Below are 278,527 nucleotides of genomic sequence, written 5' to 3' on the forward strand. Positions count from 1 at the left end.
ACAACCTAAGTTAACATTACTCCACATTCACCGGTTAATTAGTAACCTAATTCAAACAGTGTGTTAAAACAAGGGAGACCAAGCTTTGCGTTTCATATGTCACTTCAATTCATACAATGGAACTTCAAGGGCAATATTTAAAATTTTGTCCTTTTTGAGAATCCAAGGCACACCACAGTTCCAATTTATCCACCTGGCTTGTTCCTTCCTTCAATAACTATATTAAAAGTGATTTTGTTTTCACAAAGTCACAGGGCAGTTTCAGAATCTAAGGAATTTTGGACCATTTTAACCAGTGCCTCTACTATCTCTGCGGCCACTTCGCTTAAGAGTGTAGGACACAGGCCATTCGATCCTGCAGATTTGCCAGCCTTTAAATCTAGTATTTTTTTCCAGCATCCTTTCCTCGGTGATGCAATTGTTTTAATTTCCGCTCTCCCTTTTCAAAGTAAAATCAAGTTTCCTCCTTCCTTCAGAGTTATGGGACACCATGTAAGAACAAGTAATTTCCTTTCTCGGAAAAAAATGAAGGGTTTTATTTTCCTTCAGAAGGTTGTTACTGTTTGGAATTGCCTATTCCTAAATCCTGTGTTCACCGTCCTCATTAATTTGCACATCTCAGATTGCGGATGCAAAAACATATTTGGTAAATAAATCCTAAATCAAACTCATGAGCGATGTGTAAAATAGCCCTTTCCAAATCACCAGGATGACAAGTTTGAAACATCAAGTAAGCACTATTTAGTCAAATTAATGACAAATGGTTTAAATCTGAATGCATTTAGAATTGGATCCTTGGATTCAATTTTGCAAATTGGAATTATTACTGCCATTGATCTACCATCCTGCGCTAAAAGCTTTCCTCAGGCACAGTGCTGTCAATGGCAACACCTGTGACCCCAATAAACAGACTAAAATATTTAAATAGCCCCTTTCCTGACTTGAAAACATGACTAAGCACTTTTCAGCTAATGAAGCATTTTTGAAATGTTGTTAGAAGTGGAAACACAGTAGGCTGTATGTTTACAAGGTGTCATAACAATGAAATAAATGATTAGTTATATTTATTCTTTAACATCAGTAAAAAGGTTACCAACGACAACTCTCATCTCCTTAAATATGGCCTCAGGGTCTTTTACATTTCCCCAAGGAGGCAGATATCAAGTTTTTGTTCAACGCGTTATCCAAAAGTTGTGACTTTTACTTGTGTAGAATTCAATCTTCAACCCTCCTGAAGTGAAAATTTTTAAATTTATAAAATACTTTTCTTGACCTCAGGATACCCTAATAAGACAATAAGATACTATGGGTGGGATTTTCCAGTCCCACTTGAGGTCGATGGACCTTGCGCTGTTTCCCCCCCCGGCCCGGTCCCCAACCCAAGCCCCCAACACCCCCCCACCGGCCCCCTCCCCCAACCTCCCCCCCGGCCCCCAACCCCAACCGTCCCCCCGGCCCCCAACCCCAACCGTTCCCCCACCCCCATAATTTCTATCCTCACTTCCCTCAGTATCCTTGGATGCATCACATCTTATCCTCATACCTTATCAACTACAGATATTAAGTACAGACAGCCTATCCAATACCCCTTGACCAATTTTAATCCTTCTACTGTGTTAGTTACCTCATCCTTCACTGCAGTCTGGGTGACATCTTCCTTGGCAAAGACAGCTGCAATGCCACTGCCTACATACATGTTTCTATCAGAATCTATTGTGATGAAAGGTCACGCCCTGAAACGTCAACTGTTTCACAGATGCTGCCAAACGTTTTGTGTTTTATTTCAGGTTTCCAGCATCCACAGTATTTTACTATTCGATTAGGATTTGGACTGCACAGCCTGATATCATGGTGGATACAGATTCAATGCTAGCCTTCAGAAGGGAACTAGATGAATACTTGGAGAAAGAAATTGCATGGATAGGAAGAAAGACTGGCGGGATGTGACTAGCTGGATCGTTTTTCAAATGGGGTGGCATGGTAGCATAGTTGTTACCACTGCTGCTTTACAGCACCAGGGACCCAGGTTCGATTCTCGGCTTGGGTCACTCTCTGTGCGGAGTTTGCACGTTCTCTCCATGTCTGAGTGAGTTTCCTCCGGGTGCTCCGGTTTCCTCCACATTCTGAAAGATGTGCTGGTTAACTTATTGCAGTGTTAAAATAAGCCTTATTCATGACCAATAAATAAACTTTAAAGATCTGGTGCAGATTCAATTGGTAAAATGGCATTTTGTACTACTCTTTGAAGGTGCAGATGTTTTTATATTTTACATTGAAGCACATCCCCCTACATTTATCGATGTTGAAGTTCATTTGCCACTTTCTCCCCAGTCGGTATGTTTATAACTGTCTTGTATTAGGTTGCATCCTTTCTCAACGTTAGTTATTAACTTACTCCATGCTGCATCACATATTTCTTCAAATTTTGCTATTGAGTCACGTGTTTTAAAGTCCAGTTATTAATCTAAATTAGGGATATTAGTCCCAGCACTGAATTTTATGGAACACCACTTTCCATCTTCCTCCAATTTGCTATCTGTGCAGGTATTTGTCTCTCAACGCTGCATGTCACAATCATTATCATGAGGCAATCATGTGGTATCCTGGTAAGGTTCTTGTCAAAATCCAAGAAAATCTCATCTACTGTATCACCCTTGTCTACTTTTTCCTTTACTTCTTCAAGGAATTGTGTCAGGTTGGTTAAGAATTAATCATTCCTATGCTGATTTTTATTTTTTTTTATCTTTAGAGGCTCTTCAATCATTTGTTTTACCATAGTACTAACATTTTTTCCATTAAGCTTATCGTTCAAGTTTTATCTATTTCCTTTTTTTTATAAGGAACATTAGCTGGCTATATTTTGGAGCACAAATTAAAATGCGTACGTTGTACATTTATATGTCCTCCCTATTGTATAGACATGGAGTTTTTGTCTCATTTAGTTTTGCTTCTTTGCCAATTATTTTCTCCCTTTCTATCCCTGGTGGCATCCATACATCTCGAAAGATGGACTATGCCGGGGGTGTACACCACTTCTGGATTGGACATCATTATAGAAAATATGCTGCTCCGCTGGACTCTTGGACATCATTTCTTCCTCCAAAAGCAGAACTTGCCTTTGCTATTCTGCAGTTAACTTCTATAACAGGTTAAAGAGCCCATCTATGATGACGGGGCTGAAGGCATTGGCAAGATTTACAAAGGCAATGGTTTGTGTTGTTCCTAGCACTACCCCACAGTGGCCGAAGTGAGAAACGCATGTCAACTGTTGATCTGCCAGCTCTGAAGCTGCACTGGGACTCAAGATAGAAGCAGGACGCCAGGGTTTGCAATCTAATCAGAGCAATGCAGCAAAGACCTTTCCCACATAGCATAACTGAGAAGTGCTTCAGTAATTATGCAGTCCTATGATCTTTTTTCAGCAAAGACACAATGCAGATGCAGTGCCATTTTCCAAATTTGATGATTTCAGGTGAAAAGCCATCTTTCCCTGAGACTTTACCACCGACAACATGGTGAATGGCTTTACTGAGCTCTACACCCCAAGTCCTCCATCCAAGGTCCCGAATGGTACTGAGAGTTTCTTCAGTGATAATGTTCTCTGCTGCTTAGTGTTTAAGGTGGCATTCCACCCACCTTTCCATTTTCTTGCTAGGTTTAATGATGGTTATCCCTTTCTTCGTCTTCAATGGGGTTAATTGGTTGCTGCTGAGCCTGTTGCTTTCTTGATTCCTATATATCCCGCTAGCATCCCCTGATTCAGTAGCAGTTGTATACTGTTGCAGTTTCACCAGATTGGTGCTGTGCCATGCGGTCAATTGATTCTCAATTCTGGCAGCTCTGACAGCATCTAGATTTTGTTCGCTGGGGACTTTCTTTTGGCTTATTGGGGAATTCTTGTTTGTAGTAACTGGCTCCATTTCAGTCCAACAAACCTCGAGCCAGTTATCATTGCATTCCATACACAGTAAGTGCAGATGGAGTTGCGCAGATGATCCCACTTTGCCAAAATACTCTGCCCTGATTTGAGGATACTGGGGAACCCTAGGGTCCTTTCTGGGTCAGTGGTATGGCAAGTGTGGATCCAAGAATGATCTTTATTTCTTGGAGTGGTAGAGTTTCCTTGGCTGAAGCCTGAACATGCTGCACACTAGTGAGTGGTCAGTGCCACTGTCAGTGCTGTGATGGTTACAAGAGCTGCGAACACTGTTGAGGGTGATGATGAAATCTAGCTGATGGCAATGGTGCACTTTCAGATATCTCCAGGACACCTTGTAGCTTAGTCTGGAAGTAGTTATTCATCCCACAGATTCTATGGTAACAGCATAGCACCACTAATCATTACTGTTTATCTTGCCAATTCCCTGATGCCCTGTGCATATTGGCCAAGCTGTGTACTCAGTACCCATCTTTGTACGGAAGTCCTCTAAAAGGTAGTCCCTCAGTGCTGTTAAGTCTGCTGATGGCAATGTCAAGTGTCTAATAGAATTGATCCTTTACAACTAGGGTGGATGAGAACTCAGGCCTAGATGCTCATGAAGTTAACTGGGTTGATGCCTATTGACTGGCGAAGATTGACCTTTTTGTGGAGGGTTCAATCATTGCAAGTGTTTTTTTACTGCAAAACTATGTTCATGTGATACCCCTACCACCAAAATAATGTACATTTCTCTCTAAGGGAGCCACTCTGAGCAAGCCTCGTTCCTCACCACATAAACAATGTCCATTGAGATTGAGCCTTGTATGGTCTTTATTGATTACAGCTGTCTTGTATTCATCATCAACCTAGAGAATGCTGTCAGTGATGCCAGGATGCATCATCTTGACATTCCAACTTGTGGTGCAAAAGACCGATGTAGCCTTTCGCATTGATTAGTAAATCTGTGAGAGATGACTCTCTAGCCTCCAAGTATCCAAACAGGCAAGTTGACCGTGATACAACTGCACCTGACTGGTAGTTGCCTAGCTTGAAGTAATCCAGAGATCTGGGCTAGTGCTCTGGGGCATGTGTTCAAACCCCACCACAGCTGGTGGAAATCAATCCATAAATCTGGAATGTATCATTGAGCATTGCAATACCCTTCAAGGAAGGAATTCTGCTATCCTTTACAGGACTGGCTTACATTTGACTCCAGATCTATAGCAAAGTGAGCTTGACTTATTGGAAATGGCAAGCCACTCACGTCGAGGGCAACTGTTGACCATTGTCTTTTAAGCTTATCCTTTAGTGAAATTCCTAATTCATTATCTTTAGTTAAAAAACTAAGGGAAAGTTGTTATCATATGATGACTGGGTTCATCCTTGAATTATACTTTCCAATACAACACTATTTTGCTTTACACCTTGACTTTGAAAATGCTTTGTCTTTTTTTTTTAAAATAGAACGTCTTTCTTAAATTGTGTATTTTTTTTTGTCCTCCTCTAGCTTAGTACTTTTTCTTTATTCTTTCATGAGAAGTAGGTGTTACCAGCAAGGCCTTTGACATGAATGGTTTGTCATTTTAATTAACAATCAATCTCACAATCTTCCATACAAATGTAAGCCAGACCAGGTAAGAACAGCAGAATCCTTTCCTTGAAGGGTATTGTGATGATCAATGATATATTTCAGATTTATGGATTGATTCAACCAGTTATGGTGGGGTTTGAACCCACGCCTCAAAGCACAAGCCCAGCTCTCTGGATTACTAGTCCAGTGACATTATTCAAGTGCTGCTTATAACTCTTCTAATTCAATGTTTCTTTCAGCTCCACATTTATTAATGGTAACCTATTATCAGCCTGCTTGTTTGTATATTATAGTGGAGTACATTTTTCTTAACTCTATTGATTACCCTTTCAAAGATTTCACATTCTAGTTCTGCCTCTGTGAACAATGCTGCTAGAGGGAGTGAATATTTATAGTGTGTCATACCATTTAAATCAATTGTTTGGCCCCAGATGATGTCAAGCTTCTGAATGCTGTTAGAACCTCATTTATTACAGGTAAAGGGGACACATTAAGTCACAAGGCTGGCATGTGATGGAGAGGTAGTGGGCAGGCTTTGGAAATGAAGAGATGATTACTCATTTCAAAATACCTAGACTCAGGTTTTCCAACCTCAGTGTGTGTGTGTGTGACTGGTCAAGTTAAGTTTTTAGTCAATGGTAATTCCCAAATGTTGATAGTAAGGGACACCTCGAGTGCTATTGAATGCTTAAACATTGTACTTCAGATGATCATTGCCTGGCACTTGAATGGCAGGAATGGTGCTAGGAAAAGTTCAATGACCTTACATGGTGGTCAAGATCAGCAAACACATCTTCAGCCCTTGTATTACCAACCTCATGTTGTTCACGCACTTGTTCCTTAGCAGTCTGAAATAATACCCAAAATGCAGACATTCCCCTTCATCTCAGTCCGCTTTTTGCAGCCTTGATATTCCAAGTCTGAGATTCCCAGTCCCACCTCAGATAATATGCTGGCTGTTCATTTAAGTGGCAGCAAGCATTATTCGCATCGGCATTGAGTCAGCAGGACTAGGAGGACAATGACCCTCCGTTGATGATGGAGACAGGGAAGGCCCAGGGCTTCATCAGTCAGAAGACTGCTGGAGACAAAAACCACACAGAGCCTGAGGAAGGTGATGAGGCATCAGGCAGAAAATGCTGGATGTCAAGCATAGGGAGATCAGGCAGAGACTGCTAAAGGGCAGTATACTAAGTCATCTCACAACACCAGGTTAAAATCCAACAGGTTTATTTGGTAGCACAAGCCACAGTGGCTTATGCTAACAAATAAACCTGCTAGACTTCGTAAACCTGTGAGACTTCATACTGTGTTTACCCCAGTCGAACACTGGCAGCTCCACATAAATGTCAATATGCCGTGGCCTCGGTCATGGAGGACTCTTTGCACAGCAAGAGTGCTGCATTGATCCTTTACTCCAAACACATCCATTGAGTGGTGACTTCCATGGAGAGGCAGCTCCAGGGATGCAATGAGGGAGTTCATGGGACTGCACTCAGATCTGCAAGCCCTCACACAAGCACTGACCTCAGGAAGTCCAAGTGGGAGAAGGATGCAGCAACTAGTCTCTTAGATGGGTGCCTATTCATAGAACATAACAGCGCAGAACAGGCCCTTCGGCCCACGATATTGCGCCAACCAGTTAAAAAGCAATGACCCTCTAACCTAAACCAAACCCATTCCATCCATAAACCTATCCACGGATCTCAAATGCCCCCAAACTAGGCGCATCTACAACTGCAGCAGGCAGGGCATTCCAATCCCTCACCACCCTCTGGGTAAAGAACCTACCCCTGACATCTGTCCTATAACTACCACCCCTTAATTTAAAGCTATGCCCCCTCGTGCTAGCTTTCTCCATCTGAGGAAAAAGGCTATCACTGTCCACCCTATCTAAACCTGTAATCATCTTATATGTTTCAATAAGGTCCCCTCTTAGCCACCTTCTTTCTAATGAAAACAACCTCAAATACCTCAGTCTCTCCTCATAGGACCTCCCCTCCATACCAGGTAACATCCTGGTAAACCTCTTCTGCACCCTCTCCAAAGCCTCCACATCCTTCCTATAATGTGGGGACCAGAACTGCACACAATACTCCAAGTGCGGCCGCACCAGAGTTTTGTACAGTTGCAACATGATGCTGCGGCTCCTAAATTCAATCCCCCTACCAATAAATGCCAAGATGCCGTATGCCTTCCTAACAACCCTATCTACTTGATTCCCAACTTTCAGGGATCTATGTACACATATACCTAGATCCCTCTGTTCATCCACACTATTCAGAGTCCTACCGTTAGCCCTATACTCTACACATCTGTTATTCCTGCCAAAGTGAATTACCTCACACTTTTCCACATTAAACTCCATCCGCCACCTCTCGGCCCAGCTCTGCAACTTGTCCAAGTCACCCTGTAAACTAAGACACCCTTCCTCACTATTTACCACACCTCCGACTTCGGTGTCATCAGCAAATTTACTAATCCACCCAACTATACCCTCATCCAGATCATTTATAAAAATTACAAACAGCAGTGGCCCCAAAACAGATCCCTGAGGCACACCACTCGTAACTGAACTCCATGACGAATACTTACCATCAACCACCACCCTCTGTCTCCTATCCGCCAGCCAATTCCTGATCCAATTACCTAAATCACCCTCAATCCCATACATCTGCATTTTCTGCAGAAGCCTTCCATGGTGAACCTTATCAAACGCCTTAAAGTCCATATGTACCACGTCAACTGCCTTACCCCCATTCACCTCTTTGGTCACTTTTTCAAAAAACTCAATAAGGTTAGTAAGGCACGACCTACCCTCCACAAAACCATGCTATCTCCAATCAATTCATTACTCTCCAAATAACTATAAATCCTATCCCTAATAATTTTTTCTAAAACCTTGCCCACAACAGAAGTAAGACTCACCGGTCTATAATTCCCAGGGAAGTCTCTGTTCCCCTTCTTAAACAATGGGACAACATTCGCTATCCTCTGGCACTATACCTGTGACCAACGACGACCTGAAGATCAGAGCCAGAGGCTCTGCAATCACCTCTCTTGCCTCCCAGAGAATCCTAGGGTAAATCCCGTCCGGCCCAGGGGACTTATCTATTTTCAAACCCTCAAGAATATCTAGCACATCCTCCTTATCAACTGCAATACTATCCAGTTTACAACCCTGTAACCCAGTGTTCTCCACAGCTACATTTATGTCCCCCTGCGTGAACACCAAAGAGAAATATTGGTTCAATGCCTCTCCAATCCCTTCCGGTTCCACACATAAATTCCCACTGCTGTCTCTAACTGGCCCTAACCAACCTTCTGTTCTTAACATATCTATAGAACGCCTTAGGATTCTCCTTAATCCTATCAGCCAAAGTCTTCTCATGTCCTCTTTTCGCCCTTCTTAACTCACTCTTTAACTCCCTCCTAGCCAATCTAAAGCTTTCCAGCGCACTACCTGAGCCCTCAAGTCTCATCCGGACATAAGCCTCCTTTTTCTTTTTAACCAGCAAATCAACTTTTTTTTAGTGCACCACGGTTCCCTAGCTCGACCATTTCCTCCTTGCCTGACAGGGACATACATATCAAGGACTCGCAGTAGCTGCTCCTCGAAAAAACTCCACATTTCGGAAGTTCCCAGACCCTGTCGTCTCCTAGTCCAACCTATGCTTCCTAATTCTCTCCTAATAGCCTCATAATTACCCTTCCCCCAGCTAAAACTACTGACCCGAGGTTCATGCCTATCCCTTTCCATCACTAAGGTGAACGTAACCAAATGGTGGTCATTCTTCATTGATGAGCAGGAGGCACAAACTGCCTGCACTGGGGCTCTTCAATGCATAAGGTGCTGCATACCCACTATTTAGGTCTCCATTTTCCATAGAATTTACAGTACAGTATGTTAATTGTCAGCCCATAACTGCAACTTTTTCCAAACCTTGTCACAGATTGAGTTTTGTCTTGGTCAAAATGCACACTTTTTTTTGCTGTTGCATTGAAATCTTTAGCCCAACCACATCTCTCAATGGATTATATACTTTCTGCCAACCAACCTGTTCCCATGCCCCCAAGATTATCAGGAATGATATCAGTGGAGTGTTGTAGCTGGTAAAATACAATTCCTTTGATTTTTTCTTAGTCCTCAGTCACAGCTGAGTGAATATGGTCTAAACATGTCCCAAAGCTTCAATATTAACCAATGCACATCATAAAAGATTAATTATCCTTGTGTTTCTATTACAGTTTAAACAGCCAACTATGTAGTTGAAACACTTATTAAAAACATTTAATCCTTTATATTTTATGCACGTTAGTCTTCAACTGTATGGTTTGGCTTACCCAAAAGCAACATGTGGAGCCATAACACTTAAGTTGCTCATAAAACTAGGCTCATTTTTTTATTGGACTTCAAGTTTCAAGAAAAATGAACAATATGTCTAATGAACTGCATGACTGAAGATAGTAATTTTAAGATTAAAATCATGCATCTCTTCCCCAAGGGTAACTGAATCAGAAAATGGCTGTTCATTCTAGGTCAGTTTGGATCAATGCCCTTTGAGAAAGAACTTTGACGGGTTAGAGATATTAATAGATTAATAAAGTGTAGAGATCACGGCGTGAGACTAAACTCCACAAATGATGTTTAAAATCTGTTAAACAGGTCACTCAGGTTAGAAATCCCATGGCGGTATTCAAAGTGCAAAGAACTCTGCAGCCTAGCTTACATTCCTTCTTCAAACACCGGCAAAGCAAAAGACATTGCTGTTTAGAGGAAGTTGCTGATTTACAATTACCACAGCCATTTGCTGCATAACCAAAATAAATTGTGAAATATCAAGACATATTTTAACCTTTAATGTCACAGGATGTCCCAAATCTCACTACCATCAATGAAGCACAGCTGCCTTGAAGGAAGTGTAACAGCCAATTGAAAGATGAGGAAACAAACAGCAATATGACATTGACCAGCTGATCTATTTTAGTGACATTGGTTGATGGATAGAACCACGGAATCCTTACAGTGCAGGAGGGCATTCACTCATTGAATCTGCACCAATGCTTCAAAAGAGCATCTTACCAAGGCCCTCCACCAGCCCTATCCCCATAACCCTGTGCATTTACCATGGCCAATCCGCCTAATCTGCAGATCTTTGGATTTTGGGAGGAAATCTCACAGACACAGGGAGAATGTGCAAACTCCACAAAGACAGGCACCCAAGGCTAAAATTAAACCCAGGTCCCTGGCGCTGCAAGGTAGCAGTGCTAACCACTCTGCCCCTGTGCCGAGATGCTGGCCCAGATAATGGGGTGATTTCCTTTGCACTTTGAGAAGCATCATGAGAATTTTCTTTCTTAGACATGCACCTAAGAGGGCAAACAGCAGAGGGTAGACTTAACATCTCATCAGAAAGTCAGCACCTGCAAAGTCTCCCTCAATAATGCAATGAAGTGTCAGTCTAGGTTGTGTGCAAGGCACTGGAGTGGGACTTGAACTCACTTTCATCTGGCTTGGGAGGTAGGAATGTTATCATCCAGATGAGGGCCAACAACTAAGATGATAAGAAAGTGTGAGCTTTTCTTCTGATTCAAATCAGAAGACTCAATTGGCTAAGTTTTTATCTTGTTATAAGCTTAACTTTGATTCTCCATGAGATTTGCTAAATGGCAGGCTGTTGAAATCTCATCTTCAAATACACAACAGGAGATAGTTTGCTGTTTATTGATTAAAAGGAATTAGCAAAACCATGCAATAAAATCCAAAACATAATCATGTTGAAAAAGAATAAGTGATCACGATATTTTACACCTTTGTGTTACAATCAGTATGACACCAAGTTGTGAGATATCCTTAGTGACAGCAGTCCTCAGTCCCAGTTAATAGATATATATTAATAAAGTAACTAATGCTAGTCTATACAGACTTAGAAAAAAGAGAAAGTTGTTAAAAATCATGCAGGTGGGTCATGTAAAAGATCCTATAATTCCCATGTGCTGGAAGACAAATTGAAACAGGTTCCCCGCTAAAGCCAAAATTTGTTTTCTCAAATCAGTCAAAAGACAGTAAATGGATACCAAGGCCAACAGTGAAAGACTCAGTAATTTTAAAATTATTAAAAAACAATTTTGCAGTATTTACACAGTAGTACAATTTATCACTTTAAGTGCAGTTATTTTGAAGAGTACATGCCTCTTCCAGGCATCTCTTTCAAATATCAAGTTGATTGTTTCTCAAAAGTATTTCAAAAGCACCACAAGTCTAATCAATCTAACTATGTGATTATGTGGCTCCAGTTACTCCTCCATAAATCTTTCCTTTCATATGTACGCTTTCAAAGTGGGGTCTGCAAGGTCATCCGATTTGAAGGTGGGTGTATAACAGCCCATGAACTCAGCTCCTGGACAATTCTGGGTTTTATTCTGCACTCGATTTTCGGTCAAGGGGGAAAGATTGCTTTATAGCAGCATCTAAAATGGCTGAAGGATTAAGAGAGATTAATGGGGAATATTATTTAAAATTAAATTGTAACAATGGATGCAGGTCAAACTAGTAAAAGGTAAATTTAGAACCAATATCAGAAAATAGTTCTTCATATATTGTGACTAACACTTGGGATGGAATTCCACAGTGGTGAATATCTTGGGATCAGTTAAGGAACAAGTCATGTAGCAATTGGTACAGGAAACTGTAGGATCTTTCTAGATGGATAATTGACAAGTTAAAGGCCCATCTCAGCTTTAAATATCTTAAGTCTAAGCATATTATTCTGTCTAATGGCAGCATTGCTCTTCTAGTAGCCGACAGTGCGGCAGAAGGTAGGACACAAGTTCCCTTGGGTGTGTGAATAATTGCAGGATGGCAGTCAGGGGACTGGAGTTATTTATATAGAAAAGTTTGAAAAATTTTTAAAGTTAGCAAGGTATGACAACTTTTGGATTTTTGTTTACATAGTGAATTGTGACATGCATTGAAAGCTCAGGCCTCACCTCCCTCCTCAAACTGATGGCCTGCCCAAAATGTGCAATACAAGGCAGCAAGTGTTCTACAAGGCAATATTACCAACTCCATCTGCTCTTTCTATAAGTGCTGACTGATGCTATATAGGGTCTTTATTATATTTCCTATTCAAATGGTATCACAAGGCTAAATTTGTTGAATTCGGGATAATGTCACTGAAAGTTTGGTAAAGTATGAACGGTGGGCATGCGTAACTCTCAAACTATGTCAAATTTAAATGTTTAGAAAAAAAAATCTAACGATTCAGTTGTACATTCTACCTAAATTCGGGAGCATTGAGGCAGTCTAGCACCAGGATGACATACAGCAGATCTGTCAGTGGTGATAGAGGTTGGAGTAATGAATTAAGAGGATCACACTAGAATATTAGTGCAACTTTAAAGTGTATTGTCTTGAGAGAGATTCTCGGTAAAGCATGACAGTACCAATATGTCTCACAACATTGTCACTGGAGCTTATTCAATGTTGCATATCTCATTGTCTTTTTGCAACCCAGAAACATGTTATCTTGCTCAAAATTACAGACCGCTGCATAAGTCTAAACAGGACAACTCATAACCTACGAAGAGAATTACAAGATACAATTGGCCATTCAGCAGCTGCAATTTTTTAAATTTATTTTTGTACTAAAAGATCTGACAGTTCAAAAAAAATTTCCTAATACCAACTTCACACACTGGTACCAGGGAAAGACTAAACCAATTGGGTGTCTTTTTTTTTTTTTACACACACGCACACTCCATCTGCAGATTATAAGGTGGGCTACAGATTGTGCCATAATACTTTATATTATATAAATGAAAAAAAATGAAAAGGCTTCACCCTCAGTGATTTCTCGCAATAATATTTATATTCCGGTTTATCGTTACCACATATAAACAAAATAAAACTACTTTAGATCATGTCAAAAGGCGGTTAATGATGTGCCCGGGGTAGCTCTAGTGCGCAGTAAGCGCAAACAAAAAAAGACTTGCAGCCCATTTTTTTTGGGTTACAGCCCTTTGAAAAGTACAGTTCGTATGAATTGCACTTTAAAAAGATATCAGTATTGCTCTTGAGTTGTGTTGCTTCTAATCTGTGTCAAGTGTGTGCTCAATGAAAACTACTCAAGTTAAGGATGAGTTACTGAAACCACAATTTTCCAATCTGCTGCACTAGGTCTCGTTGAGTACCATAGGGAAGATTTTTTTTAATACAACTGATCAGTAAAGATCTGTCAAAAAAAGGCAATTTTAAAAAAGGAGGAATGATTTGGGAAAATAGATGAGAGCTGACAATTCTGCAGTTCGCCTACACTGGGCACCCCGAATCTTGTGGAAAAACTACAAGCTGGAACGCTCTGGAAAGTTCTTGATGGTGATTATTCCATTGTTAGGGTACTGCAAGCAAATGCTCAATTCACTTTCTATTTGTCGATTCTTTGTTACAGGGCAAGTGGGGCTGGGGGGGTTAAACGCTGCAACTTCTACGGGCAATGTCATCACTCTTTGGCAGTACAAGTTTCTTCAGGCCAACACCAGTGAGATACCTATTCACAGATGGGGTCAGCAGGATTTTATTTGTTGTAGTGTGACTTAACTAATGGTAAGTTGTGCAAATCCTATGAGTTTAACATCATCAGGAATATCTGATTCTTCAACACCAGAAGCCTGTGGATCAAAAGAAAAATGCTTTAATATCAACATTAAAAATGGCACATGCATAAAGAGTCATTCTTCTAATATAAATTTTTACATTTGTAATGGAAACTGCCTACAGAAACTTTTGTAATGTAGACACACTCTCCCTCTGGTGGGAGTACCTTAGTTTTGTATCCTCCAACTCAACCTGTACAGCAAGGTAAATAGCACACTCCTATTAACCCCAAAGCATGGCCCTACATTTCATCATTTAACTAGCAGTAATGCTTTTTATACAATATTTTGATACAAGAGCAAAAAGGTGGGTCTTCAAAACGGGGATTCCATTATTTCTGCACATCTTGTTCCAATTATCCTGCCCCAAACTCCACTTTGCTTGAAGGCAATATTTGTTCTAGATCTAGGTACCCTTGTGTACACTGTCACAGAAGATTGTCTAACATCACACTAAATTGCACCTTTGAGCCACAGATAACAGTAAAATCCCTAGTTAATCTTTGTTGAGTCAGTCAATTTCAGTCAAACACTAGTCAGACTGTTCCAAGTAGTCAGAGCATCCCTGTTCTTGAGATGGGCAAGATATCATCTATCCAAGCTCCCAATTTTAAATCTGAGGCCAAATGGTGAAACTTGCTGGAAAGTCAGTGTGCATGAAGATCAAGCTAGTCACAGTGTAATTAGAATAGGATTAGAAACACTGGCACAGATTTGATACAAATGACTATTTTTACATGTTTGACACTGATCCTTTTAGGGCCTTTATCAGGGAAAAGCACATGGTTTAGGAAGGTGCCAAAAAGCATTTCTGAAAATTCAGAAAGTTCACATGACTGCAAATTAGGAACAAAATTATTTTACTTCTAAATAGATAAAAGCGTTTGAACATTAATGAACAACTGGTTAGAACACAGAGGGGGTATCTGTTCTGCAGTGGTATCAAAATATTATTTTGACTGACAACATCTTAAAGCCCATAATTCAATAATCTACATTGTGAATTTGCAGCGTGAAAACACCCCATGCACTCAGAGCAATGAAACTTCATCTCAACCTGTCAAACATCATACGGAAAAAAGATCATTCAGCACCTGGCTGAAGTTACCATCAGCAAATATTTACTGATCAACAAGTACCAATGGGCTTTATTGCTCCACGCTTCTAAGTGACCTGCAGTCAGGATTTTGCTGCAAGAACATACATGTACAGAACAGAACAGAACAAAGCAGCAACTTAATTAGAAAAAAGCTTCAGCAAAAAAATATAATTAACCAATGACAAAAAGTACACAATGGGGAGTCCCATGTTACTGGTGTCCCAATGCCAGATCCACAGTACAACCAATCAGATACGTTTGCTTTTCCTACATTCACACCTCAAATGTATGTGATAATTCAACAGAAATATCATAACAATCACCAACTTGTAAAATGTATATTCAAAATTTTTTAGAAAAATTGCTGCAAGCAAATTTGATTTCCTGTCTTAGAACATAGAACATTACAGCGCAGAACAGGCCCTTCAGCCCACGATGTTGCGCCGACCAGTTACAAAACAATGACCCACTAACCTAAACCAATCCCTTTTCGTCCATAAACCTATCCACGGATCTCTTAAACGCCCCCAAACTAGGCGCATTTACAACTGCAGCAGGCAGGGCATTCCAATCCCTCACCACCCTCTGGGTAAAGAACCTACCCCTGACATCCGTCCTATAACTACCACCCCTTAATTTAAAGCCATGCCCCCTCGTGCTAGATTTCTCCATCAGAGGAAAAAGGCTATTACTATCCACCCTATCTAAACCTCTAATCATCTTATATGTTTCAATATTGCCAAAACTAAAGATGAGCCAGACAGACCAGGAAGGATCCTGATAGGACTGAGTTAGCTGGTGAGAAATCAAGCAGGATTCTCGTGCAGGAGAGTGTTTGAAAGGATGGACTCTGGGCAAGGACTTAGTGTTATAAAGAGTCTCTCTCCCCACTCAAATAATGTAAACATTCCCCTAATTTCTGAAGTTTTACACAAACACTGGCTGCCATCTGGATTATGTATGAGAGAAAGCAACAATGGAATATAGTATGGTCAATTGTTTAGCTGTACTATATTCAACAGTAAATCAGCTTTTGTACTTAACACCTGCACTGACAGGAAGTTACATACTACAGGCTCTTTGTACTTCTTTTACATGCTCATACACCAAACTCCCCACACTGCAAAACAAAAATCGCAGATCTAGCTAGTCCTTATGAACACTTACTCAGCAAAGTGTAGGTTTATGTTTCTCTTGTGATAGATTTTTTGGGTGAGGTCATTCTCAAATTGAGCCATGATAATACAACAATGTGGTTTGACAATTTAATTATGGGACAAGAAATACACTCCTGAGCAGCAAATTCCACAACCCTTCTACAGAACTGGACTCTCTTGCAAATCATATCCCTTCACTAAACTCATTGGTTCCCTTTTCTAAAAATTTTCCTTCAGTGTCTCTCTCTCTCTCTTCCTCAACCATCCCATGTGAATCCCAGTTCAGGTGAACAGCAGATAGCTCAGGGGGAGTGTCTACATGGATTTATAAAAGGAAAATCATGTTTGACAAACGTGTTGAAGTTTTCTTTTGAGGATATCACTTGTAGCATTGATAAAAGGAGAATGAGTGATGCATTTGGATTTTCAGAAAGTTTTTGATAAGATCCCACAAAGGAATTTAGCAAGTAGAATGGAACTGCCTGGGATTGGGAGAAATATATTAATATTGATTGAAAATTGGTTAACAAACAGGAAGCAGAGAATAGGAATATATGAATCTCTCAGGATGTAACTAATGGGTTAGTGCTTGGGCCACAGCTTATCACAATCTATTTAAATGGATTTGTATGTGGGGATCAATTGTAATATTTCCAGATTAGCCTAACTGGTTGGGAATGTAAGTTGTGAGGAGGATGCAAGGAAGGCATTAGTGAAGTACAGAGCGTGCAGGGTGGCGCTTAAAAGCAAATTCAGAATGCAAAGAGTGGATAGGAGAAAGCTCTGGCTGGTAGAAGTAGAGAAGATCCCAAAATATTCTACATCAATGGGAAGAGGACAACCAGGGAAAACATAGGGCCCAATAGGGACCAAGGGGGAAATCTGTGGGTGAAGCTACAGATTGGTATATTGGAAAAATGTTGAAAGAATACTACATGTGGGTGCCGGCGACATAAGCAAAATGCGGACTGAGGATCTGGGGAGGGAGTATGAAAAGCTGGGAATGGAATTAAAAAGTAGAACCGACAAGGTGGTTATCTCTGGGCTACTGCCTGAACCGAGTGCAGACGGGTGTAGGGTTGACATGATTAAGGAAGTGAATGGGTGGCTCAGGGATTGGTGTGGGAGGAATGGGTTTGAATTTATGGGGCATTGGCACCAGTATTGGGGTAGGTGGGACCTGTTCGGGCGGGATGGGGTTGGTCTGAACCGTGCTGGGACCAGAGTGCTGGCGAATCGAGTAAAGAGGACTGTAGACAGGGCTTTAAACTAATTGGCGGGGGGGGGGGGGGGTAGGTGATGTTACGAGGTCTGAAGTTAAGGAGAGGGTACAGGTAAGGGAAGAGGCCGAGGATGTCCCAATAATAGAGGGAGTAGGGGGCGTGAGTATGGTTGGTGGCGTTACGGCACATAGGGTCCATGTGAAGGCTGGGATGAAAGCGCTTTATCTGAATGCACGAAGCATTCGGAATAAAGTGGATGAGTTGGTGGCGCAGATCGACACAAATGGATACGATCTGGTGGCCATTACAGAGACGTGGCTGCAGGGTGACAGGGACTGGGAGCTGAATGTACAGGGCTATCAAGTGTTTAGGAAGGATAGGCAGGAGGGAAAAGGGGGGGGGGGGCGTAGCTCTGCTGATTAAGGATAGCATCACGGTGGTAGCAAGGGATGATATTGGAGCCAAGGAGCAGAGGGTGGAATCGTTGTGGGTGGAGATTAGGAACAGCAAAGGGAGGAAGACGCTGGTGGGTGTCGTCTATAGGCCCCCGAATAATGATCTGGAGGTGGGGAGGGCTGTTAATGCGCAAATAAGTGCGGCGTGCAGGAATGGGACGGCCGTAGTTATGGGGGATTTCAATCTGCATATTGATTGGCCGACCCATGTTGGATGCGGGGGGCTCGAGGAAGAGTTCTTGGAATGCTGCCGGGATAGTTTCCTCGAACAGTGTGTGTTGGAGCCGACGAGGGAGCGAGCTATCTTGGATCTGGTGCTATGTAATGAGGCGGGTAGAATTAGGGACCTTGTGGTGAAGGATCCCCTTGGGGAGAGTGATCATTGTATGGTGGAGTTTATGGTGCAGATGGAGGAGGAGAAAGTGGGTTCCCGGACACGCGTCCTCTGTTTGAATAGAGGGGAGTACGGTAGGATGAGAGAAGAATTGGCGAATGTGGACTGGGGGAGCGCGTTGGAGGGAGGGTCTGTTGAGGAGCAGTGGAGGATCTTTAAGGAGATCTTTCTTGGTGCTCAGCGGAAATTTATTCCGATGGTCAAAAAGGATAGTAGGAAGAGAGGTAATAAGCCGTGGATAACGAAGGAGGTGAAGGAAAGTGTTAAATTAAAAGCGGAGGAATTTAGAGTAGCTAAGAGTAGTGGGCGAGAAGAGGATTGGGAGAGGTTTAAATGTCAACAAAGATTGACAAAGAAGTTGATAAAGGAGGGTAGGAGAAACTATGAAGCTGGGCTAGCGCTTAATGTAAAAAAGGATAGCAAGAGTTTTTATAAATATATAAAAAGGAAGAGGCTGGCTAGGGTGAATGTTGGTCCTTTAGAGGATGAGAAAGGGGACCTAGTGGTAGGGGATGAGGATATGGCTAAGGTATTGAATAACTTTTTTGTTTCTGTCTTCACGGAGGAGGACGTGAATAATTTGCCGGGTGTTAGCGATGGAAAGGTGGTAGGACTGGAGGGTCTTAATGACATTACTGTTACTAGAGAGGCGGTGCTCGACAGACTGGAGGGGCTGATTGTGGACAAGTCCCCAGGACCGGATGGAATGCATCCAAGGGTTCTGAAAGAAATGGCGGAGGTGATAGTGGATGCCTTGGTGGTTATTTTCCAGACGTCGCTGGATTCCGGGGAAGTGCCGGATGATTGGAAAACGGCTAATGTTACGCCGTTGTTTAAGAAGGGTGCCAGGCAAAAGGCGGGGAATTATAGGCCGGTTAGTTTAACGTCTGTGGTAGGTAAAATGTTAGAATCTGTCATTAAGGAGGAAATTGCGAGGCATCTTGAAGGGAATTGCTTGATAGAGCAGACGCAGCACGGTTTCATTAAAGGAAAGTCGTGTCTGACAAATTTACTGGAGTTCTATGAGGATGTGTCTAGGGCGGTGGATAGAGGAGAGCCAGTGGATGTGGTCTTTCTAGATTTTCAGAAGGCGTTTGACAAAGTACCTCACAAGAGGTTATTGCAGAAGGTCGAGGGACATGGAGTTGGGGGTAGGGTGTTAGCGTGGATAGAGGACTGGTTGTCAAATAGGAGGCAGAGAGTGGGGGTCAATGGGTGCTATTCGGATTGGCGGATGGTGACTAATGGAGTGCCCCAGGGGTCGGTGCTGGGGCCTCAGCTATTTACCATTTATATAGATGATCTGGAGGAGGGAACCGAGTGTAGGGTGTCGAAATTTGCTGATGACACCAAAATTGGTGGAAAGGCAAATTGTGCGGAGGGTGGTGAGAGTCTACAGAAGGATCTAGATAGGCTGGGCGAATGGGCCAGGAAATGGCAAATGGAATTTAATGTTGGCAAGTGTGAGGTGGTCCACTTTGGTAGGAAGAATGGTAGGAAGGACTATTACTTACGGGGCGAAAAACTGCAGCAGGCGACGGTGCAGAGGGACCTCGGGGTCATTGTGCATGAGTCGCAAAAACCCAGCTTGCAGGTGCAGCAGGTGGTCAGGAAGGCGAATGGGATGCTGGCCTTCATAGCGAGGGGGATTGAATATAAAAGTAGGGAGGTCTTGCTGCAGCTGTATAGGGCATTGGTGAGGCTGCAGCTGGAGTACTGTGTGCAGTTTTGGGTGCCGCACCTGCACAAAGATATTTTGGCCTTGAAGAGAGTGCAGAGGAGGTTTACTAGGCTGATACCGGAGTTGAGGGGGTTGAGCTATGAGGAGAGGCTGAATAAACTGGGCTTGTACTCGTTAGAGTTTAGAAGAATGAGGGGAGATCTCATTGAGACGTATAAGATGATGAATGGGATGGACAGGATAGAGGTGGAGAGACTCTTCCCGCTCAAAAAAGACAGTAGGACTAGGGGGCACAGCCTCAGGATAAAAAGGGGGCGGTTTAGAACGGAGTTGAGGAGGAACTTCTTCACTCAAAGGGTGGTGAATCTCTGGAATTCTCTGCCCGTTGAAGTGGTGGAGGCTGCCTCGCTAAATATTTTTAAGACGCGGGTTGATGGGTTTTTGATAAGAGAGGGGATTAAGGGTTATGGGGAGAAAGCGGGAAAGTGGAACTGAGCAGCGACAGATCAGCCATGATCTTATTGAATGGCGGGGCAGGCTTGAAGGGCTAGATGGCCTACTCCTGCTCCTATTTCTTATGTTCTTATGTTCACCCAAAAGAATGAGGATGAAGGTATGGAATGCAGGGAGAGAGACTGCAAAGGTCTTGAGCAAACTGATATAGGAAAGGACAGGTTTTGGATGTGCTGGCAGACTTAAAAAGTGGACAAATCTGCAGGTCTAGATGAATTGTGCCCAAGGCTGCTGCAAGGCAAGGAAGAGATTGCCTGACTCAAATTTTTAATTCCTCTCTGGCCACGGGTAGGTGTAGAGGACTGGAGAATAGCTAATGTGGTTCTGCTATTGTAGAGATAAGCCAGGGAACTACACCAGTGAGTCTCACATCAGTAGTAGGGAAACTATTAACGAAAATTCTGAAGCATCCATCTCTAGTTGGAGAGGCAAGGCTTGATCAGGATTAGCCAACATGCAGAGAGAGGTCAAGCCGAACAAATATGATAGAATTTTTTTTTGAGGTGGTGACCAGGTGTGTAGATGAGGGTAGTGCAGTTGATGCAATTTAAAAGGATTTCAGCAAAGCCTTTGACAAGGTCCCACATGAGAAACTTAAAAAGACAAATGCACATGGGATACAGGGTAATTTGATTAAATGGATTTAAAATTGGGTCAGTTGTAGGAGACGGAAGGCTGTTTCAGTGACTGGAAGATAGCGTCCAGTAGTGTAACACAGTGATCTGTGCTGAGTCCCCTATTATTTGTCATTTATATACGTGGGGGATTGGGTTAGTAAGTTAGCAGATGACACAAAGATGACCTATTGTTCCTTCCTTCTAGGAAAATAGAACAGTAGTGGGCCATTCAGCTCATCAAGCATGCTCCATTCAATTTGATCACAGATGATCGCCTACCACTTACCTGCCCATTTGCTCTCACTGTCTATAACTTGTTGTAGCCCAAGACACTCAGCCACACTGTTAATCTTTCAGAGAGTTGGTGCAGACTCAAATGGGCCAAATGGCCTCTGTCTGCACTGTAGGGATTCTGTGTTCTCCGCCCTGCTCAAGCCCATTCACTCCGGCTGTCCAAATCTTCTTGAACATTATAGAATCATATAGTGCAAAAACACCCTTTGGGCCATTGAGTCTGCACTGATGAGAAACATCTGACTTCCTATCCAATCCCATTTACCAGCACTTGGCGCAGAGTCTTGAATGTTATGACCACATGGAAACTTACAAAATTTTTAACAGGCTGGATGTAGAGAAGAGATTTCTCCTCGTTGGTGAGTCTAAAATTTCAGGATAATCAGTAGGTCTTTTGAGATTGAGATGCTGAGAAATCTCTTCACTTGGAGGGTGGTGAATCTTTGGAACTCAGAGCTGTGGAATCTCAAACCATGGAGCATGTTCCAGACAGAAGATTTGCGGTGACTAACTACATTAGGGGATAGAAAGATAGCAAGCTAAGAGGTAGATGTTCAGCCATGATCTAATTGAATGGCGGAACATATTTGATGGGCTGAATGATCTATTCCAGTTCCTATTTTCCTAGATGGAATGAACAGTAGGCCTACTGAGACTTGCAGCTGACCCCCCCAACACATGCATGCCTCTAATTTAAATCCTGCATTAGACATATCCATGTCCTTCCTGAATCTGAAATGCCAGTTAATAACAGTGATTCCCAAATTAGTTTGGGGAAGTTATACTCACCAATTTGAAAGTGACAGATCTATTTGCAGCTGGTTCATCCACTATCTTCTGTAGATTTGCTGCAACTAATTAAAAAAGTTAAATATTTATTTTAATGAACATAAATGATTAACTTATAGTCAAGGAAGTTAAGCCCCTAACATTAACCCTAACAATAATGAATCTAGTCTGATTTATTAATCAATGAGATAAAGGCAAAATACTGCGTTTGCTGGAATCAAAAAAAAAGAGAAAATGCTAGAGAAACTAGGTCTGATAACATCTGTGGAGAAAGAATAGAGCCAATGTTTCAAGTCACAATGAAGGGTCATCTAGACTTGAAACATCTATGCTCTCTCCATTGATGCTGTGAGACCTACTGATTTTCTTTAGCATTTTCTGTTTTTATTTATTAATTACTGAACGTGTTTTGACATAGCACTTTGCATCAAAAGAGACTACAACCAACTGAAAATTCTGGTGAATTGAGAAGGCAATGATGGATCTTATAACAACCCAATAGCTTAATTACATTTATTAATGCTAGCTTTTCACTTTTTATTTAAGAACTAAATTCAAATTCATAAGTGCCATGCTGGGATTTGATCCTATATTCTCAGCATTAGTGCAGATCTCTGGATTATTAGTCCAATGCTGTATCCACTATACTTATATCTACTATACATGAGCGTGATTGCTAGAGGATACTTTCTATTAAAATCTTCAAATTCAGAAGGTATACATTGTGGTCTTGTCAATAGTTACCTATTACTACGTCTTTTCCATCAACCAGACCTGCAGAGACAAGTTCTTGGGAAACACCATCTGCTGTATCTGTCAGAACATGTGTATGAACTTGTTAATTACAGCTGGTCAACATGTTATATTTAAACATTTCAATGATTGTCTATAATGTGAACTCCATATTGTGTACTTTTGTTTGACACGATTAGTCCTGCTCAGTATGAAACTTAAGCAGCCAGATTGGACCTGGGACCATCACAATCTAGGGTCAAGGATGGCAGAGTGGCTGGAGATACTCTGAAGGAGGGGGACATATACCCCTAGCAGTCATGGTCCATACTGTGCATAGGTAGAAAGAGGGGTGAGATCCTGCATTACATTTGAGAGAGCTAGGGAAGAGGCTACAAGTAAGACCTTTAAGCTTGCAATCTATAGATTATACCTGGTGCTAATGAGTATAAAAATGGAAGTAAAAAAGGTAAAGTTGCCATAGTCTCCGATGACCATACGCTGCTCTCTGGCTGATGGCGATTTAACCTGAGGGACACCCCACCTCAGCTGAGCGGCAAGGTTGAGAAGGAGTGCCTTCATGAATAAGCTCAGTTGGTATGGGAATTGAGCTCACGCTGTTGGTGTCACACTGCATCACAAACCATCCAGTCAATTGAGCTAATTGAAATAGAAGAATAGTGCAAACGAATACATGACAGGACTGACTAAGAGTGAGGGCTTTAGATTCCTTGGAGATTTGGACGAATCCTGGGAGAGATGGGATTCCTACATGCCAGACAGGTGTATCTGAGTAGAGCAGGGTCCAAGGTCTTTGTGGGATGGTTAACTAGTACTATTGGGGAGCTTTTAAATCAGTTTGACAGGGGTGTGGAAACAAGGAAGTAACAGAGGAAAGAAACAAGGTTTACAGAAATAAAAGCAAAATACTGCAGATGCTGGAAACCTGAAATAAAAACAGAACATGCTGGAAAAACTCAGCAGGTCTGGCAACACCTGTGGAGAGAGAAACAGACTTAACGGTTTGAGTCCATATAACTTCAGAAGATTACAGAGAATTGGGAGACAGACAGTACTGAGATATGAAATAGGAAGGTATTAGGTAGGGTCAGAGTAAGGAGGTGGGTTCCCGGACACGCATCCTTTGTTTGAACAGAGGGGAGTACGGTAGGATGTCAGAAGAATTGGCAAATGTGGACTGGGGGAGCGCATTGGAAGGTAGGTCTACTGAGGAGCAGTGGAGGATCTTTAAGGAGATCTTTCTTGGTGCTCAGCAGAAATTTATTCCGGTGGTCAAAAAGGACCGTAGGAGGAGAGGTAATAAACCGTGGATAATGAAGGAGGTGAAGGAAAACGTTAAACTAAAAGCAGAGGCGTTTAGAGTAGCTAAGAGTAGTGGGCAAGAAGAGGATTGGGAGAGGTTTAAATGTCAACAAAGACTGACAAAGAATTTGATAAAGAAGGGTAGGAGAAACTATGAACCTGGGCTAGCGCTTAATATAAAAAAGGATAGCAAGAGTTTTTATAAATATATAAAAAGGAAGAGGCTGGCTAGGGTGAACGTTGAACCCTTAGAGGATGAGAAGGGGGACTCAGTGGTAGGGGATGGGGAAATGGCTGAGGTCTTGAATAACTTTTTTGTTTCGGTCTTCACGGAGGAGGACGTGAATAATTTGCTGGGTGTTAGAGATGGTAAGAACAAAGAACAACCCAGCACGGGAAACAGGCCCTTCGGCCCAACGAGCCCGCGCCGCCGCATCGCCCTACACCTATTCTACCCTGCATGTCTACGAATGGGACCCTACTCAGTCAGATTCAGGGAAGAAATAGTGTCAATTTGGTGGAAACCAATTAGCCTAAGAGCACATCTTTGGGGTGTGGGAGGAAACCGGAGCGCCCGGAGGAAACCCACGCAACCACAGGGAGAATGCGCAAACTCCCACAGACACAGGCCCAAATCCATGTATCTGCACAGCTAGCAGTGCTAGTCACTGAGCTGTTGCGGTGCCCGTCTATCGGTCCAGGATCAAGCACACACACCGACATGAAGTACTAGGCCACTCCTGGACTTCCAAGAGCAGCCCACGCACAACCTGCCGTGTGCATGCCCCTCGCTTGACACGAGGTGGACCTCCACCTGTGGAATAAAGACAAAACATATTAGTTATACAGCCTGCCCTTCCGGTGTCTCCCGAGGTTTACCCTATTTAATAGCCCCTACCATATCCCTCCATTCCCGTTTCACTCATATGCCTATCTAACTGCATCTTAAACGAGTCCAACGTGCCTGCCTCCACCACCCTACTCGGTAGCGCATTCCAGACCCCCACAACTCTCTGTGTAAAGAACCTTCCTCTTACCTCCAAATTATACCTCCCCCCCCTCACCCTTAATTGATGACCTCTTGTGTTCGTACCCAGTCTAGGGAGCAGTCTCTCACTATTAACTCTATCTATTCCCTTCAGTATCTTATATACCTCTATCATGTCCCCTCTCAATCTCCTTCTTTCCAAGGAGAATAGCCCCAGTCTCTTCAGTCTCTCCTCGTAACCCAGTCCCCCCATGCCAGGCAACATCCTGGTAAACCTCCTCTGCACCCTTTCCAGAGACTCCACGTCCTTCCGGTAATAAGGTGACCAGAACTGGACGCAGTACTCCAAATGCGGTCTAACCAACGTTCTGTATAACTGAAGCATTAGACGGCAGCTTTTATACTCTAAGCCCCTTCCTATAAAGGCTAACATCCCATAAGCCTTCCTAACAACGTTCTCCACTTGTGACACAACCTTCATGGATTTGTGGACCTGCACTCCCAGGTCTCTCTGTACATCTATACTCCTAATCGGCCTACCTTTTATCACATAACTCCTCTCTGCATTATTCCTTCCAAAATGCATCACCTCGCATTTGTCAGGATTAAATGCCATCTGCCACCTATCTGCCCACTGCACCAACCTATCTATATCCTGTTGTATCACCTGACAATCCAGCTCTGTACCCGCCAACCCTGCCATCTTGGTGTCATCAGCAAACTTGCTGATCACACCACCTACTCCCTCTTCTAAGTCATTTATGTAGACTACAAAGAGGAGAGGTCCCAGTACCGAGCCCTGCGGCACACCACTGGTCACTGGCCTCCAGCCCGACAAGGTACCCTCCACAACTACCCTCTGTCTCCTATTTCCCAACCAGTTCTCAATCCACCTAACTACCTGGCCTCGTATCCCATGCGCCTTAACCTTTTCTACCAGCCTACCGTGAGGGACTTTGTCAAATGCCTTACTGAAATCCATGTAGATGACATCAACGGCTCTCCCATCGTCAACCGTTTTTGTCACCTCCTCAAAGAATTCCACCAGATTCGTAAGGCAAGACCTCCCTCTAACAAAGCCATGTTGCGTATCCCTAATCAGATCGCAACGCTCCAAATGCTCATACATCCTACCCCTAAGTATTTTTTCCATTAACTTCCCTACCACCGACGTCAAACTCACTGGCCTATAATTCCCAGGGTTATCCCTACTACCTTTTTTGAACAACGGGACCACATTTGCTACCCTCCAGTCTTCTGGGACCTCACCTGTGTCCAAAGAAGAGACAAAGATGTGCGCCAGAGGCCCAGCAATTTCATCTTTCGCCTCCCTAAGCAGCCTGGGATAAATACCATCAGGCCCCGGAGCTTTATCCGTCCTTACGCTACCTAAAAGCCCTAGCACTTCCTCTCTCGTAATAACTATATCCTGCAACTGAACCTCCGCTCCCTCCAAGAGACCGCACGATTCCGAACCCCTCTCCTTCGTGAATACCGACGCAAAGTATTCATTCAGGAGCTCCCCCATTCCCTCCGACTCAATACACAACTCTCCACTCTTGTCCCTAAGAGGACCAATTTTCCCTCTAACTACTCTCTTGCCTCTAATATAGGAATAAAATGCCTTAGGATTATCCTTAATCCTACCGGCCAAAGCCATCTCATGCCCTCTCTTCGCCCTTCTAATTCCCCTTTTTAGCTCCCTCCTACTCTCTCTATATTCCTCCAGCGCACACTCCGTACCCATTTGTTTTGACCTATCATACGCCTCCCTCTTCTTCCTAACCAAGTCTTCAATATCCCCCGTAATCCACGGCTCTCTAATCCTACCTTTCCCATCCTTTCGCTTAACCGGAACAAACCTCCCCTGCAACCATTTCATTTTGTCCCTAAAAGCCTCCCACTTGCCAAGGTGGCAGGACTGGAGGGTCTCAATGACATTACTGTTACTAGAGAGGCGGTGCTCGACAGACTGGAGGGGCTGATTGTGGATAAGTCCCCAGGACCGGATGGAATACACCCGAGGGTTCTGAAAGAAATGGCAGAGGTGATAGTGGATGCCTTGGTGGTTATTTTCCAGACGTCGCTGGATTCCGGGGACGTGCCGGAAGATTGGAAAACAGCTAATGTTACGCCGTTGTTTAAGAAGGGTGCCAGGCAAAAGGCAGGGAATTATAGGCTGGTTAGTTTAATGTCTGTTGTAGGTAAAATGTTGGAATCCGTCATCAAGGAGGAAATAGCGAGGCATCTTGAGGGGAATTGCTTGATAGAGCAGACGCAGCACGGTTTCGTTAAAGGGAAGTCGTGTCTGACAAATTTACTGGAGTTCTATGAGGATGTGTCTGGGGCAGTGGATAAAGGAGAGCCGGTGGATGTGGTCTTTCTTGATTTTCAGAAGGCGTTTGACAAGGTACCTCACAAGAGGTTACTGCAGAAGGTCAGGGGACATGGAGTTGGGGGTAGGGTGTTAGCGTGGATAGAGGACTGGTTGTCAAATAGGAGGCAGAGAGTGGGGGTCAATGGGTGCTATTCGGATTGGCGGTTGGTGACTAGTGGAGTGCCTCAGGGGTCGGTGCTGGGGCCTCAGCTATTTACCATTTATATAGATGATCTGGAGGAGGGAACCGAGTGTAGGGTGTCGAAATTTGCTGATGACACCAAGATTGGTGGAAAGGCAAATTGTGCGGAGGGTGTGGAGAGTCTGCAGAAGGATCTAGATAGGCTGGGTGAATGGGCCAGGTACTGGCAAATGGAATTTAATGTTGGCAAGTGTGAGGTGGTCCACTTTGGTAGGAATAATGGTAGGAAGGATTATTACTTACGTGGAGAAAAACTGCAGCAGGCGGCGGTGCAGAGGGACCTCGGGGTCCTTGTGCATGAGTCGCAAAAACCCAGCTTGCAGGTGCAGCAGGTGGTCAGGAAGGCGAATGGGATGCTGGCCTTCATAGCAAGGGGGATTGAATATAAAAGCAGGGAGGTCTTGCTGCGGCTGTATAGGGCATTGGTGAGGCCGCAGCTGGAGTACTGTGTGCAGTTTTGGGCGCCGTACTTACACAAGGATATTTTGGCCTTGGAGGGAGGGCAGAGGAGGTTTACTAGGCTGATACCGGAGTTGAGGGGGTTGAGCTATGAGGAGAGGCTGAATAAACTAGGCTTGTACTCGTTAGAGTTTAGAAGAATGAGGGGAGACCTCATTGAGACGTATATGATGAATGGGATGGATAGGATAGAGGTGGAGAGACTCTTCCCGCTCAGAAAGGACAGTAGGGCTAGGGGGCACAGCCTCAAGATAAGGGGGGGGGGGGCCGGTTTAGAACGGAGTTGAGGAAGAACTTCTTCACTCAAAGGGTGGTGAATCTCTGGAATTCTCTGCCTGTTGAAGTGGTGGAGGCTACCTCGCTAAATATTTTTAAGACGACGGTTGATGGGTTTTTGATGAGAGGGGATTAAGGGTTATGGGGAGAGGGCGGGAACGTGGAACTGAGCCACGACAGATCAGCCATGATCTTATTGAATGGCGGGGCAGGCTCGAAGGGCCAGATGGCCTACTCCTGCTCCTATTTCTAATGTTCTTAGTATATCTACTTATTAACTCCAGTCATTTCAACTATGGTCAGGGTGAACTTTTGACGACTAAAAAAACATTTACCAGGATGTGGAAGACAGCAGAGCAGCTGGTTCAGTACAGTTTAGACAGCTGTCACAATGTAGGGGTGTTCAGGCAATAATCATAGAACAGAGAATAATCACAAGTCACCCAAACTCCAGAATTGGTAACCTTTTTATTGGTGCTTGGAATTTCACAGTTGCGTGTGTAGGGTTATATCACAAATGTGTGCACTGCTCAGCAGACTAAGTTGCAGTCGAAGGGCTGACTGGGTATGGGAAATTGAAACATATTGTTGCACTAGTATCTCTCCTGGGATTAAGTCATCTGACTAGGGCAAGGTAAATGAATATAGCTTATCCATAAATCCTGCACTGATCCATGAAATAAAAAAGGAGTGGAAAAATGAAGGGACATCTTACCTCTACCTGGAGTAAATTCAAATCTTATGTCATTCAGCTCCTTCTTCAAATTACTGCAAGGGAAAAGAGACAATTTCCAATTACTACACAGACATCTTGAGCAATAGCTTCGGAGTTTGGTTGATGGGCAATAGATGGAAGATAGTATACCTACGGCAATGGCCTAGTGGGATTATCACTAATCTATTAATCCAGAAACTCAGTTAATGTTCTGGGGACTTGGGTTTGAATCCTGCCATGGCAGATGGTAGAATTTGAATTCAAGTAAAAACATCTGAAATTAAGAATCTACTGATGACTACAAAACCATTGTCGATTGTTGGAAAAAACCCATCTGCTTCGCTAATATCCTTTAGGGAAGGAAATCTGCTGTACTTACCTGGTCTGGCTTGCACACGACTCCAGAGCCACAGCAATGTGGTTGACTCTCAACTGCCCTCTGAAACAGCCTGGCAAACTACTCAGTTCAAGAGCAACTAGGGATGGACAATAAATGCTGACCCAGCCAGTGACATCCATGTCCCATGGGTAAATTAAAAAAAAAATCAGTGAAAGTAATTCAGTTAACTTGCTATATAATCAGTCTCGCTCTGAATTTTACTGAAATGATCAATTATAAACATTCTATTATCAAGGGACGCTTTTTTCACGCATGTTAACAGATAAATGTTTTCTTCCCCTTTTTGTGGGGGTCTTGCAAGCTAAGGGCAGGTCATCCATTGTCAGCATATTATGTATAATACATTTAAAATTTATTTTGCTTTGCATTGGTGTTCTGTTTCTCTTCCTAGAATTCCTACATTGAAAAGGTTCTGTTCCCTCTAATGGGATTTCCACTCGTCATATCTACCCTGTTCACCTCTATTGATTTCCATTTCAATCTGTGTTTGATCACCTAACTACCAAACCTCGTTTTAACAGTGACATTGCCTTCCTCAGCAACTACCATTGGCTTCAACTGATCCCACCTGGATTCCAACCGAAATTCCATGATTTGGATCCACCTACAATTACAGATATCTCCTAGACATTCAACATTGAACTGAGATTTATACTCAAAACCATCTATGCCACGTGCATACTCTTGCCTTCTCTCTTTAGCAGATTACTCATTCTTTCAAAGCTTTCATGGCCTGCAGTTCCATTTCATCCTTTGCCTTATCTGGCATTTAACAAAAACTTTTAATTTTCCTTTAAGATTTGAAGGATCGCAAATTCTAATAGTTCACGGGTACCAAAACCCACCTGGGTCCTTCTTGCTCTTCATTTCCTTCTGACCCATTCCTTCTTTGAATATTACCTCTTGCTGTGTATTCATGATGACCTCCAACTTCCCGTTCTCTGACCGTGAATGATATAACGTTCGCAAATGCCTCAACGTCATGGTATTTCGAGCTTGACATGACAGTATTTTTCCATCAACACCTTTGCTTCCTTGCACATTTCCTTGAGCCAGGAAATTTTCCCTTTGCTAAACAGATCTTTTTAACCCTCACCAGATTTCTTGCTCCACCTGGACCCTTCCCTCTAGGGATACACTATGGAAGGAGTAATTTGACAAGAAAGTATACTGTGAAAGGTCTGACACTGGGAAGTTCCAAAGAATAAAGGGACCTTGGCGTGTTTGTCCATAGATCTCTGAAGGCAGAAAGGCAGGTTAATTGGGTGATAAAAAGGGCATATGGGGCACTCACCTTTATCAATCAGGGTATAGATTACAAAAGTGGAGAGGTCATGATGGAGTTGTATAGAACTTTGGTGAGGCTACAGCTGGAGTACTGTGTGCAGTTCTGGTCCCCCACATTACAGGAAGGATGTAATTGCACTGCAAGGGCTGCAAAGATTCACCAGGATTCTGCCTGGGATGGAACATTTAATTTACGAAGAGAGCTTGGGTTGTTTTCTCTGGAGCAGAGAAGACTGATTGGCGACCTGATTAAGGTGTTCAAAATTATGAGGGGTACGGACAGGGTGGATAGGAAGCAGCTGTTCCCCTCAGTTGAAGGGTCAGTTATGAGGAGACACAAGTTAAAAGATAGGGGTGGGAGGTTCGGAGGGAATTTGAGGAAAAAACTGTTTTAAACTCAGAGGGTGGTGACAGTCTGGAATGCACTGGCTGGGACGTGGAATGCCTCACGCCTTTTTAAAAGTACCTGGATGAGCACGTGACATAATATAAAATTCGAGGCAATGGGCCAAGTGCTGGCAAGTGGGATTAGGTGGGCAGGTCAGTGCCTTGCATGCATCTGTGTGGGCTTGATGGGTCGAAGGGCCTCTTCTACACTGTAGTATTGTGTGATTACCACCCTACTTGATAATCTTGTTCAGCCTTGTCCTCAAATTCAATGGCTTCAAGTTAACAGTAGAGGCACCAATGAAAATACAGTAGAATTTTCCTCCTCTAGAAACTTGTCACCTTCTTCCACTTCTTTCGTGCATTGGAAAACCTTGTTCTCTGTCATCCGTCTAAGTGCCATGCCAATTTTCTCAATAACATCATAAGACATAGGAGCAGAATTAGGCCACTCGGCCCATCGTGTCTGTTCTGCCTTTCAATCATGGCTGATATTTTTTCATCCCTTTCTTCTGTGATTCCCCCATAACCCTTGAACCCTTATTAATCAAGAACCTACTGATCTCTGTCTTAAAGACACTCAATGACCTGGCCTCCACAGCCTTCTGCGGCAAACAGTTCTATAGATTCACCATTCTCTGGATGAAAAAAATCCTCCTCATCTGTTTTAAAGGATCGTCCCTTTAGCTTGAGGCTGTGCCTTCTTGTTTTTCCCACTAGTGGAAACATCCTCTCCACATCCACTCTATCCAGGCATCACAGTATCCTGCAAGTTTCAATAAGATCCACCCTCCTCCTTCTAAACGCCAACAAGTACAGACCCAGAGTCCCAACTGTTCTTTATACGACAAGCTCTTCTTTCCAGATATCATTCTTGTGAACCTCCTCTGGACCCTTTCCAAGGCCAGCACATCCTTCCTTAGCTACGGGACCCAAAACAGCTCACAATACTCCAAATGGGATCTGACCAGAGACTTGTACAGCCTCAGAAGTACATCCCTGCTCCATACGCTAGCCCTCTCGACATGAAATGCTAACACTGCATTTGCTTTCTTAACTGCAGACTGAGCCTGCACATTAACCTTAAGAGAATCTTGAAGAAGGATTCCCAAATCCCTTTGTGTTTGATTTCCAAAGCGTTTCCCCATTTAGAAAATAGTCTATGCCTCCATTCCTCCTTCCAAAGTGCACTTTTCCACATTGTATTCCATCTGTCACTTCTTTGCCCACTCTCCTAACCTGTCCAAGTCCTTATGTAGCCCCTCTGCTTCCTCGATACTACCTGTCCCTCTATATATCTTTGTATCATCTGCAAATTTAGCAACAGTGCCTTCAGTTCCTTCTTCCAAATTGTTAATGTATTGTGAAAACTTGTGGTCCAAGCACTAAAGTCTGAGGCACACCACTAGTCACCATGAGATACTTTTACTGCTTTCTTTCCTTGCCTCGGAGCTAAATTCAATCATGACATGACATCTCAAAGCATATTTATGTCAAAATAATAATGATCCCTTTTCCATTTTAGTTTTCATCACAGCACTCTGATCCTGAAAGAGAATAAATAAATTGCACCAGCTCAGTACTTATGCACTTAGATATTCACATGCAGTACAACAGTCTGTAGTTAAAAGTAAAACTTCCCTTCAGCATTTCATTACCTAGGTGTTAAAAATTTTCCAGTGCTTATTTATTAAATGACAAAGAAAGTCATGAACACAGACATTCCAACTAAGCTGTTTATGAAGTTGCCAGCCTCTAAAAGGTAGAATCAAAACTGCAGCGCACAAATAAAGTTCAAATGAAGTTTATTAGAGTCACAAGTAGGCTTATATTAACACTGCAATGAAGTTAGTGAAAATTCCAGGCGGTTTCTATAGCAGCAGGTGTTTTGGGCTATTTAAAAAAAACACATTTGCCAAAATGAACTTTGATGGAAGAATGATCTCAGTTGTTTTCTTTCCCAAGGTCTCAAAACTGTGCAACTCCTTAATTTCCCTCTCTCTCCAGCAAGCTTTTGGCTTTTCAAAGCAAGTTACCTAACTATCATTTCCTGATTCAGGTCACCATTTGCTGTTCTAAATTTTGTGCCTTGCCCTTTCAACCTTGCATCCTCAAAATCGTGCAACTCCTGACCTGTATTAATTTATCATTTGCTTTCAGAGCTACACTAATTTAGGATGACACCATTGTGATAAGTTGAGGGTTGAGTAATTAAGCCAATCGTTCAGTCAGGTTCCACACCGGCTACTAATTGATATAACGATATTTTGTTAATCATAGAATCATACAGCCCAGAAGAGGTCCTGTGGCCTATTGAGTCCACACCAACACATTAGAAACACATGAACTCCCAACTAATCTCATCTGCCAGCACTTAGCCCTGAATTTATGATGTGCTAAGTGCTCATCCAGGTACTTTAAAAGATGTAAGGCACCCTCCCAGGCAGTGAATTCCAGACCTTCTCAGTAAAAACGTTTTTTCTCACATTCCCCCTAAACTCCCCTGCCCTCGCCTTGAGCCTATGTTCCCTCATGACTGCCCTTTCAACCAAGGGAATCAGCTGCTCCTTATCCGCTCTGTCCATGTCCCTCAATCTTGTACACCTTGATCAGGTCACCCCTCAGTCTTCTCTGCTCCAACGAAAATTATCCAAGCCTACCCAACCTCTCTTCATAACTTAACTGTTCCATCCCAGACGGCATCCGGGTCAATCTTCTCTGCACCCGTTCCAGTGTAATCACAGAATAAAGGTGGTGCTCGTTCAAGATGAATTTGAGGAAGAATTCCATCTCTCAAAGGGTGGTGAATCTTTGGAAGCTGTGGAGGCTGAGTCCTTGAACATTTGAGGCCGAGAGTGATAGGTTTTTAATCACTGGTGAATTAAGGTTATGGAGAGAAAGCAGGAAAGTGGACTTAGTGAGTGTTAGGTCAGCCATGATTTTATTAAATGGTGCAGCAGAGTTGAAGAACCGAATATCCCATTCCGCTTCCAATTTTTTACGGCCTTACCTACAGCATTGCACAGATGAGTAATGTGTTTTGTCAATTATATTTATTGTTCAAGCTGTATGCAAAAGTGCAAATAACTTCAACTGTGATAAAAGTCGACAATCCAGCACCAATAATCCATCTCCTTAAAGTAAATTCTTATGACTAACTTGAAGATCAAGACATGACATTAATGGGCTCAGCATGTATTAATGGTTTCTGCCACAGAAATTTGGAATGGTTGCACCATGACACTAAACAATTTGAAAGTGTTCATCTCGACTCAGTAGTAACAAGCTTGCCTCGGAGTCAAAAGATTGTGGGCTTATATCCTCAAGTTCTAGAGACATTAGCATATATTTTAAGCCGATGCTCCAGTAAAGTGCTTAGTGAGGGTCATGCTGTCAGATACAGGTCGTTTAAAAACAGATTACCTGATCTTGTAGCTGTTTGTATGATCTTGCTATTTGCAAATTGATCAAATGTGCTTTCACACTATTGTCAACTATGTACCTCACAGGTACAAAGTATTTTGGGACACCTTGAGCTCACTAAAGATGCCATGTGAATGCAAATTTTCTAATATCTTTAAACTTTCAATTGACATGTAGACTGGCCAACATAGAATTAAAAAATGTTGTCAAGGATTTGGTAACGAAGAAATTGGACAGAGAACCCAAGAACAATCAATGAACACAGCATGCAGAGATCTGGCGACCAAGGAACAGCAATAAAGTTTTGCACAGAAATGCAGTAAACTGCAGTTTAGTGTGCAAGCGTCAGAAGTGGAGATGATTTCATAATGTTCAGCATCACTTGCAAATCCTCAGATGCTGAAGTAGTCCATGTTGGTATGCAGCAGGACCTGGACAGCATCAAATATCATTTGCGCCAGACAATGACTGTCTCAAACAAGAGAGAATCCTATCTCTCCTTGATGTTCAATGACATTACCATTGCTAACTATCCCATACTCAACATTCTGGGGGCTTACTAGTGAACAGAAACTGGCCTGGCCAACATATAAATGCTGTGGCTACAAGATCAAGTCAGAGACGAGGAATTTTGAGGCAAATAACATCTTCAGAATTCCCAAAAACCTGTTTGTCATCTACAAGGCATAAGTCAGGAAAACAATGGAATAATTTTAAACTTGGCTGGACAAGTGCAGCTCCAATACCATCCAGAGCAAAGCAGTCTGTTTGATCAGCACCTGAGCCGCCAACTTAAATATTCACTCCCTCCAATACTGACACAGTGGCATCAATGTTTATTTTATACAAAATGAATTGCTGCAACTCACCAAGACTCCTTTGTGAGCACCTTGCAAACCTATGACTAATATCAAATAGAAGACAAGGGTAGCAGATGTATAGGAACACGACCACTTGCAAGCTCCATTCAAAGCTACACACCATTCTGACTTTTAACTATGCTGTTCCTTCTCTGTCGATCAAAATCTGGGAGCTCCCTTCCGAATAGCACAATGATGTACCACTACCAGGTAGACTGCAGAGACTCACCACCATTTTCTCAAAAGCAGTTAGGGGTAGACAACAAATGAAGTGTTGCCAGTGACACCCATATCACATGAATGAATAAAAAAGGCCCATTGAGCTCCTTAAGTAGTAACTTGAGGGCCTCATTGCACCATTGTTGATTTTCACCCAGTAATAAATCCTGGCCTGTTTTCTTTGTCTTCAGCTACAAAGGGTCATCCAGACTTGAAACATTGGCTCTATTTTCTCTCCACAGATGCAGTCAGACCTACTGAGATTTTCCAGCATTTTCTGTTTTTATTTCCGATTCCAGAATCCACAGTATTTTGCTTTTATCCCAATGCTTGGGCTTCAAACAGCTGAAGGCAACAATGTTTCAGCAAAGGAAACTGGAGATCCACAAGAAGCTAGAATTAGAGGAATGCAGGGTTACTGGAGTGTTGTAGGGCTACAGGGGGTTGCAGATATAGGAAGGGGTTTAAGGAAAACATTTTAACTTTGAGACATTGCTGGGCTTGGCACCAGGGTAAATCAGCAAGCAGAGGATCAATGGGCGAATGGATAATACAAGTTACAATCTGGGCAAACCTCAAATATACAGAAAGTGGAAGATGGAGGCTGACCAGGAGAGTATTGGAATAATTGGATTGAGAGGTCATAAAACCATGAGCATTTCAGAAGCAGAAATGCTGAGGCACAGGTCAAAAGGGGCAACATTACGGAAAAAGACCAGGCAGTCTTGGTAATAGGTTTCAGAAGCTTAGTCCATCCCACAATGTCAATTCTTAATCCCATTTGAAATGGGTTCTGTAAAAAAAACCTTTGTAAAAGCATTGTTCGAAGTTATTTCATATATCTGAGCATACACCATGAAACTGCAAGATATCATGACGAGATAACCTGACATTGTGATCAGATTTCACTTACCGTAATCTTAACACAAGGCTGATGGGTGTTTGGTGCGAATCCAGAGCAGCAGAACCAGGAATACACTGAAAGCAACAAAAATCTATTCAGGAGAATGATATAGGAGGAAGGTAGAGAATGAAGCACACTATCAATTTTATGAAAGCTGCGCAAACCTATAAAAAGGTCAAAGCAATACTTGCTCAAAAATCAGATTTAAAGTAAAATATTTCAAGGTTCGCAGAAACAATATATGCCAGTATTTCATTTTAAAGGACTAAGTAGCATCTTACATTGGGAGACAAGTTATTCAGTCCCTCTGCTCTGTCCACCACTCAATTAGATGACGACCAATTATAAAATCATAGAACCTCTATATTGCCAAAGGCCATTTGACCCATGGGGTCTGCACTGAGTCTCTGACAGTATTTTACCTAAGCTCTAACTCCCAACTTGCCCTGTAACTCCTCATTTTCCCTGGCTAATCAATCTAACTTACACATCTTGGGCTACTAAGGGGCAATTTAGCTTGGCGAATTCACCAAACCAGCACATCTTTGAAGGAAACTCACACAGAGAGGGGGAGAACATGCAAATTCCACACAGTCACCCAAGGCTGGAATTGGACCCAGGTCGCTGGAACTGAGCAGCAGCAATGTTAACCACTGTGCCACTATAATGCCTCACTTTACCTGAAACATCAATTTACCTTCCATTACTCTGTATCCCTCAATACTCTTGCACCCAACAAAAACATTTAGATACCAGTTTAGAAAAAGGGGATTGATCCATTTTTCCATTGAGAGAAAATGTTAGAATTATAAAAATGCTTTGGTTTTACTTCTAAATTGCTGAGGTCTCATTTTATGATTATGCCCTTTCGTCTTTTCCCAATGTGGACTTTAATGATTCACCTACTGTACATTAAGCACCAGGCACTTCCATCAGCAAGGGAGACAAAAATCATCAGGAGATAGATCGATTAAAACTTCAAGTGAAATAACTCTAGTAGGGCCAATTTTCCATTTTGTTAAATCACAGAATTTCTACAGTACAGAAAACATTTGGCCCATCAAGCCTGTACAGACGACAATTCCAACCAGGCCCTACCCTTGTAACCCCAAAGATGTGCAAGTTAGGTGGATTGGCCATACTAAATTGCTCCTTAGTGTTGGGGGACTAGCTAAGGTAAATGCCAGGGTAGGATTGAATGGCCTCTTTCTTCACTGTAGGATTCTATGATTCCATAATCCCCCTGATACCAATGGGCAATTTAGCATGGCCAATCAACCTAGCCCACACATCTTTTTAATAGCTTTGCTTCTTAATAGAATTTACGTGGCAATCTGGAAAAGGGTAGAAATCAAATCGAACTCCACCACTGATGATGTCACAGACTCATAAGCAATGAATAGTTGACTAACTATACATCAAATGGCAGATTTGCCTTGGACAATGTTATAGGTATCACTGTCACACAATCTTTTGCACATGGTTACAAAATTCAACAAAAGATGATATAATTTAAAAGAGAAACTAAAGAAATTTCTAAACTTGCACATTCTCCAAATTGGAAATAGAACTTTAAACTATAACATGATTAGAAAACAAACTCTTCCAACTAAAGAGCATGATACAAAATTCCTCACTGCCAACCTAATGTTATAAGGACAGTCTCAGCAGGTTTGACAGCATCTGTGGGGAGAGAACAGAGCTAACATTTCAACCCTTCATCAGAGTTGATTTACTACAAACAAATTTACTACTTCCTCTGGCTATTGTTCTCTGAGAAAACCAACTGCAATTCTAATCTGTGTGGCTAATTCGAAGACTCCAAGTTACTGCCTTAGCTCCTATAAATGAGCTGCTTAATATAGGAAAAAGGTGGGGGTAAGGAAAAAAGGCTATGATTTTCAGTGACTATGGCAGAAAGTTCACATATCTATAAGGGGTCTGGATCACTTTTACTTAACGAGGAAAGAAGCATAGCATTTCAATTTTGAAAGTGCAAAGCCTACTTCTATTACCAAAACCATACCAAATTTGAACTGTCCATCTAACAGTTTTGCTGTCCTGACACTATTCTTAGCTCAAACATGAAACATTTCAAAGGCTAATAACACTGCAACGTACAGCAGTTACTTTTCTCAAGTACTGAAAGAAAATTCTGATCTTGGAGGGTCAGTAGTAGTGGGGAAAAAAATCTCTTCGGGTTCACATTGCAAGCTTTGACCAACATGGTTCATCCTTCTGGAGTGCCAACTCTGACCATTTTCCTATTATAACGACTAATCAATTTTAAAATGCCTTGGTTTCAACTTTATGGGGAGATAGTGCTTACTTTTAAAATTCATTTATAGAACGTGGGCATTGTTGTTAAGCCAACATTTATTGTGCATCCCTAATTGCCCTTCAGGTGGTGCTGGTGACCTGTCTTCTTGAACTGCTACAGTCCAAGGTGTAGGTACAACCAAGGTGCTGTTGAGGTGTGAGCACCAGTTTCATTTATTTTATTTACTTTTTTTTAAGCAGTTTGATACAACTGAGTGGGTTTTTAGGTCAATTCAGAAGGCAGGTTAACCACGTTTGCTACCAAATAAACCTGTTGGACTTTAACTTAGTGTTGTGAGACTTCTTACTGTGTTTACCCAGTCCAATGCCAGTATCTCCACATCATAACCATACGTAAGCCAGATCAGGTGAGAATGGCAAATCCTCTTTCCCAAAAAGGACATTAGTGAACAATATAGGTTTTTACGATAACCATCAGTAGTGTCATAGGAGAGGGGATTAAGGGTTATGGGGAGAGGGCGGGAAAGTGGAACTGAGCAGCGACAGATCAGCCATGATCTTATTGAATGGCGAGGCAGGCTCGAAGGGCTGGATGGCCTACTCCTGCTCCTATTTCTTATGTTCTTATTATGTTCTTATGTCATGGTCGTCATTAGACATTTCATTCCAGACTTAATAAAAAAAAATTCCACCACCTGCAATGGTGGGATTTGAACACTGGTTTTCAAAGTATTAACATGGGTCTCTGGATTACTGGTCTAGTGACAATACCACAATGTCACCGCCTTCCTGCAGAAATGGCAATACAGAGTAATGTCATTTGACTAGAAGCAATATATTAGAAAAGATCGGACAAGCTAGGTTCATATCTGCTGGAGTTTACAGGAATAGGAAGTGACTTGATTGAACATGGGTTTAAATCCCACCATGGCAGTTGGTGGAATTTAAATTCACTTAAATTGAATCTGGAATTGTAAACTAGTCTCAGTAATGGCAACCACGACAATTATCATTGACGTAAAAATCATCTGATTCAGTTGTGGACTAGGGAATCAGCAGTCCTTACCTGACTTGGTTTACATGGGACTCCAAATCCTTAGGAACTTGATTGACTGTTAACTGCCCTCTGAAATAGCCTCACAACCCACTACTTCAAGGGCAATCAGATTGGGAAGCAAACACTGGCCTTGCCACTACTGCCCATATCCCATATCATAAGAGAGTTGAAAATCTTCCTGCCAACCCATTCCAACTGGTTACCCCCAGTATAAAGAGCATAAGTTCCAAAACTCTCATCAAGTGTTTTAAATTAAATGACAAAATTGGAAGATTTGGGAGTCAGATGTTTGCTTGTCTGCACATCAAAAAAGGTACACTCAATGCAGCACATTTTTGCATATGGAAATGCAAATTTCAGTTGAAGCTCACATTAAAACAGGCACTTTGCTTTCTCAACAGGAACAACTTAGATCATAACAAAAGGATGAAAAAAGCAAATAAGAAACTACATTTTACATTAGATATTCTGGTCTTTGCATCAATTCACTGGTATCAATATCTGGTATAATATGCCCAGGACATAATCTCCCTTTCATTTAGGAATAAGTATCAAAACCTGCACTTTCTTATCTTAGCTTGTCTACTCTTTTGAGCGTTCAAATTTAAAGCACTTTCAACAAAGAAGTGTTGTATTGCCCCCACATACAATTTTTGAAGTATCAGTGGAACATTTGTCAAATACTATTCCTGGAGCTTACAAAGCAAATTGACATCCATGCTCTCATTTATTTCTAAAAGTGTAGCATACCTGGGATGCAGGTAGTTGATGCTGAGCTGTAGCTTGCTGACTGGGATCTGGTACTGCCGCTGGTGTTGTGACTGGTATTACTGACGGCTGAATAGCAGGTATCTGATTAGCTTGAGTAGTTGCAGGTACGTTTGGTGTTGGCTGAGGTAGCAGTTGCTGGATTTGTCCAGAAGCCTGAACATTTGAACCTTGTGTTTCTGCTGATGCAAAAAGCTATGAATTGAAAGAAAAATGGCATAAAAATGATATTCAAACTTACTTTCTCACCTTCTAATTTTCTAAGACAATGCATTCCACTGGGCCACTTTTTTTTTTAAGCATGGAAATGTCCTCTAGGTGATACCATTGGCACATATAGACAAGAAATTAATTTCAGGTGAGGGAGCCTTTCAAATCATCATTCCTTTTCTGGCTCTTTGAGAAAAGATTCAATTGATCCCATTCCTCTTCACTTTCTGTAAAGCCACTATTTCTTTTTGCCTTCAAGCATTTATCCAATTTTGTTTTGAACATTACGATCAAATTGAAAATTTGGCATGTCCTCTACGACACTCAATTTTTACAGGTGCACCATAGAAAGCATCCATTTTGGATACATCACAACTTGGTATGGCTCCTGCTCTGACCAAGACTGCAAGAAACAACTAAGGGTTGTGAACGTAGCCCAGACCATCATGCAAACCCATCTCCCATCCACTGACTGTCTATACTTTCTGCTGCCTTGGAAAAGCAGCTAGCATAATTAAGAACCCCACACTTCATGGAAGTGCTCTCTTCCACCTTCTTCCATTGGGAAAAAGATACACAAAGTCTGAGGTCACATACCAACCAAGTAAAGATGGCTTCTTCCCTGCTGCCATCAGACTTTTGAACAGACCTAAGTTGATATCCCTCTACAGCCTAGCTATGACTATAACATTATATCCTGCACCCTCTTCTTTCCTTCTCCCCTATGTACTCTATGGCGGTGATCTTCTGTTGCACCCAACTGGCTGGGGCGAGCCAGTAAGATCACGAGAGTTGAGAAATTAGGTTCGCACCCAATTTCTCACCTCTTGTGATCTTACCAGCGTGAAGCTGAATAATTTAATTTTAATTCAATTCTAAATAGATACAAATTTTATGGGCCCAGGATGCTATCAAATGGGCTCACTTGCCTCTGTGGCCTCACTGGGGGAAGTTCTTTCCAGCAAGAGTCATAGCTGGTCCCTGGCAACTGGGACCAGTTGTGATAGCCTTGCTGGTAGAACCAGAGACCATTGAGGCACCCCAGGTGGTCGGGGCAAATTTGGAGGGGGTGGCACTGCCAGTCAGACACTGTGCATTAGTTTTCTCACATTATGTAGGATATTAATTTTAAAGGGCAACACCACCCAACACTAAAATCAAGGCTTGGCACTCCAGTACAATACTGAGAGAGTGCTATCTCCTGGATGAGATTTTAAAACACTCCATTTGCCTGTTCATGTTTATGTACAAAATCTTATAGCACTAATTTGAAGAGCAGAAGTTATCCTCAGCGTTGTGGCCGATAATTATTCCGTAATCAACATCACCAAAATCAGATTATCTGGTCATTATTTCAGTTGCTGTGTGCAAATCGGCTGCCATGTTTCCTGTATTACAACAGCAGTGAATCTCCAAAAAGTACTTGATTGTAAAGCTCACAGATATCTGGTGTTGCAAAAAGCCCTTTATATAAATGCAAGTTATTTTTTTCTTTTAGTGCTGATTATCAGTTTTTCTTCTAGCAGCAGCACCAGGTGAATGCCCTGACGCTGATGAATTGCAGACGAGTCTATGGAAGAATTAATTGGGTCACCATCACTATACTGAAAAGAGAGTTTCCTCATGTACAGCTTACTCCTCAGTCTGCCCTCCCACAATGCTAACGAATGTTAGAGTATACTATTCCATGATTGCCAACAGTTCTTTGGCTCTTTGTTCCAATATTTCTAGTTACAAAGCTTCACTACCTTAAAGAATCACATGTGAAATGTCCAAATTGGAACATTTATCTTAAAAAATATAGGATGTCTCATCCATACTTCATTGCACTATTTCTCAAAACAACCTATCGTTTTTGCTCCTTTCTACATTTTGATCACTGTGTAAAGGACAGCTTTCTGAACATTGGCCAAAAATTATTTCAAACCTATGCCTTTTGCTCTTCTACTCAAGGTTAAATTTGTTCCATTCCAATTTTGCTCTTCTAAAGCTCCATCAGGTCTCCTCATAATCTTCTCCTGTTAAGGAAGTATCCAAAGTCCTGTATAAAGGAATTTTATTCCTATAAAGCAATAATCTAAGTGTATCAGCCTTGACATTTCTGTCTAACTTTCTTGGCTTGAATTGGTCACCTGTGTGCGAGAGTAAAGAGGTCACAGTTTGACTGAAGAACTACGTCATTTTGGCACAAATCTTGCATACTAAGTAGGAGCAGGAGTAGGCCATCTAGCCCCTCCAGCCTGCCCCGCTATTCAATAAGATCATGGCTGATCTGAAGTGGATCAGTTCCACTTCCCCGCTTTCTCCCCATAACCCTCAATTCCCTTGTCTATCAGAAACCTATCTACCCCTGACTTAAATATATTCAGCGAGGTAGCCTCCGCCACTTCAATGGGCAGAGAATTCCAGAGACTCACCACCCTTCGAGAGAAGTTCCTCCTCAACTCTGATCTAAACTGCAGCACTCCCTCCCCCCCCCACCCCGCCCGCCTTATTTTGAGGCTGTGCCCTCTAGTTCTGCAATCCTTTCTAAGCAGGAAGAATCTCTCTACCTCTACCCTATCTATCCCCTTCATTATCTTATATGTCTCTATAAGATCCCCCTCTTGGCCTTCTAAACTCTAACGAGCACAGACCCAGTCAATTCAATCTCTCTTCATAGGCTAACCCCCTCATCTCTGGTATCAGCTGAGTGAACCTTCTCTGTACTCCCTCCAAGGCCAATATATCCTTTCGCAAATGCAGTGACCAAAACTGCACACAGTACTCCAGTTGCAGCCTCACCAGTGCCCTGTACATTTGCAGCAAAACCTCCCTGCTTTTATATTGTATCCCCCTCGCTATAAAGGCCAACATTCCATTCGCCGCCTTGATCACCTGCTGCACCTGCAGATTGGATTTTTGTGATTCATGCACAAGGACGCCCAGGTCCGTCTGCAGGCTGCAGCTTTTTGCCCTTCAAATAATAATCCTTCCTATTATTTCTACCAAAGTGGATAACCTCACATCTGCTAACGTTATACTCCATCTGCCAGGTCCTCGCCCACTCACTATCCAGATCTCTCTGCAGACTTTCCATGCCTTCCACGCAATTTGCTTTTCCACTCATCTTTGTGTCATCAGCAAATTTTGTTGCCCTACACTGAGCCCCCTCCTCCAGATCATCTATGTACATAGAACATAAGAACATAAGAAATAGGAGCAGGAGTAGGCCATCTAGCCCTTCGAGCCTGCCCCGCCATTCAATAAGATCATGGCTGATCTGTCGTGGCTCAGTTCCACTTTCTCGCCCTCTCCCCATAACCCTTAATCCCCTCTCTTATCAAAAACCCATCAACCCGCTTCTTAAAAATATTTAGCGAGGCAGCCTCCACCACTTCAACGGGCAGAGAATTCCAGAGATTCACCACCCTTTGAGTGAAGAAGTTCCTCCTCAACTCCGTTCTAAACCGCCCCCCCTTTTTCTTGAGGCTGTGCCCCCTAGTCCTACTGTCTTTTTTGAGCGGGAAGAGTCTCTCCACCTCTATCCTATCCATCCCATTCATCATCTTATACATCTCAATGAGATCTCCCCTCATTCTTCTAAACTCCAACGAGTACAAGCCTAGTTTATTCAGCCTCTCCTCATAGCTCAACCCCCTCAACTCCGGTATCAGCCTAGTAAACCTCCTCTGCACTCCCTCCAAGGCCAAAATATCCTTGCGCAGGTGTGGCGCCCAAAACTGCACACAGTACTCCAGCTGCAGCCTCACCAATGCCCTATACAGCTGCAGCAAGACCTCCCTACTTTTATATTCAATCCCCCTCGCTATGAAGGCCAGCATCCCATTTGCCTTCCTGACCACCTGCTGCACCTGCAAGCTGGGTTTTTGCGACTCATGCACAAGGACCCCGAGGTCCCTCTGCACCGTCGCCTGCTGCAGTTTTTCGCCACGTAAGTAATAGTCCTTCCTACCATTCTTCCTACCAAAGTGGACCACCTCACACTTGCCAACATTAAATTCCATTTGCCCTTTCCTGGCCCATTTGCCCAGCCTATCTAGATCCTTCTGCACTCTCCACACCCTCCGCACAATTTGCCGTTCCCCCAATCTTGGTGTCATCAGCAAATTTCGACACCCTACACTCGGTTCCCTCCTCCAGATCATCTATATAAATGGTAAAAAGCTGAGGCCCCAGCACCGACCCCTGGGGCACTCCACTAGTCACCATCCACCAATCCGAATAGCACCCGTTGACCCCCCCTCTCTGCCTCCTATTTGACAACCAATCCTCTATCCACGCTAACACCCTACCCCCAACTCCATGTCCCTCGACCTTCTGCAATAACCTCTTGAGGTACTTTGTCAAACGCCTTCTGAAAATCCAGAAAGACCACATCCACCGGCTCTCCTCTATCCACCGCCCTAGACACATCCTCATAGAACTCCAGTAAATTTGTCAGATACGACTTCCCTTTAATGAAACCGTGCTGCGTCTGCTCTATCAAGCAGTTCCCTTCAAGATGCCTCGCAATTTCCTCCTCAATGATAGATTCCAACATTTTACCTACCACAGACGTTAAACTAACCGGCCTATAATTCCCCGCCTTTTGCCTGGCACCCTTCTTAAACAACGGCGTAACATTAGCCGTTTTCTAATCCTCCGGCACTTCCCCGGAATCCAGCGACGTCTGGAAAATAACCACCAAGGCATCCACTATCACCTCCGCCATTTCTTTCAGAACCCTCGGATGCATTCCATCCGGTCCTGGGGACTTGTCCACAATCAGCCCCTCTAGTCTGTCGAGCACCACCTCTCTAGTAACAGTAATGTCATTAAGACCCTCCAGTCCTACCACCTTTCCATCGCTAACACCCGGCAAATTATTCACATCCTCCTCCGTGAAGACACAAACAAAAAAGTTATTCAATACCTTAGCCATATCCCCATCCCCTACCACTAGGTCCCCTTTCTCATCCTCTAAAGGACCAACGTTCACCCTAGCCAGCCTCTTCCTTTTTATATATTTATAAAAACTCTTGCTATCCTTTTTTATATTAAGCGCTAGCCCAGCTTCATAGTTTCTCCCACCCTTCTTTATCAAATTCTTTGTCAATCTTTGTTGACATTTAAACCTCTCCCAATCCTCTTCTCGCCCACTACTCTTAGCTACTCTAAATTCCTCCGCTTTTAATTTAACACTTTCCTTCACCTCCTTCGTTATCCACGGCTTATTACCTCTCCTCCTACTGTCCTTTTTGACCATCGGAATAAATTTCCGCTGAGCACCAAGAAAGATCTCGTTAAAGATCCTCCACTGTTCCTCAGCAGACCCTCCCTCCAACGCGCTCCCCCAGTCCACATTCGCCAATTCTTCTCTCATCCTACCGTACTCCCCTCTATTCAAACAAAGGACGCATGTCTGGGAACCCACTTTCTCCTCCTCCATCTGCACCAGAAACTCCACCATATAATGATCACTCTCCCCAAGAGGATCCTTCACTGCAAGGTCCCTAATTCTACCCGCCTCATTACATAGCACGAGATCTAAGATAGCTCTCTCCCTTGTCGACTCCAACACGCACTGTTCCAGGAAACTATCCCGGCAGCATTCCAAGAACTCTTCCTCGAGCCCCCCGCATCCAACATCGGTCGACCAATCAATATGCAGATTGAAATCCCCCATAACTACGGCCGTCCCATTCCTGCACGCCGCACTTATTTGTGCGTTAACAGCCCGCCCCACCTCCAGATCATTATTCGGGGGCCTATAGACGACACCCACCAGCGTCTTCCTCCCTTTGCTGTTCCTAATCTCCACCCACAACGATTCCACGTTCTGCTCCTTGGATCCAATATCATCCCTTGCTACCACCTTGATGCTATCCTTAATCAGCAGAGCTACGCTCCCCCCCTTTTCCCTCCTGCCTATCCTTCCTAAACACTTGATAGCCCTGTACATTCAGCTCCCAGTCCCTGTCACCTTGCAGCCACATCTCTGTAATGGCCACCAGATCGTATCCATTTGTGTCGATCTGCGCCACCAGCTCATCCACTTTATTCCGAATGCTTCGTGCATTCAGATGAAGCGCTTTCATCCCAGCCTTCACCTGGACCCTATTTGCCGTAACACCACCAACTATACTCACGCCCCCTACTCCCTCTATTATTGGGACATCCTCGGCCTCTTCCCTTACCTGTACCCTCTCCTTAACTTTAGGCCTGGTAACGTCACCTACCCTCGCACCCTCCCCCCCCCCCATTAGTTTAAAGCCCTGTCTACAGTCCTCTTTACTCGATTCGCCAGCACTCTGGTCCCAGCACGGTTCAGACCAACCCCATCCTGCCCGAACAGGTCCCACCTACCCCAATACTGGTGCCAATGCCCCATAAATTCAAACCCATTCCTCCCACACCAATTCCTGAGCCACCCATTCACTTCCTTAATCCTGTCAACCTTACGCCCGTCTGCACTCGGTTCAGGCAGTAGCCCAGAGATGACCACCTTGTCGGTTCTACTTTTTAATTCCATTCCCAGCTTTTCATACTCCCCCTCCCCAGATCCTCAGTCTGCATTTTGCTTACGTCGCCGGCACCCACATGTACCACAACGACCGGATTCTCACCCTCCCACTCCAGGTTCCTCTGCAGCCCAGCTGCGACATCCCGGACCCAAGCACCAGGCAGACAACACACCCTTCTGTGCACTTTGTCATTGTGACAAAGGACAGTGTCAATACCCTTCACCCCACTATCCCCAATCACTACTACGTTCCTTTTCCCCTTCTCTTTGCCTATGCCCTGCTGCATCACTGTACCATGTGCAGTTTGCTCACCAACCTCATCTGCCTCGTCCTCTTCCAGGCTGGAAGCAAGAACCTCAAACCTGTTATGCAGATTTAGAGGCTGAGGCCTCTGCTCCCCACCCTCCTTCCTCCTCTCCCCACTCTCCTTCCTCCGCTCCTCACCCCCCTTCCTCCTCCCAGCAGCCCCCTCTTGTCCCTGACCCCTAGAGTTAGCCAGTCTATGGGGGGGGTGGATGTCACTTGCACCCCATTGACAATGGCACCCTCTCTCCCCCTGATGAGCCTCTGTCTGTAGCTCAGAGGCCAGCTCATCTACCTTGAGCTGGAGCTCCTCCAGCAACCTGCACTTACTGCAGACATGGTCACTGGGATGGACCCTGGAGTCCACCAGTTCCCACATCATACAGAAACCACACATCACATGCCCCTCCATTATTCACTGTAGTAGTTTTGAAAAAAAATTTTTTTTTTGTTTTTTTTCCCCTTGTTTTTCCAACGAACTCACCTGGCCTTTTTTCCTTCAAGCCCTTTTTGATATTAAGCCCTAATAGCTCACTTTGCTTCCCACTCACTCCGCTGCCCGCTCAGACGCTGCCCACTGTCTACACCAGGCCTCCTTTTAAACCTGGCGCTAATTTAAAGCTGTTGGCCCACAACTGCCTTCTAACCACTCCCTCAGAATTCTTAAAGCAGTAAATACAATAAATAAATGCTTTAAACAGTTCTACAAAGAACAAAGTGCTTTAAACAGTTGAGGCCCCAGCACTGATCCCTGCGGCACTCTGCATTTCTTGTTTAATATCCTAAGAGCTGGCTCGGATGAATAATTTAACAGCATAGCATAAATGCAGATCTAACATTTATGAAGCTCAACGCCGTCTAGGATAAAGCAGCCCACTTGATTAGCACCCCATCCACCACATTTAACCACTCTGCACAGTGTGTACCATCTACGAGATGCACAACAGCAATTCATCAAGGTTCCTTTGACAGCACATTCTAAACCTGCAGTCTCTACCATCTTGAAGGACAAGAGCAGCTAATGCATGGTAACACCATCAGCAAGTTCCATTTCAAGCCACACATCATTCTGAGCTTGAACTATGTTGTTGTTCCTTCACTGTAGCTGTTTTTGAAAATCCCTCAACAGCACTGTGGGTGTATCTACATTAGATGGACCACAGCTGTTCAAGAATGTGGCTCATCAGCATTATCTTGAGAGCAATTAGGGATGAGCAACAAATGCTAGCCTAGCTAACCCTGCCCACATCCTGCGAAAGAATTAAACGAAAAAGCTGCTCATTTGCAAATGACTAAATCAGTTACCCACCTGCTGAGCAGAGAAATCAAACCTAAGAGCACTATTCAATGTTGGAGGAAGTTAGTGATATTCTCACTCTAGAAAAATAGGGGCAAGTTATTTTCCCTCTAGCCATTTTTCTGAACAAGATCTGTAACTAGATTTTAATATCTTTAAATATCACACTTAAGTTAATTAGCTTTTAAATAATTCATTCCAAATATTAAACATAGTAGGTGTTGATAGGGCAGTTGCTTGATCACAGTTCCTAGCCAGAATTATGAACGCCTTCCACCATTGGTGTGCTGTGGCTGCGGTTATGTTCAACTGGACAGAATGCACTGCAGCAATTTACCAAGTTTATTCCCCATTCCTGCAATTTCTACCACAGAGAAGGGCAAAATCATGAGGATATCATCTCCAGGTTCCCCTTCAAGCTACATACTTGAGCATTTCTCCATCATCATTTGTTCAAAATTCTGGCATGTCCTCACCAACACCATTGTGAAAGCACCATCACCACTGGAAAGCAGCAGATCAAGAGGGTCCATCACTGTGTTTTCATTAAGTGATGGGAAATAAACTCTTGAATAAATTTAATAAATAAATACATTCAAAATTATCCACATCCCAAGAACAACAAGGAAAAAAATTTCGACTCACATCTGGACCCTGCGAAGACTCTTTTACACGGGGAGACTGTTGAGAAAGCAGGAGGTAAAAAGCAAGTGAATTAAATGCACAAATTCAGTTATCAATATCACCAAGATAACTATACAATGTTGTGAAGATACAAACATAGAAGAAAACAACCACAGGTATTAGGTTAAGTGGTGTCAACCTTAAATCTTAGAAGTGATCAAAATGACAGGGTCCCTAAAGAGAAGAAGGATGTTGAAGGCTGGTAGCAAAAACCTTTCTAGCTTCACAAGCCCCAGATTGCACTCACTGATCCTTCATTTTAGCATCACTTCTTGTCCTTCCACTGCAGATATCTTTGAAGCATTTTATTCCTGTTCTTTCCTCCCAGACCTTGCTAACCTGCTCCTCCCTTCCAAAAGCGCTTAAATCTTCTTTCTCCAAGATGAATTTAATTGATTTCTCTTTTCCTGCTCACTTTCTCCTCAAAGTTTTGATTCTATATAAAAAGGGTGCTATATAATTTCATGCTGTTGGTAGTTTTGAAAGTTTACACAAAGGAAAAGATTCCAAAAGGTGTGTAGAAAAATAAATTACCGGAACAAAAATTGGCTCCGTGCAAAATACAGCAGTTCAAAGAAGGTAGCCCACCATCAGCTTCTTGAAAGCAATTAAGGATGGGCAATAAATGCTGCCTTATCAGCTGTACCCATATCTCAAAAGGATTCAAATACTTGGAGTTTTCACTGTAGTAGTGTTTCAGAAGTGAAGCAAGCTCCCATTCTTAAATGCTGACATTAGGATGGTCCCAGAAGCCTGCTCTACCCTTCAACTGGATCATAAAGTGATGCGTACTTAACTCTCTCATTCATATTTACAATCATGTTACACCAAGCCAGTTACACAGGTCTCCAATCACTCCTCTTAATCCAACACATTGATAAGCATTACCTCTATTCGTCTCTCACACACCAGTGCGAAAACAAATATTTTCCAGACTTCCCCATCGATGGAAATTTTATTCACGTCTACTTTATCCAACACTGCCGGAATTTGAAAGACCTCGATCAGGTTACCTCAATGTTCGCTTCTGGAGAAGAACACTTTGCTTTTCTGCCGTATATATCATCTCATTTCTGGTATTGCTCGAGTTTTGGCCTTTTCTAATGTCTCATAATTTACTTCTTGTGCCTAAGTTTAAACCTTTACTAATTCACCTGAACTGGCCTGTAAGGTGTGTAGTGGCGAAGAGAAGCAGTGAAGATTGGGCAACTCTAACTCAAGGGCCTAAAAGGTTGGTCAATGCCATTCATAATCTAGGCTTCAGTGCTGGCCACACTGCCATGACACACAAAAGCAAGATGGGAGGGGAGAAGAGAGGAACAACAGAGTCTTACACTTGGAGGAGCATGAGGACAGTGTTATAAAAGTGGTGAATTCATCACAATGGGAATGCAAAATAAAGCTGGCAACAGGAAAGACAAAGCAAGTGGGGGAGGGGTGAAGGTCAAATGGGAGAACATGTATGAAACTGAAACCGTGATACAGGAGTAAGGGAAGGGGCCAGGGTTAGCAATGAAAGAAAAGTAGGATGAAAGCAAAGTCAGAACAAAGCAGGAAGTTGAATATGCATAAGGCCTTTAACTCTCAAGAAACTGAAGTAACTGTACCAGGTGGAGAAATCCAAAAGATTTACAATCAGGACAAATATTGAACAACTACTTTAGAGAGAAGATGGAATAGGTCTATTCTTTTTGATTTATCTCACCTCCTTCTTCCTGCTGTTGCATTGTATCATTGGGTCTTCTCTTTCAATGCACCCCAGATTGTTGTCAGGGAGAGGCATAGCAAGGGAGTGGAGCCTGGAGCTAGGGCTGCAAACAATGGCTTCAGTCTTCCCAGAATTTAATTGGGGGAACTCGGAATAATTTGAGAGGTGACAACACACTCAGCTTTTGGAAATGAAAGGGGGGCTGGAGTTGGGACAGTAGTTTGTAAGGATGGTGGTAAGTGTTGGGATTTGAGGAGAGGAATGATGCTGGCAGATTTAAAGGAGAGAAGGACAACATGACAAGAGAAAAAACCATTTACAATATCAGCTACCATCAGGAGGGGAAGTTGGGTATCAGCAGTTGAGCTGGAATGGAATGAATTCAGAGAGCTTGAGGAGAGAAAGTTCAGGGTTAGGGCAGTGGAGTAATAAAGGAAGTTTGCTAAGGAGGGCTAGTGGGTGGGATGCGGCAGAGGCAGTTCATCAGATTATCTTAGACAAGAAGTCCCTGAGCTCTTCACACGTTGGCACCAAGGATGGAGTGAGGAGAGTGGTTTAAGATTGTCTGCAGTACAGAAAAGAAGCTGTGTTATCTTTGCATTTCAGGATGACCCTGGAATAGTGAGCAGTTTAGCAGGCAAGATCAAGATCCGATAATGATTTAAATGAGCCAGCCAAATCTGACATGAGGGATAGCCAGGGTGAGAATGTGATAGTTTTACTGGATGCAGGACATCAAATGGAGGTGAGGGTGCAGTTAAGTAAATCAATAGCTGCAGAAATATTGTAGCAAAGGGCCAAATGCTAGATAGTTGTGATTTTCAATTTAAAACTTTAAGTGAATTGGGGATAGTTCTTTCTCCCCAGGGTCAGATACAGGAGGAGGCAGGGTTAGGCAACAGAAGGTACATAGATAGTGAGTAACGCAAGGAAGAGTTCAGAAATGGCCTCATTTCTAACTAATTTGATGGGATAATCAAGGCCACATGAAATAGCAAGGTCAAGATGGGGTGACCATGAATAAGAGTTGGGGAATTCACACCAACGAGCTTTATAAATTGAAATTACTCAATTAGTGTGGTGTTAATGTCAATATTGTGACCAATGCTCTTGCGCAATCAGAGCTACACTGAGGCTGCCCAAAATCATGCCATATATGTCCACTGGAGACAGCAGGCAGACATTGGCCCACTTAAGGGGCAGCAGGATAGCACAGTGGTTAGCACTGCTGCTTCACAGCTCCAGAGGCCTGGGTTCAATTCCTGGCTTGGGTCACTGTCTGTGTGGAGTTTGCACATTCTCCTCGTGTCTGCATGGGTTTCCTCCCACAGTCCAAAAGACATGCGGGTTAAGTTGATTGGCTATGCTAAAAATTGTCCTGAGATGCTTAGGTTAAAGGGATTAGTGGGTAAATATGTAGGGATATGGGAGTAGGGCCTGAGCAGGATTGTGGTCAGTGCAGACTCGCTGGGCCGAATAGCCCCTTTCTGTACTGCAGGATTTCTATGATTCATTACCTTAAAGCACTTTGCAATTGGACACCACATATTCAATGACATCATGTGATAATCAGCAGGTAAGAATGCGAGTTATAGTGCTAAAAATAGTGGAGAAATAACAGAACTATTACAGATGGAATTAAAATAATGACAGTCTCCTAATCCTCTGGTAACACAACAGCCTGTAACAGGACGGCTTCATTTGTTTGTATTCAATTCAAACCAACAGGGCTTTTCTGATAAATACCCTTCTGCTTATTTAATTGCATCAATGCAGATTACAAATCATACCGTTTTCATATTGTCAAAAGCAGACTTTTAACCATATGCAACTCTGTACTGACTGGCTATTTGGCGTGAACCCCATTCATCATGGTTTCTAAATAGTCAATTATTAAGATGCATTTGGCTCCCTTTAAAAAATTAAATAGCTTAATGCAGTCAAATAGATTTCCTCTCACTCAATTTGAGAAATAAATCTGCCCTAACCTTTCCTCCCAGATAGTTCTGACTATGCAAAATGATTGTCCTATTTTTGTCAGACAGTGATGTGTACAAGTTTGTAAACACCGTTTACAATAATGTAGAAAATTCATTTGACAGGAATGTCATCAGCCAATCACAAAAACATTGTACAGCTGTGTTATGGTATCCACAATGCAGAAAATATGACAAGCAGCTGACAAACTAGGTTTTAACGTTAAATCTGCATGCAAGTTTGTCCTCAATTTGTCAATGCTCATGCAGTACAAACAGGTTTAAAAGAAGCTTTTACATGTGGAGATCAGATTGCAGGTTACCCAATCTGTGTAAAATCCACTCTGCACAGCATGAGATAAAGGATAGATATGGCTAAAATGTACATGTGGAGGAAGAGAGGAGCAGTGGTGGACAAAAGAAACAAGATCCACTTGTCTTTTGCCACCTTTTTGCAAATATTAAGAATGCAACCAATGTTTTTGCACTGGTCTGTTCTATCACTTTGACATGGGACTGGTTTACAGTGAGTGGATAAGTTAACTCCTAGAATTTTTACATTTCACAATTCTGTCCATTTTTGCTGGGAATGTAGACACCACTTTTTTAAATAGTGCAAGGGTATGGTTACATAATTTTACTCTCAAGTCAAGTTCAATTGATGCCCAAATACTGGTTACATTTTAATGTTAGCAAAAAGTGTGATTGAATAGTTTCTACTTTTAGCATCCTTTATTATTCTTGTAGATGAAAGGTAGGTAGTCACCTTTGACAACAGTCCTGATATTAGTTCCCAGGAGCAGGGGAGTGCACCAGTGATGACTCAAACGATTTTCTCCCTTTCAGTGGCAAATGTTAGACTGCTACTTGCTACCTTTCAATGATGTGACTGGTGAGCTTGGTATTTGTCTATATGCAAAAAGAGATTTTTTCATTTTGGGTTATGCATTTGGGTTCCAATATGCAACACCACCTTTATTGACTTTACTAAATTACTCTGTATGATGGTGATACAAACACTCATTGCCCAAGGGACCTCCACTTGCTCAGTACTATCTACCATTCTGACTTTAAAGCACCAACCCTTGATGTGAAATTCTTCCATAGTCCTTTCCAGCTCAGACGTTTTCTTCATCATGACTGCTCCTGTATGTTTTCTCCATTGTTCACCATTGAATCTTCAGTCATAACCCTACAAGAGGGAATTGCCTTTCTAAAGCTGCCTCGTGAAAACCCTTCCCTTCATCAAATGCCTCCTGAAAACACAACTTTGTCAACGTTTAAGGTAATTGTCTATAACTTCTCTGCAATTTCCTGCTTAGAAATTGCTACCACCTGTCTTACAGAAAGATGTCTTACACTGTGAATTTACTATAGGATATAATCTGTTCTTGTAATTGCTCAGCATTTGGAGGTATTTAGCCAGAGGCCAAAAAAAGTCCTAGCTTTGATCTATGATTTGTCAAGTTAGGTCATCCTAACAGTGGAGATAGCACATAAAACCTGGAAAAAGATGCTCTGAGCTGTGAATCTTTGGAATTCTCTAACCCAGACAGCTGTGGAGGCTAGGTCATTGAATATCTTCGATTAGAGGTCTCACAACACCAGGTTACAGTCCAATAGGTTTATTTGTGTCTTTGCCTATATTTGCCGTATTTGTGAACTAACCTCCACTCACCTGCAGCGCTTCAAAAGTTCGATTCCAAATAAACCTGGACTGTAAATCTGGTGTTGAGACTTCTTACTGAGCCCACCCCAGTCCAATGCTGGCATCTCCATATCATGATTATATTCAAAGCTGAGATGGGCAAATTTTGGAATTATAGGAGAGTCAAGGGTTATACGGAACAAGCAGGAAAGTGGAATTGAGGCTAAGATCAGATCAGATCAGCTTTAAATTTACTGGCTCATTTCTGCCATTTCTTATGCATATCTGTAGAAGTTAGAATGTATGAAAGAATGACCACGAGCTCATGCACAGGTCATCTGTAAAATGCTTCACTCATTAGCTGCCAGCATGACATGCCAGGAGAGAACAGTTATCCATTTACATTTTTCTAAATGTAAAAGCGTTTTTGAAAGATAGACTTCAGGTGTTTATTGAGATTTGTCCTGTTAAGATAATTAATACGATATGCAAAATTTATTGCAGCCAATCCAGTTATTCATATTGCAGAGGAGTGCACAGTAAATGGAGTAGAGTGATTACCTTGCACAAAGATGGTGTGCATAAAAAAAATTAGTAAATGACCCCTTTCTTCCAAAAATGCACATACATGAAGTTGTCAAAACAAGCGTTGCATCATCCAAGGAATAAAAAGTTAAAATCTGATTTGACATTTTCAATGGCAACAAATAGGTTATATAGAAAAAACTCTCCTATCCAGGGAGTCCAGGACTGGATTGTATAGTCAAAAATTAGAGCCAGACCTCTCAGGACTGAAATTAGGAATCACCCTTCACACAAAGGTAGATCTTGGAATGCACTAATGCGAACACTAATTGATGCCAAATCAATGAAATTTAAAACAGAAACTTGACAGATTTTCATCAACAAAAGATATTGTTTATATTAGTGTAAATATCAAATCACTGATTTTTCTGAGACAAAATGTTAAGGGTTGGCTTTTATACCAGCAATATTTCCTTAATGGGACCCCACACAGTATCCTGTACAAAAATTAGTTATCTTGACAAGTCCATTGAGTGGCTAGATGCTCCTGACTTGTTGTTAAGACAAGTATAGACATACTCTCATAAGAATAATCCGTTGCAGTCAGACAGGCTGTGCTGTTTAATTTTGAATCTACTTGCCGCAGGGTGATAGCAGCAAACTCTGGTTGTGCTTGTGTCTCTGTGGAAAGTGCTATAATTTGACCTGTCAGCAATGGCAATATTAGTCGACCATTAATTTAAGTAGCTTCCAGCAGGCAAACATATCAAAACAAGGGCTTTCCTCAGCAGCAGCCCTTATTGCCTTTTTCCACTGACTGTGTGAATGGGTTTGAGGCGAACAGAGAATGAGGTGGGGCAGTCAATAGGCTTTGATCCCAAGGTTGTCTTTTAGATGAGGTATATTAGAAATACGACATTTTAAAATCATGGATCAAGTTTCACATGGCAAGTGTGATCTGGGGCAAAGGTGGATATATGGAGTTAAGTCACAGATCAATCATTATCTCAGTAAACTATGTAGCAGACACATGTGGGGTCAAATGATGTACTCCTATTTCTATGTTCCTAATATCAAAATTTAAATTCCTTTGTTAAATTTTTGATGACCTCAAATTCCTGCCCTTTCTCCTCTCTCTCCCTTAAACAACCGCTTACAATTATATAAAACTTTTTTTTAAGTTAAGGCTTTTTCACAGAAACATACAGCCAAAAATTGGCACCAAGCTAAAAGAATATATTAGGGTCAGGTGACTAAGAATTTGGTTAAAAATAGGCTTCAAGGGCAGTCTGAAGAGAAGAAAGTGACACAGGGAAACAGAGGTTCAGGGAGAGTTTTGGATCTGTATCACTGAATGCATGGCCTATCATGACAGGATAAGGGTGCTGCACAATACCACAAAGTTGGACAGAGCTCATGGAAGATTGTAGGTCTGGACAAGGTCACATACCAAAGCCATGGAGTGCTTTGAACATTAGAATCAGAATTTTACAATTAGGAGTGAATGTAGTTCAGCAACAGAGGCAAGGGATAGTAGGACTTAGTGCTGGTTAGGATTTGAGTACTTGATTTTAAATAACTTTAGGAGGTTGGAAAGCCAGCCAGAGGAGAGTTGGAATAGCTATATCTGGAATTAGCAAAATAATCAGTGTTTCAGCAGCAGGAAGATAGGTGATGTTGTGAAACAGGTAATAAGTGATTTTTGTGATGAGTTGAATGGGCCAGAAATTCAGTCCAGGGCAAAACAGGATGCACAGCTTGCAAACAGTTTGGTTTAACTGGATGACATGCACAGAAGAGCCATTAGTAATGCTGCCCCTCCTGCATTATAAAGACCTACCCGCAACTGAGAGACTGCCGCCTTCCCTTCTTCACTCTCCTCATCCAATTCATCATCACTCCATTCCCAGCCGCCATCTTCTGTCTTGTGCAGTCGACCACTGGAGCCTGGAACCCTTCTTACCTGATCAGCACAAACAAAGGTAGTTAGTTCAGAGCAACAGTCATGGCCTTAATGTTTCAAATTAGGGAACAAACTTGCTTATGACATATTTGATTATTTTGCTTTTAACAGCAAAGAGAAACAATATTTTTTTCTTACAAAAAGTTTTAACCATGTTCTGACAAAGTGTTGGCTCCATTCTCTCTCCAGATGCTGTTAGACCTGCTGAGATTTTCCAGCATTTTGTGTTTTTAAAATTTTAATTTTTGGTTTCACCTCATGTAAAAAGATTTCATCAAGATCTCACTGGTTGTCAGCCAGACATGTTATAAATGATGGTGGCTGATCCCTGGTGTTACTTGTGGAGTTAAGTAAACTCAAGAAGCGAGGACTCAGCATTTATAAGAGCATATAAAGAAAGGCTTGCAATTATAAAACACTTTTGATCAACCGAACCACTTTAAGGCCAACGAGTTCTTTTGAAGTGTAGTGATTACTTAACATTGGCTGCCACATTGCCTATTTGTACATGACAAGTTCCCACAAATAGCAATAAGGATTTCCAGAGAGGGCCAAGGTCGGTGACTGTCCGAGAACCAACAGTTTGATTTTCAGTGGTTGGGTCATGATCCAGGAGGTTGGAAGTTTCAGAGGTGGCATTCAGGTGTTTACAAGCCTGTTTGCCGTTGACTGTAGGTTTAAAGCGATAGAACTTGCTCTAAGTTCAGAAGTAAGTAGGCTAGAGCAATAGAGGGAAGTAGAGAAATTGAAATGGCCATCACTTCAGTTGACCAGGGCTCTTGAAGACAAAACACTGAAGCTTGGAGATGGAACAGATGCTTGCAAGATATGGGGATTAATCTGGAAATGGAGAAGGAGGCACGCACTAGAGGAATCTTGAGATGAGAGCTGAGATCTTGAAGACAATATACTGAAGCTTGGAAATGCAACCAATGCTTGAAAAGGTGGATGTGATAACTGTGCAGAGTTTTATACAGATGAGGATTTGGGCAGTACATTTCTGAGTAAGTTATAACTTGAGTCTTGAGGTACAGAGACCAGCCAGAAGAAGGTTGAAAAGCTGCACCTCAAATAAATACATAAATTGGTCACAAGCTACTGATTCTTAAGGGGCTCTAAAATTCAATCGTTTGATCAAAATGTCAACATTGACGACTGATTATTGAGACTTGCATCCTGCCCGAATATGAAAAACAACACTTTAGTATGACACAATTGACTACAGATGGTACAAAACAAAATACTATGTATTTTGAAAGGTAATTTTACCTGAAAAGTTAATTCTGCTGCCCGACCTGCTGAGTACTTCTGAACATTTTCAGTTTTAACTATTAATTATAAATGATACTGTTTGGGGGCAAAGTCGGATCCTTCAGAAATTGTGGGGTATTTTATACCAATCAAATTCCCTGGTCTAGTCTTATACGAGATCAAGCTGCTTATGGAGTGTAGTGTATAGATCTGCAAATGCCACAACACAAATGTAATTGAGCGAGTAAAGAGCCACTGGAATGTTTAGCAGATTGATCAATGACATGTATAAATAGACACAAAGTATAAAATGCCAATATATTGTGCTGAACCTGTATAGAAACACTCGTTCACCCCAACTCGGGTACTGTGTTCAATTCTGGCCTCAAACTTTTGGAAAGGATACAGAAGAGATTTATTAAGCTTTTCCTTGGTTGAGGGATATAGATAATATGGAAAATCTGGTGTTGTCCTCCTTGGACCATTGAAAGCTAAGAGGAGATTCGATAAACATGCTTAAACCATAAAGTGTTTAGATAGAAATATAGTTTAAAAAAGCAATGATTTCCAATGGCTTCAGGGTCAACAACCAGATGGCATAAGTTTGAGGTGATTTCCATAAGAACCAGAGGCAATGAGGAAACATTTCTTTATGGAATCTGTGGTTAGGATTTGGAAAGTTCTATTTGATAAGATTTTTTAAAATATTCTTCTATGGAATGTGGATGTTGCTGGTAGCTAATTGCCCACGAGAAGTCAGCTTGAACCACGGCAGTCCAAGTGGTGTAGACCATCCACAGTACTGTTTGGGAGGGAGTTCCAGGATTTTGAACCAGAAACAGTGGGAATGGCAATATTGTTTCAATACAGAATGGTACGTGACTTGGAGAACATGCAGATAGTGGTGTTCCCATGCATTTGTCGTTGCCTTTCAAGGTGGTAGAGGCCACAGGTTTGGAAGGTGCTCTCAAAGGAGATGCAGTCAGTTGTTGCAATGCATCTTTTAGATAGTAAACACCGTCACTGTGAGCCAGTGATGGGGATAGTGGATGTAGGAGTTGGGTGGGGTGCCAAGAAGACATGCTCCTTTGTCCTGGATGGTATCAAGCTTCTGAGTTTCTGCAGCTGCACTGAACTAGGCAAGTGGAAAGTATTCCGAACCTGACTTCTGATTTGTAGATGGTAGACAGGCTTTGTGGAGTCACTTGCCACGCAATGTCCAGTTTCTGTAGTCACAACACGGTTGGTCCAGTCAGTTTCTGGCCAATCGTAACCACCAGGACGTCGACAGCTGATTCAGTGATGATAATGCCATTCAGTGTCAAGGGGAGATGGTTGGATTTGATCATTGCATGGCCCTGTATGGCACAAACGTCACTTCCTATTTATCAACCCAAGTCTGACTGTTGTTCAGGTCTTGCTGCATGTGGACATGGACTGCTTTGGTAAGTGAAGAGTCACAAATGGTGAAGCTTGTGCAATCAGCAGCAAGAATTCCCCACTTCTGATTTTATGATGGAGGAAGGATCATTGATAAAGGAGTTGAAGATGGTATGGCCAAGGACACTACATTGAGGAACACCTGTAGCAGTGACCCAGGTTAGAGATGACTGATCTCCAACAATCACATCATCTTCCTGCTAGGTATGACTCCAAACAACAGACAGCAGCCCCCCACCCCCAATGACTCCATTTTTGCGAGAGCCGAAATTTTGAAAATTCCAAAAGTTGGGAAATCTAATATTAAAGATGACATTGGAAAACTAGAAGCCACAGGTTTAAGGTGAGGGGGAGAGATACAAAGGAATCCAGAGGGGCAATTATTTCACATAGAGGGTAGTGAGTGTCATGAACATGCTGCAAGAGATGTTAGAGGTGGATACAATTGTGTTCTTGATGCCAAAGGCAGTCACTCAACTCAAGAGTTCAGCTGCTCTGTCCATGTCTGAACTAAGGCTATATTGAGATCAGGAGCAGAGTGGCCCTGGTGGGACCCAAACTGAGCATCAGTGAGCAGGTTATTTACCAGTTAGGTGCTGCTTGATAGCACTGTTGACAACCTCTTACATACAGTCATAGAGGTTTACAGCATGGAAACAGGCCCTTTGGCCCAACTGGTCCATGCTGCCCTTTTTTTTTAAAACCCCTAAGCTAATCCCAACTTCCTGCTTTTGGCCCATATCCCTCTATACCCACTGTACCCATGTAATTATCTAAATGCTTTTTGAAAGACAAAATTATACCTGCCTCTGACTACCTCTGGCAGCTTAAGAACATAAACAGGAGCAGGAGAAGGCCATCGAGCCGCTTGAGTCTGCCCCATCATTCAATAAGATCATGACTGATCTAATAGTGGTTTAGTTTCACCCTGGATCTCATGAGATTTAACCTTATGCAACAACCTACCATGCAGTACCTTGTCAAAGGCCTTGCTAAAGTCCATGTCGACAACATCAACTGCACTGCCCTCATCTACCTTCTTGGTTACCCCTTCAAAAAACTCAACCAAACTTGAGAAACATGATTTTCCACTCAAAGCCATGCTGACAGTCCCTAATCAGTCCTTGCACCTCTAAATGCCTGTAGATCCCATCACACTGCTGATAATCAAGAGTAGCCTCATGGGACACTGATCAGTTGGGTTAGATTTCATAGAATCCTACAGTGCAGGAGGCGGCCATTTGGCCCATCAAGTCTGCACTGACCACAATCCCATCAAGGCCCTACCCCCATAACCCCATACATTTACCCTTGCTAGTCTCCCTGACATTAAGGGGCAATTTAGCACAGCTAATCCATCTAACCGGCACATCTTTGGACTGGAAGGAAATCGGAGCACCCACAGGAAATGCACGCAGACATAGGAGAATGTGAAAACTCCACACAGGCAGTGACCTAAGCCAGGAATTGAACCTGGGTCTCTGGCATTGTAAGGCAGCAGTGCTAACCACTGTGCCACATTTTGTACACACGACATACCTGGCACCAGGTAGTGCAAATAGACTCAATAATAACTTTCAATAATGAAACTGGACACAAATTGAAGCAGAAAAAAAGTATGGCTCAATAATAAGTAAAAGGCATTATTGAAGCTGGCTTGTGAAACTGCTTCTGCAAATATTTTGCAGCAGGACAAGATCTTTGGCATATCCTGAACTACACCTTCACAACCTACACACTCAGTCATTTCATTTTCACCAGTCTCCTTGTAATTAACCCATCTACAATTCAATCTCTCTCACACTAAGAAAAAGTAATCACCATAGTCCTAGATAACGATATGTTGCTCTCCCCTGAGAATCACCACACCTCAGGCAAGGGGGGGGGGGGGGCAAGATTGAGAAGGCACGGCCTTCATAAATATCCATCATTACAAAGTGCTTCGAAAGGCTAGCCATGACATGAATCAATTCCAGTCTCCTGGACTAACAGGAAACACTACAGTTTATCACTGCAACAGGTCCACAACAGATGCCATTTTCCTGGCCCTGCACTCAACCCTGGAACACCTAGATAACGAGGACACCTATGTCAGCCTCCTATTTATTGACTACAGCTCAACCTTCAACATGATTATTCCCACAAAACCCATCTTCAAACTCTGTAGCCTGGGCCTCAGCACCTCCCCCTGCAACTGGATCCTGAATTTCCTAACTCTCAGACCACAATCAGTAAGGATAGGCAGGAACATCATCTCCACAATCATCCTCAAAACCGATGCTCACAACGCTGTTCTCAGCCTCCTTCAATACTCCTTATACACCTACGACTGTGGGGTCAAATGCCCCTCCACCTCGATTTTCAAGTTTGCTGACGACACCATTAAAGTAGGTCAGATCACAAACAACGACGAGACAGAGTACAGGAATAAGAGGAGGATCTGGTGAACTGGTACGACAACAATAATCTCTCCTGCAATGTCAACAAAACAAAAAGGAGATTGTCATTGAGTTCAGGAAGCATGGAGGAGAACATGCCCGTCTACATCAACAGGGATGAAATAGAAAGGGTTGAGAACTTCAAGTTTTTAGGTGCCCAGAACACCAACCACCTGTTCTGGTCCCCCCATGTTGACACTATAGTTAAAAAGCCCACCAACACCTCCACTTTCTCAGGAGACTAAGGAAATTTGGCATGTCAGCTACTCACCAACTTTTACAGATGATCATAGAAACCATTCTTTCTGGTTGTATCACAGCTTGGTATGGCTCCAGCTCTGTCCAAGACAGTAAAGGAGCTACAAAAGGCTGTGAACGTAGCCCAATCCATCATGCGAACCAACCTCCCACTCACTGACTCTGTCTACACTTCCCGCTGCCTCGACAAAGCAGCTAGCATAATTAAGGACCCCATGCAACTCGGACATTCTCTCTTTCACCTTTTTTCGGAAAAAAGATACAAAAGTCTGAGGTCACATACCAACAAATTCAAGAACAGCTTCTTCCCTGCTGCTGTCAAGACTTTTGACTGGACTTACCTTGTATTAAGTTGATCTTTCTCTACACCGTAACTATCACTGTAACACTACATTCTGCACTTTTGTTTCCTTCTTTATGAATGGTATGCTTTGACTGTATAGCACGCAAGAAACAATACTTTTCACTGTATGATGATACATCTGACAGTAATAAATCGAAGCAAATAATATCAGCCGATACGGGAATTGAACCTGCACTATCAGCAATGCTGTACATCACAAACAAGCTATCCAGCCAACTGAGCGGACTAACTCATTCTCAGTACTGGGTGCTAAATAAGCATTCAGCCAAACAGTGAAAAATGTGTAAATCATGTTCTAAAATCTTCCCATATCCTTTGGATTCCTTCTGCCATTATTCAATACCTGTGGAATCTCAACCAAACGTAGAGCCTGCTGGAAGGAGAAACAGAAATTCTAAGAAAAAGAATAGAAATAAATTACCTTTTTTGACCTTTCAGCTATTGTAGGCGCTCGAGCTAACAATTTTTCTTCAAGGTATTCCTTGTTCTGCAAAAATATTTAAAATCCAGTCAATATACAGATTTTATATTCAATTCAACCATTTTTATAAACAAAAAGACTTGCATTCTCTCAAGCAACTTAACTACAATACAACTTGGCTCTAAAACAAATGGGTTAAACTGTCTGCATTGGTAATGTCATCTCTGTAGCTTCTCAATGCACAGGTTTGATTAAACAGTTGACTAGCTGTAGCTAAGAAGCAATAAATTTATTTTGTAGTTAACAATTTGTTGTGAAGAGACATCTTTCTCCAGGCTTGCAGTATCCACATCAAAACCCAATGCTTGTCTGGAGTTTTACAAACATGAAATTAACAGAAACAGCATGGTTCAAGCATGGAGTTCACCTGAGCGGATGACAAAAGATTGCAGGACCCAAATAGTAGTTGGTATGAAGCAAAAACAAAGTCAAATTAATAACACATTATTACTTGGTAGTACAAAAATTGACTATCGCGGAAAAAAGACATGCTTTGTCAAAGCTTTTCATCTTGCACTTATCAGGGCATTTGAATGCAATGGAAATCAACAAACTTGCACTTTTTGAGTGTGCTGATTGTTTAACAGTAAGTCAGTAACATACACAAATTGCATCTGAAATCATAGAAACCCTACAGTACAGAAAGAGGCCGTTTAGCCCATCGAGTCTGTACCGACCACAAGCCCACCCAGGCCATACTGCCAAATTCCTACATATTTTACCCACAAATCCCTCTAACCTACAGATCTCAGGACACTAAGGGGAAATTTTAGCATGGCCTATCAACCTAACCCGCACATCTTGGGACTGTGGGAGGAAACCCATGCAGACGAGGAGAATGTGCAAACTCCAGACAGTGACCCACGCTGGGAATCAAACCCAGGTTACTGCTGTTTCAGCTAAAGGAAATGTGACAGCCACTTGCTGGTTCATTTCTCGGTAATGCCTTGATCACAGTTAATCTGCCTGCTGACAGCTTCATGCCTACTTTTCATAGAATCCCTACAGTGCAGAAGGATGCCATTCAGCCCATCAAGTCCACACCAACTCTGACAGAGAATAATAAGCCAGACCCATCACCGCATACATTTACCCCTCTAATCTTCGTAACCTACACATCCTGGGACACTAAGGTGGAACTTAGCATGGTCAATCCACCTAACCTGCACATCTTTGGTCTTTGGGAGGAAACTGGAGCACCCAGAGGGAACCCATGCAGACATGGGGAGAAAACACACTCAAGGCTGGAACTTAACAGGTCCCTAATGCTGAGAGGCAGCAGTACTGGCTACTGTGCCACCATGCCACCCAGCTGGCAGACTACAGGGTGGTATAAAGATCTCCTTTTAAAAGTATTTGCTTCCAAAAATTCACTATGTAAATTCACCATCTGGTGTTTGACAGCACTGAGGCAATACAAAGATTACAAGAAGTGGGAGAGATAGACTGTTTGTCAACAACTTACTGACCTCATGGATGATTCTCAGGAAAAAAAGAAGGGAGCCAAGAATAGATCCTTGCAACTCTAAAGGTGATGGTACACAACTGGAAGAAAAACCATTGGTAGAGATGCACGGACTATAATTGGGTAGGCAAGACTGGAAATAAGATTGAATAATTATAGGTCTACTTCCATTGGGGCAGGATATTGAATTTAATAATCAGCCAAGACCATCATGAATGGCAGAGTAGGCTCCAAGAGCCAAAGAGCCTACTCCTCCCATTTTCTATGTTTTTACAGTAAATACAAAGCTTGAATTTATCCCCATAATTTAAATTCCTTTCCCCCAAAGTTGGCATCACCTGGGAATTCTACCTTATTTGCTCAGTGAGCAAATTTTAGTCAGGTGGTTCCCACAATTGCTTAAAAATATGGTGTAATGATTGCATTGTTTAACTTACGATTGATCATAATTTATACTACGCTTCCATTTAAAAGACATATTACATTTGAGCACAGGAGTCATGACTAGGTTATTTGCATATAGAAACATTAAACACAAATCTGACTGTAAAATTCACAGTCCACCACTGTGGTTTTTCTTTTACTGCTTAATGAATCTATTTGGCAGTTAGAACTATAGTCTAATGAGGTAGTTAAAGTGCCACCTTCCAAGGTCAAAGTAGATTATGGGAGCCCATGCTGAAAAATGTTATGTAGAAAGAGGTTTTTCTGATTCCTGTGCATGTTACCAATTTACCAAAGGTAGCTCGGGGAATTAAAGAACAACTTTCTGGGCCACATACAAGAGGGGCCTCTTGCCTCCACAAAATACAATTAGTAAGGAAGTCTGGCAATGGGTTTAACAAGAGGATCGATTTTCCAAATTTATGATGCATTCAAGTGGGGACTGAAAGCTGTTGGCTGTGTCTTTTAGAAACGCTTCATGTCCTACTGAAAGGCTCCTATGTTCCAGTTCACGGTAATTGTACAGCTTGGCCCCAAGATTCCACTGCACAGTAATGTTAAATAAACTTGCAAAGAACTCTGCTAATAGTGCTCCAAAACAAATTGCTGGGAAATCAGTTCTGTTGCACAGAAGTTTAACCATGTAAACCCCATAGCTTAACTTTAGAGCATTTGATAGATCTCTGTTGCTTGTTCATGCGAATTTCAGGACATTAGCCTGTAGGATTATCTGAAGCAAAGAGGGACAATTCCACAGTCTGTATTCTCAGCAACAGTTGTTTTCTCCATCACTTGCTAAATCTATTCTTAAAATCAGACAGTACATGTTATCTGACACCAATACTTCCACTCTCCAGATTCTTGTGGACTGCCTGTATCTGAGGGATTCAGAAATAATTTAGGAAAACCTGTAACTTGATCCTACAATGGCTTCCTACGGACTCTTCCCCTCTAAAAATTCATTTCCATATCAGTGAGTCTCACGGGCTTTGTAGAGATGCTAATAAACTGTCCTCCGGACCTCCCAATTACATTCGAGACTGGAATTAAATAAAACCATTTAAAGCATACTGTTCATAAATCCTGACATTCCCAGCTGCTCCCTATGAGACTTGGATATAAAGTCTATCCACCATCAGCATAGTTGCTCTGATCATTACTTAACAGTGCAAATATCTTGCACCTTATTCTGGGTCTTACTGCCCCTATAGCATAGATTTGAAAGTCACATGACCCATTTCATGACACCTTGAGCGATAACTCTTACTTTGAATGAAACAAGGCCATTCCTAAACATGAACTTATAAATTTTGTCTTTGCAACGCTTCGCTTTTAAATCTATGCCCTTGGATATTTGACCTTTCTGCGAACAGAAATAGGTTCTTCCCATCCAATCGATCCAGGTTCATTAGAATTTTATGCAAAGAAATTTCTCCTCAGCCTCCTCTGTTTCAGAGGAAACAACCAATTCTAAGTGATCTTTCCTCATAGTAAAAATCCTGCATTCCCAGCAACATTATGGCAAATCTGCAAGCATGGGAACACCATACAGGACACCATTTGTACTGGCTTTTTCCAATGGTTCACCTCCAGGAATTGAAATCACAACAAAAGTCAACATTAATGTCTGACTGAAGGACAGTCTCCTCTTCATTTGGCTTGAGGACTTCACAAGGTCAGGAGAGAACTTTTCCTTAACAACTTCATGAGAGCTAAAGGTTGGAGTATAGGCACTGATGATGATGGCATGTTGGCTATTGCTTTTTTCCCCCCAGTTCTTTCACCAGATATGGGCACCACTGGCTAGGTAGCACTTATTGCCTATTTCTAGTTGCCTTCAAGAAGTTTGTAGATAAACCATCTTTTGAGCCACTGCCGTCTATGTGGCATAGGTCCACACTTGGTGCTGTTGGAAAGGAAATTCCAGGATTTTGGCCCAAAGATAGTGAAGGAGCAGGATAGATTTCCAAGTTAGGGCGGTGAGTAGTTTGGTGGGAACTTGTAGGTGGTGGTGTTCAAATGCATCTGCTACCCTTGTCATTCTGGGTGGTAGAGATAGTCCATTTGGAGGATACTGTTGGAAGAACATGTCGAGTTACTGAAGTACATCCTGTAGATGGTAACACAGCTGCCATGGTGCATCAATGGAACAGAAAGTGAATGTTTGTGGATAGGGTGCCAAATAAACAAGCTGCTTTGTACTGGATGATGTTCAGCCTGTGTTGTTGGAGCTGTACTCCAGGAAATTGCAGAGTATCCCATCATTCCCCTGACTGCAGCTTTAGAGGTACTAGACAAGCTTTTGGGAGTCAGGAGCTGAGTTACTTGTTGCAGAATTCTCAACTTCTGACCTGCTCTTGTAGCCATGGTTTTTACATGGTTAGTCCAGTTCAATTCCTGGTCAATGGCAATCCCCCACAAAGTTGATGCCATTGAGTGTCATAGGGAAAGGGTTAGATTCTATCTTGTTAGAGATGGTCATTGCCTGGCAGTTGCATAGCACAAGTGCTACTTGCCACTTATCAGCTCAAGACTGAGTGTTGTCCAGTCTTGCTACTTATGGATGCAGACTGCTTTGTTACCGGAGTCATCGCAAATGGTGATAAACACAATGCAAGTGCAATCATCAGCAAATATCCTTTTGAGTTTATGATGGAGGCATGGTTGTTGATGAAGCAGCTAAAGGTGGTTGGACCTAGGACACTTGGCTAAGCTGTAGGTGGTGAAGTGTCATTCATTTTCATTTATACGATAGGGAGTTCTGGCAAAAGCAGCTCTATGGACTTGAAGCCATCAACCTTTCCTGATGTACCCCAGTGCTTGTTCCATTCAGGAAGGTGCATCCCCCTTGTGTCACGTATGAATTGTGGACCATTAAACAGCTAACTGGAAGAGGTGGCTCCATTAATCTATCCATTTTTCTCAATGATGTAAGAGTTCACCTCTTACAAGGCTGAAGTCAGAAGTGCGAAGTGACTGATCTTGGACTTGACCCAAGGTCCTCCCCATCACAGAAACCAAATTTCAGCCAATTTAAGTTACTCCTCATGATCAAGAAATAGCTGAAGATTTTGGATACAGCAAAGGCCGAACATGAGCACAGTTGTACTTTTGAAGATTTGTTCTCCTGAGCTTTTACTAGACAATCTGTTTTGCTGTGGGAGGAAGTGGTGCCAATAAGAACATTAAAAAAAGAAACTCTCCACTGGTTGGAGTCATACCCAACACAAAGGAAGATAGTTGTAATCGCAGCAGGGTAATCATCTCAGCCCTGGGACACCACAGGAGATTTGCAGGGCAGTGTCCTAGATCCAAACATCTACAGGTGCTGCAATGGCATTCCCCTCATCATAATCAGAATTGGGATACAACAGAAAATGCTGGAATTACTAAGCAGGTCTTATAGCATCTCTGGAGTATTTCAAACAAAACGAAAGACATAGACAGTGACTTCAGGAAACATAGTGAAGGACATTCAGTGGTAACAAAGCGGAAATGGTTGAGAGTTCAAGTTTCTAGGTGTCCATATCACCAACGTGTCCTGGTCCTTTCACACCGATGCTATAGTTAAAGAAGCCTACTAACGCTTCCACTTTCTCAGGCAGTTAAGAAAACTTTCCATGTCCGCTACAACTCTCACCAACCTCTACAGATGCACCATAGAAAGCATTCTCTCTGGCTATATCACACCTTGGTACAGCTCCTGCTCTGCCCAAGACTGCAAGAAACTACAAAACGGTTGCAAACGTAGCCCAGTCCATCACACAAGGCAGCCTCCCATCCATCTACTCTGTCCATACACTACCCTGCAAATCTCCTGTGTCGTCCCAGGGCGGAGATGATTACCCTGCTGCGATTACAACTATCTTCCTTTGTGTTGGGTATGACTCTTCCACCTTTTTCTGTTGGGGAAAAAAAGATATAAAAGTCTGCAGTCATGTAACAACCAACACAAAAAGCAGCTTCTTCCCTGCTGCCATCAGGCTTTTGAATGGACCTACCTTGTAGTAAGCTGATCTTTCTCTACACCCTAGCTACAACTAAAATACATTCTGCAACTTCTCCTTTCCTTCTCAATGTATAGAATGCGTTGTCTGCATACTGCACAAGCAACAATGTTTTTCACTGTATACTAATACATGTGACAATAATAAATCTAAAAAACTGAAATGATCACCAATGATTTCACAATGCTCAGTTTAATTTGCATGTCTTCAGATAATGAAGCAAACTGCCTTTGAGCAACAAGATAACACTTAGGTTTGGACTGATAATGATTAGTAACATTTGCATCACACAGGTTTCAAGTAGTAATCATCTCTAACTTAATTATCTCCCTTTGCCATTAAAGGTTTTATCGTGGTCAGATTTCCTTAAGGGCCACACTAACCAGAAACTGAACCACACTCGCAAATTTAATTGCTACGTGAAATTAGAGGAGCCGGCGAAGATGCTCTTTCGGAGAGTCAGTGCAGACTTGATGGGCCAAATAGCCTACTTTGTCACTTTTGAGATTCTATGGTTCTATGGAGTGACTCTTTTCTTAACTGCTCTCTCTACATCTATAAGGCACAAGTTAGGAGTGACAGTATAATCCATTCACTTGGACAGTAGTCAAGAAACCCAACACCTTCCAGGAAAAAGCAGCTCACTTAACTGGCATCCCATCCACCTCCACCAGAAGTACCATGTACTGTCTATAAGATGCACCACGGCATCTTGCTCAGGCTTTTACAACACCACCTTCCAAACCCATAACCTCCACCGCCTGCAAGTAGAAGGGTAGTAGTGTATGGGAACAACACCTGCAAATTTTTCTCCAAGGTCACAAACCATCCTGACTTGGAAATATAATATTCCTTCTTGCTTACTGTGTCAAAATCCTAAGAATCCCTAACACCACAGTGGAAACACCTTCCCTATAAATACTGCAGTAACTGAAAAGGCCAACTTACCATCATCTTCACAAAGATAATTAGTGATGGGGAATAAATACTGACCTTGGCAGTGATGCCTACATCCCATGGATGTATTTAAAAAAAAACAGCTGATACAATTTTCTACGTTTGTTCAGGAAACCCATTAACTACAACAACCCAACTGCAACGTTTATTAACAGACATAACAACAGCATGATATGATAGCTTACCTTAGCTTTTTGGAAAAACTTGTGTTTTAAAAATTCTGCTGCTGTGGGCCTGAAATTAAGAAGAAAAAAATCCAATTAGGAAAGAGCAACACAACCAAATTGGTTGGTCCTTGATTTGCTGAACCTGGTTGATTGGTAAATTTCAGACAGGCCAAATTTATTAAACGTGAAAAGCCTTTGCAACTCTCGTGTGTTACAGAAGGGAAGAAATTTTGATCATTTATGCTGGATAATCAGAGAAAGCTGGTGATGTCAAAAAGATGATATTTGTAATGTTCTATTAATCATCCAAACCAACACTGTATGAACTTCAGCAGGCTATCATGATGCAGATTATCCTGTCAACACTAGCATGTTACTTGAATTCAGGAGTCAGATAGCTCAGTTGGCTGAATGGATGGTTCAAGATGTCGAGTGATTCCAATCGCATGGTTTCAATTCCTGTACCTCTTTAGCTAATTCATGAAGCTTTGCCTTCTTAACCTTGCCCCTTGCCTGAGGTGGGGTGATCCTCGGGTTATATCACCACCAGTAAGCTCTCCTCTTTAAAGAAAGAGCAGCCTATGGTCACCTGGGACTATGGCGACTATACCTTGCTACTTGAATTGTACATCTCTAGTTGCTCTGAGAAGACAATGGTGATGAATCTTCTCAATGATGTAATTGTTGATGTGGTGCTAGATCACCTCAGAAGGCATTACACGGTCAATAGTATGTAAAAGTAGTAAGTCATTCAACATCTCAAATTCATTCCAGCATTCAATTAGATCCTTATCTAAGCACTGTTTGCTGGCCTGCTGAGGCTCTTGCATGGAAATTGTCCACTTGCGTAATTAAATACACCTTTGGCCACCTGAGGTACAAAGCAGCTTGACTTGCAGTTAATTGTCCCTTAATTCAAGAATAATGTCTACTCAGGATTGTGCATTTCTGCCATATACTTTTGTGTGACTGTCACACAGGGTAGTGGGGAGTGCAAGATTTGGTTCTTTTTCTTTCCTCATCGTTAATATGTAACATGATAGCTTGATGAGCAAGTTTCACCATTCTGAACAATTGGTAGCAAGCTCCTCCTGTTATTAAGGTCAATGCTGCTGCATTCAAGTAGTACTCCAAAGTGTCCTTCAAGTGTTTGCTTTCCCCCCTTGCATGCTTACCAGTTGAAAGTTAAGGGAATAAGAGCTGATGGGAAGTGAGTTTTCAGCCATGCAAACAGTGGCCAGTACACAGAAAATGGTCCGGAATGTTTGTAGATTTGGCCGCAAGGAGACCACCAGTGTCTGTTTGACACTCCTCTCATGGAATCTGTTGGACTGTTCTCGATACCATTAATGGAATTTCTTTAGTACACTTGTGTCACTGATACATTGACCGGGTTTCACTGCAGTACAGGAACATGGTGGCACTTGGACCTTTACTGGCTTGAGATGATCATTTTGTCAAATACTCACTGCCAAAATGTGTAGAAAGCTTAACTGGCACAGCTGATCTGGTGTCAGGTTTCATCCACTGCAACCTTGAGAAAGGAGGATGCCAACGTATGGGAATGCTCAATGAATACGGATTTTAACCTTCAACATGTATTATAGAAGGCACATTTGGCTGACCAGTTGTGGATTGATATACGAGTTTTGCTATTTTCAATGACAGACCAAATTCATTTTATGCAGAATTTAAGGTGTGATCAAGAGTAGATTGCAAATCTGGTGAAGCGTGACACCATTTCAGTTTAGTTTGGTACCGAGGCAACTGAGATTGAAGTGATTTCCATTGAAACTGTATTTAATACTGACACCAGAGGGCAGATGGTCTTCGACAAAGTGAATAGTCACCATTACGTATGTAATAAGTAGTACAGGGCCCATCACACAGTCTTGCCTGACCCTGGATGAAATTCTAAAGTCATCCGTTTCAGATTTTCCACTGAGAACAGTTGGAGTCATATCATCACGAAGCAATTGCAGAATTGTAAAGAAGTTTCTTGGACATCCAAGTTGGTAGAGCACGGAGTTTTGTGCTTTACTGAGTCAAATGCTTTGATCTGCAATGAAAAAAATTCCTGGCGTTATTCTTGACGTGTTCCTTAAATTTGTCTGGCACAAAGACCACGTTTGGAGGATCTTCCGGAAAGTCTGAAGCCACACTGAAATGATTTTCCCTGCTACAGGAAACAAGTGATTCAGCAGAATGTCAGGGACTTCCCTTCTACAAGCGACAGGTAAACACCTTAATAGTTTTCACAGCTTGATTCAGCACATTCAAAGGAGAAGGGAACAACAGGATCCACAGTTTGGGAGGAGGGTGCAAGGAGGAGAGAGAAAGAGATAAAACATCAAGCTCCACCAACTGTTTTTTTTCAACAATTTTCTTTCCAGTCCAGAGGAAGGAAATATGTCATTAGCTTTGGAGCCCATCAGTGAGTAACTCCAGAGGGGATTTTAAGATTGGCATCCTTTCTAGTTTGCTGTGTCAACAGAAAGGCACTAATCAGCAGAATGCAATACTAGGTGAATACATAGCCATCGTCAACAGGACAGCTGCCTGCAATGGAGGATTGCAGATGTCCACATATTAAATAGACCTGCAAAACACTAACATCTCCTGCCATGAGAGATCATTTTCATCTCGACTGAAGTGACAGGAATATCTTAGATCCAGGCAAACTGTTCAGACAGATAGGGTTCAAAAGTCACAAAGCAAATTAAAAATTTAGCAAGTAGGGAGTGACTGTAATTTGGAAAGAACCAAAATCAGCAACAGGGTTACCAAGGAGGGCTGTTGAAGTAAGGATATAAAAGGGATTCACGAGATAATCGTAGAAAAATTTTCACATAGGATTATGCCATTCAACCTGTCCCATCTCTGCTAGTCAATGCATTGTGGCATATGTGAAGGTGACAGGAAAGTGGAGGAGAAGCTCGAGGTTGGGTTTTTGATAAGAGAGGGGATTAAGGGTTATGGGGAGAGGGCGGGAAAGTGGAACTGAGCCACGACAGATCAGCCATGATCTTATTGAATGGCGGGGCAGGCTCGAAGGGCCAGATGGCCTACTCCTGCTCCTATTTCTTATGTTTCTTATGTTCTTAACCAGAAACAGCTACTAAAATATGGCAGTGTATGGCAAGAAAGAAAAGCAAGTACAGGTCTGTGGCTTTTGTCAGATCTTAGCAGATTTGCCAGATGTGTTGAATATGTTTAGCTTTTTCCCCTTTTTTCAAATTTCTAGCAAAAGCAGTATTTTGTTTTTATGAAAACAAATACTATTGCGCTTAACGCTAAAATACCTAGATTTTCATACCTTTTGTCAATATTCTGAATGTGACACATCTGTTTAAGTTGTGCAATGGGGGTACTGATTAATTAAACACTAGTTTAGTAAAGGAGATTTGAAAGGTTTGACCACCACATCATATTCACTAATAAATAAATGACAATAAATAGACAGAAGTGGAACCCCTGCTTTGATCCATTATAGACCTGACAATTACACCGCCTATGCTAAGGTCACATTTGACAAATGCAGAACATTGCGTGGACACGAGTACATTGTTCGACAATGTTCAATAAGACTAACTCTGAAAGCAGACAGCATTTACAACCGCAGATTATAGTTTACAATCCAATCTATAAAAATGCTTTTATATTTATATAAAAAGTGTGCAAACATTTTTAATGGTTTCACAAGAACTGAAATACTAAACAAAATAATCCAAGCAATGCTGAATTTGGGGCATTAAAACATGAAGTAATCATTTATAGCCATTTCTACAGCTCTCACCATAGAGACCAGAAGCATTTCAGTTTTTATGGAATCTCAGCACAGAAGGTCATTCAGCCCATTGTGACTAGCCAGTTCTTTGAGTTATCCTACTTCAAGTCCTACGTTCCCACTGTTTTCTGATATCCAAACATTTTATTTTCATGCTTACATTCAATTCCATTTTGAAAGATACTATTGAATCTGCTTCCATCATTCTTTCTGACAGAATTCCTTGCTGTAATAAAACAATTCTTGTCTTCTCTCTGGCTCTTCTACCAATTAACTTAAATTTGTCTCTTCTGATTACTGACCCTTTTGAGAGTGGAAATACATGCAAACATATGAATTAGGAAGTCACTTAGCCCCTTGAGCCTGCATCACCATTTGATAAGATCATAGCTAATCTTATTGAGGCTACTGAGGATAGCAACCTCAACTCCACATTACCTTTCGCTTCCCTGCTTATTAAGAATTGATCTACCTCTGCTCCCATTGCCTTCTGGAAAAAAAAAAATTACTTCGATGGTCTGGTTCTAGATTTTCCCACAAGAGGAAACATTTTCACTTCCACTTTGTCAAGACGCCTCAGGATTTTATACAAAAATATGTTTTACTCTTCCAAACTCCATGGGAAACAAGTCTAGCTGTCTAATCTTTTCCCATAAAATAACCCACCCATTCCAGGTATTAATCTAGTAAACTTTCTCTGAACTGCTCCCAATGTATTTGCATTCTTCCTTAAAGAGGAGACCAATACTGTACACAATACTCCAGATCTGGTCTCACTAACACCCTCCATAATGGAAGCATAACCTCCCCAATTTTGTATTCAAATCCACTTACAATAAACAATAATACTCTATTAGCTTTTCTAATTACTTGCTGTACCTTCATACTACCCTTTTGTAATTCATGCAGCAGGACATCTAGATCATTCTGCATCTCTCTGCATGTTCTGACTGTTTAAATAATATGTTTTATTTTTCCTGCCGAGAAGGACAATTTCGTACTTGGCCACATTATACACCCATTTTGCCAGATCTTTGCCCATGCACTTAACCTATATGAATCCCTTTGTAGCTTCATGTCCTCTTCACATCTTACTTTTCTGCCTATCTTTGTCTCATCAGCAAATTTAGCAACAGTTTCTTTGATTTTTGGTCTCTGCTGAGTTGGATCCCAGTTGATGCCATAGTCAGGGTGCTACTGTTGACCACAGGAATCTAGAGTCACAAAGGGGAAACCTGGTCAAGGACTCCACTAATGATCTTTATGAGATGACAGCCAATAGGATTCAAACTCACTGTTACATAGTGCCTTTTAAAACCTCAATATCTTAAAGCACATTGCAGCCATTTTACACTTCTGAAAAATAATTGCTGTAATGCAAGAAACACAACAGCTAATATGAGAACAGTGAAGTCCACAAACAGCAACAAAGTACTAACCATATACTTTGTTTGAATGGCATTGGAATGATGCTGTGGGACCCTACACTCCCTCAGTACTACACTGAGGTATCAGCTGGGATTTTGTGCCCAAGTCTTTGGAGCAAGACTTGAATCCACAATCCAACTCAGAAGTGAGGGTGCTACTACTGATCTAAAACATAGGATAGAACAGAACCAGACCACTGTAACATCTGTTCGAGATGAGAAAAATCACTGCCAAGTATTCAACATGAATGATAGCCACAAATCTTCACTGAAAGGTATTTGGCAATCACACCTTAGTGAGGGATTTTTTTTAGGGCACAAAGTAATTTTATGCTAAAGGATTAATAAGGTCATTCATCCCCCAAAATTCAGCTTTGGATTAAAGTACAGAAATACCAAGCAGAAGCCAGGTACTCCTTCCATACCAGAGGGAGAGATGGAAACATGCTGCAGCTCACTCGGTGTTCAAGGGCACTTAATGGCTCTTTTACCAGCTAAAATTAAAATAGAAACACTTTCTTTTTCAAAAAACCTGTTACTATAAGCCACTAAATATCCAGGATTAGAACAGCTACATATCTTTTTGTCTGATTATGTTCTTGCATAGCATCTTAGGATAATTATATTAAATAAATGCAAATTATTGTTCATTACTGTTTCCATAACAATTTTAGAGCATTTGTAGGATGTTTATTGATGATTGTTACATTCATGCCAACTTAATTCACCAAACCAAAGTATATTTCCAGATTGTTGATCTCATTATAGAAACTGGAGCTACAGCAAGGCAATTCTCTGATTTTTACCTTTTCTCTGGATCTTTCTGTAGACATTGTGAAATCATCTTCCTAAAGGACTTGCCATACTTTTTGACCATTTCCTTATCCTGCACACCTGTCTCCAATGAGGGCGGATCATTCTGGAGAGTCAACATTAAAACCTAAACAAGGAGAAAGTATTACAGATAATAGAGATTGCTTATTCAAGTTTATAAAACAACTATCATTGTGGAGCAACAGGTGTCATGACCACACAACTGGATCAAAGTATTTTTTAAAATTACTTTTCTGAAAAATATATTCATACTGAATTCTACACTTCCACCAAGATGCAGAGCCAAGAAGTCTAACATATTTTTTGTTCATTCAAGGGATTTATACATCACTGGAAAGGTAGCATTTATTGCCCATCCCGAACTGACTTCTTGAACCACTCCAATCCATATGTCTAGCTAAACTCATTGCCCTTAGGGATGGAGTTACAAGAGGCTGAGATAGTGACAGACGATATATATTTCAAAGTCAGGGAGGATGTTATAGGACTCGGAGGGAAATTTTCATATGATGGTGTTTCGATGCACTTGGTGCTCTTCTAGGTAGTAGATGTCATGGGTTTGGAAGGTGCTGTTGAAGCAATCTTGGCAAAATGCTGCAGTGCATCTTGTAATGTTACGGCGATGGGCATGAAAGTTAGTGTAGATGGTGTGCTAATTAATCCTGGATGGTGTCAGGCTTCGAGTGTAATTTGAAAAGGCAAGTTTGTGGGGGTGCATTACTGTGTCTGCAGATAGTAAATTAAATTTGGGAAGTCATTAGGTGAGCTTCTTTGAACATGTTATAGTACAGGCAATTAGTATTGTTCAAGTAACCAGAAGCAGCCAGGTAACGGAGAAAGAAGCATGAACATAGGAATTGCACGACAACAGCCAAGATTATTCTTTTTTTCAAAAAACGGGCAATTTAGCATGTCCAATCCACCTAACCTGCACATCTTTGTACTGTGGGAGGAAACCAGAGCGCACAGACATGGAGAACATGCAACCTCCACACAGGCAGTCACCCAAGGCCTGAACTGAATCTGGGTCCCTGGTGCTGTCAGGCAGCAGTGCTATCCGCTCTCAACTGTCAGAAGTCCTTTGTGAGAGATCTGAAACCAGAACTGACCCCTCAGATGGACCTAAAAAATTACATTGCACTATTTCAAATAAGAATCAGTGTCCTGGCCAAAATATACCCTGCAAGTATTGCTGAAAAAATAAAAACACCTGATAATTATCACAATTGTCAGACCCTGCTGTGTGCAAATTAGCTGCAGCATTTCCTAAGTGTCAATAACCATTACAATTCAAAAGGAATACTTCATTGGTTTTGGGGCGTCCTGAGATTGTTAAATAAATGTTTTCATCTTGCACAGGCTTAGTGCAAAATGCAAATGAAATTAAATGACCTGAAGTATTAACAAAAAACAGAAGATTAGGACTGAAGTTAAGGGGCTCAAATATAGAAGAGGTTAAAGAAATGAACAAAGGAGGAGGCTGGACTAACCACAAGTAGTCACGCGTTAGAGTAAAAAAGGGTTAAATACGACACCCGAGTGTCCTGGTAGGATTGAATACTATAATCACATGTACACGTGCTTACAATATAATAAAGTAACTTAGCTGTGCATGTAAACATACACAATTGGGTAGAGATAAGAGAAAAGGATGTGTAATTTAGTGTTTGGTAAATGTAATTGATTATTGCACATCCATACGAGAATGATGTTTTATATTGGTATAGCTTCCCTGCATATGCTTGAATAAAACAGGTGAACAAAGAAACTTCAATCTCATTTTGCCTCGGCGGAATTGGAGGGCATCTCCTTGCTTTCAAATATTTTTCCTGACAACGTGGGTGCAGGTGCACAAACTCTTCAAGAAGTCCAGGAAAGGGCGACAATAGTCAGGAGATACGTGGGACCATTTCCATTGGAACAGAAAAGATCAAAAGAATTAATGAAGGTTTTTAAAATTAACAGTTTCAATAGGGAAGTTCTATTCTTTATGTTTGGAGAATCAGTGATGAGGGTTCATCAATATTAAAATGGTCACTCAAACTGAGTAAAGGAAGAGATTAGGAGAAATTTATTTAGACAACGAATTCCCTATAATAAAACAGTGGCTTTACTTCAAAAGTACTTCACGAAGCATTTTAGATGTCCTGATGTCATGACAGTCCCTTTGCCAGAGGGCACTGCTGAGGCATGGGCCCATTCAACTTACAAGGGAGAAGTGGATAAACATCTAAAGCAGATGTTACAATGGAAGAGATCAGCAGTCTGATTGTTGCAGAGAAATCAAAAACCATGCACAAAGTGATTTCTTTCAGTGCTGTAAGCGTCTATGACTTACATTCAACAAATTTTCTTTGCCTGATACCAATTAGTCTACTTATATACTCCCAGAATTTTCAGTTGATGGAATTCTTATTTGAAGTGATGTCCAACAATCGAAATGTAAATAAAAAACCTACAACTATTGGATAAGGCAGTGATTTTACCTTCATTGGTGGGTATTTATGATAAGGAGCTGCTCCTGTAGCCAGTTCAATGGCTGTAATTCCAAAACTCCAAATGTCTGCTTTGAAGTCATAACCTCTAACCTGTTGAGGCAAAGGATAAAGAGAATTACCTTGTAAGTTTCTTATTACGTGCATTTTACTCAAAATTAATCCCAGAATCATATCACATGTGCCTTTTAATTTGTGCAAGTTTTAATTTGCCTGTGGCATGCAGGAGGAAAGAAAACTAAAGTAGGTGAGCAATTCCACAGTTCTGAGGTCCTGTGAAAAAGAGGTGTCGAATAGGAAACAATACAAGTCTTGATTTCAACAAAGTGAGGGGAAAGAGATTGGCAGGAGGAGATTGGAAAAGTAATGGCAGTAAATGAAAATAAAGGCATTATTCATGCTCAATTTTTAAAGCTTGGTGTCAGAAATATTTTCTGTCTAGCTTTCTTGTTGAGTGTTTGAAGGTAATGCTTTATGGTGATGCTAGTGATTGCATCCCTCCAGCAACTGGCCACACTTCTGAGTGCTTTGGTAAGCTATTTGAGATAACTGATGGCTTCACACCCAGTCCTGCTGCCTTTAGCGGCCACCCATGCCATTTCCAGCAAGACCCCCACAGAATGACAACCACACAAAATAAAGGATCTGGCCAAACTTTCCCCTCCTCTGGCAAATAGTGGCATGTCCCAACCACCACAGGTCAAAGACTGAATCTGGGATTGTTAGATTACGTAACTTTAAACTCATGTTATTCAGTTCCAAACGCTTAATGCGAGAATTTAAAGAAGATTTTTTATGTTCCGATGTGAATAAAGTGTGCCTTACTTGTTCCATGACTTCAGGTGCCATCCAGCAAGGTGTGCCCACAAAGGTCTTCCTCACTTTATTTCTGGTCATGTCACCTCCTGTTGCCAAGAATGCACTCACACCAAAATCTGGAGCAAGGAAATGAAATATTAAATTCATAACCAGGATGACATTCTGCATATTTCTACAAAGATCAATACAATAATCTACAGAGAACACCAAAAGTTGTTTGGTGAGTTTTGTCACATTTAACACACCTTACCTCAAATTTATGGGAGGAGTCATGCATTCAACTACTAAATACTACAAAAAGCTTGAATCTGTTATAAAAGATGTGACAAATAGACACTTGGATAGAAATGATCTGATTGAGCATACTCAACATGGCTTTATGAATGGGAAATTATGCTTAATGAATCCATTAGGGGATTTTTTGAGGATGTTACTAACATAATTGATAAAGGAGAATTGATGGATGTCATATACTTGGATTTTCAGAAGGTTTTTGATAAAGTTCTCCACAGAAGATGTTAGCAAAATTAAAACACATGGGATATAATATACTGGCATGGATTAATTATGTTTCAACAGGGATTATTCTCACATTGGCAAATTGCAACCAGTGAGATACTACAAGGATCACTACTTGGGTTCCAGTTCTTCTCAATTCTTCAGTAATTTAGATGCAGGGATCAATTGTAATATTTCCGAGTTTGTGGATTATGCAAAGCTGGATGGGAATGCGTGCTGTGAAGATGATGCAATGCAGCTTCAAAGGGGATTTGGACAGACTTAATAATGGGCAACATGGCATACGCAATATAATGTGGGAAAATGTAAAGCTGTCGGAACAGATATGTGGAGTTTTTCATAAATGGCAAGAGAGTAGAAAGTATCAACATATCAAGGGACCTGGGTCTCAAAAATTCACAAAGTCAGCATGCAGGTGCAGCAAACAATTAGGAAGTTAGCGGTGTTAGCCTCGATGAAGAGGTTTTGAGTAGCAAAGTCTTGCTTCAATTGTATAGAACTAGAGTGCAGTTTTGGTCTCCTTCCCTGAGGAAGGATATTATTTCCATAGAGGGCTTGTAACAGGGTTTCAGCAAGCTTGTTGCCTTGTTCTGTGATGAGAGATTGGCGAAACTGGACCTATATTCCCTAGAGTTGTAAGGGATGAGGGAGGGTCACATTGAAACCTATAAAATCCTTAGAGGGAATAAACAGTGTATGCAGGATATTGAGATGGTAGATCCATGGGACACAATTTCAAAATATGAGGGAAGCCACATAGGATCGACGAGGAGAATATTTTATTCAGAAGGTAGTGAATCTTTGGAATTCCTAATGCTGGAGGGCCTGTGGAAGCACAGTCATCGAATAGGTTTAAGGCAAATATTGACATTTCTAATTAGCAATAACAAAGGTGAGAGAGATTATGTGGGGAGAAAGGCATTGGAGTGGTTCCAGACATGATCGTATTGAATGGCAGAGCAAGTTCAATGGGCTCAATGACCTAGTCCTGCATAAGTGTTCCTACTACATCTAGTCCACAAAGAGTTTTCAAATATTACACGTCAATGATGCATTTTGGAAGGAATAATGCAGAGAGGAGCTACGTGATAAAAGGTAGACCGATTAGGAGTATAGAAATACAGAGGGACCTGGGAGTGCAGGTTCACAAGTCTATGAAGGTTGCGACACAAGTAGAGAAGGTTGTGAGGAAAGCTTATGGAATGCTAGCCTTTATAGGAAGGGGTATAGAGTATAGCAGCTGCCGTCTAATGCTTCAGTTGTACAGAATGTTGGTTAGACCGCATTTGGAGTACTGCGTCCAGTTCTGGTCACCTTACTACCAGAAGGACGTGGAGACTCTGGAGAGGGTGCAGAGGAGGTTTACCAGGATGTTGCCTGGCATGGAAGGACTGAATTATGAGGAAAGGTTGGAGAAACTGGGACTTTTCTCTTTGGAAAGACAGAGATTAAGGGGAGACATGATAGAGGTATATAAGATACTGAAGGGAATAGATAGAGTCAATAGTGATAGGCTGCTCCCTAGATTGGGTACAATTATGAGAGGTCATGATCTAAGGATGAGGGGGGAGAAGTATAATTTAGATATGAGAGGAAGGTTCTTCACGCAGAGGGTCGTGGGGGTATGGAATGCGCTACCGAGTAGGGTGGTGGAGGCAGGCATGTTGGACTTGTTTAAAGGTTTACTTAGATAGACACATGAGCGAAACAAGGATGGAGGGTTATAGTAAGGGGTATTAAATAGGGTCAGAGCCTCAGGAGACACCAGAAATGCAGACTTACATGTTAACGTTGTTGTCTTTTATTCCGCAGGTGGCGGTCCACCTTGTTGTCAAACAAGGGGCATGCACACGGTGGGTCGTGCGTGGGCTGCTCTTGGAGGTTCCGGGAGTGGCCTAGTACTTCGTGTTGGTGTGTGTGCTTGATCCTGGACCAGAAGACGGGCGCTGCAACAGCTCAGTGACTAGCACTGTTAGCTGTGCAGATACACAGATTTGGGCCTGTGTCTGTGGGAGTTTGCGCATTCTCCCTGTGGTTGCGTGGGTTTCCTCCGGGCGCTCCTGTTTCCTCCCACACCCCAAAGATGTGCTCTTAGGCCGATTGGTATACCAAATTGACACTATTCTCCCCTGAATCTGGCTAAGTTAGGGGTTCCACTCGCATACACGCAGGGCAGGATAGGTGTAGGAGGATGCGGTGGCGCGGGCTCGTTGGGCCGAAGGGCCTGTTTCCCGTGCTGGGTTGTTCTTTGTTTAATAATCAAGCAGATACAACACTACTGGAAAGGAATGAAATTCTGTACACCAAAGTGTGAAAATTAAGACCTGGTTGCTCAATCTCTTTTGCTCATGTCTTATATCATGTAACAATTAGGGGCAGACACTCTGTATAATAGCTTTTCATTCAAATTGTGCTGTTCATTTAGCAGCAATTCTCTATGTAGTATGTCTATTGTCAGTTAAAAATAAGCTGCCAACATAAGGGTCCCACTGTAACATGAAGAATTAGGGAATCCCAAAGGCACCATTCCCTTTAAACTGAGAAGGAACCAGGACAGGAGAACACCAATCAAGGCTACCCTAGAGAAAAGAACCATTAAAAAGGCAAAAAACTGAACTGCACACTATTAAAATCCACTTTCTTTATTTACACGCAGATTCTCTCGAGATGTATTTTACATTTATACACCTCCACGAAGATAGAGCCTCTATTCAACAAACAATAGTGCTATGTGCTCATGTCATGAAGTTACTCTAATGGTAGAGATGTACTTAGGTTATTTTCTCTTCACCTCTGACTCAATTCTTAGCAGCTGTCTAACGAAAGTCAATTCTATGGACCCAAGTTTACTATATGCACAAGGAGTTTTGAAGTCATCCAACCATATCCCTCTAACAATGCATACTGCTGTTAACTAAATTTATACAGTTCTACTTCATAACAGCAGACAGTGGAGGTTTGCTAAAATAGGGTATTGAGTTGGAGTTCAGATTGCACATACTTCTTGACCCAACTTGCTTCAGCAATGCTGCAAAACCTTTTATTGTACAGTATCAGTCTATTATGCCATTTTAAATTAGTCATAACATGCACAGTTTATGTTTTTTTTGGTTGGTGCAACATGAAGTATTCAAAACTATTTCTTTTTGGGCAAATATTTTTCCAGATTTGAAATGACAGCCTGAAGTTGCTTCCTGAGATCTTATTGTATCAAATTTAATGCATTCACATCAAATTTCTCTGTCCACAATTTAAAAGGAGTAATTACACTCTTATTCGGAATAGGTCAATGGATGTGCTAAAATAGGCACAAACACGTTAAAATTTCAAGCACAGAAACTTCCTGCCTTATTTCTTCTGTTAATCTGAGGTTAATGGATATGTAGCAATCAAGAGGAACTACAAACTTTAAGTGGAAAGATCTTTGCTTAAAACTAATTTGGCAGAGGGTGGGTACTAGGATAAAACATTAGAGAGGAGAAGCAACGTGTGAAAGACAGCAAGGCAAATAGCACCAATTACAAAGAACAAATATGGGAGACCAGACAGAGGGGGGGAAAAAATCAAGGCAGTAAATGGATTTGGTTGCATTGGCATAAGTGCAGATAATGTAATAAATTAGGCTGTTCAGTTGAAGCACTGGTCACCAAATGAGACTATGATATAGCTGCAACAGAAACCTGGCTAAAAATAGGGAAAGTCTGGGAACTTGATGTTCCTAGCTACAAAGAAAATGTAGGCAAGAGGAAAAAAAGGAAGGGGATATATTGGTCAAAGACATTATTATAGCACTGATGAGGAATGATGTGGGTGAGAAGTCAAAAGCACAATATATTCAGTCAAAAATTGATCAGAGAAGCTATCTCAGTACTGGAGGTATATTATAGGTCAAATAATGCTAAGACAATAGAGAAGCAAATTTCAATGCAACTTATTGAAAGATGCAACGTCACATTCTCATGATTAAAGGGGTGCAGGAATGAAGAAAAAGAAAATAGGAGCGGCGGTTGGTGACTAGTGGGGTGCCCCAGGGGTCGGTGCTGGGGCCTCAGCTATTTACCATTTATATAGATGATCTGGAGGAGGGAACCGAGTGCAGGGTGTCGAAATTTGCTGATGACACCAAGATTGGGGGAAAGGCAAATTGTGCGGAGGGTGTGGAGAGTCTGCAGAAGGATCTAGATAGGCTGGGCGAATGGGCCAGGAAATGGCAAATGGAATTTAATGTTGGCAAGTGTGAGGTGGTCCACTTTGGTAGGAAGAATGGTAGGAAGGACTATTACTTACGTGGCGAAAAACTGCAGCAGGCGACGGTGCAGAGGGACCTTGGGGTCCTTGTGCATGAGTCGCAAAAACCCAGCTTGCAGGTGCAGCAGGTGGTCAGGAAGGCGAATGGGATGCTGGCCTTCATAGCGAGGGGGATTGAATATAAAAGTAGGGAGGTCTTGCTGCAGCTGTATAGGGCATTGGTGAGGCCGCAGCTGGAGTACTATGTGCAGTTTTGGGTGCCGCACCTGCGCAAGGATATTTTGGCCCTGGAGGGAGTGCAGAGGAGGTTTACTAGGCTGATACCGGAGTTGAGGGGATTGAGCTATGAGGAGGCGCTGAATAAACTAGGCTTGTACTCGTTAGAGTTTAGAAGAATGAGGGGAGATCTCATTGAGATGTATAAGATGATGAATGGGATGGATAGGATAGAGGTGGAGAGACTCTTCCCGCTCAAAAAAGACAGTAGGACTAGGGGGCACAGCCTCAAGATAAAGGGGAGGCGGCTTAGAACGGAGTTGAGGAGGAACTTCTTCACTCAAAGGGTGGTGAATCTCTGGAATTCTCTGCCCGTTGAAGTGGTGGAGGCTGCCTCGCTAAATATTTTTAAGAAGCGGGTTGATGGGTTCTTGATAAGAGAGGGGATTAAGGGTTACGGGGAGAGGGCGGGAAAGTGGAACTGAGCCACAACAGATCAGCCATGATCTTATTGAATGGCGGGGCAGGCTCGAAGGGCTAGATGGCCTACTCCTGCTCCTATTTCTTATGTTCTTATGTTCTTATTTGGCTCTGAGACTGCTCCGCCATTATGATGATGGCTGATCTTCCAACTCAACAGTCTGATTCCACCTCCTTCTATCAACCTGCCGCCCCCTTTCTCACTCCTTGAAAACATACAATGTTTTGGCCTCAACTGCTGTGATTACCATTCTCTGGGTTAAGAAATATCTCCTCAGCTCAGTTCTAAAAGGTTTACCTCTTATCCTTACCCTGGTTCAGGGCATTCCCACCATTGGGAACTTCTTACCTGCATCTATCCGGTCTAGTCCTGTTATAATTTTATGTGTTATGAGATTCCCCCTTGTTCTAAACTCTAGAGAATACAACCCTAACAATCTTTCTTCATACATCAGTACTGCCATTCTAATTTATTAGTATCACAAGTAGTATCACAACGCAATGAAGTTAGTGAAAATCCCCTAGTTGCCATGCTCCGGAGCCTGTTCAGGTATAGAAAGAGAATTTAGAATGGCCAATGCACCTAACCAGCACGTCTTTCGGATTTGTGGGAGGAGATCAAAACACCAGGAGACCAAGCATACATAGGGAGAATTTGCAGACTCCGCACAGATGGTGACCCAAGTCGGGAATCGAACCTAAGTCCCTGGTGCTGTGAAGTCACTGTGCCACCCAGTAATCAGACCTGTAAACTTTTGTTGCACTTCCTTTACAGCAAGAACATCCATCCTCAGATAAGGAGACCAAAACTGCACACAATATCCCAGGTGTGGCCTCACCAAGGCTCTGTATAATCAGAGCAAGGCATCCCTGCTTCTATATTCAAATCGTTTCAAATGTACCATTTGCCTTCATTAGCACCTGCTGCACCTGTACAGTTACCATCAGCAACTGGTGTGAGAGGGCACCCACATCTCATTGCATATTCACCTCTCAATCTATGACCATCCAGCTAATAATCTGCCTTCTCGTTCTTATTACCAAAGTGGATAAGACTTTGGTAGTAAGAATGTGGATAAGACATAGGAGCAGAAGTAGGCCATTCAGCCCATCAAGTCCACTCCACTATTCAACCATGGCTGATATTTTTCTCATCCTCATTCTCCCACTTTTTCCCCAGAATCCCTGACCCCCTTATTAATTGAGAACCTAGTTATCTCTGTAGTAAAGACACTGAATGACTTGGCCTCCACAGTGTTCTGCGGCAAAAAGAGTTCCACAGATTCACCACTCTCTGGCTGAAGAAATTTCTCTGTATCTCTGTTTTAAAAGATCATCCCTTTCACCTGAGGTTGTGCTCTCTGGTTCTAGTTTTTCCTACTAGTGGAACCATCCTCTCCATGTCCACTCTATCCAGGCCTCACAGTGTCCTCTAACTTTCAATAAGCTCTACCCTCATTCTTGTGAGCACTAACAAATACAGATCCAGAGTCCTCAACTGTTCCTCATACAACAAGCTTTTCATTCCAGGGATCATTCTTGTGAAACTCCCCCTTAATAATGGACTCAAAACTTGCCAATGACCGAAGACAGGCTAACTGGACTATAATTTCCTGTCTGCTGCCTCCCTCCCTTCTTGAGCAACGGTGTTACATTAGGTACTTTCCAGTCCTCTGGTGCCTTCCCTGCCTCCAGTGATTCCTGAAAGGTCACCACCAATGCCTCCACAATTTCCTCAGCTATCTCTTTCAGAATGCTGAGGTGTAATCCATCCGGTCCAGGTGATTTATCCACTTTCAGATCTTTCCGTTTCCCCAGAACCTTTTCCTCAATGATGGCCACTACACTCACTTGTGTCCCCCCAATTGGTGTCTTCCACCATGAAGACTGATGCAAAGTAACTATTCAATACTTCTGCCATTGCTTTGTTTCCTATTATTACTTTTCCAGCCTCATCTTCCAGGATGGGCTCACATTTATCCACATTATACTACAAATGCCATACATTTGCCCACTCAACTTGTCCAAATCACACATAATCATCTCTGCATTCTACTCTCAGCTTACCTTCCCACCCAGCTGCGCCAAGAGACCCAAATTTATTAAATGGCATATCACATTATGAAAGCTTTAAAAAAATTCAGGATCTTGGATTTTTACTAAAGGATGCTATGCAAGTTATACTACACGTTCATAAAACTGTACTAAGCCTCATTTCGTGTCACGTACTCAATTTCAGCACAAATATTGAAGATCATATTGAGGCTCAGAAAAAAGAGTGGAGAGGAGACTTACTAGAATGCTAACAGGAATGAAGGACTTCTGTTGCATGGAGGTAACAGAGAAGCTGGGATTGCTCCAGAGCAGACAGTTCTGACAGTGAATAAAGAGAAATTATTTCTCGTGTCAGAAGGATCAGTAACTGGAGGATGTCAATTTACGGTGACTTGTAAAGAGCCAGAAGAGACAATTTTTTTTCCTAAATGTTGAGTCGTGATCAGGAATGTGCCCCCTGAAAAGGTAGTGGAAGCAGACTCAATGGGCTGAGTGCCCCCACTCAATGCTGTATCAGTTTGTCAGTCCATTTTACTATTTGACAATGAGGTTATCTGCAAAACCTTGCAAGTTGTTCAAGATACCTACCAATAAAATATATGCTGGAGGTCATTTGATGCACGCTTATGTTATAAAGGTTACAATAAAGTATTGTAGTTGCAGAACTCTTGGATGTGTAAACTGATTTTTCATTTCTGTAATGGACACTAATTTTTCTCAGCGTTGGCCCAAATTCTTATTAATTGTAAGTAAACATTAGTTTTTAGCCCATAAAAGGTGCATCTGTGTAGTCACATCATTTACTGAGGAGACTAAAAATGTAAATGAGCAATCTATGCCAATCTCCTGAGGGCACAACCTTCTGGATAAATTCCGTGATATTCTGCTTCAATTCATTCTTTGCACTCAATGGCAAAAGCATAACAATTAGTATAGAAATCAACATTCCCAATTGGCACAGGTTTAAACTTCTCAGTCATTAACTTTATGACAGTAAAATCTAGGAAATAGCACTTAAGCTTGCTGCCTCAGTTATTCAACCTGCACTCCTGTTCACAAGACTATTAGGTTCCTTTTTAAAATTTATCTGTTTTCAATTTAAGTATTGTCACAGGATCAGAACAATCCCCAGCACAGAATGTTAAATTTATTATTCTCGTATGATTGAGAAGTGATCTCTATAAAACAGTGCCAGCCTTGTACCGATGAACTCAGGATATTAATACCCAGACAGCTACAATTAGTTTCTTTCAGTCACTCTATGGCATGCTATTCTCAGATCAATGAATGAGCCATAAATAACACTTAGCCAACCCTTTTTGTCAGGGAACCCTTCTATTAAGTTGAATTTGTTTGTCCTCTTTACAGCAGTCATAATACAACCTAACTAGTGCCCTTGCTTTGGTTTTATTCCATCTACACAAAATGCATAATAACCTTCACCAAACTGTTAACTCTTGCTTTTATTCCATACTGGAAAATTTTTTTACAATTCAAAAATTATACTTCAGCTATATTTACTCTTATTTGTATTTCTATTTTTAATTTTCTCTTTCATAGGCTTTATAAAAAGGAATTTTAGGATAGCGTAGCATTTATTGCCCATCCCTTGACATTCAAGAGTCAACCACATTGCTATGGATCTGGAGTCACATGTAAGCTGTTTGGGAACTAGATGGGTGTTTTTTTTTAAAACAATTGACAATGGTTTCAAGCTCATTAAACTTTTAATTCCAGATTTTTATTCAAGTTCAAATTTCACCATCTGCCATGGTGGGATTTGAACCCAGATCCCCCCTGAGCATTACCCTGGGTCTCTGGATTACTAGTCCAGTGACAATACACTACACCACAGCCTTGCTTAATACATCCATATATTTTGCTTTGAATTGCTATAGTATCATTGAAATAATCAGAACAAACGTATTGAAGAATTTTTCATTGGTTGGGAAAGAGCCATTCAGTAAAGCTATTGCCTTCTAAATTAATTCTTGCCTCTGGTTTTGCAACAACTTGTATTTATAATGTAATTAAAGACCTCAAAATGCTTTACAGGAACATCAAAGCAAAATTTGACACCGCACCACAGAAATAGTGTGCAGGTGGCAAATGCTTGGTTGAAAACCGAGATTTTAAGAATTATACTGAAAGAGAAGTAGAGGTGGAGAATAGAGGGGGAACTTGAGAGCTTATGGCCTTGGTAGCCAAAAGCACGAACACAATCAAAACTGCAGACACTTAACAGATTCACATTAGAGCAGAGTAGACAGGTTGGAGGGTTGCAGAGCAGACAGGTTGGAGGGTTGCAGAGCTGCAGGGAGGTTAGAGATACAGATAATGAAAGACCACGGAGAGGTTTGAAAACCAGGATGAGAATTTAAAATGGAGGTACTGCTTAACCTGGACACCAATATAGGTCAGTGAGCTCAGGGATGACAGGACTTGGGTGAGAAATAGAACTTGGCAGCAGAGTTTTGGATGACCTTAAGTTTACAGAAATTATAAAGCAGGGGATCAGCCAGGAATGCACTGGAATCGTCAAGTGCATGAATGGAGGCATCAGCAGCAGATGAACCAAGTCAGGAATGTGATGTTTTAGAGAATGGAAATAGGCAGTTTAAGTGATGAGACATATGTAATCCTCTGAAGTTCATCAGGAGGTCAAATACAACAACATCGTGGACTGTCTGACTAAGCACCAGGCAGGAAAAGGATGAAATTGGTGACTGGGGCACAGGTTATTGCGGGAACCGAAGACAATGGCATTTCATTTATTTAATGAAGCAAGTTTCTGTTTATTCAGTTATGGCGATCAGATTAGTAGTTTGACAATTTAGAGTGGGGAGGTCCAGAGTGGTAGTGATAAAGTAATATCAGGACATTTTACAAGCAACTGTTAGTTTGTAAAATTTGTTATAACGAGCCATATTAATACAAAACTGCTATGCACTTCAACAATTATTTGTTGCACAGAAAGCCAAGGAAGAATGAGATTGGATATGTTGTGCTACTACTCATTTGCTGATTAAATAAACAAAATCAAGAAATACTTGAATTTTTTTTAGAAAGCAGGTTGTGCCAAGATCTGAATTTGGATGTATGTTTCTTCAGTCAACTAATTAAACTAGTACAATAAGCACCCCTGAAAATAAGCCCAACAATAATGAGACATCCCTCGAAGAATCTCAACACAATCAGTTTTTGTGTTCTCTCTCCCTCGCACTCTCTCTCTTCCCCATCCCCCGCGACACTCCCCAAAAGTGGTAGGAAAACATTGAGTAGAAAGACAGCAAAATAAAGAACTTTCATTCTTACAGCACCATTCATTTCAGCTCATTTGACACAGTTAAAGTGTGATATTGTAGGGAAAAGCAGCAGTCAATCTATGCACAGCAAAGTCACAGAAACAGTGAAATGAACTTGGAAATTCTTTAAAAGTCTTGTTGTTGAAGGATAAACATTAGCCTGAATGGGAGAAATCTCAGTCATTTTAAGCAATGGCATAGGATCTGTTTTGTTCACCCAAAAAGGTACAGGAGGCAACTTACAATCTCATCCAAAACTTGACACTCCATCGAATGCACTGACTGGTGTGTCAACCAACCCATTATCTTTTCATTCAGAGGCAACAATGCTGCCGAGTTAGAAACTTTTCAACCCAGAATGTAGAAATATGAAAATGCCATTCAGCTCATCCATGGCCAACTAAATACAAATCCTTTTTAATATCACATCAGCAATCAACAATTTAATTTTTACAACAGGGTTAATTTTTATTGCACTGCAATCTGCATTACAGTTGACTCAGCATGCATTATGCTGATTAGCAATTCTAGTTCATAAGTTAAATTTTAAAAAATGCTGCAAGTACTCAGATGTCAGGAAATATCTGTGGAGACAGAAATCGAGTGAGCCTTTCAGGTTGGTAACTTTACAGAATTGGAAAAACACAGGTGTCACAGGTAAGGGGCAGATTGGGATAGAGAAAAAAGGCAGTGTCTAGAATAGGGTTGAAGGCAAGAGAGATAAAATGATAAATGGGTTCACGGTGCTACTAAGGGAGCAATGATAGAGTAAAAAATATATCTAGAGGAGGTACCAATGCTAGATCCCAGAACAGCTTCCATCTGAAGGCAAAACAAGAGAGAAAAACCCTCAAAAGGAAACAAAATGAAGGCAGAAGTTGCAATCTAAAATTGCCCAACTCAGAGTCTTGAAGGTTGTAAGGTTAAATCAATGGTTGAAGTGCTGTTTCTCAAGCTTGCTTTGAACTTCACTGGAACATTACACAAGGCCAATGAGATAATTGGCTAACTGATTTGTCATACGATCGAAGGAATAATAGGAAGCAGAAAACTAACTGGGGATTAAAAAGATAAAGAAAAGTCAAATGAAGGTAGCTCTGTCACACAAAATATTCCTGGATACAAGATGTTCAGGAAAAATAGGGAAGGAAAGAAGGGGAGGAGGAGTGATGGTATTAATTGAGATGATATTCTAGACTGAAGCAACAATAAACTACAATTATACTATTGGATGTATTCTATAGTCCATCAGCTAGTGGAAAAGATGCAGAGCGATGGCGGCAACCTGCATTCCGGGGCCACATGCTGAGTGTGGCCCATGGGACATTTTGTTGATCGTTGCCCAACTACAGTGAACTGGACTGTGTCCAAATGGTTGTAAAGCGTCTCCCTCATTAGGTTCTCTGTTTTCAACTTTCAAATGACCAGCATTCCACGTACATCATGAAGTTCTTGAAGCAGGGCAACATTGACATTAATGACTGGCAGGAGTTTGTTACCAATCATTCAAGGTGGTGATAATTTGCTTGTCAAGCTGCATCATGCTTAGAGTCCAAATGCCTTAAAAAGGCCAAGCAGCAGCAAAGAAGCAAAAGAAAAAGGTGAATTCTGTATTCCTAGTGCCCAAAGATCTGCAGGTGCAGAATGGTCTGTTCAGATGTATGAAGACCCATGACAGAAACTTGTAACCAGCTGATGACAACGAAGCAGACGGGATCCCCACCTAACACTGATGATGGGGTAGGCTTAAAATTTTAAGCTCCTCCTTTGCTACAAAACTAACATACTTAGTACTGTCATTTCCAGCTTAGAATATTTCTAGCGTTTGCAATTTATCATGTTAGTTCTCCTGTTGTACAATAAAAATACTCCAAATCATTGTGCTACTCTGGGGAAAATAAAGGGAAGGAAATGCGATAGAAAATAATTGTCTTTCTTTAAAGTCCGCTTTTACTATACTTGTTACTACAACACAGGCTGGCTAAATTACCATTCTATCAAAGCTTGTAGTCGCACATGTACAGGATCGGTCACGACAGCATGTGATAAGTACAGCTGCAGTGGGAGGCCAGATTTCATTAAATTTATGAAATCGCAGCTCAGTGTCAGTACGGCTCTTTAGATAGAACTAGGATAATTTTTTTAATAAAGTGAATGACAGTATAGTACTATGTTCATAAATAATACAAGTGACAGACTAGAGATGGGTAAATTTGATTTGGCCGCCTCTATAGTGACGTGCGATTGTTCTGTCAACAATACACTTCCACCATTATTAAAAGTTTAAATCATGATCAATGAATATGATCATATTTTTGATCCAATTTGATCATAGCAATATATCAAATTGCCACCTCAGTTAACATTGGCTTCTCAAATCAAATGCGTGCACACAATCATATATCCTTCACATCAAGTGCCTCACCTGAATATTGAGAAAACAGAACAAACAAAAAATACTACACCCAGTAGGTCAGTTGACATAAGAAATAGGAAACAATTTGGGGCATTTTTAACACCTTTAAAATACATATAATATAAAAGGGGAACATTCCAAAATGCTTTCCAGCAGAATTGTAATAGACACCAAGCATAAATAAGAGAAATTATATGTTGGACTGTTGAGTCAGTTGTCTTAATTAGGGCAATAATGTGTAATTACATGAACACCTTACACTGGAACAGCTGCTCACAAGTTTGCATCTAAAAACCTGTACACAACATATACTTGAAATTGAACCAAGAAAAAACAAAACACTCAGATAGGAATTGAAAAGCAACAGTTAATCATGGATGTCAGCTTAAATGCTACATGTAGAGATCTGGTGTACAAATATATCGACCACCCCTCAATCACAATGACACGTTACGAAAGTTTGCTGCCTACAAAGTGCGCATTTCAATCTTTACAACTTCAAGGCTTTTCATTTAAGTACATATGTTCAGTGTAGCCAAAATTCACGTGTACTAATTTAATACCAATGTCCACAGGTCACACAGATTTAAAATTTGGAGCATGAGTTTAGTGCAACTTAATGAGTGAATGCAAGTGAATCTCAACTGCTCCCAACACCAAGTGCAACTGCACAGTGGAATTTAAATATTGGCTTCTTGGGATTCTCTTGGAAAAAATCCTTTTAAGCCTTCAACCACAGTTATTAGTCAGTCTTGACATGACGAGGAAACTTTGGGTGGGATTTTTCTCCCCCTCTGCGGTGTTTTGTGGCCGCACGGTGCTTGCTGCCAACAAGGTCTTATAGTCCCACCATTGTCGATTGGATTTCCTGCTCAGCACACCCCTCACCATTGTGATACCTGCAGCAAGGGTGCGTCATTGGTGGCACCACAAATTCCCACTGGTGTGGACAACAAGATTTCTATATTTACTTGGACAAATAATCACAGACATTCTGCAATACCAAAAAGTTCTGGATCAGACAAATAATTACAATCAATAAGTTCTGCACAAATGAGCCTCAGGGGTCCATCAAAAATAAGACTGCAAATCCAAGCCCTGAACCTACAGCAGCCATTGTGTTCACACAATGCAATGTCATTTGTTACAATCTGCATTCCCAGTCTTAATAATGTATTCATTCAGGTGGTTCCTGAAGGATTCACAAAATGGGTTCAGATGAAGACAAATTCAGCCCGTGTGAACTTCTAGAACACTCACCCGATCTTATTAATGAAAACTTTTAAGATTATAGATTAATGATAAGTTACTAGCGATCCAACTTACACATTATTCTAGTCTGTGGTTTAAAAGGATTACTTCTAATTCTCCAGTCGCACATCACCTCAAGCCACAGCAAGCTTTGCTGGCCAGTACTGCTTTGAAACCATCAGCTAAGAGAGAGGGTTTTGAACAGCTCAGGGTGTTCCTCATCAGTCTTTCATGCAAATCTTTGGTTCAGACTATGGTACCACTCATCCTCCAACACACCTCCCTCTGCATCTGTTACTCAGCGTGTTTGCAAAAAGAGACATCAGGTGCTGATTAAGTTGGTTCAGAGTTTGAAATACTATCAGACATCAAGATGTTATTTTGATAATTGCATCCAAATATTACAAATAATGCTTGTTTCAGACTCCAACCAGTAGATTATTTCACCTAAAGTACCAGTTCATGGCTTATTCAGTTGGCAGCAAACCATTCTGTCATCACCATAAAGATTATACCACTACAATCAGAAAATTTCAACTGATCCAGCATCCTGATGCCTGTTAACTGGACGGGAGGGGATGGGCAGAAGGCGACATGGATTTGATAGTTGTGATAAGTAAAAGACTCTCAAGTTGTAGAAAAATGTTATGTTGCACCAGAGAACAAACAGAAACCCCTAAACGTTGGGAATTCCAAAACAAAAATGGAAAATACAGGGGAAACAAACAAAGTTAGTCAGTACCTGAAAAGAGGAAACAGTTTAATATGTTGATGTTTAATTCCTCAGAACTATGCTTAAGGTGGTGCTATGGATCGCCATCAGTTTTACGTTGATATAAAAAATGAAGCATTCTAACCAGTTTTCTTATTTCAAGTTCACTGTAGAATTAGAATCGCTGCAGTGCAGGAGGCCACTGGCTCAACAAACCTGCACCAACAACAATCTTACCCTGGTTTTATGCCCGTAACGCCATATATTTATCTTGCTAATCCTCCTGACTACACATTTTGGGACATTAAGGGACAATTTAGCATGGCCAAGCAACCTAACCCACATTGATTTGGTTCTCTCGTCTGGATTTCGTTTTTATTCCTCCACCCCAAGGCATTACTACTGTGTTAGATACAAATATTACTAAAATGGACAAAAATAGTTATTCACAGTTCTTCACACAACCCACATCATGTCAGTTTATCAGTGGAGTTTTGATAAAGAAAAAATTGCAAACATTCATTTAACAACATTCAGTGCACTGACTTTTAAAATTATATCTACCAATTTTCAGCTATTCAATACACTCCCACAGCTGCTGCTGGAATAATTAGATTTTTAATTTCACACTGAATTGAATTGCATTACATTGAGCATTTCACAGAGGCAACACACTGTTGGAAATGGAAAATGAAAGGTTGGAAGCCGCCCTCTAATTGTAGTGGATTGGATCTCAAACAATGATGAGACAGAGTACAGGAAAGACAGAATCTGGTGAACTGGTGCGATGACAATAATCTCTCCCTTCATGTCAGTAAAATGAAGATAGTCATCGACTTCAGAAGTCCCTCCATACCAACATTATAGATAGGAAAGCCCACCAACACCTCTATTTTCTCAGGAGGAAATTTGGCTACGACTCTTTCAACTTTTACAGATGCTCCATAGAAATCACCTTTTCTGAATGCATCACAGCCTGGTATGGCTCCTACTCTGACTTAAGACACAATAAGTCATCTCAACACCAGGTTAAAGTCCAACAGGTTTATTTGGTAGCATGAGCTTTCGGAGTGTTGTCCCTTCACCTGATGAATCCTGACTTAAGACAGCAAGAAACTACAAAGGGTTGTGAACATAGCCCAGTCCACCATGCAAATCAACCTGGTGACATCAAATCACTCATCCATGGACTCTGCCCACACTTCCTGCTGCCTCAAAAGCAGCCAGCATAATCAATGACCCTACGCACTTCAGGCATACTCTCTTCCACCTTCTTTTGCTGGGAAAAAGACACAAAAGTCTGAGGTCACATATCAAATGACTCGAGCAGGTTCTTTCTTGCTTCTGTCAGACTTTTGAATGGAGCTACCTTATATTAAGTTGATCTTTCTCTACACCATGGCTATAAATGTAACGCTATATTCTGTGCCCTCTCCTTTCCTTCTCCTCTACGTACTCTATGAACGATATGCTTTGTATAGCACACAAGAAAGAATACTTTTCCCTGTATACCAATGCGTGACAATAAATCAAATATAGGTGGAGCACATTATTAGGGCAGAGTTGAGGGAGCATGCTATAATTGGCTCAAGAGCGTTTCACACTGACACTAGATGCCTTGACTTGAACGAACTATAATCAGTGGATTTTTTAACGTCTATCTGGGATAAGTGGCGCACACATGCTTGAAGTAAACTTCCATCTACAAGAGAATTGAGTGGATATGTATCTTTGTTGTGAGAGCATGCCCTTGACTGCAGAAATGTACATGTACACATTTGTTTTGAGTGTGATCTGTTCAATGTTTGCCTGAGAGAGTCAGTGCGTACACGTGCTTGAATTTATATCAAATGAAACCCAAATCAGTTAAAATCCAAAGTCATATATCCCTTTACTTTTGTAGTTTTACAGAATTTACAGCAATCATGCCAACACTTTAGCTACTTAATGCATTGAAAATGATTCATTGCACCGACTAGTAATTACCTGCAATTTGTACCGAGCCTTCCTCGCCGAGAAGAATGTTTCCTGCCTTCAAGTCTCTGCAAGATAAATAAAGGAATTCAGCTGTGCAGGAATCAAAAGGGGAAAAATTCCTCCACAGTACCAGCTGTTATTAGAAAATTCCAGTGTGAAGGAGGAATCTTAAAAATAGAGTTTCCAACTCTGACTGAATGGTCTTCTTCCCTGCCATAGTAACTGATTCCAGCAACTTACAATTGACAGATACTTTTAAAACAGATATCACTTTAGCTCATGCATATTGTTCTCTCTATAGAAGGGTTAACTGAAAAGGAAAGCATAACAATAGACTGGCTTGTTACTGTTGCTTTTAAAGTTTCTCTTTTGTACAGTGAAGGAGCTAGAAGCTTCAATATTGTGCTAAACTAGCAGATATACTGAAATAGTCTCTAACTACTTCCGCATGACATTCACTGGTGTAGGAATGTACCGATTCCTTATGAGGTTGAAGATGAGGCATCGTGATAGATCAGAAGCTCTAGTGGACTACCCATATAATTGTTGCGGCTACTAGGACAAAGCAAGAGGCTGAAACTTTTGTTAGTGACTCATTTACTGAGTCCCAAAAGTCTCACCATCACCTAAATGAATTGGTGATAACAAATCATAACCTTTGAATTAACCACTTCCTTTCTCCTCTCTTTTTGTACTTGGTGCTAGCCATCTGGGGCCTGGATCCTTCACTAGAGCTTTCACAGCAAAAGAGAAATTATGGATTGAACTCCTATACATTACTTGTAATAAAAAGTATAATTTAAGCTCTTGGGATGAGAATTATTTTAGTTAATTCTGTCATGTCTCAAGAATAGATCAGTGTAACAGTAAATCTGTATAATACTTAAGGCCACAGTTGTGTAAAGTAGTTTTGGCTCAATATCATAAGCAGTCCAAGGCAACAGAAGATACAGCATTAGATTCAATAGAATATAACAATAAGGAAAGAAAAAATTGGGCCCCTTTGTTAGAATAGAGGAGAATATGGGGTGAAAGACCAAAAGAGAAAATGCTGGAAAATCTCTGCAAGTCTGGGAGCATCAGTAAGGAGAGAAAAGAGCTGATGTTTCAAGTCCAGATGACCCTTTGTCAAAGATAAAAGACATAGAAAGTGGGAAATATTTATACTGCAGACTGAGGGAATAAAAGATGAGTCATAGCCATAAAAACAAGGGGAAAGGCTGCTATTGGCAGTCCAAAGAGAATAAAAAGGTGTGAATGGTCAAACAGCACAGAAGCTGAAATTAGAGGGTAAGCTGTGACAGAAGATGACGTTGGGTAGTGGAGGGGCAGACCTTCCACTATTTACTTAGTGATGGATTCATTAGTTACTAATTGAAGCATTAACCAATTTCTAAACCAGTTAGTTAGCTGTTTGAACGAAAGTGTTAAAGAGACAACATGGGATTAGCACTGGTTTTAGTCTTATGATCAAAAGGTTATGTACAATTCTTAAATTAAAAGAACAGTTAGGTGGTAAATGTGCCATGGCACAATTTAGCAGCAGACATATGTAATTTACTTTGACGATTACTGCACACAGTTTGGTCATTCTCGGTCATGGAAATCCATAACATCCAATTAAATCAGATAATTTGATTAGGTGTGTACATTAGCATTCTTCTGAATATAATGGACTAGACATATAGAATAGGACACACTAATCATGGACAGACAGAGCCATACTTCAAGAAGCAAGGCAAGCCAAAGAGTTGTAAATTCTTGACTAAGTCAAGGTTTCAAGCCCCATGTACATGGCTATGTTGCATCTTCTTGCCTTTAAACTAGTAATTCCCAAAATGGGGTTTTGAGAGAACTTCCAGGGAGTCCACACACAATGTGAAATGCCAACCAGGAGACAAGAGCACAGTGCAGCCATAAGCACAGCACAGAGTGGGCTTGCTGGTTCATCTAGGAGGGGAGATTAAACAGACTCCACAATAAGCAGCAGGCACACCCAACTGACTGAAAGCTCTAAGTGGATATCGGTTTTCTTAAAATTATCAGCACACTCACATGCAGTGCTCACTCGTTTTACATGTCCCCCTCCCCCCCCCCCCCACCACCCCGTGATTACTAGCCTATTTGAAAAGGGGGCTCTCAACAAAAAAGGTTCAAGATATATTGCTTTAAATCAGTCCAGTGACATCACTAAAAGGAAGGAACTCCATGTCTGAAGCAACGAGTCTAGAACTGTAATGTCAGTACCACCGGCTACAGTGGCACTTGACCTTGCTCCTCGCTGGAGGTTTGCGTGCAAGCTTCCCTTAAAAACACAACGTTGGAAACCTAGTATTGCAAATTCCGTTACACAAAATTTCTTAGTAGCACACTTAACTCTCATTCCTGACTACAAGCATTTGGTGACAATCACTTGTTTCAAATGCTACAATTAATCAATATTTTATATTTTAATTCTCGGAGTTTAGTTCTGATAAGTCAGACTTAACATTAACTATGATTTGGGAAATGGATATTAAATAACACCAGTGGTGTCCATGATGCTGCACCACCATTTTGATCACACTCAGTTACAATGAAGCTTTATTTGTGCCTGACAATTGTGACATTGTATGACACAATTATTTCCATTTGTTCCTTTCAACATCTGTATAACTCTCATAAGGCTAGCTCTGTTAAGAGTGTTGCTGTTTATACTCAGATAAAGTCAACTTGGGAACTTACCTCATTCCTCCTTATAGGTATTGGGTTTGGGAACTCCTCCTTATTTAGGCACTGACATTTGCAACTTAGTCATTGCAATGAAATTTAGTTGAACTTCATTTCATAAATTGCCACATATAATCTCATGCAAATATTGCAACCATGCTCTATTGTAACTTTTCCTTACACCACTATTCAAATCCTTATCTCCCAAATTCTGTATTAGAATAGAATCATAGACCATAGAATCCCTACAGTGCAGAAATTGGGTCTGCACCAACAACCACCCTACCAGGCCCTATCTCCATAACTCCACATATTTACCCCACTAATCCCTCTAACCTACACATCCTGGGACACACTAAGGGGCAATTTAGCATGGCTAATCAACCTAACCCGCATTATCTTTAGAGGAAAAATGTGCAGCCTCCACACAAACAGTGACCCAACCCAGGAATCGATCCCAGGTCCCTGAAACTGAAAGGCAGCAGTGCTAACCACTATGCCGTCATGTCCTTGCTCCTACTAACCCTCACGACTCCCATGAAGTCGTATCAATCCTTTTGAACCCTGCATCTAATTTCCCCAATCATGATCCCATGCTTGCTGATGGGTAATTAAAGGGATAATTAAAAATAATGGGATATGCAACCAGGAGCAACCAAAACTGTACAAATGTCTGTAATAAAGAGGGGATCTGGAAGCAACAGTGTTCATGAACCAGATTTACTAAGAATTAACCAATGAGCTATAGCATAGGAAAAAAGGACTAGGAACTGAACAGGGCAAAGTTTAACATATTTAGGGAAGTTGAGGGGAAAATGGAAGGTGGTACAAGTATAAATTTAGGGATAAATTAACAGCAATAGAAAACAATGTAATCAGGTAAGACAGAGAAAAGAAAAAGGACCCATTACACAGATGGAAGAGGCTTACAGAGCAAGTAGTTAAAAATGAAAAATGCAAAATTAGGAAAATGAGTTAAAACAGAATAATCATGAGGAATTTCAACTACCCTTAAATTGCTGGTCAGAAGGGGATAAAGAGAAGAGAAAAGGGAATGAAATTCCTACCTGTTCAAGAAGAAAATAGAAAGCATTGAGAGGTAACAATAAGTCAGCATGGATTTCAAAAGGGAAAGCCTTTGTTGACCAAACTAAAAAATCAAGAAAGCAAGCAAGGATAATATTGTAGATAGAACCACTGACAGTGCAGAAGGTGGTTATTTGGACTGTTGGGTGTGCACCAACTCCAACAGAACATTTTACCCAGGCCAACCATTGCCCCAGCCTATAATCTGACCCCATTAATCCCCCTAAACTTTGGGCACTAAAGAGCAATTTTAATATGACTAATCCACCTGGCCTGCATAACTTTGGACTGTGGGACAAAACTGGAGCAACTGGAAAAAAACCAGAGACACAGGGAGAACGTGCAAACTCTACACAGCTATAAGTTATCTGGATTTCTGGAAGATGCCACATAATCGTCCAACAAAAACAGTGAAGTCTGGTGGTTATCTTCCTATGAACTCTCAAAAAGCAAAATCACAAACAGCGAAAATAATTTATAACGGGGAGTGAATTAAATAGATTCCAGCCATTGCCAAAATTCCATACTTGCTGTACATCTAAGTTTTACTCTTGCAGATGCAGAAACCTTGCCAACTCTGTAACTATGTCGCCTGAGCAATGACATCCCTCAAACTCATATCCCAAACATCAAAAAAAAAAGCATGCCCTTGAATGCAATTATAAACAAAAACTTCAAGGCCACAATATGCAATTAGAGTCTTACCTTTACCCAGCATATAATTGTTTGGCACTGCAAGCATGTTATTTAGCAGCTTGGCTTATTCACACTTCATTAAAAAAAGATACACTTAACCCTTACACCCAAAGCTATTGTTGTTTCCACAAACTATACCCTGAAAACATTTAACCTATGAAGCAGCTCACAAGATGATTACCCAATCCCCGATCTATATGGTTCAAATTCGACCACTAGCTAGGAAGTCAAACCCTTATATTTAGGTGCTTTCCCTCACCTGTAATCCTTTGAAAATGGTAAACAAGTATTTTAAAGTGAACCGCCATACAATTTTTTTTTCCAATTGTTGAAGATATTTCAGGACCAATACTGCAGCTCAGTAAAGATTTGGATGCCATGGACAATTGGGTATACAAACTCTTTCCTGTGGACAAACGGATTTGTGAAGAGAGATCATAGATGGCAGGCGTTTAACTTAAGGTGAGAACATCCAATGCCGGGGACTCAGTAGCAGAAAGGACAGAAAGCAGGGAATAAGGGTTATGGATAGCTATTCAGAATGACACAAGGTGGAAGATGGAATCCTAGAATGACCAAAGATGGGACCACTGTTTCAGACTTTAGAACTAAAACTCAATTTCTAAATTGCAGATGAGCCCAAATTTGATGATGGCTTGTAAGGTGGGGGAAATCATATTCAATGCTGAGGAGCAATGTAATGCATTACAAAGCATTAATAAACTTTCAGAATGAGATAAAAAGAGGGCAAATCAATTTCATCACATGCAATGTACTGTTTTTGTTAAATTCCATGCTTCAGTTAGAAAATAAAAATTTAAGTGAAGAAGCAAATGGATCAGGAGTTTTAGTTCACAAAACAAAAATAGCAATTCCGATTAATAAGATTATATGAACTTACGAAGGAGACTGCTCCACCAATTGAAAGATCATGGCTAATCTAATAATAACCTCATATCTACAACCAGCCTCCCATCATCCCCTTGCTTACCAGGAATCTGTCCTCCTCTGCCTTAAAAATATTCCAAGACCCTGGTCATTAAAAAATAATTTCTAGAGGGATAAAACTGAGTAGAGAAGTTGTACTATCAAACATTGGTTAGACCAACAAACTACAGTGTACAGTTTTGGGCTCCATAATATAAAATCACCATAAAAGAAATGAAAAGGTTCATAAAGAATTTATAAATATGATATTAGAAATGAGGGGTTATACCCATAAGGAAAGACTAAAAAGGCTGAGTCTCAAAGAGGAAAAGGTGAGGGGTTTTAAAATTATGAAATGTTTTATTAGAGCAGCCACAGAGTATGCACTTCCACTTAAGGGAAAGAGCAAATGATTCCATAAATGCACGAAAGCTATCAAAAGTGATTAGATGAAACTCATTACCACAGGGAGTGATTGAAGTCACTAGTACAAAAGTTTTTAAAGGGAGGCCACATATATAAGCATTTGAGGGAGGAGGGAACAGAGTTCTACTGATCTGGATAAAAGGCAGGAGAAAACTTCACTGAAGTGTAATTGCCAGCAAGGACTGCTTGGATTGAAGGTCCAATTTGTGTACTGTATATTCTATTTAGTCCTATGTAAAAGTGATGCTATACTCTTTTGCCCAACCAGCCACTTGTGAATTCCATGCTTCACAACCAGTTGATGGAAGAATTTCTTCCAATTTACTCTTTCCAGCTGTTAGTGATAATCCTATGCTATGCAGCTCCTTGCTACTAATGTTACAAGCCTGTTAGGGACTATTCTAAACATCCAGCAATTAACTGACAGAACTAAGCCACAAGGATTTAATAAAATCAAACGTTGTTGTCTATCAAAAAGATTAGACAAAGTAAACAATATCAACAGTAACAAAATATTTTACAATACACTTAGTTTTACTTTTTATTTCATCCAAGAGTTTCGTCCTCACCTTATAAAATCTTGAAGGTTAAACCACTTTTCTTGGGATCATCCAAAAGATATGCCATAGCCCTTCAGAATTTATTTTAATTCTCCTTAGTATTCCATCTATTCTGGAGTAAGATTCTATGGGAGTACTTTCATTAGCATTTTGGCTACATGATTCTCTATATTTTACTTTATAGAGCTCATGACTCTAGGTGCCTCAGCTCCTTGTTTGGGCTGCCAGCAGATATCCAACTTCCCATAGGTCTCCAAGCTGACTCTGCCAACTGCTTTCTGCCACAAGGCTCTGTGAGGACCACTGAAGATTCTTTCCACTAGCTGTAAACTACAGCAAATCTTCCAGCTGACTTCCCCCCCTCATGAAATCCAAATGGAACTGTTTGCATGTGTCAGCAAACACATGCAGATGAATTTAAACAAAATAACCTTCTAATCAAGGCTCTGCCCTGAATCACTGTCATCATGGTAACAGTACATGCTTCACAATGATTCAACTAGAAATGGAAATGAATTATTTTACCTTCAACATAACTCTTCAATTCTGCAATTTATACCTGTTTTCTAGCATTGCTAGCTTAAAGTTTTATTTTGAGATAATAGTCAACCTAGCTCTACCCAAGAGGTCCACAAATGGATCACCCATTGTTTAATGTTTTCCCCCCACTATCCTGTATTTCTCTTATGGTCAGTTAATTGAAGCCAAGCTTGTATGAATTGTATTCATTTGAGATGGCAACCAATTCCTTAACCAGATGTCCCAATTTAGAACTTTAATTCCTAAACCAAAGTTATGTTCTAAAACATATGAATCATGAGCTAAATATTGGCAACATCAATCTGCCAACCAGTGAAAACAGTATTGAACTTCAAAACTTCTTAGAAGTCTCAATTAGATTTCCTCAGCTGCACTTGTAAAGAAGCACTGAATTTTTAAAACACTTATTCATAACTATAACTTCTCATTCACTGCATTGTCTCATCAATCTTCAGCGCACCATTACCATAGATTTAACATCATTCCTACAATTGGATGCTCAGGATGTGTACACTACACTTCATAATTAGTCACTGTTCTACTTGGTGTAATTATTTATTTGCTGGCTACACTTTTCCCAGTTTTAAATTAATATTGCCAGCAAATTACGCACTCTTTCCACAGAGGAAAAAAATGGAAAACTGAAGGTTTATTTTAAACGCACGTCCTAATTTTACACCAAGATTCTAAATATCCATAATCACAAAGTGATACATGAGTCAAACTTCAGCAATTTTGAGAAGACAGGACTGAGATTCCAACACACCAGGCTCAGCAAACCACAGCTATCTGCTACAATTAGAAAAGCCAAGTTCGCATTTGGATGGCATTTACAACTTCAAAATGAGATGAAGTTACACAAGCAATGGATAGTTGCAAGTTCTGATCCAATGATGCAGACGATTTATATGGGAAATAAGGATGAGATAGGATGCAGTCTTGTGGGATTAAGATGTTAATCAAATATAGAATAAGAAATACTCAAAACTGATGGATTCAGAATTTATACAGTTAATAGAAGATAATCAAGGGAAGATTAAAAGCTGGAACTAAAGTAAGTGGTTTAATGGTGTGAATACAGATGCAATTATCCATTACTCCAACAACCAAAACAAGCTGCAATGCTGGAAAAAGTACTTGCATCCTCCTAATAAATCTAGATGATTCCAAATATTTAATCTTCTCTCAAACCCTTAACAATGTAGGCAAATCTCGACGACAAAAAATGTTATTTGCAAACAGATAGAATTATATATTTAGTCAAGAAAACCTTCATTATGCTCCCTTTAATCCCAACTGCTCAAGTGAAACAAACTCCTATTTTTCTGACTTTCATCATAATTCTAACCCTTCGTTCCTCTGGCTTTGTTCTAATGAATCAGAAGTTGGCAGGCAAAACTGTAAGTGAACAAAGGGCTGGCTGCCTTTAAAGAAGGGATAGCTTGGTCATACTCGAGATATACTCTCGCCAAAGAAGACAGGGCTAACAAATACAGGGCTGCCTGGATGACAAAAGAAACAGAGGCGAAGATGTGAAAGTATTTTAATGACAAATGTCGGATGGATAATACTGTCATAAACCAGGGTGAGCACAGAAGGTTTGAGGAGAACTGAAGAAGTATGAGAAGCAAACTGCATATAAGAGATGGGACTACTAGCTAACCTAAAAGGGAACACAAAATTATTCAACTGTCATATAAATCTAAGAATCATAGAATTGCTATGGCGCAGGTGGTGGCCATTTCACAGGCTCACCAAACAAGCATGACTTAGTGTATTCCCTCTTGAATATCTCAATTAATCCTGTCTCTACCACACTTTCAGGCAGTGCATTCCAGACCTGAACTAGTCATAGGGCAGAATTTGATGTTGACTTTGAGACGAGTGTGGCAGAAAAGAATCCCTCCTATAGAGTCATACAGCACAGAAAAGGCTCTTCAGCCCATCAAGTTTGCACTGACAATAACTACCACTAAAGTTGCACTAATCCCATTTTCCAGCACCTGTCTCATATGCTTGGATGTAATGATGTTTCAAGAGTACATTCAAATACTACTTAAAGGTTGTAAGGTTTCCAGCCTCCATCACCCTCCCAGACAGTGCATTTCATATTCCCACCACCTGCTAAGTGACTTTTGTTTCAAATTGCCTTCTCCTCACCCCAGAAGTATTCAGCGTGATTGACCCCTCAAACAAGGGGAGCAGCTGCTTCTTACTCACCTTGTCAATATCCCTCATAACCTTACGCACCTCAAATCACGTTCCCCCTCAGCCTTCACTGCTCTAAAGAAAACAATCTAAGCACTTTCCTTTTAGCTCAAATGCTCCATCCTAGGCAACATCCGGGTGAACCTCTTATGTACCACCTCTAGCACAATCATATCCTTCCTATAGCAAGGTGACCAGAACTGCACACAGTACTCCAGCTGTGGCCTAACCAACATTCTGCACAGCTCCAACGTTATCTCGTTGCTCTTAAGTGTCCCATTTGCCTCAGCTATCCTACTCACTGACTCTGCCATTTTCTAGATGATGTGAATAAGTACCCCAAGATCTATTAGTTTCTGAGCTTCCTAGTGTCCTGCCATTCACCAAATACTCCCTTATCTTGTTTCTTCTTTCACAGTGCATCATCTCACACTTATCAGGGTTAAATGTCATCTGCAGCTGCTCTGTCCATCTGACCAACCCATCTATAGCTTCCTGTAATCCACAACCTACTTCTTCACTATTAAGCATCCTTCCAATCTTGGTGTCATCTGCAAACTTGCTCATCATTCCCCCATAACATCATGTACATAATTTACACATATAACAACAATGACGGTGCTAGCACTGAATCTTGTGGTATGCTGCTGGACACTGACTTCCAGTCACTCAAACAGACCTCTACCATCACCTCTTGTATACCATTACTAATGATACAGAGATGCCGGTGTTGGACTGGAGTAATCTCAGTAAGAAGTCTCACGTCACCAGGTTAAACATAAGAACATAAGAAATAGGAGCAGGAGTAGGCCAACTAGCCCTTCGAGCCTGCTCCGCCATTGTCCAACAGGTTTATTTGGCAGCATTAACTTTTGGAGTCTCAAGCTGCTCCTCCAGAGCCTTCAACGTGATTGATGAAGACGAACATACGGCCAAAGCCATACCCACACTCCCACTTTTTGCCTTCAAACAACCACACAGCCTCAAAAGATCATTGTCCACAGCAAACTACCCAGCCTTCAGGAGAACAGTGACCACACAACCTTGCCACAGAAACCTCTGCAAAACGTGCCACAGCATCGACACAGATGCCATCATCTCACGTGGGAACACCATCTACCAGGTACATGGGCATTGGTGAGGCCGCAGCTGGAGTACTGTGTGCAGTTTTGGGCGCCGTACTTACGCAAGGATATTTTGGCCTTGGAGGGAGTGCAGAGGAGGTTTACTAGGCTGATGCTGGAGTTGAGGGGGTTGAGCTATGAGGAGAGGCTGAATAAATTAGGCTTGTACTCGTTAGAGTTTAGAAGAATGAGGGGAGATCTCATTGAGACGTATAAGATGATGAATGGGATGGATAGGATAGAGGTGGAGAGACTCTTCCCGCTCAGAAAGGATAGTAGGACTAGGGGGCACAGCCTCAAGATAAAGGGGGGGGTTTAGAACGGAGTTGAGGAGGAACTTCTTCACTCAAAGGGTGGTGAATCTCTGGAATTCTCTGCCCGTTGAAGTGGTGGAGGCTACCTCGCTAAATATTTTTAAGACGCGGGTTGATGGGTTTTTGATAAGAGAGGGGATTAAGGGTTATGGGGAGAGGGCGGGAAAGTGGAACTGAGCCACGACAGATCAGCCATGATCTTATTGAATGGCGGGGCAGGCTCGAAGGGCTAGTTGGCCTACTCCTGCTCCTATTTCTTATGTTCTTACTCTTACAACTCGGCCAACATTGTCGGCCTGATATGCTGCAGGAAAGGATGTCCCAAGACATGGTACACTGGGGAGACCATGCAGACACTATGACAACAGGTGAATGAACACCCTTGACAATCACCAGGCAGAAGTGTTCCTGTCCAGTTGGGGAATACTTAAGCGGTCACGGGCATTCAGCCTCTGATTTTCAGGTAAGCGTTCTCCAAGGCAGCCTTCACCACACACAACGCAGAATCGCTGAGCAGGAACTGATAGCTAAGTTCCGCACGTGAGGACGGCCTCAACCGGGATCTTGGGTTCATGTCACACTATCTGTAACCCCCAAGACTTGCCTGGAAGTGCAAAATCTCACTAACTGTCCTGGCTGGAGACAGTACACACCCCTTTAACCTATGCTTGGCCCTTTCTCCACTCACACTGTAGCTTTAAGACTTGATTACTTGTAAAGACTCGCATTCCAGCCATTATTTTACAAATTGAATTTGTGGTCTTTATATGCCCTGTTTGTGAATACAAGTCTTTACTCACCTGATGGAGCTTGAGACTGAAAGCTAGTGCTGCCAAATACTAGCTTGGGCTTAACCTGGTGTTGAGAGACTTCTTGCTGTCTTTTTACTATGCCAGTTTTGGATCAATCACGCCAATTTTCCTTGAATTCCATGTGCTTCAACCTTCTCAGTCTTCCATGTGGGACTTTCTCAAAGGCTTTTCTAAAATCCATTTAAATTACATCAACTACACTTTCACTTCTTTCAACCACACGTTTGATCGTTTGTTGTATGAAAAGATTTTTTAAAAAATCACATTTACTTTTTTGAAAGTCACTTTAAATCTGTGCCCTCTTGTTTTTGATCCTTTTGTGAGCTAGAACAATCTACTCTATCCAGTCCCATCATGATTTTGAACATCTGTATCAACTCTCCTGTTAGCCTTCTCTCCAAGGAGAACAGTCCCAAACTCTTCAATCTATCGTCATAACAGTAGTTTTTCAGCCCTGGGACCTTTCTCGTAAACCTCTTCTGCATTCTTTCCAATGTGTTCAAATTCTCCTTTTATTGTCACACTTAGAACTGTCAACAATACTCCAACTAAGATCCAACTAGTGTCTTGTACAAGTTCAGCATAACCTCCCCACTTGTGCTGTACGCACCTATTAATAAAGCCAAGAATATCTATATAGTTTATTAACTGCTCTCCATCTTCAATGATCTATGCACATGCATACCCAGGTCTCTCTGCTCCTCCACTCCTTTTAAGAATTTTACCCTTCATTTTATATTGCCTACCCATGTTTTTCTTACTCAGATGCAGCACCTCATTTCTCCACACTGAATTTCATCTGACGCCTATCTGCCCACTTCAACTTTTCTACGTCTTTTTGAAATTCCACACTTTCCTAATTACAGTATATAATGCTTCCAAGTTTTGTGTCATCCAGAAACTTTGAAATTGTCCCCTCCCCACCAAGATCTACATGAATACATATCAGGAAATTCCAATACCGAGTCCTGGGAAACACCACAAAAAACCTTCCTCTAGTCAGGAAAGTATCAATTGACCATTACTCGCTGCTTCCTATTATTTAATCAATTTTGCATCCATGTTGCTACTGTCCTTTAGTCCATGAGCTATAATCTTTCTCAAATCTGTTGTGTGGCATTATAATTAATGTCTTCTGAAGGTTCATGTACACCATATCAACTCATTACCCTCATCAGCCCTTTGTTACCTCTTCAAAATCTTTAGCAAGTTAGTTAGCATGGATTCCTAAAGGGGAAATCGTGCTGTCGCCTCCTAATCGACCCACAGTTGCCATGATTACAAATTCTAACCCAAATAATTGTTTCCAGAAGCTTGCCCAGCACTGTAATTGCTCAGGCTATCCTGATGACCTCTTTTCAACAAGAGCATAATATTTGCAATTCTCCAGTTCTCTGACACTCCTGAGTCTAGAGAAGACTGGGACATCATGGTCAGCACCTATACAATTTCCATTCTTTCTTCCTTAAATGCCCTTAGATGCATCTCATCTGATCCTCATACATTGTCAACATGCAGCACCTCCTCCTTATCAATTTTGAACCTTTCCAGGGGAAGCATTTCTGTATCTGTCACGACATCCTGGGTAGCATCTACCTCCTTGGTAAAGAGGGATGCAAAATATTGATTTAATACCACAGCCATGCCACCAGCCTCCATGTGTAAAACTCCTTTGGTCCTCAATCAGCACTAATCCTTCTTTTACCACCCTTTTCCTATTTACATGCCTAAAGGCAACTTTGGGATTGGCTGTCAGTCTTTTCTCATAACCCGTCCTGGCTTCTCCAATGTGTCCCAGGAATCTAAAGTCCTCCATCATGTGCCATATTTGCAACCACAAATTCAGCTGGTCTATCTTCCTATTTTTGTTCTAATTTTGACATGGCAGTGGGAGTAATTCAGAAATTACTACAATTGAGGGCCTGCTTGCTAATTTTCTCTACAGTCCTTAAATTATGACTGCAGGACCCCATTCCCCTACCTAACCAAGTCACGATCTCTGGCTGTTCACCCTCCCCAGAGAATGTCCCGTAGCCATGCTGCGTCATCCTTACGCAAGGATATTTTGGCCTTGGAGGGAGTGCAGAGGAGGTTCACTAGGCTGATACCGGAGATGAGGGGGTTAGACTATGAAGAGAGACTAAATAGACTGGGTCTGTACTCGTTGGAGTTTAGAAGGATGAGGGGGGATCTTACAGAGACGTATAAGATAATGAAGGAGATGGATAGGGTAGAGGTAGAGAGATTCTTCCCGCTCAGAAAGGACAACAGGACAGAGGGCACAGCCTCAAGATAAAAGGGGGGGGGGGGGCAGTTTAGAATGGAGTTGAGGAGGAACTTCTTCACTCAAAGGGTGGTGAATCTCTGGAATTCTCTGCCAGTTGAAGTGGTGGAGGCTACCTCGCTAAATATATTTAAGTCACGGGTAGATAGGTTTTTGGTAGGTAAGGGAATTAAGGGTTATGGGGAGAAAGCGGGAAAGTGGAACTGAGCCACTTCAGATCAGCCATGATCTTACTGAATGGCGGGGCAGGCTCGAAGGGTTAGATGGCCTACTCCTGCTCCTACTTCTTATGTTCTTAATCCTTGACCACTGCACCAGGGAGGCAATGTACCATCTTGGAATCATGTCTACAGCCATTGAAACACCTATTTCCATAACAAATGAATCTTTCTATCACCATTGCTCTTTTCTTCTTCCTTCCCTCCTGAACAGCCAAACCGCTTATGATGCCACAAACCTGACTCTGAATGTACTCCTGAGGAACTACTTCAAAAACGGAAAACCACTGAGTGGGGCCCCAGGGGTCTCCTGCACTACCTGCTTAATTCTCTTGGAGTGCCTAGTTATCCATTCCCTCTCTGCCACTGAGTCCTTAAGCTGCAGTGTGACCACCTTTCTGGACGTGCTATCCACATGGCTCTCAGCCAATAAATGGTAAAAGGAGGAACACGGCTAATTAGGGACCAAAGGGATTTACACATGGAAGAAAGGGACATGGCTGAGGTATTAAATTAATACTTTGCATCTGACTTTACCAAGTGACAAGATGCTGTGCATGTTATAGTAAAAGAACAGGTAGTTTAGACACTTGAAGGTTTAAAATTGAATAGGAAGAGTATTGGATAGGCTGTCTACACTTGAATCAATTAGGCACCAGCCTGGATGTAATGCATCCAAGGATACAGGGGGAATGAGTGGAAATTGTGGGTGGGTGAGAACTGGCCATAATCTTCTAGTTTTCCCTAGCCTCAAGAGGTGACAGAGGACTAGAGAATTGCAAAGCTTACATTCATGTTCAAAACAAAATGATGCAAAGATAAGCCCAGCAACAATCGGCCAGTTTAACCTAAATGGGGAAGCGTCTAAAACGGATAATTCTGGACCATATTAATAACCATTAATGCAAATTAAGTTACATCAAGGAACATCAGCATGGATGTGTTCAGGATAAATCATATTTAACTAACTTTCTTGAGCATTCTGATAAAGTTATTGGCGAGGGATGAGGATAACACTGATGATGCACAGTACATGGACTTCCAAAAGGCTTTTTATATAGTGCCGCAAACAAAAGAGCAAAGTTCATGGAATAAAAGGGACAGTAGCAATATGGATGCAAATTAGCTGAGTGACAAGAAACAGAATAGTCATTAATGAATGTTTTTCAAATGGCAGGAAGGTTTAGTGTAGAACTCTCCAGGGGTCAGTGCTAGAATTTCTCAATTATAAATGACATTGATTTTGATATGCAGGGCACAATTTTGACAATATAAAACATGGAAGTATTGTGAACTGTGAGGAAGATATGCAGAACTACAAACAGCCTGGTGGAACGGATGGACAAATGGCAAATAAAAACGTAATTCAGAAAGTGCAAAATGATTCACTTTGGTAGAAAGAATGCAAAGAGACAATATAAAACAAAGCATACAACTTTAAAGGGAATGCAGGAGCAAAGGGATTTGGACACATGTTCATAAATCATTGAAGGTTGCAGGACAGGGTGAGAACATAGTTAATACACCATGTAGCATCCTTGGCTTTACTAATAGTGGCAGCATACAAAAGAACACAGTTATGTTAAACTTCTTTGAAACACCAGTTTGGCCTCAGGTACTGCATCCAGTTCTGGGCGCTACATTTTTGGCAACAAATTCCAGCTATTCTGAAGATGGACTTTGCACTTCACAGGAACACTGCACACCAAGCTGAGGAAACCATTATTTATTTCTGCAATTAGAAAGCAAGTTCAAAATTATGCATCATTCACAACGTTGGGAAAAGATACTATCTCAGTATTGAATAAGCAGAAGTAATTACTTGCTTTTTAATTTGATTCAACAATACTTGTAGCATATAGAAAATATTGGACACCTGGGAGTTAGTTACGGCTTGGAACTTAGTTTTAACATAACCTTTTTATCCTCCAATTTCTTGATTGATAGTGATTTACATTATCACTGCTCTTTGGTGGTCTATAAGCATTTCCACCCCCACATTTTCCACATTCTGATCATTCGAACTAAGGTCATCACTCACTACAGTACCAATGCCTTCTAATTAACAGAGCTACGCTACCACCTTTTCCAGCTTCTTGTCCTTCTCGAAGGTCACGTACTCTTGGATAGTCAGGTCCCAGCTTGGGTTTCCTTGTAGTCATGTCTCTGTAATGGCTATCCAATCATATATATGAATTTCTGTTTGAGCTGACAACTGCTTCATTGTGAATGCTGCAGGCAATCAGATACAGGATCCATAACTGCATTTTATTTTTTAAAAACTGCTTTGTAAACACTGGTCCTATCTATTGGCATATTCAAATCTGGAATCCCTGTCCTTTCACCCCATTCTATGATTATCTAATTAGCGCCTATAATTTACTCAATCTTCTTCCACATGATTACTCCACCCCCCGCCCCTACTTGCCTAGCTAGTTATGTGTGTTATGAAATGCCAGACCCACCATGGTTCTAGTGTAAAATCCTGCTCAATGGGTTTGGTGAATAGCAAAACTGCCAGTTGCGATAATACAAGTGCCCAAACGCCTCATATTTATGCTATACAGATAATGTAGGTGCCAAGATTAGTCATCAGATTGGAATGAGCTAGTTGATCTAAACTAGAGTGGCTGTAGCAGGAAATGTAAACTTTAGCATTGCTGAGTTCAGGAGGAGAAAATGTGCAAATATTGGCAATCCTGATCAGTATTTAAATGACTACTGCTGGAAACATGCATCAAATGAAGTTACGGTTGACTGTAGTATTCTCTTCTTGCCATCAAGATTGATCATTGAACAGTCAAGAGCGGATAATGGAAAGTAATGATTGTAAAACCACACAATGGGCAAAGGTCAAACCAGAGGAAATAGAATCTATCAATTACCATTCATATTTCTAATCACGTGGCTGTTACATTGCATCAGCTTTGAAACTGAACGACCGTCCTTTATCACAGATTTAAATTAAGCTGCTCAACATAGCCTTCTGGGCTGCTTTTTTTTCATTCACAGGATGTGGGCTTCGCTGGCTAGGCCAGCATTCAATGCCCATCCCAAGTTGCCTTTTAAGATCTGATCTTTATATTTTAATCTTTTTCAATCTTAAACCCCAAGAAATTACTTTGTAAAGCCTAAGCACCTCAATTTGAAAAAAATCTAAACGCTGTATTACAAATTGGTAAAACTCCAAGAACGAACAAGGTCCACAGAATGTGTCAAAGTTGAAAATGGGTTACATAAGAACATAAGAAATAGGAGCAGGAGTAGGCTATCTAGCCCTTCGAGCCTGCCCCGCCATTCAATAAGATCATGGCTGATCTGTTGTGGATCAGTTCCACTTTCCCGCCCTCTCCCCATAACCCTTAATCCCCTCTCTTATCAAAAACCCATCAACCCGCTTCTTAAAAATATTTAGCGAGGCAGCCTCCACCACTTCAACGGGCAGAGAATTCCAGAGATTCACCACCCTTTGAGTGAAGAAGTTCCTCCTCAACTCCGTTCTAAACCGCCTCCCCTTTATCTTGAGGCTGTGCCCCCTAGTCCTACTGTCTTTTTTTCCCGCTCAAAAAAGACAGTAGGACTAGGGGGCACAGCCTCAAGATAAAGGGGAGGCGGTTTAGAACGGAGTTGAGGAGGAACTTCTTCACTCAAAGGGTGGTGAATCTCTGGAATTCTCTGCCCGTTGAAGTGGTGGAGGCTGCCTCGCTAAATATTTTTAAGAAGCGGGTTGATGGGTTTTTGATAAGAGAGGGGATTAAGGGTTATGGGGAGAGGGCGGGAAAGTGGAACTGAGCCACAACAGATCAGCCATGATCTTATTGAATGGCGGGGCAGGCTCGAAGGGCTAGATGGCCTACTCCTGCTCCTATTTCTTATGTTCTTATGTTCTTATGTAACCCATTTTCAACTTTGACACATTCTGTGGACCTTGTTCGTTCTTGGAGTACACAGAAGATAAAGGGAAATCAAGACTGTGATTTGGAGATACAAGCCTGGCATTTAAAATGCAAATGCTGAACAAACAGAAACAAAGGCAACAGACAGGAAGAGATGGCAAGAGCGAAAAAAGGTTTTGCAACTTTTTCAAGCTATTGAAAATGGAGTATTGATTTAGAACAGAATCTCCTCTTATCAGGTTTTTCAGAATCAAAACTATTTATGGCTCTCAACCTTGACAATGCCAATTAACAGGCTGCATCTTGAAGACCTGCCTATTTAGGGAAGGCAGGCAGGCTGACAGGAAGGAATGCCACCAGAAGAGGATGCTGCCAAAGTAGATGAGAGGCTAAGGAAATTCAGCATGCCCGCTACAATGCTCACCAATTTTTACAGATGCACCATAGAAAGCATCCTTTCTGGATGTATCTTGGCTTGGTATGCTCCTTAACTCTGCCCAAGACTGTAAGAAACTACAAAGGATTTTGAATGTAGTCCAGTCCATCACTCAAACCAGCCTCCCATCCACTGATGGTCTATATTTCCTACTGCCTGGGAAAAGCAGCCAGCATGATTAAGGGCCCCACGCACCCCAGACATACTCTCTTCCACCTTTTTCCATTGGGAAAAAGATATAAAAGTTTGAGGTCATGTACCAACTGACTCAAGAACAGTTTCTTTCCTGCTGCATTCAGACTGCCGAATGGACCTACCTTGTATTAAGATGACCTTTCTCTACACCCTGGCTATGTCAAGTCTTCAGTGTGGAAAGCCAAGGGTAACAGGCCATCTAGCATCCCTAGCCCCAGAGAGTTGGAATGAGGGAAACTGAATGAGGCATCACTGGTAACTTTGGCCTGCCACTGTGAGATCACCTCCAGGTACTTGCCTGGCTTCAGTTTCAGCACAAGATGTGTCCACTGCTGGGAAGATCCCACCAGTACAAACTTATCTTTAACTGGCATTTATGAAGCCTATCTTGCAAAATCGCTGAGTCACGAACACATCAGCAAACTGAACCAACATGAGATTTTGCTACCGGACCCTCCCTCCGCAGGACCAGGAAGATTTCATCCACGTAATTTTCAAAGTGAGATAGCAATATTACCTTTGGTGACTTTAGAGGATCCATTACATACGCTGCTGGAAACATTCTATTACAGCAAATATGAAGTTTACACATCTCTGAAGAGCTGCTGAATCATAGATCTTCAATAGCTATGCTGTGCTATGATATTAGACCACATCAAATTGGGCTTACCTGTGAATCTGCCCATTTTTATGCAGGTAATCAAGTCCCTCCAGTACTTCTTTCAGAATAGTGGCTATAACTGCTTCCTCCAAAACACCATTCTTGTGATCCCCTCTTGCCACTACGTGCTTAATGATATCGAGTACAGATCCTGGAATGAAAGAAAAGGCATCAAGACACTTGTTTAAATTCTTCAATCACTAAACTGGGCTAATCCTTATCAAAGTGTTTATGAAGCAATAATTATTTCCTTCGTTTTTTTTGCCCTCAGTGATAGCAACTGGGTTACATAAACTAGAAACAATTCACCCAGCTTCAAAAAGACAGACTAAAAGCAACCTTGGCTTTAATTGGCTAAATAGCCAATGTTGGATACAAATATTCCAGGATACTTAACTTGTAGAAGAGACACAGCAAGGGACAGCACTGAAAATAAAAGAATGGGTTAAAGGCAGTGGAAAGGACCTTAATTCAGAAAATGGAGGAAGAAATGTTTAAGATTCAAGAGTGAGAAGAAGAAATTGAAGGAAATTACAAGAAAAATCATGCTGGAGAATGGGACTGAAAGCCAATAAATTCCTAAGGAGTGATAATCTATCCCTCAGGGTACAAAAGGAGGTGGCCATGGAAGTAGTGGACACCACGGATGTCATCTTCCAAAATTCTGTAGATTCTGATATAGTCCCAGAAGATTAGAGGGTGACAAATATAACAATATTTGGAAAAAGGGTGAGAGAAAACACTTACAGACCGATTAGCCTAACATTAGTAGGGAAAACACTCGAGTTCATTGTAACAAGACACTTAGAAACCATCAGCAGGATTAGACAAGTCAAAATGGATTTATAAAAGGGAAGGAAGTAGTGTTTGACAAACTCACTGGAGTTTTTTGAAATCGTATTGAGTAGAATTGATAAGGGTGAGCCTGTGGATTTGGCGGTATTTGGGTTTTCATTTTTGATAAAGTTGCACAAAAGATTTTAGTGCGCAAAATTAAAGCATATAGGATTATGGCCAATATATTGCCATGGATTGAGAATTGGTTATTAGACAGGAAACAAAGTAGAAATAAATGAGCCTTTTTCAAGTGACAGGCAGCAACTAGTGGCGTCCAACAGGGATCATTGCTTTACAATATGTATCAAGGGTTTAGATGACAAGGCAGCTATGGCAAGTGAGGACTTAAACGATCGTTATCACTAAAGTAGTAGTGCTGGGCAAGTAATGGAGCCAAAGGTAGACAGGGCTCCTGGTCCTGATGGAATGCATCCCAGTGTACTAAAAGAGATGGCGGGAGAAATAGCAAATGCACTAGTGGTAATTTACCAAATTTCACTGGATTTTTGCGTGATTCCGGCAGATTGGAAAACAGCAAATGTGACACTACTGTTTAAAAAAAAGGGGTAGACAAAAGGATAGTAACAATAGGCCTGTTAGCCTAATTTCTATATTGGGAAAAATGCTTGAATGCATCATCAAGGAAGAAATAGCAGACATCGGGATAGAAATTGTCCCATTGAGCAGATGCAGCAGAGGTTCATGAAAGGCAGGTCATACTTAACTAATTTACTGGAATTCTTGACTACATTACCAACATGGTGGACAATGGGGAACTGGTGGATGCAGTGTATCTGGATTTCCAGAAGATGCTGCACCAAGATAAAAGGTGCATGCTGTTACGGATAATGTATTAGCATGGATAGAGGATTGGTTAGCTAACAGGAAGCAAAGCGTGGGGAAAAAAATGGGTGTTTTTTTTGGTTGGCAAACAGTGTCGAGTAGTATGCCTCAGGGATCAGTGTTGAGACTGCAATTGTTTACAATTTACATAGGTAAGTTGGAATTGGGGATCAGTGTAGTGTGTCAAAATGCACAGATGACACTAAGATTAGTGGTAGAGTAAAGTGTGCAGAGGACACTGAAAATTTGCAGAGGGATATAGATAGCTTGAGTGGGCAGGTGTCTGGCAGGCGGAGTACAATATTGGTAAATGTGAGGTCATCCATTTTGGTAATAACAGCAAAATAGATTATTTAAATGATAAAAAATTGCAGCATGCTGCTGTGCAGAGGGACGTGGTGTCCTTGTGCATGAATCACAAGAAGTTGGTTTGCAGGTGCAGCAGGTAATTAAGGCAAACAGAATTTTGTCCATCATTGCTAGAGTGATGGAGTCTAAAAACAGGGAGGTCATTTTGCAGCTGTATAGGGTGCTGGTGAGGCCATGCCTGGAGTACTGTTTGATCTTTTTAGTAGAGAAAGGACGTACTGGCACTGGAGTGGGTGCGGAGGAGATTCACTAGGTTGCTTCTGGAGTTTAGTGTTGGTTTATGAGGAGAGACTGAGTAGAGTGAAACTACACTCATTGGAATTTAGAAGAATGAGTGAAGATCTTGCAGAAAGACAAAATTATGAAGGGAGTAGAAAAGATAGAAGCAGGGAGGTTGTTTCCATTGCCGGGTGAAACCAGAATTCGAGGGCATAGTCACAAAATAAGGGGGAGCAGATTTAGGAGAGTTGAAGAGGAGCTTCTTCACCCAAAAGGTTGTGAATATGTGGCATGCCCTACCAATAAAGCAGTTGAGGCTACCTCATTGAATGTTTTTAAGGCAAAGATGGATCGATTTTTGAACAGTAAAGGAAGGGTTATGGTGAGCAAGCGGATAAATGGAGCTGGTTCCACAAAAACATCAGCCATGAACTTATTGAACGGCAGAGCAGGCTCAACGGGCCAGATAGCCTACTCCTGCTCCTAATTCATATGTGCTTATGGATTAGGGAACCAAAAGTAATATTTCCACGTTTGCTGACAGCACAAAACCTGATGTGGAGATGCCGGCGTTGGACTGGGGTGGGCACAATAAATAGTCTCATAACACCAGGTTAAAGTCCAACAGGTTTATTTGGAATCACCAGCTTGGAGCACTACTCCTCCATCAGGTGAGTGGAGAGGTAGGTTCATAAACACAGCATATATAGGCAAAGACACATTTGCAAGATAATTAGATTGGAATGTAAAAAATGGCTGGAATGCAAGTCTTTGCAGGTATAGACAGTGCGAGTAGAGAGGGGGATAATCACAGGTTAAAGTGATGTGAATTTGTCTATGTATGTCGTGTTTTTGAACCTACCTCTCCACTCACCCGAAAGAGCAGCACATCAAAAGATTATGATTCCAAATAAATCTGTTGGACTTTAACTTGGTGTTGAGACTTCTTACTGCACACAAAATCTGGTGGGAATGAGTGGTGAGCAGGACATTGAAGCTTCGAGGTGATTTAGGCAAGTTGGGCAAGTGGGCAGATACATGGCAGATGCAGTTTAACATGGATAAATGTGAAGTTATCCATTTTGGACACAAACAGAATGTCAGAGTGTTATTTAAATGATAGATTGAGAAATTTTAACGTACAAAAGAGACTGGGTCTCCTAGAACACCAGTCATTGAAAGCAAGCATGCAAGTACAACAAGCAGTTAGGAAGGCAAATAGCATGTTGGCCTTCATTGCAAAAAAAGACTTGCATACAACAGCAAGGATGTCGGATTGCAGATGTACAAGGCCTTGGCAAGACCACACCTGGGGTAGTTTTGGTCTCCTCATCTAAGAAAGGATATACTTGCTACAGAGGCAGTGCAGCAAAGGTTCACCGGACTGATTCCTGGGACGACAGGATTGTCATGTCAAGAGGAGTTGGGTTGACTGGACTTGAATTTAGGAGAATGAGTTGGGATCTAGTTGAAGTATATAAAATTCTGATAGGGCTGGACACACTGGAATGCTAAATGCAGGACTGTGGTTTCTTCATGAGGGTGGGTTGGGAGAAGGCCTGGAACAAAGGGGTGGCAGTTTCAAGATATGGGGTAGGCCATTTAGGACTGAGAAAGGAGAAATTTCTTCAGAGGGTGGTGAACCTGTAGAAATCTCTACCATAGTTTTGGAGACTAAGTCACTGAACACATTGAATAAGGAAATAGATAGATTTCTAGACTCTAAAGGTATCGAGGAGAATGGGGAGAGTGCAAGAGTATGGTGTTGAAATAGAGGATCAGCCATGATCATTATGAATGCTGGAGCAGGTTCAAAGGGTCAAATAGCCTATCCCTGCTCCTATTTTCTATGTTTAGGTGTTTACAAAACCAACAAGTACACTCAGTTTAGGTGGAGCTAAGAAACATCAAAAACGAGAGACAAAAAATAGTGAAAACTTTTCTAGGCCCCCAAAAGAATTTGTAATGCAGAGTAGAGTGCAAATCTGGAGATTAGGCACATAAAACATTTCGGAAACACGAAGAAAGACCTACTGAAAATGAGAAACTTAAATAAATCAGTACAAGCTAACAAATAGCACTAGAAAAAATAATGGGACTAAATGGCAACAAATCCCCTGCATGACTTGTATTTTAATGTTTATTTCTAAACTTCGGATATATGGCACCAAAACAGGATATTCAGCCCAACCACACAAACATTAATGCTCCACTGAAGCCTTTTCCCATCTTTCACAGAATTCTTAAAGCACAGGTGGTGGCTCTCCAAACAAGCAATTCAGCGACTGCCATTTCCTTGCCTTCTCCCCATATAGCCCTGCCAATTCTTCATTTTTCGATAATTCAGTTACCTCTCGAATGCCTTGATTGAAATTGTTTCCACCACAAACTCAGGCAGCACATTCCAGATCCCAGCCATTCATTGTGAAAAAGTTCATCATGTCTTATTTGTTTCTTTTGCCAATTCCCTTAAATTGTGCCCTCTCATTCTTGATCCTTCCACCAAAGGGAAGGTTGCTTCCCAATTTACTGATCCAAATTCCTCAATTTTGAATATCTGTAAAATTTTGCAACCATCTCCAAGAAGGCAGCCCCAACTTCTCAAATCTATCCACATAACTGAAGCTTATCCCATGAACTGCCTTTCCTTTCAATTTGATAAGTACTTCCTCCTCGAGCCATGGAGGGTGCATTCATCTTGTGGAATCTCTCTCAATGGATCTATTAAGAGCAGTCTCTAAAAATAGGGGTCATAAATACAAGACAGTTACTAATAAATTCAATAAGGAATCAGGAGAAACTTATTTATCCAGCAAGTATTTAGCATGTGTAACTTACTACCACATGGAGTAGCTGAGGCAAATAGTATAGAACCACTTAAAGGGAAAGTAGAAAAGTACAACTCATCTAAATCTATTGTTGTGACCCTCTGTTTCCTCTCAAATGCACATCTAGTTTCCCCTTAAACACATCTACATTATTCACTTCAACAATCTCTGTAGTAGCAACTTCCACATTCTCGCCACTCATCGGGTCAAGAAGTTTCTTCCAAATTCCCTATTGAACTTATTGGTAATTAGCTTGTATTGATGACATCTTCCCCTTAGAAGAAACTTCTGTCTACGTGCTACTAAACCTTTAAAATTTTAAGGATCCGTTAGGCCACCCTGGGTAGCACGATCATTTGCGACCTCATGAGGTCAATCCTCTCCTTTTGTTACTTGCCCCAGACCCAGGTGGAAGAAGGTTACTTGCCCCAGATGGTGGAAGAAGAGCTAGAACAATGAGGGACAACAACTGCTTACGTGCAGAGGGTGTTTTGGGAAGAGGATCCTTAATTTCTTTTAGAATGAGGAAGTCAATGGAAAACCACCTTGCGTCTTCTTTTCCTGAATCAGATTGCTCAATATTCACGCAAGATGAAAATTCAAGTGACAAGAGGAAAGTGCACAACATGAATAGGGTGGATTCTCGGAGGCTATTTCCCAGGGCTGAAATGGTCGCTACGAGGCGACACAGGTTTAAAGGTGCTGGGGAGTAGGTACAGAGATGTCAGGGGTAAATTTTAAACTCAGAGGGTGGTGAGTGAGTGAAATCAGCTGCCATCGGTGGTGGTAAAAGCGAACTCGCTGGGGTCTTTTAAGAGACTTCTGGATGAGTACATGGGATCTAATGGGACTGACAGTTATAGATAGGCCTGGTAGGTATGGATATGATCGGCGCAACTTGTTTGTGTAGTGTTCTATGAAGAAATGAGCAGAGATAATCTGCCCTTGATGGTCACAACTACACTTGGGTCGCCCTCAGCCTCCTTCCCCCAAGCAATTGGTTAATTCTTTCCTGATAATGGATACCCCGTATTTCTGGCATTATCCATGCAAATCTTCTCTTCACCCTCTCCAGCACCACCAATGCTCTTTTTCTGGTATGGTAACTAAGACTGCAGACAGTACTCCAGGTGTGGTCTAATCACAGTTTGATACAAGTTTAGCATAACTTTTCAATCCTCTCTCAGTGGAAACAAAGTTGAACTTTAAAAAAAAATAATCTTGATAACCTGTGGCACAACTTTTCACGTTTGGTGGATTTGTACTGAGATCCCTTTGTACATCTACCACTCCAAGACTTGCATCTCCCTAGTAATAAGTAACTTCTCTATTCTTCCAACTAAAATGCACCAGCTCACATTGTGTTAAGCATTTTTGACAATTCTGCAAATATATTAATGTTCTCCTGTAATTTATTGGAGTCCTCCACATATTAACTACTCCCTCAATTCAGGGTCACTCAAATTTACAGATTACCTTTTTGATTCCAAAGTCCAATCTTTGGTCCCAGCACTGACCCTTGTGGAAATTGTTGAGTGTGAGATTTGAGCATAAAAGGAATCTTACAATTGCACAGGACACTGGAGTGGTATGTGAAACTTCAGTCTCTTTACCAAAGGAAGGGCATACTTGCCCTGGAGGAAATGCAGTGAAAATGGAGCGAGGGGAATTGTCTTACATGGAAAAATTGAATAGACTAGGTCTAAATTCCCTGGGAGTTAGGAAGGGAGAGATGATCTAATTGAAACACAAAATTAAGAGGCATGCATGGTAGATTCTGAGAAAATATGTTCCCCACAGCATTACAGTCTCAGGATGGAAGAGGAGGGGGCGTCACTCATTTAGGATTGAGGCAAAGATAAACTTCTTCACTCAGGGCTCAAAGAGCTGCAGATACTCAGTTGAAGTGTAAATTCAAAATAGAGGAAGTTGGATTTTTACATACCAAGGGAATTAAAGGATGAGGATAGCGCAGGAAGGTGATGTTCTGGTAGATCAGCCATCATCTTACTGAACAGCGGAGAAAGCCAAATGGCCTACTCCAGGTCCAATTTCATATTTTAAGGCTAACAGGTCGATTTAGTCACCAACAACAACATGAACAAATAGGTCACTATATTGACTTTATTGCATGACCAAATATCTCTCATGACACAAGATAGGAAAGCACATCTTAAGGGCTAAAGAAAAAACTTACTTGATCAATAATTTCTTTGAAGTTTTGACTAGGCCAAATAAGTGCCGAATTGTAATCTGAATTCGCCGATGTGTTGCGCACGATTTAACTTTGGACTTTTGAATATCAATTCTAAGATCTCAATTAATCAACATTTCTGAAAGTTGACTTTTACAGCAACAATAGAGGAATATTCTTCTGTTGCTTCAAAGATAGGGGGGGATAATTTCTGTACTCTAGCAATCAAGGGATGGTTTTGTGTGCGCTAATCCAACAATGCAGGCCATTTGAAGCAGCCCATCATAAAATTTGAATAAATGTAACTCAATAGACACAGGAGATTGAAGGCAGAACCTTCCAGTCTGTAGAAGTATTAGAGTAAACACTCACCACCACTGAGCAACTTCATCACCAACCACAGTTCATCCTTTACTACAAACGAGGTGTAATACGACACTATGTTCCGGTGATGACACTGGCTCATGGCTTGAATTTCTTTCTGTTGAAAGAGAATGGGGTTTCAATGAGACATTGATAATATTTTTCTAAATAAATAACTGCCTACAGATAATATGAAATGCAATAATGATGTATTACAAAGTTTGTGTGGGATAATCTGTTAACATAACTACTCCAATAACACCTTTCAATTTACAAATTTGAAAATCAGATGTATGAGTCTCAAAATAAAAGGTTATTTTACCATGCCTAACATGATTATTATTAAATTTATACCTTATGAAAAGTTTAGTCTAGGGCACATTGTCTGCAATCTTTACTTCTGGTTGTCACTGTTTAATGTCACACTGTCAACATTTTGAAAGGTTAATATTTTTGTTGTCAACTGTCACATTGTAGTTGCAGGCTCTGACCACTAGATGGTGCACTGTAATGAGTATTCAAGTTTCTTGGATTTCTGAAGAAAAATGCCAATTCATCTGAAATGCTAACTGTTTCTCTCTCTCCACTGATGCTACCTGAGCTTTTTATGAGCAGATAAGATCAAGATAATGGAGCTGAAGATAGGAATGATGATTTGGAAACAGATTTAAAAACAGCTATAAAAGTTGAAGGATGGAAAGTGTGACTAAAGGCAAGAGAATTCCAGAGCACGAGGCCTACATCACTGAAGGCATGGTGGGGTGAATGGCGGAATAATACACTATGTATGGAGCTGAAGGAATAAGAACCTCAGGAGGGATGGATTACAAAATAGAGATTACAGAGAAAGGGAGAAATGAGTCCATGAAGGGGTGCAAATAGGATGAGAATTTTTAACTGCAATTGTTGGAAGGTGAGAAGCCAATGTAGGTCAGCAAAGGCAGGGTTTGACAGACGAGAGACTTGGGACAAGAAGATTTCTAATCAGTTCTAAATCCGCTGAAGATTGCCATGACGAGAAGAACAGCCAGAAAAGTCACAAAATCACTGGATTTGGTCTTTTAAACGTTTAGTTGGGTGAAATTGCAGTTCATTTGAAATAAACATCAAGGCACAGGAATGGTAGAAGGCAAAGAGGTAAAACTCGATACCAGCGTACAAATACAAGCTGATTTCATTTGTAGTTGAAGACAAGGGACAGCAGGTAGATGACAAGTGGTCCAGGACAGATCTTTAGTGGATCCAATATTTCAATGTGCTGGCGCTATTAATAGAGATGAAGGCAACCTTTCAGCTTATCTTTCACAAAGTTACACAGTATCAAGATGATCTTTTGAATTATAGGGTTTTTTCTGATTCAGGTGAACAAATGTCTCCCACATCATGCAATGCTGTGAAATTATCCTTTTACTGAGGAATATTCCCATGTTACTCAGTTGAGGCAAAAAAGGCAAAATAGTAAAATGACCAGAAATTATGAGCTCTTTACTAAAAAGAAACCATGATCCCCTTGTAAAGGTCATGATGTGGGTATGCCGGCGTTGGACTGGCGTAAACACAGTAAAAAGTCTGACAACACCAGGTTTTAGTCCAACCTATTTATTTGATAATATACTCACAAGCTTTCGAGGGACACCCTCGAAGAAGAGGGTGTCCCTCGAAAGCTTGTGAGTATATTATCAAATAAATAGGTTGGACTAAAACCTGGTGTTGTCAGACTTTTCCCCTTGTAAAGGCACAGTGATCAGCATCTGAAACAGAAAGATCTGTTAATACTCGAGAGGGCTTCTTCAAAAGAATGGATATAGAGAAAGACAAAGACTTGAATAATTTGCACTCAAAATGTTAAGGTGGAGTTTGCATTCTGTATTAAATGGACCTTGCTGCAATTAATAAAGCACATGAATACATCTTCTTTGCTATCTTCCACAAAACCACATTGAAGGGCTGAAATTTTGGCTTTATCTTGTCCTGGCCCTAATCACCAGTACTCAAAGGAGGATCTCAGAAATGTGATTTGATTTCTTATTGTCACATGTACTAGCATATCGTGAAAAGCACTGTTTCTTGAATGCTATACAAAGCATGAGAGAGAACCTTATTTGATACATATAGGATTCTTAGGGGCTTGACAAGGTTGATGCTGAGAGGTTGTTTCCCCTTGTGGAAGAGTCTAGGACCAGAAGACATATTCTCGGAGTAAAGAGTTGCTCATTTAAGAGAGATGAGGAGGAATTCATTCCGAGGGTAGTGAACACACTTACACCTTACCCACTTAAGTTTTGATTTGCGTACTGATTAAAATGATGTCTATCTCAGTCCTGAACATACTTAATGACCCAGTCTCTACAGTCCTCTGCAAAAGAGTTCCACAGATTCATTACATCATCGGGAAGACCAAGGAAGAGGTCTTATTTGGACAGCATCCACAATCAGAAGCTAAAAAACATGATTATCTCCTCTGTTTTATTGGTCAAGAATGGGATGGATAGGATAGAGGTGGAGAGACTCTTCCCGCTCAGAAAGGACAGTAGGACTAGGGGGCACAGCCTCAAGATAAAGGGGGGGCGGTTTAGAACAGAGTTGAGGAGGAACTTCTTCACTCAAAGGGTGGTGAATCTCTGGAATTCTCTGCCCATTGAAGTGGTGGAGGCTGCTTCGCTAAATATTTTAAAGACGCGGGTTGATGGTTTTTTGATAAGAGAGGGGATTAAGGGTTATGGGGAGAGGGCGGGAATGTGGAACTGAGCCACGACAGATCAGCCATGATCTTATTGAATGGCGGGGCAGGCTCGAAGGGCTAGATGGCCTACTCCTGCTCCTATTTCTTATGTTCTTATGTAAGACACAAAAGTCTGTGGTCACGTATCAACCAACCCAAGAGTTTCCTCTCTGCTGCTGTCAAACTTTGGAATGGACTTACCTTGCGTTAAGTTGATCTTTCTCTACACCCTAGCCCGACTGTAACACTGCATTCTGCACACTCTTGCTTCCTTCTCTATGAATGGTATGTTTTGCCTATGTAGCACGCAAGAAACATTATTTTTCCCTCTATGTTAATATATGTAAGAAGTCTCACAGCAACAGGTTAAAGTCCAACAGGTGTATTTGATAGCACAAGCCACAAGCTTTTAGAGCACTGCTCCTTCATCAAGTGAATGGGAGCTCTGTTCACAAACAGAGCATATAAAGACACATACTCAATTTACAGAATAGATTACAAAATAATCTGTTTTGTAAAATGAACCAATTTCTCAAAAAGGTTTTTCTTCAAGCACAGATTGTTGGGAATTGACATAACTTCATATTATGGGCTGAGTCTCAGAAACAGCTAGTTGCATAGGGTGAACTTGCCCATGATATTCTAGTTTCCCTTTTGAATTTCCCCATCTGAACAAACCCTCTCAGAAGTCACCATTTTGTGAATTCATCTTTTAGGACACAAGTGAATTTTACACCTCATTATTTCTGTTGAACTTCTAACATCTTTACTTGCAACTTTGACATTCTATCCTCCATTGTTACCAATTTGCCTTAGGTAAACATCTGCTTAGTTTAGCTAGGCTTATTAATATATCATAACATGTTTCATCAAATCAGCCAACCTGTCTCTACTCCAGTTTCCATTTTTAAATTGCATCTCTTTTGAAAAAACAAACTACCACCAGAATACATTCTCAAATACTGCATTTCTGTGCTTCTCATATTATCAAAAGTTCTTACCAAATGGTACTAAAGACTTTAAAGATACCACTTTTCAGAAGAGATTGTCACTGAGGCCACGTTCGCTCTCAAATGCAGTGAAAAGTCTGACAACACCATGTTTTAGTCCAACCTATTTATTTGATAATATACTCACAAGCTTTCGGGTTAGTCCCTTCGTCAGGTGAATGGAGAGTTCTAGCCTCAGACAGAGCATATAAAGCACAGACAGTTTAGAGATTACTGATTAGAATGCGAATCTTACACCTAACCTGCTGTTCAAGACCTGAAGTGGCTGATAATGTGAGTGGAAGGAGCACTGATCACAGTTTAAAAAGATGTGTATTGTCTCCAGACAGTACAGTAAGTGAGGTTTTGCAAACCCAGGCAAGTCACGGGGGTTACAGATAGTGCGACATGAACCCAAGATCCCTGTTGAGACCGTCCTCATGTGTGCGGAACTTGGCTATCAGTCTCTGTTCAGCGACTCTGCGCTGTCGTGTGTCGTGAAGGCCGCCTTGGAGAATGCTTACCCGAAGGTCAGAGGCTGAATGCCCGTGACCACTGAAGTGGTCGCCAACAGGAAGGGAACAGTTTTGCCTGGTGACTGTCGAGCGATGTTCATTCATCCGTTGTCGTAGCGTCTGCATGGTCTCCCCAATGTACCATGCTTCGGGACATCCTTTCTTGCAACGTATCAGGTAGACAATGTTGGCCGAGTTGCAAGAGTATTTACCGTGTACCTGGTGGATGGTATTCTCACGTGTGATGATGGCATCCATGTCGATGATCCGGCATGTCTTGCAGAGGTTGCTGTGGCAGGGTTGTGTGGTATTGTGGTCACTGTTCTCCTGAAGGCTGGGTAGTTTGCTGCGAACAATGGTCTGTTTGAGGTTGTGTGGTTGTCTGAAAGCAAGAAGTGGGGGTGTGGGGATAGCCCTGGCGAGATGTTCGTCTTCATCAATGATATGTTGAAGACTCCGGAGAAGATGTCGTAGCTTCTCCGCTCCGGGGAAGTACTGGACAACGAAGGGTACTCTGTCCACTGTGTCCCGTGTTTGCCTTCTGAGGAGATCGGTGCGCTTTTTCGCTGTGGCGCATCGGAACTGCCGATCTATGAGTTGAGCACCATATCCTGTTCTTATGAGGGCATCTTTCAGGGTCTGGAGGTGTCTGTCACGATCCTCCTCATCTGAGCAAATCCTGTGTATACGGAGGGCTTGTCCATAGGGAATGGCTTCTTTAACATGTTTAGGGTGGAAACTGGAGAAGTGGAGCATTGTGAGATTGTCTGTGGGCTTGCGGTACAGTGAGGTGCTGAGGTGACCGTCCTTAATGGAGATGCGTGTGTCCAAGAATGCAACTGATTCTGGGGAATAGTCCATGGTGAGTCTGATGGTGGGGTGGAATTTGTTGATATCATCATATAGTTTTCAGTGATTGTTCACCATGAGGCCAAAGGAAGAAAATGTCATCGATGTATCTAGTGTATAGCATCGGTTGAAGATTCTGTGCAGTGAAGAAGTCTTGTTCGAACCTGTGCATGAAGATGTTGGCATATTGAGGTGCAAATTTGGTCCCCATGGCTGTTCCATGTGTCTGGATGAAAAACTGGTTGTTGAAGGTGAAGACATTGTGGTCCAGGATAAAGCGGATGAGTTGTAAAATTGCATCTGGAAACTGGCAGTTGTCAGCATTGAGTACTGAGGCAGTCGCAGCAATGCCATCGTTGTGGGGGATGTTGGTGTAGAGCGCTGAGACATCCATTGTGACGAGGAGTGTCCCTGGTTCAACTGCTCCGTGTGCGCTGAGTTTCAGTAGGAAGTCCGTAGTGTCGCGACAAAAGCTGGGGGTTCTTTGTACAATGGGTTTCAGGATGCCCTCGACGTAGCCGGAGAGGTTCTCACACAGAGTTCCATTGCCCGATACGATGGGACAGCCAGGTGTGTTTGCCTTGTGTATCTTTGGGAGGCAGTAGAGATCTCCAATGTGGGGAGTACGTGGAATGAGAGCACGGAGGGTGCTCTGAAGGTCCAGATCAAAGGTCTTGATCAGATTGTTGAGTTGACGAGTGTGTTCTTTGGTCGGATCTGTGGGTAATTGTCTGTAGTGTTCCTCATTGTTTAGTTGTCGGTACACTTCTTTACAGTAATCCGTTCTGTTCAATATGATGATGGCCCCTCCTTTGTCTGCTGGTTAGATGACAATGTTGCGGTTTGTCTTGAGAGCGTGGATGGCATTGCGTTGTGCTTGGGTGATGTTTGGGGCTGTCTTGTGAGTGCGGCTGATGAATCTGGTGTTAACGCACCTCCTGATGGTTTGGGCATACAAGTCCAGTCGAGGGCAGCGGCCTTCCGGAGGACTCCAATTGGATTCCTTCCTCTTAGGCTGTTGCACTGCGGATCTCTCTGTCGGCTGTTCTGGTTCATCGACTGTCTCATTGTGTTCGTTGCTGGCTTCTTGGGGTTTGTGGAAAAACTCCCGCAGCCTCATTCACCTGATGAATTCCTCTGTGTCTGCTGCAAGACTGATAGGGTCCATTTTGGTGGTGGGGCAGAAATTGAGCCCTCGGCTGAGAACTTCGATTTCATCGGGTTGAAGTGTGTAGTCCGACAAGTTGACAATAGACCTCCCTGCGGTAGTGCTGTTTTCTACTGTGGTGCCGGGGGAGGCTTGGTTGTTGCTGGCGGCGATGCCGAGTTTCTCTAGTTTCCTATTCTTGGTGTGCATGTAGGTGGTGTAGTTTCTTTGTCTCATCTGCTTGGCAGAGTTTCGCAGTTGGTCTGCATCCTGAGCACAAGTTGAGAAAATGTATTCCATTTTAGTTTCCAGGGTGCGGCGTTTGCTGTAAAGCTGGTGTATGAGGTGGTTGAGAAGGAGCAGTTGAACCAGGGACACTCCTCATTGTTCATAGCAAACTACCCAGCCTTCAGGAGAACAGTGACCACAATACCACACAACCCTGCCACAGCAACCTCTGCAAGACATGCCGGATCATCGACATGGATGCCATCATCACACGTGAGAATACCATCCACCAGGTACACGGTAAATACTCTTGCAACTCGGCCAACATTGTCTACCTGATACGTTGCAAGAAAGGATGTCCCGAAGCATGGTACATTGGGGAGACCATGCAGACGCTACGACAACGGATGAATGAACATCGCTCGACAGTCACCAGGCAAAACTGTTCCCTTCCTGTTGGCGACCACTTCAGTGGTCACGGGCATTCAGCCTCTGACCTTCGGGTAAGCATTCTCCAAGGCGGCCTTCACGACACACGACAGCGCAGAGTCGCTGAACAGAGACTGATAGCCAAGTTCCGCACACATGAGGACGGTCTCAACAGGGATCTTGGGTTCATGTCGCACTATCTGTAACCCCCGTGACTTGCCTGGGTTTGCAAAACCTCACTTACTGTACTGTCTGGAGACAATACACATCTTTTTAAACTGTGATCAGTGCTCCTTCCACTCACATTATCAGCCACTTCAGGTCTTGAACAGCAGGTTAGGTGTAAGATTCGCATTCTAATCAGTAATCTCTAAACTGTCTGTGCTTTATATGCTCTGTCTGAGGCCAGAACTCTCCATTCACCTGACGAAGGGACTAACCCGAAAGCTTGTGAGTATATTATCAAATAAATAGGTTGGACTAAAACCTGGTGTTGTCAGACTTTTCACTGTGTTTACGCCAGTCCAACGCTGGCATACCCACATCATGACTATGCTCTCAAAAGGACAGAAAAGTTCTGATGGTAGCAAATGGAGAGCTGTGTTTCCCCTTAACGTTTAACCCTCAAAGTAACATTTGTCTCACTGTTTTTGAAACTCTTTAGGGTATGAAAACTGTTTTTCGTTTTTCCTGGAATTATAACAGAGGTATAAAATATTTCAAAGCGATGGTACAACTGAAATGCTGGAGAAACAACACACCATGTGCCACCACTTAACAAAATGGCACTACTGAATGTTAAGTGAGGATCAACTGCATCTTGCAGGACACCCAACAGCTTAGTGGTAGCACTACACATTTGTGGTTGAGTGAGGTTTTTTAACCAATATGAAACTACACATATTCCTTAAGGCAGAAGATGCTTTATGAACAGATGACAGAACATATTCCTGGAACTTCCCTCATTTCAGGTTATATTGTGCTCGCTCAAAAATTTAGAGGAAAATAACAATATTGCCATTCTGCATCAATATGTAGCAAGCCCAGTTCTTCTGTCCTTCATTTGCTTTCCTTTCACTTCTCAAAAGTTACAGCACAATACTATTAATACAGGCACTTGGTAGTCCCTTACCCAAGTGAAAATTCATGTAGGAACCCAGGAATTGTCAGCAGGAATTATGCGCCTGTCAGAGCCATCACAGCCATGTAGAACTACCTTCATGCACTCTCTTTAGGTTGTCATTGGGTAGTGGCATGTTGGCAGTGGTTAGCACTACTGTCTCACAGCACCAGGGACCCGGGTTCAATTTCCAACTTGGGTCACTGTCTGTGCAGAGTCTATACATTCTGCCTATGTGGGGGTTTCCTTTGGGTGCACCGGTTTCCTCCCACGGTCCAAAAGTAGTACTGGTTAGGTGCATTGGCAATGCTAAATTCTCCCTCAGTGTACTCGAACAGGCGCTGGAATGTGGCAACTAGGGGATCTCAATAGTAACTTCATTGCAGTGTTAATGTAAGCCTACTTGAGACTAATAAATAAACTCAAACTCATTCTCAAATATGCTTTGTACCACTTTCAATATTAAAGGTGGACTTATTTTTAACAGTTTACCTCATAACAAACAAGGCAAATGTATGTTTCAATTTGAGCTGCAGGAACAAAGGTGAAGCCAAATATGTAAATAATACGTACAAATTGGAGCAAGAGACAAACTTTTTCATTTAAATAAAACCCAAATAATTCACACACTATCAATCCCTTGGGTAACATTCAAGGAATAGTCAGTGTGGAGACATCAATATTTTGAGGTTAATCTTCCTTTTCTTCAAGTACATCATCTAATAATTCCTTCCAAGCAAGCAGTCCTGTTTTAATAATTAATGTGCTTTCTTCAATTAGTTCTAGTCTGCTTGGACTTTAATTATAGGAGATGAACAGGAAAAGCATGATGCATGCTCTCTACAGGCTCCACTGGTTAAATGTACCCAAATTCAGACAGGAGATGATGCTGGCTGTTCTGTCATAACTATTGGATAGCTGGTCTTAAACAGAATATTGATTTTTGTGCCGAGCAATTTGTCCATAAAATTGTGAAAGATTTGTTCTCACTTAAAATGTTGCAATGGCAATAAAAACGAGCATCAACAGCTGAAATGTAAAGAAAACTTGCAAATAACACTAAGCCCCAAAATCCCACCCAAATCTCACTGCAAGACAACGATGAACATTTTAAAGCTTTTACTTATCAAAATCTCACCTGCATGTCAGCGAGCATCCACAACTACAACTTCTGCTCACTCCAAATCAATGCTGATGTTGTCTGCCCCAGCACAATGACTCCTGCTATCACCTTTTGATTTGAAATGTCCTACCATTGGCTGTGTGAAAGCAGGGGGCAGGTCTCATGAATTGACCCAACAGGCAACTCATTTACTCACATGCAGAGCTTTTTGAGGGGTGTGGAGAGAGGAGGGCATTGAAAGCCTAGCATTTTTTCTCGAATGGGCTCATATCTACATATATTTATGTAGATTGGTTTCCACTCACTGGTTTTGGCATACATGTTCCAACTCCATCACCTAGCTTAACAGTTGACACATTTCTGATCTAAATTCAATCAATCGTTACTTAAACGCCAGCACTTCCATCAATCTTCAGAAATGGACTTTTTTTGGTACAAAAGAAGAGCTACTAGAAGGTAGACAGTGCCCATGGAACTTTTTCATAATATGGGTTAGCAGCTGAGTAAAAAAACACTGGCAATTGCTTCATAATTCAGCTTTGACATGACAGGACAATTGCTCACATGATAAATAATGAGGAATGGTGACTTGCAAGTTAAATGTAGAAGGAAAAACACTAGAAAAAAGTAGATTTTTAGTGCATCATTTCCTTAAAGAATTTTTAAGGAAGGTAAATGACAGCTGCAATGGGATCTTTGCTTAAAGTTGATTTACTTTTGAATCAAGCAAGTTAAACATTTGACTGGTGTCAAGTAATTTAGAGTCAAAATACCTAGTAAGTAAAAGTCTTTCATCTTGTTCAATACTGACAGATTATTCAGTTAGGATTTGGAAACTTTCAATGAGTTGAACTGCGTAGATTTCATTTCAAATTACAATCTCATACTTCATTGAAAGATAAGCAGGCAATTAATTGACAACAAAAGGAAAATAATTTCTCTGTTTGGGGACTAGAAGTAAAGCAAACAACCAATTCACAAAAGAAAGAAATCTATTGTTTTGGTGGGAAGCGTCAGCACCCAACAGGAAATTCCCTCAAAGAGATGCTGATAACGCCAATTACAGAAGGAGCGCTGGCAAAAAAAGAGATCACGAACCAGATATGAATAAGCAAAGCAAGTTTATTTGTTCAGAATGACCCTATGGGATCCCATTCAAATTAATCTCAAATTTTTACCTCGATTATTGTGCCTAGAAATCTAAATTCCATCATGTACCAGGGTCAAAGAACTGGCAACAGTTCTCAATTTGGCTTTTGCTAGTATATGTACCCCTTTGAAAACTGCCACAGCTTTAATGAATATTTTAAATTAACGTTTTCTACACCATTTTACATATAGTGTGTTCTCTCAATCCCATTTTTCAAGATTTCCAAACTTTCCTACTGGACAATTAGTCTCAGCTTCCTGTACCACCCCTAGATATTTCCTATGTCTCATGTATCAGACTTTCCTATCCTTAGTTATAGAGCTCAACATTCCATCAAACTTCTTAGAATCCCTGCAATGCAAAAGGAAGTCAATCGGCCCATCAAGTCTACACCAATCCCTGAAAAAGCATCCTGTCCAGGCCCAACCTCTCTGCCCTACCCCTGTAATCTCACATTTATACACCTTTGGACACTAAGGAGCAATTTAACATGACCAGTCTACCAAACGTGCACATTTTGGACTGAGAGGGGAAGCCAGAGCACCCGGACGAAACCCAGAGACACAGCAGAACGTGCAGACTCCAGTCACCCAAGGCTTGAATCGAACTCAGATACCTAGCATTGTGTGATAGCAGTGCTAACCACTGTGTTGCCCTATTCCACACAACTTCCTATTTCCTAAACACTAATGTTACTGCCCCTCTTTCCTTCTATGTGTCTTCCTATAGTACAGCACTTTGGTGACCTAGGCCATGTGATCTGATGCATTGTGATAAAGGAGATTTAGTGAGATGAAGTAGTGGACAAGTTTACTTCTACTAGCAACGGTGCATATAACAATTACTTCCATTGCAAGTACTCTTCACATTGCAAAAGATCCTTAGGCACAATGTCAAATGTCAAAACAAAATTTGACACTGAACCACACAAGGAAATAGTTAACCAAGTTTTTGGTCATGTGACCTAAGGGGTAGGTCTCCTGAAGCACTCAAATGCAAGTAGTGTTAGACATGTGAAGTAGTTTCGGGAGAGAATTCAAGAGCTTGGAATTAATGGACCTTGGCAACCAAAAGCCAGGTGCCTAATGGTCCAATAATTAAATGCAAGTATCTATGGGATTGTAGAACTGGAGGAGTTTTCACAAAAAGGTGACCATAGAGGGATTTGGAAACGTGGATGAGACTTTAATTAAAAAAGGTTTTGAAGGCATTGCTTCACTGGGAATCAGTGGCCACACAGGTGATATGAACAAAACCAGATTCCACAATGTATTTGGGATTATGTAAAAGTTTCGATGGAAGAACGATAATAAGGCAGCCAATGTCTTGAAAAAGTCAAATCAAAAAGATGATGTGCTGAGGCAATGGGGGTATCTTCTATAGAATATTGGAGGGGGAGGCCCACGATGGGACAAACGGTATAAACAAGACTGGGGCAGCACAGTAGTATTTAAGGACTATATCAGGGTGGTAGTGAGATGATAGGTTCTATGGAGAAAAAAGTTGAACCCATTTGGGTAGAAATTAGAAATAGACAAGAGAAAAGGTCACTGATATGCATAGTCTATAGGCCACCAAATAATATCAAAAGGTAGGGCAGGCAATAAACAAAGAAATAACTGACGCTTGTAAAAGTGGTATGGCAATTATCATGGGGATTTTAATCTACATGTTGATTAGTCAAACAGATCGGTCAAGACAGCCTTGGAGTTCACAGAACGTAGTCTCAACAGTTTCCTCGAACACTATGTAATGGAATCTATGAGGCAGCAAACTACCCTAGATCTGGTCCTGTGTAGTGAGACAGGAATAATTAATGATCTCATAGTTAGGGATCCTCTTAGAAGGTGCAATCACAGTATGGTTGAATTTAAAATACAAATGGAGGGTGAGAAGGTAAAATCCCACATAAAAGTGTGTGGTGCTTAAACAAAGGAGACTACAATGGGATGAGGGAGGAGTTGGCTAAGAATCATAGAAACCCTACAGTGCAGAAAGAGGCCATTTGGCCCATTAAGTCTGCACTGACCACAATCCCATCCAGGCTGTACCCCATGTCCCTACGTATTTACTCACTAATCCCTCTAACCTACGCATTTCAGGACACTAAGGGGCAATTTTAGCACAGCCAACCTAACCCATACACCTTTGGAATGTGGGAAGAAACCGGAGCACCCAGAGGAAATCCACACAGACAGGAGAAGAATGTGCAAACTCCACATAGTAAAAAGTCTGATAACACCAGGGTTCAGTCCAACCGATTTATTTGATAGTAAATTCACTAGCTTTCGGGTTAGCCCCTTCGTCAGGTGAATGGAGAGTTCTGGCCTCAGACAGAGCATATAAAGCACAGACAGTTTAGAGATTACTGATTAGAATGCGAACCTTTACACCTAACCTGCTGTTCAAGTCTTAAAGTGGCTAACAATGTGTGTGGAAGGAGCACTGATCACAGGTTAAAGAGATGTGTATTGTCTCCAGACAGTACAGTGAGTGAGGTTTTACAAACCCAGGCAAGTCACAGGGGTTACAGATAGTGCAAAATGAACCCAAGATCCCTGTTGAGACCGTCCTCATGTGTGCGGAACTTGGCTATCAGTCTCTGTTCAGCGACTCTGCGCTGTCGTGTGTCGTGAAGGCCGCCTTGGAGAATGCTTACCCGAAGGTCAGAGGCTGAATGCCCATGACCACTGAAGTGTTCGCCAACAGGAAGGGAACAGTCTTGACTGGTGATTGTCAAGCGATGTTCATTCATCCGTTGTAGTAGCATCTGCATGGCCTCCCCAATGTACCATGCTTCGGGACATCCTTTCCTGCAACGTATCAGGTAGACAATGTTGGCCGAGTTGCAAGAGTATTTACCATGTACCTGGTGGATGGTATTCTCACGTGTGATGATGGCATCCATGTCGATGATCCGGCATGTCTTGCAGAGGTTGCTGTGGCAGGGTTGTGTGGTATTGTGGTCACTGTTCTCCTGAAGGCTGGGTAGTTTGCTGCGAACAATGGTCTGTTTGAAGTTGCATGGTTGTCTGAAGGCGAGAAGTGGGGGTGTGGGGATGGCCCTGGCAAGATGTTCGTCTTCATCGATGATATGTTGAAGACTCCGGAGAAGATGTCGTAGCTTCTCCGCTCCGGAGAAATACTGGACGACGAAGGGTACTCTGTCCACTGTGCCTGTGTTTGTCTTCTGAGGAGATCGGTGCAGTTTTTCGCTGTGGCGCATCGGAATTGTCGATCTATGAGTCGAGTGCCATATCCTGTTCTTATGAGGGCCTCTCAACGTCTGGAGGTGTCTGTCACGATCCTCCTCATCTGAGCAAATCCTGTGTATACAGAGGGCTTGTCCATAGGGGATGGCTTCTTTAACATGTTTAGGGTGGAAACTGGAGAAGTGGAGCATTGAGAGATTGTCTGTGGGCTTGCAGTACAGTGAGGTGCTGAGGTGACCGTCCTTGATGGAGATGCGTGTGTCCAAGAATGCAACTGATTCTGGGGAATAGTCCCTGGTGAGTCTGAGGCTCTGTCTGAGGCCAGAACTCTCCATTCACCTGACGAAGGGGCTAACCCGAAAGCCAGTGAATTTACTATCAAATAAATCGGTTGGACTGAAACCTGGTGTTGTCAGACTTTTTACTGTGTTTATCCCCGTCCAACGCCGACAAACTCCACATAGACAGTGACCCATGCCAGGAATTGAACCCAAGACCCTGGAGTTGTGAAGCAGCAGAGACATATAAGATGATGAATGGGATGGATAGGATAGAGGTGGAGAGACTCAGAAAGGACAGCAGGACTAGGGGGCACAGCCTCAAGATAAAGGGGGGGTGGTTTAGAACGGAGTTGAGGAGGAACTTCTTCACTCAAAGGGTGGTGAATCTCTGGAATTCTCTGCCCGTTGAAGTGGTGGAGGCTGCCTCGCTAAATATTTTTAAGATGCAGGTTGACGGGTTTTTGATAAGCGAGGGGAATAAGGGTTATGGGGAGAGGGCGGGAATGTGGAACTGAGCCACGACAGATCGGCCATGATCTTATTGAATGGCAGGGCAGGCTCGAAGGGCTAGATGGCCTACTCCTGCTCCTATTTCTTATGTTCTTATGTTCTACTGCTCTGCCCTAAAGGCAGGCTGGGAGCAAAGACTTTATGGTGGGACAGTTGAGGAACAGTGGAGGATTTTTCAAAGCAATTTTTCACAGTACTCAGCAAAAGTATACACCAGTGAAAAGAAAGAACTGTACGAAAAGGGATAATCAGCCATGGATATCCAAGGAAATAAGGAGGGTATCAAATTAGAAAACGGATAAAAACAGTAAAGATTAGTGGGAACCTAGAGGATTGGGAAATCTTTAAAGGTCAACAGAAAGCCATACAAAAAGCTTGACAGAAAAGATAGATGAGAGTAAACTAGCTCAGAATATAAAAACAAATAGCAAAAGTTTCTACAATATATAAAATGAAAAAGAATAGCTGAGGTAAACATTGGTGTTTTAGAGGATGAGAATGAAGATTTAATAACATGAAATAACCAAAGCATTGAACAAATATTGTGTCAGTCTTCATAGTGTAAGATACAAATTACACGCCAAAAATTGATGAAAAAGGAGGCTATGACAGGTGAGGACTGAGAAACAATTAAAGAGGTAGTGTTGGGCAAGCTAATGGGGCTAAAGGTAGACAAGTCTCCTGGCCCTGATGGAATGCATCCCAGGGTACTAAAAGAGATGGCAGGGGAAATAACTACTGCGCTTGTAGTACTTTACTAAAATTCACTGGACTCGGGTGGTTCTGGCAGATTGGAAAATAGCAAATGTGATGCCACTGTTTAAAAAGGAGGTAGACAAAAGACAGGTAACTATGAGCTGGTTAGCTTAACTTCTGTAGTGGGCAAAATGCTTAAATCTATCAAGGAAGAAATAGCAAGACATCTGAATGGAAATTGTCTCATTGGGCAGATGTAGCATGGGTTCATGAAAGGTAGGTCATATTTAACTAACTTACTGGAATTCTTTGAGGACAACTGGAGTGCGGTGAACAATGGGGAGCCAGTGGATCTGATGTATCTGGATTTCCAGATGGCATTCAACAAGGGGCTGCACAAAAGGCTGCTGCGTAAAAGGGACACAGCATTACAAGTAATGCATTAGTGCTGATAGAGGATTGGTTAGTAACAAGAAGAGAGCGGGGATAAATGGGTATTTTTCTGGTTGGATAGAATCTAGTAGTATGTCTCAGGAATCAGTGTTCAGACCACAATTGCTTACAATCTGTAGTTGGGGCCAAGTGTAATGTGCCAACATTCACACTAAGATGAGTGGCAGAGAGAAGTGTGCAGAGGACACACAAAGTCTGCGGAGAGACATAGTTCAAGTGAGTGGGTAAGGGTCTGGCAGATGGAGTACAATGTAAGGTCATCCATTTTGGTAGGAACAACATAAAATGGATGATTTAAATAGTAAAAATTGCAGCATGCTGCTGTGCAGAGGGACCGGGGTGTCCTTGCCATTTGGGGTGGCATGGTAGCACAGTGGCTAGCACTGCTGCTTCACAGCTCCAGGGAGCTGGGTTTGATTCCTGGCTTGGGTCACTATGTGGGTGGAGTTTATACATTCTCCGCATGGGTTTCCTCTGGGTGCTCAGGTTTCTTCCCACAGTCCAAAGATGTGCAGGTTAGATTGATTAGCCATGCTAAAATTGCCGCTTAGTGTTCTGAGATGTGCAAGTTAGAGGGATTAGTGGTTAAATGTGTAGGGATAAGGGAGCAGGGCCTCGGTGGGGCTGTGGTCAGCGCAGACTCGATTTTCCAAATGGCCTCTTTCTGCACTGTGTTGTTCATCCATCGTCATCAATGAGGACCTCGACACCATTAGTCATTTTGAGGCTGATTGCGGTGTGTCCAAAGATGGCTGATCAGGCCAATTTGGGCATGGAATGTCCTGGCACATATTGGACAGACTTGTGTAGACACTGTCGTTGTTGCGCTTTGGCTCTGGACTTGCGCAGCTCGTGCTTAAATTGTGCTTCAGCAATATACCTTACTTGGTGAACTTGACAGCCTTGTGGATGAGGCAGCGCCAAGTAGGGCGGGTTTATGCCAGCATTTCCCAGGTGGTCGTGTATGTCAAGCGACTTCGGGGAGGCTTTTTGAGTGAGTGTGTGTCTTTGAAACGTTTCTTCTGCCCTCCATGCAAGCGTCTTCCAGCAGAGAGATCCCCAAAAAGGAGCTGCTTGGGTATGTGCTTGTCTGACATCACCTGCCCACCGGGTCTGCACTCTCATCAGAAGCATGTGGACTGATGGTAGACTTGCTCTAGAGAGCGCTTCCGTGTCTGGTACTTTGTCTCGCCATCGGATGCATAATATTCTGCAAAGACAAGTCACGTGGAAATGATTGAGCTGTCTTGCATGCCTTCGCTACACAGTCCACGTTTCACAGGCATACAGGAGGGCAGTGAGTACCACGACGCTGTAGACCTTCAGTTTTGTTGCTGGACTGATCCCTCAACATTCCCATACAGTGCAGCACAGTCTACCAAAAGCAGAACTTGCTTTTGCTATTCTGCAGTTAACTTCTGCATCAATAGTCACTGCTTGGGAGAAGGTGCTGCCGAATAAGTGAACTGGTCCACTGCCTGTAGTTTCTAACCTTTGATTGCAATTATGGGTTCTGTGCACGGTGCATGAGGAGCAGGCTGGTGCATGACTTCGGTCTTTTTAAACGTTGATGGTGAGTCTAAAGTTGTCACAAGCCGTGGAAAATTTGTCCACCCTGACTTGCATCTCTGGCTCTGAGCCAGCATACAGGGTGCAGTCAGTCACCAGCAAAGAGGAAATCTCTCAGAACAGTCTCTTTCACTTTGGTAATAGCTCGAAGTCTCCTCAGGTTGAAAAGCTTCCCATCCACTCTGTACTTGAGGCTGATTCCAGCAACACTGTCCTGGAAGGCATCATTCAGCATGGCAGTAAACATCATGCTGAACAGTGTGGGTGCGAGCACACAGCGCAGTTTGATGCCATTGCTGAGTGGGAATGCCTCAGAGGATTCTCCCCCATCCAGTACTCTGGCTTACAGTATTGAAGGCTTTCGCAAGGTCAACAAAGGTTGTGTTTCTGCTCCTGACACTTCTCCTGAAGTTGGTGCGCAAAAATCACGTCAGTAGTCCCACCACCTTTGCGGAAGCCACACTGATTCTGGAAGCAAGCCCAGCTCCAGATGAGTGACCAGACGATCTAGCAAGACTCTTGCTAGGGTTTTTCCTGTGATGGAGAGCAGCAAGATTCCTTGGTTGTTGTCGCATACTTGCCGATTGCCCTTCCTCTTGTACGGGTGTACAATGGAAGCGTCTTTAAGTTCTTGAGGAATGCATCCTTGCTTCCAAAAGGACTGGAACAACTCAGCTTCTCGACAAGCGCAGGACCAGCAGCTTTATAGATCTCTGCGGGTATGGTATCTGCCCCTGGGGCTTTGCCACTGGATAGCTGGCTGACAGCTTTCATGACTCCGGCTACTACTGGTGGGTCATCCACGACGCTGTTGATATCAACCTGGGGAATCCTGTCTCTTGCCTCATTGTTCATAGATGACGGTCGGTTGGGGACGGCTTCAAAATGTTCAGCCCATCTCTGCAGGATCTGAGCCTTCTCTGTAATGAGAGTTGTGCCATCTGTACTCAGGACGGGTGAACTCCCGACAGATTGAGGTCCATAGAGTGTTGAGGGCTTCTTAGAACCGTTTCAAGTCGTTTCTGTCAGCATATCCCTGTATTTCATCTGCCTTGGCACTCAGCCAGGCATCCTGCATTTTACACAGTTTATTCTGGACTGTCCTGCAAGCACTGGTAAAGGCATTTTTCTTGGCAGCTGAAGATAGGTCATTCTGACAGACCCAATGAAGACGGTGCTTTTCAACAAGTAGAGCCTGTATCCCCTCATCATTCTCATCCAACCAATCATGCTGCTTGCAGGTGGAGGGCCCGAGCGTCTTCAGCACAGATGTATGGATAGCATCCCTGAAGCGTTCCCAGTCGTCCTGAGCGCTGCCTGCAAGGTGCAAGTCAGCAAGCTTGATTTCAGCAGCCAGTGCTGAAACTATGCTGGGGTTCTTTAGCTTAGCTGCATTGATTCTTTTCATAATCTTGCTTCCTTGTGGTCGCCTCCTGGGTCTGATGCGGAGCCTCATTTTGGAGACAATGAGCCTGTGATCTGTCCAGCAGTCAGCACCACACATGGCCTTGGTTACTCTGACATCCTGCCTGTCTTTTCTCCTGACAATGACATAGTCGATAAGATGCCAATGCTTAGAGCGGGGGTACATGCAGGAGGTCTTGTTACAGGTAGGCAGATGGAAGGTTGTGTTGGTGATGAGGAGGTTGTGTGCTACACAAGTCTTCAGTAAGAGTAGGCCATTACTGTTACACTTACCCACTCCATGCCTCCCAATGACTCCTTGCCAGATTGCAGAGTCACTGCAACTGTAGGGTTTCCATGATTCCTATAATTCTTGTGCATGGATCTCAAAAGATTGGTTTGCAGAACCAGAAATAATTAAGGCAGCAAATGGAATTTTGTCCTTCATTGCTAGGGGGATGGAGTCTTAAAAAAAAAAGGAAGGTTATGTTGCAGCTATATAAAATGCTGGTGAGGCTACACCTGGATTACCGAGCACTGCTTTGGATGTGTTGGCACTGGAGGGGATGCAAAGGAGATTCACTAGATTGATCCTGGAGTTGAGAGCATTGAGTATGAGGAGACAGAATATACTGGGACTATACTCATTGGAATTAAGAATGAGGAGGGATCTTATAGAAAGTTATGAAGGTAATAGATAAGATGGAAGCAGGGAGGTTATTTTCACTGGTGGATGAAACCAGATCTAGGGGGCATAGCCTCAAAATAAGGGGAAGCAGAATTAGGACCAAGTTGAGGTGGTATTTCTTCACCCAAAGGGTTATGAATCTGTGGAATCCCCTGCCTGTGAAACAGTTGAGGCTACCTCATTGAATGGTTTTAAGGCAAAGATGGATAGATTTTTGAACAGCAAAGAAATTAAGGGTATGGTGAGCAGGCAGGTAAGTGGAGCTGAGTCCACAAAAAGATCAACCATGACCTTACTGAATGGCAGAGCAGGCTCGGTGAGGCCTACTCTGAGTTTTGAGAGTCAGGTAATATTTTGGAAATGGAAAATACGCAGACTGAGTAACGGCATAGACATGCGGTTGGAAATGCATCTCAGAGTTAAATGTATTGCAAGGGAACTGGAGCAGAAGAATAAAGTAATTTTATCACATTTGAGGAGGGTTTTAGGGAAAACTGCATCTTGAACACGTGCACAGATTTGATTTCCACATTTAAGGAAGGGTATTCTTGCATTGGAGGCAATACATTGAATGTTCACTAAAAGTGGTCTCTGGGATGAAGGGGCTGTCTTACGATGAGCAACTGAATAAATCAGACTTGTATTCCCTCGAGTTTAGAAGGACGAGACACAGACTCATTGAAATCTACAAAACCGTGAAGGGAGAATACTGAGGGATCGTTTTCATTGGTTAGGGTGTCTAAATCAGGGGACACAGTTTCATGATAAGGGCCAATCGTTTAGAATGGAGATGAGGAGAAATTTCTTCACTCGAAGGGTTGTGAATCCTTGATCATCGCTCAACATATTCAAAGCCGGATGGACAGACTTTCGGTCTCTCGGCAAATCAAAGGAAGCAGATGGGAAAACGGAATTGAAGCCCAAGATCAGTCATGATTGTACTTAATGGCAGAGCAGGCTCCATGGTCGGCTCCTGCTCCTGTTTATGTTCTTGCGTGACACCAAGGTTCAGAACATTGTTAGTCTCAGACAGTTGCCATAGAACAGTACAGCACAATACAGGCCCTTCGGCTGTCAATGTTGTGCTGAGCTTTGTCCGAAATCAAGATCAAGCTATCCCACTCCCTATTATTCTGGTGTGCTCCATGTGCCTATTCAATAACTGCTTGCAAGTTCCTAAATTGTCCGACTCCACTATCACAGCAGGCAGTCCATTCCACACCCCAACTGCTCTGAGTGAAGAGCCTACCTCAGACATCCCTCCTATATCTCCCACTGTGAACCTTGTAGTTATGCCCCCTAGTAACAGCTACATTCACCCGAGGAAATAGAGTGGACGTTCAGAGACTATCTATCCCCCTCATCATCTTATAAACCTCTTAAGTCGCCTCTCATCCTTCTCCGCTCTGAAGAGAAAAGCCCTAGCTCCCTCAACCTTTCCTCAAGACCTACCCTCCAAACCAGGCAGCATCCTGGTAAATCTCCTCTGCACTCTCTCCAATGCTTCCACATCCTTCCCATTAGTGAGGTGGCCAGAACTGCAACAATATTCCAAATGTGGTCTCACCAAGGTCCTGTACAGTTGCAGCATAACCCCACAGCTCAAAATCAAACCCCCGTTAATAAACGCTAACACACGAGAAGCCTTCTTCATGGCTCTGTCCACTTGAGTGGCAACCTTCAGATTTCTGTGGATACGGACCCCAAGATCTCTGTTCCTCCACATTGCTCAGAACCCTGCCGTTGACCCTGTAATCCGCTTTCAAGTTTGTCCTACCAAAATGAATCACCTCACACTTATCAGGGTTAAACTCCATATGCCATTTTTCGACCCAGCTCTGCATCCTATCAATATTTCTTTGCAGCCTACAACAACCCTCCATCTCATCCACTACTCCACCAATCTTGGTGTCATCAGCAAATTTACTGACCCACCCTTCAGCCCCTCCTCCAAGTCATTGATAAATGTCACATAACAGAAGACCCAGCACTGATCCTGTGGCACACCACTGGTAACTGGTCTTCAGTCTGAAAATTTTCCATCCACCATCCCACCACCCCGCCCCGGCCCCACGGCCAAATTTCCCTCTATATAGAGCATAGAACAGTACAAGAGAGATGGAGAACGGTGAGGGTGTGAAGAGGTGTATTCTTAGGGAACAGAGTTTTTGGTAAAAATTGTAAACAATGGTTTCCTACTACTTAGTTGGAAGAAACTTCTGCAAATCTAGTACTGGATGTAAGATAAGCAGTCAGTCAATTTGGAGACAAGAGATGACAGGATAGAGTTGTGTTGTCAGCCCTAATGTATAGAAATAGTTAGGGGTCAAAGATATATTCTTGATGGACACCAGGAGAAATGGTGCAAAAGGGGGAAAAGCTGCCACTGCTGGTGTTTCACTGACAGTGGCCGGATAAGATAGAAACAAGGTGAGTGCAGTCTCAGTCAACTGGGCAAAAATCAAATGTTATGTGGGTAGATAGTTGGGATTGGGTGTGGAGAGGGCAAGGATATGAGTCACAACAATGCAGAAGGAAGACAACTACTGAAGGTGATTTTTTTTTTATTCATTTATGGGACATGGGTGTTGCTGGCTGACCAACATTTATTGCCCTTCTAGTCCCTGGTAAGCTGCCGACTTCGTAATTCCAGATATTTTTTATTGAATTCAAATTCCGTCATCTGGGCTTCTGGATTAATAGTCTAGCGATAATACCATTACGCCACCATCCCCCCCAGATGATTAAAACCAGTTGGGTATTATCAGTTCAGTTGGATGACGATTGTTGGTATAGTGAACAATGTCACAGATTAAAGACATGTTCAGAAGAACAGGGACACACAGGATCTGCCTTTCATGGTTCTAAAGTGGCTATTCTTTTCGTTTTTTAATTTTTCATTAGACATGGACATTGCTGGCAAAGCTGTTGCCCATCCACAATTACCATCAAGGTGGTGGTGAGCCACTTTCTTGAACTGATGCTGTCCATCTGGTAAAAGTACATCTACCGGGTTGTTAAGGATTTCCAGGATTTTGATTTAATGGCAAGTGAAGGAACAGCAATATAATTACAAGTCAGGATGTTGTGTGGCTTGGAGAGAAACTTGCATGTGACAATGTCTTAAGGCATCTACTGCCCTGGTCCTTCTAGGTAGCAGAGGTCATGAATTTGCAAGACACTGTCAAATGAGGTTTGGTGAGTTGTATCCCGTATATGGCACACACTGCTGCTATATGCGTCAGTAGTGGAAGAAACAAATGTTTAAAGGTAGCGGATGGGGACATGATCTAGGAGGCTCATTTATTCTGTATGCTGAACTATTTAAGTGTTGTTTTGTTTAAGTGAGCCTACATCTGAGATAGTTGAGATGTTGGAACTGGCAGAATGGTCTGTAATGATAAATATTTCAAAATGTGTCATTACGTCAAGATACAAATATGAAAGACTTCTACATGTAATAACTGAGAAGTCCATACAAAAAGCTGAGACCCCGTACAAGCCCACATAGTAAAACAATAGTTCTTGCTACTATTAGATAGATACAGAAATCCAGCATTTTCCCAGCAATACCAAGAATAGTGACTAGTGCCCATCTTGATCTCAGCTAGTCTGCTTGTCATTCTTACATTGCCAATATATTAGCTGGTCTCAAAATTAGCAATCTTTACTGGCAACACTGAGGAAGGACATCATGACATAGTGAGTAGTATCCTTGCTTCTGAACCAGAATCCCCAGGTTTGTGTTCCACACCAGAACTTCATGGCCAAGGAAGGTACATTTATTATCAGGCCAAACAGATCAACCTACAAATCCTTTGAACACAAGCAAATGGCAGGGGGTATGAGAGGGTCATACCCTCTGCCATGAGAGGATTTCTGGTCAACCACATGATGAAAAAGTAAGAGCCTTTGCCGATATACATGGTTCCAGGCTATAACATGCACATTGCCATAACAACTCATCTCCCCAAATGACCTGTAACAGACCACCACTGCTGGCAATTCTAAAATAGAGGGTTGATGGGAATTGAAGCTATTCCTCTCCACTTATTCTAAGCCAAGAGCAATGTCTATATTGCATAAGACTGTGTTGATGGAATGGGTAAATATACTGAATCACGCATAGCATAATGGTGACTATTCTTCTTGTGTTGCTGTTATAGGAAACGAGGGGTTGTTTAAGGTTGAGGCATTTCTAAGGTGACAAACCACGTAGCAATATATCAGGATCAAGTTTAAAAACTCTCTGACATTATCAGTTCAGAAGTTAAACCACATGGATTCATAATATAGAAAAATCTTATCTGACATACTACGGGAATGGGAGGTGTCAGTTAACCAAGATTGAAGGAGCGCTCCACATTTTCATCCAATCATAAAGTTCCAGGGTGATCATGGACCATGGACCAGGGTGATGAAGTCAAGAGTGTGGGAACACTCAAGTTAGGTAAGCTACACCAAATGGGAGATAGCATTGCAGACCAGAGAGAACAGGCTGCCAGTAGCAAATAAGCAGCGAGTTTGACATCTCCCTTCCTGACCCCAGAATTCCAGTAGAGAGTACAGAACAGTAACAGGTGTATGGATAACAAATTTTTTTTTACTGACTCCAGCATACTGTTGGTGCATTCAGCATAGGTTACTCATGGAAGAGGGAGAAGTAACCTTCCACTCAACTCCAGATAACACTGCATGCCAATTCCTCAACAGGTAGCACAGCCTCATCAAGCACAAGGAAACTTACCAGTCCTACACAATAGGAACGTACAGTGTTGCTGCATTGGTACATGCAAACTGCGGACATTAATTCACCAAATAACATGTGGTTTCAGAATCTCCAAAGTAGATAGCAGCCCTGCAAACAGTGTTAGCAGATCATCCCACACAACTGACAACAGATAAAAGACGCGAAACATGAGACCCTTTCCAGGATTAGTTTCTTTAGCCAGCAAAAACACAGAAGACCTCAGCCCTTACCAAAGCTCTGAGGTTGCATTCCCATCACCCCTTTTAGATGGAATCATAGCATACACTGGGGAGTCCGTAAGCTTTAGTTCTCTTAAACCACATCAATAGATAATATGAAATCTAGCTGTTTTTCTGTCATTAATCCCCTCCACCCGAGAGGAGGGTAATATTGGTTTGTTAATATCTAACTAGTTGATTATTGCTTAACAGAGCAAAGATCAAATCTCATACACAGTGAGACATCCAGGAAACACGATGACCGTTTTTTATGGTTGCACTATTTTGCAACGTAGCATCTGATTTCTTCAACTATCAGATTTTAGACTGTAAAATGCAGCACTGTGCAACAGCTGATAGCACACTCACTTCCGGGTCAAAAGTGTGCAGATTCAAACCCCATTCCAGGACTTCAACACAAAAATCAATAAAGGCAAGACATTACTGCTTTGCAGAGACACACTACATTATTGGAGGTGCCATCTTTTTAATGAGATGTGAAAACACTTGTTCTCATGGATGGATGCAAAATATTCCACAGTATTATTTTAAAAGTAGGAAAGACATCCCTGCTGTGTTGACCAATACTTATCCCTCAATCAACATCACAAACAACAGATCATATTATCACACTGCTCTCTGTCGAATCTTGACATGAACAAACTGGTTGCTGTGTTTTCTACATTATGACAGAATTACACTTCAAAACTTACTTTGTTAACCGTAAAGCACTTTGGCAAATCCTGTGGTAATGAAAGGTGGAATGTGGATACAAGTCTTTCTTTTACTCCCGATGTAAATGCAATAGACGAAGGTAACCATTTGAACAACTATTTAATGCTCGAGTTTTTTTTTGGCTTAACTGACCTATTCTGAAAGACATGATCTTTCTTAGTTCAAACTTGTGTTCCCTTATTCTGTCAAACAACATGCCTTTATATATTTCTAATGTAGTAAGAACATCCCAAGATGCTTCTGAGCAGTGCTATCCAACAAAATTAGACATCAAGCCACATAAGGAAATGTTAGGAGAGGTGACCAAACGTTTGGTCAAAATGGAAGAGCGCAAGAAGCTTATTTGTTCATTTCCGAGAAAAAGCACTCAGCGTGGAGAACATTTCCTAGGAATTATGTCATTGCCCAAATATCAGGTGAGCACCCATCTTGTGTTTCCATTTGCAACAGTGGATGCTAAGCGACACTAATGAACTCAGAGAATTCTACAGTGTGGATATATTTCCAATAGGAACTGGAAAGATCAGACTACCAAGGCCCATGCTGAAATCTAACATTAGTGTGAATTAAAGTGCAATCATGAATCTAAACACATAACATGCTTAACACATGTAAAGACTTTGTCCTTCTGATGATGTATCACTCTTAGATACAATGTTAATTTCACCTACAAGGTTTAAAAGTTATAGTTTAAAGACATTGAACTAGGGAAGTATTAGCTACCTTACCGTGGACAATTTTGCATGTACTGCATGATTTTCAGTGCATTTTTCCTAGCAAGGGATTGCTCAGTTTACTGTCAAACAAGCATTTAATTACATGGCCAATGACAACAAGAAACAGGTAATGAGAGAAAAGAACGAAATTGAGATAAAAATACTGTTATGACAAAAGGGTGAGAGAGAGAGAAAGAAAGAAAAACAGAACAAGGAAGAGAGAAAGAGTGAAGTAGAAGCGGGCAATGTGCACAAAGACAAAAATCATGGAATCCTAGTGCAGGAGGCAGCCACACGGCCCATAGAGTCTGCACTGATCACAATCCCACCCAGGCCCCATCCCTACTCATTTAGCCAAGCTAGACCCTTTGACACTGAGCAATTTAGTTTGGCCAATCCACCTAACGCACACATCTTTGGATTGTGGGAAGAAACCAGAGCACCCAGAGAAAACCCATGCAGACATGGGGAGAATGTCTGTGGAGTTTGCACATTCACCCAGGCTGGGAGTTGAACCCAGGTCCCTGGCACAGAGGCAGCAGTGCTAACCACTGTGCCGCAAAAATGAGTTTGCAAATGGCCCAGAGAGGACAAAGTGGAGATAACAAAAAGTGCACGAGACAGGATAACAGTACAATGAAGGAGATGAGACACTTTTTTTTAGTAAACGCATATGCAGTGTTACAATCATAGTACAAAATCTCTAACGCCAGGCACAAACCTTGGTCTAGAACCCTACTTTTCCTTGCAGAAAACACTTCAAATACACTCGACGAAGGAAAGGTGATTGTGCAGCTGTCAAACTAGTGCATCTTTGAACTACAACTACAACTGTCACTTGCAATTCATTTGATCTTTTATGACCCATCTTTGAGCCAGGTAAGAAAATAGTATGCAAAAGTAAAGAAAAAGGATTCTAACACAAAAGCAAAATATTTGGATGCTGGAAATCTGAAATAGAAATAGAAAGTGCCAAAACTACTCAGGTCTGGCAGCAACTTTGAGACAGAAACAGAGTTAACATTTCAGATAGTAACTTTTCATCAGAACTTCTCATGAGCACCGATAAAAGGTCATTGATCCAAAACATTAAACTTTTTCTCCACAGATGCTTCCTGACCCAAGCATTTCCAGCACTTTCGATTTTATTTTGAATTATATAAAAAATAATGGTTACTTGAATGCGGTGCTGGAGTGCAACTGCCACCTGCAGAACCAGATTCCAGTCAGCACCTTTGGAAGAAAGAGAATAAATACAAGTATTTATTTAGCAGCTCTAGTGTCCCAAAATGTCTCATCTATTAAATAATTTTGAATTATAGTCGCTATTATGTAGACAAGTATGGTGACCAATTGATACACAAAACAGCGCCACAAACAGGACTGAAGAGTGGCCAGTTAATCCGCTAGTGTCAGGCAAATATAGATTTTGTTCATGGCATTTGGTTAGATCCCTATCAGACAAGATCAGAGTTTAATGCTTCATTAAAAGGATGGCATATCTAACAGTGAACATGCCCTCATTACTGCATTACAAGTTCAACCTAGATTGTGTATTCAAATCCAGGAGTAGAACTTGAGACCACAATCACGATGGTTGAATGCTTTTTAAAAGACAAAATTGTACCTGCCTCTTTGGCAGTTCGATCCAGGCACTCACCACCCTGAGTGAAAAAATTGTCCCTCTGGGCCCTTTTGTATCTCTCCCTTCTCACCTTAAACTTATGCCCTCCAGTTTTAGACTCCCTACCTTTGGGTACATCCAGTCTTGGAACCACACTTTAGATAAGATATGAAGAGGATTTAAGGAGGATGTCATGTGAATGGTTCCAGAGATGAGGAACCTCAGTTATTTAGAAAGACTGGAAAAGCTGGGGCTGTTCTCGGTGGAAAAGAGAAAATTAAAAGGCAATCTGATTGAGCTGTTCAAAATCACGTGTCTTGACAGAATAGGTAGAAAAAATTGTTTCCGTTACCAGGATAATTGTGAACCAGAGGGCACTGAATTAAGGAGGCTGGCAAAAGAAGCAACATAATATGGATAAATGATATTTACACTGAGTGATTAGGATCTGGAGTGCACTGCCTGCAAGTATGGTGGAGAAGGTTCAATCTTGGCTTTCAAAAAAAGAAGTGGGTCAGATTTGCAAGGCTAAGGGAAAAAGGTGGAGTGCCAGACTCGGCAAGTTGCTCGTGCAGGGAACTGGCATAGATATAACAGGCCGCGTGGCCACCCTTACAAAATGTTGGAAGTCTATAGCAGGACCATCAGCATTGGAAATTAAAGAGATGCCAACGCCTTACAATAGGACAATCTTTAGCTGGAGTTGTGACCACAGAAATCATTTTACGTCTGTCACTGAGCATGGAGATAATTTCAGGTCATTACGCTATATTAAAGGATAAATGACAGGGTACTGGAATTTGAGATAATGTTTGTGGTTAAATGCTTATTAAATTATCAATTGGAAACCATAACTATTCATCTCTGCACAATTGTTCCTTGATCTGCTGAATATTTCCAGCATTTTCTGGTTTCATTACAAATTTCCAGCATCCACAGTATTTTGCTTTTGTGTCAATCTTTAAATGGCAGGTCTGCCGCGTGCTATCACTAAGATCAACTTCTTAGCAACATATCAAATTGTGAACATCCTTCAAAAATATGTTCACATCTATAATAGATTAGTCATAGACAAAGTGAACAGACACACCCAAAATCTGCTGAGCAACAACATATTCACTCTTACACATACTCTGTCACGTAACAAGGAATAAGCAAGGATGACATTAGTGCTCCCTCCAAATGTCATCCTTGATACCTCTTATCTGTTAAGAACACGCATTCAAAAAAAACAGTTCTGCCCAAATTTAAGTCACAGAATTTTCCGTGCAATATTTTGCAATCTTTACAAATTTAAAAATAGAAAGTTTTCCTGTGCTACACATGCAGGCACGAATAGCAAAATCACTTCAATACAAACTGCCTGGGCTTGTTCAAGTCTGCAATGACCTCTCTCTGGAATTCCTATTTTCACAACCTGCTTGTGTTTCAAAACAGTATAGCAACACTTTAATAAACCTAATCTCTTCACTACTTGCAATACTCCACATCTAACTTCCAGTTATTTAAGTTGCAATTTCTGGAAACCTGAAATAAAAGCAGAAAATTTTGGAAATACACATTAGGAAATTACATACTGATCTAGTAATTCTAAAAAAAGAATCTTGCTGCTTTTTTTCTAGATATTGAGTGCAGTACTGTATCCCAGAATTTTGTGTCTTTATTTTACACATTGAGGTATTTTTGCTTTACATTAATGAAACTTTTATTGGCACATTTTTAACTGTTCCAAACAACCCAACCGTATTCAGGCTTCCCCTGTACTGCTGGTCTAAATGTGCTCTGCAGTGCATTACCAGGAGTTCATCCATGCTGGTCTGACATTTTTCCAGATTGATACGTTTGATTGCAACTCGCTCCTTCTTCGGGATGCAGTAAGCAGCCTGAACCACTGCTGTAGCTCCACTACCTGAAACAAAACAAAAAGAGCACTCTTAACAAAAAGCTCTGCAAGTTTATATTGTAACCCGTAGTTTTACAAAATTTCTGGATAGCGATGTCCTGTTAGAAATATTAATACTCCCTGAAAACATTGGGAGGGGGTCAGCAAACACCTGTTACCACCTCAAACCCCATATACATGTTCACTACTCCTAAAACACATGAGAAATTGGCAATGAACACTGCCAGTCCAAGTATCACACTCATCTCACAGATGCCCATCTGATGGACTGTATGAAACTGGCCATCTCAAACTATGACCCAGACTTCATGAGTGTGTGACTCATTAGTAGGTGAATTTTAATGTATATAAAAATACATTGGAGGCTTTTGGTGGAGTCAAATTTTTAAGAGTAGATCTTGAACTGCATTTTGAAGCCAAAAGTGATCTTGTGCTTACAAAGTTGGAGACTATTACACAAAGGGGTTAGTTAGCTTTATGACACTGTTGCACTCCATGAGCATTCTAACACATCCCTCGTTTCTTGGCAACAAGAACTGGACACAGCTGCCAAAGTATGTGACCAGAACACTTCCCCTGAATTTTTTTAATAATATTTTTGTTGTTTATTATTTTGTTTCTTTGAAATGCTGCTCCAAACTGGTTGAAAATCTTGAATAGACATCTCTGAAAACTCCCATGTCCCTCCCAATTTCATCCTTGGAGGATTTCCAACAACCACAGGATACATTAGTCAGACATTTTGCCATCCTATAAAACATATTCTACATCTGTCTGCATTAAATTTCATCTACCATTGCTTAGACCACTTGTACCTTAGTTCAATCTGATTTCTAGCCTTCTGATTCTTCTGTTCCTGTTAGTGACACTGATAACATTTGCAAACAATTTGTCCGGAGTTTCGAAATTCAAATCAATTATGTAATTTTTCAGCAGCTATGGATCTGGCGAACTCCACAGGGTACTTTCCCCACCTTGACATTAAGGGCAGAATGCGTTGAATGGCCTCCTGTGTTGTAGGCTATGATTCAATTATTACTCTTTTAGTAAGAGCCTATTGGTTTCTATACATAAGCCAATTTTGTATGCATTCCAAGTTTTAACCTAAAAGTCGAGTGAAGGGAGAGCTGCAGTTTAATATAGTAGTGCCTCCTCCTTCTTTAGGCAGGTCCTTAGGATCAAGGATGACTTGCTTCAACTCCAGTTCAATGGATTTGGTGATGGTCGATGGTGTGCAGACTCTGACACGTGCAGGGCAGACGGTGCTTGGAGGTTTGCATATCGAATTCCCTCTACATGTTCCCAATGAATTCTCTTGATGTATTTGGTTCTGTTCCAAATGAATCATCTTCATTTTGTTCAGTCTCAAGCCAGGAACTTGGATGAACCAACAGGAATGCACGACCTCTTTAGGCATGCTTTGAGGACATCCTTAATGTATTTCTGCTGTCTGGGAATCTCCTGCCACAATCACGTACCAAGTAGAGTAGGTGTTGAGTCTGGTGTCAGGCACACAACATGCCCTGCCCAGCAGAATTGTTTTTGTGTGATTAGCACTTCAATATTGAGTTTGTTGGCACTGTAGAGGAATCCATCGTTGGATTGCCTTTCACACCACTGGATTTGGAAGGATCTAGTTACAGAATTGCTAATGGTACTCCCCCAGTTCTTTTTTTGGAGGTGCCTACAAGTTGTCCAAGTTTCCAAGAGTTTAGGTTATTGCACTAGCAATTCAGAGAACAAATTCCAAATTTAGAAAGAAAAAAAGCATCGGTATAAAAAGTTGCAAAATCTCAATACACTAATGCGGGTTGTTCCATACTCTTGGTATTCTTCACCCATGTCTGATTTGGGTGTTGACTTAACTGTCCTATGTAGTGGCCTGTAAGTCACTGAATGCTCTCAAACTGTTACCAAAGCCTTAAGGCACCCCACACCTTCTCAGGGCAACTGAGGATGGGAGAAGTGAAGTGGGTGGAAAAGCTCAGAGTGTAAACACAGTCATCAGGGATTCATTAGTGATTAAAGAAACAACAAGCATTTATATAGTGCTCAGTTATATCTCTCAAAAATAATTTAAACTACTTAATATAGAATGAATTACATGTATTTATATGGGAAACAGCTACTATTCCGTGCTGCAATATTTCACACAAACAAGCAATTTTTGGAGGATTCTTCTTCAAACTGTGTCTATATGTGAACCATCAGAATGGGCAGACTTGCCTATAGTTTAACAAATCTGAAAGCGAATACAGCACTTTGCTAGAGCATCAACTTACATTACTGGCTCAAGTCATGATATGGAACTTAAACTCAATTTGGTGACTCAGATGCATGAGTATTACCAACTGAACCAAACAGGCACCTAAAGAGTAATCGTTGCTAGAGAAACTTTCATTCCATATTCAAGGTCATGATTCAAAGGTAGACTCAAAAACACCCACATTATAGATTTTGCCCTTGTAAACTGTGGGGAGAGCACTCGTGGTTACACAGTTCTAAATGACATGCGGAAACAATTTGAAATATTTTGCTTTAAGTGTTTTTTTTAATGATGCATTAGTATAAATACATGTAATTTATCCATCCCACAAATATGTAGTTCAGCACATTACTCATTACATCTGCTTTCAATCTCTTTCCCCCATTTGCTTGAGGCCACCTATTTCAACATCATTGCATGGATTACCTTTTTGCTTTAATGTGTCAACAGATGTTTTTTCCTAAAACAGTCTACTTAAGGAATAACTCAAGTTAAAAGTGAAACAGAGAAGACTACTTTTGTTCCTTGAGGATTCTGAAGTACATCACATTCTTCATGTTAGTATGTACTCAGGACTCCAGTTAAGCTTTATCTTCTCCATGAACTCCCAAATAAAGCTGGAAAATTACCACGGACCACATGGACAGGCAACTCCTATTTGTCGACTCAACCATAAGTTCACCATGATGTAAACTTTTAACAAAACGATCACTTCCATATATCACATCAGCTGGTTTTAAAGGAAGACATTTCAGCTTTTTGTTGGTATGCAGTCTCAAGAATTGAAGATACCACAGTACCAGTATCAAACGCCTATCCTAATAAGTTGTCCATTTAACTTGGGAATCACCCATAATCTCTGATCTACCTGTTAAGATAAAACGTTCAATTGGAGCTCTTCATCTTTCTGGACATTCTCTTCTTCACATTCTTAATTCTTTTCTTCTATGTTGTAAATTATTTTTGCAGAATGCAACAACTTCTCCTTGAAGATACTCAGATTTTGCTTCTCAATATTTTTCCCAGGAAAAGCTAGTCTAGACCAACAAGGTGACCCATTTTGCCACAATTTTTGCATCAGGATCTTATTCTAGCATGGCACATCTGACACACACATGGTGCTGTTTTGACTTCTTACAGACAGTTCCCAACTTGTGGATCTTTATTCCTGCACCAAGTTGTGAAGCCTCTTGAACAGCCAGTTTCAACAACACTGCAATTTCTACTGCTGTCTTTAAAGCCAAAGTGTGCTCAGTAAACAATCTTCTATGTCGTGGTCTCCAAAATGAGACTCTTTGCAATTATCTAATGACTTGCCAAACTCAATGCTATGCCAGCCTTTTTAAGGTAGCCACAAACTGACCAATACCTTTGCCTTGCACTTGATTCCTTCAATGGATCCTGAATCTTTCCATGATGCTCAATGGCTTTGGAGACTAATGTTCTTCAAAGACCTTTGTCAAGTCATCATAAACTTTGGTTCCTGGCTTTGTTGGACGAACACAGTAAGATGTCTCACAACACCAGGTTAAAGTCCAACAGGTTTATTTGGTAGTAAACGCCACTAGCTTTTGGGGTTTGTCCTTTGTCAAGCAAGTGGGAGTTTTGATCACAAACAGAGCATATAGTTTACAGAATACTGAGTAGAACATGAGACTTTACAGCTAATAAGTCCAAATTTTAGGGCAAATTAAAGGTTTTACATCCTATTGCATTGAGAAAAACTGGTATGTCAACTTGTCTGTCATTTTATTCACTGTAAAAAGCACTGAAAATGTTGTAAATAGGAACTCCACGATTCATTTCCTTCATTGAAAGGGTCCAAGGAAGCTAACTGACCCACTATTTTTCCTGCAGGTGCATGTGACTCAAGGCTGCTCAATGTATTTTTTTTTTTACTGCCTTCCCAGTATTTCCCTTTTTAATCTGGAGACTGTTGACTTGATGTATTTTTTTCTTTCATGAGATAATAGCTGTACGGCAAAGCATCTACTCTCTTCAAATATGCCAGATACTGCCTGGAATCTCATTCTTCCCTGAACAGAAAAAGAACCTTCTTTTCAAAACTCAGCTTTTTTTTTCTTACTTGTTCTTCATGCCAATGCCACCTAAATCTTTAATCCTGTTGATGCATTTCCCCAGGCTTCTAATATTCAAAGTGTGAGGACCCAGAAATTCTCTCTCAAGATCTTTCCTTGATGCTTTGATGAAACAAAATCCTGACATTGTCAATTTCTTCTATAATGTTCTATGGGTCATGGGTTTTAACAGAAAGAAAAGACTTGGTTTGCACACATCAATACAAACAAACTCATAACAGGTTTTACTGAAGAGCTGTTGTCTGCTCTGTATCAGAATACAAAGCTGAAAGTAAAACAGCAGCCTGAGCACACATCCTAATGACATCACTATCAAATCACGTAATCAGCTCTTAAACCAACCTGTTATACATTTTAAACATATAACAGTGTTCATCTGCAAGGTATGGTTTGATAAAAACCACTACTGACCAAGGTACAGAGGTCTTGGGAACATGTATGCCCCACTAGGCCTGAAGCAAATGTGGAGATAACCAAGCAGGGAAGTTATCTGTCCTCATCCTCACCATTCTATCTCTTGCCGATCTATCTGTTCACAACAGCATCAGTAGGAGCGACCACAGCACTTATCCTTATGTGGAGCTGAAGTCCAGCCTTCATGCTGAGGACAGCCTCCATCATGTAGCATGATACTATTACCCTGCTAAAAAGGGATGGATTCAAAATAAACTTAGCAGTTCAAAACTAGGAATCCATGGTGGCATTGTAGGCCAACAGCAGAACTGCATTTGACCACAATCCATAACCTCATATGTCATATCCCCCACTGTAATCTGTTCAGGAGGATCAACCTTGGTTTGAGCAAGTGTTGGACAATATGACAATAGCAGAACCAGTCATACCTAAAAACAAGGGATCAACCTGGTGAAGCTACAAGACAGGACTACTTGAATGCCATACGGCAAAACCAGTATGCTATAGACAGAGCTAAGTGATCCAACAACCAATGGATCAGGTTAATCAATGTAGTGCTGGCATACACTTATGAATGGTGGAGGACAATTCAACAACTGAAAGGGGAGGCTACACAAATTCTCAATGATAGGATGGCACAGCACATCAGTGCAAGAGACTACATTAAGGCATTTGCAACCATAAATGCAGAGTGGATGATCCATCCCAACAGCGTTCCTGACATTTGTACCATCATAAATTCCAGCTTTCGACCAAATGGATTCACTGAATGGGACATCAAGAAATGGAAGACAATGCCAGATACAGGAAAGGACATGGACCCTGTTGCATTTTGGTAGTACTACTGAAGACTTACGCTCCTGAATTAGATGCACCCTTAGCCAAGTTGTTCCAGTATAGCTGCAATACTGGCATCTGCCTGACAATGTAGAAAATTGCCTAGGTATGTTGCATCCACAAAAAGCAGGACAAAGAACAATTACCACCCTATCAGTGTACTCTCAAAGTGATGGAAGGTGTAACTGATAGTGTTATCGGAACACAATTGCCATGGATTCCCAGTTTTGATATGTTAATTGTATTCTAACTCTAAACCGTTCCACAAAACGATCATGTCACACAACACAAATGGAAGGGTGTCCTCATCACGATAGCTGAACTTTGCTCCAGAAATACAATGTGATTGTCACCCCTTAGATTATGACCTTAATTGTGGGCAGATGCAGCTGAGATAGGTAGACTGGGAAAGACAAGTACAAATGGGTTTTTCCCTCTTGGATCTCTCTACACGTCTCAGACTCAGTCTTGCAACTATATCCTTCAGGTCTTGGTTGTTCAGTTAGTAGTGGTGAAATCTAAAGTTTCGTGTCACAACTAGGCTTACATTAACACTGCAATGAAGTTACTGTGGAAAAATCCCTTAATCGTCATGCTCCGGTGCACTGGCCATGTTAGATTCTCCACAGGAGAGAGAATTTAACATGGGCAATGCACCTAACTAGCATGTCTTTCAGGCTTTGAGAAGAAACCAGAGCACCCAGAGGAAACTTACCAGACACAGAAAGAATGTGCAAACTCCGCACAGATGATGACCCAAGCTGGGGATCGAATTCGAGTCTCTGGTGCTGTACGCCAGCAATGCTAACCACTACGCCATCATCTACTCAGTGATGCTCATTTAGATCACCCAGTCCATCCTGCTCCAGGCCTCATTACAGTCTTGGTCCAAACGTGGACAAAACAGCTGAATTCCAGAGTTAAGAGTGACTGCACTTGACTCCAAGTCAACATTTTGAGTGTTGTATAAAGGAGCCCTAGGAATATGGAGGTTAATGAGAATCAAGGGGGGGAACCCTTCACTTGTTAGTCATAATTAGCACAAAGACACTTGAGGTTGGAGGTCAATCATCCCAGTCCCAAGGTATCACTGCAGGAGGTCCTCAGGGTAGTGTCCTAACTTCAGTTGCTTCAGCAACACTGTCCCTTCAACACATCAGAAATGGGAACATTCATTGATGATTGCAATGTTGCAACTCCTCAGATATTGAAGTGGTTCAATCCCAAATACAAGACCAGGACAACTTTCAGGTTTAGGCCAAGTGCCAAACAATACTTGCACCATGTGTGTGTCAGTCAAAGACTATTTCCAAGAAGAGAATCTCTCCCCATGACGTTCAGAACCGTAACCAAATTCCCTACCATCAACATCCTGGGAATTACAACAGACCAGAAAGTTAACCGGACTTAACCACCTAAGTACTGTGGCAAGAAATGCAGATTAAGGTTGGGAATTCTGCAGCCAGTTACTCATTTCCTGACTCTGAGCCCATCCACAATGTACAAGGCACAAGTCAGGAGTGTGACAAAATGCTCTCCACTTGCCAGGATGCGTGTAGCTGCAACAACTGATGCTGAAGGTAATCCAAGACAATTCTTGTCATCTGTCTTGAATGAGCAACCCCCTACTTTTAAATGGCATGACGACCATACCAAAAATGGACTAGCATATAGCACCAATACAATATGAAAGGAAAGCATCACATCTGTACAAGACTTCAACATTACAAAATGTCTGCCCGCACCGACATCCATTGGCATTAACAGATGCAGATCATTTTATCAAGCAACTAGTGATTTTAATTTGAAGTTCTAACATTTAATGGGACATGGTCAGACTCCATACTAACACTAAATGGTTAAATGCCGAGCTGGAAACTTGTGCAGCTTCTTGCATTACTGGTCCTTTCAGGTGATACAAGAGTATAGTCATGAGTAAATACATACATTCCCTCCATTAAAAGGTGTTCAAAATGGAGTTGAGGAGAAATTTCTTCACCCAAAGGGTTGTGAATCTGTGGAATTCCCTGCCCGCTGAAGCAGTTGAGGCCACCTCATTGAATGTTTTTAAGGCAAAGATAGATTTATGAACAGTAAAGGATTTAAGAGTTATGGTGAGTGGGCAGGTAAGTGGAGCCAAGTCCACAAAAAGATCAGCCATGATCTTATTGAATGGCAAAGCAAGCTCAAAATGCCAGATGGCCTACTTCTGCTCATAGTTATGACATTACCATCTACAAAATGCAAGGCATCAACACGCTAAGGCTCCTTCAATAGCACCTGCCAAGTCTAATGGCATCTCCTACCTAGGAAGGACAAAGGTAGCAGACATATGGGAAAACCAGCATCTGCAAGTTCCTCTCCAAGAGGCACAGCATTCTCACTTGGACCAGTATTATCAATCCTTCATCATCACTGGGTCAAAATCCTGGAGAAGTCTCACATCAGGTTAAAGTCCTACAGGTTTATTTGGGAGCAAAAGCCATCTGCTTTATTTAATGTATTACTGGTTTGATGCAGTAATCATGATGTGGCTATGCCGGCGTTGGACTGGGGTAAACACAGTAAAAAGTCTGACAACAGCAGGTTTAAGTCCAACTGATTTATTTGATAGTAAACTCACAAGCTTGAGGTTAAGCTCTTCTTCAGGTGAATGGAAGAACAGCTTAACCTCAAAAGCTTGTGAGTTTACTATCAAATAAATCGGTTGGACTTAAACCTGCTGTTGTCAGACTTTTTACTGTGTTGATGCAGTAATGCTTTAAAGCTAGTGGCTTTTGCTACCAAATAAGCCTGTTGGACTTTAACCTGGTGTTGAGCGATTTCTTACTGTATCTACCCCAGTCCAACACTGGCATCTCCAAATCAATATCCTGGAAACATCACTGTGTATACCTACACAGCAACTGGAGCAGTTCAAGAGGATGGCTAGCCATCACCTTCTTGAGGTGAATTAGTAATGGACAACGATGGCTTTGACATCAATATTCATATCCCAAGAACAAATAAATGTTATCAATCCAAAACCAGATTCAATTTATTTAAAATTAATTTCTGCATCAGATTTTCATTTTTAGAAATGACAAAGACCCAAGGTCAATGGAAGCCCTCTGATATATTACCTAAAAGGACCAGTAATGCATTAAGCTGCACAAGTTTCCAGCTCGGCATTTAACCATGTACTGTTAGTATAAAATCTGACCTTGTCCTCATTAATACGTTAGAACTTCAAAATTAAAATCACTAGTTGCTTAATAAAATGGCCTGTATACATTAATGCCAATGGGGATGGGGCCAGGCAGAAGTTTTGTAATGTTAACAGTCTTGTACAGATGTGGTGCTTTCCTTTTATACATTTTGGTGCTATAAACAGTCAACTCACCGTTTACAAGAAAGGGGTTGCTCATTCAAGACAGATGAGAAGAACTTTTCTGAGGGTACAGTAGCTTTGGATCTCCCTTCCTCAAAAAGTAGCGGAAACAGAGTATGAAGGTTTTTAAGGAAGACAGAAAGATTCTTGATAAAGAGGTGATAATTTATCATGATAGATGGGAGGTAATAGATCAGCCATGACCGAATTTAATGGCTTGAAGGGCTGAGTGGTTTATTTGTGCTCCCGAGAAAAACTGAATACTAGGGGCGAAATTAAAATGAAAATTGAATAGTGGCTGAGGGCTTCACCCAAAACAACAATTGGGCGGCATGGTAGCACAGTGGCTAGCACTGCTGCTTCACACCTCCAGGAACCTGTGTTTGATTCCTGACTTGGCTCACTGTCTGGGGTTTGCACATTCTCTTCGTGTTTCCTCCGGTTTCCTCCCAAAGATGTGCGGGTTAGGTTGATTGACCATGCTAAAAATTGCCCTTAGTGACTTGAGATGTGTAGGTTAGAGGGATCAGTGGATAAATATGTAGGGACATGGAAGTAGAATCTGGGTGGAATTGTGGTCAGTGCAAACTCAATGGGCCAAATGGCCTCTTTCTGTACTGTAGGGTTTCTGTGGTTTTCTATGAACACTCTTTCAGATGCTAACTGACCACAATGCCTTAACTCACATTTGTGAGTATTTACACTGCTCCAAGCCCTCACGTTAAGGCATTCTCTTCATTGTTAACATGGCTGCAAACATGCATCATCGTTTGTTCAAAGCAATGGGAAAATTCCACTTTGTTGGTTCCATTTAAGGTTATCCCTTGGAAATTGTATCAGTATACTGGCTGGAATACATTCAAAGCTAAAAATGGTTGTGAAGAATAACTTGAAGAATAGCTTTGGTATTGGAGGAATGTTCCTATTGTCATTCTAGCAGCATTTGTTTTTATTAAAGGCAATGAAAAGCAATAGGTAATAAATTTATTTAAGCCCACATTCTAACTGGAGTTTAACCACAAAACAATACCAGGGGACGTTTTATAACTAGACAATTGTAATATTTTTCTTAACGTCACACATAATGCTAAGTAACTGCATCTATTTATAAGATCATAATTACAAGAGTGCCCAAATGGATTATTGAAAGAAAACCTCATCAGCACCTCAGGATATCCCACGTGTTTCAATTACTTTGGAAATAAAGCCAATGTTATATGATGAACAATCTGTGCACAAGGTGCCACAAACAGCATGAATGAATTCAATGGCCAGGTATCTTGTTGGTGTCAAAGAGGGAAGAATGTTGCTAGAGTAACTGTAAAGTCCTGTTTTTCTCAATTACAGAGCCACAGATCTTTTATATTCACTAAAACTACCCAAACACGCAGGTGGAACTAGGTTTCGCAATGTATCTGAGACATAGCAATTGCGACAAGGCAGCAATTCAAGGCTTATTTGACAGAACCTTACAAAATCTTGACCTCTTTCACCGAAAACAGGGCAGCAGATGCACAAGGATATCATCTGCAAACTTCGCTTCAAGCCACACCATCCTGACTTAGAATAATATCGCTGTTCTTTCTGGGCCAAAATCTTGGAACTCCGCCAACAGCATTGTGAGGGTACCTGACTCTCATGGACTGCAGCAGTTTGAGTCACCAGCTTCACAAAGGGCAATTAAGGGTGGACAGTAATTATTGGCCTTAACAATGATGCCCATATCTCAAGAACAAATTTAAAAAATACAGAAGCAAAATAGGGAAAATCTGGAAAAACAAAAATGCTGGGAAAAAAAAAATCAGGTCAAGCAGCATCTGTGCAGAGAAGCACAGCTAAAGTTTTGGGTCAATGAGTTTTCATCAGAACTCATCAGTACATCTGACATACACCAACCTGCAACATTAAGTGTTTCCCTCCACAGATGTTGCCTGATATGCTGAGTTTTCCAGCATTTTTTTGTTCTTTTAAAATATATACTGCACTGAATCAGTCATCAGCCTGAATTCCTAAGTGGGTGTGTTGAGATAAACTGATAATAAAAATACCTGAATTGTTTCTTACTGTCCTTGAGGACTCCACCTGACCTAGTCCATGTCATGTAGCTGACTCTTAGTATTCTGAAAATGGCCAAGCATGTAAATTGCACAAATAAGTCATTGTTCATCACTTTATCAAGGCAATTAGAGATGGGTAATAGGTGCTAAGAGCAATTACAAAAATTAGGAAATTAAACGCATCAAGAAAATAATTAGGAATTTGCGAAGTCCCCAAGTAATTTAAAATCTCTCAACCGGTAAAGGTGCCAGCACGTCTACAGTTACTGATTTATCAGACCAATCAAACTGAGGAGAAATGCTACTGTTCAGAGAAACAACGAGACTCTGATCTTACTGAAGGTTTACTTTGTAGCCTTAAGAGAATAAACAGTCATTCTAGCACAAATTGTACATTGCATAGTACAAAGCTTCCATGCTTAGTAAATGGGATGTTAAACTTTATCTTAAATGTGAGCAACACTGCAGAGGTAATTACGCTAGTTACGACCTTTAGTTTAAATGTGTGATAAGTTGAATGATTTTGATGGTATTGGTCAAGGGAGGAATGTTAGTCAGAATTCCTTATTCTATTCCCAGAGACATTTCCATGAGGTCAATACTTTCATCTCGACAACAAGGGGCATCCCCAACAATGCAGAGTTTCTCAGGACAACATGGAGCTAAAAATGATGTGGGATTTGAGTCTGCATCCTTCTGACCCAGAAAGAAAGAACTTCCAGTTTAGCAAAAAGTATATCAAAAAACTACCAAATAAGTCTTGTCAGGAAAACAAAGGTTGTTTTAAATGTTATTTGTATCATTACATATTAGAAGGCTTAGTTTTAAGTGGATGTAATTTAGTGTTGCTGTGTAAGGAAGGGTAAATGCATCGTTAGATTTTTGCTGGACAAAGGGGTTTGTAGGTGTGGAGGTTTTGGTTTCAATTCAAACTATGCTATTGTGTTTAGGCAGGTTAAGGCTTAAGAAAAGAAAAACTTGGCAGAAGCTTGATGTCATTGTTCAGCAACCAGGAGCCCTTTTAAAGGTACAAAGGCTATTTGTTCTTCATTTAACTGGAAGAGGGCGCAATTGGAGATAGGACACCAGGGAGTGAACGTCTCTGAACTCATTAGGGGTTTCCACCTATCTGCTGCTGAAACCACTCTTCTGGTGCATCCAGATTTGACAATTTTGATGCTCTCGCAGCTAGTCTCATCTTCCATTAATTGGAACTTATTCCAAACTCTGTATACTACCTTGCACCAAATTACATTCACCAATAAATTCTGTATTGCTGACCGTTCTTACACCAACAACTTAAAGATTATATTTGTGAATTTTTCCTTTCCCTAAACTTTTCTAGTCTGACAACCTCTAAGAATTCTGCAACCCTCTAATGCTTGCCTCTTGTGAATTCAACAACTTTGGACTTGCTACTGACAGCCTTGTCTCCAGTTGTCCAGGCCCCAGGCTCTATCTGTCCATTTTGCTCTTAAGATTCTTCCTACCATCTCCCTTAAACCACCACCCGGGGCAGAGAGGGAGGGGAAGGGGGCAGAGGCAGGGAACCTCCTCATGAACCTGCACTGTAGGATTCTAATTGACTGTACTCTGCTACATTCTCTTTGGCAAGTAGAAACATCGTCAGTCAGCACTCCCCTCTCATGCAGTACAAATTGCTGTTCCTTTTACGATTAGTTTACGTTGCACAGATGTCCTGATGAGTGCAAGACAAAAAGCTGTGATCGTATGTCTCTTTTCTGAGCAATTCTAAAATGAAGTTATTCCTCAAAAGAATTTTCTCATACTAAACTTCACTGAAGTCCAAATCCTACAATACACAAGTCCCATACCAGTACAAATTATAGAAGCCTTTGTCAAAATTGAGACATTTCACTAGTTTCAGTACTACTGCCACCACTCTCCTGTAAAGTTAATCAGGCTCCTTCACGCATGTATAGATTCTGTAGAAATAAAAAAAAGCTATAACCACATGAATGTAGGCTAAACTTGATGGCTGCCAGCTCCTAAGGAGATCATGACAGGGTCACCTGGCATATGGCAGACTCAATTTAACAAAATTCCACAGTCTATGTATCGACCCCCCCATGCTCCTCCCCCTATAGTTCAATGTCTAGTCATGCAATCATTTGTTGCAAGCACACAACCATTATGTAGATATCAGGTTGTTTCATTGGACAAAATCTTCAGCAAAGTACAGCAATCAACTCCAACAATCGTATACACCCTCCTCCCATCTACCCAAAAGAGTTCCTTTAGACATGCCAAACTGTAGTTTATTCAAATAACTCAATTTTGCATGGAACTATAATCGCTATTTCTCCACTGTCACTAGGAAAATGTCCTGGAAAACCCTACTAACTAGAACTGAGGGTTTCCTCCACCTGGTGCACTGTGTTGGTTGAGGAAGGCAACTCAGGGAAATTAGGGACAAGCAACAAATGTTGACAATGGCACATCCCATGAAAGACAAAAAGCAGCCAACCATAGCATATTTCACAACTGATTATCTAATATTTTGATTTGATTTGTCACATTTATTAGTATACAATAAAAATATTATTTCTTACATGCTATACAAGCAAAGCATACTGCACAGAGAAGGAAAGGAGAAAGTGCAGAATGTAATATTAGAGTCATAGCTAGGATGTAGTGACAGATCAACATAACATAAGGTCAGTCCATTCAAAAATCTGATGGCAGCAGGGAAGAAGTTGTTCTTGCATCGGTTATTATGTGACCTCAGGCTCTTGTATCTTTTTCCCCAACAGAGGAAAGTGAAAGAGAGTAGGTCTGGAATGCATGGGGTCCTTGATTATGATGGCTGCTTTTGAGGCAGCAGGATGTGTAGACAGAGGCAAAACAGTTCAAAACTGGCATCATTACTGGAAGTGCACACATGACTGGGTAGGAGACGGCAATGATGCGTTTTGATGTGATAAAAAAATACCAGCAACCAAAGCACTCATTTATAATAACTGCTGCACTAGGATTGGATTGGGTGGGATTTGTGGAACCAGAGTCACTTAGCTAGATGGCCAGGCACGTGGTTCAGAATATCATAGGCTCAATTCCCTTTTTAGCTGAGGTAAACTTGAGTTGCCTTGCCCCGGAGAATTCAAGGTAATGACAAATGGCTGTCAAAAACTGGCAAGAAAATGGCTCAGGATGAAGCAGCAACAATAATGCCCGTTTTCAGGCAGAGCATACACTGATCAGAGAGACAAGATCAGTCCATTCAGTAGTGAAGGGGGAAATAAAAACCAACAATAAACCTTTTAGGTCCTACTGTCTAATGTTGGCAGGCCAGAAAGCTCTAGTTCTCCAATCTCACTCAATTCTAGCTATTCATCTATGAACCCTTCCACAGGCAAAGAAAGTTATGCACTTTCATTCACTGGAAGAATTACTTAAGTTAATGTCAATCTGAACTAATTTCCTTGATGTCTGAACTTTTCTAAAGCGATCTTCCCTCATAATACCTGCCCTCCCACTCACCTTCCATCAACACTGCCCTCCTGTCCAAGAATAATTACTCAAGAAATGAAGGAAAGTGCTGTAAAATTACATTTCATATATGAAGTAAAAAGCTGACTTAAAATTTTATTCATTATCTAGGTCTTCAGCAGCATTATGGTCATGTTATTGGACTAATGTTTTGCAGAAGCAGAATTCAAATTCCACCACTGCAGATAGAGAATTTAAATTAGAAATAAAATAAGTTAATAAGCTACTGGATTGCTATAAAAGCCCCACCTAGTTCACTAATATCCTTTGGGAAGGAAATCTGCTTTCCTTATCCAATGTGGCCTACATGAGGCTGCAGCAATGTGGTTGACTTAACTGTTGAGCACATCCATAAATAATATCCATGCACATTCATAGAATCCCTACTGTGCAGGAGGCCAATCACTTCAAGTCTCTGACAGAGCATCTTACCCAGGCCAACAACACCCCCCTCCCCCCACCAACCCCCAGCCTTGTCTTATCCCCATAACTTCATCATTTACCCCACTAATCCCCGTAACCTACAAATCCTGAGACTAAAGGGCAATTTAGAATGGCCAATCCACCTAACTTTTACATCTTTGGACTGTGGGAGGAAACTGGAGCACCCAGAGGAAACCCACACAGACATGGGGAGAATGAACAAATTTACAATCAGCCAAAAGTTGGAGTTTAACCTGGGTCCCTGGCACTCTGAGGCAGCAGTGCTAATCACTGTGCCACTCCTGCATTTAGACCACTTACTTCCTGAAAAATTCAGATTCATCAGGCGTGACCTACCCATTACAAAACTATAATTACAATTTCGTGAAATGCTTACATTGGTTTGTGGATAAAGCAGGAAAAATAAGTTTGAAGTGTTGCAGTTAGCTGTAATTTGATGGTAGACATGAACTGGGGATTCACTTGTGAGCTTACAACCAACAACTTCAGTTAGTGACCCAAGCCGGGAATTGAACATAAGAAATATAAGAACATAAGAAATAGGAGCAGGAGTAGGCCATCTAGCCCTTCGAGCCTGCCCCGCCATTCAATAAGATCATGGCTGATCTGTCGCTGCTCAGTTCCACTTTCCCGCCCTCTCCCCATAACCCTTAATCCCCTCTCTTATCAAAAACCCATCAACCCGCGTCTTAAAAATATTTAGCGAGGCAGCCTCCACCACTTCAACGGGCAGAGAATTCCAGAGATTCACCACCCTTTGAGTGAAGAAGTTCCTCCTCAACTCCGTTCTAAACCGCCCCCCCTTTTATCTTGAGGCTGTGCCCCCTAGTCCTACTGTCTTTTTTGAGCGGGAAGAGTCTCTCCACCTCTATCCTATCCATCCCATTCATCATCTTATACATCTCAATGAGATCTCCCCTCATTCTTCTAAACTCTAACGAGTACAAGCCCAGTTTATTCAGCCTCTCCTCATAGCTCAACCCCCTCAACTCCGGTATCAGCCTAGTAAACCTCCTCTGCACTCCCTCCAAGGCCAAAATATCTTTGCGCAGGTGCGGCGCCCAAAACTGCACACAGTACTCCAGCTGCGGCCTCACCAATGCCCTATACAGCTGCAGCAAGACCTCCCTACTTTTATATTCAATCCCCCTCGCTATGAAGGCCAGCATCCCATTCGCCTTCCTGACCACCTGCTGCACCTGCAAGCTGGGTTTTTGCGACTCATGCACAAGGACCCCGAGGTCCCTCTGCACTGCCGCCTGCTGCGGTTTTTCGCCAAGTAATAGTCCTTCCTACCATTCTTCCTACCAAAGTGGACCACCTCACACTTGCCAACATTAAATTCCATTTGCCATTTCCTGGCCCATTCGCCCAGCCTATCTAGATCCTTCTGCAGACTCTCCACACCCTCCGCACAATTTGTCGTTCCCCCAATCTTGGTGTCATCAGCAAATTTCGACACCCTACACTCGGTTCCCTCCTCCAGATCATCTATATAAATGGTAAAAAGCTGAGGCCCCAGCACCGACCCCTGGGGCACTCCACTAGTCACCATCCGCCAATCCGAATAGCACCCGTTGACCCCCACTCTCTGCCTCCTATTTGACAACCAATCCTCTATCCACGCTAACACCCTACTCCCAACTCCATGTCCTCTGACCTTCTGCAATAACCTCTTGTGAGGTACTTTGTCAAACGCCTTCTGAAAGTCTAGAAAGACCACATCCACCGGCTCTCCTCTATCCACCGCCCTAGACACATCCTCATAGAACTCCAGTAAATTTGTCAGACACGACTTCCTTTTAATGAAGCCGTGCTGCGTCTGCTCTATCAAGCAATTCCCTTCAAGATGCCTCGCAATTTCCTCCTTAATGACAGATTCTAACATTTTACCTACCAGACGTTAAACTGACCGGCCTATAATTCCCCGCCTTTTGCCTGGCACCCTTCTTAAACAACGGCGTAACATTAGCCATTTTCCAATCATCCGGCACTTCTCCGGAATCCAGCGACGTCTGGAAAATAACCACCAAGGCATCCACTATCACCTCCGCCATTTCTTTCAGAACCCTCGGATGCATTCCATCCGGTCCTGGGGACTTGTCCACAATCAGCCCCTCCAGTCTGTCGCGCACCACCTCTCTAATGACATTACTGTTACTAAGACCCTCCAGTCCTACCACCTTTCCATCGCTAACACCCGGCAAATTATTCATGTCCTCCTCCGTGAAGACAGAAACAAAAAAGTTATTCAATACCTTAGCCATATCCCCATCCCCTACCACTAGGTCCCCTTTCTCATCCTCTAAAGGACCAACATTCACCCTAGCCAGCCTCTTCCTTTTTATATATTTATAAAAACTCTTGCTATCCTTTTTTATATTAAGCGCTAGCCCAGCTTCATAGTTTCTCCTACCCTTCTTTATCAACTTCTTTGTCAATCTTTGTTGACATTTAAACCTCTCCCAATCCTCTTCTCGCCCACTACTCTTAGCTACTCTAAATTCCTCCGCTTTTAATTTAACACTTTTTGAACCCACGTCCCTAGTTCTGAGGCAGCAGTGCTAACCATTGTGCCACCTCATTTTTTTTGTTCATTCATAGGACATGGGATTCACTGGCTGGGTAGCATTTATTGCCATCCCTAGTTGCCCGAGCGCAGTTTGAGTCACACATAGGCCAGGCCAGGTAAGGATGGCGTATTTCCTTCCCTGAAAAGGGCATTAGTGAACCAGATGGGTTTTGCAGACAATCAACAATGGTTTCATGATCAACAGTAGCTTCTTAATTTAATTGAATTCAAATTCCGCCCTCTGCCACAGTGGGATTCGAACCAGACTCCCCAGAACATCAGCTGAGTTTCTGGATTAATAGTCTAGCAATAATACCACTGGGCCATCCTCTCTCGAAAGTAAAAGTTTACAAGTGTGTAAAAACTCGTGTTGGAACATTCACTGCCTGGCCAGGAGCTCTCACACTGAGCAGATAGTATCCATTGAAGAGCTCATGCTGATGGAAAAAGCCAACATCCCTGTAAATGCTCTGATTCTGCTAAACTGAGGGAATATAGTATATTTGACTTCTGTGCAGCAGGCAGCCATTCGGCCCATCAAATCTGTACCGACCACAATCCCACCCAGGCCCCACCCCCACACCCTCATGCATTTACCCCAGCTAGTCCCCCTGACACCAAGGGCAATTTGGCATGGTGAATCCACCTAACCTGCACATCTTTGGACTGTGGGAAGAAACCGGAGAATCGGAGGAAATCCACACAGACACAGTCAGTGACCCAAGTCAGGAACTGAACCCACGTCCCTGGTTCTGTGAGGCAGCAGTGCTAACCACTGTGCCACCTTGTTTTTTTAAATCATTCAGGGGACATGGGCATCGCTGGCTGGCCAGCATTTATTGTCCATCCCTATTTCCTTCAGGTTACTGATTTTCAAGGTGTGATATTACAAGTGCTTTTTGCACTGGTCTGTATCAGTTGATTTATTAGCACTTGCCATTATATATGATTAGAATGCAGATTTTACAATGACTGTAGTTTTTGGGTAGCAGACTGGTCTTTTGCAAAATCAGACAGGGCCCACAGGACTCTGCTCATATTTGAGGGGGATCAATCCACACTGAAAACTCTGGAATCAATGTTTTAGTCAATACTCAACGTGTAAAACATTTTATGACATCCTCAAGCTAATGAAAAGTGAAGATTTGATTTGTCACATGTATTGTGATATGGTGAAAAGTATTGTTTCTTGCACTACACAGACAAAACATGTTAATAGAATATGCAGGAAAGAAGAAAAGGGGAGGGTGTAAAATGTAATGTTACCATTAGAGCTTGGTGTAAAGAAAGATTAGTTTAACATATGGTAAGTCCATTCAGAAGTCTGATGACAGCAGGGAAGAAACTGTTCTTGAGGTAGTTGGTACGTGATCTCAGACTTTTGTATCTTTTTCCAAACGGAAGAAGGTGGAAGAGAGAATGCCTGGGGTAGTGGGATTCTTGATTATGCTGGCTGCTTTTCCAAGGTGGCAGAAGGTGTAGACAGGATCTATGGATGGGAGATTGGTTTGTGATAGACTGGGCTACATTCACAACCCTTTATAGTTTCTGGCTATTTACTAAATTATTTTAGCTGCAAATGACAACTCAAAGATGAGGCAGGACTTTTCAAATATGCTGATCCTTCCTTCGAAAGGACAGTATTAGCAAACATCTGTTCTAAATTGTTCCTTACGAAGAAAATCATTTTACAATACAGCCAAGGTCTCAAACTGAGCTTGGAGTACCATAGTAAAATCGCAGTCACCTCAGTTGCAATCTCAAAACAAATGGAAATAGACTGATTTTCCATCGTCAATTCTTCAGACAGAATAAGAGCTCAACTTCAATGCTGCAAGTACTTTACAGAACCTGGTAAATAATGCATGAATAATCTACGCATTGAAATGCAATGAATCACATACAATCATGTTGAAGCTTTGCAGAACGTAATGCCTCATGGCTGTGATCATTTATTACTCCATGCAACATTATTGCACTAATAACATTATTCCATCTTTTCCATCTTAAAATTGAACCACCTTGCTTTGCTCAGTCTTCCCATCCTCCACAGGGCAACCAATTTTGTTCATTATGCGCTTTTTGCCTCAACAGAATGAAATAAATTACAGTCACGAAAGCGCAAGATTTTATTATACTTTCCTGGCGCATGCACGTGCGTGTCACTGGATATCATTATTTGAAACTGGCTCATTCTCTCCTTAGTCTGGTGGTATTGCTGCCAATTGTAGTACCCAAATAATATCTGGTGACACAAATATCCTTGAATTAACGAATTGAACATTCTACTATTATTAGGGTGACTTGGGAAATGGTGAGGAGCATCAGGCAGTGAATGTAAACTGAGGTCAAAGGGTTGTGGTGCTGGAGGTCCAAGAGGCAATTTACAATTTTGTAACTCAAGCACTTTGCTCCAATATTAAAAAAATCTCCTCATAACCAAATGTCAATTTATTGTTCCATGAAAGATAGAATGCAGCAACATAGGAGGCCATTCAATCCATCAGAGTTATACTGGTTCTTTGAAAGAGTTATAATACAATTCTCCTTTGGTTTGCAAACTAATTATTTAGATTCTACTTTGTTTAGAGTTCTTAAAAATGAGCAAATAAGATAATAATGAAAGCAATTACCACCAAGAAGTAGCTGTTTCATTCATTTTCTGAATCGAAATGAGCACTCGTATGGAAAACAGAATATTTCTTATTATTTTGTGGCTCTGACTAGTTCAAATGGAGGAACCCATAACATCGAGTTTCTTTTTTGGAAATAAACATCACAGCTCGTATTAACCAGGATAAAGTTGTATCCCTAAAAATGCCAAAAGACTGCGATAATCAACATTCAAATTAATTACTAACATAAAAGGACTACACATAATTTAGGAGGTTGAACGCAAGTGACCCAATGCTGCAGGAGGGAAGGAGGCAATACACAAACATGCCATCACCATTAAAAGCTAGAACAATTTGGCAATTTAAAAGGGAATGTCATGGTAACTGATAGTTCTCAGCTTGGCTCCCATTCCAATGAGTGACTGAATTTCATAATGCTGCAAATATCTGCACACTAGACTTAAGATTACAGTTTTTTTTTAAATTGCTGCAAGATTCTCAGATGTGTTTAGTCATTCTGAAAGGACGAGTAATGCCAGAGTACTGAAAAGACCAATGCATCAACCCACTTTAGAAAAGTTCTAACGCAACCATCATTACTCAATTCAGGATAAGGATATCAGTGATTGATTACACAGTAAGATAGTCACACTGTCAATACTCTAGTTAACTTATCCAAAACAAAATTTAAAAAAACTGATTTTTATGTACCATATTTTTCTCTGTACCTAAATATCACCAGCAGCAAGGCAAGGTCAGGTATGATGTCTTGATAAAATACCTTTAACCCAGCCTGGAACCAGCGCCCCATCCTACATACCATTGAGATGTTTATCATTCCAGCCATTCTTGCATGCAGCCTGCGGCTGGAACTTCTAATGTGTCAAATTGTCGGACAGCTCCTAGTTGTGATTTTGCATCTACTGACAACTGGATTAATATCACCCCAAAGTTCAAGAGCTACATTTCTATTCATTCGCAGTGGACCATTTTAATCCTAAGACAGATACCAAAATCAGAAACGAATAAGTTCCAACCACTACACTATCAATTGCTCTTTTATTCTCCTCACCTCACTTAACCTTCCTCCACCCCTCACCTTATAAGGCAAGCAAGGAGTGTTAGAAAGACATTCCATTTCATGCAGTGCCCATCAGTTGCCAAAAGCCTTAAGCATGGTGTTAGAAAATGATCACCTGCCCTAGAAGGGTCCTGAACTCTCAATTGTGGCATTTCCAGAATTTCTACTGTAATGCAAGGACCAAGTGCTAATCTAAGCTACTTCCCCACAATAAATCTTTCTAGTCTGTATGATTGCATGATGATCAAGGGTGAATTTAGTACTCCACTATTACAAAGTATAAAGTTTCAATATTTGGAGTGATCACAGCACTCCAACTCTAATCATCTGGAACTATCCTGGGGAAACCATTTTCATGCTGCTGCCCCTGCCTTTGTAACAGGCCAAAAAGTAGTGGCCTGGATTTTCTGCTTGTTATTTAATTTCTTTGAAATCTCTTCTAAAAAGAAAAGCACCCGCTTCAGCCTTTTTTCCCAGGCCTAAAAGAGACTTGCATTTAAATAAACACTGCAGTTATGTAGTGCCTTTCACAATCTCAGGACATCCAACAGCCAATGAAATATTTTTGAAACTCACGTCACTGCTGTAACTTAAACGTGCAGATAATTTGCACATAATAAGCCCCTACAAGCAATGCAAATTGACCATGTTATATCGGTGTGCTGGTTTAACAATAAACATTGACCACAACACTAGGATAATGCCCATGCTCTTCAATCTAATGCCAAGGATGCTTTACATCCAGTTCAAAACAAACAAGGTCTCAGTTTAACATCTCCTCCAAAAGACAGCAGCAACTGTGGAGCATTTCCTTACTCTTGCAATAGAGTACCAGACTAGCTTATTAGCTAAAGTCTCTGGAGTGGGATTTGACCTTCTGACTCAGGAATAAAAGTGCTACCAACCTTGTCAAAGTTGACCAGTCTTGCCTTCCAAGCAAACCTCCAAACTGAGCGCCATCTTCCTAGTTCTTTTCCATACAGGATCCAGCATTTTAATTCAAGAGCAACATCACCATACATAATAGAAGCTAGCAAAATCATGGGACAGAATTTTGAGAAGGGATTAAGTTGTGTCTGTTGAAATTAGCTGTTTTTAAACACAAGGGATCTGTAAATTCCCAGCAGAAAGGATTCCCAAAGTCCCAGAGTACTGCACAAAGAGCAACAAGCATATGCAAATGTCAAAAAAAATCCATTGATCCAGTCCAGCCCAGCCCAGCCAAAAGCTCACCAGTGATCTGCTGGTAAATGCTGCCTTCAGACTTCAGAACACCACAAAACACTTTACAGCAAGTGAAATATTTTCTGAAGTACATTGCAAGGAAATGAGACACCCAATTTCTAACAAACAGCAATGAGATAATGGCCAAATAATTTTAATGGTTTTGGTTACAGACTAAATATTGACTACAGTAAAAGGAAGTGTATGTAATTCATTTGCTCTTTCAATGCTGTTAACATTGCACTGAACTCCATTAGCATTGCACTGAATTGTTGGCACTAGAGCCTCAAGTGGTTTGAATGTACAAGTTTCTGATTTGGCAGGTGGAACACAAATGGATCAAGGGTGACAACAGCATCTCATCAAATACTTCTTGAAAATTAAGGTGCAAAAAAAAATCAATTGAAATCTTATTCCAACAACCTAGAAATTTCCTCAAAAGTTGAACCAAGTTAAATTTTTTTTTCCCCAGAGGCCTTGTAAAGACTGAATTTGTTCAAACTCATTTCTCTTCTAATCCACGCAATTTGCCAAAGCTAAACTCTAACTAATAGGTCTTTACATTGCTCAGTTCGAGCAATATTATGCATTGACTGCATATAAATCTCTTTCCAGTGTATAACTACAATTCCAAATCCCAGAAGCTGTAATATGCAACCAATAGAATAGCTGATGAACTTTAGCATGGACTTCAACAAACAGGGAGGGAAAAATAAGTAACATAAATGATGTTCAACCAGATGAGAATGAAACTGGCTCAAATCTATAGATCTTTAGGAACTCAGTGCTGAGCACATCCACAAATTGGCCATAATTTAATAGCAAAACAGGCTTGAGGAGCATAATGGCCTATTCCTATGCAGCAAAGCAAACTGAATTCTAAACTGAATAGCTGAAATAAATAGTCAAAGGAAGTTACAATCAAACTAACTGCTCTGATGGACATAGAGTAAAATACCCAGATCTGGTTCAAGACTTGAGGCATTCAAGCATGAGGGGAACTGACAAAAGGCATGTGGTTAATTCTTATCTGAGTTATGCCAAAATGACTGGAGACTTTCACAATTCAGGGACTCTCTTCCACAGTGAAGAAACACAACATAAGATTGTTGGAGAGGGCAGGAGTGAAGAAAGAGTAATGGAGGCAAAAACACTGGAAATGTCTAAGAAAAATTATAAAATGCATTGAGGAGAGTATGAGCTAGTGCAGTCTATGTGAACAAGCTCAAGTAGGCTAAACTGTCTTCCTCAACATACTTATCCTGCCATCTTCAGACACTGAAGTGAGAGAAGAATGAATAGATGTGATTGAAGGTACAGTTGAAGAAGTTGGTTCAGAAAGATTCTGGAGGGAGTTATTACGGTAACATCCACAATGGAGATTACCTTCATCTGAGACTTGCAGGGTTTCTGGATCAGAGTACCAGAACACTGTCAGTCCTTTGAACCTATAGATAACATTCTTTATATATTCTGAATTAACACACGGCAGAATCTACAGAGGTAAGCGAAACAACTTTTATGTTCTTATTAACTTTACTGCAACATTCGTATTGTATCTACACGTTACTATAAGGATATAAGACCTAGGAGCAGGAGTAGGCTATCTGGCCCCTTGAGCTTTCTTTGACATTCAATAAGATCATGGCTGATTTTTTTGTGGACTCAGTTCCACTTAACTGCTCGCTCACCCTAACCCTTAATTCCTTTACTGTATAAAAATCTCTCTTTGCCTTTAAAACATTAAATGAGGTAGCCTCAACTGCTTCACTGTACAAGGAATTCCAGAGATTCACAACCCGTTGAGTGAAGAAATTCCTCCTCAACTCAGTCCCAAATCAGCTCCCCATTTTGAGGCTGTGTCCCCTTTTTCTGGTTTCACACGAGTGGAAACAACTTCCCTGCTTCTATCTATTCTCTTTATAATTGTATGTTTCTGTAAGATCGCCCCTCGTTCTAAATTCCAATGAGTATAGCCCCGGTCTACCCTCAACTCCAGGGTCAACCTAGCAAATCTCCTCTGCAGCCCCTCTCATGCCAGTACATCCTTCCTAAAGTGAGACCAAAACTGTACACTGTACTCCAGATGTAGCCTCACTAGCACTTTATACATTTGCAACATAACCAGTTTTTAAACTCCATCCCTCTAGCAATGAAGGACAAAATTCCATTTGCCTTCTTCATTACCTGCTATATCAACAAACCAACTTTTTGCGATTCATGCACAAGGATATCCAGGTCTGCACAGCAGCATGCTGCAACTTTTTACCATTTAAATAATAGTCCATCTTTGTGTTATTCCTATCAAAATGGGAGACCTCACATTTACCAATGTTGGACTCCATTCACCAGATCCTTGCCCACTGAAACTAACTATTATCCCTGTGCAGACTGTATCCTCTGCACACCACTCATCTTGGTGTCATCCACAAAATTTGACACACTGCACTTGGTCCAATTCCAAATTATTTATGTTAATTTGTAAATAATTGCGGTCCTAACACTGATCCCTGAGGCACACCACTAGTCACTGATCACAACCAGAAGAACATCCGTTTACCCCCACCCACTCTGTTTTCTGTTAACCAATCTTCTATCCATACTATGAGGTTCTTCTACAAGAGATCTTGCACCATTTCATGCAATGGTTGTGTACTGTATATCATTAGTATATAAATTACAAATTGCATACGTGACATTCTATTAGACCATAGGTCATCACCAAACTGCTCGGAACACTTACCTACCTAACACAGTGTTTTGTACTTTAAAAGTTTAAATTGATCCCACATGCAGTCTTTTGGAAAAGAGTTTCAGATTTTCTCAACTGTGTCTGGGAAAAGTGCTTATATTTCACTCCTACATACAGGAGAAATGAACTAATTCTTTAAAAAAAAAGGACCAAACACAGCGGCACCACATCTCAACATTACTCCAGCTAAAGAAAGAGAAGGCCAAAGGATGACAGCAGGATTGGGAAGAAGGTGAGGAATAAACAAAAAACAAGCCCACACATTCGATAAATATCATGCCACACAAATTTGCACACGATTGGTTATGAGTAACACAATTATTTCCAACTGCATAAGTACTGATTTCGTAACACTATGCCTCCTTGTTTCACCTCCAGAATGAAACTATGCTTTCCTGCTTCTACACTGAATCTCTATCATTCTGAAGAATCCAATTAGATTATCTTCAATGTTATGAACTCAAAATGGGAATACATTCCAGGTTTATCCAACCTTTGCTTGTAATTTAACCATTTTAGCTCCACTGAAATTCTGGGGAATCTGTATGTTATACCTTTCCAACATCAACATATCCATTTTTTAAATATGTAGCACAAATAATATTGATGTATTTTATCTAAACATAATGCATAATTCAGAAACTTAAAAACTGAAGATCCAAACTGCATGAAAAATTGAGTTGCAAGCAGTCAATCATTTATCAGACAAAACGGACACACCCTGATGTCAGGTGAGCTATACATCAGATAGCTAAAAGTACTTGCAGTTTCTCAGTTCACTTGGTGAATGTTTAGCCCTGTAAGCAAAACGTGTCACCAATGAACAGCTTTCAAAAAAAATAGACTAAATACAACTGCACCAGATCCCAACATTTCTCCAGCTGAAGTGGAAAAAGGACCAAAGGATGGCAGAAGGTGATGAGTAAAAAAAAATTCACATTCAATAAATATCATGCCACACAAGATTTACATATATGATTGGTTATGGGTAACCCAGCCACGAGTCCAACTGCACAAATACTGATTTAGTTTCACTGTTTTTGTTGAGTTAGCTGAACTTAGTCAGAGCAGAACAAGACCCATGACAATTAGCCTCCCGGGAGTAATCACAAAAACAAAACTGCTCAGTCAGATCATGATTGTAAACAGTCCTTGTGGAAATGCATGTGTGGACAGAAAATGAGTAATCACATTCAGGCAGCTTGCCAGCATTCACTCACTCACCCATGAATGTTGGGCACTTCAATGAGGTACCTGAGGGCAACAGTTACTTTGGAAAGCCTAACTAAATGAGAAAATCTTCCTCTTGAAGAGGATAAGGGAGAATGAAAAAAAAAGGGATATTTTGTAGACAAAGTTAATGTGGGTACAGTTGCATTACAGCACACAGTACGCAGCTTTTCTCAAAACACAGAAGTAGTGATTGATCATTACGTACCTGACTGCAAAATTATGATTGGTTAGACCAGAGTATGGAAATTGTTTTGATTTTATACAGCTTGTCAGTGAAAATGAAACAAATGCTGGTATTTGAATATTCATCTAGTTTTGCAAAAAAAATTTCATAAGCAACTTCTAACACGCTGAGAAATCCAATAAAACCTGTCTTGCCTGCCAAACCAGTGGCTCAGTTGGGAATTTTATTGCACATTGTGAATCTAAGTCACACATGCCTGCACACCAAGATAGTCCAGTTTGATTATTAGTCAATAACTGAAAAGTTAACTGTGTTTATTGCTCTCTTCAGATCTGATACTGAGTTAGCTGACTACAACTGCACCCCTGAGCTAGTGAAGAGGATTTTGATCTGGTTATAATTGTTGCCCAACTCACAGCACAGGCATCAGGTGGGCTCCAGACAGGCTCCACACTATGTAAAATTAAACAAATTAAGCTGGGGACTGATTGTCTACAAGGCTTAGATCAAAAGAACATAGGTGTGAAAGGTATATATCTGAAGTAAATTGAGCAAGTGAATTTTCTTTAGGTAACCAAGCTGTATGTAGAAGCTTTCATAAGGAGGTAAATAAAGTGCTTGCTTTGAATAGTAAATTTCAAAGGAAAGTAAAAACAAAAGCTTACAACTTGGAAAGGCTTCCAAAGCAAGCACGGCAACGTTATTACATTTTATTTGGCTGGAAATTGGGGCAATAAAGAGAAAATGAAAGATTTTAGTATTCAAGGAAAGCTAACTTTCAAAGGAGGGATATGGACAATAAATTCCAAGATAAAAGGTAAAATAACTTTTGTTGGGTGCTGTATTTGGGAATACCCACAATAGCCTCCTGAGGTGCCAGTGTGTTTGGAAAACAGCTGAAGCAGCATCCCAGCCAAGTCAGAGAAATATCTGCTTTTCAGAAAGCAGCAGTTTAATTCAGCCAGCCAGTCAAGCTAGAAAAATCACAAGGCTTGGAAAAGCAGTCTGGCACCTAAAGTTCGACAGCAGAGTAGAAGATGGGAATGAGATCTCATGTAGCATGCCTCATTAAAATGACAGAAGCTTGCCAGAAGCGACCACCCCATCATCATCGAGGTCCTGCAGGATCTTGCGTGTTTCAATGAGATCAGCTCTCAATCTTTTAAATTCTGACAGATGCAGGTCTAGTCTATCCAACCTTTCCTTGTAAGATAACATTTGGCACAGCACTCCCACACCATAAAGCACAACTGCTTCCAACACATTTATATATCTTATGTTCCCATTAATACCTTGAAAAGTTCAACCAAGTCACCCCTTAATCTTTTGTTTTTTTCCTGTTCAAGAGTGAGTTTGTGCAAAGAGAAAACAAAACAACAGTTTCTGTTTGGCAGTCTTTAAACAGATCTTGGTGTGAAACAGAGCAGAGAGCGCATCCTTGTTTTATGCAGTAAGGACCTACAGAACAATAAAAGCATGAAAAGCGAGAAACTGTGGATTGAACAATGCCCACTGCTGCTGTTGGAAGTGTTGCTAGAATCTGGATTATTTAAAGGATTCAGATAAGGGTGTCTCTGGGGATTCTGTGCCATCAGAACTGATGTTGTCCAAAGTAAGAGATGGTTCACAGACATACTATCAACAATTACCATGTCCAGGGACTTCAGATGAAATATGGCTGTTGGCAAGCGCAATGCAAAAGCATTAAATTGGGTAGGAAGCAAGAAATCCAAACAGAGTCTGTGTTGAAAAGACTGCGAGCTCGTATGTGGTCTCTTATTTAAGGAGAAAGTAAGACAATGCTTCAATTCCATGAGATGTATTTTTGTTGTTTTAAACTATCTAAAGTGAAATTTACTTTTATTTGAAATATCTTTCATCTGTTAATGTCTGAATTATGTTAATTTTAGCTCACTTGTCAAAGCAACAAGTAAATCTTGTCCCACAGTGCTCTTTCTGCTGATACCTTGGAAGACTCCATGCTTTAAAAGAAATGGTCTATGGGGATAACAGATTAATATTTGGGAATTTGGTAATAATAGAAAATCTGTGGAGGGAGTGGCAGAGGAGGGAAGATGGTGCTCTTTACTTTCAAATGATTCATGTATAGCAAAGACATTTAAGTATTCCAAATATCGTCCAGCGTTTGCATTTAGTTCAAGTCAGTACAGAAAAACGTTACAAGAGGCAGAAACAAATAGTACAAATAACAGTAAGATACAACAGCAAATTTGTGTATCTAAACAAAATGGGTACAACTGTGGACAGCAAGACTGTCTACAGCAAAAACACTGGAGTAGATGGCTCCATCTCTCCCACTCAGAGGGTGAGGACACACTGCCATATGAGGGAGAAAGAAGTATCCTAACAGTTTACTCCAGAACTTGGTTACAATTCATACAGATCAGCACAGGGTTTGATGTGACCATTAGCATACAGAACAAGCAGGGCCCAGATAGACAAGATGAAAACAAAAGAGGAAATGCAGAAACAGGTCTAACCCAACAGGAACAATGTACTTGCCACCTGTGAGAATAAGGATAAGAACAGCCAGAATGCTGACCACAATACCACCGGGAACAAACTGCTCTTCAAAAGAAGGGAGAAGGAAGGGGGAAAAGCTTGAAACTGATAGTTGGATTCAAAGGACATTCAAAAGGAGCTATATAAAAAAGTAAAGTTTATTTAGTCACTAGTAGGCTTTCATTCATACCGAAATGAAGGTAAAAGGTTACACAAGAACTTATGGTGTTGGGGGCGATATATTAGCACGGATAGAGGACTGGCCAACAGAGACAGGCTAAGGAAACACAAGAACATAAGAAGTAGCAGGAGGAAGCCACCAGACACTTCAAGCCTGCCTCACCATTCAATACAATCATGGCTGATCAATGCTGACCTCAATTCCTTTTCTGTGTCCTTTCCCCATAGCCTTCTTTTCCTTGATTGATCAAATATTCATCCACCTCCACTCAATACTTCCAATGATCCAGCCTCCACCATCCTTTGAGGCAGGGAATTCTGGATATTAACCATCCTTTGGAAGAAGAAATTTCTATACACCTCACTTTCAAATAATTGGCCCTTCACCTTGTAACTATGTCCCCTTGTTGGAGATTCTCCAGTAAGTAAAAACACCTCACCACCTACCATGTCCAGCCCCCTCAGGATCTTAAGTTTGAATCCCTCACTCTCCTAAACTCCAAGGAATACAGACCCAGACTATTTACTCTCTCACTAAAGAGCAATACTGTTGCAAGTGGTGCATAATACTGATCTTTCAGTTCACACAATTGCAACTAGGGTGGAGCTGTTGAAACATATGCTACACACAAAAGACTGCCAACTTAATGAGTTGGGCAAATACTCAGGATCAGAATAGGATGCACCAAATATTGCAAAAGCACACACTCTGCTGTTATAGTTGCACAAAAAACTATTAGACCTCTGACAAAAATAATCATGGATTTAAATGAAGGACCATTATCAATCCTCAATTGTTCACATTGAAGGCAAAGGCTCCACAAATGTCCAAAAGTAATACCTTAAAAATATCACTTCTTCCGTATATTTTTGATAAACTAGTTGATGCTGACTGCTTAAGATGATTTAAGGCAAAGTACTGTCTTCAGGTGAAGCAAGCTAAAGGACTGAATTAAGGCAAAGATTAGTGCAGTTCATTATGAAAATCATACACTACCTTTATTTTTGCATTGACATTTTAGATGAAACTGGTTAAAGCATACATAAACTGAACTACTTGTTATTACTTAAAACTGAGCTTCCTATTATTGCTACACTTTGGCAGCAATAATAGGAAAACAGATTATTACTTGAATGGGCATAAATTGACAGAAGTGGATATTCAGCAAGACCTTGGAGTTCTCGTGCATCAGTCACTGAAAGTAAGCGCATAGTACGGTAGGTAGTGAAGAAGGCAAATGGCATATTGATCTTCATAGCAAGAGAAATTGAGTAGAAGGATAGAGATGTTTTGCTGCAATTATGTAGGGCATTGGTGATGTCACACCTGGAGTATTTTGCAGTGCTGTTATCTGAGGAACGATGTCCTTGCTATTGTTGTTGTGAAGTTGAGTTTGTAAAGATAAAGATATTTATAAAGAACTGTTAAAAAATGCTCAAGAGTAAGGAAACAGTGAGTGCTCCCTTTGAAAGCAGTTTTTGAATTCTGTGCTAAGAGTATACACAGGTTCCAAGTTGCAACATTTTTTTCAAAAGGAACAAGCATCAGGGTTGACTTGGTAACAGACTTTTGCATTTTGTCAGTTTATGAGTTTAAGAAGACAGTCTCTTTAGCTGACTATCAGTTTGAATTTGCTATTGTTGTCAACCTCTGGCCAATCTGAATACAGGAATGTTGATAGGTCATTATTATAAAAATGAAATTAACTGCCTTGAGTTCAGTTCCACCAGGATTAAGCCAGGAGTTCAATGAGTAGCAGGGCCAGACCAATTGAAGCAGTTAAAGGCAATGAACTAGAACAGTTAGTTCTTAACTGTGCCAACTTCGGATAGATCTTAATTATAACTCACCCTCCAACCAGTGAAAAGTACTAAAATCAGACAACGCCTACAGACAGTGAACAACTACCAAAGAACTCCAAATCTTTTCCAAGCCATCAGAACTGGCTGTATACAGTTTGAGAGTGACTAAAATTCTGTTCTTTTTTTTAAAAACTGAATGGTCATTGCCTTTAGTTTGAACAGCATTTCAATCAAACTATCCTTTAATTAAAATGTTACTGGTTTAAAGTTCCTGGTTGGTTGAATAAAATAATTTAATCATTCATTTAAAGCGAGCTTCAGGTCTTTATATTTATGAACCTACAAATATTAAGGTAGAACAGTTAATACCTTCCCGAATACTAACAGATTACAAAGCGAGGTAACAGGGATTAACTTCTGCGCCATAACATTATAGAGGGAGTACAGCGAAGGTTTATTAGGTTGATTCCAGGGATGACAGGTCTGTCATGAAGAGAGGCTCAGTTGATTAGGATTATATTCACTGGTGTTTAGAAGAGTGAGGGGATCTCATGGAAATTTAAATTCTAACAGGGTAGATTCAAAAAACGTTCCCAATGGTGGGGGGAGCCCAGAATTAGAGGTCATTGTTTGAGGATAAACCTTTTAGAACTGAGGGGAGAAGAAATTTCTTCACCCAGGATGTGGTGATTCTGTGGAATTCACTACCACAAAATGTGGCTGAGGCCAAAACGTTGTCTGATTTCAAGAAGAAATTAGACATAACTCTTGAGACTAAATGGATTGAGGGATATGGGGAGAAGGGGAATCAGGATATTGAATTTGGTGAACAGCCATGATCAAAATGAATGGTGGAGCAAGCACGAAAGACCAAATGGCCTATGGCCACTTTTAGTTTCTATGTGCTGTTCCTGAGCTTGGCCAGTTAGCATATGCAATTTCTGTTATAAACACAGACATAGGAAATTAGACCTTTACATACAACTGGTGCAAATGGAGACAATATATGATATAAATATGCAAGTGAGCAAACTCACCACTTCACAACTGGATCTCCAATTCATAATGTTTCTCTTTCAGTGCCACTACCGATCACTCAAATCAACACTTTCAAGAGAGGGGAACACACTGGAAATGTGGATCAAAGTAGTGCTGCATTTCAACATAGGATGGGGTCTCTGTAATTGTAGAGCACAATGACAAAATTGAGTCACTGCCCCAAACCACGAATCAATCTGTGACAGAAGCACAAGAATGGCGAGTTCACTCAGTCATTGTTGTGTCTCAATTAAAAGCTTTCAGGGTTCCCTCAGATGTATACCTCAAGAAAAAGTTGGCAGGTATGAAAAAAGAAATCAATAAATTCTGCACAAGGATGCACTTCTCAAAGTAAGCCTCAAGAATTTGCCAATCTAGTGAATCATCCTATCAACCAGCACAGTTCACAGTTGGCGTCAGTAACTATTCTGATCCAGCATCTCATTGCTGCAGAACAGAATAAAATCACCTCTGCAAAAATAGGACATGTAACACTACAATGCACATCCCCATTTAAAAAGAATTTCTTAACATGCTTTCAAGCTGATACAAACTAATCATGTAGGTAATTGAAATATAACAGGGCATTTCCTGTATTGCCAGAGATTGATCAGGCCAGTTAGTCAAACATCTGTTGTAGGGAAAAAGACTGGAAGCCATTATTACAGATGTAATAGCAGGGCACTTGTAAAAGTTGAAGGCAAGTGTTTTTAAGGAAAAATCATGTTTGACCAATTTACTGCAGATCTTTGAAGGAGTCGTGTGTGCTATGGTTAAAGAAGAACTGATGGATGTACTGTACTTAGATTTCCCAAAAGTATTTGCTAGACTAATACCAGGAATGGGCAAGTTGTCTGATGAAGAAAGGTTAACACAGTAAAAAGTCTGACAACACCAGGTTTTAGTCCAACCGATTTATTTGATAGTAAATGAATGATACTCATTCACCTGACGAAGAGGTAAACCTCGAAAGCTTGTGAGTTTACTATCAAATAAATCGGTTGGACTAAAGCCTGGTGTTGTCAGACTTTTTACTGTGTTTACCCCAGTCCAACGCCAGCATATCCACATCGAAGAAAGGTTAGATAGGACAGACTTGTATCCACAAGAATTTAGAATAAGGGTGACTTGATCAAAGCCTTTAAGATATGGAGGAGGCTTGTGATGTGAAGAGGATGTTTTCTCTTGTGGAAGAATCTAGAACAAGTGGTCACTATTTAAAAATACAGGGTCGCTCATTTAAGACAGATGAGAAGACGTTTACTCTGAGGCTCCCGAATCTTTGGAATGCTATTTCCACTCTCCTTTGAGGAAGAGTGTTCTTTCAGAGGAAGAGCTAGATAGATTCTTGATTAAGGAGGTGGTAAAAGGGAATCAACTCGTAGGTAGGAAGTGGGTGAGGTTACAATCACTTTATGATCTACTTGAAAAGTAGAGCTGGTTCAAGAGGCTCAGTGGTCTACTCCCGCTCTCAATTCACGTTTTTTATTCATTCAGGGGATGAGGGCATCGTTGGCTGGGCCAGAATTTGTTGCCCATCCCTAATAGCCCCTGAACTCAGTGGCCTACTCAGACAATTTAGAAAATATTGAAGAGTCAATCACATTGCTAAGGGTCTGGAATAATATGTGGCCAGACCAGGTGAAAGTAGCAGATTCCCTTACCTAAAAAGGGCTTTCGTGACAATTGACCATGTTTCATGATCACTAGATTTTTATTGAATTCAAATTTTACCATCTGTCAGGAGATGTGAACCCTGCTTCCTACAGCATTACCGAGCCTCTGGATTATTAACCTAATGACAATATCACTATACCACCAATTCCCTTGTGTTTATTTGGAGAGATTCAACACCATCAAGGACAATGCAGCCCACACAGTGGTACTGATGTGCACCATCTATAAGATGGATTGTAGGAACTCACCAAAGTTCCTTAGACAGCACCTTCAAAACCCTGACAGCTTCCATCCAGAAGGATGAAGTCAGACACGTAGGAACAGCAGCATCTGGAAGTTCCCCTTTATGCCATTCACCATCCTAACTTGAAACAACATCACTGTTGCTTCACTGTCATTGGGTTAAAATCCTTGAATTCCCTCCCTAACAATACCACGAGTGTACCTTCGCCACATTGATTTCAGCAGTTCAAGTAGACAGCTCACCACCTTCATATGGGCCATCAGGGTTGGGGAATAAATGACGGCCAAGTCAGGGATACCAACATCCAATGAATGAACGCAAACTTTAATTTGGGTTGAACCAGATTCTGAAACTAGCTGTGGTCAACAAGCAGCCAAAGTACTTACCCTATTCCAGTTTTGAAGCTCATCTGCGAACCAACCTCAATATTAGACTAAAGCACACTCGCAATGTGATATGAACCTTTCATTTTACAAGACCGTCACTTCAGCTTTAAAGCATTGAATCCATCCAGGAAATCATAGGCCTATCATGTGTCTGTGTGGTCACAATCATTTGCAGTACGTGCATGAAAAAAATGAAGAATTTTTAAATTTGGAATTTTTTCACTGAATTATTTAATTGGAATACACATTCCAAGGATAACAAAAGACACACCACTCTCCAGACAATACATACCAAGTACAGGGAAGTAAGAAAGCAAACAACATTCTGTGAACAACACAGGAACAGAAATAGGCTAGTCCATGAAGCACGTTCCATCTTCAATACAATCATGGCTGATTGGACACTTCAGTGCCTTTTACATACAATTGTCATAACCCTTTACATTATGGTAATCATATATCTATTTATCTCTACCTTAAACATGCTCAATGATTGAACTTCCACGACCCTCTGGAGTAGAGGACTCCAAAGATTCAAAACCCTCTCTGCAAAGAAGATTTTCCTCTTCTCAGTCCGAAGCACTATCTCCCTTATTTTGAAATTGCTCCCCCTGGATCTGGACTCCCTAACCAAGGGAGACATCTTACTTTCATCTACTCAGTTTAGTCCTTTAAGTATTTTGTAGGTTTCAGTGAGGTCACTTCTCAATCTTCAAGACTCCTAGAGAATACAGGCCTCACTTATCCAATCTCTCTTCATAAGAATCTGTTGAACTTCTGTTGTACTCCCTCAATGGCAATAATATCCTTTCAGAATTAAGGGGACCAAAACTGCACAGTTCTCCAGGCACAGTCTAACAAAGTTTCTATGCAATTGAAGCAAGACTTCACAACTCCTGTACTTAAATAGTCTTGCAATAAAGGTTAACATTCTATTAGCATTCCTGATTGACAGCTAGCATGCAGCATGCTAGCCTTCAGTGACTTACGGACAAGGACAGCAAGGTCCTTTGTACATCTACGCTTTCTAATGTCTTACCATTTGGGAAATATTCTGCAACAAAGGGATTATCTTACGAGGAAAGGTCAGGCCTGAACCCAGAGTGTTGCAGAATAAGTGATCTCATTAAAACATGAAAAGGTCCTGACAGGACTTGACAGGATGGATGCTGAAAGGATGTTTTTCCTTTTGGGAGAGACTGGAAGGGAGGGGCACAGCTTTGAAATAAAATTAAGATGGAGGCAAGGAGGTATGTCATGAGTTGGAACGTTTTCCCAGAGAGCAGTGGAGGTCATAGAACTGTTTTAAAGGCCACATTGGTATAGAGATAGGCCACAGCCATATCATGATTTTAGTGAATGGCAGCGCAGACTTGAGGGGCTAAATGTCTTATTCCTGCTCCTAATTTGATGTTCATATCACATTGTCCCAGTGTGTGAAATTTTTTTATAGTATCTGTATATGAACAATTTTCTCCTTTGCATCCTGAAGGCATAAGAACATAAGAAATAGGAGCAGGAGTAGGCCATCTAGCCCTTCGAGCCTGCACCGCCATTCAATAAGATCATGGCTGATCTGTCGTGGCTCAGTTCCACTTTCCCGCCCTCACCCCATAACCCTTAATCCCCTTGCCTATCAAAAACCTATCAACCCGTGTCTTAAATATATTGAGCGAGGCAGCCTCCACCACTTCAACGGGCAGAGAATTCCAGAGATTCACCACCCTTTGAGTGAAGAAGTTCCTCCTCAACTCCGTTCTAAACCGCACCCCCCCCCCTTTATCTTGAGGCTGTGCCCTCTAGTCCTACTGTCCTTTCTGAGCTGGAAGAGCCTCTCCACCTCTATCCTATCCATCCCATTCATCATCTTATATGTCTCAATGAGATCTCCCCTCATTCTTCTAAACTCTAACGAGTACAAGCCTAGTTTATTCAGCCTCTCCTCATAGTTGAACCCCCTCAACTCCGGCATCAGCCTAGTAAACCTCCTCTGCACTCCCTCCAAGGCCAAAATATCCTTGCGTAAGTGCGGCGACCAAAACTGCACACAGTACTCCAGCTGCGGCCTCACCAGTGCCCTGTACAGTTGCAGCAAGACCTCCCTACTTTTATATTCAATCCCCCTCGCTATGAAGGCCAGCATCCCATTTGCTTTCCTGACCACCTGCTGCACCTGCAGGCTGGGTTTTTGCGACTCATGCACAAGGACCCCGAGGTCCCTCTGCACCGTTGCATGCTGCAGTTTTTCGCCATGTAATAGTCCTTCCTACCATTATTCCTACCAAAGTGGACAACTTCACACTTGCCAACATTAAATTCCAATTGTCTTCCTAATCAATTGTCCCACCCTTCTTAAATCAACTCTGCAGAGCAGGGATTGAATTTGAGCTTTTTGATCAATGTGGTTTGGCTATTAATTGGATAAATCCACTACATTAGTTGGAAGCTTTAAAGAACTTTTAAATGTATACTTTTGATATAAAATCAAGGTTTACTTTGAAAAGAGACCTTGAGTTATTCAGTTGAGCAGTCAATTGGGAAAATCACTATACTTGGCATTTAATATCAAAAGAAATAACTCTGCTCTGACCCTGTATCAAATTGGAGATGCCGTCATTGGTCTGGGGTAAACACAGTAAGAAGTCTCACAACACCAGGTTAAAGTCCAACAGGTTTATTTGGTAGTAAATGCCACTATCTTTTGGAGTGCTGGCTGAAGGGACAGCCAATGCTCCAAAAGCTAGTGGCCTTTGCTACCAAATAAATCTGTTGGACTTTAACCTGGTGTTGTGAGATTTTTTTACCCTGTATCAAATTGTCATATAGCCATTCTGCACAACAGCTAAAATCACTACCACAGGATATATGATTCATGTTATGACCACATGAGGAAAAGTCAATTGACTGCCCCTTTTTTCCTTCTCCTTTGACGGCAACAACATTTTTTAAAACAAGGCTAATTTAGCATACACTTAACTGTTTACATACTACACTTATAATCTAGTCAGACACAGTTCCTTAAGTTTAACAAAGAAAGAAGTTTTATTATACTAAAATGACCTGCATACACACACGGACACAAACATAGATTACAATGTATGGGAAGATAGATTTCAAATTATGGTTTTTAAGAAAAAAAATAAGTTCACAGTTGAGCATTTGCCAGTTACAGACCGAATCTGGTTTGTCTTTTTTTCACTGCTGAAGCAATTTAGAGGTGTATTGATTTGATTTATTTTCACTGTATACTAATACACGTGACAAGTATTGTTTCTTGCACACTATACGTAGTGAATGTACACACAGAATGTAGTGTTATAGTCATAGCTATGGTGTAGAGAAAAATCACTTAAATGAGGTAGGTTTTTCCAAAAGTCTGATGGCAGCAGGAAAGAAGCTGCCCTCAAGTCAGTTGGCAAGTGGCCTCAGACTTTTGTATCTTCTTCTGGTGGAAGAGAGTATGTCCAGGGTGCATGGGGTCTTTGATTATGCTGGTTGCTTTTTCAAGACAGTGCCAATGGATGGAGGCTGGACTGGGCTTTGTTCATGACCCATTGTAGTTTTGTGATCTTAGACAGAGCTGGGGACAAAGCAAGCAGTGATACAACCAGAAAGAATGCTTCCTATTGTGCATCTGTAAAAGTTGGAAAGAGTGAAAGCGGACATGCCAAATTTCCTTAGCTTCCTAAGAAAGTAGAGGCATTGGCAGACTTTCATAATTGTAGTGTCAGCAGGCAGGGACCAGGACAGGTTGTTGGTGATCTGGACACCGAGAAACTTGAAGCTCTCAACCATTTCCACTTCGTCCTCATTGATACATATCCTCCACCATGCTTCCTGAAGTTAATAACAATCTCCTTAGTTTTATTAACACTGAGGGAGAAATTGTCATTGCACAAGTTCACCAGATTCTCTGCATCTTTCCTATACTCTGTCTCGTCATTATTTGAGATCCAACCCACCAGTGTTGTCATCAGCAAACCCTGAGAATCAAATTGGAGGGGAATTTGGTGCCACAGTATTAAGTGTATAAAGGAGTAGAGTAAGGACTTGTGGGGCACTGGTGTTGAGGATGATTGTGAAGGTGCTGTTGCCTATCCTTACCAATTGCAGTCTCTCCCCAAATTCCAGTAATTTAAACATAATTATATATTTCATCATGCCCAGGAAGTTCTGAGGAAGAAAAGAAACTTGGCCTCTTTGCCCATAGATCTCTGAAGGCGAAAGGGCATGTTAGTGGAGTGGTGAAAAAGGTCCGAGGCTTGGTTCCTCCCTCTGCAAATGGATCCTAGACTTGCTAACACACAGACATCAGTCAGTAAGGATAATCAACATCATCTCCATGATCATCCTCAGCCTCTTACTATACTTCCTATACACCTATGACTGTGTGGCCAACCTCATAAGAACATAAGAAATAGGAGCAGGAGTAGACCTCCCCTCCAACTCGATCTTCAAATACGCTGATGACACCACGATTGTGGGTTGGATCTCAAACAATGACGAGACACAGTACAGGAAAGAGATAGAGAGTCTGCTGAACTGATGCAATGACACTCTCTTCCCAATGTCAACAAAATGAAGGAGATAGTCATCGACTTCTTGAGGGAAAGTGAAGGGTGTGCCCTTGTCTACATCAATGTGGATGAAGTGAAAATGATTGAGCACTTCAAGGTTTCTAGGTGTCCAGATCACCAATTTATCCTAGTCCCTTTATGCAGATGCTACAGTTAAGCTCATCAATACCTCTGCTTTCTCAGAAGACTAAGGAAATTTGGGATGTCCAGTATAATTCTCATCAACTTCTGCAGATGCACCAAAGCAAGCATTCTTTCAGGTTGTACTATAGCTTGATATGGCTCTTGTTCTGTCCAAGACCACAAGAAACTACAAAGGATCACGAACGAAGCCCAGTACATCACTCAAACCAATCTCCCATCTATGGACTCCACCTACACTTCCTGCTGCTTCAGAAAAGGGCATAACCAAGGGCCCCACACATTCTGTCTTCCATCGGGAAAAAGATACAAAGTCTGCAGTCATGTACCAACCAACTCAAAAACAGCTTCTGCCCTGCTGCCAGACTTTCGAATGGACCTACCTCACTTCAAGTTGATCTTTCTCTACACCCTAGCCACAACTGTAACACTACATTCTGCACTCTTCTTTCCTTCCCTATGTATGGTATGTTTTGTCCGTTTAGTACACAAGAAACAATATTTTTCACTGTATACTAATACATGTGACAATAATAAAAATCAATTCCTGTTTCCAGGTGATGAATTAGAAATCAATATTTGAGACAAGCATATCTGTTCAGCAATAATGTGAAAATGCCCAAAGACAATGTCATCATTTATGTCTAATTTAACTAGGTCAATTCCAATCAAAATGGCAAAACAATTCACACCTTCCCATTAGATATCCTGCAGTCTGTACATTTTTAAAGTTAACCTTTCCTCAATTTTTCTTTGAAGAAAATTACTTAATGCTGTGGTGAATGAGTTTAATCTAGTTTGGCAGGGGTTGGGAAATCAAGACGTAGGGGAAGATGAGACACAAATACCTAGAAAATTAAGCACAATAAACAGCAAGAAATAGTGTAAAAAGTGCAGGAATTAGCTGAACAAAAAGCAAAACAGATGATTGGTATGCTGTTAGAATGGCAGTTCAAATGCGAGGAGTGTTAAAAATGAAGTTGGTGAATTATAGGCAGAAGTAACGACATAGGGTATTAGTGGCCTAAACAAAGTATGGAAATAGGAACTAAACATTCTTGGCTACGGTATATTCAGGAGTTCTGGCCAAGAACAAAAAGGTGGGAGTGAGGAAGAGAGCAACAAGCCATTACAGTTCCACAGAGGGATGTTACACTAGAGAATAAAAGACTGAATTTATTTTGTTGGGGGCCAAGGAGCAGTAAAGGTTTTATTACACTGCTGATTTCTTGCTATAGGCTGCAAAGTGAGACCTGATAGATTAAAGGAAATCTGTCTGTAAATCTCAGTGTAAAAATAATAACAGTAACAGTTTTGGTCCTGAATGACCCAAAGACTGGAGAAAAAAGTGCAAATAGGAGGGTAAAGAATGCCTAAAATGCATATAGGAAAATTTCTTTAAGCAGCATGGTTTTAGCCCAATGAGGGATTTCACTTATGCAGACAGAAACTTAAGGTTAAAGGGAGATCTAACAGGGATTATTTAAAATTGGGTGAATTTGATAGTGAAAGTGGAGGGGTGGGGGGAGAACTTTTCCTACTTCCCTCATGCCCTCTTTTGGGGCATCTTGTCCATCAAACCCATCTCCTGTTTCCACTGTACTGATCACCTAATTTCTCCTCTGGGCTTGCATGCTCACCAATATTACAAATCATTCCCTCTTCAGTCAGGTGATGCCTGTGTCCTTTGAGGTGAAAATAAAACAATCCCTGGCCCCCAATATCCTTAGAAATTACCATCCCAATCTCATTTTCTTCCTCACAGTTGAATGTATTGTCATCTCCCAAATCCACTGAATTTCATATTAAAAACCCTCAAGTCAGATCCCACCCTGCCACAATATCAAACAGTTCTCAATGTCACAAATGACATCTTTTCGAAGGTAAACTTTGCCTCCTAATTTTCTTAACCTGTCTGCAGCCTTTGACACAGTTGACCACACCATCTCACTCCAATGCCTCTTCACTGTCACCTAGCTGACTGGAATTGCTCTCATCTGATTCCAATACCATCCAATTGTAGCAACCACTGAATGTCTTTTCCTACTCTGACAAATCCCAGAGGATTACCTCTGTTTACTCTCCGCCAAATCACTCACCATCCTAACTTGGAAATATCATCTTTCCTTCACAGTCACTAGATCAAAATTCTGGAATTCCTTCCTAATGGGTGTATCTACACATCAGGGACTCCAGCAGCCCAAGGTGGCAGCTCGCCATCATGTTCTGAAAGGCAACTAGGAATAAGCAATAAATGCTGGCCTGGCCAGAAACGCCCACATCCCATAAAATGAATAACTCAAGGAGCTATCCTTGCTCTACTCATATTTCTCATTTATATGTCACCTACCCCTCTGTGCCACCATCCAAATACACTTAGTTTTACATGTACACTGACGATACCCAGATCCATCATATCTCTCAACTCATCCACTGATGTAAATCAGGCTGCTTGTGAGATATCCAGTGGATAAGCAGAAACTTCCAAGTAAATATAAAAATTGAAACCATTGTTTGAGATCCATACTCCAAACTCCATTCCCTAGCTTCTGACTGTATCCATCTGCCTGGCAACAGTCTGAGATTAAGCCTACTTGTTTGCAAACTTGGTGTCATATTTAAATCATAAGATGAATATCCAATCTCATTTGTGCTAAAACTGCCCATTCCCACATTGTTAATATCACCTGACTTCACCCATCTCAGTTAATCTACAGTTGAAACTTTCATCCATGTCATGAATTCTTCTAGATTCAACTCCTTTGTTGGTCTCCCACATTGTCCCTTTTAAATCTGGGATCATCCAAAACTCCAATAGCAATGTCTTAACTTAGACCAAGTACTGCTCTCTATAACCTATTACTCATGACCTGCACTGGATTCTTGTCGAACAACGTCCTGATTTTAAAATTCCTCCATGACCTTTCGCCCCCTCTGTCTGTTCCAAGCCTACAATCCTCATGGGTTAGTACTCTAATTCTGGCCTTTTGCGCATTCCCAATTGTAATTGCTCCACCTTTGCAGTTCATGCTGCCAGTCGTCTTGGCCCCAAGGTCTGAAATTCCCTCCCTACCTATCTGACTCACTATTTCACTCTCCTCTTATGACATCTGTAAGAAGTTCCTTTCTGACTAAGCAATATCTCCTTATGTGACTTGGTTGTCATATTTTATAATGTTCCTGTACTATAGGAGATTGTGAAAGCACTATATAAATACAAGTTGTGTTATTCTGGAAAGGCAGTAATCAGACCCATGGATAGGAAATCAAAATAACTAGATAGGAAGATAACATTTTCCCACTCGGTGTTAAGATCTGGCATCTATTACCTCAAAAGGGTGATGGAGACAAATTCCAAAGGAATTTTCAAAGAATAATTGGACATGTACTTGACTAGAACAGCATGAGGGAAACATACAGGTGTGGGTCACAGATCTTTCAAAGAGCCAGCACAAGCACAAAAGGGCAAACTGTTATCTTGCGCAGTAACATCCTACAGTCCCATGAGTGCTGGCTGCCCACCCACCCAGAGTGGCTAGAGTGAATGTTGGACCCTTGGAGGATGAGAGGGGGGATTTAGCAGTGGGTGATGAGGAAATGGCTGAGGCTTTAAATAAGTTTTTTGCCTCGGTCTTCACGGAGGAGGACGCAAATAGTTTGCCGGATATTAAAGATAGAAGGATGGTAGGAATTGAGGGCCTAAATGCGATTACTGTCACTAGAGAGGTAGTGCTTGATAGACTAATGGGACTGAAGGTGGACAAGTCCCCAGGACCGGATGGAATGCATCCCAGGGGTCTGAAAGAAATGGCAGAGGTGATAGTGGATGCCTTAGTAATTATTTATCAAAATTCGCTGGACTCCAGCGAAGGGCCGAAAGATTGGAAAACGGCTAATGTTACACCGCTGTTTAAAAAAGGTAGCAGGCAAAAGGCAGGGAATTATAGGCTGGTTAGTTTAACATCTGTAGTTGGAAAAATGCTAGAATCTATCAAAAAAGAAATAGTGAGGCACCCAGAAAAGAATAGTTCGATCAAGCAGACGCAGCAAGAATTTGTTAAGGGGAAGTCGTGTTTGACGAATTTATTGTACTTCTATGAGGATGTGATTAGTGCAGTAAACAGAGGGGAACCAGTGGATTTAGATTTCCAAAAGGCATTTGATAAGGTGCCTCATAAAAAGGTTGCTACAGAAGGTTAGGGTGCACGGAGTTGGGGGTAAGGTGTTAGCGTGGATAGAGGATTGGCTGTCTAATAGAAAGCAGAGAGTTGGTATCAATGGGTGCTATTCTGATTGGCGGTTGGTGACTAGTGGAGTGCCGCAGGGATCGGTGCTGGGGCCTCAACTGTTCACCATTTATATAGATGATCTGGAAGAGGGGGCTGAGTGTAGGGTGATGAAATTTGCTGATGACACAAAGATGAGTGGAAAAGCAAATTGCGTAGAGGGTGTGGGAAGTCTGCAGAGGTCTGGATAGGCTAAGCGAGTGGGCGAGGACCTGGCAGATGGAGTATAATGTTAGCAACTGTGAGGTTATCCACTTTGGCAGAAATAATAGTAGGAGGGATTATTATTTAAAAGACGAAAAGCTGCAGCATGCTACGGTGCAGAGGGACCTGGGGGTCCTTGTGCACGAGTCGCAAAAACCCAGTCGGCAGGTGATCAAGAAGGCGAATGGAATGCTGGCCTTTATAGCGAGGGGGATAGAATATAAAAGCAGGGAGGTCTTGCTGCAACTGTACAGGGCACTGGTGAGGCCGCAGCTGGAGTACTGTGTGCAGTTTTGGTCACCACACTTGCGGAAGGATATATTGGCCTTGGAGGAGTGCAGAGGAGGTTCACTAGGCTGATACCGGAGATGAGGGGGTTGGACTATGAAGAGAGACTAAACAGACTGGGTCTGTACTCGTTGGAGTTTAGAAGGATGAGGGAGGATCTTATAGAGACGTATAAGATAATGAAGGGGATGGATAGGGTAGAGGTAGAGAGATTCTTCCTGCTTAGAAAGGATAGCAGGACTAGAGGACACAGCCTCAAGATAAGGGGAGGGGGCAGTTTAGATCAGAGTTGAGAAGGAACTTCTTCACTCAAAGGGTGGTGAATCTCTGGAATTCTCTGCCCGTTGAAGTGGTGGAGGCTACCTCACTATATATATTTAAGTCACGGGTAGATAGGTTTTTGATAGACAGGGGAATTAAGGGCTATGAAGAGAAAGCGGGAAAGTGGAATGATCCACTTCAGATCAACCATGATCTTACTGAATGGCGGGGCAGGCTCAAAGGGCTAGATGGCCTACCCCTGCTCCTATTTCTTATGTTATGTTCTTAGAAGCTTTACATTCACACAATCATTGAATCTCTACAGTGCACAACAAGGCCATTCAACCCATTGCATCTGCACTAACTCAAAGCATTTTAACCTGGCCCACTCCCCACCAATTCCTGTGGTCCCATGCATTTACCCCATTAATCACCTTAATCTATACATCTTGGGATCATGGGGAATTTAGCATGGCCAACCCACCTAACCTACACATCTTTCAAGTGTGGGAGGAAACTCATGCAAATACAGGGGGAAACATGCAAACTTCACATAATAGTCACCCAAGGCCAGAATCAAACCTGGGTCCCTGGCACTGTGTGGCAGCAGTGCTAACCACTGTGCCACTCTCAAGTTAAGTTGGTGGGTGTGGGCAGATTTTTTTGATACTGAGGGAATATAACAGAAACTGTAGGTAATTTTACTCCTTGAGCCTGTTCTACCATACAGCAAGATCTGATGATGTTACCTAACTTTCCCAAAGCTCTTGAAAAACAAATATCAGATTTTAAATAACAAACTATCAATTGCCATTTGCAGAAGAGTATTTAATTTCACTCCTGAGTATCCTGTCTCCAATATTTAGACTGTGCCTTTAGTTTTACACTCCCAACCAGTAAAACTACCTTTTCCCTTTTAATAACTTAAAAGCTTCAATCAAATCCCCTCTTAACATTCTGAATTCCAGGGAATTCATCCAAATACAAGTTTCCTTGTAATTTAGTTCTTAAGTCCAGATATTATTTTGGTAAATATAAAACACATTTCTTCCAAGGCCAATATGTTTGGTACGATCCACAGAACTGCTCTCAATTCACAGTACTTCAGGACCGACCAGCCAGGTTTGTCACAGCTGGCATGCAATTTCTACCCCTTATATTCTAGTTCTTTAGAATCAAAGCTGAACCAATTTTCTCATACATTTGGTCACTGCTTATAGTGCTTATCCTCAGAGAGCAAAAACACAATATCTGATTTGTTCAGAAATAAAACATTCATTCTTGTGAAGAAAACTTTTGACATTTTGATCATTACAAAAACTGGCTAAAGGCATCTAATTATTTTTACCTTTCTCAACTATAACTGAAGATGTCAACGTGACTAGGACATTACAGCAAAGGCGAATACAAACCTGTGGACAAAGCTCAACTATTCAGCTAACTATTCCTATAACTTATTCATCAGATGAAGACAGCTTATCTCATCCTCCCAGAATACTAATGCTGTCTTCCCACAGATTTAATACAGATCCACCTGATTAGTTAAAAGGTTTCTGTTCAACCACTTCATCCAAAAGATGGTATGTCTTGCCATGCAATACTGCCTCAATTATGTGCTAAATATACCATACTCAAGAGCAGAGGCTGAAATAAAACAGCTCCTGATGTAGAGGTGAGATTCCTACCAACTAAGCCAAGGCTGCTGACCGATACTGGGAGCCAAAAGTCTTATTTTGATAACCAGTCACAAGAAGTGTTGAGTTATACCTTTCAGAGGTGAGGTTATGTTTCTAATGTACTGCAGTGTAAGGGATGTGATGCAATACATCATGCGGGCAGACACAGGAAGGTACCCGTACAGTGAAGATCGTGTGTACATGCAGAACCATCCATTAATAAAAAAATCCATGTTACTGTAGTACTGATCCCGTTTTAAGTGGACAGTGCTCTTTGTATAGTAGTAGCTATCACAAGATGTTAAGAAGACACATCACAGCAGCAGTGGGATTTGAATCCATCCAAGAAAGGGATTGAAAAGTCCGTGATCCCAGATTAACACTAGACTATCGCAAACGGGATGCGGTCAGAGATGAAATCTTGGGCAGAGTTTATGTATTCTACTTCCATCGAGAAGAGTTCATGCAAATCCGTTGTGGATTTCAAAAACTGTTACCCTGTTTCTAGATCAAGCTGTTCAAGTAGGCCAACTGTGTTTTGGTTATCGTTTTGTACCATATATATCTATCCTATTATTCTTGTTAATTGTATATAGTTAACTTTCATCTATATGAAGGGGGTGTGCTTTTATTTGGAAAAAAGAGGAATGTTGCAGCACCCCTTTAAGAAGTATAAATGCTTCTAATATACAGCAGTGCAAAGGGTATGATGTAACATACCATATGACGGTGCTGGCCATCTGCAAAAAGAAAAAAGTGAAAATATAAATAAAGGATCCATATTATTGCATTACCGATCCCATTTTGAGCGGTCAGTGCCTTCTGCATATTAGTAGCTTAGGTTAAGAAAACACAATAAGCAGAATTTAAATGTTGCTGCTGATTCAGGAGCATTCATACTCAGATTATGGTGAGCTTGTTCTGCATTCTCAAACCCATTCAAGCCAGGGATTAAAGCAATTCACTGGAAAGTAATTTACATTTACAAAGTACACTGAATGCAAACTAGAAACAGAAATCTTTCAATTTAATTCTAAATGCAGAAGAAGCGGTTTAACCACTAAGAGACCAAAAAGAGAATAATACCTCAGTCAAACTTTCTTCAAGTAAAGGTGAATACATAACTACATCGAACTCACTAGGCAAAAAGAGCCCATCTAATATGCCTTCTGATGTTCAGGAAGTCACACATAATAACCCAGTCCGGAAATTGCACATTATAACAAAATTGTTGACTTATAGCAATTAATCTAGTATATAATAAACTCAGACATGATTTAAAGGAAATCTTAGAGGGGGGGAACTTCAAAAACCAGGAGGTTTCTTCAAAGCACGTTACACTTGTCCAATTTTTTTGTCTCAAATTACTCATAACTGCATCCCAAAATCTAATTTTACAAAAGAAATCGATGTAAATTTTCATTTGAAGGAAACAATATTAAATGCATCTAGCCTATCCTTAGGGAGTTTGTCCCACTAACTAGGTTGATCAGATATACACAAAAATGGAGAGATGGGTTGCATTACAGTTGTTCTCATAAGACTGGCAAACTGGTTTTACTCCAACTTTCATAATGTAATTTCTTGTGAAATGTCTTGTAACCAGCCAATCAGACTGAAAACATCATACTTATTCCATCTCTTACAAAGACCATAGATGTAAACTTTAGCACCTCTGAATTGGATGGGAGAATGAGTTTAGTTAAGAAATATCTAGAAATAAAAATCTACCCCAGATTGTTGTAGGCACCTACGTGGTTCAATAAAATCCTTTAATGAATGAAACTCACCATCCCGACTTTGTTTCATTTATACTTAAACCCAGCTCCACTTCAATTTGGTTGAATCTTAACTACATTTGATGATGGACTAGTAAGTCACTCATTCGTACCAAAAACTCAGGACAACCAGGAATGGGCAATGAATATTAGCGCTGCCAGTGACATCAATAACCTGAGAGTTACTTTCTTTAAAGAATGTTTAAGCCCAAGCTGAAGCTAAAAGTAGTTTTGATGCATGTGTATCTCAAACAGTAAGCTGAGTAATGATGCAAGCCAGATTCTATCCTTTAATTTCATACACCTAAGTTCAAGTTCTTCTCAGATCAACTTGATTGGAGAGTTTTCCAAGCATAGCTCAACAACAATAAACTGCCACAAACAGAAAGTGTATGCATAAGACATAGCAATGACTAGGACGAGAAACAGAAAAATGTGACACTGGGAGTACTCCTCTGATGATTAGACAAACAAAGGCAGCTGTAGATCACATCCAATGATACTATGCTTGACCTAGCAGCCTTTGAAACAACCATTTCCAATGCCATGACAAACACAAAACTCTCAAAAAAATGTAACTAATAAGGTAGTTTCGTTAAGTAGACGCTAGAGTCACACAACGGTAAACTGGGGTATAGATTGATGTTTTCACCATACATTTCATGCAGAAAGAAAAATAAGTCACAAACTCTAAATAGAGGAGAATCCTATACTTGCCGAGATACCCTTAACTGGTCTGTGACAAAAAGTCAGATTCTTCAACAGCACCAGTCACAGAATTTCACAGTAACTTCATTGCAGTGTTAATGCAAGCCTTGTGACTAATAAGTCAACTTTATTTTTACTTTATCATTCGATGTGAACTCTCTCTTAACCTATACGTCAGGCTGTGATTAGTCAATGGCACTAAGAAATGAACTCTGGTCACTCTAGCAATTCTTCTGTTAAGTGTTTTGAACCTGTGGACTTGAGTACATCAGGCTCAACTACAATGCCTTTACATTCAAATAGCCTATGGGAAACACATCTTGATGTGTACTGCACAACAGTGCAAATCCTGAAAATGAACAGAACAACATTATATCATGGCAAACAGCAGCATCTGAACACAAGAACATAAGAAATAGGAGCAGGAGTAGGCCATCTAGCCCTCGAGCCTGCCCCTCCATTCAATAAGATCATGGCTGATCTGATAGTGGTTCAGTTCCACTTACCTACCTGCTCCCCAAAACCCTTAATTCCCTTATTGATCAGAAATCTACCTACCTGTGACTTAAAGGCATTTAACAAGTAGCCTCCACTGCTTCAATGGGCAGAGAATTCCAAAAATTCACTACTGAAAGAAGTTTCTCCTCAACTCTGTTCTAAATTGACTCCCCCTTATTTTGAAGCTGTGCCCTCTAGATCTTGTTTCCTTTTTAAGTGGAATCATCTCTCTGCCCCTACCCTGTCTAGCCCCTTCATTATCTTATACGTCTCTATAAGATCTCCCCTCAGCCTTCTAAACTCAATGAGTACAGGCCCAACATACTCAATCTCTCCTTATAAGCGTACCCCCTCATCTCTGGTATCAACCTGGTGAACCTTCTCTGCGCTCCCTCCAAGGCCAATATATCCTTTCACAAATAAAGGAACCAAAATTGCACACAGTACTCTCGTTGCGGCCTCACCAGTACCTTGTACAATTGCAGCAAGACCTCCCTGCTTTTATACTCCATCCCCCTCGCAATAAAGGCCAACATTCCATTTACCTTCTTGATCACCTGCTGCACCTGCAAACTGAGTTTTTGCGATTTATGCATAAAGACCCCAGGTCCCTCTGCACAGTAGCATGTTGTAATTTTTCACCATTTAAAATAAATCTGCATTTATCTATTCTATTAAATGTTCGCAATTTTATCCATTCAAGGATAAAACAATACGGCTGGCACAGGTGGTGGGTTTAAATGGTGTCACAGTTGGTGTGACAGGGAATTTGAGATATGACAGAAATTCAAGAACACTTGAACATTACTGAAAATGCACTAGTCTTGCAGAAACCCCCTGATACTAAACACACAACTCAGATCGCCCTGCATTCTCCCACCACAGAAAGAACCAGATACCACTGTTACAATGCAGTATCAGGTTTAATGCCAATGCTTCATAGCCAAGTGTGAAATCAATCTCTACTGAATTTAAAGAGAAACTTTAAGAAGTTTAAGACCTTTAAGAAATGATAGTACTAAATACAGTAATTTGAAAAAAGTTTGTCCCAAGTTAACTTTATTTATTCATGGGGTGTGGGTGTTATTAGCAAGGCCAGTATTTATTGTCCATCCCTAATTGCCTTTGAGAAAGGCTGAGGTGAGCTGCCTGGTGAACCCCAAGATAAAAGCAAAATACTGCGCATGCTGGAATTAGAAACAAAAACAGAAAATGCTGGAAAATCTCAGCAGGTCACTCAGTACCTTTGGAGACAGAATATAGCTGACAGTCGAGTGGGGGTTGAGGGAGAAGAGCATGAACTCTCTCCTCCACCTTCAGTATCTCCATTTTATTTAATTTCTTCTTTTCATCCAATTCATCCATTTTTATGACTTTACATGCTTGCTTTTCCACTAGCAAAATATTGCTTTCTATGGCGTTTCACCCTCCCCCACCCTGGTTTCCCACCCAATGGGGCAATCTGCTGCATTCCGACACTCTAAACTTTTGTTCTGCTATTTACACATTCCAATCTCTTAATGGACACCCTTAATACCATTTCCACCATTTACATTCCCTTTTTCTTTTTGTCTATGCAATCCCTATCAATTACAATAGCCCCAAACCCAACTCCTCACCCTCCAGCATAAATCTTATCCCATTTTCCTTGTCTTCAATTCTGAAAGTCATCCTGACTCAAACATTGGCTCTGCCTGGTGAGCTGCTGCAGTCTGTGGTTAAACTAATTGCAACCATGTTGGCAATTGGGCATTATATAATCATTGTCAGGGCTCCTGAATTAGAGACGTGAAACAGGCTGTTATTATTAACCTGTTCTTGGTCATCTTCAATAAACACCACCTGGATAAAATGCGCTCAATAGTATCTGGTGAGTCTACAATGCCTCTGCAGTTAGAAAGTACAAAAAAACTCACTGCTATGATCAATACTTGAATGCTTCACTTGAGTGAGACATCAAGCGCCCAACACCCAGAAAACTACATTCTGCACAAATCAATGCACTCAGGAAAGAAGCAGAGAGAATTAAAAAGTTACCAAATAAATTTGGCATAGACAGATGATAGTAATTGAATCTTGATCCCTTTGCAATTTGAGATCATGTAACCATCTGCTTAAATTCTTGGTCTCTTAGGTCAAACCAAATAGACAAACACAAATTAAATTAGGACAAAGTCAAAGGGGCAGCTCCCCAAAAGGAAGCCCAAACAAAAACAAAAGTACAAAGGAAACTTAAGGCACATCAAATCAAAATGTAATTGTCGGGGTCTATAACGCACCCCAGCCCCTGTGGTACCCAGCGGGCATGGAAGGCATCAACTGCGCCCGCGGACACCGCATGTTCCCTCTCCAGGAACACCTGGCCACGAACATAGCTGTGGTAGAGGGGCAGTCGGGATGCACAACCCCGTCAATCGCCCGCTGCCTAGTCCTACTGATGGTGCATCTTGCCAGGCCCAGGAGCAGGTTCACGAGGACAAACCTTAGTAACATTTGGTGACTAGTTTTTCACATGAACCTAATCAGTGAGTGTTAGGAACCTGTACCACTATGGAATGAGCATAAATAAATAGGAATATGCCATGGATCCCTGTTCAATATCATTGGTGATCTGATCTTTGTCGCAAGTTCACTTTCCTCTCCGTTCCTTCTATCTTTAGATCACCAGCAAATTTGATTGCAATACATCCTGTTTCTTCAGCCAATTCTTAATGGGATTGATAGCATAGAAGCTGGGCAATATTTCCTCTGATCGGAAAGTCTAGAACTAGATGTCACAGTCTCAAAATAAAGAATTGACCATTTAGGATTGAGATCAGGACAAATTTCTTCACTCAAGAGTTGGAATACTCTTAACTCAAAGCTAAGGATGCTAATTCATGTGACTATATCCAAGTCAGATTGTGACAAATTTTTTAATGTCAGGGAATGAGGAATTTGGGATAATATGGCAAGATATCAAGATGACAGATGATCAGGCACAATCTTATTGTATGACAGAGCAAGCTCAAGTGCTGAATGGTGTACTCCTGCACCTGCTTTTTCCTAAAATGGACTGCCTCAATGGGAGCCTACTATACCAAAATGGTACTCACTATCCCCAGGTGAGGCCTCACCACCACACTTTTTAATTGCAACAAAGCCTCCCTATTTTTAAACTCCAACCTCTTTGTAATAAAGGCCAAAGGGCTATTTCTCCAAACAACTCACTGGAACAGCTTGCTAGCTTTTTGTAAATCATGGACTCAAACACCCAAGTCCCTCTGTATGTCACTCTCCTGAATTCTATCTCCATTTTAGATAATAATCTGCCCTTTGGATGTGGTCTTTCTGGATTTTCAGAAGGCGTTTGACAAGGTAGCTCACAAGAGGTTATTGCAGAAGGTCAGGGGACATGGAGTTGGGGGTAGGGTGTTAGCGTGGATACAGGATTGGTTGTCAAATAGGAGGCAGAGAGTGGGGGTCAATGGGTGCTATTCGGATTGGCGGTTGGTGACTAGTGGGGTGCCCCAGGGGTCGGTGCTGGGGCCTCAGCTATTTACCATTTATATAGATGATCTGGAGGAGGGAACCGAGTGTAGGGTGTCGAAATTTGCTGATGACACCAAGATTGGGGGAAGGCAAATTATGCGGAGGGTGTGGAGAGTCTGCAGAAGGATCTAGATAGGCTGGGCGAATGGGCCAGGAAATGGCAAATGGAATTTAATGTTGGCAAGTGTGAGGTGGTCCACTTTGGTAGGAAGAATGGTAGGAAGGACTATTATTTACGTGGCGAAAAACTGCAGCAGGTGACGGTGCAGAGGGACCTCGGGGTCCTTGTGCATGAGTCGCAAAAACCCAGCCTGCAGGTGCAGCAGGTGGTCAGGAAGGCGAATGGGATGCTGGCCTTCATAGCGAGGGGGATTGAATATAAAAGTAGGGAGGTCTTGCTGCAGCTGTATAGGGCATTGGTGAGGCCGCAGCTGGAGTACTGTGTGCAGTTTTGGGCGCCGCACCTGCGCAAGGATATTTTGGCCTTGGAGGGAGTGCAGAGGAGGTTTACTAGGCTGATACCGGAGTTGAGGGGGTTGAGCTATGAGGAGAGGCTGAATAAACTAGGCTTGTACTCGTTAGAGTTTAGAAGAATGAGGGGAGATCTCATTGAGATGTATAAGATGATGAATGGGATGGATAGGATAGAGGTGGAGAGACTCTTCCCGCTCAAAAAAGACAGTAGGACTAGGGGGCACAGCCTCAAGATAAAGGGGAGGCGGTTTAGAACGGAGTTGAGGAGGAACTTCTTCACTCAAAGGGTGGTGAATCTCTGGAATTCTCTGCCCGTTGAAGTGGTGGAGGCTGCCTCGCTAAATATTTTTAAGAAGCTGGTTGATGGGTTCTTGATAAGAGAGGGGATTAAGGGTTATGGGGAGAGGGCGGGAAAGTGGAACTGAGCCACGACAGATCAGCCATGATCTTGTTGAATGGCGGGGCAGGCTCGAAGGGCTAGATGGCCTACTCCTGCTCCTATTTCTTATGTTCTTATGTTCTTAAATACACTACACCTACAGGCTCCCATCTAAGAATTCTGTTATGTCCTCAAAAAAATGAGAAATTTGTCAAACATGATTTACCTTTTATAAATGCATCTATGTTATTTGTGTAAGTAGAAGCTAGATAAGTACGTAAGAAAGGAATAGGCTATGTCAATGTGGTTAGATGAAGTAAACTGGGAGATGTTCATGTGAAGCATAAATAGTAGTAAAAAACCATTGGTCTGAACGCCTATTTCTGCACTGTGAGGTTATGCCATCCTTTTAAAATAAGATGGTGTAGTTGAACTAATTGGAAACTCTTAAGAGCTAATACATGTATGATAGGCCGAATAGTCTCTTTTAGTTCATTCATGAGTGTCGCTGGCTGGGCCAGCATTTATTGCTCATCCCCAAATTCCCTGGCTTGCTGGGCCATTTTTAAAGAAGGACATGCTGTCATATTTAAGCCAAACTAGGTATGAATGACAGATTTCCTTCCCCAAAAACATTAGTGGACCAGGTGGATTTTTACAACAAATCAGAGGTTTTGTGATCATTCCAGATTTTATTGAATGCAATTCCATCATCTGCCAAGATGGGATTCAAACCCAGGTCCCCCAAAAACATTGCCCTGGGTCTCTGGATTACCAGCTCAGTGAAAATACCGCTGTGCTACAGCCTCCCTGCTGCATGATTCTACCAAATATATAGTTTTTGTCCAAATAGATACATAAATATTTCTGCAAATCACCAGCTAGGTAAATTCAGAAAAGGGCTGTGTAGCACACTTGTTCCATTGAAGTAATTCTGCAAATCATACCTCTTAGGAATCAAACAACTGCACTGGACAGTTCAATTTGAATAAACAGAATGGTCTAATCCTGAGGTTTCCTTAGTGTCTCTAGAACATTAAGGTAAATGTTTCAAAGCAGTAATGCATCAAACTCTAAACTTCCTCTAGTTTGACCTACTTAATCCACTACTGAATGGCCAAAACCCAGCAAGCAATAAGACGCCTAGTTTTAGAGGCCTAACAATAGCTCCATACATCCATCTAACGCCACTTTATAAATGTCCAGTATTGTAAGCCACTAGGAATCATATTCAGGAAATGCAGGCCTGTTTCAAAAAGGACATTCAGTATTGACAGGGAATGCAATCATGAGACTAATATTACTCAGTGGAACCCAATGTAAGCACGGTGTCAGGCTATGCAATTTTATTTAAATAAACACATACTTGAGTTGCAGAGAATTATAAATATTTCCGCAACTGAGCTGACTCAACAACTCAAATGGAAATAAGCATTACAATTATATGTTTGGACAATTAGTTATGAATCCATTCATACTAGATATTAAAATAGAAGTTTAGGGCACATCATGGGGCATTTGTTCTCATCCATGTTACTTCACTGCTGCAGCAATCCAATCTCATTCCTCTGCTCTTAGCTTTTGTCATATCCAACGCTTCAGTTTTATTAAGAAACATCGAGCTCAACTATTCCTTGTGGCAAGCATTCTAGGTTCTAACATGTTTCTAAAACTGGTTATGACACAACCTGTTTAACCTGATCAACATTATTGCAACTTAAATTTTCAATCAATTATTGGTTCACTGGACAAAGTGGAAATACTTGCAGAAATAATTCCCAACCACAAGCATGAAAAAAATACTTAAGAAAAAAAACAGAGGATTAAGTAGCAATGGATTCACCTTGGAAAACTGTTGCAAGAGTTAAAAAGTTTCATCTCTTTTATGGCTGTCGGTCTTAAATATGATTTTGGGCAGTTTCAACCCAGATCCTAGTTAGCACAGGCATACAATATAAATGATAAAATTGCAATCAAGAAACCAGAGAAATAAAGCAGAGCAGTGGTATACGGTCGCAAAGATTAGAAGTTAAAGCATTTTATTGGGACCGGGTAAAGAAAGTTTTGTTTGGTTACATAAATAGAACATTAAGAAATTCAAGTTATTTCAGAACCTCTCCACATGGTTAATGCTGACCCAAAATGATCAAATTGGAAAATAGCATCACAATTTCCAACAAAGCCAAACCAAAGCAATTACAAGTCATTCACAGGCCTACTACATTGCAATGCCTCAGAAGTTTTCCACACAATTACTTTTGAAAGGATGTGATTATTCAGATGGCAAATGGGGCAGAAATTCTGCACCAGCACTACTTTCAATTCTAATTTTTTTGAGGCGAACAGTTAATTTATTTGAGGGGGAAGGATATTTATTAAGTTATCTAGAAACCTCCCTCAAACTCAACCATCTTCTACCCGAGTAGCTGAAATAGACAGGAGCCTCAAATATTCTCACAGCATTCCTCATATTAATTATTACAATAAAAACAGTTACATGTGAACTGCTTTTGATGTTTCTGAAAGACACAAGGTGCCTTATTTTTGCTTCAATTTTTCAGTCAACTTAAACTGATAATCAAAATGAGGTTGCTGCCTTGCAATTACTCACTTAGGTGCCCATTACACACTATTTATGAAAAAGAGTGGTAAACCTTAATTGGCATTATGGAATGTGTCACATTATGTAGTCATCTGGCTGACAGAAGCAGCAAGTGATGCATAGTCTTTACATGGATAAGACAATAATATTGTTAATACCACAACGTTAGTACCTGAAGTCTATCAATAGATTTAATTATCATTGCAACATCTAGTGCAAAGTAAATGCTGTTGGATTAGATGTGAACTGGAGAAAACTAACAATCAGAGTATTACAAGTTACTCAGAACTCCACAACGATGTCAAATTCCTCTCCATTTGGCAATAGCCAAATGAACACTTTTCAGTCTTCCTCCCAAAAACTTAATTTAGCTGTATAGGCAATGAACAGCAATCCACAACTGCCACTGTCAATGCCTCCTAAAACTCCTTAAGGCTGGCAAGCTTGATAGGAAGGAATCCCCTCCAAATTTATCTTCATCTGGAAGGTGCACAACTCTCCCTCATGCTTTCCCAACACAATGAAGTGAAACTGAAGCACAGTGCTAACTTCAAATCATTCAACTCACTTCATTTTTTAAAAACGCGATGAAAACCAAATGACTACTGGAACTAGTTGTCATGGAGTTCAAACCAACAAGATGTCATTTTCTTACAATTTCCAGATGTGGGGAAATGGGACAGAAGGGTTAAAAACAGCTTGAGGAGATCACATAAGGAAATATCCCTCTTATTTCCTTCTAAATTCTGAAGATGTACAAATAAAATAAATATTTCTTAGATTCACTTGTCATTTCATTCATTAGCAGGGCTAGCAAACAATCTTCAAGATGACCCTCTTCAAGGGGGGGGAAAATCTTAGAAGCTGCGAGTTCTTGTATTGTTCCTATTCCATTCTTAAAAAAATGATAAAGTGTATTAGTGGAAATTATATAATATCTGCTTCTAGGACTTCCTTTTCAGCTATTTTCCACCTTGAACCTCAATTTAAAAAAGAAACAGTTGTGTAAGCTAGGTATAATTTCGAGGTACTCACATCACTGCTGAACAGCATGTAAACCAATTACTGGAGGAAACAAAGACTATCACTGCAATGCCCCACCCACTCCCCTTCCCCCTCCACTCCCTCAGTGCCCCACCCACACACTCCTTCCCCCACCCATATATATCAGCCTCCAAGACAGGGAAGAACCCAGCCCGACACCCTGGAGCAATGTTTCCACAAATCGAGTCCATTTTCCAAATGATATAGTATTCTAGATTAACACAGGGTGCCAAATATAACCCCAGCTCTCTCAAGTCAACACCCCCTCCAATATTTTCAAATCACTGGGGAATGAAGGCCACGTTACACAAGGAAGAGAGCGCACTCCTCACCAAAACAAATTATTATAGTACAGTAATTTTGAGTTGTTTACATTTCAAAAAGGGTCACTTATTGAATTGAAAAAAAGACAGATAGGCTTTCTTCCTATATATTTTGCATCAATTAGTGATTTAACTCCAGATATTCAGGACGTTAAGGACAGCTGCACTGGGATCTTTTGAAATACAAAAAAAGGACAAATAATATTTTTTAAAAACCTGTCAAATTAATTACGTAGACGACAATAGAAAATATACATTCTCTAGTCACAAAATGGCCTGTTCATTAACTTGCAGACATTTGTTTAAGAGTCAGTCAGCTGATTTAATAACGTGGCATTCAGAGGCTCATTAAAGACGATTTATATATTTTAACACACTGCATTTCATCCCCACGGGTTTTTTTACTTGATTCGTAACAGACCTATTGTACAAATTGTGTGCATTGAAGAGATTCAATATAAAAACTGTAATGAATTAATATCGGCCACTCCAGCTAGACCCAACCCCCATCACGCAGCATTAGTCTCCATTTAATAGGCGAATAAATTATTAAACAAAAAAAATCACATTAAAGTCCAGCTGCAGCAGGCCTTTCCCTCAAATAATAAGCAGCTGTTTCTTTATTTGGGATTTATTTCCCAAAACAAATTGGGGTGTCGCAAAAAAAAACGTTTCATTAAAAATCAGAAAACAAACTAGAAACACATAGAAGCTTCAAATATTTCGTCAGATGTTTTTTTTATTTCTGCAGAGAGGCCTGTTCTGGGTGGCTGCAACTACACCCAATTCACACACATCCTGCCTGCTCGAGAATATCCTTTACGTCTTATGCAGAAAGCAAAGGAAACAAAGAAAGTTGCATTTTAAATAACTCACCTATCACCTCTTTGAGTTCATAATCCTCCCTCAAGATAGACCAGGGCAGGGAGCTGGGGTCCTCGGACATGGTGCCTGGAAATGAAGCTGCAGCCTCCGGGCTTCCTACTTCACTCTCTGTTATGGTGTGGTGGTGTTATTATCACCAAGCGTGGTTTTTATTTATTTCCCCTTCGGGTTTGAGAAAAAAGGCCGCAGGCCCTAGTGCTGTGAGATGAATGGATCTTCACTCTTCACCTCCCCACTGCGCTCGGTACCTCTTGCTCTTTCGCACACAAATACTTCCAATCGGCAAACTTTACCACTAGCTAGAGTTACCATGCCTCCCAACCGCCTCCCCTTCCAGCCTCTCATTGGACGCCCCCAAGTACCCGCCCCTTTCCCCTTTTCCCGGGCCTCCATTGGCTGAGAGGACTGTCAGTCAAAGGGGTACTTTCCCCCCCCGGGAGGCGGCGCCAAGGCGTCACTGGCGTTGAGAGGCGTGCGCCGTGCCCGTCGTGTGCTATGCTCGCGCCGCTCCCCTCCCGCCCCAACCTTTTGTCCAGCGGGTGGCTGCGTTGCGCGCGGGCGGTTACGTAATGTGACGTCTAGTCCGCGCGCGCGTTTTGTGCGCGATGATGTCGTACGTGAATAATATCTGACCAGAGGCGGCCGTTGGCTCTCTTTATGGATGGGCCGCCCCAGGCTGGATTAGTCCGAGTGAGGGATAGAACATTCTAGCAATGTTCAGCAGGCCTTGTAGCTTCTGTGGATCAGAGAAGCAGGTCTGTGAGCTTTGCTTATTCTGATTATTTAACTTACCCTTCTCCCCTCCCACAGATGCTGCTAGATTTGCTGACTGTTTCTAGAATTTTCTCTTGATGACCCCCAGATTCCCAATATCAGCATCTGCTGTCTTCTGCTATTATCGTGTGTGTGTGTGTGTGTGTGTAAAAATGCATTAATTGGGTCTTTTCCAAAAACAGTTTTTCCCTGAGGCCTGGGAATCATTCCCAAGTGAATCATAGAATCCCTACAGCCCAGAAGGAGGCCATTCGGCCCATCGAGTCTATTCCAACTCCCCAACAGAGTATCTTAACCAGTTCCTCTCCCCCTTTATCCCAAGTATTCATCTCATTAATCTATCTAATATACATATCTTGGAATACTAAGCAGTAATTTATTATGGCCAATGTACCTAACTTGCACATTTCTGGACTGTGGGAGGAAACCTATGCAGTCACAGGGAAAACATGCAGTCTCCACACAGATGATTACCTGAGGCTGGAATTGAACGTGAGGCCCTGGAGCTGTGAGACAACAATAACAATTATGCATTCAGCTATCCAGGTCTATGCTTTGGACTTTCCTTCCTAAACCTTGTTGCTTGTCTCTCTATTTTCTTTAAAATGCTCCACAACACCTACCTCTGTGCCACCATGCCACCCCAGTGGAACTAAATACAAACTGATCACCTTCAAATCTGATGTAAAGGTATTCTACTTCTATTTAATCATTTCCTACCATTACTAATTGAAGATTTGGGACAAAAGGAACTACCTGACCAGTGTAAAAGGCGTGCTACACTACTGGAGGTGACACCTTTTTTTTGGTGAGACATTCACCAGACATTCCATTTGCTCATTACCAGATGGATGTAAAAGATAACACATTATACAACAGCAACACATTTGTATAGTTTTACTTTACGTAGCTTGGTCAAAGAGGTAAATTTTAAGGAATATCTTTCGGAGGGAAAGTAAACTACTGCTTCAGACTCAATACATATATTGAAACCTTAGTTGATTCAATTCTCAACTCTCCACCCTCCCTCATCAAAAATTCTAAGTTGCCATTCCAATCCTTACTTTAACTACATGCAAATACTAAAACACTGTGGATGCTGGAAATACTTAGCACATCAAGCAGCGTATGCAGAGAGAGAAACAGACTTAATGTTTCAGGTTAATGACATAGATCTAAAATGTTAACATTCCCCATACTGCCATTTACTGTTTAGACTATAAACAGAATGGAATCCTTTAACCCAAGGGAATTGGAGTACATGGAGAAGGGGATGATGATTCAGTTATACAGAGCTTTAGCCAAACCCAATCTAAAGTGCAGCATCTAGTTCTATCACACATCAAGAATGATTTATTTGCTTTCTTTTCCCCAACAATAACAATTATGCATTCAGCTATTCAGATCTATGCTTTAGACTTTCCTTCCTAAACCTTTTCTCTCTATCTCCTTTAAAATGCTCCATAATACATACATTTGGCCAAGATTTTGGTCACTTGTTCTTGTATCTCCTTATTTAGCTCAATGTAAAAACCTTTTTCTGATTTTTCATTATCCTTGTACAATAAGATGAGCATAAATGTCCTCCATCTAATTATTGGGAAGACCAAAGCCATGATTTTTGATCTCTGCCACAAGTTCTATTCCACATTCCTCTTCCTGTATAGAGTCAGAGACTGTATTAGATTGTTCAGACAACTTTATTGTTATATTTAACCATGTGATATAAAACCGTAATTCCTTTCATCACTAGATTGCCTATTTTCATGTTTCGTAACATGGTCTGATTCTGCCCCAGCCTTTGTTCATCGGTTGCTGGAACCTGCCTCCGTACCTTTTTTTTAAACCTTGAAACCTAACTGTTCCAACGTTCTGCCGCCTTGCCTCCCATCTTCTATCCTTTCATCTTCCAACTTGAACGTATCCAAAACTTTGCTGCCCATTTCCTAGCTCACATTAAGTCCCGTTCACCCATCACCCTGTGCTTACTGATCTACTTTGGCTCCCATTCATCAGTGTTTCAATTTTAAAATTGCCATCCTGGTCTACCCTTCCTCTACTAGCACCACAAGCCTTCAAAATCCTTGCATTGCTGCGGTTCTGGCCTCTTGTGCATCCTGAACTTTAATTATTCTGCGATTGGCAGCTGCCTAGTCCCTAAGATTCAAAATTCCCTCTCCTAACCCTTTATTGTGTTCCATAAGATCTATCAAAATGCAAACTGGTGTTGTAGAGGGGTGATGTTTAAATTAGAAAGAGCTTGGAGATGCTGTTTCCTGTGGTTATAACAGTAACTTCATTTCAAAAATTGTCAATTGCCTGTAAAATGCTTTGGGATGTCCTAAGTTCATGAGAGTTAAGTCTCGTTTTCTGGTCGAGAAATCTAGAAAATGCCCTAATCTTAAATTAGAGCTCAGCCATTCAGGAGTGATTTCAGAAAGCATTTTATAACAAAAGGTTCTTGGAAATAATGGAACTTTCTTCCCTCAAGAGGCTGGGATTCTGGATCAATTAGTTTTTTTAATACAAATTAATAGATTTTTGTTAGATATCAAAAGATGTCAAAATTCTTACCCCTGTGATTAAATTTCTTTGTAGCCTTGGCCCTAACTGCAGCCTTCACCAGCTATGCAACCCCCTTAACTCTGCATTCCTTCAATCCAGTCTGCTGCACATCCCACTCTTTCATCCAGCAATAGATGGGTATCCCTTCAGTTTTCTATGCCCAATGCTCTGAAAATCCCTTCCTAAACTCAACGTTTTTCTACCTCATCCATGATTTGTGATCCCGGTTCGGCCAAATTTTTGGTCATCTCCTTCGGTTAATTGATTCTCCAATGTTTCTCTGAAGCACTTTGGGATGGTCCTGTATTGAAAGCTTTATATAAATTCAAACTGCTTTTGTAATTAGGCACTGGTTCATAAGAAATAAAACTATGTTTAGAGTGCCATCTTCTGGTCATTAGTACTATCAGGCAGTTCTGTCCTACAAGATTATGAACAAGCTTATAAAAAGTTTGGCAATGGGACTTTGAAAGTAAGTGTCATGTCTGTTGAGAATGGGAAAATGAATATGCAGAAATCATTTGTACAAAATTGTAACTCCTGTTAACCACTCCATTAAAAGTCAAAAATAAGCATGACAGAACAAATAGCCTTTTTCTGTTCTGTAATTGTTAAATTATTTATGTTTTCATTATTTTTCAAAGGATGAGTCTAGGTAATGCCTAAGGTTCAAATTGAAGATGTCACCAAGATTGCGAAGAGATTCAAAGAAGATAAGCAAAAGAAAATCACAGTTTAAGCAACCTTAAGCTTGAATTTGTTAGTAGGAGTCAACACTGTGTTTTACCTAGCTAACAACAATAGGGGTATTACATCGAAACATAGAAGATAAGTGCAGGAGGGGACCATTTGGCTTTTGAGCCTCCTCCGCCATTTATTACGATCATGGTTAATCAACCAACTCAATAGCCGAATCCTGCTTTCTCCATATAACCTTTGATCCCATTTGCTCAAGTGCTATATCCAGCCGCCTCTTGAATACATTCAATGTTTTGTCATCAACTAATTCCTGTGGCTCACCACTCTTTCGGTGAAGAAATTTCTCCTCACCTCTGCCCTAAATTGTCTACCCTGAATCCTCAGACTGTGACTCCTGGTTCTGGACTCTCTTACCATTGGGAATATCCTCCCTGCATCTACCCTGTCTAGTCGCTTCATAATTTTACAATAACAATTAACACTTTTCAGATGATCTGAGGGCTTGATAAGATTCTTCATAAATGCAATTTTTTCTTCATTGTTAGTGGAAGAGAAACTTAGGAAGATTAAGGGCTCCAAAATTTACTAGGTTGATTCCGGGGTTGAGAGGGTTGGCTTATGAGGAGAGATTAAGTAGATTGGGGCTATACTCATTGGAGTTCCGAAGTATGAGGAGAGATCTGATAGAAATATATAAGATTATGAAGGGAATAGATATGATAGAAGCAGGGAAGTTATTTCCACTGGCGGGTGAAACTAGAACTAGGGGACATACCCTCAAAATAAGGGAAAACAGATTTAGGTCTGAGTTGAGGAGGAACTCGTTCAGACAAAGGGTTGTGAGTCTGTGGAATTCCCTGCCCAGTGAAGCAGTTGAGGCTACCTCATTGAATGTTTTTAAGGCAAGGATAGATAAATTTTTGAACAGTAAAGGAATTAAGGGTTATGGTGAGCGAGCGGGTAAGTGGAGCTGAGTCCACAAAAAGATCGGCCATGATCTTATTGAACAGCGGAGCACGCTTGAGGGGCCAGATGGCCTACTCCTGCTCCTAGTTCTTATGTTCAAAATCCTTAAGTTTTAGAAAAGAATGAATTAGTAACACTGCAGTGAATCTTGATTTTAACAGAGCGAATATACAAAAAGAGAAAGAGTTTAGCGTGGTGTATTGGAGGTTGGGTCATAGAATTCTACAGTGCAGAAGGAGGCCAGTCAGCCTTTCGAATCTGCAGTAACCCCAATCCCACCTAGACCCTATCCCATAACCCCATGCATTTACCCTAGCTAGTCCTCCTGACACTAAGGGTCAATTTAGCATGGCCAGTCCACCTAACCTGCACATCTTTGGACTGTGGGAGGAAAGCAAAGCACCCGGAGGAAACCCATGCAGACAACGGGAGAACATGCAAACTCTACACAGAGACCCAAGACTGAAATTGAACTTGAGTCCCTGGTGCTGTGAGGCGACCCCACGAACTAGATGTGGGACAAACTAGAGAGAAAAATGGTGAGGAGCTCTTACTGTAATGGAATGAACAAAATAACAAAGAAGCTTTAGATTATGAGAGGCTAATCATGAGAAGCAATGCCTCTCAGAGGGAATAACTTTTTTCCTTGTGATCTGTGCAACATAATGAGAGCAACTAAGTGAGATGTCAAGTACAAGCGAATGGTTGCAACTGTGGTGGGCGAAGTTACATCTGGAGGGGGATGTGGTTGGAGGAAGGCAATAGGATAGAAGAATCAAAGGAGAGGAAAAGTGAGATGGATGGAAATTAAATCAGCAAGGATGAGGAGTCATTGAGGAGGAAAAGCGCTGAGAATGCACCAGTAAAGTGCAGCTTTGCTGGTTAGAAAATGAGGATTTTAAGAGATGAGAGGGGTGTAATAAGGTAAAGTGTTGAAAAGAGGAGAGTCCAGGTTGAGATGAAGTGAATAGGGTGTCACTACCACCACAGCGGCTTGTGAAGAGTTGATGGTGGAAAGTAAAGTTGGACAGAAAGACTTCAGCGAGAGCAAAGGAATCATTGTCTGTGAGCTGGGCTTCCTCAAAGTCAAGGTGTCCTCCATAAAAATCTTGTGAGTAGCAAAGCCCCTTGTTTGCAATGAACAGATACTCATCTGGTGGTAAATGTGGAGAGGGGCAGTAATTTTTAATCTGCTGGGAAGTATGAGCGGATTGGAAAGCAGCTGGCGAGATTTACCCCCAGGACGCTGCTGGCCGGGATGATCTGTGGGAGAGGAGGATGGGGCATTTAGCAGCACTGCTGGCCAGGAGACTGTGTGTAGTACTTCAAGGCCCCTTAAGGAATGCCAAGAGAGGCACAGAGAAAAGTTACTGACTTATCTAAAAATGATTCCTGCTTGTAACAGAGTAGAATAGAGTAGAACAATAGGACCACTGAAGAGTAATGACTTGAGTATTGGGGGGGAGGGAAGCCAGGTAACTGAGAGGTGAGAAATGAGATGTGCATGACTAGGTGACAGGAAAGGAGATGAGACAAGAGAGATATGCCCCAAGAAGTGACACCAGGAGAACTTCCCTGTTCTTTGAAGTGGAAGCAGTCTTCAGAAATGAAGTTCTGAAATAAGCTTCATGTATAAAAAGTTATGCTGTTTTTAATTCTCTCAAACACTGGTGGATTGGCCTGAGTTTAAAACATTTTCTGTTTTGTTTCAGCATTATCCAGCATGAGATTCCTCCAGAATAGTATTTTTAGCATTTATTGAACTCTTTTGGATAAAATAGGGAAGTGCTGAAAACTCAAGTCACAAAAAGCAGTAGTTCAGACTTCAGATTAAACCACTACATTGTGAAATATTATTGGAACAATAATTTCACCACACCTTTATCAGAAATGTTATGTGCACAGTACTGAAACTGAAGGGAAGAAGCCTTTATGTGACACTTTGTAAAGTATGTTACAGTCTTAGCTGAAGGACCATCTCCAGTATTAATCTTAATATGATCAAGTTTTTTGGCCAAGTATTCTAAAATCCCCGATGTGACTCTGTTTGCTAACACTCTAAAGTGTCTTGAGATGTTTTATTATATTAAAGGCACTTTAGAAATTAAAGTTGCTGTTCTTCATGGAATATTGTTGATGTGGGAAGGCTGCCCTAATTGTCTACATTACAGACACTCCATTTCAACTCAGTTACTTCAGCAAAGTACTTCTCTATTCTTTCATGGGAAATCAGCATTGGTGGCCAGACCAACATTTGTTGTCCATCCCAAACTGCTTTTGAGAAGGTGGTGGTCAGCTGCTTTTTTGAACTGCTGCAATCCATCTGGTGCAGGTGCACCCATAGTGCTGTTAGAAGGGAAACAATTGGTCTGTAACATGCATAGTATGCACAAGAGGACACTTTCAAATTTTATGATGTTCATTAAATGAAGTTGCTTGCGTTTTTTAAAATTCCTTTGTTTGACATTGTTTTAGTTTACATCTTTCACATGCTGTATAGTATTTGGGGGACTGTATAGCTGAGTTGGCTGGATGGCTAGTTCATGAAACAGAGCAACTCCAATAGCACAGGTTCAATTCCTGTACTGGCTGACGTTATTCATGAAGGCCTTGCTTTCTCAACCTTGCCCCTTGTCTGAGATTTGATTTGATTATTATTATACAATGGAAAGTATTGTTTCTTGCGTGCTATACAGACAAAGCATAGAGTTCATAGAGAAGGAAACAAAAGAGTGCAAAATGTAGTGTTACAGTCATAGCTAGAGTGTAGAGAAAGATCAACGTAATGCAAGGGAAGCCCATTCAAAAGTCTGATAGCAGCAGGGAAGAAGTTGTTCTTGAGTCGGTTGGTACACGACCTCAGACTTTGTATCTTTTTCCCAGTGGAAGATGGTGGAAGAGAGAATGTCCGGGATGTGTGGGGTCCTTAAGTATGCTGGTTGCTTTGCTGAAGCAGCGGGAATTGTAGACAGAGTCAATGGTTAAATCACCACTTGTCATAGCCTATGATCATCTGGAACTATGGTGACTTTACCTTTTAGTATTTCGTATTGAACAGATCACTCCATATCCTGTTCAAAAATTTGCCTGTGCAGTGTGGGATGACTCACCCTTATTTTCTCTCTTTCTGTTCCAAGAAAAACATGTAAACTTCTTCAGTTGATCAGCAAGTCACATTATGGAAACTACATCTATAGACTGCCGTACCATGACATAACACAGCATAATATATGCTGAGCTTCAACATACAAACATTACAAATTTAGTGGGGACTGGGTGGAGTAGCGACATTAGCCTTTCACCATAAGGTATTCATACATAAAACAGAAGGACAAATTCATAATGCTGTTAAAATTGTATTTGGGATTCTTGGTTTCTATATATAAGGGTATAAACCACAAATGATATTGATAGATCATTGGTTGATTTGTATTTGGTTTTAGATGTACGACTGTCAGGAGAATGTCAAGACCATTAGGAGGGTTCAGAAGAGATTGATTGAGATTTCATGTGGAGAAACTGGAACTTCGTTCATTAGAAGAAAGTAAATTTTAAAGCGGACTTAAATTCTGAAGGGCTTTGTTGAGGTAAACAGGAGAAAACTATTGCTATTGGTCAAACAGCTGATAACTAAAGGACTTAAAGTTATAACAGAATATAATGGGATAGGTCAGTTCATGTGATTACCAGAATCCACAGATTAGTAAGGGGATGGATCAGTTCATGCGATTGCCAGTGTCCACAAAATAACAAGGGGATGGTCAGGTAATGTGATTGTCAGAGTCCGCAAAGTCAGAGCCCAGTGAGGGTTCCTTCATGGAGGAGTTACAATTCAGGCAGGTTCAGGTAGCTGAAGCATGAGTTGTGGAATTCTTTTAAAGTTGATGGGGACACAGCAAGATGGAATTGGTAAACAAAAAAATTGGTCTGTTCAGAGGGAAGGAATCATCCAAAGAAACAGGCTTCCACAGGGTTTAGATTTGATATAGACTGCCACATGGGCAGCACAGTGTTTAGCACTGCTCTCAATTCCAGGGACCAGGTTTGATTCATGACTTGGGTGTCTGTATGGAGTTTGTGCATTCTCCCTATGTCTGTGTGAGTTTCCTCTGGGGGCTCTGGTTTCCTCCCACAGCCCAAGATGTGTGGGTTAGGTTGATTGGATAAAATAAATTAACTCTTAGTGTCCCAGGATATGATAGGTTAGAGGGATTAGCAGGGTAACTAAGTGGCAATAGGGCCTGAGTGGGATTGTTGTTGGTGCAGACTCGATGGACCAAATGGCCTCCTTCTAGACTGAATGGATTCTATGTTTCTGTGTTGGTCAGCCTGGAGTCTTGTTATGATATTTGCAGGCTCAAGGTAAAACAGCCAACTGAGTTACAAGTCTAGAAATGTAATATTAAAACGTTCCAAAGACGAGATTAGATTATGTGATTTGCTTTTCACTGAGTCAGTTGCAGGCTAACCAGCAGCTACTATGCCTTTGGTCAAAATTCATTATTCACCAGAGGAAAGAGATGGTGGCAATTAGCATCTCTGCAGGTATAAATTTTAATGGTTCTCTTTTGTTATAGGACCACGCTGTAGAGATAGATCATCTGCTGGTCCCTGATTGTAAGGTCCCCAGTTTAGAACCCCATCATGAGAAGTATGCGATTCCATGAGGATGAGGGTAAACTTTTGTCCTAACTGTTATTGAAAAATTGCAACCAACTTGTGAATCATGTGATCTGCAGCAGTCATCTTTAGGTTCAGCAAAGTCCACATTTTAAATAAGCAAAAGGGGTAAGGTTTGATTTAGAATTCAACTGCGCTCTGGTTTTGGTACCGTAGAGAGGGATCTTCAGTCTGTACCTAATGTACGGTTCAGTCAATCTGGAAATGCTTTTTACAGAATATTAAATGCCAGTCTGAAGTGGTAAAATTTTCTTTTCACACATTAACATCCCTTAACTTGATGTGCATAAAATTCCCACACTTTGAATGTGGACTGGGGGAGTGCATTGGAAGGTAGGTCTGCTGAGGAGCAGTGGAGGATCTTTAAGGAGATCTTTCTTGGTGCTCAGCAGAAATTTATTCCGATGGTTAAAAAGGACAGTAGGAAGAGAGGTAATAAGCCGTGGATAACGAAGGAGGTGAAGGAAAGTGTTAAATTAAAAGCGGAGGAATTTAGAGTAGCTAAGAGCAGTGGGCGAGAAGAGGATTGGGAAAGGTTTAAATGTCAACAAAGATTGACAAAAAAGTTGATAAAGGAGGGTAGAAGAAGCTATGAAGCTGGGCTAGCGCTTAATATAAAAAAGGATAGCAAGAGTTTTTATAAATATATAAAAAGGAAGAGGCTGGCTAGGGTGAACGTTGGTCCCTTAGAGGATGAGAAAGGGGACCTAGTGGTAGGGGATGGGGATATGGCTAAGGTCTTGAATAACTTTTTTGTTTCTGTCTTCACGGAGGAGGACGTGAATAATTTGCCGGGTGTTAGCGATGGAAAGGTGGTAGGACTGGAGGGTCTTAATGACATTACTGTTACTAGAGAGGTGGTGCGCGACAGACTGGAGGGGCTGATTGTGGACAAGTCCCCAGGACCGGATGGAATGCATCCGAGGGTTCTGAAAGAAATGGCGGAGGTTATAGTGGATGCCTTGGTGGTTATTTTCCAGACGTCGCTGGATTCCGGGGAAGTGCCGGAAGATTGGAAAACGGCTAATGTTACGCCGTTGTTTAAGAAGGGTGCCAGGCAAAAGGCGGGGAATTATAGGCCGGTTAGTTTAACGTCTGTGGTAGGTAAAATGTTAGAATCCGTCATTAAGGAGGAAATTGCAAGGCATCTTGAAGGGAATTGCTTGATAGGGCAGACGCAACACGGTTTCATTAAAGGGAAGTCGTGTCTGACAAATTTACTGGAGTTCTATGAGGATGTGTCTAGGGCGGTGGATAGAGGAGAGCCGGTGGATGTGGTCTTTCTGGATTTTCAGAAGGCGTTTGATAAGGTACCTCACAAGAGGTTACTGCAGAAGGTCAGAGGACATGGAGTTGGGGGTAGGGTGTTAGCGTGGATAGAGGACTGGTTGTCAAATAGGAGACAGAGAGTGGGGGTCAATGGGTGCTATTCGGATTGGCGGTTGGTGACTAGTGGGGTGCCCCAGGGGTCGGTGCTGGGGCCTCAGCTATTTACCATTTATATAGATGATCTGGAGGAGGGAACCGAGTGTAGGGTGTCGAAATTTGCTGATGACACCAAGATTGGGGGAAAGGCAAATTGTGCGGAGGGTGTGGAGAGTCTGCAGAAGGATCTGGATAGGCTGGGCGAATGGGCCAGGAAATGGCAAATGGAATTTAATGTTGGCAAGTGTGAGGTGGTCCACTTTGGTAGGAAGAATGGTAGGAAGGACTATTACTTACTGGGCGAAAAACTGCAGCAGGCGACGGTGCAGAGGGACCTCGGGGTCCTTGTGCATGAGTCGCAAAAACCCAGCCTGCAGGTGCAGCAGGTGGTCAGGAAGGCGAATGGGATGCTGGCCTTCATAGCGAGGGGGATTGAATATAAAAGTAGGGAGGTCTTGCTGCAGCTGTATAGGGCATTGGTGAGGCCGCAGCTGGAGTACTGTGTGCAGTTTTGGGCGCCGCACCTGCGCAAGGATATTTTGGCCCTGGAGGGAGTGCAGAGGAGGTTTACTAGGCTGATGCCGAGTTGAGGGGGTTGAGCTATGAGGAGAGGCTGAATAAACTAGGCTTGTACTCGTTGGAGTTTAGAAGAATGAGGGGAGATCTCATTGAGACGTATAAGATGATGAATGGGATGGATAGGATAGAGGTGGAAAGACTCTTCCCGCTGAAAAAAGACAGTAGGACTAGGGGGCACAGCCTCAAGATAAAGGGGGGGCGGTTTAGAACGGAGTTGAGGAGGAACTTCTTCACTCAAAGGGTGGTGAATATCTGGAATTCTCTGCCCGTTGAAGTGGTGGAGGCTGCCTCGCTAAATATTTTTAAGAAGCGGGTTGAAGGGGTTTTGATAAGAGAGGGGATTAAGGGTTATGGGGAGAGGGCGGGAAAGTGGAACTGAGCCACGACAGATCAGCCATGATCTTATTGAATGGCGGGGCAGGCTCGAAGGGCCAGATGGCCTACTCCTGCTCCTATTTCTTATGTTCTTATGTTCTTATGTACACACTCAAAAATGCATTAGAATACAATGAAAAAGGTGGACACTAATATATTCAGTTGTCAAAGGGTTAAAGGATTCAGCCGTGGTTTCCACTGATGTGCAGAATATAACAAGCATAAACATAAATTTAAATTTACTGATATTGGATTTAATGCATTTATGTACATTTAGATCGTTCTGTATAAACTACATACATGAATTTGAGTGAAGATGAGGGCACATTTCCAAAGAAAGTGAGACAGCTTCCTCATGAGTAGAGGGAAAAAGACAAAGCCAATCTCTTGGCTTTCAACAAAGGGAATTTCGATAAACTGTTAATTGAAAGCTGGATGTGCTTTAAGTGTAAAGTCCCCAAAGAACTCTAATTCAGATGACAGCTGTGGATTCTAATGCTGGTCACTTTGAAACAATTAGACACACAAATTAGAGAGCACTATGGTAAATTATCACTCATAGCAATTAATGGACACTCATTTATTGAGACTGATGGATAAGAGGGACCTCTCTCTATGCTGAGAGACAACCCCATATGGTTTGCCTTAATTGGCTATTTTTGAGGCTACAATTCATGCTAGTCTCACATTATTGCAGCTGGCGGTTACAAAACACGGATGCTTTTCATTGAAAATGATGTCTTTTAAAGCAATAAAACAAAACATTTGCATCTAATTTCTATTGCTGCTGACAACTCCTTACAAAATTATGAGAGGCATTCATAAAGTAAATTGGCAAAAACCATTTTCACACTTTGGTGAGTCAGTACACCAAGGCTGCAATTTTAGGATTTAAAGAATCATGTTCAGAAAACCATATCTCCACAATTTGTATTTTTCTCTTAAAATTTGAAGAGAATTGCATTATTTGAACACTTTTTTTTACAGAAAGATCATAATTTCACCTTAGGTCTGGGAGTAAGAATGCCTTTCCTAAGAAATCAGCTGACTGCATGGCACTTGAGAGGGAAAGAGCTCTGTGCTTGTTTGCACAGCAATTATTTTAATTGATAGGAACAGCAAGCTGGTTAAAAGGCAGAGACTTTTAACCGGAAACTAAATTACTCAATAGGGATGAGACTTAAGTTGAGAAAGTGAAAAGCTACAGTATTCACTTCTCCCAATGCAGTCTCCTCTGTATTGAGGAGATTAAATGCAGACTGGGTGACCACTTGGTAGAACATCTTTGCTCAGCTCATAAGCAGGAGCCCAGCCTTCCTGTCACATGCCGTTTCAATTTGCTCTCAACTTGCTCTCGTGCCCACATGCCTGTTTTTTGCCTGCTGCACTGTTCTAGCAAAGTCCAAGGTGAATTGGAAGAATTTGGCCCTTATAAATCGGAGTATTGAGTATAAAAGTTGGAATGTTATGGTAAGGTTGTATAATGATGATGTGGGTATGCCGGCGTTGGACTGGCGTAAACACAGTAAAAAGTCTGACAACACCAGGTTTTAGTCCAACCTATTTATTTGATAATATACTCGCAAGCTTTCGAGGGGTTACCCTCTTCGTCAGGTGAACCTGACGAAGAGGGTAACCCCTCGAAAGCTTGCGAGTATATTATCAAATAAATAGGTTGGACTAAAACCTGGTGTTGTCAGACTTTTTACAAGGTTGTATAAGGCATTGGTGAAGCCGAATTTAGAGTATTATGAACAGTTTTGGTCACTTAGTTACAGCAATGTTGTAAATAAGGTTGAAAGAGTGCAGAGAAGGTTCACAAGGATGTTGCTGGGATTTGAGAAGCTGAGTTACAGAGAGAGATTGAATAGGTTAGGACTTTATTCCTTGGAGCATAAAAGAATGAAGGGAGATTTGATAGGTGTACAAGATTTTGGAATACAATGTTGGCAAGTGTGAGGTTATCCACTTTGGTAGGAAGGACTACTACTTACAGGGCGAAAAGCTGCAGCATGCCACGGTGCAGAGGGACCTGGGGGTCCTTGTGCATGAGTTGCAAAAACCCAGCCTACAGGTGCAGCAGGTGGTTAGGAAGGCAAATGGGATGCTGGCCTTCATAGCGAGGGGGATTGAATATAAAAGTAGGGAGGTCTTGCTGCAACTGTACAGGGCACTGGTGAGGCCGCAGCTGGAGTACTTGTGCAGTTTTGGTTGCTGCACCTGTGCAAGGATATTTTGGCCTTGGAGGGAGTGCAGAGGAGGTTCACTAGGCTGATACCAGAGTTGAGGGGGTTGAGCTATGAGGAGAGGCTGAATAGACTGGGCTTGTACTCGTTAGGGTTTAGAAGGATGAGGGGAGATCTCATTGAGATGTATAAGATGATGAAAGGGATGGATAGGGTAGAGGTGGAGAGGTTCTTCCCGCTCAGAAAGGACAGCAGGACTAGAGGGCACAGCCTCAAGATAAGGGGGGGGGGGAGCAGTTTAGAACGGAGTTGAGGAGGAACTTCTTCACTCAAAGGGTGGTGAATCTCTGGAATTCTCTGCCCGTTGAAGTGGTTGTGGCTACCTCGCTAAATATATTTAAGATGCGGGTAGATAGGTTTTTGGTAGGCAAGGGGATTAATGGTTATGGGGAGAAAGCGGGAGAGTGGAACTGAGCCACTTCAGATCAGCCATGATCTTGTTGAATGGTGGGGCGGACTCGAAGGGCTAGATGGCCTACTCCTGCTCCTATTTCTTATGTTCTTAAGATTTTGATGGGTATAGATAGAGTGAATGCAAGCAGGCTTTTTCCACTGAGGCTAGAGGCGAAAAAAAAGACAGAGGGCATGGGTTAAGGGTGAAAGGAGAAAAGTTTAAAGGGAATATTAGTGTGGGGATTCTTCACGCAGAAAGTGGTGGGAGTGTGGAATGAGCTGCCGGATAAAGTGGTAAATGCGGAGTCACTTCTATCATTTAAGAAAAACTTGGACAGGTTCATAGATGAGAGGGGTGTGGAGGGATATGGTCCAAGTGCAGGTCAATGGAAGTAGGCAAAAAATGGTTCAGAATAGACAAGAAGGACCAAAAGGCCTGTTTCTGAGCTGTAATTTTCTATGGTTCTAACTGCACTCATTGTCCGATTAGACATTTTGCTGTCTTCCGGAATTAACAATCAGTTCAATAATTTCAGAACATGGAACTCTTTCTGCCATCATAACCCCCTTTTAATTTTTTCTTTGCCCAAACCCAGTCCTCATAGGGGCATGGAGTCCCTATAAGTGCAGAAAGAGGCCATTCAGCCCATTAAGTCTGCACCGATTTTCCAAAAGAGCCTTCAACCCAGACACCAACCCCCCTCACCCACCCTATCCCCATAACCCTGTACATTTACCGTGGCTAATCCAGCTAACCGACACATCTTTGGACACAATAGGCAACTTAGCACGTCCGATCCACTGAACCTGCACATCATTGGACTATGGGAGGAAACAAAAGCAGTCGGAGAAAACCCACGTAAACATGGGGAAAACGTGCAACTCCAAGACAGGAATCATACCCGGGTCCCTAGCATCGAGGCAACAGTGCTAACTACTGTGCCATTGTACCACCCCATCTGTCATTTTTTTCTTAAATTTTGCTTTCACGGAGCATTAACCCTTCTTCTGTTATTTATACATTCTGCTATCTTACCTTTATGCCCCTATCACCTCCTTCTTTAGTCTCTAAAGTTAACATTAACAATCCCTGTGTTTTGTGCCATGACAGTTTTGTCAATTTCCTCTAGCTCTCTCCTAACCCAATCTGTAGTTTGCTCCATTTGCTTCACCTCTTAAACATATGGACGAGAAACATTATCTCTATTTTTCTCTCCCCACAAATGGTGCCAGACCTGCTGAGTTTTCCAGAATTTTATGTTTTATTTCAGATTTACAGCGTTCTCAGTATTTTGCTTTTATATTATTTATTATTAAAGTGAAAAGCTGTTTGGCTTGCTTTTCCTTTGTTGTGCCTGAGGGAGAGGGGTTAACAGTATCCAACTAGGAATCTCATTTCAGTGGAAGTTATCTATCTTTGGGGAACCTGAGAAGCTGTGACAGGAAGGATTGACCTGGCCGTAATTCTTCCCCATGCCAAGCTTTCATTGGTGAAAACCTCCAGGCATCTGAGACTAACAATGTGCCTTCAGAAGAGAATGCTCCAGATCAGCAGTGTTGAAAACCTGCAAATTTTATATTTATTTTTGTCCAGAGCAATCCAACTTTCCCATTTCTGCAGAGACTCCTATCTGTTTTTCCTTTATGGGTAATTTTAAAGGGAATAGATAATTGTACTTCCAGATTACAATTGTGTGTTAATAGGTTCTTGTAACTTATTTGAAAAAAACATGTTTTGCCTTATAACAAATCAATAATTCTAAGTTTGATGGAAGATGAAGGTTGAAGTCTCTATTCTGGCTCTAAAGGAACAAAGGTAGATAATCAACCATTTTGGTGAGTAAATTAAATTTTTAAGCTAATAGTGTGCCCTGTGAGGTAGTGGGGCTAAATAAAATGTGCAGTCCTCTCAGCGCAGTCATAATTATTTCACATTGAGTCTTGCTATATAACATGGATAACTCACCAGAAACAGCAGTGGAAGTAGGATCAGTAATATTTTTTGAATGGGAAGGTGTAAATTTGCAAAAGAAATAGGGTGTGTAGCAAGCATAAGGGGATAGAACATTTTTGCCGAGAATCAGTTCAGGCACAGTGCTGAGTGACCACCAATGTGAAAACTTCTAGGATTCTAAAGATTTAACACCAATTGGATAACAGAATTACATTGTTTGATCCATAAACTTAAAAAAAAAATCCCCTATTCAAACTATTCCCTTTTTCTTCACTGTTGACAGAGGCATGGAACATGAGGGGCTGATAAACCAATTCAAGTTTGTTCTGCCATTCAATTAGATGATAAGCTGATGTGTGAACATAAGAACATTAAAAAAAGGAGCAGACAACCATATAGTTCATCAAATCTACTCCGCCATTTAATATAATTATGGCTGATCTTGAACTTCAGTTCTACTTCTCAACTGCTCCTCATTGATTCCCTGAGAGACCAGAGTTTTTGTCTATCTAAGTTTTAAACATATTTGATCATTGTGCATCCATAACTCTGTAGGCTAGAAAATTCAAAAGATTACAAAATTTTGAATGAAGAAACTTCTCCTGCTCTCAGTCCTAAATATTTCAGTCCCTAGGGCAGCACAGTGGTTAACGTTGCTGCCTTACTGCACCAGAGATCCAAGTTCAATTCCTGTCTTGGGTCATTGTGTGTGTGGAAATTGCACATTCTCCCTGTATCTGCATGGGTTTCCTCTGGGTGCTCCGGTTTCTTCCCACAGTCCAAAGATGTGCATGTTAGGTGAATTGGCCATGCTAAATTCTCCCTCAGTGTACCTGAACAGGTGCCACAGTGTGGCAACTAGGGGATTTTCGCAGTAACCACATTGCAGTGTGAATGTAAGCGTATTTGTGACTAATAATAAACTTTAACTTTACGTCTGAAACTGTGTCACTTTGTCCTAGGTTCCCCAGGGGAATCAATGTGTCATTATTGACCCCGTCAAGCCTCTGCATAATCATGAATCATTCAATCAGATTGCCTCTCATTCTTCTGAACTGCAGAGAATATTGACTAGTGTTTTCAGCCTCCCATATAGGATGCCCTCTCATCCCAGTGAACTTTTACTGTCTTGCCTCCAATGCAAGTAAATTCTTCCTTAAATATGGGACCCAAAATTGCACACACCATCCAGGTGTGGATCTCACCAAATCCATACAATTACAGCAAAACTTCTTTCTTCTTGTTCTCCAATTCCCTTGCAATAAAGCTCAATATGCCATTTGCTTTACTAATTGCTTGCAATACCTGCATGCTAACCTTTTGTGTTTCTTATACAAATATACCCAAGTTTCCCTGAAAATCAATATTTACAAGTTTCACACCTTTTTATAAAATAGTCTGCTTTTCTAACAAATTATCTCATATTTTCCCGTATTATATTCCATCAGTCAACTTGTTTCCCACTCATTCAGCCAGTCTATATCTCTGTGCAGCCTGTTTGTGTCTTCACAATTTTCATTCCCACCTAACTTTGTGTCTGCAGTGACACATCACCCTTGGTCCTTTCATCTAAGTCATTAATATAAATTTTATGTAGTTAAAGCCCCAGCGCTGATTCTTTTGGCACTCTACTTGTTTCAGGTTGCCAACTTAAATGACCCATTTATTCTAAATCTCTACTTCCTCTAACCAATCATCTAATCATACTAATATGTCACCCCAACTTCATGAGGCTTGCACATCAGCCTTTTGTTTGGCACCTTATTGAATGCCATAGTTGGGGGTAGGGTGTTAGCGTGGATAGAGGATTGGTTGTCAAATAGGAGGCAGAGAGTGGGGGTCAATGGGTGCTATTCGGATTGGCGGTTGGTGACTAGTGGGGTGCCCCAGGGGTCGGTGCTGGGGCCTCAGCTATTTACCATTTATATAGATGATCTGGAGGAGGGAACCGAGTGCAGGGTGTCGAAATTTGCTGATGACACCAAGATTGGGGGAAAGGCAAATTGTGCGGAGGGTGTGGAGAGTCTGCAGAAGGATCTAGATAGGCTGGGCGAATGGGCCAGGAAATGGCAAATGGAATTTAATGTTGGCAAGTGTGAGGTGGTCCACTTTGGTAGGAAGGACTATTACTTACGTGGCGAAAAACTGCAGCAGGCGACGGTGCAGAGGGACCTCGGGGTCCTTGTGCATGAGTCGCAAAAACCCAGCTTGCAGGTGCAGCAGGTGGTCAGGAAGGCGAATGGGATGCTGGCCTTCATAGCGAGGGGGATTGAATATAAAAGTAGGGAGGTCTTGCTGCAGCTGTATAGGGCATTGGTGAGGCCGCAGCTGGAGTACTGTGTGCAGTTTTGGGCGCCGCACCTGCGCAAGGATATTTTGGCCCTGGAGGGAGTGCAGAGGAGGTTTACTAGGCTGATACCGGAGTTGAGGGGATTGAGCTATGAGGAGAGGCTGAATAAACTAGGCTTGTACTCGTTAGAGTTTAGAAGAATGAGGGGAGATCTCATTGAGACGTATAAGATGATGAATGGGATGGATAGGATAGAGGTGGAGAGACTCTTCCCGCTCAAAAAAGACAGTAGGACTAGGGGGCACAGCCTCAAGATAAAGGGGAGGCGGTTTAGAACGGAGTTGAGGAGGAACTTCTTCACTCAAAGGGTGGTGAATCTCTGGAATTCTCTGCCCGTTGAAGTGGTGGAGGCTGCCTCGCTAAATATTTTTAAGAAGCGGGTTGATGGGTTCTTGATAAGAGAGGGGATTAAGGGTTATGGGGAGAGGGCGGGAAAGTGGAACTGAGCCACAACAGATCAGCCATGATCTTATTGAATGGCGGGGCAGGCTCGAAGGGCTAGATGGCCTACTCCTGCTCCTATTTCTTATGTTCTTATGTTCTTATCTTGAAATCTAAGAATGCTGCATCTACTGTTTCCCCCTTATCTATTCGACTAGTTAATCTTCAAAAAGTTAATAAATTTGTCAAACAGTATTTCCCTTTTCCAAGTTGACTTATTCAACTCATGGCATGTTGACTTATTCAAATTATACAATGCTTTGCTCAGTGCCTTGTTAATACTTCCTTAATAATAGATACCAGCACTATCCCGATAACTGATTTCAGGTTGACAGCCTCCAATTTCCTGTTTTCTCCATCTCTCTCCTTCTCTTGAATAGTAATGTTACAATTGCTAACTTCCAATATGTGGGATCGTTGCAGGGAATTTTGGAAAATCATAGCTAGCACATCCACTATCTGCAACTACCTCTTTTATAACCCAGTATATAGGCCATTAGGTCCTGGGGATTTGTCAGATTTCCACAGGCTTACCACTCTTGGGGTAAAGAAATTTCTCCTCATCTCAGTCCTAAATAGTTTACTCCATATCATTAAACTTTGAACCATGGTTCTGGACTCCCCTGCCTTCAGGAACAGAAGTCTGAGGTCACATACCAACTGACTCAAGAATATCTTCTTTCCTGCTGCCATCAGATCTTTGATTGGACCTACCTTATATTAAGTCGATCTTTCTCTACACCTAGTTATGGCTGTAACCCTACATTCTACGCTGTCTCATTTCCTTTTCTATGAACAGTATGCTTTGCCTGTATAGTATACTAATAAGAACATAAGAACATAAGAAATAGGAGCAGGAGTAGGCCATCTAGCCCTTCGAGCCTGCCCCGCCATTCAATAAGATCATGGCTGATCTGTTGTGGCTCAGTTCCACTTTCCCGCCCTCTCCCCATAACCCTTAATCCCCTCTCTTATCAAGAACCCATCAACCCGCTTCTTAAAAATATTTAGCGAGGCAGCCTCCACCACTTCAACGGGCAGAGAATTCCAGAGATTCACCACCCTTTGAGTGAAGAAGTTCCTCCTCAACTCCGTTCTAAACCGCCTCCCCTTTATCTTGAGGCTGTGCCCCCTAGTCCTACTGTCTTTTTTGAGCGGGAAGAGTCTCTCCACCTCTATCCTATCCATCCCATTCATCATCTTATACGTCTCAATGAGATCTCCCCTCATTCTTCTAAACTCTAACGAGTACAAGCCTAGTTTATTCAGCCTCTCCTCATAGCTCAATCCCCTCAACTCCGGTATCAGCCTAGTAAACCTCCTCTGCACTCCCTCCAGGGCCAAAATATCCTTGCGCAGGTGCGGCGCCCAAAACTGCACACAGTACTCCAGCTGCGGCCTCACCAATGCCCTATACAGCTGCAGCAAGACCTCCCTACTTTTATATTCAATCCCCCTCGCTATGAAGGCCAGCATCCCATTCGCCTTCCTGACCACCTGCTGCACCTGCAAGCTGGGTTTTTGCGACTCATGCACAAGGACCCCGAGGTCCCTCTGCACCGTCGCCTGCTGCAGTTTTTCGCCACGTAAGTAATAGTCCTTCCTACCATTCTTCCTACCAAAGTGGACCACCTCACACTTGCCAACATTAAATTCCATTTGCCATTTCCTGGCCCATTCGCCCAGCCTATCTAGATCCTTCTGCAGACTCTCCACACCCTCCGCACAATTTGCCTTTCCCCCAATCTTGGTGTCATCAGCAAATTTCGACACCCTACACTCGGTTCCCTCCTCCAGATCATCTATATAAATGGTAAATAGCTGAGGCCCCAGCACCGACCCCTGGGGCACCCCACTAGTCACCATCCGCCAATCCGAATAGCACCCATTGACCCCCACTCTCTGCCTCCTATTTGACAACCAATCCTCTATCCACGCTAACACCCTACCCCCAACTCCATGTCCCCTGACCTTCTGCAATAACCCCTTGTGAGGTACCTTGTCAAACGCCTTCTGAAAATCCAGAAAGACCACATCCACCGGCTCTCCTCTATCCACTGCCCTAGACACATCCTCATAGAACTCCAGTAAATTTAATATAGTACTGTATACTAATACATGTGACAATAATAAATAAAACTAAATCAAATCAAGCAACCTTCCTGCATCTACCCTGTGTAGTCTTGTTAGTTCTTTTTAGGTTTCCATGAGATCCCGCCTCATTCTTCTGAACTCCAGCGAATATAATCCCAACTGACTCAATCTCTCCTCATACATCAGTCCTGCCATCACAGGAGTCAGGCTGGTAAACCTTTGCTGCACTCCCTCTGTGGCAAGAACATCCTTCCTCAGAAATGGAGACCAAAACGGCGCACAATATTCCAGGTGTGCCCTCAACAAAGCTCTGTGTAATTACAGCAAGACATCCCTGCTCCTGTACTCAAATTCTCTCTCTATGAAGGCCAACATACCATTTGCCTTCCTTACTGCCTGCTACACCTAGAACTTAAAAACGAGGAGCAAGTGTAGGACATCTGGCCCTTCGAGCCTGATCTGCCATTCAGTAAGATCAACGCTGATCTTTTCATGGACTCAACTCCACTTATCCGTCTGCCCACCATAACCCTTAATTCTTTCATTATTCAAAAATTTATCTATCCTTGCCTTAAAAATATTTAATGAGATAGTCTCAACTGCTTCACCGGACAGGGAATTCCACAGGTTCCTGTATGCTTACCTTCCGTGACTGGTGTATGAGGACATCCAAATCTCATTACAAAGTCCTGTCTCTCGGTTTATAGCAATCCAGATAATAATCTGCCTTCCTGGTTTTTGTGGCCAAAGTGGATAACTTCATATTTATCCACATTATACTGCATCCTCACTGCATTTGCCCATTCACTTAAGATGTGCAAATTGCATCAAAGTATCTCTGCATCCTCCTCATAACTCACCCTCCCACTCAGCTTTCTGTCATATGAAAATTTGAAAATATTAAATTTAATCCCCTCATCTAAACCTTTAACATATATTGTGAATGGCTGGGATTGAAGCACTAATCCCTACAGTGCCCCATTAGTCACTGCCTGCCATTCAGAAAAAGACCTGTTTATTCCTGCTCATTGTTTCCTGCCTGCCATCCAGTTTTCTATCCATCACAATACACCACCCCAATTCCATGCCCTTTAATTTTACATGGGACATTGTCGAAAGTCTTCTGAAAATCCAAATAAACCACACCCACTGGCTCCCCCTCATCAACTCTGCTAGTTACATCCTTGAAGAATTCTGGTAGATTTATCAGGCATGATTTCCCTTTTCTAAATCCATGTTGATTGTGTCCAATCCTGCCACTGTTTGCCAAGTGCTCTGCTAAGATATCTTTTATAATGGACTCGAGCATTTTCCCCACTACCAATGTCAGGCTTACCCGTGGTCTATAATTCCCTATTATCTCTACCTCCCATTTTAAATAGTGGGGTTACATTAGCTACCTGCCACTTTTAGGAACTGTTCCAGAGTGTACAGAATCCTGGAAGATAACCACCAATGCATCCATTATTTCTTGGGACACTTATTTAAGTATCTGGGATGTCGATTGTCAGGCCCTGGGGATTTATTGGCCTTCAGTGCCATCAATTTCTCCAACATCATTTCCATACTAATACTGATTTCCTTCAATTCCTTCCTCTCACAAAACCCAATGTGATGAAACCATGCCTTTAAGAAATGTATTTTAATTATGTTTCTCTACAGGATGTATCGAGCAATCCTTGGCATTTTGTCAGAGCTGTTTTGTCTGCAGCTGGTCTCTTCCGTTGTTACTGAAGCAGTATCATTGATGTCATGTTTGTTTTAATCTGAATTACTGCAGTGTTCTGTTTTAGTCTTCCACTGGGATTGCAGAGTAGAGTTTGACTGGGATAACTGACAGGTCAGGCCACATGACTGGGGACAGTGATGTTTTTACAGAGAATTCCAGCTTAGTTTGTGGGATGCTGTTTTGGAAGCTGCAGAGAGAGACTTAGCCTTTCCTGTCTCTTAAATCTGAAGACTGGAAGCTGGTAGAGACTAGGTTTATTTCTCCGTGTTACTGTCTTGAGAATATATTCTTCTCTGAAAATGACTGTTTAGATATCTGTCTATAGGTATGAATAGCTGGAAATCTATTATCATGTGAGCATACTTGTTTTAGTGCTACCTAATTCCAAAAAAGGGTATATGTCTATGGGGTATTGCTTTTAAATTGGAACAACGGAGATAGCTTGCTGTTAAGAATTGTACAGTGTTGTGTTTGAGTCTGGGAATTATTAAAATATATGCTAATTACTTTTGTTATTATTCTAACTGTGTTCTTAAATAAACTTTGTTTGATGAACTCTTCCTGGTGCGTCACTTGATTCATACCTGGAGTGAAACACCTTATGCTCACCAATGCCAAAATCAAATGTAACACTTAGAGCCCGATTTTACCATCATGTTGCACCCATTTTCGGGCATGAAAATTTGGTAAAGTAGGACGTGAGGCATGTAGCGTGATCCACGCCTGCCTCCATGCTGGTTCCCCCTTTACCAAGGCCTGAAAAAGGCGATCAGAATCACGCCCGAAACAGGTACGATGTCCATTTAAATGTATTTTTCACATGCATTTAAATTGACTTAATGGGCTACACACCAACTTTACCAGTACTTGCCCCTTTACCACTGTGTTCACCCATCCAGAACCGGTGTGAAACAGACATGCTCCATATAAGTCCCATTTAGGCGTTCCATTTAGTGAGGAGGTAAGTGCCGAGAGTCCGACAACCCTCTGCTTGGGATGGGCGAGGGTTCTGCTACTACTCTGCCTGAGATCAGTGGCAGGGAAGGGGGCCCACTGCCAGTCTGCCTGAGATCAGTGGAAGGGACAGGGGCGTCCGCTGTCACTCTGCCTGAGATTAGTGAGAAGAGAAATGGGGTCCACAGCCACTCTGCTTGAGATCAGTGGAGGGGAAGGGGGTCTGCTGCCACTCCGCCTGAGGTCAAGGGAGGGGAAGGGGGGGTCTGCTGCCACTCTGCCTGAGATTGGTGTGGGGAAGAAGGGGCAAGGTGGATCATTCTGCCTGAGATTGGTGGGGGGATAAGGGGGTCAGTAATGTTGTGGGGATGGGGAAATTATCCAGCCCAGGAGGGATGTGGCAGGGCAGCAGCATTCTATCATTTTCTTTCTGCGCATGCATAGATGGAGGTGCCACTTGGAGCTGCACAGTTTTGGGTGTGTTAAGCCCTGCCCATGTTCATGCAGTGCGATTTGGAATCACTGATGCTTTTGTAGGCAGAGTGCATAAGGGGGCATTTGAGAATGGGTCTAAAAGTCAGATCTGAAACACTGCCAGTTTCAAGTCCGCCCAAAACTTAGAATCAAAATGGTAAAATAGGGCCCTTAGAATCTAGGCCAACTTCACAAAACACCTTGTAGTTTTCGGCAACACATCACTGCACTGCCATTTTTATTATTTAACGAATTAGATTTCAAGTTTAGAAATATCAGTCAACTGTTACCTGTAATTTATTTAGTTTGACTAGTTAAAAACTTAATGCCTCAAATCCATTCTCCCTCATTTGTTCCCTATCCCCTTACCTAACAAATTCCTGTTTATCTTAAAAATTTATGTTGATCCAGAATCTACAGCCTTTTAGGGGAATGTGTGCCAGATTTCCACTCACCTTGGTATGAAAAAGTTTTTGCTGATTCCAATCCTAAATGACCTAGCCATATTTTTAAAATTATTACATTATAATATGATGTGTAAAGCATACACAATGTAATCAAGCAAAAAATAGTTTTTGACATGGACATTATAACAATTCTTGGTAAAGTGAAAATAGAAACAGAAAATCCTGATGATCCTCTTTATACATCACTGCCAATAGATTGTGGGCTCACTCTGCTTTAAAGTAAATTCTGTCATTTAGTCACAATGTCAGGTTAGACAAAGACAATAACATCATTTTTGATCCCTCTGCTGATATAACCCCAGATGCCTTCATTGAACTCACTGGTATCGTTCCTGCCACTATCAGTAAGCCATGAGTTTGAGCCCTAGAGAGTTAACAGTGTGTGTGTCCTTATTTGATCAACTTCCCTGGCATTCTGTCTTTAACATTTATACCCAACCAACTCAGTTTCCCTCTCCACACGTTGCCGGACCTCCAGCATTTTGTTACCATCTTGTATTTGTAGCATCTGTAGTATCCTGTCTTATTGCTATTTGTTGTTTCTTGCTATATGCCATATGACTGCTGTGAGTCCCTACATTAATTTTTATATAGCTTAATTTCTGGGATATGGGCATCACCAACAAGGCAAGCATTTATTGGAATTATTTGCTAGGCCATTTCAAAGGGCAGTTAAGAATCAACCACATTTCCCTAGGTTTGGAGTCACATATAGACTAGCTGAGATAAGGATGGCAGATTTTCTTTTCCAGAAAGGACATTATTGAGCCAGATAGGTTTTTACAACTGTGGTAAGAATGAATAGTACTATTTTATTCCAGATTATTTAATTAACCTGAATTTAAATCCCACAAATTGCCAAAATGAGATTTTAACTAGTGTCTCGGATTATAGGCTTCTGGATTGCACTCTTTAATGTAATGACTGCCCTTCAAATGTCCTTCACTGACTGGGAAGTATTTTGGCAAAACCTGAGCTTGTAAAATGCCCTAAATAAATGCAAACTATTTTACATAGGATTCCCATTGAATATTTAGTGTTGATGAGAAGGTCAAACCTTCTGCCCTTCCTATTAATTCCAGCACATCTCTCCTTTAGCCAACTCTCCCTTTGCAGTCACAAGGTACCAATATGTTATAGTATCTATAACTGTACAGTGTTTCATTGTTTTATATAATTTTAAACTTGGTGGGAAGAAAGGAAGATAGCCAAATACAGTTTATATCTAACATTTAAATGAATGTTTTGTGCAGGTGTTTTACACTTTATCGCTGGGGGAAACCAACCAACGATCACACAAACTACTGGTCAATCACTGGAAACACCTACAACTACACTTCTATAAAATTTTTTATTGAAATATTTTAGTACAGATTTTTCACATTAAAAAATACATCAAATGTCACGAAAATAAATTTTCATATAAACATAATAGCAGAGAAAAAGGAACAAACCATTTCCACAAGCTGAATTGAAAGTAATACCCACAAGAGGCTAAAAAATAACTGATTTGTTATAACAGTTTTCAGAAAAGCTCCAATTGTTAGCTGGAATGTATTCTTCTATAAGCGTTTCACACTCAGAATGTAGGAGTCACTGGAGAGGCCTGCATTTTATAACCATTCGTTCTGAGCAGATGGTAGTGGATCTGTTTCTTGAATTGAAATAAATCATTTCAGGGGGAGTTCAGCCACATTGGTACAATGGACCAGGTGGCCTCCTTCTGCACTGTAACAATTCTGACATTCACTGCAGGTCAGTAATCACAAGGGTGATAGGTGAAATCGATTCGGTGCCGGTTAGGATATGGATAGCAGAGATAATCTCAAGTTTATGCAGGGTACAATGTGTAGAATACTAGTCACAGATGTGTTGGAATAGTCAAGTCTGGAGTTGGCATAGATGAGGTTTCACCAGCAGATAATTGAGGCAGGTGCAGAGTTGGATGATGTTATGGAATTGGAAATAGGTGCTTTCCTGCTGATGATCCATATGTGATCAGAAGTTGATCTTGGAATCAAATAATAACATCAATGTTGTGAACAGTATGGTTTACTTTCAAACAGTTGCCAAAGGATTGGAGTTGATGTATAATAAACAGCGTTTGTGGTGAGGATCAAAGCTTTAGTCTTTCTAAAATATAGTTGGGAGAAAATTTCAGCTTATCCAATATTGGATGTCTGACAACTTAGAAACAGTGGAGGAGTTGAGAGAGGTGTGTTGAGATAGAACTGGAAGCTGTAATCATACAAGTGAAAACGGAGTGTTTGTATATAACGTCACCAAGGAACAGCATGTAGATGAGAAATAGAAAGGGCATCCAACGATAATCCTAGGAGATACCAAAGATAACAGGGTGGGAAGAGAAACTGGCAGCTTATTCTCTGGCTATAATAGGTAAGTTTGGAATCAGTCAAGTTGCAGCTCCACAAGTTGGAGGATGGAGGAAAATCATCACAGGAGGATAGTAGAGTAAACCATGTTATTGACTGTAGGCAGGTTAAGTAGATCAAGGAGGGAAAGTTTACCTTTGTCACAAATCACATAGGATGTACAAACAACAAAGAAAATTATAGCACAGGAACAGGCCCTTCGGCCCTCCAAGCCTGTACCAACCATGCTACCTGACTGAACCAAAACCCTCTACCCTTCTGGGACCGCATCCCTCTATTCACATATTTGTTAAGATGCCCCTTAAAAGTCACTATTAGACTTTGTGATTTTGATGTCATTTGTGACTTTGATAAGGTACTGTGGCAGGGCAGAAATCCGAATGGAGAGATTCAAATGTGGAGTTCCAGGAAAGATTGGGAAAGATTTGGCAGCTGACAATGTTCAGTAAAAGGAAAGGAAAGAGGTTGGATATGAAGTATAATTTGCAAGGATGAAGGGTTCTCAGTGGGAGGGGTGATGATGGTGGATTTGAAAAAGAGGGTCAAAATCTGTAGCAAGAGAACAGTGAACAATATCAGCTAATGTGGGAGTCAGAAAAGAAAGTTGGGTAGTCTACAGTTTAGTCAGAAGAAGGTCAAAGGAACCAAGGGCCAGCGGTCTCATGGACAAGATGAGCTCAGAAAAAGCATAAGGGAGATAGAGAAACCAGAGAAGGCTGAGAGTTCAGGGCTAAGGAAAAGGACAGAAGCAACAGAGACAGCCAATTGAATCACAAAGCGGAAGATTTTCAGTACAATCTGGACAACATCCTTGAAACCGTTGAAAACATCTTTTACATTAAATTTCACCCTGGTGAGAAGAACCCCAATCCTTTTTAATACTGGAGATCATTGAGTAGTCAAAACACTAGAGCTGGTCATTTGGTACAGGTCAACAGAGATAGCTTGTGGTGGAATCCCCAAAACTGTCTTCATTCTTACAATGTAAACCTCGAGTCTTTCTGCTCCTTCCCTAGGTTCTCTCCTTATGGTTGTGAGAGTGCCCTAGCGAGTCTGTTCCAGAACCATGCTTTGGTGCTTGGATTTGTGTAATCACAGATTGTGATGTGTCGGAGAATGCTGGGAAATTTCCTCTTGATTTGCTTGTATTTGACGGGGATCAGACGCTTGTCTCGGGCACCTGTTAGATCAGAAATCAGTACATCGGATTTAAAATTCCTTACTTCACATTTTTTCCCTCTTCTCCCTCCCCACTGACTTGGGGTATGATGCAGCACCAAAAACCCTGTGGTATCATTACTCTCAACAAACCATTTTTCACAGCATTGCCACCTATCCCAGTATAATTTCTCTCAAATCCCTGAATATTTTCAAGATTTTCTTTAAGTGCTAATCTAATTTCCTCCCAAATATTTTTCCTTTGGTTTCAACGACATCAACCTGCATCTTGAAGAAACTGAAAAAAAATCTTGTTCTCCAACTTCCTTTTTAATTAATTAACTACTAGTTTTATTTGTGTATGTGAATCCAGGCAGCAATGTCAGTAGGTTATTCTAAAGTGAGTGGCATCTTAACCAACTCCAATCCAATCTTCACCAAATGTCTATCAATACTTAGCAATCAACTACCATTTCTTCCCCCCTTCTTTTTCGTACTCCTGTCATCTCTCTGATGGGCAGATCAGTCAAGACAGAACACAGAAAAGAAGCAAATTTTCAATTGGTTGTATAGCTAGTGCCACACCCTGCAGCACCACAAGAAGCCAAAGAGCTATGTTCCCCCTCTTCTCACCCACCAAACACCAGCTACTTGTGGGCCTCCTGAGGTTCAAATAGTGGCCATCAGAAAATGAGTCAAACCAGAGCTAAGGAAGATTCCTCCTTGTATTCTCATTTTGTCCTGATGAGTGGACACGTAGAAAGGAATTACTGGGACTTAACACCACACTGTGACAAAGTGGAGTCTGAAAGCTCAGTGATCATGGGTGAAAAATAACAAAACATTCTGTGGAATTACAGGCTGGGAAACATCACTGTTTCTAAGGCTGCATTTATTTATGTTCAGTAAGAAGTCTCACAACACCAGGTTAAAGTCCAACAGGTTTACTTGGCAGCACTAGCTTTCAGAGTCTCAGGCTCCTTCATCAGCTGAGTAAGGATTTGTGTTCTCAAACTGGTCATATACAGACACAAACTCAATTTACAAGATAATGATTGGAATGCGAATCTTTACAGGTAATCAAATCTTAAAGGTATAGACCATTTGAGTGGAGGGAAGGCCAAACACAGGTTAAAGAGGTGTGTATTGTCTCCATGATGCACAGATGCTAGCGTTGGACTGGGGTAAACACAGTAAGAAGTCTCACAACACCAGGTTAGATTCCAACCAGACCCTTCCACACATCTGATGAAGGAACACCATTTCCGAAAGCTTGTGAGATTACTATCAAATAAACTGGTTGGACTCTAACCTAGTGTTGTGGGACTTCTTGCTGTGTATTGTCTCCAGCCAGGACAGCTTCAACAGTAGGGGGAGCACTTCTTGCACATAAACTGATGCATTTTCAGAACCTTATACTTTGCTGACAGCAATGTCCCACGCAGCTGGCTGCATTTAAGGTGGCAAAGATCAAACAAAGATAGAAAACACATTATCCTGGCTCTCTTTTCCACTTTCCCCAGCTCATCTTGCTGATCCCATCCAATTTCCCTCACCAATAGCTCACTTGCCTCTGCTCTCTCCCACTTCTCTCACCACTTAGCCCTGCATCCTTCACCATTTCTCTCCTTGCTTCATTCCGCAGCCCCTCCCTGGTCCCTTCACTCTTCCACTCCCCAGTGTCCACTCCATTGTTTCTTCTCAAGTGGAAGGGCAGTGTTGAGGGAAGTGGTGAGGTAATTGTGAGGAAGTGGAGGGTAGGGAGAGAGGAAAGCCAGGTCGTACTAAAAAGAGCAGCAAGGAGGTTGGTGTGAGGGAACAGGCAGTGGCAGGGAGGTTTCAGTAAGTGAATGGCACACCATAGTGAAAGAAACACTTGGCAAAACTACACATGCTGCCAGAAGACTGAGTGGGGGCCAATTTTCTGATTTCTTTTTCCTGTTTGACAGTAGCAGGAGTGAGCAGCAAGAGTGAGAGTTATAAAAGCTATAAAACTGATCAGGATCATATTAAAGAGAAAAAGAGAGAAACCTAAAGGGTGAAAGCAACAGACCATGTAGGATGAAAAAACAGGGTGAAAATTATGTGAAGCATCAACACATGCAAACCAAATACATTAAGAGTAGATGATTGTGTATAATACATGCTATTTTACCTGGACTAAGACTCAGAGCAAACTTTGTTTGAAAGTCACAATCATCACTGACCAAATAGTCATCGGAGATTATCGCCACCATCCTTTTACACCTGCCATTAAAAACGAAAACAGAGAATTCATATGATTCAAATCAAACAGTTGGCAATTTATCTAATTCTGCTATAATGTTTTAATGATTGCCTTTGACCTTTCCTGTCTGGTTATGTAGATTTCAGTTCAGAAGAAGTTTTCTTACAAATATGTGTCCAATGCATAAAAATCATTTGCTGACACAAGGATACAAAGTATTGAGGGAAGTGGCGAGGTAATTGTAAGAAAGTGGGGGTACGGGGAGAGGGAAGCCAACGGACACAAGGATACAAAGTGCAGGAGTCTGAGAACCAAATGTAATTGCCAAGTGAGAAGTCTTAGCAAGATACGCTTGGAATTGAAAATAAAAGCATTGTCTTGCTTCCAAATCTCGATCACCATTGCGGAGCACATTTGGCTTATTCTAACTCATCATTCCAGAGTGGACCTATTGTCCCTTCACTTAACCTTGGCATTGTGTCTGCTCATGGCTTCCCCCTCAGTCAGGGACTAATGGGTGGGAGATCCGAGCTTGAAAATGCTCCATGTTTGCCAGTGATGTGTTTTATTGACTAATGGAATGTACTCACCTGGGGTATAAGAACATAAGAACATAAGAAATAGGAGCAGGAGTAGGCCATCTGGCCCTTCGAGCCTGCCCCGCCATTCAATAAGATCATGGCTGATCTGTCGTGGCTCAGTTCCACTTTCCCGCCCTCTCCCCATAACCCTTAATCCCCTCTCTTATCAAAAACCCATCAACCCGCTTCTTAAAAATATTTAGCGAGGCAGCCTCCACCACTTCAACGGGCAGAGAATTCCAGAGATTCACCACCCTTTGAGTGAAGAAGTTCCTCCTCAACTCCGTTCTGAACCTCCCCCCCTTTATCTTGAGGCTGTGCCCCCTAGTCCTACTGTCTTTTTTCAGCGGGAAGAGTCTTTCCACCTCTATCCTATCCATCCCATTCATCATCTTATACGTCTCAATGAGATCTCCCCTCATTCTTCTAAACTCTAACGAGTACAAGCCTAGTTTATTCAGCCTCTCCTCATAGCTCAACCCCCTCAACTCCGGTATCAGCCTAGTAAACCTCCTCTGCACTCCCTCCAAGGCCAAAATATCCTTGCGCAGGTGCGGCGCCCAAAACTGCACACAGTACTCCAGCTGCGGCCTCACCAATGCCCTATACAGCTGCAGCAAGACCTCCCTACTTTTATATTCAATCCCCCTCGCTATGAAGGCCAGCATCCCATTCGCCTTCCTGACCACCTGCTGCACCTGCAGGCTGGGTTTTTGCGACTCATGCACAAGGACCCCGAGGTCCCTCTGCACCGTCGCCTGCTGCAGTTTTTCGCCACGTAAGTAATAGTCCTTCCTACCATTCTTCCTACCAAAGTGGACCACCTCACACTTGCCAACATTAAATTCCATTTGCCATTTCCTGGCCCATTCGCCCAGCCTATCTAGATCCTTCTGCAGACTCTCCACACCCTCCGCACAATTTGCCTTTCCCCCAATCTTGGTGTCATCAGCAAATTTCGACACCCTACACTCAGTTCCCTCCTCCAGATCATCTATATAAATGGTAAATAGCTGAGGCCCCAGCACCGACCCCTGGGGCACCCCACTAGTCACCAACCGCCAATCCGAATAGCACCCATTGACCCCCACTCTCTGCCTCCTATTTGACAACCAATCCTCTATCCACGCTAACACCCTACCCCCAACTCCATGTCCTCTGACCTTCTGCAGTAACCTCTTGTGAGGTACCTTATCAAACGCCTTCTGAAAATCCAGAAAGACCACATCCACCGGCTCTCCTCTATCCACCGCCCTAGACACATCCTCATAGAACTCCAGTAAATTTGTCAGACACGACTTCCCTTTAATGAAACCGTGTTGCGTCTGCCCTATCAAGCAATTCCCTTCAAGATGCCTCGCAATTTCCTCCTTAATGACGGATTCTAACATTTTACCTACCACAGACGTTAAACTAACCGGCCTGTAATTCCCCGCCTTTTGCCTGGCACCCTTCTTAAACAACGGCGTAACATTAGCCGTTTTCCAATCCTCCGGCACTTCCCCGGAATCCAGCGACGTCTGGAAAATAACCACCAAGGCATCCACTATCACCTCCGCCATTTCTTTCAGAACCCTCGGATGCATTCCATCCGGTCCTGGGGACTTGTCCACAATCAGCCCCTCCAGTCTGTCGCGCACCACCTCTCTAGTAACAGTAATGTCATTAAGACCCTCCAGTCCTACCACCTTTCCATCGCTAACACCCGGCAAATTATTCACGTCCTCCTCCGTGAAGACAGAAACAAAAAAGTTATTCAAGACCTTAGCCATATCCCCATCCCCTACCACTAGGTCCCCTTTCTCATCCGCTAAGGGACCAACGTTCACCCTAGCCAGCCTCTTCCTTTTTATATATTTATAAAAACTCTTGCTATCCTTTTTTATATTAAGTGCTAGCCCAGCTTCATAGCTTCTTCTACCCTCCTTTATCAACTTTTTTGTCAATCTTTGTTGACATTTAAACCTTTCCCAATCCTCTTCTCGCCCACTGCTCTTAGCTACTCTAAATTCCTCCGCTTTTAATTTAACACTTTCCTTCACCTCCTTCGTTATCCACGGCTTATTACCTCTCTTCCTACTGTCCTTTTTAACCATCGGAATAAATTTCTGCTGAGCACCAAGAAAGATCTCCTTAAAGATCCTCCACTGCTCCTCAGCAGACCTACCTTCCAACGCGCTCCCCCAGTCCACATTCGCCAATTCTTCTCTCATCCTACCATACTCCCCTCTATTCAAACAAAGGACACGTGTCCGGGAACCCACTTTCTCCTCCTCCATCTGCAACAGAAACTCCACCATACAATGATCACTCTCTCCAAGAGGATCCTTCACCTCAAGGTCCCTAATTCTACCCGCCTCATTACATAGCACCAGATCCAAGATAGCTCGCTCCCTCGTCGGCTCCAACACACACTGTTCCAGGAAACTATCCCGGCAGCATTCCAAGAACTCCTCCTCGAGCCCACCTCGTCCAACATGGGTCGACCAATCAATATGCAGATTGAAATCCCCCATAACTACTGCCGTCCCATTCCTGCACGCCGCACTTATTTGCGCGTTAACAGCCCGCCCCACCTCCAGATCATTATTCGGGGGCCTATAGACGACACCCACCAGCGTCTTCCTCCCTTTGCTGTTCCTAATCTCCACCCACAACGATTCCACTTTCTGCTCTTTGGCTCCGATATCATCCCTTGCTACCACCTTGATGCTGTCCTTAATCAGCAGAGCTACGCCACCCCCTCTTTCCTCCTGCCTATCCTTCCTAAACACTTGATAGCCCTGTACATTCATCTCCCAGTCCCTGTCACCTTGCAGCCACGTCTCTGTAATGGCCACCAGATCGTATCCATTTGTGTCGATCTGCGCCACCAGCTCATCCACTTTATTCCGAATGCTTCGTGCATTCAGATAAAGCGCTTTCATCCCAGCCTTCTTCTGGACCCTATTTGCCGTAACGCCACCACTTGGGACATCCTCAGCCTCTTCCCTTACCTGTACCCTATCCTTAACTGTAGACCTCCTAACATCACCTACCCTCGCACCCTCCCCCCCCCTAATTAGTTTAAAGCCCTGTCTACAGTCCTCTTTACTCGATTCGCCAGCACTCTGGTCCCAGCACGATTCAGACCAACCCCATCCCGCCCGAACAAGTCCCACCTACCCCAATACTGGTGCCAATGCCCCATAAATTCGATCCCATTCCTCCCACACCAATCTCTGAGCCACCCATTCACTTCCTTTATCCTGTCAACCCTACGCCCGTCTGCACTCGGTTCAGGCAGTAGCCCAGAGAAGACCACCTTGTCGGTTCTACTTTTTAATTCCATTCCCAGCTTCTCATACTCCCTCCCCAGATCCTCAGTCCGCACTTTGCCTACGTCGCTGGCACCCACATGTACCACCACAACTGGGTTCTCACCCTCCCACTCCAGATTCCTCTGCAGCCCAGCTGCGACATCCTGTACCCGAGCACCAGGCAGACAACACACCCTTCTGTGCACTTTGTCATTGTGACAAAGGACAGTGTCAATACCCTTCACCCCACTATCTCCAATCACTACTACGTTCCTTTTCCCCTTCTCTTTGCCTATGCCCTGCTGCATCACTGTACCGTGTGCAGTTTGCTCACCAACCTCACCTGCCTCGTCCTCTTCCAGAGTGGAAGCAAGAACCTCAAACCTGTTATGCAGATTAAGAGGCTGAGGCCTCCGCTCCTCACCCCCCTTCCTCCTCCCAGCAGCCCCCTTTTGTTCCTGACCCTTAGATTTAGACAGTCTAGGGGGGGTGGATGTCACTTGCACCCCATTGACAATGACACCCTCTCTCCCCCTGATGAGCCTCAGTGTCTGTAGCTCAGAGGCCAGCTCATCCACCTTGAGCTGGAGCTCCTCCAGCAACCTGCACTTACTGCAGACATGGCCACTGGGAAGGACCCTGGGGTCCACCAGTTCCCACATCATACAGGAACCGCACATCACATGCCCCTCCATTATTCAATATAATTTGTTGTGGGAAAAAATTTTTTCCTTGTTTTTTGCTGTAGTAGTTTTGAAAAAAAAAATTTTTTTTTTTTTCCCTTGTTCTTTCCACCTGGCCTTTTTACCTTCCAGCCCTTTTTGATATTAAGCCCTAATAGCTCACTCTGCTTCCCTCTCACTCCGCTGCCCGCTCCGACGCTGCCCGCTATCTACACCAGGCCTCCTTTTAAACTTGGCGCTGATTTAAAGCTGATGGGCCACAACTGCCTGATAATCACTCCCTCACAATTCTTAAAGCAGTAAATACAATAAGTAAATGCTTTAAACAGTTCTACAAAGAACAAAGTGCTTTAAACTTATTTTAAACAGGTTTTTAACAGGTAAAGTCTTAGCTTTCTCTCTGATGCTCCTTCCTCGTCTGCTCCAGCAAACAATGTAAGGCTTCACCGTGTGGACACTTGATAATTAAAGCTGATGGGCCACAACTGCCTGATAATCACTCCCTCACAATTCTTAAAGCAGTAAATACAATAAGTAAATGCTTTAAACAGTTCTACAAAGAACAAAGTGCTTTAAACTTATTTTAAACAGGTTTTTAACAGGTAAAGTCTTAGCTTTCTCTCTGATGCTCCTTCCTCGTCTGCTCCAGCAAACAATGTATGAGAAGTATGAAATTCATTTCTCTAATCATATGGCAATTTATTGGGAACAGGAGTTAACAAAACCAACAGGCATGAGGAATCTTCGAAATGCACCCAGAAATTTGCTGTTTCCAAACCCTGCCCAAACCATTTCCGCATACCTTTTCTCAATAAGCTCGCTGGAGATGGTCCAAACACATGACCCTGGCAGCACATCTCGATCAAATACACACAGTTTCAGTTTGCACTCCGACTGCTCGAGCTGCTTTATCATCTCATGAACAAACTCAATGTCGGCTTGACAATAACAAATGAAGGCATCAAACAACTCAGGTGTAGCTCCTGCAAGACAGAGAGCATTTATTAATCCAATCATTCCCAATTTGTTCCAACACTGTGGTTTTCCTTGCCTCAGGTATGGATTTATTATAAACCAATTAATAGACACCAGTAAATGTTATGTCATTCCAAGTACACGAATAGTTAAAGGGAAATGAGACAAATCTCATCTAATAATTCCTGCATTCTTATGACTCCATATATTGAGAGGTAGACTCAGTCTTTAAATGTTACTCCTGTTCTAATGTTAACCTGACACACTCCTGCTTTCTAATTTTAAAATTGCTGCAATTGTTCTTCTTTAATTAATCCTCATGTTGGTAATACAGAGGGTGGCTGCTGGTGAAAGTCCTTTTTAATGAGAGTGAAATTGCAGCCTGGAGTTCAAGACCAGAAAGTTGACTCTCTAACCTGTGTGCCTTTTGTATAGCTTACATAGTATATTACATACACCCATAGCCTGTCGTTGTAAGTCAGCTGCATTGCATATTTAAAAGTTGGACCAGTTGTTCTTGTAGTCTAGTCTTCAGTTGGGCTTGGTTAAGGTGATCCCAATTGTTAGGGCCGCACAATCTTTGCCTGTCCTTGGACGGGCCAAGTTTGGGGTTCTTACTAATTTCTAACTAGATGATTGCACAATGGTAGTTGACCTTCTATTTCAAGTTCAGCATTGAAGCCCTATTCCAATTCTTTCTTTGAGAACTCTCATCTTATTCATGCCAGTTAGTGAGTGGATAGGTGATGCTGGAATTACTTCCCACGAGAAGGAGAAAGTGGATTTGGAGCATCGTCCCCTCTAATTTTTTGTTGCATGTGGCACATTCACTTGAGTGCATGGGCTATTTAAAATTTTTGGCACAGCTTCACAGGTGGTAAATTAGAGGGGCCGACTTGTGCGCGACCCGCACAGGGACCGGATTGCTCTTCAAGGGCACACGGATTGGGAATAAGCGAAGTATGGTCGTACCTCGCCAAATTAGAGGCTATGACCAAAAATTAAAGGAAAACTATCTTAAATATTATTTACAACCTAAGTAAGTGAATGTTAAATGAAATTTGTCAGACTGTAACGTGTTTCTGTAACGTGTAACGTGATCTCTGTAACGTGTTTACACTGTGCTCCCCTTGTCAGGCCTTAAATTCCACCTTTTCATAGAACTGTGGAAATCAGTCTTCCTGCTCATTCAAAAAAATCAGGCTGTTCTCACACAATTTTACACACTTCCAGGTCGAGTACATTCTTGAGCTTTATATGTTAAATTCTGGCTTATGTTTGCAATTCAGGAGGATAAGCCATCATTATTCATAACGTACCATCACTGGTCAAATATAACATTCATAATATTTAGTTTCTGGTTAGGATAGGGTCACAAGGGTTTTGGGCCAGAGGGATTTGCAGGAATCAGGACTTCAGATCTCAGAAATCAAGTGGAATCAAGATCAATAATACTTTTTACAAGATTCTAATTTTAAGCTATTTTTAAAAATTGGTCCTGATTCTCAGTTTCCTGTAACTTGATTTCATAAATAAAGAGATGGGGAGGGTAGTCTTCCTTATGACTGATAATTGAGGCTACTTCATTATATTATAGACAAATAAAATGAAATTTTGTTCTGATTACCTGTGGGGTCATCTCTTATTGTAATTCCTGCTGAAGCTGAGGCCTTGGACTCACTGCTATCCACCGATGGCACTTGAAGTGGTTTGTTGAGGTATTGTCTACAATCCTTTTCTGAGAAAGAATGGGTACAGATTATAACATTTCAACATTTTTAAATTCTTTATTTAACCTTACAATTGGGTCTTAGAATCAGAAAGTTATTCAGCTTGCCATGTCCATGTCAACTCGACAAGAGCTACTCAGTTAGTCACACTCTCACCATTTCCCCCAAACCCTGCAAAGTTTTTCTCTTCAGATAATCATGCAATTTTCTTTCAAAATCCATGATTGAGTCACACTATCAGGTAGTACACTCCAGATTCCTGCGTGAAAAAGTGGATCCATGGTTAAATAAAAAACGTTAATTCCCTGTTTTCTCTCTCTCTCCTTTCTTAATTGGTGGGGTTACATTTGCAATCTTCCAAACTGCAGGAACTGTTCCAGAATCTATAAAATTTTGGAAGATGACCACGAATACATTCAGCACCTCTACAGCCACTACGTTCAACACTGGTATATAGATCATTAGGTCAGGAGTTTTATCAACTTTTAGTCCATTAATTTCTCCAGTGCTACTTTTTTTACTAATACTAATTTCTTTCAGGTCCTCAATCTTTCCAGTCCTTGGTTCTCTAATATTTCAAGAAGGTTTTTTGTATCTCCCTCTGTGAAGCCAGACACACAGTATTTGTTTAGTCTCTCTGCCTTCTTCTTATTCCTCATTACAAATTCTCCAGTCTCTTCCTTTAATTCCCTGCAATTAACCTTACGTGACTTTGCTTTTTTTTGTATTATAATACACATAGAAGATTTGACAGTCTATTTTTTATATTTCTTGCTAGGTAACTTTCGTATTCTATTTCCTCTTGTTTTATCAGTTTCTTGGTTCTTTTTGCAGAATTCTAAAATTCCCCCAACCCCCATGCTTACTACATTTTTTCTGGCAACTTTATAAGCCTGTTCCTTTAATCTAACAAAATCCTTAACTTCTCTTGTTAACCTTCTCTTCCTTTTAGTTGATTCTTCCTAAATGTTGAATACCCTTCAACATTTAGTTCTCAAACCTGCAGCCACACCTCTCTAATGGCAATTAGGCCATATCTGTTTATTTCTATTTCTATTTTACTTCTATGTCAATTCAGCTACTGCATGCACTCGAGTGTCATTAACTCACTTCTTTTACTATTTTCACAGCTTCTAGCCTAACCTGTTGGCACAGGTTTGTATGCTCTGTTGCTTCCTGGCACATTTTGATCATCATTTCCCAAAATGCTAAGTTGCTCTCTTCAATTTTCCTCGCTTTTTAATTCATCACAACCTCTAAACGCAATCCCTCACCCCACTATTTAAAGCCCCCTCTGCTTCTCTAGTTATACAACCCATCAGAGCACTAATCCTAGCATGGTTCAGGTGTGGACTGTTCCAGTGGTACGGCTCGCACCTTCCACAATACTAGTGCTGGAGCCCGAGAAATCAAAACCCATTTCTCCCACACCAATCTTTATTCACCCTAAACCAGTTTGCTCATGGCTTAGGTAACTACCCAGAAATTATTATATTTGAGGACTTTCTTTTAATTTAGCCTCTAGCTGCACATAAGCTGCTTTGCATCAAACAGTTGCTAGGGAGAGCGATAGAATTCGTGACTGGGGAAAGGAATTTGTGGTACGGCTCAAGGGAATGGGCTCAGCCCTCCTCATATTTAATTGTGTCAAATTTTTGCTTATGTATTTAAGACAAGTTAGAGACAGTGGAGGGGCCTAGAGAGATATTGGTGAGGTTAAGCTGGATGTTGTTAGCAAATCTAGAACCACGTGATTAGCATGGCTCAGTTCTTTTTTTGATTGATTCATTTAGTAACTGTTCAAGGAGATGTGGAAATTTAATTTTAGTTGTTAATCGTTCCATCAGTAAGCCAATGTTGAGCCAGGTGCTTGTTGAGCATTTGCAAAACATTTAATTTTTAGCCTGTAACCTGCAGAATTCTGGTCCATGAAATGTTTGTTATTCCAGAACAACCTGTATAATCTTGTTTCTGACTTCCCATGTCTGTGGTCAATGTCCTGGAGGCAATACACAAAAACACGGAGTTGCATTTCATTGCAGTAATTAAATACACTATGTTCACACAATATCTAAGTGATATCAGTCATTTTTCTTGTTAATGCAGTCCAACACTATTTTCATACAATTCAGCTGTTGACCTATGAGGAACAAGTTTGAAGTTTCCATTTCCTTTTTGTGGTTTGAACAGTGGAGAGGTCATCAGACCATGAGAAGCAAGAGTGATACAAACATGTCTTTTGCTAGTCTCCTTCAATACACCACCCCATCACTTCACAATGATCAGTACAGTCATGGAAGAGTTCATCAACAGTGCTATCAAGCAGCACTTGCTTAGCAATAACCTGCTCAATTTGGGTCACTCAGCTCCTGACCTCATTACAACCTTGTATGGACAAAAGAATTGAATTTCAGAGATGAATTAAGAGTAACTTCTTTTCCCATCAAGACATCTTGTAGATAGTACACATTATTGCCATTGTTGGTAGAGAGGGTGAATATTTGTGGAAGGGATAAGAACATAAGAAATAGGAGCAGGAGTAGGCCATCTAGCCCTTCGAGCCTGCCCCGCCATTCAATAAGATCATGGCTGATCTGTTGTGGCTCAGTTCCACTTTCCCGCCCTCTCCCCATAACCCTTAATCCCCTCTCTTATCAAAAACCCATCAACCCGCTTCTTAAAAATATTTAGCGAGGCAACCTCCACCACTTCAACGGGCAGAGAATTCCAGAGATTCACCACCCTTTGAGTGAAGAAGTTCCTCCTCAACTCCGTTCTAAACCGCCTCCCCTTTATCTTGAGGCTGTGCCCCCTAGTCCTACTGTCTTTTTTGAGCGGGAAGAGTCTCTCCACCTCTATCCTATCCATCCCATTCATCATCTTATACGTCTCAATGAGATCTCCCCTCATTCTTCTAAACTCTAACGAGTACAAGCCTAGTTTATTCAGCCTCTCCTCATAGCTCAATCCCCTCAACTCCGGTATCAGCCTAGTAAACCTCCTCTGCACTCCCTCCAGGGCCAAAATATCCTTGCGCAGGTGCGGCGCCCAAAACTGCACACAGTACTCCAGCTGCGGCCTCACCAATGCCCTATACAGCTGCAGCAAGACCTCCCTACTTTTATATTCAATCCCCCTCGCTACGTGCAGACAGTAACCCAAGCCAATTGAACCTGGGCCCCTGGTGCTGTGAGGCAACAGTGTGAACCACGTGCCACCTGAGAATGTTGATAGTGGGGGATTGATCAAGTGAATGTCAACGAATGATGGTTAGATTTTATCTTGTTAGAGATGATCATAGCCTGGCACTTGTGTGGCGCGAATGTTTCTTGTCACTTGTCCACACCTTGCTGGATCACTTCAGTATCTGAGGAGTTGCAAGTGGTGCTGAACATCAGTGAACGTACCCACTTCTAACCTTATGATTGAAGGAAAGTCATTGATGAAGTATCTGAAGGTGACTGCCCTAGGATACAACCGCGATGAACTCCTGCAGTGATGTCCTGGAACTGAGATGTCTGATCTCCAACCACTTCACAATCATCTTCCTTTTTTTCAGGTATGACCCTAACCAGTGGAAGGTTTCCCCCTTATTCCCATCAACTCCAATTTTGCTAGGGCTCCTTGATGCTATGCTAGGTCAAATGCTGCCTTGAAGTGGAGTCATTCTCACCAATGGCATTCCGTTCCTCTTCTATTTGAACCAAGTATGTAATGAGGTCAGGAGCTAAGTGATTCTGGTAGAACACAAACTGAGCATCAGTAAACAGCTTATTGCTCAGCAAGTGCCGCTTGTTAACCCCTAAGGCCTGTATTCACTATGTTTTGAAGGTTGAGAGATCAGGGCTGGACAGACTAGATGCAGCGAGAATGTTTTCCCTGGTTGGGGAATCTAGAATATCTCAGGATATGGGGTAAACCATTTAGGGCTGAGATGAGGAAAACATTTTTATTCAAAGGAGTGAACCTATGGAATTCTCTACCAAGGCCAAGACACTAAATGTATTCAAGAAAGAAACAGATTTTTTTAACTTTCTAATGGCATCGAGGGGTTTGAAGCGAAGGTGGGAATATAAAATAAAGTTTATTTATTAGTCACAAGTAATGCTTACGTTAACATTGCAATGAAGTTACTGCAAAATTCCCCTAGTCGCCACACTCCAGTGCCTGTTCAGGTCAATGGATTTAACCAGCACGTCTTTCAGAATGTGGGAGGAAACCGGAGCACCCGGAGGAAACGGGGAGAAGGTACAAACTTCACACAGACAGTGAGCCAAGCTGGGAATCAAACCTGGGTCCATGGCGCTGTGAAGCAGCAGTGCTAACCACTGTGCTTTACGGCATCCAGATCAATGATCAGCCATAATCATGTTGAATGTCAGAGCAGGCATGAGTAGTCAAATGGTCTACTCCTGCTTGTAGTTGCCATCTTTCCATCACTTCACTAATGATTGTGAGTAGACTAATGGGACGGTAATTAATAAGGTTAGATTTGTCCTGTTTTTTGTGCACAGGACATACCTGAGCAATTTTCCACATTGCCGAGTAGATGCCAATGTTGCAACTGTACTGAAACAATTCGGCTAGGGGCACAGGTCTTCAGTACCATTGCTGCAATATTGTCAAGGCCCATGGCCTTTGCAGTATCTACCACTATTAGTCATTTCTTCATATTACATGGAGCGAATCAAATTGGATGAAGACTGATGTCTGTGATGCTGGGGACCTGTGAGGAGGCCAAGATTGATCATTGATGATAGAATTCTTCATCAAGTTTGAGTGACGTCGTTGGGTCCTGGATTGAAATGAAGGGAACTACGATGACATGAGGCATGAGTTGGCTATGATGGATTGGGGAACGTTACTTAAAGTGATGATGGTGGTTAGGCAATGGCAGTCACTCAAAGACTGCATGGGTGAACTGCAACAATTGTTCATTCCTGTCTGAACCAAAGTTAAAATGGAAAAGGTGACCAAACCATGGTTTACAAGGGAAATTAATATTAGATAGTATTAGATCTAAGCCACAGGCTTACAAATTGGACAGATAAAACACAGCAGACCTAAAGATCGCGAGCAGTTTAGAATTCAGCAAAGGAGGACAAAATAATTGTTAAAGATGGAGAAAATAGAGTACAAGAGTAAATTGGCAGGATTAAGAACATAAGAAAGAGGAGCAGGAGTAGGCCATCTAGCTCTTCGAGCCTGCCCCGCCATTCAATAAGATCATGGCTGATCTGAAGTGGATCAGTTCCACTTTCCTGCTTTCTCCCCATAACCCTTAATTCCCTTGTCTGTCAAAAACCTATCTACCCGTGACTTAAATATATTTAGCGAGGCAGCCTCCACCACTTCAACGGGCAGAGAATTCCAGTGATTCACCACCCTTTGAGTGAAGAAGTTCCTCCTCAACTCCATTCTAAACCGCCCCCCTTATCTTGAGGCTGTGCCCTCTGGTCCTGCTGTCCTTTCTGAGCGGGAAGAATCTCTCTACTTCTACCCTATCCATCCCTTTCATTATCTTGTAAGTCTCTATAAGATCCCCCCTCATCCTTGTAAACTCCAACGAGTACAGACCCAGTCTATTTAGTCTCGCTTCATAGTCCAACCCTCATCTCCAGTATCAGCCTAGTGAACCTCCTCTGCACTCCCTCCAAGGACAATATATCCTTGCGCAAGTGTGGCGACCAAAACTGCACACAGTACTCCAGCTGCGGCCTCACCAGTGCCCTGTACAGTTGCAAAAGTTTCTATAGGCATGTGGAGAAAAAAAAATTGGTGATGACAAATGGTAGGTGCTGTGCAGATGACACAAAGTTGGGTGGGAGAGTGAGCTGTGAGGAGGATGCAGGGATGCTTTAGTGCAATTTGGACAAGTGGCCAAATGTATCGCAGATGCAGTATAATGTGGATAAACGTGAGGTATTCCACTTTTGGTAGCAAAATCAGGAAGGAAGATTATTACCTGAATGGCTATAGATTGAGAGAGGGGAATGTGCAATGATGTACACCAGTTACTGAAAGTAAACATGCAGGTGCTACTTGCTGCTTATTTTGTTTGGCAAGCAAGTGGTAAGTTGTAAGTTGCAAATTGCAGCATCAGCAAGTTGACACCTTGTTTCTATGTATGCCTGGTGTTTCTCCTGGCATGTCCTCCTGCATTCTTCACTGAAACTGACTTGGTGGTAATGGTAGAGTGGGGTACATTTCGGGCCATAAGGTTACAGATTGTGGATGTGTACAATTTTGTTGCTGATGACCCAAAGCACCTCGTGGATGCCCAGTTTTGAGTTGTTCGATCTGTTTGAAGTCTATCCCATTTAGCAGCTGGTAGTACGCACAACATGAATACTTAACCTTGCTGCTGGTTAATTCGTGACTGACAGATGCCATTCACCATGACATTCAGTAATTCCATGTGGGCTACATTCTGTAAAAAGTCTGACAACATCAGGTTTTAGTCCAACCGATTTATTTGCTAGTAAACTCACTAGCTTTCGAGGGGATTCCCTCTTCTTCAGGTGAATTCCCTCTTCACCTGAGTTTACTATCAAATAAATCGGCTGGACTAAAACCTGGTGTTGTCAGACTTTTTACTTGTTTACCCCAGTCCAACGCCGGCATATCCACATCATGGCTACATTCTGGCCATCAGAATGTCATATACAGAGTTGGTTATACTGGAAGTGGCCACAGACTCTTGGGGAATGCAGGGAAAAGAGGGGAAGAAGGTACAATATGCAAGGGGAAAACAGTAAATGTGTAGGTAAAGATAAAATACTACAGATGCTGAAATCTGAAACAAAAACAGAAAATACTGGAAAATCTCAACAGTTCTGACAGTATTTGTGGAGAGACAATAGAGCCAACATTTTCAATCAGGATGACCCTTCGTCAGAGATATATAGATTTTTATTTGTGTCACAAATACGCTTACATTAACACTGTGATAAGGTTACTGTGAAAATCTCCTAGTCACCACACTCTGGAATTAAGAATCTACTGATAACCATGAAATCATTGTTGGAAAAAGCCATCTCGTTCATTTCTTTAGGGAATGAAATCTGCCATCCTCACAGGCAATCCCCCAATCATCACACTCTGGCACTGTTCAGGTACACTGAGGGATAATTTAGCCCGGCTAAAGCACCTAACCAGCCCGTCTTTTGGATTGTGGCAGGAAATTGGAGCACCTGGAGGAAACCTGTGCAGACACAGAGGGAACGTGTGAACTTCCCACAGATAGTGACTCAAGCAAGAAACTGAGCCCCTGGCACTGTGAGGCAGCAATACTAACCACTGTGCCACCCTGGGAGTGGGATGGGGAATGCAAACACCAGAGACTCACCAATATCTGGCATGAGGTCTTCAAGGATGTCATCACGTTCTATCTTCTGGAGTAGCTCCAGTAACCTGCCCACGGAAGAATTTTCCTTCACTTGCCAATCTTCCAGCAGCTTTCCAGTGGGGCTCTCGAACCTCTCGTAGTTCTTGATCTCCAGATAGTCAAAGCCCATCTCTTCGGCCAGCCCCGTCCAGTCCGCCGCCACCACACTCCTGGGATTGAGGAACAGAGCCAACTTCCTCCTCACCGCGAAGTTCAGAGCAATCAGGGGGCTGGAAAAGAAGTCAATGGTCCCCGGGGAATCGGCAGCCTCTCCAACTTTCTTCTCACCGCTTGCCATTCTGTGAGTGAAGTATCCGGGCAGGATTCTTTACAGAAATAGACAAGAATTACTATTCCAATCAAAAAAACACTTTGCCTTAAAAAGGTTCTCCAGTTCTCTCACCCCCCGCGTCTATCTACACCTCACAAGTTCACCAGAAATCTGGATTTTAATAAGCTCCAACATTTGTCATTGAACTTGCTTTTATCTCCCACAACTTCACCGAGAAACGCAAAGCCCACATTTGCGTGAATGTCGTCCCGAACTTCATCCAGATAGAAATTGCACCCAAATCTGCTTTTAGTTTGGTCACCGTTAAAAAAAGAAAACGTACCAAAAATTATACCGTTCTTTTGGGACTCTTCAGAAGTTAATTAAATTGTGGCAGGAAACTAGGATTCGATAAAACTCTTTTCATTTCCTTACACTGCTGCCATCTCGGGGAAGTGACGAGCTTGTAGCTGACTTGAAGCCGCTCTTATGGGAGGAGCACCTAAGTATCGTTTCCGTGTTGAGCAATTCTTCCATTATTTGCCTAGTTTTGTTTACTGACTAGAGTGTGTGTGGTACTGATCACTCAGAGCCTCTTGCGCTTTAGCAGCGTCACACTGGATTCAACATCCAATTCTTTCTCTCTCCACAGATGCTGCTAGATCTGTTGAGCTTTTCCAACACTTCTTAAAAATGTTAGATTCCCAACATCTGCAGTATTTTGTTTTTACTCTATTCACAAGTGGGTCAGTGAGATCAATAAATTTCTCTTCAATAAGAGTATCAAAAGATTGCTTACAATTCATGCTTGTATGGGTCACGGGGGGTCACTAGTAAATCCAGCACCTATTACGCAAAAGTTACGCTCCATTAGAGTAACTCAGGACTAGAGGGCACAGCCTCAAGATAAGGGGGGGGGGTGCAGTTTAGAACAGAGTTGAGGAGGAACTTCTTCACTCAAAGGGTGGTGAATCTCTGAAATTCTCTGCCCGTTGATGTGGTGGAGGCTACCTTGCTAAATATATTTAAGACGCGGGTAGATAGGTTTTTGGAAGGCAAGGGGATTAAGAGTTATGGGGAGAAAGCGGGAAAGTGGAACTGAGCCACTTCAGATCAGCCATGACCTTATTGAATGGCAGGGCAGGCTCGAAGGGCTAGATGGCCTACTCCTGCTCCTATTTCTTATGTTCTTACATTCTTGAGATATGAGCCACCTTCTCCAACAACTGTCCCTTTACCTCCTCTGGATACAAGGCCAGAAAATACTTGCAGCCAGTCCCCACAACACAGGGAGTGGAGAGAATGGGGATGTTATACTGATCTCCCTGTGGATTGACCATATCCATTTTTCAAGATGATGCTAAAGCATAGTGAATCTTTGCAAGCTTTGCATGGTTTGATTTGTATGGATAGCATGCAAAACAATACTTTTCTCTGTATCTTGGTACATACGACAATAACAAATCAAATCAAATTTCTAGCAGCTGCAGTCCAGGTGGTGAAGGTGAGTAGGAGCACTGTTGTTTAGATGGGGAGGTCTAGAGTTTTGAAGTGCCGTCAAAGTCAAGGCATGTTCAACTCAAGAAAGTGTGTGACTTGTAGATGATAATGTCCCTTGTGCATGCTATGGTTTTGGGAGGTGCTGTCAGTTCGGAACAAAGACAGGTAAGTGGAATTGAAATACAGGTCAGCCACGATCTAACTAAACAATGGAAAGGTTCCAGGGACTGAATAGTGTACTCTTATTCCTATAAGAACATAAGAACATAAGAAATAGGAGCAGGAGTAGGCCATCTAGCCCTTCGAGCCTGCCCCACCATTCAATAAGATCATGGCTGATCTGTGGCGGCTCAGTTCCACATTCCCGCCCTCTCCCCATAACCCTTAATCCCCTCGCTTATCAAAAACCCATCAACTCGCGTCTTAAAAATATTTAGCGAGTTACCAACTCACCCAGATTATCATGGAGTCTTCGGGAATTAAAGATTAATCTCCTCTACACTCCTGCAAGCAACTGCGTAGAAAAATTAGAAGAGAAAGTATGTTGGAAAAAGGCTATTTCACTAATACTCAATAATTATCCAATTGTGCAATCAATGATCCACGTTCCTGCCTTTTGGCATTTAAAGGGATGAGCCACAAGAATGGATGTGTGAGATGTCAATGAAGGGCAGCATGAGAGTCAGCAGTCAGGGCAGTTGGAGGCAAAAGGTCATTGATTAAACTGCCTGGCCAACCAGATTTGACAATCCTAGTTTATTGTTTGAATTTGGTTAAGTGCATACACTGCCTGCTGAGGCACTGAACCATACAGGTTCTCAATCCGATCCCCAGTCAGAACTGAGTTAGTCCAAGGAATGTCACTTCTTGTTTATTTCAAAGCCAGATAAGCAGCAGGACCTTCATAATTAGGTCAAACGCATAGCCTGATGACTAAAGTGTGACAGGATTCAATTGATTCTTTATACATGAAAATCTTCCTAACTGGTGTGTAACTACATTCTGCGAATTGTCCACCTGAAATTTATGTCAGCTGCTTACTTTCTGTAGTTCTGTAACTCTTATCCAAAACCTCAAGTTTCAACATCTCTTCCTGCCTTAAAGTTTAGAAAGTTTATTTTATTAGTGTCATGCATAGGCTTACATTAACACCGCAATGAAGTTACTGTGAAAATCCTCTAGGCACCACACTCTGGCACCTATTCGGGTACACTGGGGGAGAATTTAGCATGCAAAATAATACTTTTCACTGTATCTTGGTATATACGACAATAACTGATCAAATCAAATCTCTAGCAGCTGCAGTCCAGGCGGTGAAGGTGAGTAGAAGCACTGTTGTTTAGATGGGGAGGTCCAGAGTTTTGAAGTGCCATCAAAGTCAAGGCATGTTCAACTCAAGAAAGTGTGTGACTTGGAGATGATAATGTCCCTTATGCATGCTATGGGTTTGGGAGGTGCTGTCAATTCTGAACAAAGACAGGTAAGCGGAATTGAAATACAGGTCAGCCACGATCTAACTAAACAATTGAAACGTTCCAGGGACTGAATAGTGTACTCTTGTTCCTATGTTTATATTAGAGTTACCAACTCACCCAGATTGTCATGAAGTCTTCAGGAATTAAAGATTAATCTCCTCTATACTCCTGCAAGCAACTAAGTGAATGTCTTTTGGACTGTGGGAGGAAACCAGAGCACTCGAAGGAAACACATGCAGACATGGGGAGAACTTGCAGACCCTGCACAGACAGTGACCCAAGCTGGGAATCGAACCTGGATCCCTGGCACCATGAAGCAGCAGTGTTAACCACTGTGCCACCATTTGAAAGATTCAAAGACATTATGTCTCTGAGGGACTGATATATAGTGCTCCATAAATAGGTGCAGGTTATGTACAATAGTCCATGGTCTTATCAGAAGCAGTTGATAAATATCACAACTTATATTTGTATAACTCCTTTTATGGGTTTTTAAAAATTCTTTAATGGAATGGGGGTGTCAGTGGCTGGGCCAGCATTTACTTCCCATCCTTAATTCACTTCAACTGATTGGCTTGCTGGCCATTTCAGAGTCAACCACATTGCTGTGGATCTGGAGTCACATGTAAGCAAGACCAGGTAAGGACATGAAAACCCACTGGGAGGATGTCTAGTAACTTGATCAGAGACAGTGGACAAAATTCGATATGACTAGAAGTGGATGCAATGAACATGATATGGGATGAACCTGCACCTGTTTCCTCCATTGCAGGCATCACATGAACTTCATACTGTCCATAAATTGAAATAATTGCAATGTGAAGCCAGGATTAATCGTGTCCAAAATCATGCAATCCTAGAACCAGTTAAAGCTAGTCTGCAAGCCAACCAGCACCTCTTAAAGAGGAGGTGCATTATATCTGGAGTAGGTGCTGGAAGTCATTCCACACTGACCTGGAAAACACTGAATAATGCCCCGTATGGGCAAGTGCAGGCTCTAATATTTTCTAACTCTGCACTGGAGGTCTGGTCAAAGAGGCACAGGGAAGAAAGAGTTGTGCTGTATTGACAGGGACTAGGAAGTCCTTCATTCAAAGTTTCAGAAGGCAGTGGGACCCAATCATTTTGGCAGTTAATGCCATAAGTCAAATATTGAGGACTTGGATGTAGTGCTGCGAGAAGTTCAGTGACTTCACATGACGGTCAGGCTCAGTGAATGCATTTTCTAATGCTGTATCCCATCTACTGCACTAAATTCCTCAGGCATTCCTCAATGCACTACATCTCCACCACTCGGGTGCCAACAATCTCAGTCAATCAGGACTCCTAGATACAGGAGTAGGCTATTCAACACCTCAAACCTGTCTTTCAATAAGATTGTGGCTTATCTTTGATCTAGATCTACATACTTTTCTTTGCTCCAAATCCTTCATTACTCATAAAAACGTAGAAACATACTTAACATTCAGAGTTTGCCTTCATCTTCAGATACTGAATGCTGCTGCAACCCACAGATGCATATCTTTGAGCACATTGCAGCTTTTTAAGAGGGACAGCCACATCAACAAAGCTGATTTTGCGATACTCGCTGACACACTTCTCTTGCTTTTGCAGGACAAGGTGACAAACAACCAGAGGAAGGTATGTTTGCATGTCCTTACCATGGAGGAATTGCTGCCTGCCATCATCCGAGCCCTCATGGTTGATGCTGTGAATGGTGATGAGGCTGAAGCAATAGAAACTGACAATATCTTGTCAGGAAACAGTTGCAGTTATAAGTAATAGATAAATTTTTGAACAGGAAAGGAATTAAGGGTTATGGTGAGTGGGCGAGCAAGTGGAGCTGAGTCCACGGAAAGGTCAGCTATGTTCTTATTGAATGGCAGAGCAGGCTCAAGGGACCAGGTGGCCTACTCCTGTTCCTAATTCTTATGTTTTTATATTTGTATTTGTTGGTATTAGATATGACGTTTAGGTTTAAGCTTAATTTGTGTTTCATTAGTTATGTGCTTGTGTTATCCTTAAAAATCTGTGTACACTTGTAAATATAGGTGGGATGAAGGAGTATTGTATTATAGTCAATTTTGCATGTTTAATAAATGTTTTGTTCTTTTGTTAAAAGATAATTGGCAGACCTTGACTCTATTCCTCCATGTCTCTAAATATATTGGGACCTACATGTCCAATAGTAAAAAAACGTCAGCTGGGATCATAACAATCATCATAACTAATCATCTTTCTCATATTCCACTTCCCCCATCATTCTACAATTTTTTGTGACTTTGAAGCTGTCAGTGGTGTAAACACACACCTCTTAGTTTCACCTCTCATCTCATCACAACCCTATCTTTGTGACTTTTACATTTCAGGAAGTAATTGTTAAGAACCAGGCCAGAAACTGTAAGGTGTTTTGTGAAGGTAGCCTAGACGCTAAGTTTTTGGCTTGGAGCATAAGGTGTTTCACTCCAGGTGTACTTGAAGTGACCCACTAGGAAGCTATTATCAAATACAGTTGATTTAAGAATAGTTAAAATATAACAAAAAGAATTAACATAACTTTTACAAATTACAAGACTTAAGCATGACAGTATAATCCTTAACAGTTATGTTGTTCCAATGTAAAGCAACCCCATAGACACACACCCTTCTTCAGACTAAGTTAACATTAAAGCAAGTATGCTCACATGATGCTGGATTTGTAGCTGTTAACACCTGTGTGAGTTTGTCCTTTGAATGTTGGATCTCTAAGACCCCTTTTAGAAAGCCTCTTGAATAGAGGAAGACAGAGAAACATTGCTTTCTTCCACCAACTTCTGGCAGCAACTGAAAAACAAAACTACAAGTAAAATGCTCTATGGAAAAAAATGCTGTCCTCAGTCACATGACATAAGAACATAAGAACATAAGAAATAGGAGCAGGAGTAGGCCTTCTATCCCTTCGAGCCTGCCCCGCCATTCAGTAAGATCATGGCTGATCTGAAGTGGATCAGTTCCACTTTCCCGCTCTCTCCCCATAACCCTTAATTCCCTTGTCTGTCAAAAACCTATCTACCCATGACTTAAATATATTTAGTGAGGTAGCCTCCACCACTTCAATGGGCAGAGAATTCCAGAGATTCACCACCCCGTGAGTGAAGAAGTTCCTTCTCAACTCCGTTCTAAACTGCGCCGCCCCCCCCCCTTATCTTGAGGCTGTGCCCTCTAGTCCTGCTATCCTTTCTAAGCGGGAAGAATCTCTCTACCTCTACCCTATCCATCCCTTTCATTATCTTGTAAGTCTCTATAAGATCCCCCCTCATCCTTGTAAACTCCAACGAGTACAGACCCAGTCTATTTAGTCTCTCTTCATAGTCCAACCCCCTCAACTCCGGTATCAGCCTAGTGAACCTCCTCTGCACTCCCTCCAAGGCCAAAATATCCTTGCGCAAGTGCTGCGACCAAAACTGCACACAGTACTCCACCTGTGGCCTCACCAGTGCCCTGTACAGTTGCAGCAAGACCTCCCTGCTTTTATATTCTATCCCCCTCGCTATAAAGGCCAACATTCCATTCGCCTTGTTGATCACCAGCTGCACCTGCAGACTGGGTTTTTGTGACTCATGCACAAGGACCCCCAGGTCCCTCTGCACCGTAGCATGCTGCAGCTTTTCGCCCTTTAAATAGTAATCCCTCCTACTATTATTTCTGCCAAAGTGGATAACCTCATACTTGCTAACATTGTGCTCCATCTGCCAGGTCCTCGCCCACTCACTCAGCCTATCCAGATCCCTTTGCAGACTCTCCACACCTTCCACGCAATTTGCTTTTCCACTCATCTTCGTGTCATCAGCAAATTTCGTCACCCTACACTCAGCCCCCTCCTCCAGATCATTTATATAAATGGTAAATAGCTGGGGCCCCAGTACCGATCCCTGCGGCACTCCTCTAGTCACCAATCGCCAATCAGAATAGCACCCATTGATACCAACACTCTGCCTCCTATTAAACAACCAATCCTCTATCCACGCTAACACCTTACCCCCAACTCCATGCACCCTAACCTTCTGAAGCAACCTTTTGTGAGGCACCTTATCAAACACCTTTTGAAAATCGAGAAACACCACATCCACTGGTTCCCCTCTGTCTACCACACTAGTCACATCCTCATAGAAATTCAATAAGTTCGTCAAACACGACTTCCCTTCAACAAATCCGTGCTGCATCTGCTCTATCAAACCATTCTTTTCTAGGTGCCTCACTATTTCTTCTTTGATAACGGAACCTGTCAATCAACTCCAATCTCATTCCACTCAGCAATCCCAGGGGATACATTAAAACCACAGAACACTACATTGGTTCAGATGAAAATCAACACTGTTTAAATTATACTGCTTTATCAATGGTCACTGACAACATGACACCAACAAATTTCAGGGCCTGCTACAAACATCGTGCAGAGAAACATGATTAAAATACACCTCATAAAGGCACAATACTATCAACCAACAACTGCCACCTAGTCAGGCAGTGGTGAAAACACAACAGAACAGTGACAATGAAGAAACACAGTTATCCACTCTCAAACTTATGGTCACCACCTCAGAGACTGACACTACACGAGATTGTGACGATAGCTTAGAGACATGATTTGCATATGTTGAGGCACAGGTGATGAGTGATCTGCAGCTTGGGTAGGGAGCAAGGATAGCACAAGTGCTAGCTTCCTGGAAGATTAGTCGCATATGAGTTTTGCTGCATAGACCTCTGGTGTGCATTTCAATGGAGCAGGCTATCACAGAAAGCTGATGGGTTTGCTAAGATCCCTGTAGAGACTGATAACACATTATCAGTTTTAAAGAAAGATGAAACTCTCAAAAAACCAATGGAAATAAACTGGTGGACAAAATTTCACTTTAAAAAATGTTTACAGTAACAAAGTAAAATCAACATAGATTAAACATTAATTAATGTACAGCTAATTTACCAAAGTAAAGGAAAGGTATTATTGCAATTACGAAAACAATTGCAATACGTCTTACAACCCCTTTCACCATGCACCATACTTCTGTGTACCATTACACAGATAAGTCCAAAGTTAATCCCAACTCTCTAGCAGGTTCACTTCTTTGCGCTGCACTGGTTCAAGATTTCCAGGGTGGTTTATATATAGAATAAAAGAGCTTGTTACAGCAAGGAATCTAATTGAAGGGTTCGGGGTGGTTTATATATAGAAAACAGATACCCGGCTGTGAGGAATAGATTGGAATCTAATTGAGGGGTTCGGGATGGTTTATACATAGAATAACAGATACCTGGGAGAGAGTTACAGACTGGAGTCTATTTGAGGGGTTCGGTGTGGTTTATATATAGAATAACAGATACCCGGGAGTGTGTTACAGCATGGAATCTAATCGAGGGGCTTGGGATGGTTTATATATAGAAAACAGATACCTGGGTGTGAGGTATAGATTGGAATCTAATCGAGGGGTTTGGGATGGTTTATACATAGAATAATAGATACCCAGGAGAGAGTTACAGACTATAATCTAATCAAGAGGTTTGGGGTGGTTTATATATAAAATAACAGACACCTGAGAGTGAGTTACAGGCTGGAATTTAATCGAGGGGTTCGGTGTGGTTTATATATATAGAATAAAAGATACCCAGGACTGAGTTACAGACTGGAATCTAATTGAGGGGTTCAAGATGGTTTAAATATAGAATGATGTGGAGATGCCGGCGTTGGACTGAGTATCATTCACCTGACGAAGAGGTAAACCTCGAAAGCTTGTGAGTTTACTATCAAATAAATCGGTTGGACTTAAACCTGGTGTTGTTAAATATAGAAAACAGATATCTGGGAGTGACATATAGACTGGAATCTAATCGACGGGTTCAGGGTGGCCTATACATAGAAAAACAGATAGCCGGGAGTGACAGGCAGGAATCTAATCGAGAGGTTCGGGGGGTTTATATATAGAATAACAGATACCTGGGAGAGAGTTACAAACTGGAATCTAATCGAGGGGTTTGGGGTGGTTTATATATAGAATAAAAGATACCCGGAAATGTGGTATAGACTGGAATCTAATCGAGTGGTTGGGGTGATTTATATGTAGAATAACAGATACCTGGGAGTGTGTTACAGCATGGAATCTAATCGAGGAATTCGGGATGGTTTATCTATGGAAAACAGATACCTGGGAGTGACGTATAGATTGGAATCTAATCAAGGGATTCAGGGTGGTTTATACATAGAATAACAGATACCCGGGAGTGAGATATAGACTGCAATCTAATCAAGGAGCTCAGGGTGGATTATACACAGAATAACAGATACCCGGGAGAGAGTTACAGGCTGCAGTCTATTTGAGGAGTTCGGTGTGGTTTATACATAGAATAACAGATACCCAGGAGTGTGTTACAGCATGGAATCTAATCTAGGAGTTTGGGATGGTTTATATATAGAAAAAAATTGTTCCAGTTAGACTGAATCTTCCAAATCTATTTTCTACCAGCAGGGCCCACCACACCAACTACTTGTTCCTTAAATTTCCAAAGGTCCTGTAGTCTCTGTCCGTTCCTTTCAATCATAAATCATCTCTCAAAAGTATCCTGCCGAACTGTTAACACAAAACAGTCCTTCTCTGTGACTGCTTTGCTGCCTCACACAGCAGTAGTTGCTTTGTCCCTCTCCCTGTGTTGGCAAAGCAGCTATCCTTTTTCTGTGCCTCTCTGTGGAAATATTTGGGAACTGTCATTTGATATTTCAGTTGGTTTTTGTTTGTTTTTCTCTCATTCATATGGGTCCCTGAGCAGAGGTGTTTAGAATGATGTCAACATTTTGCTTTCCAGAATGTTCCTTTACACTATAAGTTAAATGAAAAATTTTAAAATATAACCTCCTCGTAGTGTCCAGCATAGGCAAAGCACGCATAATGAAATAGATAGCACAATGGTAGGCCTGCCTGAAAGCAGGCACACAATGTCAAGGAACATGGGGGAGTCTGTGTACCTTGCTAAGTATGTCAATAGTAACCTTTTGAATGCAGTTATGAGCAGATGCTTGAGATATTCCCTGTGGAGCTCTGGAATGAGTTACTTGTGAAGAAGTTCAGAGTGGCGATGATTTTTAGAGCCACTGACAATGGATGGCCTTGAGGAGTCAAACCCTGCCAAAGAATGTGGTAGATGCGAGCCACCACTTCCATTGACAAGTGAAAGTGTCTACCACTTATCTGTAGGTATGAAGAGTGTCTTCAGTACACCCTTGCTCATGCCAAATACCTCAGCTGAACGGATCTGTCAACCACAGCTTGAGGGTCTTGATAGTGCCCTGCTGGACTCTGTTCCTCAAGGCGAGGTGCAGATGTATTTGGGCTAACAGGCATATGCATTTTTGTGATTCACCCTTTTCAGTTAGTCCCTCTGACCTTTGCCAGTTCCTAACATCTTTGCATACAATGTGGTTGCCGACCTGGTCCTGCTCACCATGTCAGCTGCTGGTGGGACCAGAAAATCCCACCCATTAAGCCTGTTCCTCTCTGCACAGACTCTGCCTGACCTTTTGAATATTTCCATCATTTTATTTCAGATTTACAGCGTCTTGTTACTTTGCTGTTGTACCTTTTTCAGATGCTGTGTATTTCCTGGATTTGCATATTTAGTTATAGATCTTCAATTTTTAAAAACTTTTTAAAGCATATTTTAACATATTCCTGAACAGTTGAAGTGCTGGAATCACTTCCAGTTTTTGTTTACAAACATGATTTGATTTTTGCAAGTAAGTAAACTGGGGAGATTAAGAGATGCAGGCATTTAAAGCTGGTGGTCCTATTCATGATGCCTGCCTCTCGTGTTGAGCTGGGCTGCTCACCATGGTTGCTGTGCTATTCTAGCAGGATGGCATTGTGTGTTGTGAGTCTCGGGCAGGGCTGCACTCTAAAATAGAGACCAGCATGGTGACCGGGATGTCAGGGGAATGACAGGGGGATTGGTAGGGGTGGGGCATGGAGGGGACAATGGCAACGAGGATGAAGGGTGGATTTGAAGGCAGGTAGAGGAGAGATTGGGGGGACATGAATCTCTAGATGGGAGCATAGGTTTAAAATAGGGTGGCACTGTGGCACAATGGTTAGCACTGCTGCCTCACAGCGCCAGAGACCCAGTTCAATTCCAGATTTGGGTGACTTGGTGGAGTTTGCACATTCTCCCTGTGTCTGTGTGGGTTTCCTTTGGGTGCTCCAGTTTCTTCCCACAGTCCAAAATGTGCAGTTTAGCGGGATTGACCATGCTAAATTTCCCCTTAGTGTCCAAAGATGTGTAGGTTAGATGGATTAGCCATGGGAAATGTGAGGGGTGACAGGTATAGAATAGGGAGGGGGCTTGGGTAAGAAACTTTTTCAGAGTGTTGGTGCACTCAATGGGCAAATAGCCTCCTTTTGTACTGTAGGGATCCTATAATAGGGCTACACCAGTTCTCTGATTTTGAGCTCCACTCAAGCAAGGATACTAATTGGACACCAACTGGAATTGCCATTCAAATAAGTCCAATGTTGACAGTGGTTGTTCCTCTAGGATTTCTGCGGGGCATGAGGTTGGTGCAAACTGCCCTGCACTTATAACTGGTTTGGAAGTGCAAGGTGATGACACCAGGTGGCCTGAAAGTGTCCCCCTCAAACAATTTCCCCTTTATTGAAAACAGCATGATGGCACAGTGGCTGGCACTGCTGCCTCACAGCGCCAGGTAGCCGGATTCGATTCCCTGCTTGGGTCACTGTCTGTGCAGAGTCAGCACATTTCCCCCATGTCTGCGTCAATTTCCTCCGGGTGTTCTGGTTGCCTCCCACAGTCTGAAAGATGAGCTGGTTGGGCACATTGGCCATGCTAAATTCTCCATCAGTGCACCTCAAAAAGGCGGAGTGTGGTGATTAGGGGAGTTTCACAGTAACTTCATTGCAGTGTTAATGTAAGCTTATTTGTGATTAATAAATAAACTTAACTTTACTTTAAGTACATAAAGTTTAAAAAAAGGAAAGAAAAATGGAGATTGTAGTCATTGGATTTGTTGCAAATAAAAAAAATGTAATTTTGCCTTGGTTTTTATTTCTTCAGAAATAGCAGAAACTTATGAGCTTGCGTAGACATCATCCTTGAATTGAAAGACAACCATGTACATGTTTCTTCATGCATTCACTTCTGTTGAACCCACTGAAGTTATATTTAACCCATAGCACTACCACCGACCAGCATCAGGCAGTTTGTATTTGCTGCAGCACCAACACAACACAATTATATTTCTTGCTGGCCTCCAAATATGCTTGTGGGATAAATGATGTGATCACTTATGATGTGTGTTATAAGGTGCTTGGAAACATGTTAAGCAAGAGAGTTCCCTTTGACACATTTCAGAATTCCCCCCTCTTTTTGCCCCTTACACTGTTACAAACACAGTTTGTTTGGAAAATTGAACTCCATTTTCATAGACCCAGATTGCTGAAATTTGCCTACAATTTTTCCTCCTCTATCTACTTCTTACAGCACTATATCCCATCTATTGTTCCGTAATTCTAATCAAAGATTCGGTTTTTACATGCTCAAGAACAGAATTCCTTTCCAGTGCTGAACAGTTTCTTTGAGTAATGCTATCACCCTACCCTCTATTTTTCCCTCTTCCTGAGTTTTCCTGAATACTTTGTAACCAGGAATATTAAGTTCGAAATCCTCCCTTTGTTCAAGCCAGATCGCCACTATTATCACTGTAATCATAAGAACATAAGAAATAGGAGCAGGAGTAGGCCATCTGGCCCTTCGAGCTTGCCCTGCCATTCAATAAGATCATGGCTGATCTGTCGTGGCTCAGTTCCACTTTCCCGCCCTCTCCCCATAACCCTTAATCCCCTCTCTTATCAAAAACCCATCAACCCGCTTCTTAAAAATATTTAGCGAGGCAGCCTCCACCACTTCAACGGGCAGAGAATTCCAGAGATTCACCACCCTTTGAGTGAAGAAGTTCCTCCTCAACTCCGTTCTAAACCGCCTCCCCTTTATCTTGAGGCTGTGCCCCCTAGTCCTACTGTCTTTTTTGAGCGGGAAGAGTCTCTCCACCTCTATCCTATCCATCCCATTCATCATCTTATACGTCTCAATGAGATCTCCCCTCATTCTTCTAAACTCTAACGAGTACAAGCCTAGTTTATTCAGCCTCTCCTCATAGCTCAACCCCCTCAACTCCGGTATCAGCCTAGTAAACCTCCTCTGCACTCCCTCCAAGGTCAAAATATCCTTGCGCAGGTGCGGCGCCCAAAACTGCACACAGTACTCCAGCTGCGGCCTCACCAATGCCCTATACAGCTGCAGCAAGACCTCCCTACTTTTATATTCAATCCCCCTTGCTATGAAGGCCAGCATCCCATTCGCCTTCCTGACCACCTGCTGCACCTGCAGGCTGGTTTTTTGCGACTCATGCACAAGGACCCCGAGGTCCCTCTGCACCGTCGCCTGCTGCAGTTTTTCGCCACGTAAGTAATAGTCCTTCCTACCATTCTTCCTACCAAAGTGGACCACCTCACACTTGCCAACATTAAATTCCATTTGCCATTTCCATAACCCTATGTAGTGATTCGTGCCAGCAGCTCATAAACTTTGTTCCTCATGCCTCATATATTGATATATGTGTATTCCAAAACCATCCTAGTCTGCCTCACATTTTCCCTGTTTAATCCTTCCTATTTTTTGTTAGGTGTGTTCAGGAGGGTTTCCTGACACAGTATGTGGATAAGCCTACAAGAGGAGGGGCTGTATTTGATCTGGTACTGGCTAATGAATCTGGACAGGGTCGGATCTCTCAGTGGGAGAGCATCTTGGGGATAGCGATCATAATTCTATCTCCTTCATGATAGCATTGGAAAACGATAGGATCAGGCAAGCTAGGAAAGTGTTTATCTGGAGGAAGGGGAAATATGAAGCCATCAGGCAGGAAATTAGACGAGTAAATTGGAAGGAAGTATTGTTGGGGAAAAGTACCGAAGGAAGGTGGCGGATTTTCAAGGAATGTTTGTCTGGAGCTCTGCACGACAATGTTCCGATGAGACAGGGAGGTTTTGGTAGGTTACGGGAACCGTGGTGCACGAAGGTTGTAATGAACCTAGTCAAAAAGAAAAGAAAGGCGTACAGAAGGTTCAGAGAGCTAGGCGATGTTAAGGATCTAGAGGAGTATACGGGTTGTAGGAAGGAACTTAAAAAGGAAATTAGGAGAGCCAGAAGGGGTCATGAGAAGGCCTTGGCGGGTAAGATAAAGGAGAACCCTAAGGCATTCTACAAATATGTGAAGAGTAAAAGGATGAGATGTGAAGGAATAGGACCTTTAAAAGGTGAAGGGGGAAAAGTTTGTGCGGAACTGGTATAAATGGCAGAGGTGCTTAATGAATACTTTATCTCAGTATTCATGGTGGAAAATGATCTGGGTAGTTGTACTGCAGGTTTGCGGTGGACTGAAAAGGTTGAGTATGTGGACGTTAAGAACCAGGATGTGTTGGAAATTTTGAATAGCATCAAGATAGATAAGTCGCCGGGATCAGATGGGATGTATCCCAGGTTACAGTGGGAGGTGAGGGAAGAGATTGCAGACCCTCTGGCGATGGAGATGGGAGAGGTTCCGGAGGATTGGAAGATTGCGGATGTGGTTCCTATATTCAAGAAAGGGAACAGGGATAACCCAGGAAATTACTGATCGGTGAGTCTAACCTCAGTGGTTGGTAAATTGATGGAGAGGATCCTGAGGAACAGGATTTATGAACATTTAGAGAAGTTTAGTATGATCAAAAGTAGTCAGCATGGCTTTGTCAAGGGCAGGTCGTGCCTTATGAGCTTGGTTGAGTTCTTTGAAAATGTGACTAAACACATTGACGAAGGAAGAGTGGTGGAGGTGGTTTATTTGGACTTCAGCAAGGCATTTGATAAGGTCCCCCATACAAGATTTCTTGAGAAAGTGAGAGGGCATGGGATCCAAGGGGCTGTTGCCTTGAGGATCCAGAACTGGCTTGCCCGCAGAAGGCAGAGAGTGGTTGTGGTTGGGTCTTTTTCTGCATGGAGGTTCATCACCAGTGGAGTGCCCCAGGGATCTGTTCTGGGACCCTTGCTGTAATTTTCATAAATGACCTGGATGAGGAAGTGGAGGGATGGGTTGGTAAGTTTGTTGATGACACCAAGGTTGGTGGTGTTGTGGATAGTCTGGAGGGATGTCAGAAGTTGCAGCGTGACATAGATAGGATGCAAGACTGGGTGGAGAAGTGGCAGATGGACTTTAACCCAGATAAATGTGTAGTGGTCCGCTTTAGCAGGTCCAATGGGATGAAGAAGTATAATATCAAGGGTAAGACTCTTAGCAGTATAGAGGATCAGAAGGACCTTGGGATCCACGTCCATAGGACTCTTAAGTAGGCCTCACAGGTGGAGGATGTGGTCAAGAAGGCATATGGTGGACTGGCCTTCATCAATCGAGGGATTGAGCTCAGGAGTCAGGAGATAATGCTGCAGCTTTATAAGACCCTAATCAGACCCCACTTGGAGTACTGTGCGCAGTTCTGGTTGCCTCATTACAAGAAAGATGTGGAAGCTATTGAAAGGGTGCAGAGGAGATTTACAAGGATGTTGCCTGGATTGGGTGGCATGCCTTATGAGGATAGGTTGAGGGAGCTCGGTTTTTCACTCAGAGGGTTGTGGGTGAGTGGAATTGGCTGCCGTCGGTGGTGGTGGAAGTGAACTCATTGGGGTTTTTTAAGAGACTTCTGGATGAGTACATGGGACTTAATGGGATTCAGGGTTATAGGTAAGCCTAGTAGGTAAGGATATGATGAGCGCAACTTGTAGGCTGAAGGGCCTGTTTGTGCTGTAGTTTTTCTATGTTCTATTTCTGAACTACCCCATATTCTAATCTCCCAGTTTTCTGTGCATCTTATCTCTTGACTCTGATTCATTATGCTAGTGATGTCCTTCCTGCCAAATTAATTTAAAACATTACCCACAACATTGGTTAATCTCCTGACAAGACTTCCTGCATTTCCCTAGTCATGTTTTGTCTTAGTGTTTCTATACTCATTGGCACATGGCTCTGGGGGGAGGGGGGTGGGTGGGGATAATCCAGAAATTATCCTTTTAAAAAAGTTATTCATACACTGAATGTGGGCATGACTAGCTAGGCCAGCATTCATTTCGTCTCCCTAATTGCCCTTGAGATGGTGCTGGTGAGTTGCCTTCTTGAACTGCTGCAGTCCATGTGGTGGTGTCAGGAAGGAAAGTACACACTTCAGCTACTCTGTGTTGGTGGTGGAGGAAGTGAATGTTTAAGGTGGTGGTGCCAATCATTAATTGATTTAGATGGTGTCAAGTCTTTTCTGTGCTGTTGGAGCTACACTCATCCAGGCAAGTGGAGAGAATACCATCACACTCCCAACTTGTGCCTTGTAGCTGATGGGCAGGCTTTGGGGAATCAGCAAGTGAGTTGCTCTCAACAGAATTTCTAGCCTGTGATCTCTTCTTGCAGCTAAGGTACTGATATGGCTAATTCAGTTCAGTTCCTGGCCAGTGGTAATCACCAGGATGTTGATTGTGGAGGATTCAGAGATGGTAATGCATTAGCGTGTCTTGGGGAGATGATTGGATTCTCTCTTGTTGGAGGCCAGCATTGCTTGGCTGTTTACGTCATATTACTTAAATCCTTCAAAACCTTCTGAAACTTATTCCTTGGTCAGTGGTTCAAACATGGACCAGGACCTCCAACTAACTTAGATTAAGAGTGTCAAGAAATATGGGAAAATGTGGGTAGATGACAGAGATAGTGGTAGTGATAGAGATCATTCATGATTTAACTGAATAGTAAGAAAGGCTCATGGATTGAAGTCTTTTCCTATTCCTATGCAAGCATACAAACAATTAAGGAATTTTGCATGAAGCACAAAACAGGTTGCAAAGGAGCAAATTCCCTAATCCATGATTTCCAGTTCCTATTTATAAACAAGATCCTGGGAATGCTGACCAAATAATATTGTGGGAGCATCGTGGCCACATAAACTACAATGATTCAAGAATGAAGCCCACCACTATCTTCGCAACGGCAACTTTGTTTGTTCAGTGGTATCATCCTCTTTTCAGGAGGTTGAGTGCCGTGGATCTCCACCTCTGCCTGTCCTGTGCTGCCCTCACATATTCCACATGAGTCAACTGCATCTAGTCCATTTTATCTGTCAACCATTTTTACCTCTGCTTCTCTCCCCTATGTTTTCTGTTCAAGCAATCCCTCCAATAACTATTTCATCTGCTCTAATGATATGACTGAAATATTGTAACACTTTTTGAGTGTTATGCACTAATTTCCAGTTTTATTTCAACAATTTCAAGCACATCCTCATTAGTCTTCTTTTTGTATAGGATATGTGGAACATCTTCCTATATGTCCATATCTAAAATGCATTCAGCTTATCAATGCTTTCTTTGTTTGTTGCCCATGCCTCCAAGGTGCATAACATAAATGACAAAACGTAGCACTGAAAGGGTTAATAATCATACAAGTTTACAAATCACATAAGCTGTTGTGAGAAAAACCACAGGTCTTTATTAAAGCAGACTCAGATAATCGTCCAGGCCTACTTATAAAGATGCAATCCTAGAATATATGTTTACTTATCTACCAAAGATCTTTAGTCTGAGAGAATTCAGTAAATCAGACATCTGGACACAGGAGAGATAGTTGGTATCTACAAACCCAGGTACAAGTTGGGATGTTAAGGGCAAATTGTAACAATAATAAGTTAGGTCAACGAGCATGTTCAAACCTTCACACTGATGGGAGATTAGAATTAAGCAGACCTGCAACGATTGTGATTGGTTTTTAACATTTGTATCTTATGCATTACGTAACCCTAATCAATCGTTATGAGTGGATTCCTATATAAATGTACACCCTCTGATTGGTATATTGGTATATGTCTAGAAGATCATCTGTTTGGCATGGCTTTTGCTTTGACGAAGACCGCAAGAAACTACAAAGGGTTGTGAACGTACCCCAGTTCATCACGCAAACTAGCCTCATATCCATTGACTCCATCTACATTTCTCACTGCCTCAGAAAAGCAGCCAGAATAATGAAGGACCCCATGCACCTCGGACGTACTCTTTTTCACCTTCTGTTGGGAAAAAGATACAAAAATCTGAGAACGTGTACCAACCAACTCAAGAACAGTTTCTCCCCTGCTGCCATCAGACTTTTGAATGGATCTACCATGTATTAAGCTGATCTTTCTCTACATTCTATCTGTATCCTATCAACATTATATTCTGCACCTTTTCTCTGTACTCTACGAACAGTATGTTTTGTCTATATAGCACACAAGAAACAATACTTTTCACTATATCCCTGTATACGGGACAATAATAAATCAAGTCAAATCAAAGTGTATTTGGGATCCCAGCTCGCCACTAGCTGGTGTACTAGGGTCCTTGTTATACCTTACATGATAAAAAGCTGTTTTAAACTCTGAAACTTGGTCTGGCTACTTGATGGGAACAGGGCCTGAACAAGATAAAGAGTTAACTGCCAACAGTCCCACAATAAACACCTTTTCCAAAGTTTCAGCTTCTTTGAAGTTTCCAAGTCCTTTCCACTCTGACAAAGCTCGTTTTAGCAATCTCAATTCTCCTTCGGATCTCATAATCACATCTTTCATTGTCTGTGATGGTCACAAATGATTTTATTAAGTTATCATTGGTAAGGCTACTGGTAGGATTTTCCAATCTATTGTAAGATTCTGTCATCAAATGCAGATTCCCTAAAATCTTCTTGCAGACACTGTAGAAACCAGGGGCTGCAGATGTAAAACCTATGGTATAAGATCCTTAATCATTGCTATACTTCCATGCAAGAGCAGCAATGTTGTGGGAGTACCATTATTTCCAAGTTCCACTTCAACTCTCACAACACTCTCGGCTGTAGATTACCCATTCAAAGAACAAAGAAGAACAAAGAACAGCACAGCACAGGAAACAGGCCCTTCGGCCCTACAAGCCCGCGCCGCCCATTTTAACACTCAGTGAGTGCCTTATTCAAGTCCTTCGTCGATTGTCGACGTTCTTGTCTACCACTAGTGGACTCCACAATAAAGGGGTGCAATTTAGGGAATTATAGATTAAGGAGATTAAGATTAAGGGAGATCCAATTCAGGGACAACTTATTGACACCAATCAGCCTAAAAAGCACGTTTTTGAGATGTGGGAGGAAACCAGAGCACCTGGAGAAAACCCACGCAAGCACAAGGAGAATGTGCAAACTCCCACAGACATTGATCCAAGCCGGAGTTCCAACCTGGGTCCCTGTAACTGTACAGCAGACAGTGATAGTCACTGAGCTGTCATCTTGCCCATCAATTGGTCCAGTTTAAGCGTACACTAACAGACGTGAAGCTCTAGGCAACTCTCGAAGCAACATCCAAGAGCAACCCTCGCACAACCCACCGCGTGTATGCCCCTTGTTGGCCAACAAGGCAGACTGAATCGCCTGTGGATGTAAAAAGGAGACAACAATAAACATCAATAGACACACAACAGGCTATACAGACATTAATGGAAGATCCCCAATAGCTCCAACGTAAGTGACAAGGTGAGCCTTAAAATTTGTTGGACGGCGGATAGGAATCTATTAATTCCCAGGAACGTCCTGAGGCTCTTTGTCTCAACTAGAATATTCTTTTGTATCCCTCCATCTCCAGTCTGCTCATGTGCCTATCTAGGTAAGTCTCAAACAACCCTAGCATGTCTGCCTCCACCACCCTACTTGGCAGTGCAATCCAGGCCCCCACAACCTTCTGTGTGAAAAACATCCCTCAAACATCTGAATTTTACCTCACTCCTCTCACCTTGAGCCCGTGACCCTTGTGATTTTCGCATCCAACCTGGGAAAAAACTTCCCACTGTTCACTCTATCTATATATACCCTTTATAATATTATACACCTCTATTAGGTCTCCCCTTATTGCCCGTCTTTCCAGGCAGAACAACCCCAGTTTGCCCAATGTCTCCTCATAGCTAAGACCCTCCATACCGGGCAGCATCCTGGTAAACCTCCTCTGCACCCTCTCTAAGGCCTCCACAACCTTCCAGTAGTGCGCGACCAGAACTGGACGCAGTAATCTAAATGTGGTCTAACCAACGTTCTATACAACTGCAACATTAGATGCCAGCTTTTATACTCTATACCCCTTCCTATAAAGGCAAACATATCATATGCCTTCTTCACCACCTACTCCACCTGTGCTGCCACCTTCAAAGACTTGTGAACTTGCACAGCTAGGTCCCTCTGTGTTTCTATACTCTTAATGGCCCTACCATTTATTGTATAACTCCCCCCTACATTATTTCTTCCAAAATGCATCACCTCGCATTTATCTGGATTAAATTCCATAAATTCCATAAATCCATTCCTTCAATTCAGTGAGTAAAAATATCGTAATTTACTACCAAACACCACTATACCATCACTACAGGCAGTGATTCAAGCAGAAAGCCCAGCACCACCTTCTGAAGGCAATGAGGAATGAGCTCTGACAAAGAGTCATCCTGACTCGAAACATTTGCCGTGATTCTCCCATTGCGACCCGCAAATTTTCTGTTCGGTCGTGGTGGGAGATGCGTATCTGTGACCTTGAACAGGGATTTGCGCATGCGCCGGGAATGTATGCACATCTCCCAGAGCCAGCAAACAGTCACCTGTCAGACCACGCCAGAAATTGGCAGGAAGGTGGGTAAGTCATTTATATCTGTTTTTAATCTGTCCTAAATATGCATGTTAGGTAACTATTGTGACCTTTCAGGTCCCAATTGAATCTCTCACCCTGCCAGGAGCACTTCATTCCAGTGGGGTTTAGACTAGCTCCTCACATTCAGGGAACTAGCCAGGAGACCGTGTTGGAATTAAGACGGAGGTAATTGGGGCCCCCCAGGGGATTGCGCGGCGATGCCATCTGGGCATGGGCACCCTGGCAGTGCCAGCCTGTATCTCCTGGCACTACCCAAGGGGCATCTTGGCATTGACCACTG

At 41.8% G+C, this 278,527-nt stretch overlaps 2 protein-coding genes across 4 annotated transcripts; both read right to left on the reverse strand.

Moving 5' to 3' along the window:
- Window positions 1–11,219: 11,219 nt before the first annotated feature.
- LOC145346798 (serine/threonine-protein kinase OSR1-like) lies at window positions 11,220–211,930 on the reverse strand. Of its 2 annotated transcripts, none has more exons than XM_080194534.1 (18): window positions 211,609–211,930; window positions 153,347–153,459; window positions 124,432–124,540; window positions 116,779–116,920; window positions 97,687–97,742; window positions 80,505–80,614; window positions 79,671–79,772; window positions 77,157–77,290; window positions 71,155–71,203; window positions 64,037–64,102; window positions 57,742–57,864; window positions 50,006–50,041; window positions 41,027–41,239; window positions 36,949–37,013; window positions 29,460–29,512; window positions 23,132–23,200; window positions 22,388–22,452; window positions 11,220–14,180 (listed from the first exon to the last, which is right to left on the reverse strand). In XM_080194534.1, the coding sequence occupies exons 1-18, from the start codon at window positions 211,676–211,678 to the stop codon at window positions 14,106–14,108; spliced, it is 1,650 nt and encodes a 549-aa protein (XP_080050660.1). In that variant the 5' UTR covers window positions 211,679–211,930; the 3' UTR covers window positions 11,220–14,105. The 2 variants fall into 2 exon arrangements, with proteins under 2 accessions (XP_080050660.1, XP_080050661.1); XM_080194535.1 differs by lacking the exon at window positions 211,609–211,930 and adding an exon at window positions 151,104–151,159.
- A 26,189-nt stretch (window positions 211,931–238,119) lies between these two features.
- On the reverse strand, window positions 238,120–257,937 carry myd88 (MYD88 innate immune signal transduction adaptor). Of its 2 annotated transcripts, none has more exons than XM_080194539.1 (6): window positions 257,842–257,937; window positions 257,177–257,541; window positions 249,726–249,836; window positions 247,926–248,106; window positions 242,489–242,580; window positions 238,120–240,355 (listed from the first exon to the last, which is right to left on the reverse strand). In XM_080194539.1, the coding sequence occupies exons 2-6, from the start codon at window positions 257,511–257,513 to the stop codon at window positions 240,201–240,203; spliced, it is 876 nt and encodes a 291-aa protein (XP_080050665.1). In that variant the 5' UTR covers window positions 257,514–257,541; window positions 257,842–257,937; the 3' UTR covers window positions 238,120–240,200. The 2 variants fall into 2 exon arrangements, with proteins under 2 accessions (XP_080050665.1, XP_080050664.1); XM_080194538.1 differs by having other exon boundaries at window positions 257,830–257,937.
- Between the last annotated feature and the right edge of the window lie 20,590 nt (window positions 257,938–278,527).

Source organism: Carcharhinus amblyrhynchos, chromosome 8 (genome assembly GCF_965287045.1).
Source record: "Carcharhinus amblyrhynchos chromosome 8, sCarAmb.v2.hapA, whole genome shotgun sequence".
NCBI classification, from domain to species: domain Eukaryota; kingdom Metazoa; phylum Chordata; class Chondrichthyes; order Carcharhiniformes; family Carcharhinidae; genus Carcharhinus; species Carcharhinus amblyrhynchos.

What these genes read in the sequence shown, in the direction of transcription:
- LOC145346798 (XM_080194534.1), bottom strand. Translation starts at nt 211,678, where the DNA reads ATGTCCGAGGACCCCAGCTCCCTGCCCTGGTCTATCTTGAGGGAGGAT. An exon ending in AGTTTTTCCAAAAAGCTAAG is followed by an intron (nt 64,103 to 71,154) that starts GTAAGCTATCAT and finishes ATATTTTTGCAG; the next exon opens with AACAAGGAATACCTTGAAGA. An exon ending in AGCCTTGTGTTAAGATTACG is followed by an intron (nt 29,513 to 36,948) that starts GTAAGTGAAATC and finishes TTTCCCTTGCAG; the next exon opens with TAATTTGAAGAAGGAGCTGA.
- myd88 (XM_080194539.1), bottom strand. Translation starts at nt 257,513, where the DNA reads ATGGCAAGCGGTGAGAAGAAAGTTGGAGAGGCTGCCGATTCCCCGGGG. An exon ending in AATAAGAGATGACCCCACAG is followed by an intron (nt 248,107 to 249,725) that starts GTAATCAGAACA and finishes TCTGTCTTGCAG; the next exon opens with GAGCTACACCTGAGTTGTTT. An exon ending in AGCGAGCTTATTGAGAAAAG is followed by an intron (nt 242,581 to 247,925) that starts GTATGCGGAAAT and finishes TTTTAATGGCAG; the next exon opens with GTGTAAAAGGATGGTGGCGA.